The sequence below is a fragment of the Camelus bactrianus genome, chromosome 6 (genome assembly GCF_048773025.1).
Source record: "Camelus bactrianus isolate YW-2024 breed Bactrian camel chromosome 6, ASM4877302v1, whole genome shotgun sequence".
Classification (NCBI taxonomy): domain Eukaryota; kingdom Metazoa; phylum Chordata; class Mammalia; order Artiodactyla; family Camelidae; genus Camelus; species Camelus bactrianus.
Genome location: NC_133544.1, coordinates 13,806,331 through 14,012,668, shown reverse-complemented (window position 1 = coordinate 14,012,668; position 206,338 = coordinate 13,806,331). Strand labels below are relative to the sequence as shown.

The 206,338-nt window shown below is 35.8% G+C and overlaps 2 protein-coding genes and 1 non-coding gene across 6 annotated transcripts; 1 reads left to right on the top strand and 2 right to left on the bottom strand.

Annotated features, from left to right (window-relative positions):
- The first annotated feature begins 6,647 nt into the window (after positions 1 to 6,647).
- ZC3H14 (zinc finger CCCH-type containing 14) lies at positions 6,648 to 43,743 on the top strand. 4 transcript variants are annotated; one of them, XM_074365171.1, is made up of 17 exons: positions 6,648 to 6,848; positions 7,284 to 7,326; positions 12,275 to 12,389; positions 14,530 to 14,570; positions 15,047 to 15,242; positions 15,592 to 16,021; positions 16,722 to 16,882; positions 17,272 to 17,372; positions 19,063 to 19,218; positions 31,449 to 31,523; positions 36,108 to 36,267; positions 37,011 to 37,243; positions 40,516 to 40,636; positions 41,511 to 41,647; positions 41,950 to 42,038; positions 42,838 to 42,944; positions 43,470 to 43,743. In XM_074365171.1, exons 1-17 carry the CDS (start codon positions 6,813 to 6,815, stop codon positions 43,474 to 43,476), a joined length of 2,208 nt encoding a protein of 735 aa, XP_074221272.1. In that variant the 5' UTR covers positions 6,648 to 6,812; the 3' UTR covers positions 43,477 to 43,743. The 4 variants fall into 4 exon arrangements, with proteins under 4 accessions (XP_074221272.1, XP_074221271.1, XP_074221274.1 ...); XM_074365170.1 differs by having other exon boundaries at positions 6,649 to 6,848; positions 41,947 to 42,038; XM_074365173.1 differs by lacking the exons at positions 36,108 to 36,267; positions 37,011 to 37,243 and having other exon boundaries at positions 6,649 to 6,848.
- A 1,922-nt stretch (positions 43,744 to 45,665) lies between these two features.
- EML5 (EMAP like 5) lies at positions 45,666 to 177,541 on the bottom strand. The gene is made up of 42 exons (XM_074365169.1): positions 177,224 to 177,541; positions 155,165 to 155,324; positions 148,383 to 148,481; positions 146,545 to 146,613; positions 145,042 to 145,227; positions 142,894 to 143,029; positions 141,329 to 141,530; positions 130,063 to 130,200; positions 123,490 to 123,746; positions 122,162 to 122,374; positions 115,832 to 115,999; positions 115,052 to 115,158; positions 114,347 to 114,465; positions 112,920 to 113,106; positions 108,715 to 108,820; positions 107,236 to 107,329; positions 106,158 to 106,258; positions 101,255 to 101,457; positions 100,513 to 100,624; positions 99,340 to 99,467; positions 93,962 to 94,103; positions 83,478 to 83,630; positions 82,643 to 82,774; positions 81,457 to 81,545; positions 80,404 to 80,580; positions 78,033 to 78,234; positions 77,204 to 77,330; positions 71,502 to 71,580; positions 70,230 to 70,359; positions 67,975 to 68,073; positions 66,989 to 67,009; positions 58,415 to 58,588; positions 57,480 to 57,688; positions 55,581 to 55,738; positions 54,113 to 54,227; positions 51,788 to 51,976; positions 51,449 to 51,621; positions 50,124 to 50,286; positions 49,669 to 49,772; positions 48,741 to 48,894; positions 47,797 to 47,897; positions 45,666 to 47,514 (listed from the first exon to the last, which is right to left on the bottom strand). Exons 1-42 carry the CDS (start codon positions 177,418 to 177,420, stop codon positions 47,478 to 47,480), a joined length of 5,910 nt encoding a protein of 1,969 aa, XP_074221270.1. The 5' UTR covers positions 177,421 to 177,541; the 3' UTR covers positions 45,666 to 47,477.
- Positions 177,542 to 190,502: 12,961 nt separating this feature from the next.
- Positions 190,503 to 190,605, bottom strand: LOC123612483 (U6 spliceosomal RNA). Its single transcript, XR_006719752.1, has one exon. It is a non-coding gene; the product is annotated as a U6 spliceosomal RNA (small nuclear RNA).
- Between the last annotated feature and the right edge of the window lie 15,733 nt (positions 190,606 to 206,338).

The following is a 206,338-nucleotide window of genomic DNA, read 5'->3' as shown; positions in this document are numbered from 1 at the left end:
GGTCTGTAAAGTACTATTACTGCTGGAGTTCGTTTACTACATTTGTGAAAACAAATATGCTATTTCTTCCCCCCGTGCTTTCATCTGAGGATATAACCCATAAAAAGAAAAACAGAAAGAAAGAAAAAAAAACATTGGTATAGAGTGGCTAAGTCCCCTTCCCCTAAGAAAGGTTGATAACTTGTAGGTCTTCAAAAAAGCCGTATGTACATGCAATACAAAGTAGAGGTCTTAAGGATGGGAACTGCAGGGCCGAGTTTTATGGGTTCAAATCTCAGAGCCAACACTTACCAGTTGGGTGACCTTGTGCGAATAACCTTTCTGTGCCTGCTCCTCTCCTATAAAATGGTAATACTAGTAATCACTTTCCAGTAACTTGTGTAATGTATGTGAAGTGTTTCATTTCATTCTAGGGTCTATCAGCAATTTCATTATTGCATGGTATTGTTACATTGCATTATTATTATTATTACTGCACTGCAACTTAAGCCAAGGAATAAAACTGTGTGGCCCTAAATCCATTACAGTAGGGTGTTTCATCTTTACTTGGCATGTAAAGTGATTGGACCAGAGAAACTTTATTTATGCAAATTTTAATTTAAATGATTGTTTCAATGCTTTCCTTTCTGGAAAGCTTTTTTATGTTACTTTTCATTTACATCTCCTTTTCTTCAACAGACGCTTGTTGAGTACTTACTCATGGTCCCTGCACACAGAGGGCTTCTGGTCTAGTGGGTGATGAACCTACACACCACACATTCACAGGACAAACAAGGCTAGAGTGTAAGCACCACCCTAGAGGTATGAGCCCTATGCAGGAACAAACCACAGGCAGGATTTGGGCTGGGTATTGGAGCTCAAGACAAATAAGGTTTCATGTGTTTCTAATTGGAAAAAATTAATTAATTCTGCTTGTAACTGATATTTCAACTGGACACTATGGGGGGGGTCAGTTTGTGTGTGAGGAAAGAAAAGAGAAAATAAGCTACTCTTCTGGTCACTCAAACTAGAAAAATTGAAATTATCTAAGTCTTCTCCCTTTCCTTCTCCAGCCAATCACCAAGACATGATAGTTCCTCCTTTGAAATGTCTCACGCTTTCTTTCCTTCCTCTGTTCCTCAACACTCCACCACCACCACCATTCCAATGGAAACCTTCATCCCCCATCATTTTACCTCTGGATTATTGCAACAAGGGTGGCCTCCTTGCCTCTGGTTTCTGTTCTCTCTTCTTTCCATGCTAATAATACCAGGCTTATCTCTCCCTGGGGTTCATGGCTCCCCATGAACCCCCAAGGCTAAGCTTTTGTGCCTGACCTTTAGGGCCTTTCTAAACTGGGCTCAGCCTCTCTGACCATCCTGTGTCTCTCTTCCCTCCTAATGCCTCCATCAAGCTGTCTCTCCTGGCCCAGAGAACCTCCTGCCCTGCTTCCATTTCTCTTCAAGCCTCAAGTCAAGGCTCTGCTTCCAAGACAACTTGCGAGCCACCCCATTCCACAGTAATCCCCAGACTTGGCAAGAACTTTAAAAACTATTTCATGAAGGCTTCTTTTGTATCTCCTAGAATTCCTGGGACACTACTGAGCAGAGAGTAGGCACTAAATAAAAACTTGTTAATTGAATCGGGAAGAAAATAAAAGAATTTTAAAAATAGAAAATGATCGTAAAACCCAAGCAATGTTAGACAAATGAGTTGAACTTCCTCCCTCACAGTCCACAAGTGCCATTTGCTGACTAAGTACTTAAGCTCTATTTTCCCACAACCATGTTAATTTGACAGTAACAGCCCCATGACAAGCCACTTGAACAATGCCTTCAAAGTGTTTGGCATCAAGTTATTGGCTTATGTTTGTATGGAAGGAAGTGAAGCAATTTATATGGTTTAACCCTAAAAGGTAGAAAATGATATAAGTGAAAAGTCTCCTTCCTATCCTGTCTGCTCTCCTTCTGGGGTAACTGGTGTGACCACAATCCTATGTATCCATCTGGAGATATTATGTGGATAAATAATCAATTACATATCTATATCTTTATTTTCTTTTGTTACTCAGAAGTGGCATATAATACATTTTTCTTCATATAGAGGTAATGCTTATGAAAATAAAGTTTAAAATATTTTTAATTTCTACACAAACAGATGCTCAACAAAAGGGAAGGAAACTATGGTTTTGGTGGTACATTGACATCTTTTCTTAGGAGTTAAGAAATTAATCTGCTTTGATAGCTTGGTGAGTACCCACTATCCCTCACTATGTAAATTACCATCCTCTGCAAGAATCTAAATTGAATGGAATACAACTCACCCATAAAAAAGGATATTTTGCCCTTTGCAGCCCTTCATTCACTTTTTTTTTTCACTTCAAAACCAGAATTTTATAATGGGCAGAGACATTTCCATTACATGAAAAACAACAAAATGCCTAGAAATAAACCCAACCAAGGAGGTTACCTATACTCCAAAAACTGAAATGACACAAAGAAATGGGAAGATTTCTTGTGCTCTTGGATTGGAAGAATCTGCACTATCAAAATGGCCACACTACCCAAAGCAATCCACAGATCCAACCCAAACCCTGTCAAGATACTCATGACATTCCTCACAGAACTGGAACAAAAGACCCCAAACCAGCCAAAGCAATCTTTTGTAGGACTCTTTTTTCTTTCTCTCTCTTTCTTCTTTTTGTTCTCTTTTCTTATGGTTTGACAACTAGAGAAGTTCCTTGAACATTTGTTGTAAAGCTGGTTTGGTGGTGCTGAAATCTTTTCGCTTTTGTTTATCTGTGAAGCTGTTGATTTCTCCATCAAGTCCAAATGACAGCCTTGCTGGACAGAGTATTCTTGGTTGTAAGTTTCCCCTTTGCATCACTTTAACTGGAGAATATATCGTGTCACTCCCTTCTGGCCTGTAGAGTTTGTGCTGAAACATCAGCTGGTAACCTTATGGGAGTTCCCTTGTATGTTATTTGTTGCTTTTCTCTTGCTAATTTTAATATTTTCTCCTTACTCTTAATTGTGTGGTACTCTCTGTGCTTCTAGGACTTGGGTGACTATTTCCTTTCCCAAGTTGGGGAAGTTTTCAGTTATTACCTTTCCAAACATTTTCTCAGGTCTTTCCTCTCTCTCTTCTCTTTCTGGGACCCCTATAATGCAAATATTAGAGCGCTCGAGTCTCTGCATTTTCAACACTCACAATCCGAAAGCCAAGAACATCATTTCTATCTCTACCCACCATTTCAGAACTAAGGATGCAAACCCATGTTTTGCCATTACTGGGTACAAAATCCTTAGTCAGTATTTAGATAAGACTGATAGAACATTTTTGGAAAAATAGAGAATGTTTTCATTAAAATGTATTTGGACTAGTGAAACTTTTATTAAAATGTATTCAAGAAAGAGTTAACTTTCAAGACAATCCATTGAAAATTATGCAGGAAGAGACTTGCAGGCTGCTTAAGAACTCGCATATTCAGATCGCTGGAGTGTGTAGTGTGTCCCGATCACAGAGTTGGTAACCCTGCCAAACCCATGGTGTTCCGTGGTCCAACACTGTTCCAGGTGCTCCCCTGTAAGATGCAGCTTTGTAATCTATTATCTCCATTATCTATTCAACTACTGATGTGCACTTAGGACGCTTCCATATCTTGAAAATTACAATGTTGCTGTTCATAACAGAGTGTATGTATCTTTTTGAGTTAATTCTTATTTTGTGGTTGGCTTTATTCCTTTGATAACTATGTATGTTTAAAAAGCTAAAGCTCTAAACGTTCTTAGAAACAATGAACAGTACATATATGTAAATTAAAAAATATATGTACAGTTAAAAAGAAAATCTATCAAGCCATGAAAGACATAGAAGAAACTCAAAAGACATATTACTAAATGAAAGAAGCCAGTCTGAAAAGGCTACAAACTGTATGATTCTAACCAAATGACATTCTGGAAAAGGCACAGCTACAGAAACAATAAAAAGATTGTGGTTTCCAGGGGTTTGGAGGGAGGGAGGAATGAATAGATGGAGCACAAGGGATTTCTAGGGCAATGAAGTTATTCTGTATGATACTATAATGGTGGCTACATGTCATTATGCATTTGTCAAAACCCATAGAATGTACAACATCAAGAGTAAACCCTAATGTAAACTATGGACTTCGGTTGATAATAATGTGTCCATGTTGGTTCATCGATTGTACCAAATAGGCCACGCTGATGAGGAATATTGAGGATAGGTGAGTATATATGTGTGGGTGGGGAGGGCTATGTGGGAACTCTGTATTTTCTGCTCAATTCTGCTGTAAACCTGAAACTGCTCTAAAAAAAAGTCTATCAAAAAAAAAAAAAAAAAAAAGAAAATGTGGAGACTGGGTCTTGCTCATCCTTGTGCTCTGGATCCTAGCACAGCATCTGTCTCAGGGTAGACATTTAATTTTTAACCAGCAAACAGTACTGCAATGGGCACAGTTTGAAATACTTCTCAACTATTAACTTACTTCATCCTCATAGTAACTCTATGAAGGAGAAACTGGTATTATACTTATGTCACAGATGAGGAAACTAAGGCACAGAGGAGATAAGCAACTTGCCTAAGGAGTCAGAGGGAGTAGTAGAGCTGGGATTCCAACCCAGACAGTCTGGCTCCTGTGTCCTTGTTCTCAGTCACTCTGCTCTGCTGCCTCTTATCAACGTTGAATGAGTGCACGATCACTGGATTTATCTGTGAGAAATGCTTTTGTAATTTAGATCATGAATTTATTTTATCCTACAAATATTTAGTAAGTGCTTACTATGTGTCTGGCACCCCAAAAGAAATTTTGGAGAAATACAGACCTACAGGGAGTTTATAATTTTGTTAGAGAGGACAAACAGACACACATACACACTCACACACACAAATGAAGTAAACATCACAGAAAGGATATTATGTTATACTAGTAGCTCCCACAAACATGCTGTGGGAACTCAGAAGGAAAAAAGGAATATATGAGATGAAGGGCCGTGTGGCAGACAGACAGTAGGTGGCCAGCCCTAAGATTCCTGCTCCTGCTGTTCACACCTTTTGTAATCCCCTCCCCTTGTATGTAGGCAGCACGTGACTTGCTTGCAGCTAATGGATGTGGCAAAGGTTAGGGATTTTGCCGATGTAACTAAGACCCTAAATCAGTTGATTTCGGGGTCAGACCTAGGTGGCCCTGACTTAATCAAATGAAAGTCCTTAAAAAAGAAGGACTGGACCTTCCCTGAGCTGACACTCTTCTCCAGGGCTTGATTTATTGAGCAGCCCTATTGGAGAAGCCCCTGGCAAGGAACTGTGGGCAACATCTATGACCTGAGAGTGGTCTCCAGACAATAGCCAGGAAAAAAGGTAGGGATCTCACTCAGCAAGCATCAGGGAGATTAATTCTGCTTAAAATCTAAATGAGCTTGAGAAGGGGAGGGTATAGCTCAGTGGTAGAGTGTGTGCTTAGCGTGCAGGAGGTCCTGGGTTCAATTCCCAGTACCTCCACTAAAAAATAATAAATAAATAAACCTAATTACCTCCCTCCAAAACAAAACAAACAAACCAAAAAAACCAACCTGAATGAGCTTGAAAGTGGCTTCTTCCTCAGACAAGCCTCCAGATGAGAACACAGCCTGCCTGACACCTCAACTGCAGCCTTATGAGACCCTGAGCAGAGGACCTAGCTAATCTGTGCGCTCAGATTCCTGATCCACAGAAACCACAAGTTGACGTATGTGTGTGTTTTAAGTTGCTAAGTGTGTGGTCATTTGTTATGCAGTAATTAATAACCAATGAAGAGTACTTCAGGAATTAGCAGATATGGGGAGAGGGGAGATCTTTCTCTATGCTTACTCTGATTCTAAGGATTTATGATCAGAGATAGGGAGAATTAAGGTGCCATTGATAGAAACGAGGACGTCAGGAGCAGAAACCAATTTGAGTGGCGGAGGGGGAAGACGATAAAGACTTCAGTTTTGATGTACTGAATTTGGAGAAAATACAAATGCCTGTAGTTATCTGGAATTTGGGAATGGGGTTTAGGTGAGAATTCAGGGCTGATGGAAAATTCAGTTACTTTCATGGAGGTGAGAGTTGAAGTCCTGAGAATGAAAGAGTTCTCCAAAGGAGAGAGAGAGGAGCAGGAGGATGAGGATTAGATTCTGGTTAAAGGTCACGGATGGGCCTGGGAGAAGGGAGGTAGAACCAGTCACAGGAGAACCAGGGTAGTTGAAGAGTCAAGGAAATGACTAAGATGGATCGGTTCTGCTGCACCGGATAGTCCATTTTCCCTCCAAGTGCAATTATAATGCAACCGCTAGGAGGCAGCCTCTACTTTACAGATAAGAAAACTGAATACTTTGGGTATCTAGACCAATATCCCACTAAGTGAAGGTTCGATCAGAATTCAGATCTCACATCAAAGCCAGGGATCTTTTAGCTGCACATTTAATTCATATTTATTCTCCATAGGAGAGTGTGGGCGAGGAAAGCGAAGAATGAACGGCTCCCCAGGTGCCTGTAGAGGCGAAGAAAAGCCGAGGTCGTCCGCACGCCGCTGCTCTCCTCGCCGCCAGCAGAGGTCGCTAGAGCGCAGGCTCCGCGAGCCCAAGTGTGCGCAGGCGCAGGCGCAGGCGCAGGCGCAAGCGCGCTGGACTTGGCTCGCCCCGGCACGCCGGGCCGGTGGGGGCGGGTCACGCAGAGCGCGCGGCCGGGAGCGGCGGTGGCGGTGGCGGCGAGGCTGCGGGCTGGGAGCCGGCGTCCGGCTACCAGTAAGCGGAACGCTGCGCAGTGCTGAGCCGGCCGCCCGCCCCGGAGCCATGGAGATCGGCACCGAGATCAGCCGCAAGATCCGGGTGAGGCCAGCGTCGGGCGGGGGCGGGAAGCCGGGCCTCGGCGGGCGGGCGGGCGCGCGGTTGTCAGGAGTAACGGGGGTGGTGGGCCCGGCCTGGACACCGCGGCCTGCTGGTCGCCGGGCGCTCCTGAAGGGCCGCGGGGCCGGCGAGCGGGGCCTCCTACGCCAGGCCGCCTCGGGCCTGGGCGCAGTCGCGGCTGAGGAAGGAGCGGCCGGGAAACGGAGGGAGGCGTGGGGGTCCGGGCGAGAGCCGCGCGGCGAGCTGGAGGGGGCGCCGCGGGTGAGGGGCCCGGGGAGGGGGCCGCGGAGCCTCCCCGCCCCCACCCGAGCGCCGAGGGGCCGGAGGTGCGCGCACTCGCGAAGTTGCCTCTGCGCTGCAGTCGGTCTGTTTTCCAAGGGCCGCCTTTCTCATGCACGTTTGTCTTTTTTCCCTCAGAGTGCCATTAAGGGGAAATTGCAAGAATTAGGAGCTTATGTGGGTAAGTTTTTTGTTGTTAGCCTAATGGACTTTAGAGTTTGCAGCGAACGGAATGTTAGTGAATGCATTTTTTCCCATCGTACCTTTGACTTGGGAGAGACGCCCTTCTGCATTCAAATCTGATAACTCCCAGGTTACTTCTTTTCTTTCCGTCTTCAGTGAAAGCTTTGTATTTTTTCCCCCCGAAACCCCATTCTAATAGGGTGTTTTGAAATTGTTTAGCTTTTTTGAGGCTTTATCATATTTTCCTTAACATTTGTCTGATTTTTTTCTTTTTTTTCCTATTCCCTTTCCTTCTTGATCTTCATTTTTTAGAATTAGTATTTTGCATATGAATGTTTGATGCATTGTGGCATTTGCCTCTGTCATGGTTCAGTGAGTTTTGTTTTCAGATCTCTGTCTGTCTCTCTTTTTTTTTTTTTTTCTGTCCCTTTCTTATCTCCGGGCAGTAATGTGTCCTTTTTCTTCTTATTCTCTTATGATTTATAATTTGAATGTTTCTTCTGGGCCAGGCACTGTTCTTCACTGTTGTGTATACATTGGTTATGCTAATCCCGAGTAGTCCACTGGAAGAAGGTAAGTGGTAGTGTGCCCCAGTTGTACAGGAAAGGAAACCGAGGCTTTGAATAATTGACTTGAGCAAGGTTTTACGGATTGAGACCTGGGTCTGTTTGGCTCCAAAGCTGGTGCCTCTTACAAAAATAATAGCTACCACTTAATGATAGTGATTCTCCAGGTGTGGGAGACCCCAAGGTTCTCTGAAGTCGAAACCATTTTCATATTAATACTGACAGATATTTGCCATCTTCACTGTGCTGACGTTTGGATTGTGCCAAAGTAATGGTGGGTGAAAACCTGAATCAATACCTCACACCAAAGTTTACAAGAAATTATCATATTCACCACCCTTCCACTTGCAGTTAAAAAAAAAAAGAGGCCAGTTTCACTTACAAATGTAATTCATAAATTGAAATATTTTTTAACCCCTGGCCCTGATTACAGTTTTTTAATATGTTACGTGAGGAAATAGGAACTACTCATAAAGTACTTCTGCCATACTGAATGTGATGGGTTGTCTTAAGGAAGAGGATTCATGTGATTGAGTTGAAAACTGAACTAGCCATCTTTTTCATGGAACTTTTTTAAAGTTGAGGTTTGGTTGATTTATGGTATTGCGTTAGTTTTAGGCATACACAAAATGATTTGAGTTACATATACGTGTACTTTTTTCAGATTATATTCTGTTGGAGGTTATTATAAGATACTGAATATAATTCCCTGTGCTGTACAGTAAATCCTTATTGCCTATTTTATTTATAGTAGTTTGTATCTCTTAATCCCATTTCTTTCTAATTTATCCTCCCCCGTCTCACCTTTGGAACTTCATTTTTAACTTCTAAGATGGGCTGCCAAGCTAGTTGTATACATTTGGGTATTTGGCAGACATTTCCTGGAAGTGAGCAAAGGAACTGAGACTTTTTTTTGCCAGTGACAGAGGTTGAACTTTCAAATGAAAATTAGAATTTTGGAAAATTTTTGTCTTCCCTCGTAAACTTGACAGCGTTACAATACTTCAGGATTTCTGATGAAGTCAGTGGTGATATCAGCAAATGATTCTTCTGTATTGCATAACAAAATGTTATGTGGTTTGTCAGTGGTTTGTATAGCTCAGTGAACCAGTGTTTTTCAAATGACCAATGCATGATTTTGTAAAATTGTACAAGGATAAAATATCCATTAAAAGTTTCTGCAGGATGGATCAATGGATTTTTCATGTAGCAGAGTACAAAAAGGTCATTGATACATTTTTAGTTTCTGTATTGTTGCTAATCTTTAAGAAACTCCCACTTGTTGAGTTTTTGATACAGAAGAATAGCCACATTATCTGAAAATGCTATTAAAATACTCCTTTTCCAGTTACGTACCTGAGGTCAGATTTTCTTCACGTTCTTCATTGAGAACAATAGCACGACAGATTAAATGCAGAAGTAGAAACTGGAATTCAGCTGTTTTCTTTTAAACCAAATATTAAAGAGATTTACAAAAATATAACATTTTTGCACTTATTTTATTTTGGAAAACAAGATTTTTTCCATAAAAATAATCTTATGTTAACATAGATTTATTGTTAACATGATAGGTATATCATTTTAAATGAGTCTAAAAATGCTTAGTTTTAATTTCTAGTATGGCAAGTATGAATAGGTTTGGGATCATCAGTAATTTTCAGTAGTGTAAAGGGGGCCTGAGATGAAATTGTTTGAGAATTGCTAATTTACCACATACTGAGTACATTTTATAAATTACTTGTCAGAATTGTAAGATTTAAATGGATAAGAAAATTGAGGCTCAGAAGTTAAAGATGAAGCTGAACCAGGATTGATTTATTCTTTAATTAATTCAACACTTCATGGATGCCTGTTTTGTGCCAAGAACTTGTTTTGGGTCAAAGAAATGCAGAGAAAACCTACCATGAGAACTTTCTTAATTCTAGCACATGAAAGCATGAACACATATTAATTGAGTTTAAATTAAATCTTATTGATGATTCCTATCAATTATCAAAAATCTCAAACCAAGAATTTTGAGCCTATTAAAAACCTGGTTGTAAGTAGTCCAGTGTGAAATGTAATTGTACTAAAGGTACCATGTATTTTATAATTTTCAAAATATTTTTGTATAGTCTGTTTGTTCCTGAATACAATGCTAGAGTGGGGATGGCAGGTACTTTACTCCTTTTACAAGTGAAGAAGTGAAGTTTGGGGAGGGCTAGCTAAGTAGATCAGGTCAGCAGCAGGTTTAAGATGCAGAAACTCAGGTCTTCTGGGTCCTTGGTGTTTCTGTTACGGTAACTTCATAATACAAAGTTGATGAGCTAACAAAAGGATAGGAGTCACTTCTCTAGAACTTAGTGTCCCAGCTGTTAACGTCTTAGCACAGCTGCTCAGCTTGTTTGTCTCTGCTTTACGACTGGAAATTTCTCAAGAGCAGAGACTTCATATTGGTTGTGTCTGAGTGGCCCAGCTGAAAACTTAATTTTTTTTTTATAAATTTAGATTAAGCGGTTAAATAGGGGTCACCACTAGACTCTATTTGAAATGAAAGTATATATTATTTACAATTAGCTACCAAATTATTTGTGTATGTATATATACATCATTGTCCTTCTGAAAAGAGTGACTTTCTAATCCCTTTCCTTGTGCTGGAAAGAGTCCTGGAAACCTTTAAGGTTATGGAAGTAATCCTTTAGTAAATATTTGAATATCTATTTTCAGGACATTGGGTGAGATTCAAAGGTGAACAACTTTTTGTTGAGTTGATAAGGTTTCATTTGTGTGTTTAAATGGAGTACTTTAGTGAAATGATAGATATAATTCAGAACAGTCTTTCATTCACGTTCTAGAAGTATGAGTTTGCAGAAACCTTCAACATCTTTACTATTTTTTCAGTACATAGATTTTAGATGAACTTGAGAACTATAAGAATTCTGTAGGAGTGTATCATGAACACATTAATTTTTTATTAGATTATTTCTCATTTTGTATCTACTGAGAGAACAATGTATGAATTTCTAACAGCTTTGTTGAAATATAATTGGTATACATTAAACTCCACCTGAAGTGTACAGTTTGCTGTGTCTTGATATGTATACACCATAATCAAGCTAAGGAATTATCCCTCACTCCGCAAAGTTTCCCTTTGGGTTTTCCTGGGGTTCCTTTGTATCCCTTCCCTTCCTTTCCCTGTCCCTATCCTGTACCAGAACAACCACCGATCTTGTAAAATTTTAGAAAATACAAACTAATACATAGTGTCAGAAAGCGCAGCCTGTTCTCGTGATTGACAGACATTATGAGGGAGAAAAACTATCAAAACTGCCAAAGTGCTCCAACTTTGTTTCCCTTTCTTGGATTACCAGTGGCAGCCCATAGTAGGAACACTTTACATAAAGAAGCTACCAGGCTTATTTACTTAAATTGCCAGAAAGCAGTGGGAGCCTTTTGATACTTGACAAAGAAAATAAATGGCTGGCTACTTGTCCTTGCTTTTATCTCCTCACATTGGATTGCGTGCTTCCATCAAATATTCTGATTTCTCTTATTTCCATTTATAGATTGGGCTTTTACAATGTATTTGTGTTTTTCTTGAACTGGATTTTTGATATTTCTTGAAACAAATGTCTGACAGTACTTCCGAAATGAACTTTTTTGCCTTCATAGAAATGTTATGAGTATTTACAGTATAAAAGGATCTAAAGGAATTTTTTGGTAGAAATTAGAATTCATGGTAAATGACTTTCCTTTTTTGTATTTTTCTTGTGGAGAGTTTTGTTTTTGTTGTTTTTGGTTGTTGACCTCACCCTCATTCACTGTGTTATGAGGATATAAGAATGAAACAGTGATTTGATTAGAAATTATTTAATCTTAAGATCAAGTTTTCAAAATGATACAGACTTTTTGGGTGGTGTTAATTTGTTTGATGTTGCTGCAGGTTTGTTACCCTGAGTAATTGAAATCTGCCTTTACTATGAATAAAGATGTTCCTTGGGAAATGAGTATCACTTTGAAAACAGACACACAAAACTAAACAAAATTCAGTTATTATTTTTGGGAAACGTCTGTTGTGCTTTCTGGAAGAAGCTTCTCTGAAATTATTGACCAATATTAAAAAGGTTAAAGGAAGTGAATACATTCTCAGGTGTGGTACTGTAATTTAGAGAATTTAGTTGTGTAAATATTCATTAGTTCTTCCTAATTCCCATCCTTCTAATAATTGAAATACCTATGAAATAAAGAGAAAGAAAATTTTACTTTTTGTCCAACCAAGTTCCAGTAGAGCTGAGATATTCTTACAGCTACGTCTATACTTTCTAGCACGTCAGCTTTTAAGTAGAAGAAAATGTTAAGGAAAGCTTAAAAAGTTTTTTATATACTTTTCCTTTTAAATAGATGAAGAACTTCCTGATTACATTATGGTGATGGTGGCCAACAAGAAAAGTCAGGACCAAATGACAGAGGACCTGTCCCTGTTTCTAGGGAACAACACAATTCGATTCACCGTATGGTATGTTTCTGAATATTTACCCCTCAGACCAAAGTTTGGCACAAATCAAGAGTAGGTGTTCTGTCGGAAAAGAGGTTCCTGGCAGGAGAGTCAGATTCAGTGTTGTGAGCATTGAGAGCACAGCCTCTGGAGCCAGACTGCCAAGGTTGAATCCTGGATCTGCCTCTTTCCTTGGTTTCTTTAAAATGGGAATAGTGAATCACCTTTATAGAGTGGTCGTGAGAATTAAATGAGTGTAATACGCTTATAGCTGTGCCTGGCCCATAGCACGTCCTTAGTATGTGTTGATTGTAGTTAATATGTTTCTTTTTTAAACTTCAGCATCTTTTTCCTTTCTCTCCACCAAAACCAGTTACAGATGTTTTTTTGGACTGGGTTAACTTCCTGAATTGCTTTCTCCAGTGAGTTAACTTAGGGAGCAAGTTTTTTTGACAAAATTTCAAATCATTTTTTTTAACGTTTGGAACTTTTCAAAGTTTGGAATTTTAAAATAGACAACTTTGTGTTCAAACATAAATTAATACAATTTGCAATGACTTTTTTCAAACCTCACACGCCTTTAGTTGAGAATACTGACTAAAAGCGTAAGATTCAGTTTGAGAAGGCAGGCTGGATTCTGGTACCAGGTATGAGGCAGAGTGAAGGCTGGAGGAGGGTAATGATGTGGCTGAGAATAGAGCAGGAAGTACTCATATAAGGGTCCTCACTGGGAACCACCAATTACAGCACAAGTTGATGATGGAGCAACTATGTCCTTTACAACTCTTGTGAAGCTTTCTTGAAATTCCACACAGCTCTAGGCTTATATTACGCAGCTTTGAGGAACATTCAGTGCAGCGGTTGTTTCTTAAATGTTTTGGTACATATGCTCCTGCAGCGTGGGTGACCTAACCCACCTGTTACACTTTGTCCCTGGAATTTACCAAAAAAGATCATGATGCTTTTGACTGGGGAAATTACCATTATCATGAGTACTCCCTTTTTCTTTTCTTTTTTTTTGTTTTAAATAAAGCCTTCAGCAGTCCAGGTACTTGTTTTGTTTCATGCACATTTTTTATGTCTGGACTTCTGGGTCAACTTTGAGTCCCACTAATATAATATGGGAGATTGAGCTAGTAGGTCCTTTCTCAGATAAGTTGACAAATTTTTTTATATAAACAGATTACTAAATGGTTTTGCATTTAAAATCAGATTAATTCAACTCTCTCATCTTGCCATAAATTCAGTTCTTTGACATGTACTGATGCGAGTGATGGTGTCTGTTTTGGCACTTCCCTTTCCTAAGTGTTCATTGACATCTGTCAGCCACAGACTATTCTGATTCTTTGGAGGCCTGCAATAATTGTGTCCTGGGGACAGTGTCATGTGACTGGGTCCTGGGTGAAGCATTATTATGAGATATTTCTTGTGTCTTCAGGAGGCATGGCCTTCTGGAAGGATTATAAGGCAAATCTGCCTGGCACGTAACTACTGAAATAGGTTACATTGTAAGCAAAGTTGCGACCTGTACTTGTTTACAGAATTAGTTTTGAAAGTAATAGTGAAGTGATATAGTATATTTTGAGATTATTTTGAAGTTTTCTCACCTCTCACAGTTAAGTTGTTCCAGAAACTATATAAATAGATTAAAAGTAAATTTAAACTGTGCATAAAGCAATTGTAATAATGTTATATTATAAATTTGTGCTATTTTGTTCTTTTATCATAAACTGCGTTGAATCTTTAGTCCTTATGAAACAAAATGATATTTTTTGTGGATCAAGGCTGTATGGTCAGATGATAGCCTTACCCTTATTTTTTGCAGAGGCTAGATGTTGAAAATAATGATGAAAAATGTGATTTTTGATTGGCTTCTACAGTATTCATCTAAAGCCTTTTTTTAAAATGTGGAACTTAAGTTTAATACCATTTATCCATTAAATATTATTTGGTACTATATATCAATATTTATCTGAAGATTCGGTCTATAATGCCATCAAATTTAGAGGGACCATTGAAATTAAATCTTTTTTTTGGGTAAAGTTTAGGAAAGTTTAATAGTTACACTGCTATAGGCAACAGCAGGCCACACAGGCAAGAGGTGCTTGCCTGAGCCGAAATTAAATCTTGATTATCTTTAACTTTTTTTTTTTTTTTTTAGGCTTCATGGTGTATTAGATAAACTTCGTTCTGTAACAACTGGTAAGTTTCATGAAATCATGTCTGGGTTTTTATTTTTTATTTTGCTCTAGCATATGATTGTGTTTCTAAAGCCATTTATACTGCTTTGAGGAAAAAACCCATAAATTTGAAAACAGTAGTTCATTTGAACTTTTTAAGGAAGCAACTAATTTTTGTGAAATTAAGAGCAACGAATTTAATATAATTCAAAGATAATTTAACCAAAGGAAGGGAAACCATGCAGTTTATCCTAAGAAAATAATTACAGATGTGTGTAATAATAGAGCTTCAAGGATGTTTCAGTATTTTACAACTGAAAATTACTTAAAAAGTCCAGTAACAGTAAGTTGGATAAAATACTATATCACTATGTGTGAAATAATCATTTAGGCATTAAAAATGTGGAAGAACACTTACTGCTTTTAAACTGGTGAGGAGGCAGTGGAGGTTTAGAGTAATAAAAAAAGATTAAGAAGATCATGTATTTTTCTTTCTAGATTCCTCCAGTCTAAAGTCTTCTGATACCAACATCTTTGAGAGTAACGTGCCTTCAAGCAAGAGTGGTTTCAGTCGGGGAGATGAGAGAAGGCACGAAGCTGCGGTGCCACCTCTTGCAGTTTCCAGCACTAGACCTGAAAAAAGAGATTCTAGAGTTTCTACAAGTTCACAGGAGCAGAAGGCCACTAATGTCAGGTAAGAGTCCTGTGTGGACTCCTGTAGGTAGATGGGTATGTATATGTGGCATTTATACTAGTTAATGTATCTTTAAATTACTGTTTTCAGAATCTTTTGGAAACAGTGAGTTGGTCTTGAGCAATTTTTTGGATTAAAACAATGAATGGATAAGACCAAAGTATGATTATCTTTTATCTAAAATGTAGTCAAAGCTTAAAAAAAAGAATACAATTTCAGAGAAGTTTTTAATAGAAATCTAAAAGGATTATCCACACTTTTTTATTAAGATTATGTAAATATTCTTGGAAGAGTTTAAGGTATTGCTCTAAATTGATAACACATCCTTTTTGTTTTCATTTTTTAATAGACAAACTTACGATGATGGAGCTGCAACCCGACTAATGTCGACAGTGAAACCTTTGAGGGAGCCAGCACCATCTGAAGATGTGATTGATATTAAGCCAGAACCAGATGATCTCATTGATGAAGACCTCAATTTTGTGCAGGAGAATCCCTTATCTCAGAAAAAACCTACAGTGACACTTACATATGGCTCTTCTCGCCCTTCTATTGAAATTTATCGACCACCTGCAAGTCGAAATGCAGAAAGTAGTGCTCATTTAAACAGGTTGCAATTTCAACAACAGCAAAACAGTATTCATGCTGCCAAGCAACTTGATATGCAGAATAGCCGGGTATATGAAACAGGACGTTTGTGTGAACCAGAAGTGCTTAACAACTTGGAGGAGACTTACAGTCCCTTCTTCAGAAACAACTCAGAAAAGATGAGTATTGAGGTTTGTATATACTTTTAAATTCTGGCTTGCTAAGCTGAAAATTGGCAGTTCTTAATACTGAATTGTATACGGAATAAGTAAACACATTGCAAATTTATTTTAAACTGATTTCTCTGCTATTCAACATAATATACCAGTCAGTTTTTCCTCTCCACAACTGGCTTTTACAGATAGTTTACATCTTGTTTACTTTCCTCGGAAGTTAACATTTGAGATATCTTTAACCTTACCTTAAAATTTTGGGAAGGTTTTAAATCAGTTTTAGATCCTTCATGGCAGTTGCTAGTGAACAATCGAGTAACTATTTTATTGGTTTCCTTAGCAGTGCAATATGCTACTGTTTATAAATGAGTGTAAAGCACTAGTTTTTGTTTTAGATAAGGGTTGGCTATTAGGGATATTAGTTGTATTTTGATAAGAAACTAGGGAAATAGCCCATAAATTCTTAATATGCCTGGCTTTTTCTTTAAAAGAAAGAATGTCATAGCTCACAGCGAAAAAGAATGTGACAATGAATATATGTATGTTCATGTATAACTTAAAAATTGTGCTCTACACTGGAAATTGACACATCATTGTAAACTGACTATAATTCAATAAAAAAAATGTTAAAAAAATAAGTAAATAAAAGAAAGGATATTCTGTGAAAGAACTTTGTTATTTTTTGAAACTAAGTAAGTGTAAATTTATATTATTTCAGGAAGAAAACTTCCGGAAGAGAAAGTTGCCTGTGGTAAGTTCAGTTGTTAAAGTAAAAAAACTCAATCATGATGGAGAAGAGGAGGAGGAAGATGATGATTGTGGGTCCCGTACAGGAAGCATCTCCAGCAGTGTGTCTGTGCCAGCAAAACCTGAACGGAGGTACCTGAATATGTTTGTAAATTGATCTTTTATTGCCTGGTGGAGTCTTCTGGGTTTCTTGAAGAAGATACCATGAAAATATAAACTTAATCACATACAAGACTTTTCCATCAGTTTTTCAGAAACACTTAACATTAATGAAAGAGAAATTGCCTAAAATTGGAGAAGATTGCAAATACTAGAAATTGTAATGTGAGTGGGAGGAAGGTTGATCCAAATTCATTTTTTAAAAAAAAGTTATAAGGTTCCAATCCAGTTGGCATTTCCTAAAAACTACAGCTAGTCTGTTCCAAACCTAGAGAAGGATACAACGAAGGTATAAATGGATGGCTAGCTTGTAAAGAACTCAAATCTAAAATTTATCAAAATACTTTTCTTAATTTTTTTAGACCTTCACTTCCACCTTCTAAACAAGCTAACAAGAATCTAATTTTGAAGGCTATATCTGAAGCTCAAGAATCTGTCACAAAAACAACTAACTATTCTACAGGTAATTTAAATGTATTATGTTGACATTAAGAGATTTCTACAACTCTTAAGTAAGTTAGAGATGATTGCTCCACAAAGTGTTGTAAAAATAAAGATGCCTGCCAAACGTCAGGACCAAGGTGAGGCTCAGAGAAGAATAATTAAAGAGAGATTTGAGGGAACTATATTCAATATCTTGCTGTAACCTGTAGTGAAAAAGACTGAAAATGAATATATGTATGACTGAAATATTATACTGTACACCAGAAATTGACACAACATTGTAAACTGACTATATATATACTTCAATTAAATAAATGGAAACAAAATACTAAGGAGCCTAATTCTCTCCATATTGTTTTTAAAGGCTTGAAAATTACTGAATTTCTTTTTTTTTGTTTGAATATTACTGAATTTCAAATTATCTTTGTAAATAAATCCTTTTGTTTGTTTAAAAAAAAGATTTGACCAGTTTGAGAAACTTTCCCAACTGTCAGTGGAACTTAGTTCTTTGAGGAATTGTAATGCCTTTTACTCTTTTGTAGTGTGTGAAATATGGAAATTTTAAAGGGAGTTTTGATAAATATGAGACTTTCATATTTATAGTATTAGAGTCAACATTAGATATGAATTTATATTGTATAAAAGGGAGTAAAATTAGAAGATATTAAAAGGCTGAAATTAGAAAAATTTGTCTAGTATAGAAATAGATTGGTTTCTTTCCTTCTGATAGAACTCATTAGTGGAATATGATGAAGAATTGACTCATTTGTGATGTTCCTGTCCCAATGCTAGTGGAAGTACTGTTATTTTATGAAAGAATATAAAGGTATTAACACGTTTTTAAAACAAGGAGAAGAGTCAGCTGTAATCTGATCTTCCATAAAGCTCATTCTGAAATGCAAACCAAATCATGGGTGCCACATTGCCGTTAAATTCTGTCCTCTATGCCCCATGCGCTGTAGCAAGTGTTCAGAACTTTCTATTAATAAGCTATGATGGTTACCCACTCTAAATTTTTAAATTTTATTTTTATTATGGATTTGATGACTGTTCTTATAGCATTGTTCTGCTTTTCTGTTCTCTTTTGCATCTCTTATGTGACCCCTTCCTTAAGTGAAGTAAACTGCTCGCAACTTTTGAGCCTAATAGTCATCTGTCCCCTTTCTTCTCATCCCTAATTTAACCTTGAACATAAACAGATTTTGGCATATAGGGTAAGGGTTATCAGGCAAAGGCTAACAACTTGACATAATAATTTCCTCTATTTACATTCCCTTGTTTGGTCCGTCAGCAATATTGAATGTTTAGAGTAGTGAGAAATTTAGACATTTACTGTGATCTTGAAATTTCCTGCTTTTACAGTTGTGAGAAATAACGTTCAGATTCTTTCTTTACCTAGGTTGTCTGAATTACAATTTGAAATTGTTATAGAATCATGAAGCAGAACCCAAACTGCATTCGGTTAAAAATGAATACACGTGTGCTACAATGTTTTAATGCCATGTAGTTTAAAATCCATAGATGTTTACATATGTATGGGTAACTATGTCAGGGAATAGTGTAAGGAAAAATGAGGTATTTGTGAACTGTTTCTAACTCCTTTTATGTTCTAAACCCAAGGGGGCATTTATATTTATATGACACTCGCTATTGAGTTTTGATATATTACTGCATTTGGATTTTCATCTTTTTTGCTTTTTATATAAAAGTCTCACAGAAACAGACACTTCCAGTTGCTCCCAGAACTCGAACTTCTCAAGAAGAATTGCTTGCAGAAATGGTCCAGGGGCAAAGCAGGACCCCCAGAATAAATTCACCTATTAAAGAAGAGGAAACAAAAGGAGATAACACAGAGAAAAGTCAAGGTAATAATTTAAATGATATTTCATCCTTACACTGTTTTCATTCGGCATTAAATATTTTCCAATGAGTATTTATGAAATGTTAGTTATACTATGAGAAAAGTGCTCAGTAGACCCCAAAATAGAAAAAGGGACCATAAGGGAAATCTATACCTACACTTTTCAGAATTAAAAAAATCTTATTATTAGGGAAATTTTTAATGTTCTCAAAAATGGAAAGAACAGTGCAATGAATTCCCATGGACCCAGTCACTCAGCTTTAATAATTATCAGTATTTTGCCAGTCTTTGGAAAGCTACTCAAAGATGCATAGATACCTACATTCATCCTTTCGCTATTCCTTCATTCTCTTGAACTTAGTCTTATCTTTAAATCTACCCTCTCTGAGTATCCTGTCTTTGACCTGCCCGATCTTCCTTATTGTCCCAGTGGTACTGCTCTGTCGCCTTGTACCTGACATACTTCCAGCTGATCTTTCTGCTTCCTTTCTCTCAGAGACCCCACCCCCCACCCCCTGCACAGACTCTTCCTGGCTAAAGTGTGACTCTGATCATGTGACTCTTTGTGAGATGAGAACCTTTATAGTGTCTCCCCTGCTATGCATTGCCCAGGACTGATGCCATCAGCCTGGCCTTTAGGCAGCTCCATTATCTGGCCCCAGCCCTTCTCTACTGCCCTCCGGCCTGTTCTTTTTATTCACATCAGGAAAGCTTCTAGTTTGTTCTTTTCCTCTTCTGTTGAGATCTGGTTAAAAAAAAAAAAAAAAAACCTACCAAAACTGTATTTAATACTTTCCTAATGCTGGAGTGTATTTTTTCATTCCTCAGCTGTATCCTTTAAGTTATTCCAGGGTCATCTCAGATTTACTTATTTCACGAAGCCTTATGATTCCATCCTACATTTGTCTCTTCATTCTCTTTTTTTTTTTTTTTTTAAAAAAAGCCTTTGACTGTAGTGTGCAATTTGCCATGTCAGTGTTATGTGCAATTCCAATAAATGATGGACCTGAGAACAGGAAAACCCTCAAAACAGCCAGTAGGTACTAACGGAAAGTTAAGTGGACCAGTTTCTGAAAAGCAGTTGGAAACTGGATTTGAGCTTCAGCAAGGGTAAGAATTTGCAATAGATTAAACCCCATCAAACTGGCTTGAATCTATGATTTCATGATGATATTTTTAAAAAGTAAACCCTTAATTGGTCCTTTTGGAGGATAATAGATATTAATTCATTGTTTTGAAAACCAGAGAAATAGTTATTGAGCATTTATGCTTTCTTCTGGGATGGTGCCACTGGGGAACAAAATAGGACAAGAGTTAGTCCCTGTTGTTGTAAATGGAGTTTTACTGGAACCAAGCCATGCCTGTTCATTTATATATTGAATGTGCCTGCTTTTGTACTACAACCGCAGAATTGAGTAGTTGCAACAGACCATAAAGCCCACACAACTTGAAATAGAAAATGTTTGTCACCTATTGTGGTATAGTAGATGAAAGAAGCATCTCTTAAAATTCTAGGTAATACGTAATAACAAGATGATAGAGTAGATCCCCCCAACTTAACAGTAAATTAATGAATCTAGGAAATAGTCATTAATGGCTCCTAAAACTTTCTTTTTTTTAAGTAAAAATCAGCCATTTGTTCCTCCTCTATGAAAGAATAAAACACTGTCTTAGTCTTGCCAAAGGATTTGAATGGGATTGATCAAGCCTCTGATCCGGCAGTCAGCTTGCAGGAAGTGCAGAGGCCAGAGGAGCGTGTTGGTTGCTGCGCATGACTATGCAACATGCAGAGCGTGGTGTCTGGGGCACTATGTAGGTCAGCCTGAGAATTCTAGATTAAAAGAATAAAAGGGGTGAGGTTAAGCTTTAATGTCTAGTACATACACTGTGTGATAAGACCACAGACTAGATTTACTATAAAAGGCATGCAGTGGTTACTTTTGGAAAGGACCGACTAGGATGGAGCACATGGAGGGAGTCTTGTCAGGTGGCTGACATAGTGCTAGTTTCTTGACCTGGTTGGTAGTTGTAAGGATGTTTTGCCTTATAAACACTCATTAAGCTGTTGCTTTTGTGTGGTTTTCTATATCATTGTTTTGTTTTAAAGTAAAAGGTTAAAAAAAATTGAGAAGGTACCAAGTGCCCGTACTGATGAGGACTGCTAGTACTCTTACTGGTTTCATTTGTTCGCAAGTGCGAAGTGACCCCACGGTCATTGATCAGTGTGCTTGCTCACTGTTTTATAGCTTTGTGACAAATTTTTAAAAATCTAAATATGCACGTGAATTGGCATGAGTTGTTGCTAGTGTTTTCTCATCTTCCTGGTCTCTGCATTTTTACTAGGCTAGCCACCTCACAGTATTTTGCTTTTTCTCTTTTTGTCTTGGAATAATCTGTCACCAGGAGACACCAGTCTTTTCCAAGTTTTTTCAAAGACTTACCACAACAATAATTCTTGCTTTATTGATTATCTTTTTAATGTGTTTTCTATTTCATGGATTTCTGCTGTTATTTTTAATAGATCCATTTATATTTTTTCTTACTTATTTTAGCCTTTTTTTAACATTTGTAAACATTTAAGCTATACATTTCTCTTGACATGCCGTTTTTGCTGCATGTCACAAGGTTTGATGTGTAATTTTTTCATTATCATTCTAATTGTCTTTAATTCCCATTATGATTTCGTCTTTGACCCATAAGTTATTTGAAAATGCTTTTAATTTATAGTATAGGAAGTTTTGTTTTTTTTGTCTTTAAATCTTTTTAAGTTATATGCTGTGTGAGGAGGGTATAGCTCAGTGGTATCAAGGTCCTAGGTTCAATCCCCAGTACCTCCATTAAAATAAATAAATAAACCTATTACTGCCCCACCCCCCATGTTTAAATTGTATACTGTGGACTTAGTTGCATTGTGGTCAGATAATGGATCTATATAATACATATTTGAAAATGGTTGAGGCTTAAGATGATCATTTTTTACCTCTTCCACGTGTGTTTTGGAAGAAAGTGGACTCTAATTGTTGAATTGAGAATTTTGCATTTAGTAGATAAAATTCTACAGTTAGTGTTGTTCATATCTTGACCTTGCTGAGTTTTTGGTCTGCTTGACTTAGTAATTGAGAGAGTTTTGAAATTGCCTATCAGGATGACAAATTTGTCTTAATTTCTCTGTACTTCTGTTAGATTTTGTTTCGTTTATTAACCTAGGTGCGTATATATTTAAATTGAATCAGGAAGGTACATTTTTCTGATGAGTTGAACCTTTCATTTTTATCATTCTCTCTACTAAATGATGCATTTATATTAAACTCAGTTTTGTCTGATATTAATATAGCTATTTAGTTAGTATTTGCCTTATATGTCTTCAGTCTTCTCTGTCCTTATGCTCAAGGCATGTATATCTCTTAACTATCATAAAGCTAGATTATTGTTTTTAAATTCAATCTGAGCTTGCCTTTTATTGGAGAGTTTAAGCCATTCACATTTATGAGAATTATTGATGGAGTAGTTTCTGTCACCTTTGATTTGTATTTGCTTGCTTTCATTTTTTGCCTTTTTAAAGATTTTTTTTTATTACTGTTGTAATTGTTGGTTGCCCAACTTTTTTTTTTTTTTTGTAATTACTTTAAACTCTTTCTGTTTTGTTTTTTTTTTTTTTTTTCCTACTGGTTACCACTGAAATTTTACCACACAAATTTAATTGAACATTCCAAAAGTTAATACTCTAACCTCATTCACATACTGTAAATGGACTTTAGAATACCTTAGCTCCAGTCTTTATTCTCTCTGACTTTACATTGTTTCCAGAGTTTCATTTTGGTCTTTTTTTTAATGCATAACTTGGGCGCCATTATTATTATTGTTATTTTTTGGCACCATTATTATTTTTGTTGTTGTTATTTAGTTTTTTTGTGTGTGAGAGCTGGTTGAATTGACTATTATTATTTTATCCAGGCAGTATTTGCTCAGATTTACGTCCGTGTTTATTTTTTTGTTCTCAGATTTCTTGAATATTATTTGGGAATGATCATTTTCCAGTATTTTTAAGTATTTTTGGAAACTTCTTTAGAACAAGTCTATTGGTGGTAAATTTCCCAAGAGACTGTTTACCCACAGGCACATTTTTTCTTTTGTTCAATTGCAGTAGTTTTGCTGCAAACCCAAATCTAGGTTAACGACAGTTGTTTCCTCTCCACACCCTGTTTGTATTATTCCATTGTCTTCTGTCTTCTAGTGTTGAGTGGACTTCTGTTTTTCTAATTGTCTACTGTTCCTTTGTAGGTGATCTGTCCTTTTTCTGGCTGCTTTCAAGATCTTCCCTTTGTCTTTGGTGTTCTGGAGTTCTGCTACGATGTGTCTAGGCTTGGATTTCCTTTTATTTTTTTCTATTTGGTATATGTTGAATAAAATCTTATATTTAAAGTAGAATATTTTACAGTATGGAATATATGCTCCCAGTAGAAAATTTGGAAAAACAGAACAGATCATTCTTTGCTTCATTATTTTCCATACTGGTTCTTGCAGAGGCCACCACTTTTAAATGCTTCTGTTTATGATTTTCTTTTATTGTCTCCATGTCTGTAATAATATGCTTACACCATTGTTTTTTAATTCACCAACTATAGATGGTATCTTTTGACTTCTTGCTGTGATAAATCAGGATCTAACACACTTTTCCTTGCCTCTAAACCCGTGTAATAAAATCACTATTTTTTACTTCATCTATTGATTATTTTGTAATTTTAAGTAATACACCTAAATACCTATTTCTTATTTGATTAGCTATATCTCAGTATATTTTGACTACCCAAATATAAGGATATTTATGTCCTTTCATTCTTAGATATCTTTTCTCATCTACCCACCTTCTAAATTGTGTCATTTTTACTTTTATATTGCTGAAGAAGATTGAATTTACATTTTGTTCTGTTTATCTAGTTATGATTACCGTGCTTTGTAGGTTGACTGTAAAATTTGAGAACCAATATGCAGCATTTACATCATTAAGGCTCTATAAACATTTCTCAGGGCTGAGTTTACAGCTTCTACAGTTCTTCATTTAGGAGTTCCCTAGAGTTTTTTTTTTTCCCCTTGTATACAGCGTTTTGTTTTTCTTAGATTCTTCTTTTTCCCCCCTGTTCTTCTTGCATTGCCTACCTGTATTATAGTGTGAAGGACTGTCATTTTATACTGTTAAATCTTTGGGTTTCCCTTTTTTCTTAGGTGCCTTCTTGCTAGAGCCTCTGTCCTCTTCTGCTCATCTGACTGATTGCTCTCTAGGTCTGCTTCAAGGCTGTCATTCCAGAATTTACTCCTCCCTGAGTTTGCTCTGCATTTCCTGGATCCCACTTTATCTTTTCAATATAGTCTTCCATTTTGTCATCATGTCATAAAGAAACTTAAGAATAAATCTGGGAGATAAATTTTCTGAGTGCTTAGAAATGTAAAGTATTTGATTGATACTTTGACTTGGTACAGAATTCTAATCCTCAAAAGGTTGAAGGTGTGACTTTGGTATCTTGAGGCTTCTAATGTTCATGCTAAGAAGTTAATTCTTATTCCATTATAAATACGAGGGTTTTTTCCTCTGGAAGTATTTAGGATTTTTCTCTAGGTTGTTCATGTCTCTATAGAACATTGTTTTCAGTTTTCATTGTTCTCTTTTGAAAATTCTGTTAGTTGGATGATAAACTTCCTGCTTTGATTTTCAGTCTTTTATTTTATCTGTCCTCATTTTTGACCCTTACTGGTTGGTTTCCTTCAGAGTCAGTTTTTGTTTGCTTTTTTGCCCTTTCACTTGCAGGCTCTTTTCAACAAGTCTGTGGACACCTGGCACCTAGTGTAGGAAATGGCAGTACAAAGACTTACCTAGAGTCGTGGCGTGGGCTGTGAGCTTTCAGTGGGTTTTGTTTTAAATACAGCAGACAAGGAGCTGTAATTGGCCTTGAAATTGCAGATGCATTTCCCTGGGGGGAGCTTATACTCCCACTAGCTGCCTAGTCTCCCTGGATAATTTACTGAGTTTCTATAGAAAAGAATCTTTTTTAAAAAAAATTAAAAATTACATCTTGTAAATGTCTGTGGCTATACCACTTGCAAAATCTTGCTTTCTGTTTCACACCCTTCGTAGTCTTTGCTTATTGCTCCAGCTGCTCACAGTTGCTTGCCCCCTTGTTCTCTTCATCCAGATTAAATCTCTCAATTTCTTCGCACTATTAGCTCCCAGATTTGTATCTCTATCCTGGACCTTGTGCCAGAATTCCTAATTCCTGTCCAACTGCTTATTCTACATTTCTTCTGGATATGTAATAAATCCTTTTAAACTTGTCTAAAACCTAACTGCTAACAGTCCTGTCCTCCGATCTGCTCTCCCTGCAGTCTCACTTCATTTTAGTTAATGGCAGCTCCACCTTTCCAGTTGCTCAGGCCAGAAACCTAGTGATACTGTTCTTTTTTTTCAAACTTACTGCCATTTTTTTCTTTCCTCTCTCTCTCCTTTTCTCCTTCTCTCTCTCAGCCTCTGTCCCTCCTTCCTCCTCTAGCAAATCCTGTCAGCCTCAACCTTTGGAAGCTATTAAAATTCACCACCTCTTTTCACTTTTGCCACTTTTACCCTAGTCTAAGCCGTCATCTGTGACTTTACTTGATTATTACAATTGTGTCCTTACTGATCTGCTTTCAAACTTCCCCTTCTGCAGTCTTTTCCACATAGCAGCAGAATGATCCTTTTAAGCCATAAATGAGATCACAGCACTCCCCTATTCAGAACCCTCTGACGGCTCCCTGTTATAATCCAGGTTAAAAAAAAAGCCCTTCCTGATTTCTTCACCTACCACCACTCCCTGCCTCCAGTTTGTTCTCCTTGCTTGTCCCGACATACTTGGTGTTTCTCCTTCGGAGCTCAAGGAAGAGCGTGTCTGAGCTACTTTTGCCCTTTCCCTGGAATGTTTTCTTCCAGCTTTCCACATAGCTTGCTCATCTCTGTGAGGCCTTTCCCAGCCCCCACCCCACTTCCCTAACCCACTTTACTGAGGCTTTATTTTTCTCCATAGATCTTATTACTATCTAATAATATTTCATATTTTCATAGTTTAGATATTTTTATCTGGACTCAGGGCTTTAAATATTTTCAATGTAAAATGCGGTTTTGTTTTGAGATTTATCTCCTTACCCTCATCAGCAGAATACAAGCTCTGACCAGGGTTTCGTGTGTGTGTGTTGTTAATTGCTGTGATTGAGTACCCAGAACAGTGCCTGGCATACAGTAGGAGCTTAGTGAATATCTGTTGTCTTAATGAACGTGTCACTCCCACCTTGCATCTCACTTGCAGTTTTCCCAGTGTCTTTTTTGTCTTTTCTGCTTGGCTTCAGCCAGTATTTGTGCATATATTTTCTGTTTTGTAGAGGTGGTTGAAATCTGCAATGATCCCTTCCTTAACCCCCACTCGCTAAGTCAGGAATCTCTGTATTTCTAACCATGGAGTTATTTTGTATACCAAAATCAATTTGGAGTGTGTGCACTCAGTGTATAGTTTTTGTTTACATACACACAGAATGTGTAACAACAGAACTATAGGGAGTGTGATATTTCCTTCCACCTTAGTGGAGGAAGTGGATTATTATCTTAGAAACCCAGTTTGTAATCCACTACTATGTATTGTTAAGGGTTTGTACCCTTTTTAAGTTCTCTACTGCATTATCATGAATGCTCCAGAAGGAGATGCTATGAATACATAAACTTAATGTATCATTTTGGACTGGAAGCATTTTGAAAGACTCTTAGTAAAGAGAAGTTTTTATATTCAGAGAAAACAAGGAAAATCCCCCCTTTATTCCACCCACTGCCTTCCTCAGAGGTAAGCACTGCACTTGCAGATTGGTGTATGTCTGTCATCCTTGGCATTTAAAAAAATATGTATGTGCATGTCCATTCTTTCTGTACAAAGTAGAATTGTATATGTATTTATATGCACAGACGTATGTATATGTAAAAAAGGACTTACTCTGCATGGATTTCTCTGACATGTTTTGTTCCATGTAATGTGTCATAGAGAGATACTTAACGTAGTGATTATGAATTTGGGCTCAGGGAGCCAGGCTGCTTGGGTGTTAAACAAGGCTTTGCCACTTACTAGCTGACCTTAACCTTTCTGTGCTCTGGTTTCCTAAGAATATGTAAACTTTCTCTGCTGGTGGATATTTATGTTGGAATCTGTGGTAGGGTATTTGCTTATTTTGCGTTCTAAAGTTGGGCAGGGCATAATGGGTGAATGACAGGGAGTCTCAGATGGGCTCTTTTTAGGCATCTTGTTTCTTGTGACTGGCTCATCCTGTCAGACCACTTTCCCTGCTTTTCTCATTTAAGTTGTGTTTGCTGCCCTCTAGTGAACCAGTTGGTTTGCACGTGGTTCATGTCTGAGAATGTGTTGCACTTCCTGTCTGCTGTATCTGTCTTCTGTCAGGTCAGCTAGTACTCTTAAAAACTTCCATGTGAATCCAAAGCCTTGTAAGTTATGAAAATTATTTTCTGTCTAAAGATTTTGAACATTAGATTAATTTTATAGATACAGTGAAGAAGTGAATAAAGATTCTTATATAAAGTTCAGCACTTTTTCTTTATTCTGTTACTATGAATGACACCTATTTAACTGGGAAGCCAAAGGCTACAATTCTTTGTAAGAATTCTTTTGGAGAGGCTGTGGGGAGTTGTGTCTACCACCTTGCATCCTTACATTTTGCGCACCTTATTTGTTGCTCAGTGAGTAAACCAAGGTAAAAACGACGTTTCTCAAATTAAAGCTCTGGAGGGACATTCTGTGTTCTTGAATTGGAAGACTTTAATATTGTTAAGATGGTGATAACTCCCCAAATAGGACTTTGAATTCAACTCAATCTCTCTTAATATTTCTGCTGGCTTTTTTGCAAATTGGCAAGCTGATTGTTAAATTCACATAGAAATTAAAAAGACTTGGAATAGCCGAAACTGTTGAAAAATAATAAAGTTGGAGGACTTATATTTTGCAATTTCAAAACTTAACTGCAGAGCTAATCAAGACTGGCACTGGCATATAGACCAGTGGAGTCAAATTGAGAATCTAGAAGTTAACCAATATGCTTTTGATCAGTTGATTTTCAGCAAAGATTCAAAGACAATTCATTGGGGAAAGAATAGTCTTTTCAACAAATGTTGCCAGACAACTGGATATCCATATGCAAAAGTATGAAGTTGGACCCTTACCTTACACCATATATAAAAATTAGCTCAAAATGGATTAAAGACCTAAATGTAAGAACTAGAATTACAAAACTTTTAAGAGAAAAAATAGGTGTAACTCTAAATGAGCTTGGATTAGGCAATGGTTTCTTACATACGGCACCAAAAGCCCGAACAGCCGAAGAAAAAGATAAATTGGACTTTATCAAAGTTAAAAACTTTTATGTTTCAAAGGATACTATCTAGAAAATGAAAAGACGGCCCACAGAATGGGAGAAGATCACCTATTTAATAATGATCTAGTATCAAACCAAGGCCAGGTCCTCCTTTTCCTGATCTTTAAATTCTCACTATATCTTACGTCAGTACAGTTGAATTCCGTTGTTACTACATAAATTTTTAAAGAGGTTTGTCTGTGATCATGGGTCTAGTTACCCTCCCTGCCTTCTCCCTACAAAGAAAATTGACAAATACTGTCCTGTTACTATTTTCAAAGGGAAATGAAACTCAAGATACTAGATAAAACAATTTTAAAATAATCTGAAGCTTGAAAATTATGGGTAACTGAAAGGGGCAAAAGTACATTAAGTTCACATTATATTCAAGTATAAAAAGTACTTCATGTTAAGTTGTTTAATTTATGCTTCACATCTTCTGTGCTCCTTCCCATATGAAGTAAATAATAGAAGATTGTGTGTCATGTCTGCTTCCAGCCAATCAGAAGCCAGATTCTGAGTGTAATAATAGGGTTTATTGTTCAGAGAGGAGCTATATAAGGAGGACTTGACAGGACACAGGGAGCTGCGTGTTAGGGTTTCTTAGTTGTAGCAAAGAAAATGTTGGTCTGGTTTGTTTAGCATTTTCAGATTTACTTTTGAGTTCTGACTCCAGAAATGTACAATCCTATCTTTTCAGTTATAGGTTTTAAAATGTTATTTACTCTTAATACTTCTTAAACTAACAGCCTTGATAACTGCTTTTGCTTTTGATGAAACAATTTAAAGGGCTGTGAGAGAACAATTACCAAATATTAAGAGGGAGAGAGAATTTTATGAAAATGTCTTCAAGGTTTCCATCACCATCTTTACCGACTTTCTTTTCACCTGGGCCAGTTGACTTAGGTTCTGTAACAAGTTCCTCTTGTTCACTGAACGAGCTAGACAATATTTCCCGTCTTTTACGGAAAATATCAACTGATATCAATGAAATAAAAGGAATGAAAGCAGCAATTTTAACAATGGAAGCAAATGTTTTTGATTTGAATGTTAGAGTGCTACAGAATGAAGCAAAAATTTCATCTTTGGAGGTTAAAATGAATGAATATTCAGCATTAGCATCTGAATGCAACAGACAGTTTGAAGGTCTTCAAGAGGAAGATTTTGAATCACAGTCAAGGACTACTGATGTAAAAATAATTGGCTTCCTTAGAAACATTGAGAAAGGTAAAATCTGAGTATGTGGTATCATGTAACTCGACTGAGTTTTCATATGGAGGCAGCAAGTCACAAAGAACTTGAATTTTTCATGAACACTTAATGACAAAGTCAGACTCTTCTACATGATTTAACTTAGAAGCCTAAAACTTAGAATTCCATACTTTTTAGTATAACTCTGTAAAATGATGTTTTGGAAAGAGATGAGTATAGAGAGATGAAACAGTTCTAGATGTGAGAGAATGGTCCTCTTTCGTGTATCTGTCTTGTGAAAATACTTTAAAATGTATGATTCTTTCATTGTTCACTGTTTATATGTTAGAGACCTGTTAGTATTTCAGTTGGAAGAGCGTACTTCCTGTAACCTGATGACATGTCAGTTTCCCAAGCTGTCCTGCAGAAATACGACTGGACCAGATGACACCTGTGTTTCTGGTCAGCTCTTCTGGATTTATTGTGTTTTTACTGTGATAATTTTGGAAGGAATTAAGTTTCTATGTTTTTGTTTTTGTTTTTGTTTTTGTTTTTTTGGCATACCATGAAAGAGTAATGTAATATAACTTCTATTCTAAAAGAAAATAGCTGATAAAAATTTGAACTGATCATAGCTTTTAAAATTAAAAAGACTTTTTAAATGAAACATGGTAGTTGGTAAGCAGTTGCCAACTCACATGTTTGCACTGAGTGAGCAGACTCTCCTTATGAAACTGCCGGTAATAGATACACTTAAAAACTAGCATTACTGATTTTTCAATATTTGAAACCCGATCAGTCACATCCCTCTTTACACTGCACTGTAACACATCTGTTTTAAATCAGCAAGTGAACACTTAATACCTGGTGAGCACTGGGCTGGGGAGGCTCAGAGAAGTGTGACATCCTGCCATCAGACTGAAAGTAGACAAATCAATGATATGTCACTGTTTTGTTCTGCGGTTTAACTCTGAGGGAAGTACGCACCTGTTTAAGAAATTACACACACTCCAGCTGAGCGTCGTTTCTTGCAGGAGATACCAGTGATTGTTTCCGTGCTTTGCTGGGGTAGGAACTGGACAGCAGAGCTTGAGCATCTGCTTACTTTTTCATTTATTCTCCTTGTATCCATTCCAGGCCCATAGTTTGCCTTTTGAGAACTGTGTCCAGCAACTCGGGTGTTACTTTGCAGTTCTGCGGGTAGAAGACTGACTTGTCATAGTGAGAGCCCAGGTGATAGAGGGAGATACTTCTTATGTTGACCGTGCTGTTGGCCATCGCTTGTCTCCCAGGGCACGTGCTAAGGGTCCATGCAGTACCTCCCGTCAGCTTTTGCACTTTTTACCTTTATCACCAGGCTTTACCTCCAAGAAAACGAGCTTCCAGACTGGGAAAACCACTGCCACTTTTGGTTTAACCTGAGTATACAGGTTTTTGTCTTACAGACCTTTGGTCTATAATTATTATTAAATTGTATTGTTGAAGCTTTAAACTATTTTTAAGACTTTCAATTAGGAACCTAGAAAGATTATTTTAGGCTTAATTTCTGAGAAGCACACATGCTGACATTATTTGTTTTTTAAGCTTAGTGAAGTTTTTAAATTTATATTCCAGGAACTCAACAGAAGCAGTTGTTATCTCGACTGCAGATTGACCCAGTAATGGCAGAAACTCTGCAGATCAGTCAAGGTTGGTAATAATCTTAAATTTTCATTGTAATGTAGCATTTTTCAGTTGCTATTTCCATTCCTTACACCTCATTTAATGTATCATGTATCTCTTAGATCCTGCCCTAAGATGCTATATTTAGATCTGAAAATATTTTAGGGCCAGGAGACAAGATGTGCATTTTCTTCATGCTATATGGTGTTTGTGTTTTTCACCTCATTCAGAAACTTTCTTCCTTTGATGCCATTTCACCCAGGTCCCTGGAAACTGTTGGCTGCTCATTCCCCTGCTCCAGGGACCACGTGAGTCCCTCCCCTACTCTCCATCTGAATTTCGCATTGCCCTGAGCTGCTTTAGTGTCCTCCAGCCTGTTCAGCCTTATCCTCACTTCCACTTCTCTTCAGGATCTCATGGCCAGAGCTATCCCTAGAGCTTTCTGCTCTTAGAGCCACTGTAACTTACTGTTTACCTGTCTCCCCCACCCTCAGCACACACAGACACACACACCGCAGGCTACCTCAGAACAGGGGCAAGTGCCGTGTTTTCCCTGTGTTCTCAGTGCCTGGTCCCTGCCAGCTGCATGTTCAGTGCCTCGTAACTGTCTGCTGATGGAGGGAGCCGTTGGATCCCAGCAGGCTTAAAATTCAGATCTTTCTTTCTCCTGCATCCTTCTGTCTCCCCTAAACCTGCCCAGTGTCAGAAACTCTGGTTCCTTGACCCCTCCATATTGGCTCCTAACTGAATTTTCTTCACCCACGTTCAGGATTCACAGTCAGCAACTGTGTTCCCTGACCCTCCCTGGCCCTCTGTCTCAGAAGGGTGAACTTAATCTGTCTCAGGGCTACCTTCTACCCAGATACCAGACCCTGCCCCGCTGATGGACGTTCTGGTGTTGCTACGCTCCTTTGCTTCAGTCTCTGCCTCTCTTCTGGCTTCTCCCTTCTGTCTGTTAAAGTGCTTGAGATATTCTCCACCCTTGATTTGCCCTCTCGTCTGCCAGCATTTCATCCTGCTTTCTACATAAGAGTATCTTCTTTCAGGGTGTTTGACAGCTAAGGTCTGTGTGTATTGTATTTGTACATTCTTTTTGTTTCCTTTAGTCATCTTTATCCATGGTGCACATACAGTTTGAAGCGTCAAGTATTTCTCTGAGGTTTATGAATGAGTATATCCTTTGCTTACCTCCTGTCATGTTTTTTATTTCTCTGAGCCCTTTTATTACCTTTATTTCCTAACATACTGATCTTGTTTCATATATACAGTACTTCCTTTTATTTTTCTGAAGATATTAAAAGTAGTTTTGGACATTTCCCCCCGTCCCTCCTTGGTCTTGTTTTCTCCAAGCTGTTTGGAAAAACTGTCTTTCATGACAGTGGTTTCCCTCCGACGTCTGGGCAGCCTTGGCTAACTTACGTCTAAGAGTGGGGCACTTAAAAAGCTGATTGGCCTCCTGGGTTTACTGGTTGGGGTAAGGTGAGGGGCTTTTGATTCTTATTTGCATGTGGATCCTGCAGTGGCAAGTGATTTGTGTTGCCTGTCTAGTCTGGGGGCACCATGATGTCTTTGGGTTTTTCCTCTTAGGCTGGTTAGCTTCTCCAAAGAAAGATCTTTCAAGAAATGGATTGGTTGCCAGGGTTCTGGGAGCTAAGTGGGGACAAAGGGCTGAGCAGAGAGCCTCAGCGTTAATTACTGTGTAATGTTTACTTAACACCCTCCTCCCACCTGTGTTCAGAATGGTACTTCTTTCAACATGGCTGGCATCTGTTAGTCCAGAAACCCTCTGTTTTTACCTTTTCAAGAGTCTAAAGCTCCATTTCTCTCCAAGGGAGAAAATGGTCAAAGGTTATCAGGAAATGTAACTGCTTTTTAAAGTTTTCATAGTGTACAGTTGGCTTATTTTATTCCAACACGTTTCCATCAGAGACCGTGATGCTTCGTCCGTAAGCCTCTCCAGCACTGACCAGCAGGAAAGCACATCTCCACTTGTTCCAAACATGCCTCAGTACAGAGGTGGGGGAAGGGTGTGCGTCAGAAAAGAGGGAAACAGATGGAGGTTAGGAGGAACTAACTGCTTCTGAAATGGATGCTTGACCCCACTTTTGTGTCCTTTCTCCCCAACCTCTTCCCAGGGGTCCCCGATCCACGCGACATTGCTTCATTGTTGGCTTAAGACTCAGCTTTTGGAGATCTAAGTTAGTTTTCCACTTTCAAAATGTGGTTCTCTTTTTTACAATGATTTTCTTCGGGAGATTTTTAAAAAATTAATCCTTTATTGACATTTTATTGGAGTTTCAGGAGGAAACAGTACGTGGGTTCAGCCTGTGGTCTTTACCTAGAAGATGTCACTAACTCTCCCATCTGTCTGCTTCTCCTTGACCTAGGCTGCTAACAAGAGTCTTGCAGAGGTGACCAGGCTCGTGTGGAGTGTGAAGCTCTGTTTTCCGCGCACACATCTCAGAATTCTGTGGTGTGTGACACTTGCATTCCAGTGTTTTCTTCCTTCTTTGGTCCTTTGGCTTCCAGGACTTCATTCTCTATTTTTCTACTAATTCCTTTTCATTCTCCTTCAACTCCCTTCTTCCTCTGCTACGCCTTAAACTGTTTACTTTACCCTGTGACCTGCCCTCTGCATGGACTTTCTTCTCTTCTATATTCTCCTAAGATGCACAGTAGTAGAAGTGCTTTGCCTCGAAAAGTACAGGGTGGTGAGGAGGGGCAGCAGCCCTCGGACTATACTCAGGACCCTGCCTTTGCCAGCTGTGAGAACTCAGTAAATCAATTAAGAACGCTGAACTGCATCTCGGTTATCTGTGACATGGAGGAAAGTCTGCTTCCTGGGCTCCCTGTGAGGATTCAGTGAGAAGACGGCAGCACTGAATATGTACAGATTATTAAATGTTCTCATTTCACCTTCCATTTTGACTCTGCTTCTCTTATTTCTCTCTCCCTCCTAATGATCAAATCTGAATTTTCAACTTCTTCCTAAACATCCGAGAGCCTCACAAAGACCTCAAAACAAATAAATCTAAAATTGGAATTTATCTTTGTCCCCTTTTAAACCTGTTCTTTCTGTTGTCCTGAGTCAGGTTTCTCCTCTTCCTCTGTCTTTACCATTCGTCCTGCCCTTGCAGGGGAAGGCAGGTCTGCCTCCTGTCTGGTCTGTAGTCGAAAATGAACCTGATCTTTCTGCTAGTGCTGATGTGAGTGTGGAATGTGTCTCCCTCCTGCGTGTGTGAGAAGAGGACAGGGGGTGAGAATCTTGTATCTCAGAGTCTCACCATCTCTCCTGGGCAGCAGCCTCAACTGAGATCTGGGACTCCAGTCCATTCTTACCACCATCTGTTTTTCTAAAAACCAGTTTGCTCGTTCGTGTCACTTCCCTACTTAGAAACCTCTCTTGATTACTTTTTACTTCTAGACCAGAATCCAAACTCATTGACAAATACAAGATCCTTTAGGCTTCCTCCTTCTCGTCACTTACCACCTCAGCCCGCCACACACCCCTCCAGCGGCACCACGTGTCTCTCTGTCTTCAGTTCCTTGTGCCTTAGGAAGCCCCTCCTGTCTCCATTGCCTCTGCCTGAAAAATGCTCTGTTTATTCTCCTGCTCTCCCTCCTAGTTTATTCCTGCTCATTCCTTTAATACCTGTTTCAGATGCTCATCCTCTGTAAGCTTTTCCTTGATTCCCAGCTGGAGTAGGTTGCTTTGTATTCATGCCTTTTTTGGATCACCTTTTGGGGCATGTTCTTTTGAAATTGTGTATACATCTGTTTCGCTATTTTTTTTCTTTGTGTACTTAGCACAGTGCTCTCAAGTGTTCAGTTTGTTCAGTGAATGAACATGAATAAATATCCTGTGAATTTTGGTCTCTGTTATTTGCCTGTTAATTTTAAGAGAAGTACACTCATTAACTTTAGCCAGCAGATTGCCTGTAGATAGGTTAGCCATCTCCATCCTGGGCTCCAGGTCTCAGTGTATTCTGTGAAGTAGTTGAGCTTAAGAACCATATTGTAGATGGTGTGATCTGTGGCTGCTTGCATTAAAGATCAGAGTTTTCCTTGCTGTGTTTTTACCAGAGCCCATTCATCTTAAAATTCCCTTTAAAAGTAGTCATTCTACAGCTAGGCAGAACGTTCGCCAGTGGAGTTCTTTTCATCAGGATGTGTTTCCTCTGTAAATGGTACTGTGCAGAATGAACAGAACAGATTTCAGACAGATTTTTTAAAGCAGTCTTTATATCATAATTCTAGGGCACATTAGGACTCTTCGTTCTTTGTTTTTAGAAAATATTGTTGGACTTAAAGTGAGTTTATATTGTTAATAATATCCGCGATTAGATGCCTCATGGAAGATTCTTTTATACTGTAGGCAGGAAGCATTCACTAGAATCCCTTGGTAATGTGTTGTATGAGGAGAGGAATACTTGACTTCTTTGAAAAGATGTTTGGCAGCAAATTGTAGCCTTATTCCTGAGTAGAACCATTGTAATTTTTCTTTGAAAATAATTACAAATATATAAGATTGACATTCTTCTCACGTGTGTTGTGTTGGGAATGCAAGCTATATTCAACAGTAAACATTTGTGGCCAATTTTTTTGGCTCAGATTACTATGACATGGAATCCATGGTCCATGCAGACACAAGATCATTTATTCTGAAGAAGCCAAAGCTGTCTGAGGAGATAGTAGTGGCACCAAACCAAGAGTCGGGGATGAAGACCGCAGATACCCTTCGGGTACTGACAGGACACCTTATGCAGACACGGTAGATGGTTTCTTTTTCTTGCGTAGCTAACTCGTGTTGACTAGATCGTGGAGGTTAACCGCTAGTTCCCAGCCCCCCCATCCTAGCCCCCAGTGTAGAGTGCTTTATTGATTCAGTGGTTAGGCCCTGAATCATAAGGCAAATCCAGTTTTCAAAAATTCCAGTTCATCTTTCTTGTTCAGATATGCATTATCCTACAGATAAGTCAGTATATGATTTAATTCTATTAATAAGATTCTTTATGCACATCCAAGAAATTTTAAAAGCCAGGTGATCAAAATCAGAAAATCTCACCAGAGCTAGCAGATTGGATTGGGGTGATTATTGCCTTGGATAATGGACTAAATGTTCTGTAAAGGAACAAACATACAGATAATGAAATTAGTATAAGTATAGAACTGCTGGCTGTCGTGTTCTGAGCATAGGTAGATGCCGACTTTTGAGTTTATTTCCTCCATGTGACCCTCTAAGGGTCAGCTGGATGCCAGGGGTCAGGGTTGAGGGGAGATTGCCCCTAGAGCAGCCTGAAGGGTCGCTGGCGTTGGGCTGCAGTGCTCGGCTGTAGCCCTGGTGTGTAGCAGGAATCCTCCAGTGCTGTACCTGGAAGTCCTACCAAGTCGTCTTGGTTAATGAACAAACTGCAAAGCAAGTAAGGGAGCAATAGTTCTGTTGAAGGGCATGTTAGGAGGCTCAGCTTTTTGTGCGTTTCCCTAATTCTATGGTATTTTCTATCTGTCTGGCAGAGATCTTGTACAACCAGATAAACCTGCAAGTCCCAAGTTTATAGTGACGCTGGATGGTGTCCCCAGCCCCCCAGGATACATGTCAGATCAAGAGGAGGACATGAGCTTTGAAGGAATGAGACCCGCACACCACAGCGCAGCCTCACACGAGGGACTCGCGGGGCTCCTCCACCCGCAGCAGTGGCGCTTGCTGAGCAGGCAGCTTGAGGACCCAGATGGTAGCTTTCCAAACGGTGTGTGGGGAGCTCAGACTTGCCTTCTCAGGGTGCTGTCACTGTGGAGGACGTCTCTGACATCCTTGGATGAATGTTGGTTGGAGGCCTTGCTTTTATTTGTTTGTAACTTAGTAGTGGCCTTTTTCTATTTTCAGACAAAATGACCAGTTAAGTCTGAGACTGTCCCTCCGTGTATGTTTCGTAGGCAGGCTGTTACTCTAGGACTAAGATGGAGCTCAGCCGTGGGAGCCAGAAAACACCTCTGCAGGGCGCTTGTTGCAGGACGAGCCATCGTTCTTCAGGCCTTGTTGACCTTTTCCCCCTTTGGAAACTATACTTGCTGCTCTCCCCTCATAGCAGCAGCTGTCTCTCTTGTAATTTACATGACAGGAAATCCACTTGGATTTTGATGCTGTTTCTACTTTAGTGAAACTCTCTTGAAAGGAGTTTCTCACCTAATCTGTCAAAATACATCTTGAAAGCTTAGAGAAGAAGTTATGTTTAAATTAATTAATATTGAGACATAGTAGTTAGTGGAAATCAGATGAATTCAGTTCAGATAGCAGCATATTTTTAGGCAGATGAACATTTCTCATCTCTCACTGGTTATTTTCATTCATGATACAGAATGATAATCGTGCTCCTCATAGCTTATAAAAATTTAAGAAACATTTGTTGGCAGGGGAGACAATTACTGAATCTTAAAATGAGCAGTGTCAAAAAAAAAGCAGTAATGGGTTTTGAAATTTTTCCAAAGTAATCCTCCTCTTGGCAGAGATGAAAAGGTATTGAATACTTTTTCAGGAACTAGAAATATAATAGCCTTTAGGGAGGGATTGTGAGTGATGGAGACACCGCTGTTGTCTTGAACAAGTGCCTTTTCTGCTGAGTCTGTGGTGCAGTGTCATGGTTTTGCCTGGTGGGGGGAGTTGAACATCTGACCCTATCGAAGAAAAATTTTAAGTGATAACTGAGGTGGTCAGAACGGCAGTGATCAGGCAGTGCAGGTTCCTTGCCTGGTGTTTTTGTCTAAAACAAGAGAAGGTTCTAGTGTTTTCGTTTCTTTGTTTTTCAATTTAGCGGTTTAATTTTTGATATGGTATCATTCATTTAAATGTAGACGTCCAAGTTAGGCATCATTGGTATGTGTGTCACAGCCGTGGGTGGCACTCTAAGCAACGTGTTAGTAAGCGTTTTTGCCTGGGTGACACCGGTGCCCTGGCTGTTACGGAGACGGCTGACGAGCGGTGAACCCTTACTGCTGTTTTGAGCTGGGACTGTGTGTTCCACTGCTGCTCGGAGGTGAAGCTTCTTAGTAGGATGGAAGTGAGGCTGGAGAGACTCCACAAAGGGGCTCTGGCCTCTCCTGCTCTCCCCCTCCAAACAGGGAGTTTGAAACTTTGTAATTGCTTTTGATGGCTTTTTGTCCAGTGTTTCAAGGATGTTACCAACAGCAGCATCCATTTTAAGCCCCTCCCAGGAAGGCAGCACACATTTTATAGCTTGCAAAAAAAAGTGAACTTGCCTCTCTATAAAGGAAGAATTTTAATAGCATATGAAGTAAATGTTGGGGAAAACCAGAGTTGTGACCTTCGAATGTGTGACTTAATCTTTCCATCAGAGCAGGTTTCCTTGAACAGTGTTAACTCCTTTCATCTTGCTCATGAGATGAGGTTTTCCTCCCTTTTCTAGCCACCTCGCTCTTGGGTGTTCTGTTAGCTTCTTCACTTGGTCTGGGTTCTTAAGTATATACCAGAGTCTAAAGTAAGTCCTTTTTTTGTTGTTTTTTTTTAAAGTAAGTTCTTTAGGAGGAGAGGGTAAGACATGTTTCTCAGCAGGAATGACACAAAAAACATTTAAAATTGGGGAGAACTGCTCCTTCCAGCCCTGTCACATTTTGAGGTTTATATATATGTCTGTATCCTGGGCTGAGTAATGACTTGTACTGTTTTTAAAGTAGCATGGAGCTTTGTGCCAGGCGTGGTCCCAGTGGCGCTTTGATGATGCTCCTGTCTGGGCCTTAGGGCTGGATTTGTGTGCCTTGTTCTTCATCGTGAACACTGAGGTGGGGGTCACTGGGGGTCACTGAAACGATAAGAACTCCTAATACTGGCTGTTGCAGTGTTTGGTTTTGATTGGTTGCTTTCTTGTTTCCATTGAACCATGAGACCCTAGGGAAGACGTTATTTTCTCTTTGTGTAGATGAGGAAGCAGAAGTTCAGGGATGTTAGTTAGCTGACACTCACCTGAAGTGTCCAGCTCAGCCAGTAAGTGAGAGAGCAGATTTGAACTGCCTGACCTCAGGCGAGAGGACTGCAGGGATGTGGTTGAAGTGATACTTGCTTTCATAAACATGAGTATGAACTGTAATGTGTAACGCCTGTGGTGGGTGTCTTGGACCAGAAGTTGGCAGCCTTCATTATAGCCTGCAGGTGTAATTTTGTTTCATTTAAAGTAAACGTGTTTTAAATTTCAGTTAACTGGCCGGTGTTTAAAATTTAGATGTCATATAAAAAGGTTTTTGGCTTTCTGAATTGGGAGACTGCCTTGCAGCACGAGTCACTCTCCTATGTCATAGTTGTTGACATTGGCCTTGTGAATGGAGTGGCCTGAGCACGCTGGGTGGGACACAAGCTTGCTCTCCAGTTTGCTCCTCCTCACCTTTGTTTCTTCCACGAGGCTTTCTGCCTTTTGATCACCTCACCCTCAGTCTGCCTCGCTCTGTTAGCTGATCTGCTGGGCCTCTGTAGGTAATGGCATTTGTGACTTTAGGCAAAAATCTTTTCCTTCTTTTGTAGACATTGATGTGACTGTCTCCCAGACTCTCAAAACAGCTTGTACCTCAGTGAGTGGGAGCACTTTTGTGTCTGGACACTCATCGTCTTGCCTGAATGTGAGAATTTTAGTTCACATTTTTAATCACCCGATGTTCTCAGTTCACAGTTTATCTTACTGGCTTCCTACTTCACATTCTTTCCTCTCTTTTATATTTAATTCAGGTGAAATGGTTTTGGGAATTGGAATTTCTTTGGTGAGAACTTTGGCTGTAGTTCAGCGTCACTGTCCACGTGACCCTTCACAGTGAGGATGGCAGTCCGCTTCCTCGTCGTCTCTTATGGGATTCTAATGTCTGTGTTAGTCATGTTATTTGAACTCATTTATTTTGTGTAACTATAGACATAGAAGAACGTAAGATTGTAAGACTGGGTTTTGCAGGAAATTTATTAAAGGTGCCATGTCCTGAATTGATCATAATTAATGAGGTGCATTTAATTCCTTTCCCTTCGTAGCTGAGATGAGTGAACTGAGTGTGGCGCAGAAACCAGAAAAACTTCTGGAGCGCTGCAAGTACTGGCCTGCCTGTAAGAACGGGGACGAGTGTGCCTACCATCACCCCATCTCACCGTGCAAGTGAGTAGCAGTGGACAGGTTCTGGTTTTCAGGTTAATTGCTAGATACAGCTCACTTGGTTTTTTCTTTTCTGTGGACAAGTTTTAATAGCTAAATGCATCAGGGGCACTCACTGTGGCCCCTGCAAGACAGCACACTTGTGTGTGAGTGAGAGATTGGGTGCGGGAGGTGGGAGGAGGCTGCTTTGTGCCTCAGTCCTATGAGGTACTGAAATTTTGGGGTCTCCTTAAGGATTCTGTGCATTTAAGGAGTTGAGTATATAATATCGTCCCCAGTTTGTATGTATTGTGTTCACACACAGATTTTAAGGCATTGGGGGAAAATTAGTTATAATGAGAAAACATTTTAGACTTGAGTACAGTTTTTCCTTGCCTGCTGGCTGGTCCATTGGAATGAGCTTTGAGGAATGGCTTTTAGATATTATTTTCATCCTATAGGTGGAATCTCTGCATGTTTTAACTTCTTTAAGGAAATTCTGATGTGAGAATTATGTGGATGTGCAGACAGGGAGACCATGGGATGAGTCTCTTTTTTTTTGTAGTATGGTGCCTTGCCAACATGTATTGTGCTCACTATATTGAGTTTACTCCATAAAATATTACAAACATAGACCTTGATTATAGAGTAAGTGGTGTTCCTTATCACCAAAATCCCTTCTAACTTTTGAGCTGAAAATCTGTTACTACCCCAGGCTTTGGAATAGACAGGTGTGTCCTATTTTGGTATCTGGCCTCATTTAAAAATGGAATTTCCTATTTTTCCTATTCTGTTTCTCAAAACAAGGAGTGATGAAATAGTATGAAGGACACTCTACAAAAAAAGTGGATACTGCACTGAGAAGATTGAATGTGAATAATGTTTTTTTGTTTTATAGAGCCTTCCCCAATTGTAAATTTGCTGAAAAATGTTTGTTTGTTCATCCAAATTGTAAATATGATGCAAAATGTACTAAACCAGATTGTCCCTTCACTCACATGAGTAGAAGAATTCCAGTACTGTCTCCAAAACCAGGTTAGTGACTTTTTGTATTACTGCGATTGGGTAAAAAAATGGAAAATGATGTTTTTTGACTATAAACTGAAATAAAAGAAAAACAAGGAATAGTTGTAGAAATCACTGTGCCAGAATCAGTTAATCCAGCCCATCTTGAAAGAGGTGTGCCCATCCTGTAGTATTATAAACTGTTTTATCTTGACTGACTATGCAAACCTCCTCATTGTATTTTAAAGTGGTTCCCATTAAAACATCAGCAGATTGCATTAAAAATCATATTCCTAAATAAATTTGATCTTTGTCCTTATTTTTGTCAGCAGTTACACCACCAGCACCACCTTCTAGTAGTCAGCTCTGCCGTTACTTCCCTGCTTGTAAGAAGATGGAGTGTCCCTTCTATCATCCAAAAGTAAGAACTTTGATTTTCAAAAAATTGAATTTAGTGATAATTTCTCAATTCTGAGACTTGTAAAGATCACTAGCAAACTAAATGTCTTCCTCCCCTGTCCCACCCCCTAGCTTAACTTTTTTTTTGGTTAGAGTTAACTTTATGGTCTTTAAGACCTTTAAATTCCTCCTTAATTGTCCCTGAGCCCAGGTCTGGGCCCCTCAGGCCAAGTGTTTTGAAACGAAGTATGAGCAGTCTAACCTCTTCCAGGCGCTGCGCTCCTTTGCTAGTCAGTTTCCCTTCTTTGGCCCAAAGCATGGGCCCCTCCCCCCCTTCATGCGGGAACTGAGATGATGAAATTGAGCAGTACTTAATGATACCACTCATACTTTGCTGATGGGTTTAACTGTGTACTAAAGATGGATGGATTTCCAGCCATTTAGCTGCTCAGCATGAATCTCTGTCTGAAATAACAGCCTGAAGACCACGCGAGAGGCCTTCCCTCCCCTGCTGCGGCGGGGCACAGATGAGGGTGCACAGTGCTGATGTGTGGGACAGTGGACAGGCTGCGCCGGCTGGTTTTTGGAAGTTTGTATTACATGCTGAAGTTCCTTTTGAAATATAGCCTGCTGTTGCTCTTTGATGAGGATTTTGTGTCTTGGTGGGGGCTCCTTTTTTAAGGCTTCAGTGGTATTAAAGTGAATGTTACAGGCCATCTGTTACCCCATTAATGTTAGGGTGGGCTGGTTATTGTCATCTCATGTTGCTGTGTTTATTTGTATTAGCTTTGCTGATGTTACTGAAACTATTCTGTCTTTAGCACTGTAGATTTAATACTCAGTGTACAAGACCTGACTGCACATTTTATCATCCCACCATTACTGTACCACCACGACATGCCTTGAAATGGATTCGACCTCAAACCAGGTAAAGGCTAAAATTAGTTTTTCTAATGTCATTTCAAGTCTTTTTCTGATATGTAGCTTCTTAAATTTCTAAGCATGCATATTTGAGGGAAACTTACTGCTTTGATTTTTCTCTGCTCTTCAGTTTACTACATAATTTACTACATAAGCCAAGTTTTGTTTCATCCAGTGATTGCTTATTTACCTAGACCATCTCCAGATCAGATTTTTCTTTTTAACTTCTGAACATACTTGTGAATGTAAACTAAGGCCTTCAAGAGTTACACCACTTAACAAATCTCACATCAGTTTTCTTAGACGTTAGTAATTGTAATACACTGAAAGGAAGTTTGAAAGTATTTTTAGTGTGGCCTATAAATTTAAATACATTATCTTTTTTGCATCTTATATAATTACTTTTTTCACAAGTCATATTTACACTGTAATCTGTAAAACATTTTGTCTTTATTGTCTAAAAATACTCAGCTTCTTAACTGAAGTTAATTAAAGCAGTTAATTGAAAAAATTTTTGGTTTTATTTATTCAGTGAATGACACCCAGTCCTACCTGGCAGAAGATTATGGAGTTTGAAAGTTTCCATCTACTGATGAGAAAGACATTCTACAGAATTTGTCAAATCTTTGAAACTTGGAATATATTGCTTTCATAATATGAAGTTTATTGCCTATCTGAAGTGTCTAATTTTTCAAGTTTGTAAGTTTATTAAGTGATTTTAACATTGGGTGTTTTTTGTTTTGTTTTGATTATGAAAAGTTTAAGGAAAAGCTGAATTCTATTAAAACATTTGAGGCATGTTTGTACACTGCTGTTCTCAAGTATCAGCTTTTATAGCGTGATGTCCTTGCCAGTACTGATAACCCAGCTGGCGCCCCAGTGTTGTGTCTGTACAGAGGAGCGTCTGATGTCAGACGTTGGATTGCCACGCTCACGTTTCCACTCTGAAAACAGGAACGGCCTGAAGTGCTGAGGTGGCTTAAAATAGTTACTCAATCCTACTTTTTAACTTTAAGCAAATTTAGTTTGAAAAGCATGATAGCACAAGCTTCTTGGGTTGAGTGCCACTTTGGTAAAGGTTCCCAAATATCTAGTCCCTCGCCTTCTGGGAAAGTGTGAGTGAGCTGGGGCAGGTAGGGTGAAAACAGTTGGAATGGCAAGGGCAGAAAATATGAACAATTCCTTAAAACGCTTTCATTTACTGTTAACATACGCTTTTTAAATATTTTGGGGATCTACATTATCACAAAATAATACAAAATTTTTTACAAGTATATGCATAAGGTATCAGAACAAACTTTAAACTCACAAGATTATAGCTTTACATATATTCTCACATTCTGAAAAATAACATTCTTAGAAATAACCACAGAAAATAGTTATTACTAAAGATAATTTTTTAAATGTAAAAATTAGATTTAAAAAGTATATTTTAAATGACAGACTATAATTACAGAGATCAGATGGGTTAACTGCAAAATATAACTAAACTTTTGGACTACTGAATGAAAATACATAATTTTGTGTATAGTTTTAAAGTTATTAAGGCAAGAAGTGTCAGATGCTTTAGAATTAACGGATCACTGATTTTAGAGACTTGATATATAGTGTTTTTTAAAGTAAAGCTAAAAGTTGGTTAGGAAGGAGCTAATGCAAAAGGGACAGTAAAGACTCAAAACATTCTGAGGACCAAATTAACTATATTGAAAAAAAGTACATTGATTTGCTTCGTCATATACCCAAGGGAAAATAAAACGACATGTGTAAAAGTCCACATTTAAGAGCCTAAAACCAGCAGTTGGGTTCTTTTGTGGCCACTGCTTTTCTGTTGGGAGAAGAAAGAATTAGCCAGTTATTAAGCCATTTTTTTAAGTTGCACTTTGTTGTGCTCATAATACTCAGAACATCAGAAAAAGAAAGACAAAGCACACAAGAGCACACGTAAAGCTACCGTGTAGTTAGGCTTGGGTGAAATGACAGTTCCACTTCATTCTAAAAAAGTTTTACTCCTTTGAGTTTAAGGCATTTGTTCATTCCAGTGTTACCTTGAGATGCTTTGCATCTCTGCAGAAGAAATTAGTTTTAAACTGTATTTCCAGAAGTTTAAACACTTTTAGTATCACTATTTCTAAGTGGAGTGTAGTTGCATTCTCATAATTCCACCATAAAGAACATAAATGGGAAGCAAGGGTTTAAGTGGTTTAGTTCGGCCATTTTGCAAGGAAGTAACATGCTAAAATCAATTTTTTTTTTTTTTTTTTTTTTTTTGCTATTTAACAGACACAGCCTGGAGACACATTTAAGAGTTTTATCATCTTTCATATCTATGGTTGACTCAGAAATATTTGTTGGATAACTTGGTCCAAAATGAACCACTATCAAAATAGATCACAAAAAAGGAAGGGAACAAATGTGGCTAGCAGTTCACAGTGAGTGGCACCAGGGTGCACAGTGTGCTTTGGCACGCATTTACATACAGAAACAGGGCTAATGGTGCCAGGAGAAATCTCAGGTTACAAATTTGGGAGCTTAGTCAAATACTGCACACAAAAATAATTCTCTGGGTTAAAAAAATAAACATAGGGCAGCATCTACATGGCCTGTCATGGCTCTTCCCCCTCCCTTAGTTGATGGCTGGTAACAAGCAAGGTGGTTGTGGGATGACTACTTAGAATTAATGTGACCTTTAGTTGTGAAACTGACAACAGTGATTAAGGCTGGCTTATCAGGTGGCCACTTGGAAGAATAGAAATGCAAGGGAAACAGTTTTGTCCTGTATTGTTTACTAGTTAAGGTTATAGTTAAGAGTGTTTATCTGCACTGTAACGGAACCGGAGTTTCTCTTCAGCCAAAGGCAGGTGAATCTGACTCAGAAGGAAAACTTGAAACTGCAGCAGCCTCAAAAATGGAGGGGGAGTGGTTCAGGGGAATTTTTTGCTTTAATTTATTGATGGCTTCTTTATAATATCCATGAATAGAAATTTAATACTAGTGTATTCTAAAGTTGGGCTTAATTTAGGAGAATAATTATGTGAAAAATGAAAAAAAAAACCAAACTGATGTTTTAAGTTTCTTAATAAACACCCCAATCAGCCCTTCAGACGCAGCTATTGAGAGCTCTAAACTGACCAGGTTCAATCACTAGGCTTCTGTGATGCAATTCAGCCATTTCTCTTTAATATTTACAAGGTGTTGCACATAGAAAACAGATTTCCAGAAACCTGCAGGGGTCTATTATGCTACAAGATAATTAACACGTTAAAATAAAAATTCATAGGACCAATAGAGCATCTTAAACTTCTTGGTACTTAGAAAAATAGATTTTTTAAATAGCAGTCTACATGATTTCCAGTCTTCCGGAAACTATAGATAAGCTAAACAGCAAATTCCTGAATGGCAGGTACTGATCTTTGGCAGCATTTAAAGTGAACAGGAATAAAGAGCTAAAATTTCAGCCCCAATCCACCAAAAAGGAGTTTTTACAAGTGGACCTATCTATATTTATTCGTTTGAAAGTCAGCCTATGAAGTGGCATATCTCTAATTAAATAAATTTTTCCAATAGAAAAAAGAAAAGGCTATAAAAGTTTTGAGTTACTAAATTGTGTAACTCTGTAAATGTGAACTTCACGCTTTAGTTTACATGTTAAACGTTTCTGTTAGACTGTCTTTTGAGTTCTCAGTCTTCACTCCCAGTTACATACTATTGCTGTCGAAAACCTTAATGGTGCACCGCTGGAGACGATCGTTCATCATGCTACCTTGTCACTAGTGAGGCTATAATGTTTTAATGTTTCAGTTACAGAGATAACTTCTGAACATAAAAAGACTGACAGCTCAAAAATGAAAATGTAGCAATCATATACTACTAACTTTGGATTTGTTCCTGAATTTAAAACTGCCAGGAGAAAAACGTCCTTTATAAACAGTACTTTATTAATGCTTCAGAAGCATTATATTCTCCAGTAATGCTTGTGTGTGTTTCCTTAGGGAAAATGTTTACCTTTTAAAAACTGTGATCCTTTACGGTGGTGATGTATTTCCTTATGTAAACACAAGGATAAAATATTTTATTAAAGCATGAACGTTTGAAAATAAGATATAAATTGTAAAAGGAAAAAGTTTTGCTAAGAAGAGGATGAAAATTATCCAAGTTGGGTTTTTTAAGGTTTTAGTTCATTTTTTGAGGCGCGCTGTCTCCTGAACCTCCCAGCAGATCTGCCAAATCTGCATACTCCCCAGAATGGGAGTTGGCTGTCATCATCAAGTATCTATTCAGTCCTTCCTTGAAGTGTAATTATCTGGCAGTGTATGGATTATGGACAGTTACCCAGTGCATATGACAAATATTTTGAATTTATCAATCTTGTACTATTTTGACAAGTTTGGGCATTTATCCCTGTTACAATCTTAAGTTAGCACCACTTGACCATGCAGGGTTTGATTCTGTTTTTTGTTTTGTTTGTTTTTGTTTTTTCCTTCTTTTGTAGTTCTGGTTTCTCAAGGCTGTTAGTTTAGAGTCTTCCCAGCATCCGTATCTTTCAATGAGGCATATGTACACATTTCCAGACAAATAAACTGCAATCAGAGAAAAAACTGCAGTGAGTTCATTATATTTCTAGGTTTTCAGAGCAGTTTATAATGTTTTTCAGTTAAGCTTTCAAATCATACATGTATAAACATTTTCCTCTTGAAGTCTTACTCTGTATTTACATAGTGTGCGACTCCAAGGAGCCGTCTGGCTACGCTGCCTCACGAGATGTTAAACTAGCCGAGTCCATAACGGAAGCTGTTGGAGAGAGGATATTAAGTCTCAACCAGTGAAAGTCTGCTTTTTCTTGGGCTGAGAAAGTTACCCACCTGCAGTCATCACCTCCAGCACTAATAACATGTCGATCACCACTGGTAAATCGAATATTTGTCACATGGGGTGAATGACCCAGGAACCTCTTGTGCTTCGCCTAAAAAACAATGAAAAACAAAGCTCAGGCTGTGTGATGAATACAAAAGTCAAACCTTAATGTCAGGAACCATAATCTCCATCACAAGGGCTGTGGAGAGGGTAAAGCACTTGGGACCACAGCCAATGATTAATGCTTTTTCAGATTTAATAATGGCTCTGCACTGAAAAAATCAGAAATTTGGTAGTAGATGGATTAAAGGTTTCACAGAAGGCGAATCACAGCTTTATTAGGATAGTTTGGAAGATGGTGCTACCTGGGGGCAACGGGAGATAATTTCTAACGGCTTTTATTTCAGAGTAATGGATTTAGGAAGTTTGGGGGAAAAAGTTTTTTTCTATCTCTTGCCCTGCACTTCAATGAAATAAAAATACAAATATTTTATATTAAGTGGAATTTTGCACTCTTGTGTAAAATTAATGTCTTCCAGTACTGTATTTCTAAATATTAGGTGATTATAATGCAGTTTAGTTTTTTTAAACTAAAGATACTTGTAAACACATAAAAATTAAGGCTCTCTTTAAAAATCTTAGTGTACCACAGTGTATTTCAGATTTTGTTTAGCTATCTTGATTGTGGTGGTGGTTTCATGGGTATATACATCTGTCAGAATTTGTCAGGTTGTACATCTGAAATATGTACAGTTCACAGGAACCACACCACAATAAAGGTGTTAAAAAAAATCAGATATCTAAGGTAGCCTCTGGAAAAAGTTTTAGAACCACAAACGTAAAAGTATGTTCAATTCAGGAACAGTAACTTCATGCGGGAAAAAGTACTCATGAGGAGGAGTCTAAATCGGGAGTAAAACCTCATAAAATACTAAATTCAAAGTAAACTTACAAATTTTTCAGGACATGGGAAGTCAAATAACTTAACCATGCCAAAGTCATCTCCTGTTACAAGGCTGATTCCTGAATGAGAGACGCAGGCACAGTTGACATCGGCTTTCTCAGCATGTCTGGACCAGATGCCCATAACTTCATCTCCCAGGATACTAGAGAGAAGTAAAAAAAGCCACCATAGTGAACACGGACAGGCTTCGCATACTGAGCGTTTCCTGGTGATCTCTACGTATCTAACCAGGCCATTTAGAATACAGGAAGTAAATTAGGATAAGGGGTTACCTGGAGGCCTGAATTTCACTTGGATGTCCCTCCTCTGCCCCACCACCTTTTTTAAATGAAGTTTTATCATTTTAAGAGTTTATAGATTAAGTAATCCTTTAAAAATTCAATTAATAGTTTATGATAGCTGATAGAACTATTTTAAAAACAAAGTGTTTGTGCTACAGGAATTTGATGGCATTTTTCATTTTCATTGATGGTTATACATGGTTATTTGTTCTACAGCCAGCAAATTTAAACACATTTATAAGGTTTCATTTCTAACAGTCACCATCAATAGCATTCTTACAGAGAAATAATAACAATTTCCTAACAGTACCCAATACATGTTTTTATTGTTTTTTTTAATTAAGCCTATTATGTTAAGGAAATATCAGGGCATTTTTAAAGTCACAACTTTGATTTTCTTTAATTAAAAGAACTGATAAAGCATAGCAGTATTCGATCAAAAGGGGTCCCAGCATCAGTAATCATTCTCTTCTTAGGAAGAAATCAAGATGGTAACAAAAGCTTAAAACTCTTAATTAAAAAGCTAAAATTCCTATTCCCCTGCGGAATGGCTCTAACTGTTCAGAAACAGGATTTTCCAATTTTCCTAACTGACCTTCCGTCAGTTCTTCCTTCTGAATAAATGAAATATTTACCTAGTCCATGTAGCCCAAGTAATTCTATCAATGGCAGCCTGATCCATAAGATGTTTTCCTGAAGGCACTTCATAGACATGCCGTTTATAGCAACCAGTAGAGACCTTTTATAACAAAATGGAGTAAGAATTCCATTATGTGAGAGGCAAAATCCAGAAGCAGTTACAGCATACTAGCAAAGTGCTATTTGATTTACATTTCTAACATTAAGAATGTAAAAGATGACTACAAAAATGTTATGAAGAATGGAAAAATGAAGAAAGGACTGACAGTAAAGAATTTATGCAGAGACAGTGAATAGTAGTAAATAAAGGCAAGAGTTCAGAAGCTCTGGAACTGAGTTTTAAATGCTTCACTAACAAAATGTAAAAGCAGGACTTTTTTTTTTATTTTCAATTTTTCTTTACTTATTTTTTTATTGACTGGACTATTCTTGTAGAGTACGGGTACTGTACCTGGAGATGTCTGCTGTCCGCGGAGAAGTCCATTTGAATGACAAAGCTCGGAATGTCTTTGCAGTAGCTGATCCTGTTAAGGGTGGGGCCCAGTGTTAGGTCATAAAAATCCACTGAGTTCTCACTAGAACCCACTGCCAGAAACCGGGAATCAGGACTAAATCTGAACATGGAACAAAAGATGTGAAAGATGCATTAGACCACATGAAACAGTTTAAACATTTAAGACCAGGGACTTCCTTTTTAGCCCCCCAAACAGTATTCGAGGTAAGTACGTGACACAGCCTCAGACAAATTCACCTGATGGGCACGAGTGATTCTGTGCACTGACACTGCACACTTGCCTGTGTTACATCAAACAGAAAGCTTTGTATTTTACTTCAATGTTAAGTGGTTCCTGAATTTTCATCTCCTAATTTCTTAAAAAAATCTGTTTTTAGGAAGCCACGAACAATTACATAACTTAAGTCAAGATCCTTTCATCTGGAAAGATGTCTCAATAGCTAACAACCCAGACTAACTTAACTCATGTCAGGTTATTAGATGAAGTGACACTACTTGAAGCTTGGAAGAAGTTATTTTTTTTAAATAAAATACTATTTGCCATATAAATAAATACAAATAAAATACTACTTGCCTAGTGATCACAGGAAGCAGTATGCAACAGTTTGGTTTTTTGAAAATGTTCCATGAATATTGCTGACGTACCCTCAGGACACCAGAAGGTTAGGGAAGCCACGGTTAATGTTTTATATACTGAAGTTCTGAGGACAATTTCATTTGTAAAAAAGGGGCTCTACTAGGGAAAAAAGTGCAAGGGTTTGACAGACCTGGATTAAACAACCATCTTGACCACTTAACTTCTAAGTGCTCAGTAAAAGGTAGCCACTGTTAAAATCAGCTTAAGCACTAAAAAATAAAGGCTCAAAAGTTTAAATTAATTCAGATTCTAGGGCAGAAGATGTTCAATGAATTAAATGAATGAACTATATATTCAGTTGAGATTAAGTAGGAGAGGTTTGGGGTTATAACTAATTTTCCAGGCTTCTGAAGGGCAGATGGAAGAGAATTCCTGGCAGGATGAACGTGTCCAGTGTCCTCAGTTTTCAGCAGTCCCCAAGTACTAGCTGTTACTACAGGGCACTGTGGTCGGTGCCCAGTGGACTCAGTTTAGCAAGGAGAAATAAGTATGCGTACAAGCAGCCACATTTCATCATCCAACCTGTGATGTGGCAAAAAGCTCCAGGGACTAAGGACCTTTTTTCCAAATGCAAGCTGGGTCATTTTAGAGCATCCTAGACATACGATTCCATTTGTTGACTAACCTGATATCATGGATTGAACATCGTCTATCTCTCTTCTTTCCCCATATTTTTAGAGAGCTCACCAGTAAAATAATAAATTCTCCATTTTTCATTCCAATAGCCACCATGTCCCCTTCAGGGCTATAACACACAGTACGAGCAGCATGTCCCAAATTCACTTTGTTCAACATCTTCTGCATAAGAACCAAAAAAGTCGTGGAGAACTACATTAATTGGGTACTTAAGTAAACCAATTTCTCCCCCAAATTCTCAGCACAGTTCTGAGATAATTTTCTTTAAGTGCTAGCAATTTAAGACTTTGCTTAGAAATTTTAACATCTCTTAGAAAGTTGTACCTACTTTATCAGCAATATCCCAGAGTCTCACTGTCCCATCTTCAGCAGCAGAAAGGAAAAAGTCCCTGGACGGATGTGTCGCCAGTCCCCATATAGGTCCATCCACATGACCATTAACTAAAATATTACACGCTGCATTTTTCTCTCCGACTTCAATTATTTCAGCATTCCTTGTCCCTACTAATATCTTGCCCTGAAACACAAGTGGGACCAATATATTTAATGGACTATAGCAGCTGCTCTTCTTAATAAAGAATGACCCTACTGACCTATGTGATACTGTGACTTATAAGAAATATGCAGATCTTTCTTGACTTACAAAAGGGTTGCATCCGATAAGCCCATTGTTAAGTTGAAAATGTAAGTCAAAAGTGCATTTATACCAAACGTGACAGCTTACCCTGGCCTACCTTAAACATGCTCAGGGCACTTACCTGAGCCTACAGTTGGGCAAAATCATCTAAGAAGCCTATTTTATCATAAAGTGTTGAATATCTCATGTCATTTATTGGATACCGTACTGAAAAGTGAAAAACAGGATGGGTGCCTGGGTACAGACAGAGTGGCTCTAAGTGAATGATTGTTGACCTTGGTGATGGCTGGCTGGCTGGAAGCTGAGGCTCGCTGTGCTGCCCAGCATCTCAAAGGATCGAACCACCTATCGCTAGCCAGGGAAAGATCAAAATTCAAAGTATGGTTTCTACTGAATGTGTATCACTTTTGCAACATCTTAAAATTGAAAAATGGTAAGTTGGGGATGGTCTATATATTTGGTCTTGTCCCCAGTTACTGGCATGAGGTTCCTAAAACCCTTGGAATTTCCTAAGTGATAAACAAAAGAGGGGTGTCTTTTGGACTCCACCCAAGGATGGGGGCTGGTTGCCAGAAGACCCAACCATATGATTAGGGTGTTGTAGCTGGCAGTTTCTTCCCCCTCACCTCTCACCTCTAGGGATGGAAGAGGGGCTAGAAGTTCAACCAATTATCAACAGTCAATAATTCAGTCATGACTACATAATGAGGCCTCCATAACAACCCACAGGCCAGCGTCTGGAGAGCTTTAGGTTGGTAAATACGTGGAGATGCAGGCAGAGTGGCCTGGGGAGGGCATGGAAGCCCCACACCCCTTTCCACACACTGCCCTGTGCAGCTCTGTATCTGGCTGTTCCTGAGTTATATTCTTTTACAATAAACTTGTGATCTAGTAAGTAACATGTTTCTCTGAGTTCTATGAGCTACTCTAGCAAATTAACTGAACCCGAGGAGGGGTCATGGAACCCTCTGATTTACAGCCAGTGGGTCAGAAGGACAGGTAACCAACTAGTGTCTGAAGTCTAAGAAGTAGTTGCTGGAACCTCTAATCTATCAGCCAGTCAGAAGGACAGGTAACAGCCTGGGCTTACAGCTGGCACCCAGAGTGGTGGTGGTGGTGGGGGGCAGTCCTGTAGGACTGAACATTTAACCTGTGGGACTGGTGCTTTCTGCAGCACATGGTGTCAGAACTCAGTTGGTTTTTTGGACATGCTGCTGGTGCTGGAGAACTGCTTGGTGGTGGGCTGGGAAGCGCCTGTGTCCCCCCTCCCAACATACACACATTGGATTTAGGTCCAAAACCAAAATAACCTGCTTTCAGAGGACTCTTTGCTCTAAGCGAGCCAGATTAGCTCGTGCAGTTTCTATGACTAGAGGGCCAACCGCAGGAGTACTGTCGGGCCGCATGTGAGAGTCCACACTAAAGATAATACACCTGGCTTCTCTATTCCATCAGAGCTTTCTTTACCTTTGACTAAGATATTTTAGTCTGAAGATCCCCAAATAGATGTAAGTGCATTGGGATATAGGAAAAAGTACTGGATTTTAGTTATAAGTAACTATAAATAAAAGCAAGCTTATCTAATATTTAATACACAGGCTGATGCTAATACATGTATGTAATTTATAAATACACTTATTGTAAGTGCATGCAAGCTCAGTCTTTTTATAGCAATGTATATTTTTTAAACGGAGACAGCTGCTTTAATCAAAATGAGTCAACTGGCAAAGAAATTCAACTGTCTGCCATAGCTGAATTAGCAGATGCAAGAAAATGTGCAAGTCTAAATGCAGTGCTTAGGGGAACAGTGTCCTGTGCTCCACACCGCCCTGGTGCAGACTGCATGTGTGCCAACAGTGGGGCTGCAAAGAAAGCAGCAGAGAGGAGGCAGAGTAAAAACCAGCAAGCAAGTGCATCTGTAAGTTACTATTCATCAAATTGCAAAGGGGGTGAGAACCACAGGAATAACTTTTTTCTACTTTCTGCTGCAATGTAATGGCTCAAGGAGCATCTTACTTTGCCTCTGCACACAGAACGAACACAATCTGTGACTTGTCCTGTCTCGAGCCTGAAGGCACGGCATCGCCTCAGCTCCTGATCCCACAGTTTGACTGCTCCTCCTTCTTTTGACCTAAGAAAATAACAACCCAAACCAAAGTAAAAAAATTTGGCCATTACAAATAATTTTTATTATAAACAAACACTAAATTATAAGTAGAATACCAGAAAAGGACCCAATCTTAATATTCCTCTAAACTTTCTACAGCAATTTTAAGATACACAATTTTAAACATTCAGTATAAGCAAATTTTATGAAAACTGATTTTTCTGACATGGGCACTAATTTTATGTAGCCCCCCCCCCATATATGTATCCTCTCGCATAATATTTCTTGATTGAGGAAATGTACAAAATGATTCTTAATGGTAAGAGGATAATGAAAGTGCAAGAGTGGGTAACAGGATGACAGACGCTATGCTACAGAACGTGTTTTCAGGGCCAAGAGAGCAGCACATTTCTTCCCAACCATTACTATTAAATAGCCTACTGGAACAGCACAGTCACTGGTGAGTAGGGGGTGTGTGAGACTAGGTGACGTGTGGGAAGCACAAGTGTCAGTCACGTGCAAGAGACGAAATGGAGCCCATTTGTGGTTTTCCTCTTGGAAGAACTGAAAAAGATACTCCTTTATTTTCTGCTAGATGAACTGCTTGTCTTAGAGAAAAGCCATGCTCTCGCAGCATAACACAGTCTTCCTTCACGTGAAAGGCAAGAGCCACCGCCTTCATGTGGGTTCCTTCGATCCTGCATAGGAACGTACTTAACTTCTTAGTAACGTACACATTCCATTTTAACATGGGTATGAAAATGTTGGTAGAAAATCATAAGTATCTGATTTCCACTGGAAGATCTGAAAATCACTCAGAAAAGGCCTCTCCTCAGACTTACGTTTTGAGCTCTTGTCTTAATTTTATCTAACAAGTTTGCTTCGAGCAAAGGCCAACAAAGCAAAGTTTGTTTCTAACATCCTCTCACCCTTTTCTAACACAGCGGTATGAATTTTAACCCTTAGTAACCAGGCTGAATGAAAAAAAAGAAAGCAGGCAGTCAAGGTGCATCCTGAGGCCAATGGCACAGACTCCCCTATGGGTCACTGCCGACTGCTCAGCAAATACTTATTCAGGCAGAGAGACACTGAGAAAATCAATTCCTAACCTGCAGGATAGCTACCTATCCATACCTCGGAAAAATGATCACTCTGGTTGTTGGAATTTAGGTTTATCTACAATGTGAAAAAAATTAGAAGCTATTTAAGACCAGAAATAAGAATCAACAAGAAGTCATATAAAAGGTAATAAAGGAGAAGCATACGAGGAGGAAGTTCAGAGAGGATAATACGTATAGCACAGAAATCACCAACCACAAACTACAGGCAACACAGCACGTGAAGATTCAGGAAGGCGGGTAAAGAAAGGGGACTCACGGCCTTTCCTTGCCACCAGTGACAATAAGTCCATCTCGAAGGGTGGTGTACATGGCAAACACAGGCCCGTTGTGAGCTCTGGCCACGATTCTACACAATACGTGATCTTTCCACACACACACATCTCCACTGATGGTACCTGTAAACGTCAAGTTATTCTGAAAAGGAGTGGGGAAGGGGGAGATAAACTCATCAAAAGTTCAAATAGAGTTCAAGCAGCAACTCTCTATGTAAGTGTGAGCCTATCTCACCTTCTTGATACAAGGAGCATGGATGGCGGGGCAAACAGCAGGCTCAAGAGTCAGAAAACCTGACCTTGAGGCTTAGCTTTGTCAGGGCCTTTTCCTTTCCAGGTCTGTTGCTTATTAGCTAGAATCACCTTGGTCAAGACTTTTAACCTCTCTGAGTATCAAGTTTTTCATATATAAAATGAGGGAGTTCAGTCTCTAAGATCCCTTCCAATTCTAAAATACTGTAATTCTAGTTTACGTTGTCCCTTTGATTGCCTTCCTCTAGCTGCCCAAGAATTATAGGTAACTGAGAGTGAAAAAAGAATAGGAAGAGAAAACAAAAATAACATTGTATTTGATATAGTATTTTGTCATGGAAAATAAAACTATTATCTGTAGCAAAATTGTAGTTTTTCAAAAGTTATATATGAAAATTAACATTAGCCATGATTTATTAAAGTTGAAATAGCAAAAGTTAATGCATTTCTGCAGTGAATCCAAAATTAGATAAATTTGTTAAGGTACCAAAAGTTTAAGAATGGTTTAGATCATTTTCAGAACTGCAATCCTGATACAGTTCATTTATGCAAAAACTGGAGAAATCAAATCCTGCATCATGTGCTATTTTCATCTCATTTTAGCTTCACTTTTAGCTTCATATAACATCCTTCACCAAAAACAATATGGAAAGAACCAGTAGGAAAATAAGATTCTGGATTACATCAAAAACAAACAGATTTTCTTTAATCTTTCTGAAAATACCAGATAGTTTTTATGTTTAACTTCCCTATAACAATTTAAAATACTACTTCAAATTCCTCAGCATTTACGCTTATTCTCTGTCTCTCATATTTGGAAAACAACGATTATACGTGTCATGCAAGAACATCTTAAGTTCATGCCTTGTCTGCGACTGGAATGTGAAAACAAATACTTTACATCCCCGGTTCTTTTCATACCCCCGAGCACATGAATTTTCTTCCTTCAAGTATTACATACCCACACAAACACTTTACTGAAAAAATTGATTTAGTTTTTTGATGCACCAAAGGCTCTAAAAAGCCAGGCCAGGGCAAGGTATTACAGGAAAGGGATGTGGATGGAAAACCCCCAAGACCAGGTGCAGCAGGGGCGGGGCTGGGGGACTGGCTCTTGAACGCTTTCTAGTAAGACCAGGAACTGGGCTCTTCCTCTTCCCCTGAGTGGGAGACACTGGCCCAGAGTCTTTCCAACTGCATGATAAGCAGTGAGTTAAGATGACAGGAAGCAAAGGAAATCCTAAACCAAGTACCACCTTAAACACTGGAAAGTCACATTTCATGATTTATCTTTCTTTTATTCTGACAAATCATTAGGACCTGGGAAATTTCAGGTGACAGTTAAAAAATTAATGAAGGCTTTTGAGAATGGCAGTGGCCAAACAAGTGCTCAAATGTTTCATTATAACCCTCCTCCCTCACTAACTTTCTTTCCCACTCCCTGACTTCTCAGAGTATCAAAATTTGAAAGGTGCAATACATGCATGACCAGGACCTACACAGTGATTAGTGGGTTACAGTGCCGTATAAACAACGTTAGTGTGGCTTATCTATCTTAACGCAAGAAAATTCAAAATAGTCCAATCTGTGTAATCAAAGCTACACTATCACACGCATTTTCAGAGACATACTGCACCAAATGCAACAGCAAGCATGGTCTGCATCCGGGCATCTTCCAGGGTGCTCAGTAGCCCTTTTTTGCTAAGAAGAGCTCTTCCTGCCAGTGTCCAGAACTTCACATGTTTTACTCCCACAGAGACAAACTGGGAATCTGAGTCTGGTCGGAATTCTGCCACAAAAATACGCTGGCTGTGACCAGCTCTGCTGGCAACTTTGGCACCTGATTAAAAAAAGATACAACAAAATGATCTAGGCCACTGTAAGAGTTAAGCTAATTTTTACAGGATCAAACAGTTACTCAAGGTATGTAGTTCAAAAAACAAATGCTTATAAAAAGAGAGGGCATGTCCCTTGCACTGCTTCCTAGAAATCACACGATATACAATTCCTAGTACAGGGTCCTTTTTACATATTTTTGTAAGTGATGTGTGTGTATTTACGGAGAGCTTCATTATCACTTAAAGGGCATTTTACATTTTAGAAACTATATCTTATTACTTTTCTTTGTAGCTCTATTAATTTCACTTTTTATAATAGCTATGTAACTGAAAAGTTTTGTCCGGAGTGTGTTAAAGTAATAGTACCCTACTGATCTTCCATGATCACTTACAATATACTTCATTTCCATTCTGGATTAAGATTCTCCATAACCAACCAAATACTAATTAGCAAAGACACTTACATGCATAGTTTCTTACTGAAAGGAAAGAGCTGTCAATCATTTACAGTATTAATAACTTTCATTAATTTATGTTTCATGTTTGCAATTTCACTAGGTTTTCAAAGTGGACTACACCTACAATAACACCATCTGTGTAAGTGTATTATTGTACAGGGCTGTAGTGAATCATGGTTTCAATCACCAAGTTAAGGCAAATATCAAAGAGAGAATTCATATCACCCCAATATTCTTATTTTTAAAAATCACAAAGAAAAAAAATCCTACCTTCCTGCCATCTCCAAATGGTAATAGTATGTTCTGAGTCTAGTCCCACAGACAGCAAGAGTTTACCAGTAGCACTGAAACTGACTGAACACACTCCCTTTGAATGGTAGCATCTCAGTATAGACAAGGTCTGCTTGTTCATTGCATCCCAGATGTGGATAGAAGGAGCTGTAGCTAAAACAAGATAAAATCCACAAGGTGTAACACACCTATTACAAATGCTTCCATTTCTAAGGATGATGCATATGTGTCTCTGACGCATGGAAAAACACGTACCAAAGAAAGACTGTGTACTTCATAAAAAGTAGCTCAGAACTAACACTAAAAAGACAGAAAGAAAAGGGAAGAGAAAGGAAAGGGAGAAAATTACAGACTACTTCTCCAGGATATAGTCCAAATTGCACTTTTGAGAAAATGGCATTTATAGACAATCAGACAAGCAAATTAGGCGATCACAACTTTAAACAACTTTTCCAAAAAATGTATGTTTTAGACACACATTAAATCTTTATATAATTATGTGGAGAAATATGCAATCATCACACACCAATAAAATGCCAGGGTATATTATAAATACTTATGTTATATGAAGAAGAGATGAAAAGTGAACCCAAATTGAGAAAGGCCAAAAGGTAGGAAACCACCTGAATAGATCTCAAAAGAAATTTTCACCTGGACAGACATACATCGGGTAAAAAGCTAAGTTCATATCACTTTATAAGACAATTTAAAAAAAAAAAACCCAAACTGCTAATCTTTTAAACAAATTTTATTTGTTGTTTGTTCATCTTGTGTAGCCCCTTTCTACTACTTAAAAAGTTTTCCCCATTCTCTGCATTTTCTAGGTCTAAAAACCATAGCTTTGTACTGTTGTTTTTTCAAGACGTGCATCTGACAAAAATGAATAGATAAGTCAATTCAGCAGCTAATTCAGTTGCAGAACGTAAGTACTTATAGTAAAATAATCAAAATACTAAAGAGTATTTACTACAAATTATTAATCTGCTATAAATACTGCAAAAATAGAGAAATATTAAATAAAGACAAACTGCCTTAAAATCATTTGATGCAGAAAGAAATTTTGGTCTCTAAATATTCTGGTAAATTTAGGCTACATTGTACACCATCTATAATTTATAGTACAATGATAAATTAAATCTGATAGTTCTTCAAACAAAGTAGTTACAATATATTAACCCAGGGAATTAAATTGAGTATCATTAAGTAAAAACTGTTCAAAGATTTATGCAACTGTAAAAAAAAAATCAAAACTAAATGGAAATAGACATAAAAGTTTACCATATAATAAACAGAGTATTTACGTCTGAAAAATTGACCACAATAATTTAAGTACTGTACTAAAATTAAAATATTCCTCATTCAATAAAAGTCAAAGGATATGAGGGACTAGTAAAATTAATTCAATAAGGAATGTTAGGTGGTTTAAGTTTAAAATGTAAATATACACTGGTACATCATTCTATAATTTTTTTGCCAGAGATGAATATTATATAGGTCTTCTGTAATACAGAAACATTTTTATAAATGTACAAAAAGCACCTCTGGGCAACCCATGAACTATATTCGTCTAAATGTGACATAGATAATGGATTTTCAAGAAACATCACTCAGTTATTTCTGCCTCCAAATTTAGTATGCCACAAATTACAAAGAATTACATTTATCTAAAATTTAAATAGCAACTAATTTTAAGTTAATTGAGTTACTGAGCTTTTCAAACTTCTGTAAAAAATGAGACAGTAAGAAGCTCATACTAGGAATTTATGTCTTAAAACATACAGGTATGACTATGTTATGAGAGTGTTACACATTTAGACTGTTCTAAATTTACATAAGTAACAACATTTAAGATTTAAATTACTGGAAATTCTCAAGGCCTAATTTACTAAAGAAAGATTAAATTATGTTCATTATGTATATTTTATTTCTCCTGTAATTTGAAAATGGTCATTCGTGATGCTAGAGTAATGCAGATACTACTCTTACGTCTCCCCTTCCTGTGGGCCAGCAGACAGGCGTGCCTCTCGTGGGCCAGGCACGCTACCTGGGACATCTCGTACTTTCTAATCCCTATTTCTGGGCAGCTATGTTTTCCTATGAACTCAGGCTCAGAGAAGTTAAGTGACTTGTCACAGGTCACACACAACTCAGAGCTGGCAGAGTTCAATACGTAGGTTCCATTCTTGCTCTTTCCACACCAAGCTGTCTCTGGAAAATCAATTCCACCAACTTTTTATAACCATTCTTGACTTTTAGTCTCCAGTATAGAGATGCCATAAGGGTCTCTTAAAATTACTAAGTGGATCTCATAAGAACAGAAGTTCTAAAGGACATTCTTTCTCATTCTCTAGTTTGCCTTTGATGCAGCATAGTTAAAACTGTATTTAAAAACAAAATTTTAATACGGACTGTATTCTGCCCTTTAGTTTCTGCAGTGGACAACTCTTTGCAGTACACCCAGCATCCATTCCCTCTTTCCTTTCTAACAAAGCTCTGATTTTATTCAGGAATCCACTCCTCCCTCAGGCAGTGCAAGTGACTCAGGGGAAAGACACTGTGCACTCAGCTGATTAGTCTGAGCCCATTGTGATAATACTTCCTCACTCCCCCACCCCTAACATCAGTGATTCAGTTCAGTAACCCAGATTCAAGCCAATCAGCACACGGTATCCCCCAATGTCTTCTTAGTACAGGGTCTGGCTCATGTCTTAAAATGACTCAATCAGGCTAAAAAGGAGGCACGTTTAGGTCATGGTTTTGAAAGAGGTTTTTATCCTCTTTCCCACTTGATGGAAAAGAAGGAAGCATATAACTCCAACTGCTACTGGCAGTCCTTTTATAACACAAGTACAGCCAGCCTTATGGGTGAAGCCAGTGCTGTGGATGGCAGAGCGGAAGAGATGGGAAGCACTTGACTCAGCAAACTCAGACCACCCTCCTCTTCACTCCTGTGTGATAATACATTTCCTTACCTTCTGTTATTAGGGGGCACACAGAGGACCACTAAAGCCATCTAATGCACAGCTGCCTACTGGGACAAACAGTAACCAAGAGCAGGGGGTCAAAACGTCTTAAGGATCAAAATGTCAAATTCTTACCTCCTGACACAGTGTCTTAGGTGGGCTGAAAAGACCTTTGTCAGCGACAAAGGATGTTCCCTTAGTGTCTACTCAAAACACACCTATTGTATTGAAAAGGTGATTATACCATATCTTTTCTAATACATGTATTTACTCTCTCACCATCTAAAGTGACAATTTCAAAATGTTTCCCCCACCTACTTCACCACCTCCTTACTCTCAGCTGATGAAATAAAAGCCATCAAGAGAGGAGCTTCCTTATTTTCCTGCCTCCAAACCTACCAGTTTTCTTGCATTTGAACCCACACTCCCTTCATTTCTTATGACTGTAAATCATTTCTCCCTGCCCAGCTATTTCTTCCCAAGTATTCCACTATTTCATTTAGCCAGTTGCTCAAGCAAAAAATTAAGTTAGTCTTGATTCCTCACTTTCCATCAAGCCACCACATCCAATTCATCAGAAGGAACTCTGGATTTATCACCAAAACATATTCCATTATTTGTCTAGTTCTCTGCATTTTCATTTCCACCACCCTAGTTTAAAATGTCTTTTGCTTGGACTACTATGATAGCCTCCTAACTTTCCTAGGGGTTCTTTCCCCTCTATATTTTTCAATAGCACAGAGAGTGATTTCCTGAAAGTATAAATTAGATTACATCACTCCCTTGCTTGAAACTCTCCAATGATTGGGGGAGGGTAGAGCTCAGTGGTAAAGCGCATGGTTAGCATGCACGAGGTCCTGGGTTCAATCCCCAGTCCCTCCATTAAACATAAATAAATAAACTTAATTACCTCCCCTCACTAAAAACAAAACAAAAAAACCTCTCCAATGATGGACTGTGCACTTAGCATGTATCCAAACTCCTCTCCATGATGTGCAAAGCCCTATGTGACTGATCTTACCCCTCTCTACATTCATCTCAGAGGCCTTACTCCAGTCACACTGACCTTCCTGTTTCTTGATTGATCTTTAGTGTCTTCACAGGAAAGAGTTAATATAAACAGACCTGAGGTTATTATCATTAGAAGCGCCTACTTGCTAGTGTGTAAAAACTTAACTTTTGAAATTTTCCCTATTTTGATAAGGCTGTTTTCTCTACCCGGGGCACTGAATACCTGCTTTCTTCTGGGAGTATGCTATTTCAGTAGTTAGGGCTTTGTGCCTATGTAACCAGCCCCCAATAAAAGCCCTGGACTCTGAGTCTTAAGTGGGCTTCCCTGGGCAGAAACACCGCATGTGTGCTGATGCCCCCGGCTGCTGGTAGAAGCAGCAGGTTCTGTGTGACCCCTGGAGGAGTGTGCTGGGAGAGACACAGAAAACCTGTGCCTGGGTCCTCTAGACTCTACTTTATGTGTATTCCCCCTGCTGATCACTTTTATAAGCCACAGTCCTAACTATCTCTGGGGCCTGTGATTCCTCCTAGTGAATCACTGAATGTGTGGGAGGTCTTGGGCTCCCAAACCAGGCCTCAGCCTGGAGCCCCCAGATCACCCTTCAGCTATCATTGTTTTATATCATTCCTGGCCTAGCTAAATGTTATCAGCTCTGAAAACACAAGTACTGTGCTTATTGCCATCACTCTGTTTGTTGTTTTTATCACATTTGTCACCATCTTAGATCACATTATTTTAAAAAGTTTACTTATTTATTTTTATTGCCTGTCTCCCTCTAGGCAGGAGTCAGCAAACTTTTACTATAAAGGGTCAGATAAGAGACAAAAATTGAAGATATTATGCAGGTACTAGTATAATAAAAGAAAATAAATTTCAACAAAATTTTTGATGAAATTCACTGAGTGAAAATTTTTATAATATAGATCTACTAATGATAGTGAAATTCTTTTTTAGGGATAATAATTCAATTAAGTGGGGTTCAAAGTCAGAGTTCTTTATTATCAAAATCAATTGCAAATGTTCATCTGTTAATGATAATCTGTAATAGTTTGAGGCATTTCAACTCTGAAAATGTCTCACATAGATAGGTACTGTCAAACACAAATATCAATCCAAAAGTATATGATTTTAACTGAGCATACTAATCACTTGGAAGGCATTGAGAAAATTCTATTAGAGTTTTGTCTTGATATCTGCTTTCTAGCATGCATTACACTGCAAAACAGTAACTTTAAATTGAATGTTAGGTGGAAGTTCCTCAATTGTACAGTTAAACAGATTTTGAAATATGGAAATTTTCTTTACACTTGCATCAAGATCTAAAAAATGCTGCTGGAACTCTAATTTGAGCCCAGAAAATGTATTTGCTGCAAATTTGTGTGGGAATGGGAATCTCGCTTGTCTTAACTTTTGATACCATGAGAAATAGATAATGCTGTTTGATGTTACTTGTAATTCAAACATTAGTTGCCATCAAATGACTTTCCTGCAGTAAAAGTTTCATATATAAGCAATGTAATTATAATTTCAGGTTGTAATTGTAATGTCCCTGTAATTTCAGGTTGAATCATTAAGCAACATTATCAAGTCTGCAGCAAAAACTAACTTCCAAAGCCATTCAGTTTTCCATAATAGAGATTTAAGGCAGTTCTTCTCATTCAGAAAAATTTCAGTCCTGGCTCTGAGCTCCAAAAAAATGTTACCACCACTAAACCACTGAATCACTGTGGGGTAGGGCAAGTCAGGACATTCACCTTCTATTTCTAACATAAAGTAAAGGAACTGATGATGGTTAAGTCTATGAGAACAAACAAAATTAACTGTTGATTCTCAATAACAAAATCCTGCTGTTCAATTACACATGATAGATTGAAAGTTTTTCCACAAACCACCTGCTGATGAATAACACAATGAATAACCATAAGCTTCAAATGTCTTAAATTTTTACAAGCTTTGTAAATTTAACCAAACCTTTTCTGCTCTAGCTCCACACATATTTTACTACCATCAATTGCAATACATCTTAGCAGATTCTACTTCAGGTTGTACTGAATTAATGCTTTCTTAACTTACTTGAAAATACTATCTTTTGTAACTGTTCCATGGAGACCATTCATAGAAACAAATTCTTCAGTCACTTAAAAATCAGCACTGATTCCTCAAATAAACAACTGGCAACATTTGTTGCCCATCAAGAGCCAAGGGAAACTATTCAAAATCATCTGCCCTTTTTTTTTTTGTCTTTGTTTTTAATGACGGTTGATATTGTTCCCGATGTCCTCAATTCTTTTAGTGACAGTTTTTGCGAAAAAGTTAATAGTCTTAAATAAGTTTATTTTCTCTGGACACATGCTTGCTGCAATCAAACACGATTCAATTAGCTCACAGTCATAAATAGCTTTTCTTGACTGGCTAATAAATAAGTAATTCATAACCTTAAGTTGTAGCCTCATTTTATTTTTACTTTTGGGAAGAAATTCTGTTATAATAATATATTCTTTTTAAAATTTTCCATTTTTTCTGATATTTGCTTTCCTGTGAACTGGGAATATTGTGATAAAGTTTACTGTGAAAATACTGACATATATTGTATTCTTGCAGCCCAGCTACAGTATCATTGCATAATAAACACAATGTTTTACCATCTAATTTGATAACAATGTAATTCACACTTCACTGGGCCTTTGGAGTTTGACATTCAAAGTCTACTTTCCTTCTCCTTGCCTTGTTTTGACATGATAGATATACACTGGTTAAAAAACAAAAAACTGGCAGCAATGTGGATGGACCCAGAGAATATTATACTTAGTGAAATAAGTCAGACAAAAAGAAAGACAAATACTGTATGATATCACCTATATGTAGAATCTAAAAAACAATACAAATGAATGTATATGCAATTTAGAAACAGGCTCAGAGATACAGAAAACAAACTAGTGGTTACCTAGGGGGAGAGGCACAAGGGGCAAATTAGGGGTATGGGATTAAGAGATACTAACTACTATGTATGAAATAGATAAGTGACAAGGATATGCTGTACAGCACAGGGAATTACAGCCATTATTTTGTAATAACTTTTAGTGGAGTATTATCTGTTAAAAAAAAGAATCACAATGCTGTATATATGAAACTATGTAATGCTATACAACAACTACACTTCAGAAAAATGTAGAAAAGCAATATGCATAGCACTCAAAACCTGTCAAGCTATAAAACAGAATCACTGCAATTTGTAGTGTGCCAAGCAGCAGTGCAAAGCAATGAGAATGTTATAAACAATCTCTGTTGAAACTACTCAGCTCTGCCGTTGTAGCACAAAAGCTACTCAGTTAATATGTAACTGACTGAGTGTGGTTGCATCCAATAAAACTTTATCTATGGATACTGAAATCCGAAGTTCATATACTTTTCATGCTTGGTGAAATTTTACTCATCTTTTGATATTTTCCAACTATTTAAACTAGTAAAAACTATACTTCGTCATGAGCTGTACAAAAACAGGTGTTGGGCCAGATTCGGCCCAAGGGTTGTAGTTTGCTAACCTCTACTGCTGAGTGTAATTCAAGAGAGCAAGAACCTTGCCTGTTGTGCTGGATAAATTTGTAGCTGAACAGTCAAATCACAGAATCATGCCTTACCCTAGAGGATGGGAGGGAAATGGATAAAAGTCACTGAGAAATGTTTTCTTATCAAACAGCTAATTCTTTTTTCTAAAAACTGAAGTATAGTTGGCTTACAATGGTGTGTTAATTTCTGGTATACAGCACAGTGATTCAGTTATACATATATATATTCCTTTTCATATTCTTTTTCATTATAGGCTATTACAAGGCATTGAATATAGTTCCCTGTGCTATATAGTAGGACCTTGCTGTCTATTTTATATATAGTAGTTAGTATCTGCGAATCCTGAGCTCCCAATTTATCCCTCCACACCCACTTTCCCCCTTGATAACCATAACTTTGTTTTCTATGTTTGTAAGTCTGTCAAACTGATAATTTGTCCTATACTACGTAAGCTGAAAATGAGTTGAAAAAGCCTAGTTGTTATAATATCTAAAAACAACAGACATGTATTGTTTATCAGTTTTTTAAATTCACAAAGCCATGGTCAAAATCAATACTAGAAAGTTATTTTCAAATCTTTGAATGCTCTGTTGATCTAATATGTGTAATAATTAAGATGGTTACATGAAATAATAAAATTTTAAAACATCTTATTTTTATGCAATCAAAAATTGACTCACATTTAAGACCAAGTTTTAATCCCACCTTTACTCTTACCAGCTATATGATACTGGCAAGTTAATATCTCCTATAAAGAAGTCTTGTGACGACTAAATAGATAATATAAGTAAAGTGCTTCCAACAGTGCTTGGCACACTAAAAAGGTCAAAATATATTAGTTTTTCAAAAAAACTTATTATTGCAGATTTGACTCAGTACCATGACATTAAACTAATGTATTCTTAATGAAAAAAAAATCAAAATAGGTTGAAGTATATTATTACTCTATAAAAATTTGCACTATCGTGACTTAAAAATATGACTAAAACAGAAAATGATTAATTTCCTTACCTGACATGTCTGCTGAATCACCTACAATGAAAAAGTAGCAGAAAAAGTTACCCATGAATAACATAAATACTGTAAGAAAAATTTGTAAAAACTATATTATCATAAAATAATAATTTTAAATAATTTAACTGTCATATACAAAATTAATTTTATTATGTAAAGCTGAGTATACTGTAAGTGAAGCCACTAACATATGTTGTACACCTGAAACTAACATAATATTATGTTAATTACATCTCAATTTAAAAAAGGAAAGAAGTGGAGAAGAGAGTGAAATTTCTTGAAAGATTAACTTGTGACCATGACATTTCTTCAAAAGAGAAAACTACAGCACTAATATGTTAAACAAAGTTGCTCAACAAAGAGAGAAAAAGTAGTCGTCATAGTGATCACTGACTGTAGAGATGTCCATCCTCTCATCATTTTGCTTGTGGAGTTAGGGCCTTCGTTTAAGTTTTCTATAGAGTTGAAAGAAGACAGCGAGATAGGGGATTTCAAAAACAGTTGGCAAATTCGGTGAATGCCAAAGAGAAGGGCAGAAAGGCTTCACTACTGTGGACAGACTTCCCTTCTCTCTTCTTCCTGGCTTAATGCCTGCTGCGGCAGGTGCTCTGCCTCTGTCAGTCTAGTTACTTCTCAGTTCCTCTTATTTATCCTTTCCTCCTAAAATTCTTCTTTTCTTCTTGACACACTATTAAATTAAAAGTTTCTGGTGACTAGAAATGTCTGCTAAAAGACTAAAGTCAACTATGTCAACCATCATAAAACAACTTACTCTTAATTCGGAACCGTCTGAACCAACTCAGATAACCAAAGTGAGAGAAAGGTACCTGGAGGCTAATAATCTGGTAAAACTGGGTGTGTGCTTTATGTACAAATGCATTTCGAACAATATCCGAATATACTTTAGTTTTTTCCCTAGCATACTGAGTTAATTTGAGCAAGACAATTACTTAAAACTTTCTTTTTAAAATACAGAAACATACCTACTTGGCCAGTTGCCACTATGTTGATAAATTTGGGGTGCTGATTTACAGTGAGGCACAGAATATCATCATTATGTTCCTGATAAAAACTCTGAGTCCCTATAAAAAGAGAATTTGAGAATTGAATTCGAAAACTTAAGGTAAAATAGTCAAACGTACTTATTCAGAGTAATAAACTGCTCTGTTTAACTTACTTGCTTATTTAACACCCATTTTTTGAGCACTTAATAAATACATTCATCCTAAGGATGGCAAAATGACTGAGAAATCTTTAAAGTAACAGAACCCTGAAAGGCATAAACCATGTAATACAAGGTTGAAGACATAAAATGCCACAAGAGAATTAAAGATCAAAATGCTATGGGAGTTCGTAGCAGAAATAATTCTCATGAGCAGATGGCACTCCTGGACCAACATGACAGATTCTGTAAACATGAAGGTGGGTGGGGAAGGGCATTCCAGGGAGAGGAATACTTTAAACAAAGGTACAAAAGCAGGAAAGTATTAGGTATGCATATAAATGGCTCATTTGGCTGAAGTGCAGGTTAACAAAGAAGAAGAGTGAGAAATACGGCTGGGAAGGCAAATCGGAACCAGAATTACAGAGGATTTTGGAAATCAGCCTGTTACTAAATTTCATATTTATTCTGTAGTCAGTAGGGAGGTACCAAATAATTCTGATCAAAGAAGTAATGTGATTCATCTAGTAGTAGTGACAGTGAAGACATCTTAGCAGACTATGACCATGAAGGAGGTAATAAAGGTAGGCTTGTCCAAGTCAAGCAAAGAGGTGGGCAGTGAGGTCAGGACTGTAGATTGGGTCCAGATTATATAGAGGACAGTCAACAATAGGTCCTCCAAAAAGCAAAGCCAAACAAAAAAATTTAATAATGACATTTAACATATCTAACATATAGATATGTTAAAGTAACATATCTTTACTTAAAAACCTCTTGAAGTGAAATGTGCTTCATATTTTCCAGGTCTGAGAGTTCAGTTAAAGGAACTAACAAGCAATTATATGTGCTGTTGGCTAAGTGAGTATATCTGCCAATAGAGCAAGACTTCTCAGACTGTAAACATAGCAGTGTATCCCCAAAATGGTGAGAGGCCAAAAAATCAGAACTGGAGCAGGTGCCTAGTCTTTCCTCTGCCCCTCTCAACACACCCCATCATTAGAAAGGCAGCTAATTAAAAATCAGAAAATTACAAGCATAAACATGAACGTGTATTTACACATTCATCCTATGTAGCTTCTCTTTTCTTATTCTTCTCTATTCCTTTGAAGGATATGTGAAGCCTCAATTAAAGAGGATTTTCTCTCTAAGAAGTTTTTTTTTTTTTAATGACCTAAACTATTAAATGGAAAATTGCCACTGATTTGTGTAATCTTGGTGAACTTTTTCTTTAGGAAATGAAAACAGAAATATCATATATAATGATTAATACTGACCAGGATTGTGTGTGGAGGGGTGGGGATTACAACTCACATAATTCACTCCACCTGTTCAGAATGAGGCTACCAGAGGAAAAAGTCAGAAATATTTGGACTAGGTAATCCCTGTTTTTACATACAACTTCCAGAATTTGTGAAGTTTACCACTATATGTACAAAAACAGAATTCAAAATTAATACTGAGTATTACTAGTAGGATTATCACATCATTGGTCATCAAATGATGCTAAGAGAATTTTATTTGCCTTTCAATAATATAACTGGTTAAATAAATATCAAGAAATGTTTTCTCATATTCTTGAATCTACCAAGGTATCATCAGTCAAGCCACAGGCAAGCAGCTTTCTTAGCTAACTTTCTTGGCTTTCCAAGGCCTCAGTAAGAACACCGCTACCCCCCACCCCCAACCCCCAGCAATCACTCACCCAACATGCTACTTTCAATTACTAACTATCAAAGACAACCATCCAAACCATCCACTTTTCATGTTTAGGTTATGGAGAAATAGAATAAAGTTACAAATGGTTTCCCTATAAAACATGGTTTCAACATACAGTAATCCTTCACTTCTAACAGGCACCTATGAGCACTTTGCATTACAAAATCCTTTTCTGCTGTTACACTCTCTTAAGACTTAAAATTTTTTACTTGAAATATTACTAAAAAGTTCTACAATATGAAATATTTATTCTGGATTCATGCATTTTTATCTATATTTTTAACAATGAATTTTAAGATGCTAAATAAAGATTCCTAAATTAAAAAAAAAAATGAGGAATGGAGAATCAGGGTTTCCTACCTGTAGCAACATTGTGCAGAATTCCAACAGATGCAGTGTGATAAATTATATCATCACCATCATTTAAATAGTGAACATTATTTCTACAGTCTCTGCCTCGATAGCCAAAAACAAGCTCCAAAACAAGGTCCTATAACAATGACAAAACCATTATACAGTTCTTCATGTGTAAATGTTCATTATTTTGCTGTATACAGTACTGGTGTCTTCAGTCGAAATGGAGGATGCATTTTTGATGTTTTGCAAACTTCAGATACAAAATTAAAGTAGACATACCTCTCTATATAATGTGTTTTGGGCAGCTGAAACACATGTTTCATAGTTTTCTATATAAAGTTATAAAAATGAAAAGGGAATCACAAGGTCATCTGATTCCAAGAATTTCAGTTCTTTAGATTTCATGTGTTAAACATTGAGATACCTCTTGGGCTCAAAAGGAGAATATATTGATTTGTGTTAATTGTTAGTAAAAATATCTGATCTGCATATATAACTCAGGATAAACTATGTCCAAGTGATGTACTTTTAAGGATCCAAACAGTACATCAGTATTGGTGCACAAAACTAAGCACGCTATCTGATAACTCATGCTGAAGTTCTAGCAGGCAATTCTGCTATTCAAAGTGTCCGTTTTCACTGATTCTGTGAGGCTGAGTAGGAGAGGACATACAACAATCACTCTTCCACAGCTTTATGCCTTGTTTTTGACCTCATTTAGCACAGTCTGCTTGTTGCTGCTGATACTGGGATTATGAAATGCCTGAGAGAACTTCCCTTTTTTGTTCAATTATTAGTGGAAGATTTCTTTGCTTAGAAGCAGAGCCTCCATTGAACCCTACAGTGAATACACCGCATGGGGTAAAAGTTCCTGACTTGGTGTAAATATTAAATCTTTAACTTACAAGTTCAAACCACTAAGTATAAGATGCTGCCAAAGGTGCCTATGCTTCTATAACCACAGATCATTCCATACATTTACATTTAGAAGTTCTCTGAGATACACAGTTCAATTCAGGGTATTATTCAAGGAAAACTAAAAAAAAAAAAAAAGACTAATTAAAAAAAAAGGAACAGAGGATATCAATCCAAGACTCACACTTGACAGTTAAGCAACCACAACCAATTTTCACGACCAAATGAAAAAGAGTATTCAATGCATTTAATTTCATAAAAAATAATGACAAGATTTGGGTGTTTTACAAAAAGGAAACAAAATAAACCCTGGATACCTTTTAAAGTACAAGTTAACACCAGGGAGTGGGTTTTCCTCACCTCTATGGGTCTCTTTTTCTTGCCGACATTGTTGGTCTGAAGTTTCTCTGGCTGTGGTGGGGCCCTGCTCACGGGAGGCCTGAAACAGGGAAGTGAGAAAGAGGAAAGGAACCCATCACTGGGTGCCTTCTCTGAGCTTCTCCCACCCGGCTTCCAGAGAGAGATGTCTGACACATTTCACAAAAATGAACCCAATCTGTGTTTCTCACTAGACTCTGCCTTCTATATCTTGATTATCTTCTAAAGCAGGAAGGTGGAAAGAAAATGTTAGACCTTCTATTCATTTTTCTTTTAATTTCTTTGCTGTATGTTTCATAAATGTAACTAACAGCACAAGAACAGACTGATTACAAAAATATACAAATGTTAGTTTTACACACTCAAAACCTTCTCAGTGGGGTGCATTATCAACAAAGCCTGGATTATTGCTCTAAAGTAGCTATCACAGTATCTTGCACACGGCAGGTATTCAATACATTCTTCTAGAACTGAATTTTGAAAACATGTCTCTAAACTTTCTATACTGTTGGCAACATAAATCATGTATGAGTTCAAATTTGTACTCATGACCTGCTCTTCTGTGCCTTTTCTCTTCTCTTCCTCCTGAAGTCCTCAGTATGGTTATCACATCACCATCAGTTTGTCAAAGCAAGACATTTTGCAGTTACAAAGCGTTGTAAACCATACAACACTCTGTAAAAGGTTATTTATTACTGTTGCCTCTAACTCCTTCTCTTCCCTTATTCTCACTATTACATATTTATCCACTTTACCTACATAGTAGCTATCAAACCTAGCCCTCTCCTTCTCTGTTTCCACCACTAGTTCAGGATCTATCTACGTATATATGGCATATAGAGTATCTATTTTGAATCATTTAATTCAAAGGGAAGGCTCTATCCTAAAACCCTTTAATTAAAAAAAAATCCACATCATTCAGTTTAGCTTTAACTCAGATAACCATTATTCAAATGTTTAATAAGCTGGACAATGAATCAAAATTAGTGTTACATCAACTTCCTTCTCTAAATTTTATTAATTTTGTAACAACTAAATCAGAAAATGACACAAGTTAACTTTGTAGTGGAAAAATTCCAACATTAATGAAGTAAATCCATACAATTAAAGGCATAACAATATACTTGCATTCTAAAATGATTTTCCAGTTATACATCTATAAAAAGTAAATGAAGTGTTATGTCCTGAATATGTACAAAAGAAATGTGCATTTTCAGGGGTAACATGAAGCAGAACGTAGAAGTATAAAAGCACGACTGATGGGACATAAAAGTTAGATGCACTTGCAACACTTTTATATATAGAACTTTTCAAATTATCATAAAAAAAATCTGTTTTTAAACCTTTTTTGGAAACCGGGAGTAGAGGTAAAGAACACCAAGTAACAGCTCACTAACGGTAAATAAAAAAGATAATATAAACACGAAATGAGGCCTCATAGAGCATAACATAGAGAGATGATTACCTGGAACCTCTTTCCAGCAGCAGATTAAAAAAGGAAAAGATTACAACACAAATTTGAATTTAAAATAGTAGTAAAATATTTCCTGTAATAAAATATTTTTATAAGTTTAATGCAGATAAACTATACTGCATACAGTAAAGGCCTATTGTTTTTATTTGCTGCTGTTTATAATAGTAATTATAAGGAAAGGCTTAAGTTACCCCATTAATGTCAGGGAAATCAGAAAAAAGAAGATGAAAAAGGAAAACATATTAGAATTCAACATGTTCTATGTTGTAAACATTAAAGCTTGCCATTCCTATTTTTCCACAATGCAATCTGAATTTCAAAGAAAATATTTAAGCTTATCTAATGGTAAATAACTTAAAAGGCTGGTAGCACTGGTGTAGCAATTAAGAAAATTGTCTAAGGAGACTAAGCTCCCCCTAATCTGACCCAAGGAGGACCCCCAGTCTGCCAGTCTAACCAAGCAGGCAGAGTGAGTCTCGGGACAATGCTGGATTTGGGACTTTGCTAGCAAAAGAGGACACTTAAAAAAAAAAAAAAATTCCTTAATAACATAATGACCAAACAGAACTGGAAGTGATAGCAGAAGTTAATCTCATCCATCCTCCCACTGAAACCAGGACTCTTTTTTACATATCTAGAACATTCCTTCACAGCACTGACAACAAGTGGTCATTTACTAAACTCTGCATGAACACTGCTTGTGACAGGGAGGTCACTTGTACAGAACGTCATTCATATCCAAGACAGTAATTATATTTCCACTTCGTTTTCTTTTTTTTTTTTGAAACCAGGGATTCCCAAAACAATGAATTATTCTTTTTGTGAAGTGACCTCCCAACCTTCCTTTACCCTGTGCTTCCTCTAGACGACTGTAAACTGTCAATGTCCCTTTAAAAATAAAGAGAACAGTCCTGAACAAGTTATTCCAGATCTGACGCTAGGTCTGAATGTTTTATTTCTGTTAAAATAGTGTAAGATTATGTGGGCCTGTTTAGAAGTCACAACACATTCTATCCTATCTTTGCACATATTACCTCCTGCTTAAAACAGATAACGAATTCCTGCTGTTTGCAAAATAAATTAAGGAGTGCCTAATATTTGAGGTTCTGCACAATCTGGTCTCAAATCTACTTTTTCATCCTATCTGCCAGCATTTTCCTAATGGTACCTCTTTTATTTCTAAAATAGACTAGGTTTTTCCACACTGTTGTGTTTCAGAAACTGAAGACATTTTCGTTTCATTAAAGGTAGCTACAAAAGCACCCCAAAGACTCCTTTCTTGTACATACTTTATTAAACATACAAAAACTAGTACTACCCTATGTTAATGTTTTAAAATTAATATATTAAACATGCATTAAATGAAGCTAATAGGTTTGCTATAAACTGAAAAAGTTTTCACTGATAAATACGTGTAATTGTTTTTACGAGTCTTTGAAATTTAAGGAAAAACTAAAACTATCTTGAGTATAGGAGTTTGTGAAGCATTTGTAAAAACACTGATCATAATGAAGACCCTCACAACAACACCCACATGTTGTATCTATAAATGTAACTCTTTTGTAGGATTTGTCCTATTTTATTTTCTGATTTCTTTCTCAAAAAATGTAGTTCAATGTTTTATGGGGGAAAAAAATCAATACCTTAAAATACCATATACTATAAAAACTGAAACAGAAGAGTAAATTTTTGAGTAAAATACTTTCTTTAATAAAATACTTACCTTACTACTCCCTGCCTTCAGAAGGAGCAAGAAAAAAGTAAGGAGACATATATGAAAATTGATGATGAATAAAATATCATAGTTTAGTAAACAGAATAAAGGTAATATGTCAACAGAATTCTAAGGAAATATGAAAACGCCTAAATTTTGTCACATTGTTTTGAATATTTTTATTCAAAAATATTGGAAATTTGATTGACAGTTACACAATTACCTTAAAAACATATGATCTGCTATAAAATATTTATAGAAAAAGAAAAATATAAAATTATTAAAATTGTTTAGGAAAAAAGACTCCACGAAAGCATCAAGTTGTTAAAATAAATAAAGTTGTCAAAGTTGTTCATCAGAAATATTTTCCTTTTAAGCAGATATTTGACAAGCATTTGTTTTAACTGTTTAAAAAGTGTTTTGTTTGATAATATATTTTATTTAAAACACGAAAACAATTATGTCTACAGACCATTTTATCTCCTTCCAAAAATTCAAAGTTGGTTCATTTTTATCTCCTTTGATTCTTTCATTATATTGAAATGAATCCAATAATGAAACTCCAAACTATGAATCACAGTAACGACTTCTGACTTGGCATTTTCAGCATAACTTAGTAGAATTGAATTGTGAAATACTTCGAGAGCAAAATGCACAATAAATCAAAAATAATTTTGAAAAAGTTAGCTGTAAAAAATACAAACTAATAGCAAAGATTACAATTATGACAGTGTCAGCAATTCTTTGTGAGTAATACAATGTTTCCATCTGTCCCAACCTGGATCACTTCAGCAATGAAGAGGGAAATTTAAGTGTTTTACCATAAGAGATGGCCTACAGATTAAAATTAGGCCATATTTTCTGACATACCAAATTTATTGGATAAATGATATTTTTCTTTAAAAAATCAATATAATAAATGAAAAAATTAATGGGCATGTCTAGAGTTCCTTCTTCCCTATACATTTTTTTACTACCTGCGAGATATAATTTCTTTTAGGTAATATTAAGCACCATACTGCAAATATCCTAGTTTACAAACATCTGTATTTGTGTGCTGACTGTTCTCTAATTAGTAAATACATATGTAGTGTTCATTACTTTGTGGTTATTTAATTTCAGAAAGTGTGACAGTATTAACCAGGTATTTCCTTACGTTACTTTGTATTTCCAAGGAAGGGGTGGTGAAGACTTACTACCTAAATTCTTTATATACACTATTTTATTTCATGCAACACCCCATAAATTGGGGATTATAATGCTCATTTTACCTCTGAGGAAACTGAGACTCAGAGAGAATGAATAGTTTTTCAAGGTCATACAACTGGCAAATGATAAAAATGAATATTTTAACCAATTTACCTGACTTCAAAAACTGCACCCTTTGCATTGTATGATACTGCCTTCTACCAAGTCGTTTCAACTTGGAATACTGTACAAGTATTTAAATGATGGTATGCTCAGTTTTCTTAAAATACATCTTTAATTTAATACTTTACCTCTTTCTATGTGAGGACAAAATGGATAATCACCCTCTACCCTGCTTCTGCAAGGTGACCCCCCACTGTGCTTTTATCTGAGGTATAACATCAGCAAACGGGGCACCTGGTAGAGGAGCTGTGGAGGCATCACGATCTCAACATTCCACCTAGAGCTTCAGGGCTTCTTAGTCTGACAGAATCTCTAGTTCTCCTCTTCTCTACAGTAACATGTATCTCACCCATGTTAAAATCTTTTAAAATCTACAGGTGCAAACTCAAATCCCTCTGCCTACGCTTTCCTATAGTAGCATTTCCACCTAGCTGAGCTCCAATGGTCTTTAGCACTATCCTAACTATATATTCATTTGAATTTTCCACAAATTCTCTTCAATGTGAATCAATTCCCTTTCATTTTTAACTTTTCCCTCAAATATTAACTTCTCATAATAAAAGTTTTCCTCATCACAGCTTTCTAAAGGAGAGGTAATGCTGTTTCTACTTTCCATTCCTTCTTTGTCATAGCCTTATTTTTGACTTGCTGATTCTAGACAAGAACCAATAATTCCCATTAGAGACAAGCTATACTTCAACTTGCTTTTCTGGAAATTTAAAAATAATGAGTTTCCATCCTTGATTAAAGACACATGGATAGAAAGGCCTTCTCACACAATTTAATCATTTCTCTGCTCTTGTGCTTCCTAAAATATAGAGGTATTGAATTCAATTTTTATTACTTCTTGAAACCCTGTCACATACATTTATAAAAGTTAGTAAATAAGATTCCTTTAATCATACAGACTTTATATGTAGCATCATTCCCTAAACTACTTGCAAAAGACAGCGTCATCACCAAAAAGTATTTAAGGACAAACACTTTCTAAGAGGTGCTGGGAACTATAAAATGCAAGAGTACCACTGTTACTTAGTTTTTGCAAAAATTCATTCAGTTAAACAATTAATTCAATTTTTAATACCAATATCTTTTTCTTTATCTAGTTTTGAATTTGATTGTTACCTCTCATCAGTTGAGGGTTCTTTTTGTTGCAAATGAGGCTTGATTCCAAACATTGGGCGAATATTTGTTGATAAGGCTCTGATGGTGTAACTGATTTCATTCTCCCTTGTAACATCACTGTCATAGCCTACCATCAAAATATAAGAATTATTCTCTATGATATAACTGAGGAGCTCAATTATAGTCTTAAAAATTGGATGTTCAACAATATGAAGTAAATTAAATAAATTGGGTTATAGTCCAATTATGAAATAACATACAGCCAGTAAAAATGATGTAAAAGAATATTTAATGATAATGTTCTCAAAATAATGCTATGTGATAATAGCAAGCTACAAAAAATAAACTCAGTAAGACATCATTTCTGTTAAAAAATATAATGTATATAAATGCACATACCCCTATGGATATACCCAAAATGTTAACAGAGGTTACCTCTGAGTGGTCAAATTACGAATGCTGTGTTTATTTTTTATTGCAAAACGTACATTCTAATTTTTCTATAATGAGCTGGTATCACTGGTATATTATAAAAAAAATCAAAATTATTTTAAAATATGAGATTCAATACTATAGATTTATTTTAACAGTACTTATTTAAAGTATGATTATCATACATTGGTAAAGGAAGAATGTCTAAGTCATCAATATATGGCAGTCCATTGCTTTTCAATCCTAAAACCAATTTTGGTGTTAAAAAGACAAAAAAAAAACCCAAAAGAAGTATTATTCAAACATTATTATTATTTAATTAATTTCTGCAGTTTAAATCGGTTGTGCTAAATTTTTCTATGTTTTTGTTAAAAAGAAATATTTTAAAATGACATACCCCCATCTTCTTCAGAATCTATATCAGACTCTTCACTATCACAAGGCCTTTTTTCTCGATAGCCCTCCATTTCATTTGTCCAAACCATTAAGGACATATCTGTACCTCCTAAGGTTACCAACATGCTGTCATCATAAGTCCAGCGAACATTTGTGACATGTGTACTATGGGCCACATACCTCTTAAACTTTCCAAATTTTCCCTAAAGATGAAAAAAAAAATCCAAACAGCCTGAGAAATTTTATTGCTTGAAAACTGTTAACATTTTGAATTTCTTTCTTAATATATGACTGGAAATTAATCATTTACAAAGGCATCTTATAAAAAAAATAAGAAAATACTGAAACTCAATAGAACAAAAAAATAACAATTCCTAAACTTGGATAAAACTCCCAGACTAGGATAAAACTAGTAGTTGTGCACATTGCTAGCACCATGGGCATAACGTTTTTGGAAATCAGCTTGATATTCTACATTAAAAGTATGAAAATGTTGACCTTTGACTCACCAATCCCTCTTTAAGAGATCTACGCTAAGAAGACATAATCGGTGCAAAAAATATTTGCCACGATATTTACTTATAGCACTGAAAAATTTTAAACACCTTAAATGTTCAACAGAGTAACAGTTAATTATAGTGGGCATCTTTGGAATAGCACAAATCTGTTAAAAACAATGGCTAGGCACACATATTACTGTTGGAAATAGATACAATAACTGAGAAAGTCAGTATATAAATGCTCATGTACATACAGCATGGCCATATTAACAAAAAGTAATTGGCAAATATTTTGGCATATACTCATGTAAATATCTTTCATCTTAATTCATTAGTGTTTTTGTTTATAAGTAGATATTACACATAAAATGTGTTTTTATATGAAGAAAAAGCCAAGTTATAGATACTGGCAACTTTTAAACCTAGAACACCAGCATTACCAAGTTACATAAGTAAATTTTAGATCAACGTATCAGAAGCAGGTTTTAGATGGACATCTTTTCAAGGGTGTTAAATAAGAAATGTCTTAAATAAACAAAACATGGTAATAGCTAAATCAGTGAATTCTTTGGAAATCAAGACAATAAAAATCAGCTGAAATAGGAGGGGAATCTGTCATCAAAACACTGCAAGAAGGTAGTTTCCCTAATAACTTTCCCTTATTACAGTAAGGTGAAGAAGGAATCTGCAGGCCAATACCTTAGAACATACTCTTAAGGCTTCTATATCATCTAGATTATTCAGAGTGAAGTTTCTGACTAATACATGTTTTATTGGAGCACATTTTTATCAACTAAGGTGTTACTACTTAAGAGTATCTAAAATAAAGGATTTGTGAAATATTTTCTTGGGTGCTTAAGTTCTCTACAGGAATTTTTAAACTTGTATTTTCATTTCAATGCTGAGCTAAAAATATTGATAGGAGCAGTTACTTAAGACCACCATGCACTGAAAATCATGGTTTCAGTGCCCTATTTCAAATTTATGTTTATAAAAAGTTCATGTCAGTGCTAGATTATAATTTATATCTGAATTTGTGACTATTAATGAATAAATTCATCTGGACTTGATACATGAATTCTATTTTTGGGCTAAGTGAAAGCCTAATGTCTCCAGTAGTTTGAACAGAGGGAAGCAACAGAAGAACTGAGTCATCACACAGTACACGGCAGCATGGGCATGTACACTCCAAAGAAGCTCTACAGTTTAGCTTTAGGAAAATAACATTACTCATCACATTAAACCAGTGTTACTTATTTTGATTTTACAGGCATTGTATTTATAGTACTTTGTATTTAACTGGTTAAAACATTTTAAACTTTATTTTTATTTTTTAAATTAATTAATTTATTTTTTGGTGCGGGGAGGTAATTAGGTTTATTTACTATTTATTTATTGTTGGAGGAGGTAGTGGGGATTGAACCCAGGACTTCATGCATGCTAAGCATGCGCTCTACCACTTGAGCTATACCCTTCCCACAAAACATTTTAAACTTTAAAGTTGTAAATATAAAGAATTTATATTTACTGTTAATGGTATATATTTAATCAAAAGAATCCTAAAATTATTTAAGTTAATATTAGGGATAAAAAGAATGTTTCTTCTAAAAGGGATACTTATATTACCCAACATTGAGAAACTGCAATGTAACATACAACTTAAAGCATGGAATCATAAATTATAATACTACTACTAGATAAAAGCTATAAATATGATGTCAAGAATAGGAAACATTAATTCTGAACCTTTCATACTACATTATACATTACATATGTAATATTCATATTTTAACAATGAAATGCTATAAAAGGGCATTGCCATAACCATTTTTTATAATTATGATCACTGGAGAATTAAAGAAAAACACATACTTTAGCAGGATATCTAAATAACTTCACGAATCCTAAATCATCCCCAGTAGCTAGGATCATTTTGTCACTAGTGAGGCAAGCGGCAGTTACGTCTGTGACTTCTCCAATTACCGGCCAAATTCCCTCACAGCATAAACCAAGCACACTTGTCCATGATGCCCAACCAATTTTTTCTACCTAAAAGGAAAAAATTGCTGTAAGTTGTCATATCTCAACCTAAAAAATTAACAAAAAAAATCTGAATATTTTTCTTTGTAATTATATATGTCACAAGTAAAATTAAAATTTTAATAAAATCAGTTAAATAAATTATTAGTTGTCTTGGTTTTATAGCTTCCCAAGTCCACTACTTCCTGTAGAAAAAATTTAACATATTATTCAACACGTATTTATTATGAATCCACTGTGTTTTCTGGATACTGAACACAGAATGATAATAAATAAGACTGTTTGTGCATTTAAAATAATCAAGAAACTTATTCTTACACTTCATGTCTAAACTTCTACTATTACTTTACAAGCATGTTTTCCAATTACTCATTACTGGAAATTAAGACGTTTACTTACAGTTCCTTTCCTTATTAAGCTGCTTTCATGTTAAATTTGTTTAGCTTCTCTTCCTTGGCCATGTCCAAATATTTTGCTAATACTGTCAATCACAAAACTAAACATATTTTTTTCTTTCTTTTTTCCTTAAACAGGAATTTGCCAATAAGCATCTTAGACACATGGGTTCCAAAAGATTTGACAGACATGCAATACTCCAGCCTTAGATGGCATGTCTTCTACGTGCTATTACATGCTTCCTACCCTTTGAGGAATGTAATTAGAACACAGCTACACATACAAGGAAGTAATTTATTCCTTTTCTTAATACAGCATCTCTTCCTTTACCCATCTTTTTAGTCCCAATAAAATAAACTTGCAAAGAATATCCATAATATGAACAATTTGAGAACAGTATTCATATGTAACTAAATGAAGGAAGGCAGGTATCAGCTTTCTAACCACTTAGTCATGTCAACAACATTATAAGCACCACTATCTTCCTACCTCTGCACTAGGGATGGTTTGTTTTTTCCCTCTTGGAGCTTCAAAGAATAGCTGTTCTTTAGCACCAGTGTTGACCTGTAAAAGCTTTCCTTAAAAAAATTTAAAAAATACATACATATATAAAATATAAACACATATACAGTTAGTACATATACAGTTAGTATAATGCTTAACTTTCATGGGAAAAATTAAGATTAAACATAAAAACCATTTTTCTCTGGAGCCATATATATATAATAAAGTAATTAAATTCATAAATGGCATCGTGTGTGTATATGTATGTAAGCTATTTCCGCTGTTATGCATATAAAAACCCTAGAAATAAAATTTGAAACATTTTTTAATAGTAAGTATTTTGTTTAACTATATTTGCAAAAACTTTAATTTACAATGCTAGATTTATACAGATGAATTATCTGAAACAAAAATCCCTAAAACTGGAGCATTTAAAATATTTAGCGTCTATCCAAATTATTACAGACTGCCATCTGCCATGCATTCTGCTAAAAAACAAAGATACTTATCAACTTCTGTACGCTATACAACTATGACAATTTTAGGGAATGTATTTTATTGAATGCTGAGGAAATGACATTAAAATCTTCATCAATAAAACAACTTTCCAAAATTTCAGTTACTATTTACATCAAGCTTTTCTGACAAAAACCAGGACAAATGACTAAAAAAAATTTGTATAAGCTTTAAATTACTTTACAAATTTATCACTTACTGTCCTTTCATGTGAATTACATCAGAAGTATGGAAAAACTCATAGCATTCATCTTCAGATATGAAATAAAGTAGTGGAAAATCATTCTGAAAAATAATGCTTTTTTTTTTTTTTTTTTTAAGTGAAAGTAAGTTTCTTTAAAGAGATACAGACTCCGTGAACAGAGTGCGGTCTGTCTCACTCAGGAGGGAAAACAGCTTAGGAGATACACACTCCATAGGCAGAATGTGAGCCATCTCACAAAGGTGAGAGGGAGAGAACCCGAGAGGTGTGGGGTGTTTAAGGTAAAAGTAAGAGTGTGGGCCACATCAGAAGGTGAGCGCAACAAGAGTGAGAGTGACCAGCTTGTTTTTCACAATGCTTTTGAACTCATCTGCTGAATTACTTGTTTCTCTAAAACAGCTATACTATATCAAATGAAACTTTTATCAAACAGTAGGTTATTTAAATTCTTACCTCTAATATCCCAATCAATATGAGTGATGTAACTGGTAGCGCCTTTGCATATTCCTACTCGTTTACTACTCATGACATTGTATATATCTATAAAGCTGTCATGGGATGCTACGGCAAGGTATTTCCCAGAACCTGTAACAGAAACGTATTTTCTTGACGTTTTCTCGTGTTAGAAGTATTTTTTACACTCTACAACCAGAGTTAATATTCTTAATTTTTTTGAGGGAACTCTTAGGTGTTTTGTAAGTTATAACAAGTGTCAAATTTTTCAAGTATATTATAATTAACACAATGAAATAAATTTCTTAGTGTAGTGAGGTAGTTTGGTGTAAACCAAATGTCAAAAATCTATGCAAACTAATTTTGATATTCCTTGTATTTGACCAAAAAAAATCCTCTAAATTCAGAAAAAAATGGAAGTAAACCAACATAAGTGAATTTTGTCTTGACATTATTAATCCTATGTTATAGTAGATTTTGTCACAGGTAATGAATACATGGAAAATGATGAAGCAAAATTAATATAATTTAAAAAGTGTTAAGAATATAATGAAAACAGTCATCCAGTCCCTTTTATGTTACAAATGAGGAAAACGAATCTCAAAGAAATGTCTTCGCCCAAGTCACACAGAAAATTTAGTGGCACAGCTGGCACTAAGCCAGATATTTTGCCACCGATCTAATACAGGGCTTTTACCTCTCATTATACTACCTCTTCTGGTCAAAATAGTAAAATTCTGAGATAGAATAACAGTTACAAAAAATTACACATTGATATATTTACTCATTGCCAGACCCAAGCTAATAATCAAATATGATTTCAATGAAATCTTACCTGGTGAAAATCGAATATCTGAAATAATATCTCTTCTGTGGTGAAAAGACACAAGATCCTCCAGAGTATCTGCGTTTGCCATTAAGAAACTTCCATCATTGAGACCTACAGCTAAAGCTTTACCATCAGGAGAAAAACAGCAACATCTCCCACCTAAAAGAGAAAGAAAGCTTCTATCAGGTGATTTTCTTCAATTAAAAAAAAAAGTATGTGCTTAAGGAACCTTTCAAAGAGGTTTCCTATACTCATTATGGCCTCTAGTCAATATTAGAAAGGAATTAAGATTCAAATAATAAAGTTTTCTATTGAAATCAGTGGTGTGGAATTCCAAGCAATAATAATACAAACCATTTCCTTTTCTGAATGTAACAAAAGTGAGTACTGATATTTACGTCAAAAGAAATTAAGCTGATGAAGAGACAGAGATTTTAACTAACATAAAAGTCAATAACGTATGTGGAATTTTTTTTTTTCTTGTTGGGAAGGGGTTGCTATCTTTGTAATTTCTATCCAACAAATCAGAAATTTAAGAAATAAGGCCATCTTTATAAAAATGCTTTCAAATTTTAAAAAAAACTTAAAATAGGCAATTATTAGTTTAAGCTAGGAAGATCCATACATGTTTCAAAACTACACATGAAGATATAATTATGTTAATATTATTAATTAAAAAAAATAAGGGTTAATGCTGCATTGGCAAACACAAAAAAATGGGCTTACCCTGACAGCAAGGGATGCAGCAGGCATATTCAAAGCCCTAAGGCTTTTGGTGTCTTGCATAAAATTTGGAGAGGGAGGGATAGGCTACAGCTGTCATAGAATGAAAAGTTATAAAATGAATTGAGAATAAGCAGTCATTTAATTACCAAGCATACATGAGAAATCTAGGATGTGATTTCTGCTATTTAAGAGTCAAGAGATGATGGTGACCTGGAGCAGGGCAGCAGCAGTGGAGGTAATGAGAAACGGTAGGATTTGTTTATATTTTGAAGAAAGATCTGGCAGGACTTTGATCAACTGGGAGTACAGTAGGAGAAAGAGAGAAAAGTCGAGGCTATGTTTTTGTTTGAAAGATGTGTCATTTACTGAGATGGGAAGAACCAGGGGAGGTAGAAGCGTTTGGTTTTGTACCTGTTTAGGATGCTTATGAGAAAGTCAAATGAAGACATCAAGGAACCAGTTTGATACATTAATATTCTGAAGTTCAGGGAAAACAGACTAGAAGTATACATATGGGAGGCAGCAGCACACAGATAGAAATTACAGCCATAAATCTGGATAACAGCTTGTTATTAACTCATTGTCTCTCAGCTCCAAATCCCCCCATCTTTTTTCAACTGTATGATTACTGGAGCTGGAGCCCATATTTTGCCTTTGTCAGTACACTTGGTTTTGGCCAGTAGAGGGGGCTACAGGGTCCCTGCAGGCCAAAGAAGAAGGAAGGGATTTTTCTTGCTTCTGGTGTGCTGGAACCAGTGGGTCAATGAGGGGAAAGGGGTTTCTCCGCCACCATAGCAGAAGACCTCCTAGATCAGCTCTTTGAGAAGTTTCTTTTCCATTGGCAGGCTGTGTCTTCCTGAGGCACCTACACCCTCTCTAAAGAGATCTGAATCTCAGCCTGGGGGAAGTGGGGAAGGATCCAACCTCCAAGTTCATTCCTTGGTCACTGTCCACTGGCCCTGTGGGTGGTGGCTGCTTTCTGCAGTTGCTCCTTCTACACCCCTTAGAATCCTCTTTCATATTTTTTAGTAGTTAAATCACCTTTCATTAGTTAACACTCCAGATTAAACTTTTCCCTGTTCAAATTTCGGGGGTGGTTTCTGCCTCTGATTTATATAAAATTGGTACTGAAGTGGTCACAGCAGACAGGGCATTAAAGATGGGATTTTTGGAATTGGTTTAGGCATGTCTTTGGGCTTGTGCATAGTGCTGAACCCTTGTCAATGGGAAATGGGATGCTAGCCATCCAAGGTACGCACTGGCATAACAATTAATTAAGCTATCTCCTGTGGTTGATTGTGAAGTATCCGCTAAAGTAAGTGTCCTGGGCATCCAAGAGGCCACAGCCCTTGACCATTATAAAAATAATGACTACAAGGACTGCGAAGATTCCACTGAGTGCATGAAGCATTTACAGAAAGAAATAACAAGCCAGGTCCTTTAAACTCTCAGCACTAGTCTTGGTCTGAGTAGAGAGAGCTCCAATGACAAACCTAAAAGAATCTCTGACAGGGCTGATATTGCTGAAAATTTATGTCAACTGATCTCACAGATTTGCCAAGTTTCTTATGTGAAAATTAGGGCATTGATTGGGAAGGAAGAGAACCCTTAACCTTGGAATGGGAACATCTGGTTGGACTCAGACAAAACTGAGAATCTTTAACTTCTGAGTTACCTGGAGTCTCACTGACCAGTGCAAATAGCTTGCTCTCCCGTGTCTGTGAAGACTCACCTTATTAAATAGACGCCTTGCAGGGGATGCTTAACTTTCTGAAGAACCATCACAATCACCGCTTTGCTGTCACTAGACCCCTACCTTGGATCAAATCTCAGCATGCTCTAAGGCAAAGGTTGGCAGACTTCTTAAAGGACCAGAGAGCAAATATTTTCAGCTTTACAGGCAATATGGTCTCTGTCATAGCTATTCAACTGTTATTGCAGTGCAAAAGCAGACCTAGATAACACATAAAAAAATGGTCATGGCTTTGTTTTGATAAAACTTGATTTACAAAGTCAAGAGGCAGGCTGGAGTTCATCCATGGGCTGACTCCTGATATAAAGGAAGGAATCCAAAAGCTTAGGGAGGTAAGAATGTTGGAGATTTTTCATATGCAACCTGCACACTTGCCCAGCAACTACATCCCCTGAAAAAGTCTAGGAAATAGTCCCTTGACATGAAAGCACTGAGAAATAAACATTAATTAAGGGCAGTATCTGAATCACTGAAGAGCTCTGTCCTTCCACGTAGGTCAGGAATGGGAAACGTTGCCATTAATATGAGCTCCCTGATCCAATGGACAATTCTGGAGAAGCAGAGGCCAAGGAGCAGCCCTTAAACCGACAAAAACAAGACAGATTCTTTTACCAAAAAGGGCAGCAGGGGTGTACTAATAATCAGAAAAATCTGACCTGTGGAGATTTCTCCTGGTGGCTAATTATAGTATTTCCAGGAATGAAATAAATGAGTGGGTTACCAGATTAGAGTTCACTGTATATAACAGAAAAAACTCCAGATCTGGTGGCTAAAAAATCTGACTTAAATCACCACAATGGAGAGTCACAGATTCTCAAACAGTTTTCAGACCTAAGCCTATTCATACACTCAGAGCCCCTGGATTGAAGGGAAGGCCAGGTCCCACTGAGGAAGAACCCTGCAGCACAGTCACAAGTACACAACACACATCTTCCTCCATTGATCTGTGCCCATTCAGCAGAATGACTGTGAACTGAAGAAAAGGAAAGATCCAAACTTTCAGAAATTAGGAGAGACGGGCACTGAATAGACACTAATTCTTAAGAACACAAAATGCTGCTCTTGTACAGCAAAGTGGGGCCTTCTGTTAATCATGTGATAGATGGAATCTAAGTCCAATTTTGAATCATAGTGGAACTCAAGTGGTCTGTGGACTGCACCCTGTTCCTAAGCTGGAACAGATATACTTGGCAATTTGCAGAATGCTCTACACTGACTCTGTGATCCATGGGGTAAGAGTCACTATAACAGGAAAAACTAAATGAAAACCTTCGGAAATTCCTCTCTCTACAGAGACAATAAACCAAAAACAACATTGCAACCCTGAGAACTGCAAAAATCAGTGACATTACCAAACACATGAAGTAGGGATAAAAATACCTAACACATCATCATTTAAACTTGCTTGTTTGGTCTGTGCTGAAATAAAAGATTTTAACTAATAACTATGGATAATAAATTTAATCACATGGTGATTTCAACTGAAGCTACTCTTCCAGATCTTTACTAAAACAAATGAACACAGTCCCTAGCATCCTGCATGCAGCTATCGCCCTGGTTAATGCTTTTATCGCCATACCAATTTGTAAAGACCACCAGAAGCAGTTTGCTTTTACCTGGCTGGTATCTGTGGACACCTTCAAATCCTTGCCTCAGGGCTATTTCAACTCTCCTGTTCTTTGCCATAATACAGTCCACAGAGATCCTTATCATCTTGACATTCGACAAAACATTTCAATGGTCCACTACATTGATGACATTATGCTGAATGGATCTGGGGAGCAGGAAGCAACAAGTACTTTAGATGCCCTGGTAAGACATAAGTGAATCAAGAGAGTGGCAGATAATTCCCACAAAAATTCAAGTACCCTGCCACCTCAGTGAAGTTCCTAGGGATCCAATGATCTAGAGTATATCAAGACAGTCCCTCCAACGTGAAAGACAAGTTGCTATACCTCCCATCATCTACCATGAACACAAGGAGTAAAATGCTTGGTAGGTCTTTTGGGAAGCAACATATACCATATTTGAATGAGCTGCTTCTATCCATCTATCAAATCACTTACAAGCTTTCAGTGGGGATCAGAACAAGAGAAGGCAAACTCATCTTCCACTTGGGCCTTATGATCTACCAGATTCAATGATACTCAAAAGTGTCTGTAGTAAATAGGGATGCTGTATGGAGCCTATGAAAAGCTACCAAAGAACTCCATGCCCTCCTTGACAGATAATTATTTTCCTTCTGAGAAGTAGCTTCTGCATTGCTACTAGGCCTTATTTAGACAGTAAGTAAATGCCTAACTATGGCACATCAGGTGACTATGTGTCCTGAGCTCCGTATCATGAACCGAAAATTACATGACCAACCTAGCCACTGATTGGGTGTGCACAACAGCAATCTATTATCAACTGAACACAGTATAGAAAAGACCAGGCTTGGAGAGGCCTGGAAGTTACAAGTAATTTGTATGTACAGGTGGCTCAGAATCCTGCAGCAATTAATTCCTACTGCTATGCCTCTTCTATGTCTCATCTATACCTATGGCCTCACAGGTGTTCATTATGATCAGTTGACTGATGAAGAAAAAATTTGAGCTGGATGTTTCTATACAATATGGTGGTATCCACCTGAAAGCATTATAGCCCCACTCAGGGGTGAGTGACCATGAAGGACAGTAGTAAAACCTCTCGGTGGGCAGTACTTTGAGCAGTACATCTGGTTTACCACTTTTGTAGTGAGATATGACTAGATAGACAGATTTACACTGATTCATTAGCAATTGCTACTATTTGGATAAACAGTTAGGGACTGGAAGAAACAGGACTGGAAGATTAGAGACAAGGAAATCTGAAAAATAGATGTGTAAGTAAAACTCTCAGAAAGGGCATAGGCTGTGAAGTTTTTGTGTTCTAGGGAATGCCCAACAAGGGTATCCACTGCCGAGGAGGCTCTCAAAAATCAGATGGACAAAATAATATGCTCTGTGAATAATATGCTCAGGCAGCCTCTTTTCCTAGCCAGCTAATGCTTGCTTCGTGGGCCCATGTTGGCAAGGACCCAGGAGTCTATACTTGGGTTCAAAAACATGCATTTCTCTTTACCAAGACTGATTTTGCTACCACTGCTGCTAAGTGCCCAATCTTCTAACAGTAGAGACCAACTGAACCTCTGATATGGCACCATTTCCCAGAGAAACCAGCCAGACACCAGTGGCATGCTGATTACACTGGACCTCTTCCATTATGGAGGGGACAAAGAGTCATCCTCATTGGAATAGACATGAATTTTGGATTTGCTTTCCCTATCCATAGTGCTTCTCTAAAACTACCACCTGTGGACACACAGGATGCCTTAACCACCGTCACCGAATTTCACACTTCTGATCAGGGAACTCATTTCATAGCAAAGGATATGCAGCATTAGGCTCATACCAATGGAATTAACTGGTTTTATCACATATTCTCATCACTCACAGAAAGAGACTAACAGAATGGTGGAATGGCTTACTGAAAACTAATTTATGGTACCTTTTGGGAAACAATATCCTGAAAGACCAGGATTTTGTCTTTGCAAGTGGTATATGCTTCAAATCAAAGACCATTATATGGTGCTACCTCACAGCCAGAATACATGGGTTTGTAAATCAAGAGGTAGAGGTGGAGTGGCTCTTCTCACTATTGTATCTAATCATGTCAGGTACTTTTGCTGCAAGCTGTTTTGCTGTAGACATTCTGCTGCAAGTATTTTTGCTGCAAACATTTTTACTGCATAACAAATTGGTTATGATGCAATTTTGCCATAAAAGATAAAATAACTAGTTGACAGTTTGGTTTGATACACACAATACAAAAAAAAAAGAATGATGATGATTTGGTATTTTGAAACACACTACATTAGAGGAGAAAGAGGTTGAGGACCTAGAAGGTGCCGAGTTGAACCCACAATTCCCATGGAACTTTAGAATGTCTATCAACAGACATGTAACAATCTATGCTCATGGACTAGTAAAATGTCTACACTACTCAAAGCTATCTAGAGACTCAATGTAATTCCCATCAAAATTCCAATAGCATTTATCACAGAAATAGAACAAATTATCCTAAAATTTGTATGGCACCACGAAAGATCTCTAGTAACCAAAGCAACCTTGAGAAAGAAGAAAATTGGAGGCATCACATGCCCTGATTTCAAATTATACTACAAAGCTGTAGTAATCAAAACAGCATGATACTGGCTCAAAACAGACACACAGATCAATGGAACAGAATAGAGAGCCCAGAAATAAATCCATGCATACATGGTCAATTAATTTACAAAAGAAGTCAAGAATGTATAATGGGGAAAGGACAGTTTCTTCACTAAGTTGTGTTGGGAAAATAGAACAGCCACGTGCAAAAGAATGAAACTGGACCACAATCCTACACCAGACACAAAAGGTAACTCAATATGAACTAAAGACCTGAATATAAGATACGGAACCATAAAACTCCTAGAAGAAAACATAGGTGGTAAGCTCCTTGACATAGATCTTGGTGATTTTTTGACTCTGACACCAAAAGCAAAACCTTTGTTGGTTTTTGTTAAACAAAAATAAATAAGTGGGACTACATCAAACTATAAAGCTTCTGCATAGGAAAGAAAACCATCAGCAAAATGAAAAAGCAACATACTGAATGGGAAAAATAATTGCAAATCATGTATCTGATAAGAGGCTAATACCCGAAATGAACAAAGAACTCATAAAACTCAATAGCAAAAAAACAAACACTCTGATTTTAAAATAGGCCCAAGATCTGAATTAACATTTTTCCAAAGAAGACTTACAGATGGCCAACAGGTATGCGAAATGATGCAGAGAACAGATTAGTGGTTGCAAGAGGCAGGGGGTGGTCAGATGGGGGAAGGAAGGTGGAGGAAAAAAATTCAAGTTTGATTATAATTAAAAGCTAAAGTCATAGATGCAAGTTTTTAACAGGAACTTTCCAATACATCATTACACAGAAAAGTGCAAAGGCTGGCAAATATTTAGAAAATATTTACTTTGCAGACATTAAGAATATAGACATTAACTTATGCTGCATATTTATACTTCTGGTTATTCTGTAACTAGTTAATATAAAATTGAATTACTTGTTTGGTAAAATTCTCAGAGGATAGTTTATAAAATGTTATTTTATTTATAAAATGTTAAGTAAGCCTCAGGACCATAATACTTGCATATTCATTTTCTGAAGAAAACAGCATTTCTTACTGAATGTTTGAAAGAGATAACTGTGTTTTATAATATTTAAGCCATTATGACTTCAGTAATTTTGTTATAAAGTCAACCAGCATAAAACCATACATGTTCTTTCAAAAGATTATGAAAATCCACTTGTTTTCCTCTTGAGTCAATGATGATGAAATAAAAATAAAAGTGATTATAGGAGAATATTTCAAAACAAAAACACAGAATCCTGAATCATGACTTTTCTCTACAAAATCTACTCCTAGAAGGAGCCAGTAATACTGGCAGACAATTTTTCAGGTCTGATATAAGATACAAATCCGAAGATTCAGGAAGCAAAACAAATTCTAAATAGAATAAAGACATAATAAACCACATACACATACAATGTTAATAAATCTCAGCTGCAGACAAAGTAAAAGAGAACAACAGAAACCAGAGGAAAAACAACTGAATCAAGAACTCTAGAAGTAGTTAAGTTAGCATTCAAGAATAAGAGTAAAAAAATCAAAACATGTTCAGATTACTAGTATAACAAGGGCAGGGCAGTGGGAACAGTTCACCTTGAGTGGTAATATACTGCTTAACAAAAATTTTAAAACAATAATAGTAAAATTGAATAGAAATCAATTTGCTCTTTAAGAATTGCAATGTCAGTGATAAAATATTTCTGCTGTCAGAACAGACCACTCCTACTGCCCTGTTCTTATATGCCACTGTTCATCCAAAGGAAGATAAAAGAATTTCCAACAAATCTTTATTATGGAAACTAAAACTATATTTTAGAAGAAAATGATAAAAGAAAAAGTTTGAGATACAAGAAGAAAAGGTGAACAAAGAAATGTATAAGGACAGATAAACCTAAGTAAACAATGATTGACTGCATGATACAATAATAATGTCCAATTTTGAAGGGAGGTTAAAAAAAAACCAGAGATCCTCAAAAACCAAAAAAACCCAGAACTACCATATGATCCAGCAATTACACTTCTGGGTATTTATCTGAAGAAAACAAAAACACTAACTGAAAAGATATGTCAACCCCCATGTTCACTGCAGCATCATTTATAATAGTCAAGATATAGAAACAACCTAAGTGCCCACGAATGGGTAGATGCACAAAGAAAACGTGGTATAGATAGGTCTGTATGTATATATACACACACACTAGATTATTCACTCTTAAAAAAGAATGAACTCTTGCCATTTGCAACAATATGGATGGGCCTTGAGGGCATGATGCTAAGTGAAATAAGTCAGACAGAGAAGGACAAATATTATATGATCCCACTTACATATGGAATCTAAAAAAAAAAAAAAGCTCAAAGATATAGAGAATAGATTGGTGGTCGCCAGTGGTGGGGGTGGAGGGTGAAGGAAATCAAAAGGTACACACTTTCAGCTATAAAATAAATAAGTCACGGGGATGTAATGTACATTGGTGACTACAGTTAATAATACTGTATTGTAATCTGGAAACTGCTGAGAGAGTAGATCTTAAAAGTTCTCATCACAATAAAAAATTTTATAAGTATGTGTGGTGATGTTACCATAGTGATCGTTTCACAATATTTACAAATACTGGATCAATATGTTGTACATCTGAAATGAATGTAAAGTTCTATGTCAATTATATCTCAATTTTAAAAATCTGATAGGTATTAAAACCAAGTATATTCCAAATTTGACTTGTCAAGACTTTCAGTGGACTTGTGAAGGAAAAAAATTTTTGGTACAGTGGTTTCCTGTACCAAAGAGGTGTGCTTGTGGTTTTAGAATCTTACTATAATCCTTCACATTGAAAGTTCAAGTACAAAACCACTGGTAATTCTCTCTAGTTTTCGAGAATAAAGGAATATAAAGCGCACACACACACCCACACACACACACCCACCAGAGAATGAAAATGCTGGATATCAATAACTTGTAAAAAAAAAAAAAAAAAAAAAGGGAAGGACAGTGACTGGAGTTCAAGTATTCTAGAGATTGTGATTAACTTCAGATTTTTAGTTAAGTACATGTGTTAAATATTTAATAATAACCCAAGAAGAAGAAAACAGACTCTACTTTCAGGTCAACAAAAGGAAGTAAAAGTAAAGCAACTGACTAAATTACAACATGTTACATAACTTCAGCTTGGCCCTCACAGCACTAGGCAATTCTTTCCTTCATCATGGCTTATTCTATCACGTTTCTTACAGTCACAATTCCCAACTTTTTCAACCAGAGCTCCTCCTACAATATTCCCATGCTATAAAATAACATTCCCTACCACTTTACTAAGAAATATGAAGCTATCTACATATCCTCATCTGGCCTAAGTTAATAGTAACAGCTTTGCTCCAACAACTGAATCCCTTGTTGCTCTATATTGATAGGGTAACCTCATTTGCCTCCTACAAATGTACTCAGTTCTGTTTCAACCTAAAATATCCTCCCCTCAACGCTGCTACCCCTTTTAAAGTCAAGTCCTTCTTAGTTTCTGATTCTGAATTATACATAATTCATAGTCATAAAGGGTAGAAAACTTAGCTTCTGTTTTCTTACTAGATTTGTCTTTCCAAAATGATATTGGAAACTGGCTCAGGATAGGCATGATCACAGGAGGTCCCATAAAGCAAAGACTTCATATATAATTAGTTTTCTTTATATAGCATCGTGAGCAAGTGGGCATAGAATAAATACTTAGTCTTTTTTTATATACCTACCATTGCTTTCTTACATTTGTGAGGGTTAGAAAATTGTGACAATTTAATCTATGCTCAAGTCTGAGAACCACTTACCCTTTTTCAGTTTCCGGACAGCCAACATACAATGACTAGGAGAGAGATCCCATATTCTTAAGGTTTTATCGTCACTTACAGTAGCACAGATGGGCAGATAAGGATGTGTAGCCAAACCCCACACCTCTCCTTCCATGTGTCCCTATAAAGAAAACACAGTTAAGATCAATGTAACCTAATGATATTTGTATTTAGAAGAAAATTAAATACAACAATCAATAATACATGATAATGATAGGATAGTAAATGATAGATAAATCTAATAAAACTTTTCTCTTTATCTTAGGAATGTACCTTAAAATACCTTCATAACAACTTTATCTCCACAGTTGCAATGTAATCAAGTTACTATTAAAATCAGCTTCAAAATCCTACAACATTCACTGGGTGAAGAAAATAGGAATGGGCTGCCCTGCAATGTTAATAATTGCCATACAGGAGGGACCTCCTGCATGACAGAGTAAGGAGCGCTGAAGACCTGCTCATCAGTGAAACGGGTGGAAATTATTTAAAAGAAAATTAAGTCTCTGGAAATGGTTTCAAGGAGATAAAACAAATGAAGAAACATTTACTCAAGAAAATCTGCTAAAATTCAGTAAGACAGCGAGAGTTTACTGTATTTGAACCAAGACCCACTCGTTTTCTCCCTCTTCGCAACTCACGGACATGAAAACTTCATACCAGATTGATGTAACCAAGAATATGGGCTGTCTCTCTCCCCAGCCATTAGTTGGGAAGCTTTCTTCCCAGAAGGTGTGGGTGTCAGCGTCTTCCACCCAGCTCCCAGTTACCTGCTATTGAGGCTAATTCTTATAACTACCGCTGAGAGGTGGGAGCTCCTTTTTTTCTACCCACCTCCTATTCTGAGATGGAAGCTCTATCTTAGATGCAGTGTCACTGAGGCCTCAACATCAATCCAAGAAGATCTGAGGCTACTGCTCCGTCCCCACCAACTGAGCATTCAGATCTAAAGCAAGGGACGCTCAGGAACAAAGAAGCATTCCATTGTTTTCATGCTCAAATCCAGAACCTTGAATAAGAAAATTTTCCTGGAGGGAGAAGCAAGCCATAAAACTGTTCCTAGCCTCTTCTCAAAGGAACTGATTTCATTTACTACAGTGTCGGAAAGCTGAAGCCTAAAGGTGTTCTCAAAAACAGTGGAGGTTGTGATGAAAGATTAATTGGGAGGCAACTGATAAACTCAATGGACATGAAGGCTAAATTGAAGATCAGCTAGCTTGTCTAGGAGAAACAGGAAAATCTCATAGATTAGCTGGGAGGAGATGCTTAAATTCAGAACAAACCTCAAACATTTAATCTAGGGAAATATCCCTTTTAGGAAGCCTAAATTTGATTGGTTTAGTCTGTGGAGCAATTTATGCTTCAGGGAAATGCTGAAAACAATAATCAGTGATCAATTAATAGAGCTTAACAGCTGGACATGGTTACAGAAAGACACCATTAAAGAGGAGAGAACACTTCCTAAATCATTTTATGGAGCCAACATTATCCTGATACCAAAACTATACAGACATCACACACAAAAAAACTACAAACCAATATCCCTTATAAATATGGATCCTAAAAATCCTCAACAAAGTATGAGCAAACTGATTTCAACAACATACAAAAAGAATTATATACCATGACAAAATGGGATCAATCCCAGGAATGCAAGGTTGGCTTAATACACAAGAACCAATTAATGCAATATACCACTTGCTTTTGATAAGTGATTCTGACAAATTACACAATCTTTTATAATAAAAACATGCAGCAAACTAGGAATAAAAGAGTCATTCCTCAATTTGATAAAGGACATCTATGAAAAATCCATGGTTAACACAATTCTTACAGGTAAAAGACTAGGAGCTTCCTCCCTAAAACTAGAAACAAGACAAGGATGTTTATTCTTATTACTTCTATTCAACACAGCACTAGCAGCTCCAGGCAGCATACTTAGGTAAGAAAAATAAGTAACAGATATCCAGATTGGAGAGGGAGAAGTAAAACTATCTCTGTTTGCAGATGACATGATCTTGTACAGCATACAGAAAATCCTAAAAAATCCACCAAAAAACTATTAGAACTAACAAATGAGGTAAGTTATTTTAACAAAATAACTACAAGACATGTACACTGAAAACTATAAAACATTGTTGAAAAAGTTAAAGAAAATCTAAATAAACAGAGATATCTCATGTTCATGGATATGAAGACTTAATATTGTTAAGAGGCACTAGTTCTCGAACTTATCCATAGACTATTGCTGCTACAGTATTGTACATGTTTTCTGGGTATACACATGAGTGCACCTCTGTTGTGTACAAACATTCCCACACTTTTAGTTACTGTAATTTTATATTATCATTATTTCTAGCATGGAGATTTTCTTTCTTTTTCTAAATTTTTATTTTATTTTATTGAGTTATAGTCAGTTTACAATGTTGTGTCAGTTTCCAATGTAGAGCACAATTCTTCAGTCATACATGAACATATATATATTCATTGCCACATTCTTTTTCACTGTGAGCTACCACAAGAACTTGTATATATTTCCCTGTGCTATACAGTATAAACTTGTTTATGTATTCTATATATACCTGTCAGTATCTACAAATTTCGAACTCCCAGTCTGTCCCTTCCCACCCCCTTCCCCACTGGCAACCACAAGTTTGTATTCTATGCCTATGAGTCTGTTTCTGTTTTATATTTAAGTTCATTTGTCTTCTTTTTTTTTTTACATTCCACATTTGAGCGATGTTGTATGGTATTTTTTTTTCTCTTTCTGGCTTACTTTACTTAGAATGACATTCTCCAGGGACATCCATGTTGCTGCAAATGGCATTATGTTGTCATTTTTTATGGCTGAACAGTATTCCGTTGTATAAATGTACCACAACTTCTTTTTTAGCATTTTTTTATTGAGTTATAGTCATTTTACAATGTTGTGTCAAAGTCCAGTGTACCACAACTTCTTTATCCAGTCATCTGCTGATGGACACTTAGGCTGTTTCCATGTCTTGGCTATTGCAAATGGTGCTGCTATGAATATTGGGGTGCAGGTGTCATTTTGAAGTAGGATTCCTTCTGGATATATGCCCAGGAGTGGGATTGCTGGGTCATATGGTAAGCCTATTCCTAGTTTTTGAGGAATGCTCATACTGTTTTCCACAATGGCTGCACCAAACTGCATTCCCACCAGCAGTGTAGGAGGGTTCCATTTTCTCCATAGCTTCTCCAGCATTTATCACTTGTGGACTTTTGAATGATGGCCATTCTGACTGGTGTGAGGTGATACCTCATTATAGTTTTGATTTGCATTTCTCTGATTATGGCATGGAGATTTTCTGAAAAATTTCTTGACTATATTTGAATATTTTCTCTTCTAGGTGATTTTAAAAAATCTTTCCAGAAATTGTGAAAAATCTCATTAGGATTTGGATTATGATCATACTGAATTTTTTATTTGCTTAGGTTTTTAAAAATGTCTTTAGTAAAATTTTATAGTTTCCTTAATACAGGTCTTACAAATTTGGGGCCATTTTTAGCCCTAGTTACTATATAGTTTTCTCTGCTGACATGTAGAAATACTATTGACTTTTATATATTGACTTTTCATATATGCACTTTATAGGACTCCTTAAATAGTTCTAATAATTTTTTAGTTTATTCTCCTGAATAGTCAAGGCATAGGGTTATAATCTACTCAGTGTCATCCATCTGTTTCCAACCAACACTTACACCTTTTATTGTTCTGTTTTATTTTACTGGATTGGCTAAGACCTCATATGCAATGTTGGACAATAATAGTGAGATCCAGTATCCTTGTCTTGTTCCTGATATTTAGGAAACAGTAGATATTTAAAATCTTAAACTCAGTAATAAATATATAAAAAAGAATGCCATTCATGACTTCTAAAAATCTTTTCTTACAATTATGAAATTGTTTGTGTTTTTGAGGAGTTCTATCTATGGATTCATCTGTAATATTTTCCAAAAGATCACAAACATGTTAAACACCATGACTCCATCATCTTTTTACTTCAAAGGAGTATGTGACTGAAATTAAATAAGACATGAAAGCTTGACAGTTAATTTAATATAAAATGTTTTGTTATTTGCTTACAAATTCTCCTTGTTGCCACAGGATATTATATTAACATTAAAGTATGTGCAGTGTTCTCATCTACATGTGCTGTCTGGTGTCTTAACAGTAGTGAAGTGGGGGTTGGAAAAGAAATCAGAAGTTAGATTGATGAGACTATTACATGGAGAAGTAATTTACATGTATGAGATAAAAAGGCGTTTTGCAGATACGTTATGGGCTTACTTTAAACCATTTAACTTATGTTCCAAAGTAACTGTAATTTAATGTTGGTAGTATAGCAAATTATGATGAATAGCTTTGACTGTATGTTTAAAGTCATATGTTCACAAGCTTAAATCTGGATATCAGAATTTAAGCAATTCTTGAAATGTATTAATGTCTCCTTAATATACTGATTACAAAACAGAAAGAGAGAGAGAGAAATAAAAGAAAAGAAAAGAAAAGAAAAGAAAAGAAAAGAAAAGAAAAGAAAAGAAAAGAAAAAAAAGAAAGAAAGAAAGGAAGGAAGGAAGGAAGGAAGGAAGGAAGGAAGGAAGGAAGAAAGGGAGGAAGAAAATAATTCTTTTCCAGGGTAAAAGACAAACCCAAAACGTATTACTATACAGAGTTGCATGAGAACAATTTTTCATTAGGGTAGATCCTACCTCACCTGCTATGTTTTACAGTAATGAAAAACATAATATATATAAGAAATGTACAGGATATTAATATAGCATTCCTGATGGAAATGTTAAGGATTAGCTAATCCTGCTGATTCATTTTATATTTTTAACACCCAAATTTTCGTACTTCTGGATTTTTAAAATTATTAACGTATTTTCACTGATAAATGTTTTCAGCAATAAATTTAAGCATACATTCATTTTTTACTTTTCCAAGTTAGCAACCTGAGAGAAAATGAAGACTGTCATAGAAAAACAACTGCCTTAGGTTCAACAAATATACTTAAAAGAAATAAATTAAATATGAAATAAATGGACTGGGTTAAATTAATTGTGAGTGGCTTTTCTTTATATCGGCTTCTCGTTCTGTGATAAGAAATTAATGAAAATATCTGCAATTATTCTTACACGATAATGAGCATATTTATTTACTGATATCTACTCATTTAGCTATAATTACATTAAAATTTTTTGTCAATATTAACCTTAACGAGTATTTCCCTAATTAATTTAACATTATTTTTTTACCATTGCCAACTTTTGGCTCTTATGTATTGAATCAATTGTATACAAAAGGGAAAAAAGCATATTAACATTAAAATTACCTGGACCAGAAGTGTTATTGGGCCACTTTTATCCACTTCTAGTATCTCACCGTTCTTTGTGCCAACTAAAATATGACCATGTCCTAATGATATGGCACGTATAGATGGGTTATCTTCCAAGAGAAGACCTAAAATGTTAAATGGAGATGTTCTTCTAGGTATGAAGTTACTACAATACAAGGATGTATATACTGCCAGTGATGCTATTTTGACAATGCAAATCATGTTATAAGGTTGCTTCCTCCCATATTTTAAGTATTCTAATAAATGTACCACATTTTTCACAATCATTCAATTTACTAATCTCAAGAGTAAGTAACATTTATATACTACAGTTCATGATTCTATATTATCCCAGATCCCCTACAACTGGTCTAACAACTGTTTCTTTTCTTTTCATATTTGCCCCTCATCCACCTCATGACACTCTTAGGGCACATACAATATTCTGGTCAGTAATTTTAATTCAATTCAACCCAAGATCAATTCATTTATGTTTACTGTGCCCTAAGCAGGCCTCAGAGATATACTAGTAAACATGATGGAGCCAAACTCCTGCCCTCATGGAGCATACAATGAGGAGAACAGACCCTATGTGCAGAGCATACTGAAAAAGGAACATAAGGGAATTTAACCATTTTTGAGGGGGTGGGGGATGAGAGTGAATTTGACAAATGAGTATATAGTCAGATAATTGGAAGAAGAAGGAAAGAGGAGAAACGGGAAATTCTAGGCAAAATTGACAGCATATAGAAAGGCCTGGAGGTCAGAGACACTGTGATGTAGCTCCTTAATGCATTGAGAGAATGAACGGGCAAAGGAAGAAGGGCCTGCAAGGCTAGAGAGGGAGGGCCAACGAAATATCAAGGGGAGACAAAACGCCAAGCGTGAAAGCAAATCTCTGACTGGTGGTAAATGTGACTCACATGGCAATTTTCTTTGAAAAATTTAAAATGTTAAAAATTAACCTTAATAATCTTGTACTTATTTATATTTTTACTATATGTATCACTGAAAATTGATTTTGAAAGGACAACAATGATTCTGGTATCCAGTTAAGTGGCTTCTCTGCCCACCTAGAAAAGCACCCATGTGCTCCTCCTCAGTGACCACCCACCCACATTAATGAGCAATTAATCTTTTTCCTAAAAAGCAGATTAAATCTCAAGTCACCTTTAGATCCTGGGGCCAAAGCAGCTCTTTTTATAGCATAGGTCTTGAGACATCTTTCAAAGGAGTCATCCCAGAGAGCTACTACCCCATCTTTTCCCCCAGTCACAAATCCCTAAGAAAGTGAAAAGTTTCAGTTAACAAAATCTAAATACTTAAAAAATAATAACCTTCTTTATACTGAAAAACTCTAAAGGAAAGAATATTTATAGCCAAACGTTACAGCTTATAGAAAACACAAATTAGCATAAGAATCCATTATGTTTTTTTAAACATCAACATGGAATCTGCAAAACTATTTACAGTGACACTAAACATTCTACTTTTCGGATAGGACTTTAAAAACACAGTTTGCAGTTTGGAGCCATAAGGTAACTCCACCCCTTTCAGCAGGTTACATATATTCTCCCGGAGGCTTCATAATCTCATATTCTAAAAAGAAAGGATAAAAACAGTTGCTACCTCACAGAATATGGTGATTAAATATATAAAGTACTTAAACAATTTTTGATACATAGTAAGTTATTAATAAATATTAAGTTAAAAATTTTTTTAACAGCAGACCTATTCTACTCTGTGTTCAGCAGTTTGAAAAGAAGAATAACATATGGCCAGGAAGAGTCTAGCTCACAAATTATTATTGGGTAGCTCAGCTAAGCACAAAGGTAATGCGCTTTACTTGTGAAAATGTTCTGTACTCCATGATCAAATTGTGTTAAACTTAAAATACCTTTAGGTTACTTACTTTTTCCAATGCATGCATACTGAACACTGGCCCATCATGTGCTTTAACTGTTTTTACAAGAAAGATGTCTCTCCAAATACACACGTCTCCTGTGGATGTTCCAGAAAAAGCCATCTCTTCAGTCCATCCATACACTGCACACATCATAGTGTCATTTTTCCCCAGTGTGCCTACGTAGCCTTTTCTTCCAATCAATCCTCCCCCTGGTTCATAAAAAATATTATGAAAGTACCACTTTCAACTCTATGAAGTATAAGCAGTAAAATTCTCTTCTACTGTTGCTGTTCTTATTTAAAGAGAAAGACATGTAACAGTAAGGAGAGTTAAAAAGTAAAACATAGGTTTCTCAATCAGTGGCTTGTGCAACAACCTGCTTTGCTGAGCCTTACACATGGCTGCTTTTAGCACATAGCTTTTTGGATAAAAAAAAATACACTAAGTCAGTTTTAGTCAGTCTTTTGATTATATTTTTCAAAAATTTTATTATGACATATTTAATACAAAAGTAATAAAAATACAATAAATTCTTCTATATCCATTATCGATTTACATAAAATTACTAAAACAACCAAAATGTATACGAACCACATCTCCCTTCTTCACCCCCTGCTATTCTGAATGTGATGTTGATCATCCTCACCCACTCCCTTATACATATTCTACTACTTATTCATGAATTCTTAGGTAGTATGTCGTATTATTTTTCATGTTTTAAAATTCTCTATACATACCATCCTGTATGTATTCTTTTGCAACTTATTTTTTTCACCAACAATTTGTTGCGGAGTTTTATACATGTTTCACCTCTAGAAAACTCATTTTCATATTTATATAACATTCCATTACATAAACATAACATCTTCCTATTAATTGGACTTAATAAAGTTGCTTCCAAGATTTTGTTATTGCAAATAAAGCTGCTTTAAACATTCCTGCAAGAGCCTCTTCTATAAAAGTTGAAGAGATTCTCTAGGAATGCCTGGGAATGGCCACAGGGTATGTGAAAAAGGAACAGCATATAGATGAGAGGTATCATTTGTTGCCAAACTGTTCTCCAAAGCTGACACACCAAGGTAGCCTCCCACTAACAGTGAAAGGAGTTCCTGTCCTTACCCACCTCTGAGGAACACTTACTATTGTCAGACTTGGGGGATGTGAAATATCATCTGAATTTTACTGTGGTTTTAATTTGTATTTCTCTGATTATTAATGAGCTTTATCATCTTTTCCTATCTTTACTGGTCATTCATTACCTATTGATATCTTTTGCCTATTTTTTCAAGCAAACTTATTCATTCATTCAAGATATATACTGGACACTATTCAAGGCAGTGGGAGCAGAGTTATGAACAAAACAGGCAAGAACAAAACACAAAATTCCCTGCTTTCATGGAGCTTCCTGGTGAGAAACAGTCAATAAATACGACAAATTAGCAAAATACGTAGTATATTAGATGATGATGAGTCCTATGGAGAAAACGAAAGCATAGAAGGGAGGTAAGAAATGGGAGGGGTCCTTTTTAAGAAGGGTAGTTAAGAAAGGCCTCACTGAGAAAGTGGTATCTGCATGAAGACCTGAAGGAGGCAGCAAGAACAAGCTACGAAAAAAGAGTCTTCAAGACAGAGGGATCAGCAAACGCAGAGGCCCCAGTGCAGGAACACGACAAGAATCTTCAAAGAACAACTAGGGAGGCCAGTATGGAGTAGCAAAGAAAGTAAGGCAGTAACAGGAGACAGGGTCAGAGAGGTCAAAGGCAGCATTACAAGCCATTGTGAGGATTTAATTTTTACTCTACATGACATGGAAAACATTTGGGTAGCGGAGTGACAAGATTTGGCATATCATTTATTACCAGGTTCATTCTGATTTCTGGGTTGAGAGTAATTTGAATGGCAACAAAAATGAAAAGAGTTATCATCTGGGCAAGTGATAAGGGGGGCAAGGGCCTGGTGGTAGCATGGAAGACGATGAAAAGTAGTCATATTCCAAATGTATTTGGAAGACTGTCTTTTCTTACATAGCAGCCACACTTGTTAGTGAACTTGCAAGGGCAGTTAAGTCAAGTGGTGAGGGGGAAAACAGATTAGACTTCTCTCAAAGGAGGAAGATAAATCGCAAATTTAAAGTGTAAATAACTGTTTGGACATCTTTTAGTGCATAGGGGAGAACAGAAATTAATTAGCAATGGGAGGGTCGAGCTGAAAGAGGGTTTTTGTTTGGTTTTACTTAGGGTGGAGAAATAACACACTGGTATGCTGAAAGGGAAGAGTCAGTAGAAGGGAAAACTGATGATACAGGAGAGAAAGGGAAGAAGAGTTGGAGTGATGTCATTGAATAGGTGAGAGAAGGGATCTAGTGCACAAGTGGAGGGACTAGCTCTCACCAGAGCACTGATTATCCATCCAGAGCAGGGTCAGCACACTACCAGCTGTTGGCCAAATCCTGCTACCACTTATTTTTAGACGGTACCCACTGGAACAGAGTCACAGTGGTAATGTCGATTTCGTTCTCTGCTCCCAGAGCCTGCCGCCTTGACTTTTGGCTGCCTGAGCTGGTCACCATCTACAAGATGAGGACTTTGCTAATGGCCGCTGCTGGGCACCTAGCAGTGAAATCACAGTCCAGGAGTTGCCTTGCTTCTGGATGTCTGACCAAGTTGAGAAGACAGGGCTCTCCAGGAGAAGACACAGTAGGAGCTATGTGTCATTAGGGCAGAGTGAGGCTGACCATTGTGCCCCCAGCCCAACCTGCCAGCCCTGTTCACCACAGCAGGCTGATCTTGGAGGGAATATCTCTAGGTAACAGCAACTGGGTGCAGATTGGGTAAGGCAGGGCAGGAGTTTTCTCTCTTGTTCTTTAGGTACCTACATAATATTCTTGATTTTGTCCCTGGATCTGGAAAGTCTAAAATATTTACTATTTGGCCATTTACAGAATTTTCCACTTCTGGTTTAGGCAATCATTACTGGGTTTTCTGATACACACAGCATAACATATTCCTATCGTACAAGGTCATGTCATTATTGCATTTAAAAACTTTCAGTGGCTCCCTGCTCCACCAGCCATGGAATAGAATTCAAATTCCTTAGAGGAGAGACTAATAATTCATAATTTGGAATTCTCAAAGCCCAGATCTGGGATAGGAGGTAAGAAACTTCCTTTTAGCCTCAGTCCTAAGTCATCTTTAACTTAGTTTACATAAAGCTATGCAATTAGAGGGTTCGACAGATGGCATTTATTCAGATTAATAAAGTGGTTACTTATTTCCCAGTGGATGAGTGAACTCTGGATCAGAGCCCCAAAGTGAGAAAAGATGAAATGCACCAAAATCTTAACATTTATCCTTTTACAGTTCAGTTTCAGGTCTACTATATGTCTAATCAAACTTGAGGAAAAAATTTATTCAGTTGCAAATCTTTTCATCTTAAGGCTATTTTCTTTCTTTAATTCTCTTATTTCAAACAAATTTATAGTTTTTAAAAAATACTGTAATAATAATAAGCAATAATAAGCATTATTTGCTGAGTATTTGCAATTCCAAGTGACTAAGATACTCAAAAGTTTTGTTTAAATGTATGGGAATGAAAAGTACAAATGAGAAGATACTTCTTTTTAACTTTGTAAATGTGTATACACCATGATCTGATGAGTTTGTGATGAAGTATTAAATCCAAGTCTGAAAATCGATGCGTGTCCTAAGTAGTTTACGATCTAAAAGTTAATTCAGCTTGGAAAATAGCTTCACAAAGCCTGTTCATTTCTAACCTATGTTTCACTTCTCTCGATACCTATGTATTTTATCTGAAAGGTTTAAGTGTACTGAGACTTTGATGTCAAATTGCTTTAATGTATAAGTATACTATTCTATTCAGAAAAGAGATTTTTTTTTTTTACTTTCAAACGTGAACTTCTTCCACAGCCATTAATTTACTAAATGACTAAAGTAATAGAACATTCCATTTCTGTATCATTTTATAGCACTTACAGAATTCTGACACAACTTTTCATTATCAGTTTAGACTAAAAAACATGTCTAACAGAAGAAGGAAGTCTGGACATCACTTGATTAATCTCATAAGTTAAATCCTTTTGTAAATATGAATACTATACCAATGAGCCAGTAAAAGATAAAATAAATCTAAATATTTTTTAAACACTTTTTAATTGAGTTATAGTAATTTTATAATGTGTCAAATTCCACTGTAGAGCACAATTTTTCAGTTATACATGAACATACATATATTCATTGTCACATTTTGTTTCGCTGTGAGCTACCAAAAGATCTTGTATATAGTTCCCTGTGCTATACAGTATAATCTTGTTTATCTATTCTATATTTTGAAATCACAGTCTGTCCCTTCCCACCCCCCGCCCCCTTGGCAACCATAAGTTTGTATTCTATGTCTATGAGTCTGTTTCTGTTTTGTATTTATGTTTTGTTTGTTTGTTTGTTTTTTGTATTTTTTTTAGATTCCACATATGAGTGATCTAATATGGTATTTTTCTTTCTCTTTCTGCCTTACTAAATATTTATTTAAAATGTATCAAGACAACTGTGAAATATTCTTTTTAAAGTAAACTTTTCATTTTGGATAATTTTATATTTTCATAAAAGATGTAAAGATAACAGAGTGTTCTCATATACTCCTTGCCCATTCAGTTTCCCAAAATGCTAACATCTTACAATACTATAGACTACTTGTCAAAACTAAAAAAATAGTATGTTTAATACATTACTATTAACTGAACTCCAGACTTCATTCAGATTTCACCTGTTTTTCAACTAATGTCTCTTTTCTCTTCTAGGATCCAATCTAGGAAACCACATTGCACTTAGCCAAATCACTTTTAAAAGTAATAGTTTCTTAAATTTCAAAGGAGTAAAAAGAAGCACTTCCTTACCTGCTCTACGCCAAAATTTCATGTGTTTAATTCCAGCTGTAATTAATTTATCAGGCACGTACGGGTTCATCTTTACAACAAAAATCTTATCTTTACTTCCTCTGAAATAAATATCAAAATGTTTTAACTCTGAAGATAAATCTCTCCTATAATAATCTTTTGCCTAATCCATAACCTATCTTGATTACCCTGTTGCTAAATGCTTGGCCCACTTGTCTCTCAGGTTTGGGCTATGTAATCATGCATTTGTACGTTTAAAATTTTGTCATTAATTTATTAACTCTTCTCAACAGAATCTTAAAAGGTAGGAACAGTGAGAATTGAACTTTTGGGTAGCCCCTACTATAGTCCTGTGCACAGAGAATGCCATTTGTGGCATGAAGGAGTTAAAGAAAACACTTTTTTTTTTTTTATAGTACTCTGCTATAGCTTAATATAGCCTTTCTAAATACAAAATCCTTCTTAAACTATCTTTTATTTGGGTACTGTCTGAAAAAAGCATTTACCTATATTTTAAAGTGTTTTACATCTCACTTTAAGGAATAGGAAGTTAAAAAAACCGACACTTAATTATTTCCTCCCTGAAAGCAATTGTTAATATTTATATTATTATAGGAATAATAATGCTCATTGTAGAAAATTTACAAAATGAAAAACATAATGGAGAAAATAAAAATAATCTGTAGCTTCTTTGTGATACATGTGTGTATGTATCTTCTTTCACTTAAATTTATAATAGGAGCATTCTATAATGTTTTCAATGACTACAGAATAGCTTATCTTACAGAGAATTATAGGTAGAATTCACTCAACCTATAAATGGAGATTTTAGATAGTACCTACCTCCAATCTTATACTATAGTTACATTAAAAAGTAGGTTCACAAGGGATAAACCTACAAATGAATCCTGAATCCCTTGTCTTTTTGTCATGATTATACTATTTACTCAATGGTAATAAAGATAGCAGTGATAAAAAAAGTTATGTTTGCCTGATTTCAAAACTATTATAATTAAAAAAACCTGAAAGTCCAAGAAATTTCAGCATCTCGTCAATGCAGTATCAATTTTTCCCCTACCTTGCTATTGACAGCTTCTCTCCTTTCTTCCAGTCCCACAGCACAATAGTGTGGCTATCATCTATTCCAACTGAAGCCAAACGTTTCCCATCCGCTACGAAAAGTAATCAGAGAGGTAGACTGTCCATTAATATTCATATGATAAAAAACATTCAGCACATATTCTGATACCACAGCACTGTATTTAAAATTTTATAAAATAATATTAAATGTTAGGCATGCATACAGCTATAGGGAAAAAACCCCAGAATTTATAAGGAGGGGGAAGAATCGTTTCTCAATGTATCTTAACCTAATTGCTAACATTTTCTCTGACCTCATTTACCTTATCTATCTACCAGTTTGAGGAGGGGAAAGAATGAAGATAAGTAGAAAAAAGAGATTTTAAAGGAGAGAAGGAAAGGAAAAACAAGGAAGGAAAAAATGAATCACGCTGATGAAATTCACCATAAGAACTCTCCAGTGACATAAGAAGTCAGAGGGATTATGAAAAATTAATCAAATGAAAAAGACCACATATTGCTGTTAATATGACTGTTTTTGGTGAAGGTCAATTATTTTAGTTGTTTCTACTATCAAGCAACAAGTAATGACTATCTGACAAATGACTGAGCCAAGTCAGTCATACTGGCAGGCGTGCATATGTTTACAGGTTGCAAAGGCTCGATCTGTAAGAAAACATTTGCCACTCTGCCACACTTTCTGCAAGCCTCAATTAGTTCATTATCACTACCAGTGTTATTTTTCTTGTTGACTCCCTTAGTTTCGCAGTTTCTTAACCTTTTGCAGATTTCTGAATATATATATGCATTTTCCCAACAAACTCTACTATGAATAATTCACTATCACTTCAGACAGAGCAGCAGAAAGCACAAATTTATGGTCTCTAAATATAAAATTCTCTATTAATGGTATTTCCCCCTCTTCTGAATCCACACCCTAGCTTTTATTATAGATCTGTCTGTAGTTGTTAAACTTTTAAATATGTAGCAAAGAGCTAACATGATCTAAAACTATTTCGATAAGATAGCTCAGAATTGTCACTTCATAAAAATGTTATAAAACAAACATTTTAGTTGTCACCTCTTTCTTAGCTTTCAATTTAAACATTTTCAAAGTTTATTCTGTGGCTGCAAAACATTAAGTGAGATCAGGGTTTGCCCAAAGCAGGAGATACATACCACTAGTGGTAACTGAGATGGTTTCAGAGGTTATGTATGCAAACATTTTTTATTTTAATGGAAACAACTTCACATTAGTGGGTACTAAAAATTATACTCATTAAATTATAATTATAAACCAGCTAGCAAACCCATACTTTCATAGCCTTGATTGACTTGGAAAACAGTACGCACAGTGGATAAAAATTATGGAGGTCATTGCTAAATGACAAGTTTAGGCAATGCTCATTTAGACTAAACTGCTATGTATTGCCTCTGCATTTTGATCATTCTTACTGAGACAGAAAAATTGCCTTACCTGAGAAATCAACAGCACAGACACCATATTGGTGGTAGCCCTTTAATACTGACAATGGTTTAATGGTCTCTGTGTCCCATATGTGAATTGAGGGATCTCTGCCTACCTAAAATAGAAAGCATTACAAAAGTCATTTTATATAATTAAACCATTTATTTTCATATACATAAAAAGAAATAAAACAGAGTTTACAGCCTTTGTCTTATCTGCTACATTTATCAAATAAAAAATATAAAGCAGACTGTATATGTGACCAACATTTTTGTCCTTACATTTGTTGAAAAGCTAATGAGACTAGGCTCAGTGTTTCTTGGAATGTTCTAGAACCATGTGGTTCCTCAATCTTATCTGATACTTCATGAATAAAGATACTGCTTACTAAGCACCAATTATTGGCAGTGTAACTATGCTAGGTACAATGAACACTAAGACATTTAGATAAATTTGTAAACTTATTGGGAAAACAAGATATTGTCAGTTAATAAGAACGTCTGGTAATATATGCTTCACGAGGAGGAAAAGGTTGTAGAGAAAATCTTCATGGAAGAGATGATACTTGACCTGGGCCTTTAGAAAGTGTAGGTCTTGGACTGAAAAAAGCAAGCAAGTAGGATAGGCTAGGATAATGGTGTAAATAAAGATAGACAGGGATGAAAGCACGAAGCAGGTTAAGACGACTTAATTTTTAATTATTTCTTTAGACTCAAGTAATCACTTTCTTTTACTATACAGATTAAGGGACATAATAACTTTGCCTATAAAGGCAACTCCTGAAATAACTAATATAGCTGCTAATTATCATTATTTTTGAAATTCTTTTTATATAAAGACATAAATAATAATACTGCAATCAGTATTTCACTAAATTATTAACTGTTTTCCTTTGTCCTGTCAATTCTCTACAGATTTGCTGTTTTCTATATAAGCTGGAATTCTAAACCACCATTTTGAGTTACTTTTGGTTTAGGTTTCTCGCAGGTGATATGTGCTGCACCTGTTAACAAATGGTTTTTCTCTTGTTAATCTGTCTTTTTGTTAGAGTCCCAGCTAAAAACCTAGGACAGCAAAAGGTCAAGTTTTGCCTCCCCTACACTGGGTATCCAGAGATGTCCTGTGGGCATACTGACTTTTAATTTAATCTGGCCTGAATTCCCTAAGATTCCAGACTTATAGTAGTAAATGACCGGTTTTTACACTGTCTTCATTCCAGTAGGACCATAGTAATGTCCAAACTGCTTGTCACAGCACAATAGGTCCATAATTGTGTTTTAAGAGGAACCATTTATATAAACTAAAGGTGAAGGCAAATGGTGACCCTGAGGCCCCCATTTAATTAGTTCTTCCACTAATGTCCATCATGCACTCTATGATTTGAATACCATTGAGCTACTCACAGTTCTTTAAAGAAGCTGTGTTTTATTTTTAGTTTTGCCCACTGTTACACATGATATAACCCACTTAGAACACTTCTCCCAACCTCCCCACGGTCAGGTAAACTACTTAACTCAAATGTCATCATCTCTATGAGGGCTTCCCTGATTCTATTAGGCACAATCAATAAGTCCTTTATTACATTCCAGGAGGATTTTATACATATCTCTACATTAGTGTTTCTCAGCAGGGGGGGCGGGTTGCCTCCCAGGCAACATCTGACACTGTCTGGAGACATTTTTACTTGTCACAAGTGAAGTGGGTGGTGTTACTGGTACCTAGTGCACAGAGGCCAGAGACGCTGCTAAACATCCTACAATGCACAGTATTGTACACAAAATGTGTACATTGTACACAAAAATGCAATGATCCTCACAACAAAGAATTATCTGTCCCAAAATCTCAATAGTGCCGAGGTAAGAAGCCCTGATCTATATGTATGACTTTGTACCACAATTTTCTGGCATGTCCATCTTCCCCCAGAGTATGAATGTTTCACTATGGCAAGAAGATGTTTTATTTATATTCCCAGCATATTTCCTGGTACACAGCAATGCTCTATGAATGTTTCTGAGTGAATGGAAGAAAGGAGGGAAGGAAAAGGAAGGAGAGAAAGAAAGATTGAGGGAGGCACAAACAAAGAGAGGAAATATGGGAGAAAGAAAAAGGGAAAAATTTTCTCTCCTTTCAGGGAAGCTAACATGCAAGCTGCCTACCCTCTGCCCCCAACATATGCTAGGTGGTATATTTACACAGTTTAAAGCCAGACAGACTAAGGTCTTTAGGCTTTACCACTTATTAGCTGAGAGATCTTTAAGAAAATTATCTAATTTCTCTAAACCTAAACTTCCTCACTTATAAACTGGGAGAAATGGTTTCACTCTCATAGAGGTGATGTGAGAATAAAATAAATACACATTAAGAAACTAGTAAAGAGCTTACAAACAGTGAGAATTCATAAACATCACCCCTTCCCTTCCTTCTCTAAGAATATCCACAAAGAGAGGTATTATTTAAGACTTTTCTCAGTGTTCTCTATTTCATTATTCTGCTTTTTACCTTGGTAAACCTGCATATGTTACTATCATGATTGTAAAATAAAAACATAGTCATCCTGTTTGTCACAGAAAATCTGATAGATAACTTATTTTAAATAATTTTTAAAAACCAGATTCTAGTCTTTATGTTTTTTATATTTATGCAAATTTTTTTAAATTAATATTATCCTGACAGAAAGAAGTTAAGCCAGAGCTCTTAGATCCAAATTCAAATTATAATAATAATAATTAAAGCAGTAAAATTCTAAGGAAAATTATAGGAAAAAAGTTAGGGTAAATTTTATTTGCACTAATAGGTAGAACTCTCCCTGGCATAAATCACAGCAATATTTTTTTCAACCTATTTCCTAAAGTAATGGAAATGAAAGCAAAAATAAGTAAATGGGACCTGATTAAATGTAAAAGCTTTTGCACAGCAAAGGAAACCATAAACAAAAGGGAAAGATAACCTACAGAATGGGAGAGAATATTTACAAACAATGAGACCAACAAGGGATTAACTGCCAAATATACAAACAGCTCATATAGCTTAATATCAAAAAAACCCCAACCCGATTAAAAATTGGGCAGAAGACCTAAACAGACATTCCTCCAAAGAAGACATACAGATGGCCAAAAGGCACATGAAAAATGATCAATATCACTAATGATTAGAGAAATGCAATTCAAAACTACAATGAGGTATCACCTCACACCAGTTAGAATGGCCATCATTAAAAAGCCCACAAATAATAAATGGAAAGGGTGTGGAGAAAAAGGAACCCTCCTACACTGTTGGTGGGAATGTAAACTGGTGCAGCCACTAGGAGAACAGTATGGAGATGCCTTAATAAACTAAAAACAGAGTTACCATATGATCCAGTAATCCCATTTCTGGGCATATATCTGAATAAGACTATAACTTGAAAAGACACATGCACCCCAATGTTCACAACAGCACTATTTACAATAGCCAAGACATAGAAGCAACCTAAATATCTACCAAGAGATGAATGGATAAAGATGATGTGAGGCATATATATATATAATACACACACACACACACACACACACACACACGATGATGCAATACACACACACACACACTGGAATATTACTCAGCCATAAAAAAGAATGAAATAATGCCATTTGCAGCAACATGGATAGACCTAGAGATTATCATATTAAGTGAAGGAAGTCAGAGAAAGACAAATATAATATGATATCACTTATATGTGGAATCTAAGGGGAAAAAAAGACACAAATGAACTTAATTAGAAACCAGAAATAGACTCACAAACATAGAAAACAAACTATTTTACCAAAGCGGAAAGACGTGGTGGGAAGGGATAAATCAGGAGTTTGGGATTAACATATACACACTATTATATATAAAATAAATAAACAACAAGGACCTACTGTACAGCACAAGGAACTATATTCAACACCTTGTAATGGCCTATAATGGAAAAGAATCTGAAAAAGAATACACACACACACACGTATACATATAACTGAATCACTTTGTTGTACACCTGAAACTAGCACAACGTTGTAAGTCAACTATACTTCAATAAAAATTTTTATTTGTAATATGAAAATAAAATCCTATTCCAAAGAATTCTTGATTTCCTAGAATACAAAAGATGAAGAAAAAAGTGGACTAACCTAACTTGAAACCCAAACAAAGGTCTAACCTATCTGGTCTGTTGTCATACAGGTTTTCAAAGAACCTACCTGGCCTGTTGCCACATAGTCTTTCAAAGGATGAATAGTCAGGCAGAGAATATCATCATCATGACCCAAGTAAAAGCGCTGTGTGTTCTGCTGTCGATTATAAATGACACCCACTGCTGCCACATGGTACACAATTTCACCAATTTGAGTATAAAACAGATTACTTCGACAGTCATAACCTCTGTAACTAAATGCAGAAAAACAAATCATGTAACATCAACTTTGGCGTTTTACTAGTGGAGACTATGCAGAGGACATTCAATTTGCAGTTCTGCAAGATACTGAACAATTAAAACAAAATACAAATATCTCAGATCGCATAAACTTTTATGAATGCTTTGATTACAAAAAGCTAAATCCAAGGTATAATACTGAGTGAAAAAAGTTAGGTGCAGAAAAGTGTATATAGTATACTACTATTTGCATAATAAGTATGTACAAAATTTGTATATTATAAAACAAAAAGTTGCTTTTTTTAACAAGTGAAAGGGTATAGAAAATAATATATGTTTGTACATACATAAATATTTCTAAAACTAAGTAACAGTGATTACCCTTGGAGGAGGAGAAATGATGGCTGGGAGGGCAGACATGGGAAGATTTTTAAAGTGTACCCTTTTATACACATTGTTGAAGCCTGAGAATATAATATATATATAATATATATATATATTTCAAAAATAAGTTTAACCAGCAATTTTAAAATTATACATTTCCAGAAAAAAGTAGCCAAATCCTTTAAAAAATGGCCAATACAGTTCTATTTATAGCAAATTTCTTTGCACTTCAAAGAAACCCAATTCATAAAACATGAGTATATAGAAATTTAGTCCCTATTTTAACACTGGAGAAAAAATAGTGTTAATTGTTACTAAATAAGCCCATTTTCGTAGTCTTGAAAACATTATCAGTCAGGTAAGAAGATGATTACTAGATGAGGGGAAAGAAAGAACTGGATTGGAGACTCTTGTTCCAGGATGAAATACGAGACCTATATTGCCAGATGTTCAAAGAGAATCCACAAACTGTATTTTATTGAAATTAAAATATTAAGGTCAAAATGCTTAAGCCAAAACAAGCCACAATATCATTCCAAATTAGACATATTTAGGGGAGATGATAATCTCTTACATTTATTTTAAGACAAGAGATCCATTTATATAAATGCTAAATTTTTGTAAGACAAGTTAATTTTTATTTAATAAACACTTATATAGTGCTTATTATGTGCCAGACAACATTCTAAGTCATCACAAGCCCTAGCTTATTTACTCCTCACCAGAACCCTGTGAAGTGAGTACTGTTATTTCCATTGTACAGATGGGGAAATAGAAGCACAGGGAGGTTAAGTGACTTGCTCAAAGTCACAGAGCTAGTAAATGTGAACCACAATTCAAATACAAAGATGAAAAATAGTAATTTTATACCCATGAACAAAGTGTAATCGGATACTATTTCCTGGAGCCCACTCTCTTCTCTTCGAAGTACCAATCTTTTGTTTCTCCTTGTACTGTTCTTTAAGCTGAGTTAGATCTTCTTTGTAAACCTTTAAATAATGTACAGAAGTAGAAATTTTCTTAGAATATATATTAATAAAGGAGTTACAGATTCCTTTATAGACACTGTGGTTATTATGATCACTAAAGTTTTAACAACTGTCAAATTGGAAGGTTCTTTATGAAACTTACTTCCTTATAAAGACAAACTGATTTACATTTTCTATGTATCACACTGACAAAGACATATTTGGTTTCCATGAAATTTTTATACTTTGTAAGAGATCATCTGAAAGGAAATAAATAGAAGTGTACTGTGACAGAAAACACATATAAAATAAATTACAGGCACAGTATATCAAGCACTTAATATAAAGAACATTTTATCATGTATAGCTGAAAAATTGTGCTCTACAATGGAATTTGATACATTGTAAAATGATTATAAATCAATAAAAAATGTTAAAAAAAGAACATTTTACACAAGTACTTTAACTCTTAAAGGGGGAAGTAGCCACATATTTCCTGGAAAATTAAAAACCACAAAAGATAACAACAGATAAATAAACAACAGGAAGCAAGATAAAGAGGAAATCAGACTTTTTTAGGGAAAACTCATGTGATAATAAAAATTACCTGCCGACGGTAGGTGAGCTGTGTCTCTTGTTCAATTTCAGAATCCAGTTCTGGAACATCAGACAGATCTGAGTCTGATTCATCACTATTAGAGTCAGCCAGACTTTCTGCAGTTTAAAAAGACAATACATTACTTATTTAAAGAAGATTCATTTTTCAAAACAGCACGATAAAATTAATGATTAAGGGCTGACTGTGCCAACTGACATGGAGACAAGCCAGAAAGCAATCAAACAAAATTACCTATTCAAGTGACACAGATGTCAGTAAACTGTACTACGGATTATCTTCCTCTCCACTCACTGCAAACTCAACAGTTCCTTTAAATCCCTTCACTGGCTCCCCAATGACCGCTACATCAAATTTAAATGTCTGTGCAAATATAAGTGAATATAACCTATAATTAACATGAAAAATAGCTAGAAAATACTATATGCAACAGATTAACTGACATTAGATAATTTTTCTCTGTCAAAAAACACTTATATAAAACCTAGATACCCATCTCCCAGAGAATGCATTAAATGTTTGTCTTCCTAATGTGTTTTTCACTCATCATTTGATAGATTAAAATGTAACCGAAAGTACTAGGTATTCCATGCTTTGTGACATCTGACTTTAAACATACAGACCTAATATTTTAATTTAAAATTTCCACTAATAATAATCTATACTGTTAACATATGAGGCTAGTGTATATTTCAATAGTAAAATTTTTATTTGGGGGTTACTGAAGAACTACTTGACAGAGAAATTGTTTAGGCAGTGTGTACTACTCACCTTGAGGTGCTATGTGAAGAGCATCTTTCAGTTTTCTTTCAGGAATAAATTTCCACTGAAAGACAGAGTGATCTGCTCCACCAATAGAAATAACCCACTGATAATCATGTGACCATCTGACATTAGTTACATGAGCTGAATGGCCAATATACTTTTTAAACTTGGCTCCTATAATAAAAATATACCTTTAAATTGGTAAACAAACAATTTCTACACCTGAACCAATACATCCTACTTCTATTCTCTTAACTATAATCAAAGAGCGAAAATGTTAACTCAAAAATCTGATGAATGAACAAATGTATGAGTCTATAACAAGATATGCAAATCTTTGCTCTACTGATTCACAATATAATTTGGTAGGAACCACAAGGGCTGTGAGGCATTCTTACTGGTCTGAGAAAAGCCTGTAGCCATGATTGCTTTCATATTAAGATACTTGAATGTTTTAGCCTGAGGCCCTTGGTCTTAAGTGACATTGACCAGTCTACTCCTCCGCCACTATTCTCAGCCCTAGCAGCCAGAAGATCCTTTTAAATCTTAAGTCATCAGCAAAGTACTAGCAACATATAAAAAGGACCACACAACATGACCAAATGGGATGTATGCCAAGAGTGCAAGATTGGTTCAACATCCAATACTGTTGAATACAGCATACTGTATTAATCAAAACAAAATATGTCCAGTTGTTCCAACAACAGGCTTTTACAGACATTTTAAAAGCCTATATATTTTATATAATGTGCTTCAGTGTGGGTTGGTCTGATGTTTCTTCATAATTAGATTCATTTTTTTTGCACAGGCAATGTTGTGTCCTTTTGGATACATCATTTCAAGGAGCACAGTTCTATCACAAGTGATGTTATTAAGTCAGCAGCATTTGGTTAAGGTGTTATACACTAGATTTCTCCAACTGCAAAGTTTTGTTTTTTAACTTTGTTAAGGAGTTGTTTGTAAAGGAGTTATTTAATTTTTAAAAATCTTTGTGATGACAGGAACCATTTTGTGGTTACCTAATAGACATAATACATTTCCTGTATCCTGCTTAGATAAACCTGATATGTGGCAACACGTACATATCCCTGTTAAAGTACACTAACACAGTAATGCTCAGCTTCATTTTGATAATGTTTTAAAAGTTTTATGTGAAGTTATATAAGGCCTGCATGTCAGGATGGCAAAGCTCCATCAAACTGGAGAAAAACTTTCACCTTGGCCATGAATTTAGGGATAGCCATCTTAAAGCATAAAGGATTTGACCAAAACTATATAAATTACAATTTACTGCTGCTTAATAGTAATGCTATTATTTTAGGAATCAATTTTTTTATGTAACTTAATAGAAGTCAGTAACTTTCTAGATGGGTAACTTGCCACAATACACTCAGCAAAGTCCTACAAGGTCAGATTTAGTTCCATCTTCCTCATAAGAGAATGCATTATTTGCCTGTCAAGAGGACTTTGGCTACTACTTCCTTTGATGGGGCTCTTTACATACTCTTAGGCACCTAAAAGGCAAAGCCAGAGATTCTAGCAAATAAAATTCCAAGTTTTTAAGATGTACTAATTTTGTTATGTTTAGAGCAAATGAAGAAGAGTTATCTGAGCACCCATTCTAATTGATTATACTGGGTGATAGCTCTAAGAAAGGTGTAAATAATCCTATAAAATTATTTTCTCTGTGACTTTTCAATGATCAGCTCCTCTGGAAGAACCAAGGCAGTTCAACAAGAAAGTTGTAGAATAAGTCTAAAGGAAGCCAATTATTCCTAATCAAAGGGACTTTATTAACAATTATTTAATAATTAGCACTGTTTATCTAACTGTGTTCAACAGTCATCTTAAAAGTGAACCTAGATGTCATATCTTTTAAGAAGTGATCCTGACTCACCAAGACCAACCATATCCTCCTATATGCTTCCAGAATTCCCAGTGATCACCCTATGTGATTATATTTATGACACTAAAATGTAATAGTCTATTTACTTGTTAACTCCTCTAATAAATTATAAGCCCCTTGAGGACAGAGATGGTATCTTGTTTACTATATATCCCTAATGTTAAATACACAGTAATCATTCACTGGATATTTCAAGAGAAAGAAAGGGAAAGAAAAAGAAAAATCGTATTTTCCTTTATTCTGCCTGTACTCTTGAGATGGAATGCTAGATTGTAGGGCAGGGAAGAAGAGTAGTGAAGGAGAAAGGAGAGGGCATGACCTCCAACCCTTATGATTCATAAAGGGGACAAAACTTCTGATGTAAAGTATATTAGAGTTGAAATCAAAAGACTGGAATTTGAGTGTCAGCTTGATTACTTAATAGTATAGAAGCAGGAGCACATCCTTTACCCTCTTTTAGACTCTATTTCTATTTTAGTACAAATTGGATTATAAGCTCTCAAAGTCCCTTCATTTTTAAAAACTGACCTATTATAGGAAGTGATAAAAAGAACAGCGAAGGCCTAAACAGCATGTCATCAATTAGGACTAATACCTCAGAGAAAATATTTATCGAATCAAGCTACAATGGCCACAGAAGCTTTCCTTTTAATTTAAATTTAATTTAATTTAAATTTTAATTTTAATTTAATTTAAATGAAAAGAGAATGATAATTCTTGACAAGGATAAGGTAATATACTGAAATATTTGTTTCAATGATCCTATTTCTTTTCTAATTTGTTTTAGGGTATATTTAAACACAAAGTTCATATTAGCTAAATCTCTTCAATAAATCATAACAATATGACAAAAAAAATTTTTCCCATTTAACAATATTTGATTACCTTAAAACTTCTAGATACAAAATATATGAGAATATCTTTTTGACTCTAGTAAAAGTATACTTCCTTAGTACATAAAACAGCACTGTTCAGAAAAAAAAAGAGAAACTTACCTGACTACATTGAAATTAAAAATTAGTCAACAAAAGACATTATTAAGAAAAAAAAGCCAAGCCACAAACTGGGAAAAGACTTTGCAATTCATAAAAATTACAAATCATTCGTATCTAGAGTATATAAAATTACTTCAGTAAAACAATAAAAGAAACAACTCCACAGAAAAACAGGTGAAAGATACGAGCCTGTGTTTGACAGAAGAGGAAATGCAGAAAATAAAAATATACTGAAAAAAGATGGTCAAATTCATCAGCAGTTAGACAAATATAAATTAAGACAATGTGACAACATTTACACTAACTAGATTTACAAAAATTAAAAGTATGGCAACACCAACTGCTGAAGAGGATGTAGATCAACAGGGTTTATAAAATGGTATAACTATTTCAGAAAACAATTTGACATTTTCTTACAAATTCTCTATGACCCAGCGATTTCACTCCTAGGTATGCATCTTTGAGAAAGCTGTGTATAATAGCAAAAGACTGAAAAGAACCCAAATGTCCACTGACAGAAGAATAAACACATGTACTGTATTATATATTCAGAACAGTATTTTACACCATGAAAAACAAATACACTAGAGCTACATGCAATAGTATGGATGAATCTTAGAAAAGTGGCGCTAATTCCCATCATAAGTTTGTTTCATTGTTTGATATTTGTTTTGTTTTTCCAATGAATTTTCTCCTGGAATCTAAAAAAATATTTTTACCAAATGTAAGTTTTCTTTGTCAATAAGTACAGAAGGAGTTTGGCAATTATTAACAGTGATGAAGGTGTTAGACTAAAGCAATCCATCCCTCAACCTCTCCATCCTCCCCTACCTCCACATCCTCACCCTCCACCATTAGCACAGCCTCTGTGCTGCTGCCTGGAAAGAGTCTGATTATTTGAGAGAGACCACGGTCAAGAGTTGGATAATCTAGGGAGGAAGAGGATAATAATATACAACAACAACAAAAAGAAGAGTAATGCTTTGGGCTGGGATCTGAGGGGACTAAATGCAGAAGAAATCATTCTCTTTGAGCTAACCTCATACATTTTCTCTTTCAATTACAATGATTCTACAACATAAGCTACTTCTATTATTTAACTTCCTTCCACATCCTATGAAAGCTTCACTTATTAGAATGTAATGGATATTACCTAAGTGGATATCTAAAATATATTAATACATCAAACACAATCTTTTCCCAAACAACTTAAGTTAGGTCAATAGCATAACTTAATGTATGAAATAATGTACAACACTTCAAAACTAATCTAAAAGACAAAGAATTATTCTAGTAATACTGCTAGCTCTATGCAAGTATGTAAATTCAATAAACATAGAATCTTAAAATACTTCTACTAATCCTTTAAATATGCAGTAGTTACATCCTGTTTTCCTCTCTCCCATTTACCTACTCATAGTCTCAAGCTGACTCATAAGTGTCTAGAAATAAAAACCCTTACCATAAAATAAATTTCTAACAAAAATCTAAAAAAAAGAGAAAATAAGAAAAACAACTTATACTTATATTCTTATTCCTATGCATATATTCTTATATTATTCAGCAATAACCAAACAACACTAATTTTTCTTAAAGACTTTGGTAAAATATTCCTATAGCAATTCAGAAGACACATTTTATAAGTGAAATAAAATTACCAACCAATTAAAAAAAAACTGTCTTCGTTGTTGTAAAAGATAAAAATTATGAGTAAATCCCATTCATTTGACTAAGAAAACTCAGAAAATTAAAAGTATTTTTTTCTTCATAGAGGCCAGCATATAAAAATGAGTAGAAACAACATTAAGATTAATATCATCATGATTAATCTTACTGAATCTCACACCTTCTAACAAGGTATCATTTTGAGTCACAATAAAATTTGTTGTGCCTGGTGACTCTCATGTTCTGGCTATGTGGTAGGATCCAGAGATAGGGTACTTTAATTGCTGGAGATTTAGCTAGCTTTTAACACGCTTAGTATTACTTGTGGAGGCATTTTCACGTGCACCCAGGAAGCTGACACCTCGCAGGTGGGAAATGACAACGTGGCATAGCTAGCAGGATCTGAACTCACCGATTTACTGCAGAGGCGTGACAAATACCAGCCTAGACTTCTGGGAAAATTGGGCCCTTAAGTTTAACATCAATGGACTACCTAAACATTTGAATAACACTATTTCAACTGTTCCCCAAATCATCTTTTACTAAATTGCATTTTAACATGTGCCCAACACCTTTTATTAACAACCGAGTGAAAATCATTACTGCATTTGCTATAGATGCTGATGCTCTAAGAATACACTCACTGCACCTAATATAAAGCCATATACTAAAGGAGAGAGTTCTTTGAAAATTAAATCTCAGAAGAAACTTTGCTTTCCCTGAGTAGTAAGTATGCTTTTTTATAAAAAGCTACAAAGAAAATTATTTTGTGCCCTGCTTTACTTTATTTTTGGTTTCCAGGAAGCTCAGATCCAATTTTGGTGTTTGACTACTGTCATTTTCTTTATCTGATTTTAATATGGTATTTCTAATTATATTTTCCCTGCTATGAATTCCTTACTCATACAATTGTTTTAGTACTTGTGGACTTGGTATAAGCTGACTCAATGCTTTACAGAACAAGTCATGGAACAAATAAATGACTAATAGAGCATTTCATTTAATTATCCTCAGGTCTATGAACAGAATGATTAATAATATCATTTTAAAAGAGATCCAAGAAAAAGGTGATACATAAAATATACAGATTTTTAAAATAACCAGTGATAACCCTTATTTTTCTTACACCCTTCAGTTATGAAAATAAAGAAGTGTCAAAACAACATATGTTAAGGATTTAATAAGCAAAAACACTTTCAGATAAAAACCAACAAGCCAACAGGTTCCAAACTGTGACCTAAACTTGTACAGCTGACTACTTTATCAGAATTCTTGAAAAAAAGACATAAGAAAAGTGTCTCCTAATAGTCAAATAAACTGGACCTTTTCACTCAATCAAAAAAAAAAAAAAGTGTCTCCTAAAAGATAGATGTTCAACAAGTTAAATGATTAAAGATAATAAGCCATAAGAAAAGTATAACTATCACTGTATAGTCTGACTGTATGAAGCAATTCTGGAAGTGGAAAGAAAATGATTGTTTAAAAACAAAGAGGTAAAGTGTTAGTCCATTCGTAATATATTAATTCAAAAATAATTTTCTAATAAAAATTTCATGTTCAAAAATAAATGTAACATATGACCATAATTTCTGATTTAGCAAAATAAACAGCAATTCTGTTCATTTTCATGAAACCCTTCACCAAATAATCAGCACACATATTTTAAAAAGTATAAGCCCTCTTATTTATCTTAAGACTAATCTTCTGCAAGAACTCTAAAGTCTTTTATAGAGAGAAATGAATTAATAATATTTTGAAAGAAAGGATTACCTTTTCTTAAACAAGGGTATCGAAATAACTTTACAGTTCCATAGTCATCAGCTGTAACTAAAACTTGGCCAATATAGTTTCCATCTACTGAGTTTATATCATTGATATCTGAATACTTGGGCCAAATTCCATTTACTTCAAGGCCTGAAACACATGTCCACGAAGCCCAATGAACACCTTTTATTTCTTCTTTTTTTGTCACTTCTTTTCCTCCTAAAAATGAATCAGAGTCTTAATTTATGAAGTTATTTCTTTTGATTTTCACTCAAGCATATACTGTACTAATAACATGGTAAACTCCAAAATTTCAGTATCTTCCCTTTCCAGTTAAAGGAGAATACATGAATAGGCAGGTGAGTATGATAAAGAGAAAATTCAGTGCAAGACATTTTTTAAAAGCCACTACAAAAATCACACTGATTCAGAGAGACACACAGACTTGATGATGGTGTAGCTTAGCAGGTTCACCCATGTGGACAATAAAACTGAACCCTATTAAAATCATGCTCCAGATTAGTCACATCAGGGTAAGTTAGAAGGAAAAGTAAATGCTATAAGAAAATGGCAAATCAGGTATTAAAAAATAAACCTAAAAAGATACACAGTTGAGAAAAAGAACTGAAAAGGACCACAAAGGAAGAATGAATGAGTGGTGAGTAATACACTTATAGGTAACAGGACTTTAAGATTCAGTCAATCTTTATTACATACAGATTGTTAATAAAAACTTTGGGGAGATATATTAATTATGCAGCTAGCCTTATTAAATAAGTTATTGTAAAATTGTTACTAATTCATTAAGCATCATACTAAACAAAGCACTGAGATGACATTTGATGATTCTATTCTGATGATTCCATGTTTATTCTTTTTTTAAATCTTTGATGGAAACTGTTTTCCAAAATTAATTTGTTATCTACATTATTAATATTTGCAAAGTTGATTTGCAGTAACCACAAAATCCCCAAATAATTTATGGTCAAACATTTGTATCAATTATATTTAGTTAATTAGTTGTACCCATTAAAAATAGTATTTTGACTTTCTAATATACACTAGGACTTTACCGTATACTAACTCATATGGCATGGAATTCAACATAAAATGGGTCTTAGATCTTCTGAGCAAAGAAGTTTTAATTAAGAACCAAAAGGATTTCAAATGATAAGGCAGCCTTGTAGAAAAGATCACAGTGCCTGAAGTATTAGCTCAGATCTTTGATTTCCTATAATTAAATGTAACTTACACTATGCTTCTAGTGAAATTCTAAGATATTTTAAAGGAACTAAAAATCTACAAATTATATATAATTTATGGGAAACTTTTACCTGGCATCCTATAAAAAAGTCTTTTACCATTCCCATCATTTGTCTGTAAATATCTACTGTCTGAGGACCAGTCCAGATGAGTGATGAAACTAAGTGATCCAACACATTCTCCAAATTTTTTATAACGCTGAGCAACTCCATAAATATCAACTGAGCTGTCATTGCATCCAACAGCAAGGTAAGTTCCATCTGGTGAATATTTTAACTCATGAATTGCCTCCTTACGATCTTTAATATGTACAACTTCTGTCATATCTCTGTAAAGAAAAAAAAATAAGACCATATTAAAAGAAGTCACTACAGAATTAATTCAGTTTTCAAATGTGTCTAAAATGACTATGAGGCTTTATCAAGTATTTATAAACCATAAAACAAATGTAAATGAGACAAGTAGCATTAATTCAAGAATAATTTCGTTGACCAAAAATATATGAGGACAATAAATGCTGGAAGTTCAGAAAAATGATAAATTTCAGTTCCTAAATTACTTAATTTTAAGTAGTTTAGATTTATACTAAATTTCTGCAGTCATATAATAAATAAAGTCACAGATTTTTATGATGAAGTTTCTCATAAATACTAAGTTTATGAAAAATGCTTAATTATAAACACCATGATTTTCAAATAAATTTTTGTAATGAACCAAATGTACAAAATTACATCTAAGAAATAAAGAAAGGAGAAATTGATTTGTATTATTTCCGTAATATGTTCAAATGCGTATCTTTACATAGCTACCACTAGTTATTTTTATTTCAATCTCTTTTACCTTTTTAAACAGAACATAAACTTTTCCCAATTAGCAATCATGTCAATTAGTGAAGTTAAACATTTTTTTCAATGATGCCATACAAATGAGTTTCCAAAATAACACAGGTATTGGTAATAGCCATAAAAATGAATAAACATTTAGTTTAACACCACTGAGTTCCCAAACATGGGGAGATGGTGGAGAGATGGAGAAGAGGGAGGCAGCAAGGGGGAAGGGTCAGGAGGAAGTGAGAATTAGTGACAGGGACTTTTTTCCAAATAAATTTTGCATTACTCATCTGAAATGCTCCCAACAAATAATTTCAAGAACAGAAGTTTAAATGGATATTTCCCAATTTTCATAGTTTCTAAATGGATAATTTAAAGCAATCAAACTCACATTTCTTTCAGTAACACTTATTAAATTCTTAACTTTGTTTTAGGTACATGGGACATAAAAATCAACTCATCTTCTATGAGAGATGGATATAAAGTAATTATACTTTATATTGATAAAGTGTGGTGAATATAAGAAATACTGAAAAAGGGTTAAGACTAAAGGCAGAAAGAAACCAAGGAAGAGTGACACCTATTTTCACCATAAAACCTGAGGGGTTGGCTAAATATAAGAGAGGAGGAAAGGTTTTCCAGAAAGAAGACACAGCATGAGCAATGCAAGTACATGGCACATTTGAAGAATAGTAGATAGTATAACATGAATACAAGATTAAGTGGGAAAAGTAGTGACTGATGGGGTTAAAGAGATTAATTGAGGACAGTGTGTGACAGATCTGATATGTTGCCAAGAAGTCTGGGCTTTACCCTGGTCTTAATTATATAAGAAAGAGATGAAAATTATCTCTCTATAAAAGGGAATCAAAAACAAAACAAAACAAACGAAGGAAAAATGTACTTTTTAAAAAAGTTTTCCTGGTCAACATTTCTTTTGCCTTAGACCCTGCAACTTGCAAGGTCCTCTTCCTAAGCACAGACCAATGTAGCTACCTCTACCTTTCCCAGTGACTCCTTCAAGTTTTAATTAAATCCATGCACCTTATTTCCTTTTTCTCCATATACATTCATCCACCCACCCATCCACCCATCCATCTATTCATCTATATCTATATGGAGCAAGATTTTTACGAAAATATCTAAGGCACTACTTGATAGCTTTTACTTTTATGCCTTCTTTATTAAAGATATAATCATTCTAATATCAATCACAAACATTAGTAAAGTGCTCGTGGAGAATTCTTCAGAATTATCTTGGTATTCTTCATAGCTTTCTTGTTTTAGAGACTTAACTACTCCCAGTTAACAAGAAAAATAACTGTGGGTATCTCAGGTTGTCTCTTGCTTTCTACCACTGTGCCCCTCCCCTGCCCACCAACAGACAGAGACACAGGCGCACGCACACACACACAAGAAACAGTGATGTAAAAAGTGATTCTGATTGACTGACTGGTTTTATATTATGTTATTACATCAACATTAGAAATTGTGCCTATCTTCGCTGATGAAGATGTTTCTTTGACAAATTTACAGGAAAGAAGACTATTATTAGATGAAAATGTATTGATTTCTGTAAGTTCTAAATTAAGTCTTCTGGGAAACTGATACGCGAAGTCTATATTTCTTTAAGAAGCAGGGAGAAGCCAAAGCCTGGGAATATCCATACATTAGTTAGCAGTTTGAAACACATCAAGAAGTAAAAATACACAATACTGATAGAGCATGTAACAGAATTGTTCCTAGGTTGGAGGAGTTAGAAGAGACAGACCAAAGGAAGTAGAGTTTAAACTTCATTCTGAGGAATTAATGGGACTTAGCTCAGTAGAAGATAGGAGCTGGGAGGAAAAAGGCCCACATCCAGCAGAGATAACAGTATGTGAAAGAGTTGGTGGCAAGACAAAGTATTCAAGTTTATTTTTAAAAAGTCAGTGTAGTGGTACTCACATAAGCAAAGGGGGCTTTGGTGAGAGCTGAGTCTGATGAGGGAGGCTAAGGTAAAATCATAAACGGCCTCATTGATCATAGGAAACTTGGCCTCAATTTGTAAACTTGAGCTAGGGTGGGGTGAATCAATCAGATCACTAATCTGGTTTGACAGTAAAAACAAATTGAAGGACTATAAAGACAGCATCAAGACCAGTTAGAAGACTACTACAGATGGTGCTTGCTCAAACTTCAGAAAGAAGTGAAATGATATAAAATATGCAGTATTACATATTATAATCCACACTATTATAGCATATATGTTAAAGATATTATAATTCTAATCTTATTCACCAACCTTAATTAAAATGTTCCTAGAAAATTCACCAGGCAACTAAAATCAACAGGATGTGGTGATGGATTAGAAATGGTGGTTGGAGACAGCGAAGTATCAATGATAACGCCTAGGTTTTTGGCTTATACAAAATCATGGACAGTGGTGCCATTCACTTGAAAGGGCTCTCAGACAGAAGATCAGTTTGGGAGGTGCGATCCTGGGTTCAGCTTTGGAAATGCTGAACTGCAGATGCCTTTGAGATACACAAGTGATGTTAAATAAGCAACTGGATATGCATGGCTGGAGTTTAAATGAGATCAGGGCTAGAGCTATGCATCTGGGATCATCAGGCTATGGGTAGTAACTGAAGCCAGAGGCAGGATGAGATTACACAGCAAGAAAACACAGAGTGAAAATAGCAGAAAGCCTAGATCTGAGTTCTGAGGCACTCCAGTAATTTACTAGGCAGATGATAATTAGTCTATAAGAAAATGGAGCCAAAGAAGTAGGCTGAAAAGAGAAAGAAAATTAACATCCAAAGCCAGGGAAGAGAATGTTTTGAGAAGGAGGAAGTGGTTAAGGGGTCAAATACTACTGAGAATCAATTTAAATGAGAACTGAAAAAAGGTGTCCTGGCTTTAGTCACAGGGTACTATTAACGAGGGGTTTTTTTAAATGTAAAGATGAAGGCAAAAACTATGTTGGAATGGAGGGAGAAAGTTGACAAGTTAACTGGAAGAAAAGAGTAAAACAGGCAGTTTTTTTTTTTTTTTTTGAGAATTTCTCTGTGAAAGAGAAGAGAGTAAAGATGTGATATAACTAAAGATGGACTTAGGTTCAAGGTAGGAATTTTAGGATAAGATATATTTGACTGTATTTTAATAGTGCTCTTGGTGGGGGAAGAGAGATAAAAAAAAAACTTTGATATGAAAAGATAATGGACATATACAAATAATTACTTTTTTAAAGCCAGGAAATAACTTTTGGAACTTATTTCTCCCATAAAATGGAGCAGACAAAATTTAAATAGGGTGAAAAAACTTTTAAATGAATGCATGGTTAGTCAGGGAAAAACTGTCTTAATCCTTCTCAAGTTGATGTAACTCAGTAGCTATGCTGTCAGAAAAGACAAACAGCCTGTCCCTTCCCACCCCGTGCCAGACTGGGATTTCAAAATTTGTAGATGCTGACAGGCAAATGTAGAGTAGATAAACAAGATTATACTGTATAGCACAGGAAATATATACAAGATCTTGTGGTAGCTCACAGCGAGAAAAAAAAAATGTGACAATGAATATATGTATGTTCCTGTATAACTGAAAAATTGTGCTCTACACTGGAATTTGACACAACATTGTAAAATGACTATAACTCAATAAAAAATGTTAAAAAAAATAAAGAAGCCTAGGGTAAACTGTAAAATAAATAAATAAATAAACAAACAAACAAACAAATAAATAAAATGCTTTTAAAATGGAAAAGAAAAGACAAACAGCTAAGTGACTGTTAGACTCTAAAATGGCAATGTTAATGTTTTTACAACTAAAGTCTACCCCATGCCCTATAGGAGACCTTACTTGGTTTTCAGCATGATTTATTAACCATGCTCATCAAGCCCCTCCACTGAAGTCTCCCTACATAGTTCTAAGAATGAGTTAGTGTCTCTAAGGCGTTTGATGTTGGTAACACCATGTAGCGTACTATGAGTCAAAGTTTTAATAGGTCCTACTGTACATCACAGGGAACTAAATCCAATAGCTTGTAATAACCTGCAATGAAAAATATGAAAAAGAATATATATAAACACATACACTGGAATCACTATGCTGTACATCAGAAACCAACACAACATTGTAAATCAACTACATGTTTATAAAAAAATTAAACAAAAAGAATTAGTATACTAGATTCTAATCCCTGCTATGTTTTTCTAATCATAACATAACCACCCCTGTATGGATACTCTACTACTCCTATACTTATGAATTCTGCTCTATGATATAGAGAATAGACACAGCAAATCAAGAAGAAACAGTGACCAGGTAAATTAAGAAGGATTAAGAGTATTTTTGAGTTAGAATTTTGCGGTTATACTACAAAGGCATTTAATAGTAACTATTCCAATGGTCCTGCCAGCAATGTTGGACTCAATTGCTAAAATACTATCTTATTAGAGATAAGAACTTATTCACCCAGTTTCTTGCAAACAATAATTGAAAGGACAAGTTAAATGTACAAATGAAAAAATAACAATCACTTTTTTTTTAATGCACGTCAACTATCTGATAGAAATTCTTAGATGTTTTACATGCATCTTAAATTCTTGGTTGTAAAACAATGCAAATGTACTTAATGCCACTAAATTTTATACTTGAAAAGGTTAAAATGGTAAATTTTATATTATGTATACTTTATCACAATAAAAAATTATCTTAAGAGGAAAATCCCACCATATCTCACTATAAAAACCTGTCCCAGAAAGAAGACTCATATATGTAGAAGCTCAAAAGTATTAACAGAATATGATATACTTGAAGAAGCAAAAGATGTTATATACATGTTAAAAGAAAGAGATTGGAGTAGAAAGAAATAGGCTAGAGAGATGGGCAATATAGGCTATGTTAAGAATTGTGAACTTCATCCTAAGGATAGTACAATACTTTTATCATACTTTAGAAAGAGGAATGATGCAAACAAATGTGTTTTAAAAGGCATCACTATAACTGTAGAGTGAATAAAGGACTTGAGGACGCAAAATAAGAGATAAAGAGACCAGCTGAGATGCTATTCCAGTGATCCAGTGAGGAGATGACAGAAGCCTATATAATGAGTACAATGTGAGAATGGAAGGAAGTAGATTAATTTGAGAGCTATTTAAGAAGTAGGTTGTCCAGAATTCTATGACTAACTAGACACAAGAGACAAAAGAGGCAAATGAATCAGTGGTTTCTGGACTGGGCAACTGGGTGGACAGTCCTATCATTTACTAAGCTAGAGATGAAAGATTTCATACATATTTATCCTTGTGAACACATGTGGATCTACAGTAAATTTTTAAATGGCTATATAGGATTCAATTGAATGCACCATATCTATCATTCAACAAAAGAATATAACTGCATTAGGAAATTCTTTAAACTCTTCTAACTACCCAAACAAAGGAAGAGGTGTGGGCATTTTTTTCAAAGCATGAAGCTGTAAATAACAACAACAACAAATATTTTTAAGTTTCAAAGTCCCCTTCTCCCCCTTCAAAGGGAGAGGATCATTACTGAAAATCAATACTACCAAGAAATGGAAAACAAGATCCAAATTTAACTCAAAATTTTAGTTATTAATCTACTAAGCATTCTTATTCCCCCACATGAAGGTTTTTTGAGTTAATTTTCTGACAAAGCCATTTTTAGAAATATATTTTTTATATTTTGAAACTAACATATGAAAATATATACATTAATAAGAAGGGGGGAAGGAAATGGGTAAAAATAGTAAGTATTACACATTCTATTCACTTAAAAATTTACTATTTCTATTTCTAACCTAATACATACCTCACTCTAAGTACAGTGAATGAACCATCCTTCATTCCAAGGGCAAGATGGATCCCATCTACATTTACAGCTGCACAACGAATTGGTTCTTCCATATTACACCTTGCTATTAGCGCATGATCAACTAGGCTCCATATCCTGTAATATTTAATTAAAATAAAAGAATAGTTAACGAATGTATGCTTAAAAATGATAGACTATGAAAAATGTTGGTTAAAATAATAATTTCATTTTAAGGAAGTAAGATAAATCTAGATTTTTAACTGTATGTTTTGTGGCAAAGAAGTCTTATCTATGAAAACAATATATTGTTAATGCTTAAAATGCCATGGGTTGATAGAACCTTTTAGTATTAAGACACTATGATGACATTAATTTTTTCCAATCACTCTTTTTAGGTAGATGATTTCTAGCCTGACCAAAGGGGAGATACATACATAGTATAGTGGCAGACAGTCTTTTAATTTAATAACACTTAAGATTATGCAAATTTAGAATCTTTTCTATACTGTTAGAAAACTGTAATAAGTACTAAAATGGTATATACATCTATCAAAATTCATCAAATTGTATGTTTGAAATATGTGTAGTGTACTGTACAGGAACCATACCATAATAAATGTGTTAAAAAAAAAAACTAAAAAATACTCATTGTTTGAAAGTAAAGAATTACATTTCCAAATAATATAAAGGATAAAGACAAAATTCTAATGGAAATTAGTAACATTTTGAAGTAAGGTTACAACAGAAGTATTTCAAGTCAAAACTTGTGGGATATAGCTGAAATAGTACTTAGGAGGAAATTTAAATGCAGATATTATCAAAACAAAGGCTACAACTTAATGAACCAGTATCTACCCCAAAAGGTTAGGAAAAGATCAGCAAAACTAAGTATATTTTAAAATGTTTTTTTTTATAGCAGTAACTTCTTTTAAAAAAAATTCTGTTTCTTGCTATTTTATAGGAAAAATGATTTTATATATTATTTTTATATCCAGGAAATTTGCTAAATTCTTTTTAATTCCAATAATTACTCTGTATTTTCCTTTCAGTTTTCTACAGATACCATTATAACACCTGCAAATGACAGCTGTTTCTTCCTCTGCAATCAAAATGTCTCTATGTATATATCTATAAAAAAACATATAAATACATATATATAATTTGGCTTCACTGTTTTGACAAACACTTCTAGTCTACAGATGAATATAATGGTGAAAAATAGTGAAAGTGAGCATGATTGTCTTCTTCCTAATGTCAAGGGAAAACTTTAAATGTTTCAACATTAAACATGGTATTACCTGATGATTTTCTAAGCTCTATCACACACTGTGGGCCAAACTGGGCCCACGTCTGTTTCCGTACAGTCTACAAGTTAAAAATGGGTGCTGCATTTTTTAAGAAATTGAATTATAGCCAATTTACAATATGATATTAGTGTCAGGTATACAGCATAGTGATTCATTAATTTTTTGCAGATTATATTCCATTGTAGGTTATTTCAAGATATTAAATATAATTCCCTGAGCAAAACAGTAAATCTTTGTTGCTTGTCCATTTTAAGTGTAGTGGTTTGTATCTGTTAATCCCATACTACTAACTTGTCCCCCGTTCCCTCTGGTGACCGTCAGTTTGTCATCTATGTCTGTGAGCCACTTTGTTTTGTATATAGAATCATTTGTATTATTTTTTTTAGGTTTCACATATAAATGATACTATATAGTATTTGTCTTTCTCTGTCTGACTTACTGCACTAAGTCCATGCCTGTTCTCCAAATGGCAATATTTCATTCTTTTTTACAGTTGAGTAATATTCCATTGTGTGTGTGTATGTGTGTGTGTGTATACACATCTTCTTAAGTCAATCATCTTGTCTTGGCTATCATAAGCAGTGCTGCTGTGACCACTGGAGTGCATGTATCTTTTCAAATGAGAGTTTTTGTTTTTTCCAGATATATATCCAGGAGTGAAATTGCTGGATCACACGGTACCTCTATTTTTAGTTTTTTAAGGACTCTCCACACTGTTTTCCATACTGGCTGCACCAACTTAAATTTCCTCCTACAGTATAGGAGGGTTCCCTTTTCTCCACACCCTCTCCAGCATTGATTATTTGGAGACTTTTTGATAACAGTCATTCTGACCATTGTGAGGTGGTATCTCATTGTGGTTGATTTGCATTTCTCTAATAATTACCAGTGTTGAGCATCTTTTCATGGGCCTGTTGGCCATCTGTATGTCTTCTTGGGAGAAATGTCTATTTAGGTCTTCTGCCCATTTTATGATTAGGTTGCTTGTTTTTTTGATATTGAGTTGTATGAGCCGTTTGTATATTTTGGATATTAACCCTTTGTCACGACTCTCATTGTTTGCAGTCCACATGTGTCTTTTCTCATTGTTGATGGTTTCCTTTGCTGTGCAAAAACTTTTAAGTTTGATTAGGTGTCACTTGTATATTTTTGCTTTTATTTCTTTTGCCTTGGTAGACTGCCCTAGGAGATCACTGCCATGATTTGTATCAGAGAATTCTTTGCTCATGTTCTCTTCTAGGAGTTTTACAGTATTGTGTCTTACATACAGGTCTTTAAACCATTTTGAGTTTATTTTGGTATATGTTGTCAGGGAATATTTTAATTTCACTGATGTTCATGTAGCTGTCCAGCTTTTCCAGCACTACTTGTTGAAGAGGCTGTCTTTTCTCCATTGTATATTCTTGTCTCCTTTGTCGTAGATTAATTGACCATAGGTGTGTCGGTTTACTTCTGGGTTTTTTATTCTGTTTTATTGATCTATACGTCTCTTTTTGTGCCATTATCATACTGTTTTGATTACTGTAGCTTTGTAGTATAGTTGAAGTCTGAAAGGATTATACCTCCAACTTTGTTCTTTTTTGTCAGGATTGCTTTGGCAATTCGAGGTCTCTTGTGGTTCCATATAAATATTAGGATTATTTGTTCTAGTTCTGTGAAAAATGTCCTTGGTATTTTGATAGAGATTGCATTAACTATAGATTGCTTTGGGTACTATGAACATTTTTGACAATATTAATTCTTCCAATCTAAGAGCATGGAATATCTTTCCATTTCTTTGAATCATTTTCAATTTCTTTCATCCATGTTTTATAAGTTTCACTGTATAGGTCTTTCACTTCCTTGGTTAACTTTATTCCTAGATATTTTTTAATGTGATTTTTTAAAATCACATCAATTTTTTGATCACATCACATTTTTTATGTAGTTTTTTTTCATTTAAAAAATTATTATTTTTTAGTTTTTTTTGGGGGGGGAGGTAATTAGATTTATTTACTTGTTTATTTTTTTAGAGGAGGTACTGGGGATTGAACCCAGGACCTTGTGCATGCTAAGCATACACTCTAGCACTTTGAGCCTTACTCTTTGATATGATTTTAAACAGAACTTTTTTTGTATTTTCTCTTTCTGACATTTCCTTATTAGTGTAAAGAAACGTATCAGATTTTTGTATATTAATCTTGTATCCTGCTCCCATGATGAATTCACCTGCTTGTTCTAACAGTTTTTGTTTGGAGAGTTCGGGGTTCTCTGTATTTATAGAGTATTATGCCATCTGCAAGTAGTGACAGTTTTACCACTTTCCTTCTAATTTGGTTATCTTTTTTTTCTTTTTCTTGTCTGACTGTTGTGGCTAGGACTTCCAATACTATGTTGAACAGAAGTGGTGAGAGTGGGTATCTTTGTCCTGCTGCTAAATTTAACAGGAAGGCATTTAGCTTTTCACCACTGAGTATTATGTTGGTTGTGGGTTGTCATAAATGGCTTTTATCATGCTGAGATATGTTCCCTGTATACTCACTTTGGTAAGAGTTTTATCATGAATGGATATTGAATTTTTTCAAATGCTTTTTCTGCATCTATTGAGTTGATAATGTGGCTTTCCTCTTTCCTTTTTTTAATGTAGTGTATCATACTGATTAATTTGTGTATGTTGTACCATCCTTGTGACCCTGGAATCCAACTTGATCATGGTAATTAATCCTTTTAATGTATTATTGGATTTGGTTTACTAATATTTTGTTGAGGATTTTTGCATTTATATTCATCAAAGATATTGGCTTGTAATTTTCCTTCTTTCCTTCTTTCTTTCCTCCTTCTCTCTCTTTTTCTCTCTTTCTTTTATTCTTTCTTTCTTTCTTATGTCTTTGTCTGGTCTTGGTATCAGGGTGATGGTTGCCTCATAGAATTAATCTGGGAGTGTTCCCTCATCTTCAATTTTTTGGAATAGTTTGAGAAGGACAGCAAGTTCTTTGTATGTTTGGTAGAATTTCCAATGAAGCTGTCTGGTCCTGGACTTTTGTTTGCAGGAATTTTTTAAAATGACAGATTCTATTTCACTTCTAGTGATTACTCTGTTCAAATGATTTGTTTCTACACATTATTATATATAAAACAGATAAACAACAAGGACCTACTGTATAGCACAGGAAACTGTATTCAATTTCTTATAATAACATATAATGGAAAAGAATCTGAAGAAAAAATATATGTATGGTTACATATAACTGAATTGCTTTGCTGTACACCTGAAATTAACATTGTAAATCAACTACACTTCAATAAAAAATAAAATTTTTTTTAAAAAACAAAGACAAATTATCTGTTTCTTCATGACTCAATCTTGGCAGACTGAATGTTTCTAGAAACATGTCCATTTCTTCCAGGTTGTCTAATTTGTTGGCATATAACTGTTCATAGTACATGCTTATGATTTTCTTGTATTTCTGTGATACCAGTTGTTATTTCTCCTCTTTCATTTCTTATTTTATTTGGGTCCTCTCTCTTTTCTTCTTGGTGAGCCTGGCTAGAGGTTTGCTGATTTTGTTTATCTTTTCAAAAACCAGCTCTTGGTTTTATTGATCTTTTCTATTGTTTTTTGACCTCTTTTATTTATTTCCTCTCTGGTCTTTATTTCCTTCATTCTGCTGACTTTGGGTTTTGTTTGGTTTTTTCCTAATTCATTTAGGTGGTAGGTTAGGTTGTTTGAGATTTTTCTTGTTTCCTGAGGAAGGCCTGCATCACTATGAACTTCCCTCCCAGAACTGCTTTTGCTGTATACCAAAGATTTTGTAAAGTTGCACTTTCATTTTGTTTGTTGCTAGGTATTTTATGATTTCTTCTTTGATTTCACTACTGACCCACTGGTTTTTTAGTAGCACGTTTTTTAGTCTCCACCTGGCTGTTCTTTTCCCTTTTTTCTTTCTGTGGTTGATTGCTAGTTTCCTACTCTTGTGGTCAGAAAATTTGCTTGTAATAATTTTGATCCTCTTAAATTTGCTGAGGCTTGTTTTATGAGCTAGTATGTGGTATATCCTAGAGAACATTTCATGTGTGCTTGAAAAGAAAGTGTATTGTGTCTTTTTTGGAGGGATGTAGTGTCCTGTAGGTATCAGGACTTATTGGATAAGTCCAACTGATTTACTGTGTCATTTAGGACCTCTGTTGCCTTATTCATTTTCTGTCTGGATAATCCGTTCACTGATGTCAGTAGGGTGTTAAAGTCTCCTACTATTGTTGTATTATTGTCAATTTCTTTATGTCAGTATTTGTTTTATATATTTAGGTGCTCCTGTATTGGGTGCATTTATGTTAACCAGTGTAATATCCTCCTCTTCTATTGATCCCTTTATCATTATATAATACTCTTTTCTTTACCTTTCTTTTTTAAAAATTTTTTATTGATTTATAATCATTTTACAATGTTGTGTCAAATTCCAGTGTAGAGCACAATTTTTCAGTCATAAATGAACATATATATATTCATTGTCACATTTTTTTCTCTGTAAGCTACCATAAGATCTTGTGTATATTTCCCTGTGCTTATACAGTATAATCTTGTTTATCTATTCTACAATTTTGAAATCCCGTCTATACCTTCCCACCCTCTGCCCCCTTGGCAACCACAAGTTTGCATTCTATGAGTCTATTTCTGTTTTGTATTTATGCTTTGTTTTTTTGTTTTTGTTTTAGATTCCACATATAAGTGATCTCATATGGTATCTTTCTTTCTCTTTCTGGCTTACTTCACTTAGAATGACATTCTCCAGGTGCATCCATGTTGCTGCAAATGGCATTATGTTGTCGGTTTTTTATGGCTGAGTAGTATTCCATTGTATAAATATACAACATCTTCTTTATCCAGTCATCCATTAATGGATATTTAGGCTGTCTCCATGTCTTGGCTATTGTAAATAGTGCTGCTATGAACATTGGGGTGCAGGTGTCATCCTGAAGTAGGATTCCTTCTGGATATATGCCCAGGAGCGGGATTCTTGGGTCATACGGTAAGTCTATTCCTATTCTTTTGAGGAATCTCCATACTGTTTTCCACAGTGGCTGCACCAAACTACATTCCCACCAGCAGTGTAGGAGGTTCATCTTTCTTTATAGCCTTGGTTTTAAAGTCTATTTCATCTGATATGAGTATTGCCATCCCCACTTTCTTGTTTTTTCTATTTGCATGAAATATATTTTTCCACCTTCTTACTTTCAGTTTGTGTGTGTCACTCTGAATGAGTCTCCTATAGGCAGCATATTGCAGGTTTTTGTTTTTAATCCAATCTGCCACTCTCTGTCTTTTGATTGGAGCACTAAGTCCACTGACATTTAAAGTGATTATTAATAGGTATGTACTTACTGCCATTATAACCCTTGTTTCCCAGTTGTTTTTGTTCTTTCTTTCTTCCTTTTTTTTTAATTTAAAATTTTTATCTTTATTTCAGAATGACCTATAAGACCTTATTTCTTATTGTTGTTTGTCCTTTTGTGGTTTGATAATTTTCTTTTGTAGTATCCTTGAGTTCCTTTCTTTTTGGTTTCTGTGAATCTACTGTATGTTTTTGATTTGTGGTTACCATGGAGTTCAAGTATGTTGGCCCATAACTATATCTACTTGCTTTAAATTGATAGTCATTCAAGTTCAGACACATTCTAAAAAAATCTACATTTTAATACTCCCGTCCCCCATATTTTGTGATTTTGATGTCCTATGTTACATCTTCATGCTTATCCTTTTACTGTTTATTGTAGCCATGATTGCTTGTACATTTTTTTTTTACTGTATTTTAGTTTACATAGTGGCTTATTTAAGTGATCTTCAATCCTTACTATATATATTTGCCTTTCCTATTATGATTTTCCCTTTCCTACAGATTTATGCTGCTTTTCTATTTAGAAAAGATCCTTCAATATTTCTTACAGGGTAGGTTTAGTATTGCTGAAATATTTTAGTTTTTGCTTCCCTGAGAAATTCTTTATGTCTCCTTCTATTCTAAATGATAATCTCGCTGGGTAGAGTACCCTAGGTTGTATCATGCCATTCCATTCTGGCATGCAAAGTTTCTGCAGAGAAGTCAGCTGTTAGTCTTATGGGAGTTCCCTTGTAAATGACTCTTTTTCTCTTGCTGCCTTTAGAATCCTCATCTTTAATGTTTACCATTTTAATTATGATGTGTCTTGGTCTGTTTGGACTCATCTTATTTGGGACTACCTGTGTTTCCTGGACCAGGATATCTGTCTCCTTCTTTAGGTTTGGGAAGTTTTCAGCTACAATTTCTTCAAGTACATTTTAGATCCCCTTCTCTCTCTACTCCTTCTGGAATCCTTATCATGCATAGGCTGGCACATTTTATATCATCCCATAGATCTACAATGTTGCTTTCTTTTTTTTTTTTTTATTTGTCTTTCAGTCTGCTGTTCTGATTAGGTGATGTCCATTATTCTATCTTCCCGATCACTTATTCATTGTTCTGTGTCATTTAGTCGGCTATTCATTGCTTTTAGACTTCTTCTCACCTCAGGAATTGTGTTGTCTATTTTGAATTGTCTATTTTTGATAGTTCCTTGTTACAGTGATTTGCATTTTTATCAGTAATCTTTCTTAATTCAGTTAGCATCTTTATTACCACCTGTCTGAACTTGACTGATGGTAGACTGAACTCTGTTTCATTACTTTCAGGGAATTTCTCTTATTCTTTTAACTGGGAGTACTTCCTCTGACTTTTCCTTAACTTAACTTTCTCTGTCTCTATGAATTTAGGAGAAAGTTATCTACTGTAGTCTTACAGGAATGTTTTCATGTGGGAGCATCCCTGTGTAGACTGTGTTTGTCCTAAATCTTTGGTGTGAACATCAGCCATGTCTTTCCTCAGGGTACTCTGGTCGTCAGCCCCTTGATAGGGTCTGTAGTTGGTGTTGGAGGATCTAAAGCTTGTGCAGGATGTGAGGCAGGGCTTCCTCTTTGCTCCTTAGCTATCCTCACACTGTCAGGGATGGGGTCTGCTCCTCAGTTGTTGGAGTAGAAACCCTAAGGGCCAGGGCTAATCAGGCTTCACTGTCCTTGAGTGTGTGCCCTGCCCTAAAGGAGGTGACTGTATGTGGTTTTTGGTTTGGGTTTTTTTTTTTTTTTTTTTGGAGGAGGGGAGGTAATTAATTATTTACTTATTTATTATTACTTTTTAATGGAGGTACTGGGGATTGAACCCAGGACCTTGTGTATGCTAAGCACGTGCTCCACCAATGAGCTATACCCCCTCCCCGGAGGTGACTGCTGAAGCATGTAAGGCATTTGCTCTCATAGAGGACCTATGAGCTGCCTGTGTAGGCATCAGTGGCTCCACTCAGAAGCAGCCCAAGATTGCATCCTTTCCTCTGTTATGTTTGTCGCAGATCTAGTGCAAGGCTGTGTTTTGGAGTGGGCTGGGTCTGAGGGTCAGAATATTGTGGCTGCAGGAATTGAGGAAGCTGCACTGTTGCCAGAGATCTGGGCTACCTCTGCAGCAGTCTTCTCCCACAACTTGTCTGCACCAGATCTAGTACTAATCTGTGGGGTGGAGTGGGCAGGGCTTGGGCAATGTCGCTGAGAGAAGAACTGCTGCATGCTTCTGTGCGTGCTGACTATGGTCACCTACGCCCCAGCTGGGCCACACCCTAGGCCCCACAGTCTGTCTCTGCATCTCTTCCCAGGGCCTGGTTGACCCAGATCTCACACTAGACTATGGTGTGGAGTGAGCAGAGCCCCCGTGTTTGCCCCATTTGAATAGGGGAGTGCAGCAAGGTGGCAGCCACCAGTGCAAGGGTCTTTCTGCCCAGGTGGCAAGCCAGCATGCATGCACTCCTCTCAAGTAGAGTCTAGGATTTTCCAGCCCTTATGTCTTTCCCAGTGGTTATCCCAGCAGGCAAGGGGGCTTATCTCCACTATGTAGGCTCCCAGGACTAGGATGCCCAGATTGTGGCTCGACCTGCTCGCTCTCCAGGACAAGGGACCTCCCATGCAGACCTTCTCTTCCTTTCAGATCCCTCCCAGAGGCACAGGTCCCAACCCAATGCCTTTTTTTCCCATCCTACTCAGTTACATGAAGATCTTTCTTGCAGCTTCGGTTGTATAGGAGTTCTTCCGCCAGTTTCCAGTTAGTTTTCCATAAGAATTGTTCCATATATAGATGCATTTTTGATGTGTTTGTCGGGGGAGATGAGCTCCATGTCTTCCTACTCTGCCATCTTGATCCCCCTCCTTGTTTTTACATTTTTAGATGGTTGAAAAAAACTTTCAAAGAATAATATTTTGAGACATGAGAAAATCATATGAAATTCAAATTTCAGTGTCCACAAATCAAGTTTTATGGGAACACAGCCACAATGGTTTGTCTTCATATTGTCATGGCTGCTTTCACACTAAAGAAGCAGCGATGAGTCCTTGTAAAACAGACAGTAGATGGTATGTGACACACATCACTCTGCACTGCTCCTTTTAAGCGCTACAAACCGCAGTGACACAAATACAGCCTGAGAGAAATTCTGCTTTGTATATTGTCTATTATTATATCATGACATCTTACTCTTTTTTATTTCCAGTACATACCCATATGTCAAAACAAGAAAAAAAAAAAAAGAACAGTGAACTTTGAATGTTATGTTTTTAAGGCACTGGAGTATGGATTACACTGTTATTGAATTAGATGGTAAAGTGTTGTTTATGATGCAATGACACTATAGTTGTTCTAAAAGAATACAAATGTACATCAACATTACCAGACTAAGCACTCATCACAATATTTTCAACTCCCAGTAAAGTAATGGTCAGAAAAACTAGAAAATTAAAAAAAAAAAACTCACTGCAGCAGAATTTCTTTACAAATTTAAAAATTAAAATGCATTTTACTTACAAAAGCAACTTTCTGAATGGCTCATTTGTTAGATAAGCAAAGAAAGCTGTTTATTGGTAATGGATCATCTAAATTACTTTAGATTGCAGCAGCTGAAGAAATGTGTCCAGAAGAAAATAAACCTGTTTAAGACTATCAGCCTTTTGGCGAGAACAGTTGCTTACAGAGTTGAGGGTGTTGGGAACAACACTAACAGTTAATTAAAAACAAGGCAAATAATTGTGAGTGTTTTTCCTTGAGTCTTGGTGAGTCAACAGATGTTACCAATACTATTCAGTTGGTTATTTGAGGAGTCAATGCCAAGTTTGAAGTGATAAAGAATTAGCATCTTTGTGGAACAGCTACAGGCTAGAATATTTTCAAACATGTTACTGAGAAAGCAGTAAACAAGTACAACGTAAAGTGAAATTACATTGGGGTAAAAATATGTATGGGAAAAAAACATACTCAAGACCCCTCAATATGAGAGAAAAGCATATTTTCAAAACATAACAAAATACTATTTTTCACCTTTTGGGGTAATAATTGGTGCTGGCAAGGGTGTGGGAAGAGAGGTACTGTTACACACTGCTGATAGGTATGTAAATTGTTATTGCTTCTATGTAAGGTATTATCTATTAAAATTTAAAATGCATATATCTTTTGAACACTGCTAAGAATTTACTACAGAAATATTCATATTTACACGTGTACAAAGTGACATAGGTATAAAGATATTCACTACAAACAATGTATTTAATACCACAGAACTAGAAGAACCTAAACTTCCATCAATGATGGATTAATTGAATAAATTACAGTATACCTACACAGTGGAATATTGCATGGCTGTTAAAAAGCAGAGATAGTTCTGTACATTCTGATATGGAACAGACTCCACATAGGTTTTATAAGAGAAAAGCCCAAATCTTATAAATAGTTATTATCTCTATGAATTTTAAGCACCTATTAATTATGTTCATTTGTTATACCATAAGCTGAAGTTTAAGTCTAAGTATTTTTTTAAAAGTTTTTCTTATGTTTACCTAAGGACAAATTCCAGCTTATGCAATTACTTTATGATCTGCTTACCTGACTGAACGATCATCACTTCCAGTCACAGCCAAAGGTTTAGTAGGATGGATGGCAAGTGCCCAAAGTTCACCTTCACAATGCCCTTGCATAATTAGGAAAGGTTTGTTTCTTTCATGCACCACAATTTCAAAAATTTCACTGTCCTGGGTTCCAACCAGAATGTGGTCACCTTGCCAACAAACACTCCTTACAGATAAACCTAGTCAAAATTGAATTGTATTTAAGATCAAGGCTATAATAACAGAATGCCAATCTTCCTAAACCGCTACTAATTTTTCTACCTTTTATACCTTAGATGTAAAATAAAAGGAATCTGCAAGTCTTGGATCAACACGTTTTCTTTACTTATCCATACTGTTTTCCACATGGAATATTTCTGTTTTTATATACCCCAATTTCTGCCAATCCTTCAGGACAGACACTTCTCTTCCTTATTAGACAACATCAGTCACAGTCTGACCACTTCCTCAGCCAAAGCCTTATAACACAGTTTGCATCATCCAAAAAGTAATTATTCAGTAACTACCTTCATAGAATTGTGTTATTTTTCTCTTATAATAATCTGACTTTTTACATGTCTGTATTTCATTTCTTCATTGTGCTCATAAAATCACTGAGAAGAGAAACTTCTACTTTTTCTGCATACAATCCCTCTGTAATCTCAGAAAAGCTAGTGTTTCCCCTAGTTTTCTTATCTATATAGTATGGCCAACAAAAAGTTGCTGTGTAACTTACAATGTTGTTGTGAGGATCAAATAAGAAAAAGTATCAAATTATTCTTTAAACTGTAAAGGACAGTAACACTAAACAAAACTAATGAAAACAGTATAACAGTTAACATTTACTGGATGATTATTACGTGCCAGATACTCTTCTAAGTATTTTACATATATTAGCTAATTTAATCCTCTTACTATTATTTCACAGTTATTCTTGTTCTCATTTTACAGATGACGTATGCAGCCCAAGGTCACACATCTAATAAGTGACTGAAACATGGCTTAAACATAGACTTGTGTAATTTCTAATCCTACTCTTACAATACCACACAAGGGGATAATATGTTTACTTTGATAGTGAAAAATTCTGTTTTATTACATTAATTTTTAAAAATTCCCCAAAGAAAAAAATGTCTCTTGATTGCTGATAAATTTAGATGAAAGAAAAACACATCTACATGCATTTAAGTCATACTGAACAAAAGTTCCCCTAACCCTTAACACACTTTATTTTCAACAGTTTATTTGCTAAACAGTTACATTTTGCATTCTAATGGTAAAATATTTTCAAAATTTAAGGTTGCCAAAGTAAGTACCTATCACATTTCTCTGTAGGTCCCATTATAATAGGCATTAGACATAAATCTTTCAGTAAACTCAGACAGTCTTTAGGCAAAATTTCTCTTCAGCAGAAGGATTTTAATTAACTGTATACAGTATGAAGGTACAAATATAAGTCTCATTTATATTTATAAAACATACTTTAAAGCTTGCTGAAAGAAAGAGACAATCCTTGGTACATTTAAAATTTGCCTAGTAATTAAATATTTATTTTGTTGTTACCTTTGTATCCCTGGTCTGTTTCCCTGAGATCAATCACAGTAATTGGTTTAAAAGTTAAATCCCAAAGACGAATACAGCCATCTCTGCCACCAGTAGCAAAGCCTTCTTCACAAGCATTCATGCTAAAAATTCCTGCCTAGAAGAGGGAATAAAATAATTTAACAATACATACTTCTTTTTTAATATAAAGTAGAATGTGTTCAAAACAAAAATAGGACTGTTTTTCCATTTCAGTTGTTGTTCACCATGGAAGTGTAAAATTATAGAATGTGACTCTACAGGTTGAATTAAGATTTACAGTGAACACATACCGCAGAGGAAATACACTCGTAAGTTCTGCTTCAACTTATTCATGGAAAATATTTCATGACTCAGTTATCGTGCATTTCAGAAAGGAACTGTAATCAAATTTACCATAAATCAAACTCTTGTAATTGTTAACAATACTTACTTCTTAAGAAAATCTATTATATATGAAGGTAGAAATCTACTTTTAAAAATTTTTATATGACACAGGAATAAATAAATGCATCAGAAAACACAAATGAAAATCTAGAAATAAATCTATGTATATATAGAAACTTAATGTATGACCAAGGTGGTATTTAATGATATGAGCATAACATAAGAGAAAGTTAAACCTTACACCATATATAAAAATGAATTCTAGATGGACAAAATTCTAAATTTAAAAAATAAAACAAATATGTTAGAAAAGAGTCAGATGAACACTCCTGTAACTTTGGGCTGTGAGAGCATTTTTTATGCTTGGCAGATTACCCACAAGGTAATACCCACCCATAAAAGAAAAATTTTCAACTTTTCACATGAGAAAAGATATAAGTAAAAACAGACTGGGGGAAATATCTGCAATATGTATGACTGTCAAAAGGTTAATATCCCTAACATACAAATGAATAAAGGAAAGAAAATACAACAACAACAATAACAAAAAAAGGGCAAAGGATAAGAAAAGCCAATGACTAGAACACGAAATTCAAGTACAGATGACCCTTAAACAATGCAGGGGTTGGGGGTGCTGACTCTCTGTGCAGCTGAAAATTCTGGCATAACTTAAAGAGTTGGCTCTCCACATCCAAGGTACCTCCAAATCTGCAGTTCCACGGTATTCATGGATTCAGCCAACCACGAACTGTGTAGTACTGAAGTATTTACTACTAAAAACAATCCATACACAATGGACCCTTGCAGTTCAAACCCATGTTGTTCAAGGGTTAACCGTAGTCAAATATATGAAATTTCATAAGTAGATAGGAAAGAAAATTAAGAAGTTACTATTTTTAACCAGAGTACAAGCAAAAATTTACAATAGTAGTCATATCCTGTGCTGATGGTTATGAGAAAGAAATTGTATTTTTATATACTGATGGTAAAAATGTGAATTGCCACAACCTTTGCTGGAATCTGCTGTTTCTGGTCTTCAGGTATTTTTGCTTAAAGCAAGGCCTGCTCTAAGTAGTTCTTTAATATACTTAATATGTAATATATATTTAATAGTGATTCATATTAATAAATTTAATAGCTTTTCTACTGAAGATCTTACTGCTAGCAAAATGGTTGCTCTATGCTCTAGCTCTCTTTACTGTGTGAGGGACCCAACTGCTAAAAAGCCCAAATCAAAGATCACAAAGGTTTTACCAACAGATGGTTTCACCTGATTTGATAAGTTATTTATATGAAAATCTCATGAAGTACAAAAATTAAATTCCTTTGCCACTCACTTAATGAGTTAATGATATAAAAATAAAGAAGTTAATTTTATTCCAGAACTATCCCCAATTTTCCCACTGGTAAATTAGCTACAAGAATACTACTTGTATTCTAATGTGGTTAATATAGAATAACTTTAGGTTACATTTTATAAATTTTTTTCAACACTGAAAGACACCATACTAAGCAATGGTTTGAACAAAATACTAGTTATGCTAATTTAATTGTATAATGTTTCTTCACTGAAATCTTGAAAACAAATAGACAAATTAATTCAATTGTAATAGTACTTTGCAAGTAACTGAACTGATTAGAAATTCTGCTATATTATAGAACCTTTTGTTCCCAGACAAGAAGGTAAGTAGTTAGGTAAGTAGTTAATATCTAAAAGTGTTTAAGATATTTAAACATACTTACCGTATGAGCGCCTTGTATTGTTCGTATTAGATTGATTCCTTTCCAAACATATATATCCCCATTGAGTGCACCAGAATATGTTAATTCATCCCTTGCACAGGCCAGGCACAATATTGTCTGAAGGTCACCAGTCTTACCAAAGACCCCTCGTTTTGGAGTCAGAGCATTTCCACATAAACTCCAGAACTAAAAGATATGTAGTATAATCAAATTACCAAAGAATGCTTATAATATAATGTAAAATATTTCCAATACTTTGATGCTGTATTAGAGCAGCAGACTAGAAATTACCTACGAAATTCCCTTATTATACAATAGCATTCAGTGTTCACATCCTCATCTGAGTGTTGCCATTAGCTATATTATAGCAGATAAATCACTGTTTTCAATCCTTACTGTAAGAATAAGGGGGGGTTGAACTAGATTACTTTTAAAATATGCTATGTTTCCCTTAGGTTTCTGGAAAAAAAGACAGGTAAAAAGTTGCGAATGGATTAGCAATGAAAATGAAGCTAATATTCATTTCTTCAATCACACTGGCAGTCACATTTCAAATGCTCAAGAGCCACAAGTATCTAGTGGTTACTCCGTGGGACAGCGCTGATCTGGATTCTCAAATAATGGTTCGTAACTCCTGCTAAGCATCAAAATCATTGGGATACCAGAGCTTCACTCTCCAGAGATTCTGGCTCAATTTTTCTCAGTGGGAGCTCAGGTTATACTGTTTTTAATTTCCCCCAGGTGATTTAATATGCAGACAAAGCTGAGAATCACTGATTTGGAAGAAAATAATAGATTGAAATTGGGACTTACTGAAAGGAAGAGAACCAGCTATACTTACACACAGAAATCACAGAGCTTTTACATTTAAAAATTATAAAGTTTCATTGATTAAAGTATTCATTAGCTATTTGAATGGATAAGTCATAATTTTTCATTCTTTGAGGCTTCAGACTTTAAACCTAGATCTTTAGGTCTTAAAATAAGATCCTGAGGATCATGGAACATCGTTAAGTATATAATATTAATGAATTATCTTAAGTGGTAATTTACTTTTTATAAAGTAGAACTTATTCTCTGGGCCTAATTTCTTTACGCAGAACTATTTAATGTGTACATCCCTGCCCTGTTCCATATTTTCTTCTTTAATTCTATCTGCAAACATTAAAATTTACCTGAGTCCACATAAAAGAATAAAAACCCTGACCCTGGTCATGAAGGCTTATGTTTGACTTCCCTATTTTCTTCCAAAAATGGACAAATCATTCTAAATGTGTATCTCTCGTATTTTTAAGCTTTACAAAGTAAAGGAACTACTCAGCTTTGAAAACATCAGAGAGCAACACAGTAATCTTTTTTTTATCCACCCCCTTTCCCTCTCCCTCTTTCTCTCCCTTTCTTTCCTCTCTCTCTCTTTCCATATATATCTGATATTGTAGTATGATAAGGGCTTAGTGGCAGAGAAGCAAACATGACTATTACAAAACAAGACCCTTCTAGTACCTTGATATGTTTAACGCCACAGCTGACAAGTTTATTTGGCTGGTACAAATCCCAAGAAATATCAAATATCTGTAAACAAATCAGATTCATGGTTAAAATACTTATTTTCAGAATCATTTAAGAACTCTGTCCAAAAAAGAACAAACAGCCCCAAATCCTACCTATCATTAAACAATATTCCTCAATAAATAATAATCAGAATCCTATACTGCAAAATCTTATGAGAAATAAATATGTAAATGATAAGGAACAAAAACTATTTGTTAGTTTCTATGAATCACTTGAGGTGACTAGTGGAGTGAAAATTAACACTTCTATTCTTAACTTTTTTAAAAAATTGGTCTATAAATAACAAGAATGATTCAACAGAAATAGGGCATGAGGCAGGTACCTGCATAATTTCTACAGAGGAAAGATAATGAATACAACATACACTTAACACTTATATAGCTAGAAACTGGCAATATTTTTATAGCTTTCTATCATACAGAACTATTTACATAAAGGATCCAAAAATTTATTTCACAGTAAAAATTCTGCTTCTAGTTTTCAGTTTTCTTTATTGTTTATGAGTCAAACAAAATAAACTTAAATTTTAGCGATTCCCTGGGCTTCATTTTCTCCCAAGATTCCATTAATAATTTTTGTTTCAGAATCAAACAAGAAAAACACGTGAAATAAAATATGCATTAGAAACACAAACTTTAATAATAACTGAAAGAAAATTAATATTTGAAAAATAATTTGGTAACCAAAAAAAAAAAATCTGCTATCTGGGAGTCTTCACCATTTTCTTTGACAACTGCTTTATAATCACCACGGATGTGTACTACCTCTAAAAATTTACAAAATAATACTCTTTAGTGATAATGCAGAAAGAATACATCTTATAAATTAATGTAAAACATATTGATACACCTTTAAAATACTAAGCACAAAAACACTTTAAAAATTCCAATGACAGTATCATTTTTCATGATAATCAGTCTATGTACTAAATCCAAATATGTGAAATGCTTTGATCTAAGTAAGTCAGAGCATAATAATAAAATGTACCTAACGTTTTAATAATTATCTCAACTGTGTTTGTGTATAACAGGCTCCTCTGAGAATCTGCTAAAAACAGATTATTTTCCAAAATGCAAATCATACAAAATTTTTTATATAATTTTTATAGATTTATAGATTCCCCCAAAATAGAATCAATGATTATACCTCCTGTGCTGGTTCAGGTTAGGATTTTACTCCACACAAAAAAATCAGGCATTTTAAGAGTTTATGATAAAATTTTCGATATATTTTTATAAAAGTAGCATAATATTTAATTAAAAAGGTGACTACAAAGTATTTGTTATATTAATTTTATACAACTTGGAATAGGAATATATTTTTAACAAGTTTCCAAAGTACAAAATGTTAGGTCTCTAAAAAATTTAATACTAGTAAATAATTTTATATTCACACATGTAGTTATTTACCTTAACTATGATATATATGTAATAAATTAGTGATAAACCAAACTAAATAATAAATAGAGCTTAAGTATGAACCAATTTTTAAATTTAGGTTTGACTACCTTAAAATTCATCATTTTTACTGAAACAAACACTGGGTTAAAGGTTTTATGCTAACACTCTACATATCAAGTCATGTTTTTCAGTACTATAATACAAATATGCATTCTAAGACTTTATGAGTATTTATAATTGCACTTAAAATTTTTAATTACACATGAACTATCTGTCAATAAGAAAACACAGAAACATAAAATTCCCCCAACTCTTCTCTGGCCTTTCCTCACCTGGTACCAACTAGAAACTCCAAAGGAGAATACTTACTCTGTCAGTGTGACCAGGAGCCATAGATAACATTTTCCCCCTTTTCCAATCCCAAACACAAACTGCATTCTTTGAATCAAGTCCAACTGAAACCAAGCGCTGAATTATGTCCAAGAAGTCCAGGGGGGAATAAAAAAGGCAAACAAAAAAGGAACCAAATTATAAATGGCAAACTCTAATCATGCATAACATAAACATCAAAACTTACACATTTATATTCTATAGACATCATAGAGAAAGGCTGGATGTATTTCATCTTAATATTATGCTAATATTTATACATATGTGTAGTTCTTCATATGAAGAAACAAAAGAAATATGTCCATTTCTAACAGTAGGAGTGACAAAATACCCTAAACATCTCTCCTGCCAGAAACTAAAAATGCTAGATAAAATGTAAAAATATCTTTTTAAATGCACTGTTGAGCTGTCAAGGAATTAAGGAATCTGAGAACAAAAACAAAGTGATTTCCTATGGGAATCCTGGAAGGTAAGAGAGCTCCTACACCCACTTTATTCTAAAAGTATCAGTCAGCTTCTGGTAAGCCTGATTTTTGTTCTGCAGGCTGAACAGAAATAGGAGGTAGAGTTTAGGTTCTGCCCAAGGTAGGAATTTGAATTGAAGACCTCTGACTAAAGCAGTGAACTCCTTAGAAAAAGAGAGACCAAGAAACCATCCCTTTTTAAAGAAGGGGCAGCAATGCATGAAGGGGGAGAAAAAGTCCCTGAAAATTTGTAGCCACAAGCAACCTTCACATGATTGCAGGGCCTAAATCCACATTAATCATGAATCCTTCAACTGAAAAATTTCATTCAGAATGGTCCTAAGGGTTGCAGAGTTTTCAAGCATCAACAATGCGGCACAGGAAAATATAAACCCTGTGTGGGAAAGATACTTCAGTCTGTCCCTGAAAGAATTCCTATAGACAGCAATTCAATAAACATAAACTTAAAAATAAACAAACCCCCACATCCAATAACTATAAGAAATAAGGGACCATGAGTGAGAATCAGCAAGTTACCACAAACAGCAAAACCCATCTTATAAAGCATCAGACATTGGAATTATCAGATAATATAAAATAAGCTTTATGTCAGTAGAGAAATTGTCAAGGCTTCAAAATATCTTCATATGAGAAAAGAACAGGAGACTAAAAAAAGTATCCCAAGCAAATTTAAGGACGCAAACTGAATTTCTAGAAATGAAAAAATAAAATAAATGAAATTTAAAACTCAGTGGAAGAGTTAATAGGAGATCAGAGGGAAATGAAGAGACAGTTGAAAAGAGAAGACAGTGAAATGGGAAGTATGAGAGAGGTTAAAAATCATGAAAGATGGCCTACTGGCCATGAAGGAGTATCAGGGTCTGAACTTGTCCCCCGGCCATAAATAACTAGAACTGAACAAAATATGTAAAACAAATGTTTCCAGAAAGTGAAGCACTCTAAACCTTAAATGAGGGGGAAGCAAACATGTTAAGTCCTGCAACTGCCCCAGCCTTCATCTAGAAGGCAATTTCCAGACTACAGCATAGAAAGGTGGAATTCAAATAGAGCCCAGAAGGCTTGCTAATTTGAGAAGACAGAGCCTGGAGTTCAGAGAGGTCAACACGGCTAGAATTTGCAGAGCAGAGAAAGAACTCTAGAAAACCTGTTTACAGTTCTCCTTAAGAACACCAATCTCTGTAGGGTGAAATACATGAGGCTATTAAAAAAAGAACAAACTGAAAAAAGAACAATTACTGGGAAACTAAAGCCAAATAATTTCCAGAGCTCACAAAGGGTCAGGATCACTCAAATTCCCAAAAGCAAGAATGAAGACATATCTTTGAACACACTGGGTAATCAGTAGAGATTCTAGGAGGGTCACACCTTAGTGAAGTTAAACCAGAAGTCCTAGAGGAAAAGCTACCCTAGCTCCACCCCAAAAAAGCTTAAAAGCAAGCTTTCCAAAAGTATCAAACTGATCCAGAAGAAACTTAACTACTTACAATAACAATGTCCAAAATGCTTTAAAGGACAAAATCCAGCATTTAGAATGTAATACACACAATGTCCAGCATCCAATTAAAAAAATTACTGGACATGTTAAAAAGGAGGAAAATGTGACCAATAACTAGGAGAAAAATCTATTAATAGAAAAAGACCCAGGAATCTCATAGATGATTAAAATTAGGAGACACTGGCTGTTAAAATGGAAACATTCAAGAACTATTTTTATTTTTTTATTTTGATTTTTTAGGTATTATCACCTTCAGTCTTTAAATTATTTTTTCAAGAACTATTTTTAAACAAACATATAAAGAATAAAAAGAAGGGAAGATATAAAAGAAAAACACGTTGAACTTGTAAAAATACATGTTAAATTAGCTAAAATGAAAAGTCACTCCAAAGGATTAACAACAGCTTAAACAATGAAGAAAAGAGAAATGAACTTGAAGATATAGCAACAGAAACTATCAAAAATAAAGCACAGAAAGAAAAAGGAAAAAAATTAACAGAGCCTCGGTTACCTTTAGAAAAATATCAAGTGGTCTATTATACAGGAAATTGTGATTTCAAAGGAGAAAAAAGATGGAAGAAAAGAAAAACAAAACAAAACTGAAGAAATAATGGCCAAAATTTTCTCAATCTGATAAAACATAAACCCACAAATCTAAGATGTTCAATAAACTTCAAGCAGGACAGTCACACAAACAGAAACAACTCATCAATACACATGGCAATCAAACCGCTGAAAGGAGTGCTAAAGAGAAAAATCCTAAAAGCAGCTAACATTTGCAGCAACATGGATGGACCTGGAGATCATCATACTAAGTGAAGTAAGCCAGAAAGAAAAAGAAAAATATCATATGATATCACTTATACGTGGAATCCAAAAAAAAGGGGGGGGGGGACACAAATGTAGAAATGTACTTATTTACAAAACATAGACTGACAGACATAGAAAACAAACTTATGATTACTAGGGGGGAAAGGAGGTGAGGAGGGATATATTGGGAGCTCAGGATTTGCAGATACTAACTACTATATATAAAATAGATAAACAACAAGGTTCTACTGTACAGCACAGGGAACTATATTCAATATCTTGTAACGGCCTATAATGAAAAAGAATATGAAAAGAAGTATGTATATAAATATATATAAAAGAATCACTATGCTGTACATCAGAAATTAACACAACATTGTAAATCGACTATAAGTCAATTTAAAAAAAAAAGACACTTCGGGTGTGTAGGAACAAAGACTAAAAAATTATCCTACACTTCTCATCTGAAGTTATGCATAACAGATGACAATGAATAACCTCTTTAAAGTGCTAAGGGGGAAAAAAGTCAACATAGAATTGTACACCTCCCAAAAACATTTTTTGGAAATTGGGTCAAAATAAAGTCTTTTTCAAGTAAACAAAACGTGAGAAAAATTCATCATCAACAAACCTGCAGTATAAGACATGATAACGAAAGATTCTTCTGGCAGAAGGAAAAATGATACCAGAGGAGACTTAATTTACACATACGAATGAACTGTACCCAAACAGTAAATATGTAAATAAGACTTTTCTTATTTTTCATTTTCTTTTAAAACTGTTCAAGGTCAAAATGACAATAGTTAGTATGGGGTTTACAAAGTGTGTAAAATGAATGAAAATGAAAGAAGTAAAATGAATGACAACAGTAGCACAAGGAACAGAAGGAGAAAAAGAAACAGCAAAATACAAAATTTTTTCCATACTCTTTCAAAGTATACAGGAAACTTCATGAAGAGGCAGACTATAAATTATATGCAGATTAACTCCTACACTGTTCAAAAGTCAACTGTATTTATTACAAAGTTCGAGCACACTAAATACTCAAATGAGAAAAGTATCTTAATAGACACAACTAGACACATCCCATGAGTTCCTGCAATTGTGAAACATTCAAATAATGGACAATTAAACTTAAAAGATTCTAGCATGGGGGAGAAGTCCTTGTGATATCAGTGCTCATTACATATGGATTAGTTGTTACAAATGTTACAAAGTAAAAATCAAAATTTGCAAAATACCTAGAACTTAATAGATTAAATATTGGTCAAATCATACATAAAGCCATTAGAAATTAGGATCTGGCAGAGCAATAGAAGAAAACTCAAGAATAATACAATACGCACTTGAGATATGTCTAGATATCAAGAGATTACTAAAAGGCCCTTGGAAAAAATCAGTGAACTCTAATATTTTTGCAAAAACGACCCTTTTCATAATCATGTACCAAAAATCAAAGGTAAACTAAAGCATTTTATACCAGCATATAACTGACAAAATTTGGTTAAAAATTACACTTTATTCTTAGTTCATTCTATAAATGAGCAGAGTTGTAACTATAACTTGGCTTTTATTAAATATGGGAATGTGTATTTTATAAATTATGGTTGTCTTTTCAAGATAAAATACCAAATTCCTCTCTCCTACCCCCTCTCTCCCATTTACTATAAAATTTTAGTCCCTGTCTGATGTAGATGTATATAACCTTTTCATGCCCTAATTATTCTCAATAAGGAAGACTTTCAGTATTAGCATGAATAATCAATCTACTCAGAAGAAATCCTCTAAGAGTTGGGTATAGCTCAGTGGTAAAGTGCATGCTTAGCAAGCTACGAGGTCCTGGGTTCAATCCCCAGTACCTCTGTTAAAAATAAATAAATAAACCTAATTACCTATCCCCCCAAAAATGTAATAAAGTAAAAAAAAAATTTAAAAAAAAGAAGAAATCCTCCAGAAAAAGAAAACTCAGCATACTACCAACAGGGAGACTCATTGGATAAATATTAATTGATCACTTACAGTTTCAAATCTAACAGAAAATGCAAAAGTTATACAATATTTCCTAGTTGGTATTCCATAAACAATTTATAGAAATTAGTGAATAGATAGATAAATTCTCAAATATATTTTTAACTAAACCATTTTCTCATTAACATAATTTCCGAAATACTCTTCTTAACTTAATCTTCAAGTGGCAGCAATTCCTTACAAGTTTTAACTGTACTTAAGATGGATGAATTCCTTCTGAATTATAAATAACTACCTCCTAAATTCCATGTTTGGGAAGCAGTAGAGCACTGTGGTTAAAAACATGAGCTTTGGAGTGTGACTGACCTGGGTTTCCGCTCTGGCTCCATTTACTAGCTGTGTAACCTGGGGCAAGTTATTTAACCTCTCTAAGTCTCAGTTTCTTTATCTGTAAAATAGAGATAATAGTAATATCTATTTCATAGGGTTGTTGTGAGGATTAAATGAGATAATGTAGGCTTAGCACAATGCCTGGCAATTAATATGTGCTCAATTAACTTTTAGCTATTATGTTTTCTATAAGCTTATATTTTTACGTAACACGTTCTCATGAAGATCTCTGATAATAAAAAGTCATGTACCCAAGACTTTTCTTATAAGTTACTTAAAATAAGCAAAATTAAAAGCTTTCAACTAGTAAAAGCTATGGGCATATTTCTCTTTGTATACATAAGAGAAATTCCTCAGCAATGCAATACATTACATTTAGAAAGGGCAATTTTAAAATTAAGAAGAAAACATCTATAGTTAAGGTATACAGACATTTATAGTTAAAACATCTTGGATATCTTAATACCTCTGGTAAATGACTTTTAAAAACAAGTTTGTCAGCTAGTTTCATAACATAATCTCCAGTGAAGTAAGTAAAGAGTACTATTCTCTTCCTTTAAGAAAAGAAAATGAAAGTCTGATATGAGGACATTAAGGGATTTGAAAAACAATAGCAAAAATTAAGGTTCTGGAATTGCCAATCACTGCTACACAGTGATTCTAAACCAAGAAGCACATTTTTCCCCAAATGAGATGTTCTAGTTAAATCTTTATAGATCTCTTACCAGACTCTTATCATAAAGTCATATTAATCTATGCTGCTCAAAGAAGCTATTCCTCAGAGTTATAAATAAAACATCTACTGGCTATCATTTTCAAGTGACTAGAACAAAATGTAATCTGTTTCTATAAAATATAATCTACAAAATTAATTTTAAGAATTGAAAAGCAGATAATTAAAATTTTTCTAAAAGTTAAAATGATGTTTAAAAGTCTAATTTTAATGTAAAACTTTTGAAGATCATAAATTAATCACATCTGCAAAATCCAACTTCTTAAATATGTTTTAGGTATAACAAGTTCCATAAAAGCATCACAAAAGAGCTCAATTTTTTAAAAAAAATCAATGACCACAAGTAAATAATAATTTGGGAAATGATTAGTAAGTAGAATGATGATTATATCTTTTATCAATAACTTTGATTTTGTAAAAAGAAAGGCTCATATTGTAAGAAATGCCTTATTATTTTGAATTAAAAATGTAATTTTAATAGAAACCTTTACAATAACTGAAAACTAAAATGTATATAGGTCTATTTAGAGAAACTTAATTTTCATAAGATATCTTCCAACTTTCCTATCAACATACACTACCTGGAAAAAGAGTTTTATGCAAAATTTTCCATAACAACCAGGTAATGTTCCACTGAGTCAGAATCACTTTGGCTCTCATAGCAGTAATTAATTCAACTGAAAAGTTCTTGAAACAATGAAATAAAGACTTATTATTATTTTTCTTGTATACATCCATCACCCATCCCATCTACCCACCTCCACCTTGAACAAATGTGTTTCATCAACTGCATTCCAATTTAATATTTACAGATTTATAACTTCTTATAGTACACATTTTAAAAACATAGTTTAGAAAAGGAGAAAAACTTATCACATACCTGCCCATCTAAGTCGAATGCTAAGCAAGCTATACCATGTGTATGAACATCCTTTAGAACTGATATGGTCTGCACAGTGTATGAATCCCAAATACAGATATAAGGCTCTTTTCCAACTTGTCCTGTTGCTACCAATACTCGTTCAGGATGCAATGCAAGGCTGCAAAATAAATAAATAAACAAATAAACAGATTTTAAATTGCCTACAGAGCTTTTATATCAATGTGAAAATTAGACTTTAAGTATTTATCCATTTAAAATAATTTGGATTTAAAATAACTTCCATAAAAAAAATCCACGCTAAGAGTTACCACTTCATAAACATATGTGATAAACAGTTGATGACAGACTTCATAATCCCTGTGATATGATATAGTGTGTGACAACTTCTCAGAAAAAGAAATTTCACAAGAGGCCAACCTACCCACAGCAACAAATTAGTAGCAATCCTACCACATGCCATTTTCTCATTAGGTATTCATCTGTTTTTAAGCCCTCTCTTCCATTTACTCTTTTATTGAATAAAAATTTAGACCAAATTTTAGTGTCCACAAATAGCATTTAGTAGCACTTCAAGAATAACATTAAATTATAAATCCCATTTTAAAAAACAGAAAAGTCACCCATAATTCACAGAAAGTAGTCTATGAGTCTTTAAAAACAAGACAAAAGATGAAACAGTTGGTAATGGTTTATGTACATCAGCAGAAGGCAAGGAATGAATATAAAATTTTCATTGATAAATTTTTCTACAAGTCTATTTAGATGATCATATTCTCCTTTGGGAGGAAAAAAAAATCACTCCTGGCATCAGGGTGGAGGATGAAATGAAAGAGGGAAAAATTAGGAGGGTATTAAAATAGAATTAACTAATTGGATGCAGGGAGTAAGGGAAAAAGGAAGGGGCTAAGATGACTCGGGTTTCTGGCTTGGGCATCTGGATGGCTTGGCGTGCTATTCATCAAGTCAGCGAATACTAAGTGAGAAACTAGTGAGAGGGAAGGTAAGTGGGAATGGACATTTGGTTCAACATATTAAATACAACCTATGTATATGCATATTATATTAATAAAGAACCCAAAAAACCCACATATGTTCATCTCAATAGATGCAGAAAAAGCATTTGACAAAAATCCAACCACTTTCATAATGAAAACACACAACAAATTAGGAACTGAAGAGAATCTCCTCAACCTGATAAAGGGCATCTGTGAAAATGCATAGCTAATATCACATTTAATGGTGAAAGCCTGAAAGTTCCCCTACAAGTATAGGAACAAGACAAGGATGTCAGCTTTTGCCATTTCCATTCAACATGATACTGGATATTTTAGCCAGGACAATTAGGCAAGACAAAAATAAAAGGGAGAAGTAAAACTATCTCTACTTGCAAATTACATGATCTCATATACAGAAAATTCTAAGGAATCCACCAAAAACAAAATAAAAATGAGTTCAGCAAGGTTGAAGGATATAAAACCAATATAAAAATATGAATTGTATTTCTATACACTAGCAAGAATCTGAAAACTAAATCAAGGAAACAATTACACTTATAATAGCATCAAAAAGAATAAAACACTTAGGAATAAATTTAGAACAAAAAGTATAAGACATACACTAAAAACTACAAAACACCATTTTAAAGATCTAAGTAAAGGGAAAATGTCTACTCTAGGCTGGCAAGATTGTTAAGATGGCATTACTTCTTAAATTGATCTACAGAGTCAACACAATCCCTGCCAAAATACTAGTTGCTTTTCTTGAAGAAATTGACATGCTGATTCTAAAATTCAGAACAGTCAAAATAATCCCAAGAAAGAACAAAATTAGAAGACTTACACTTCCTAATTTTAAAACTTACTTTAAAATGACAGTAATCAAAACAGTAATCAAGACAGTATGGCCCTGGCATAAAAACAGACACACTGATCAATGAAACAGAATTGAGAGTACAGAAATAAACTGATACATTTATGGTCAACTACCTTTCCATTAAAAAGAAAACTCTTTTCAATAGATGGTGCTAGACATCTCTATAACCACATGCAAAAGAATTAATTTGGATTCATACTCAAACCATACACAAAAAATCAACTCAAAATATAAGAGCTAAAATTATAAAATGCTTAGAAAAAACATAGGCATAAATCTTATTTAACTTGGATGAAACAGTGGTATCCTTTGATATGACATCAAAAGCAGAAGTGACAAAAGAAAAAACAGATAATGTGGACTTCATTAAAATTAAAAGATCTGTGCTTCAAAGGACAACCATCAAGAAGATAAAAACACAACCCACAGAATGGGAGAAAATATTTACAGAGCGCATATCTCATACAGTATGCATCCAGAGTATTAAAAAACTCTTTCAACTCAACAACACAACAAATAACCCAATTTTTTTAAATGGACAAAGAATTTAAATAAACACCCCCAAGGAAGAATATACAAAAGGTTCATGGAAAGATGCTTAAGATCATTAGTCAATAGAGAAATGCAAATCAAAATCACAATGATATCCCACTTCTGTGATTAAAAAGACTATTATATTATAGATGCATTTTATATTATTACACCAAGTATTAGCAAGGATATGGAGAAATCATAACCCTCATATATTACTTGTGGGATTGTAAAATAATGCAGCCACTTTGGAAAACAGTTGGCAGTTCCTCAAAAAGCTACACAGAGTTACCATATGATCTAACAATTTTACTCCTAGATAAATTGTCAAAAGAAAATATATATCCATCCAAAACTTGTACATATATTCATAGTGGCATTATTCATAACAGCAAAAAAGAGGAAACAATCTAAATGTTCCTGAACTGAAGAATGTGGTATATCCATGCAAATGGAATATTATTGGGCAATAGAAAGAAATGAAGTACTGATACACACTACAACATGAATAAACCTTGAAAGCACTACATTAAATGAAAGCTGACAGATATATAAGGGCCAAATATTGTATGAATCCACTTTTATTAAATGTCCAGGATAACCAAATCCATAAAAACAGAAAGTAGGTTAGTGGTTGTCAGAAACTGGAGGTAGAGGAGACTTGGGAAGGACTGCTAATGGCAATTGGATTTTTTTAGGAGTGATGAAAATGTTCTGGAACTAAGATAGCAGTGACAGTAGTTACCTTTATGACTATACTAAACATTGAATTGTGCACCTAAATGTAAATTTTATGTTATATGATTTATATCTTATTAATAAAATAGTTTTTTTAAAAAGGCATTATAGTTGTATATATTCTTAAGTATGACAGTTTATGCAAAATACCATAACTTTTGAAATCAGACAAATCTAGGTTCAAAATTTTGGCTCTGCTTTTCAAAGGCTTCTGAGTAAATTACTTATCTTACCTTTATTTTCTCATCTATAAAAAGGCAATATTTTAAACTCTGTATAATGTGAGGGCAATTTCTCCAAACTTGGAAACCAGGGAGGAAAAACACAAAGGTCTTCACAGTTTAACTATGAAACATACATACAACAGATCAGAGATACTCAAAGTATCTTACTGGGATTATGACTAGGATTGAATTAAATCTATAGATCAATTTGAGGAGAAATGACACCTAAACTATATTCAGTAATCCTCCAATCCATAAACAAGATGTATCCCTCCATTATTTCGATCTTTGCTCTTTTTTAAGTTTCATTTCATGGTTTTTAGTATACAGATCCTGCATAGATTTTGTTAAATTTATACAAGGTTTTTTTGAGTTTGTAAATGTATTATTATTTTAAACTTCAGTTTCTAGTTGTTCATTGCTGGTATGTGCAAATACAACCGATTTATGTATGCTGACCTTGTATCCTATGATCTTGCTAAATTCACTTACTAGTTTCAAGAGTTGTGTGTGTGTGTCTTGTAGATTATTTGAAATTTTCTATGTATGGAATCATGTTATCTGGAAATAGACCCTCCTTTCCTCTAAGCATTTTATTTCTACTTCTTCCCTTATTGCACTGGCCAGAGCTTCCAGTACAATGTTGAATTAGGAGTGATAAGAGAGGATATTCTTGCCTTTTTCCTAGTCTTACAAGGGTAATACTGTTTCTCACCATTAAACATGATGTTAGCTGTAGGTTTTTCATAGATGCTTTTATAGTTAAGGGAGTGGCTCTCTATTCTTAGTTTGCTAAGCATTTTAAAAAACATGAAAAGGTGCTGAATTTTGTCAAATTCTTTTCCTGCATCTACTGAGGTGATCATGTTGTTTTCCTTCTTCAATCTGTCAATATAGTGAATTACACTGATTAATTTTCTAATATTGAAATGGCCTTGTATTCCTGGACTAAACCTCACTTGATTATGATATATTATTCTGTTGATGGATTTTATTTGCCTATTAGCTCACTTTGTTGTGAAATTTTCATATTTATGTTAATAAGGGATAGTGGTCTGTAAATTTCCTTTTTTCCTAATGTTTTTGTTTGGATTTTGTATTAGAGTAATGCTAGCCTCATAAAATAAGTTGAGAAATATTCCCTCCTCTCCTATTTTCTGTAAGAGATTATGTAGAATTTGTATTATTCTTTAAATATTTGGCAAAATGACCAGGGAAACCATCTGGAGTTTTTTCTGTTTTGGAACGTTTTAAACTACAAATCCAATTACTTTAATAAATATAGAGTTTTTTGTGTTACCTATTTCTTCTTGGTGAATTTTGATAGCTTGTATCTTTCAAGGAAATAGTCCATTCCATCCAAATTGCCAAATGTACATGCAGACTTGTTCACAGTATTCCTTTATTATCCTTTTGATTATCTTTGGGTCTGCAGTGACAGCCTGACGAATACTGGCAATTTCTGTCTTCTTTTTGTTCTTGATAATTTCACCTAGAAATTTATCAATTTAATCTTTTCAAAGAACTAATTTTTGGTCTGATCTTTCCCTACTGTTTTGCTATTTTCATTGATTTCTGCTCTTTATTATTTCCTTCTTTCTGTTTGTTTTTGGGTTTAATTTGCTCTTCTTTTTCTAGTTCTTAAGGTGAAATCTTAGATTACTAACTTGAGATTCTTTTCTCTTTTCAAATATATGCATTTAATGCTATAAATTTCCCTTGAAATAATGCTTTAGCTGAATCTCACAACTTAGAATATGTTGTATTTTCATTTTCTTCCAGTTCAAAATATTTTCTGATTTTCCTTCTGTTTAAGTTAATAATTTTTATTTTGATTTCATTATGTTTAGAGAACATACTTTGTAGTATTTCAATTCACTTAAATTTGTTGAAAGTTTGCTTTATAGGATATGACCTATATTGGTAAATACTCCAAAGGTATTTGAAAAAAATATATATTCTGTTTTTATTGACTCATGCTGTTTGCTATGCCATGAGTAATAAAGTCCTTTATCTCTGATCCAGGAATTTCATGTCTTTGCCAACATCCAAGGAACAGTAAAAGTCTAACTTATTAGTTTGTAAAAGGGTAAAAATATATTCCAGACTCTGTTAGTTTTCTATGCTTCTGTGAGAAATTAACACAAATTTCATATCTTAACACAACATAAATTTATCTTCTTGCAGTTCTGCAGGGCAGAAATCCAGTTACAGTGTGGTTCAGTTAGTCCTCAGCTGAGTCTCACGAGGCCAAAATCAAGGTGTCAATATAGCTTCATCCCTTTCTGGAGTCTTAGAGAATGAATCAGATTCCAAGTTCACTCAGAATGTAAGCTGAATTCATTTTCCTGTGGCAAATCAACTGAGGCTTTTGTTTTCCTGCTGGCTGTCAGCTGGGAACTTCTCACTTCCCTAAGGCCACATGCATTTTTCATGACATTGCCACCTCCATGTTCAAACCAGCAATGGCACACTGAGTCTTTCCCAAGTTTTGCATCTTTCTGACTTCTGCTGCATCTTTTCTGACTCCAGCTGAGGAAAGGTCTGTTTTCAAGGGCCCACCTGATTAGACTGGGCCCATCTGGATCTAAGATATTCTCTTAAGGTTGATACCCTAATTATATTTTCAAAGTCACTTTTGTCATGTAACAACATATTCACAAATTCCAGACCTGAATACACATTTTTCCAAAGAGGACATTCAGATGACCAACAGACATGTGAAAAGATGCTCAACATTGTTAATCATCAAAGAAGTGAAAATAAAAAACCACAATGACATATCACCTCACACTGGTCAGAATGGCTATCATCAAAAAGAACAAAATAGCAAATGATGGCAAGGATGTGGAGAAAAAGGAACATTTGTTCACTGCTGGTGGGAATGTAAGTTGGCGTAGCCACTGCAGAAAACAGTATGAAGGTTTCTCAAAAAACTAAAAATAGGACTATCATATGACCCGGCAATTCCACTCCTCGGTATATATTAAAAAAAATAATAATAATTCGAAAGATACATGCACCCCAATGTTCACATAGCAGTATTATTTCCAATTGCCAAAATATGAAGCAATCTGAGTGCCCACCAACAGATGAATGGATAAAGCAGATGTGGTATATATATACCGTGGAATACTACTGAGCCATCAAAAAGAATGAAATTTTGTCATTTGCAGCAACATGGATTGACTTGGAGGGCATTATGCTAATAGAAATAAGTCAGATAGAAGAAGACAAATACTGTATATGACTTATATGTGGAATCTAAAAAAAACTAGTAACTATAACAAAAAGGAAACAGACTCACAGATATAGAGAACAAACTAGTGGTTGCTCTCTTCATGTCTCTGTGTCACATTTTGGTAATTCTCACAATATAACTGGATTACAGCATTATATACAGGGTTTTTTTTTGTATCTATCTTTACAGTATCCAGTCAAGACACTGTTTTCAGTGTTTTTAAGTTAAGCTGCTCCCTCAAAAGCCCAGCAGTGGAGAGAAAGAAGAAAGCTTGTGAAATTGTAGTTGGAATTTATTTTTCTCTTTTTACTTATAGTTATTTCATAGTTTTGGTATTCTCTGTTTAAATAATGGTAAGACTAGGATTTTGTATAGAAACATCAGAGTTGTGAAATGAATTCTGCATTTAGTTAAGGGAAGCGATTCTGTGAGGTTTCTACGTACCTGCCTCTATCTTCAGTTACCTGGAAGTTTGAAAACTTTTAAGTTTAATGAGACTCAATTTATAATTTTCCTTTTATAAGTATGCTTTTTATGTCCTATTTCCTACACTATTTCCTAGAAATAACTATAATGTTAGCTTTTACATTTAAGATATATGACCCAATGTGAGTTAAATTTTATATATAGTGAAATATAGTTGAGGTTCACTTTGTTCCCCATATGGATATTCAGTTGTTTTTAACATAATTTGTTGAAAAGACTATCATTTGAGCATATTTTATATGCTCACAGAAATCATCCAGTAGAATAATCATCAAAAAGACTGATATAGGAGAAAGGGAGAGTATCTGGAATAGGAAAAGAAGGGTGGGATCTTGTGCACAAGTGGAGGGTTTAATATAAGAAAGGAGCCTGATGTATTGCAGATGGGTGGGTGGAATCTGAAAGTTCTCTTCTGATAGCTCCAATTTTTTTGTTTTATATATTTATTTATTGGGGGAATTACATTTATTCATTAATTAATTTATTTTAATGGCGATACTGGGGATTGAACCTGGCACCTCGTGTATGCCAAGCACATATTCTAACATTGAGCTATATCCTCCCACCTCTGATAGCTCCAGTTTTCTTAATGAGTAAGAAAGCATGAGTTTTTTTCTTATATTTTGAAGTCAACTTAATGTCTTATAGTTAAGTTTTATCCCATATATTGCTGAACATATAGGAGAACTCAACAACACTTACAGATCGATTTGGGAGAAAGATAACAGAATTAACTACTTCAAGGTGTATTCCTATCCTAAAACATTTAACAAGGTGACTACCCATCCACATTGTGACACCATCATTTGAAATACATCAAAACAACAGATTCTTTTAAACTTAAGCTCCTTTTCCTATTACCATTCCTGAATATTGGGAATTAATTAGGTAAGAGCACTGTGATTAAGTCCTGCAATTACATGTTGTTATTTTAAACATTTAATCTCTAAATTTATCATAACTATAAAGTAGTAAACACATTAAACAAGCATAAAGGGGGCTGTCTTCTTAAAGGTAGTTAGCTTCATATATTTCCCTTCCCTTCTTTCACACTAATTTATATCTCCAGCCAAGAGTAATGTATGTGTTATGGGCAACTCATATTTAACATCAGTGTTTCTTTCAATTTATCCTCACAAATCTCAAATGAGCATTTTTACACTATCACACAATCCTTTAAAAAACTTAGCTGATAAATTTTGCATTCTTTCTCTCAACTTCCAAAGTCCCTCATGACCACAGTCCCCCACCTCCTCCTTGAAGTTGATAAGCCAGCCCTGTACCCAATGAATAATACAGATGGACTTAGAGAAGACATTTGCCCCCAACAAATTCACTAACCAAACTGCAACTGTTACAGCTGACTTTGACTTTCCTTTTGTAAAATGGATGAAATGTCTCTATTTCATGAACTCTTCACTTGTGCTCTGGACCCCATCCCCCTTATTTTCAAGCACTTTATTTCTACGACTGTGTTTTCCAGAATTATTGCTTCCTCACTCCTGAGTCATTCCCATTAGTATTCAAATATACTTACTGAAAAAAACTCCCTTAACCCCTCACCTATCACTCTATTTTCTCTGCTCTTTACAGCAAAATCCCTCAAAAGAGCTGTCTCAACTTTTTCACTCCCTTTACTTTCTCAATATATTCCAATTAGGCTTCTACCCCTAATTTTCAATGTCACATGTGACCCTGTCAAATCTAATGGTCAATTACATGTCCTTATTTTCCAATGGTATTTGACACAGTGACCAATCCTTCTTTTTTTGAAACACTTTCCTCTCTAGGCTTTCCTGACTCTATAATCTATTAACCCATCCGTCTCTGTCTCCTTTGTTGGGCCCTATCTCCCACACCGAACCTCTCAATGTTAAAGTGTCCGAGGACTTTGTCTTGGCTGTCTTTCCTTCCTTTCCTAGATGATTTCATCCAATCCCATGTCTTTAAGGGCAAATATACAGCGATAACACCCTAATTTATATTTCCAGCCAAGAGTAATGTATGTGTTATGGGAAACTCATATTTAACGTATCCAGAATTTTTTCCTTCCATAATTATCCCCAAATTTGCTCCTCATCTTAGTAAATGGCATCCCTATCCACTCAATTGCTAAGACCAAGAATCTAAATTTAATCCTTACCACTTCTCTCTTCCTATCCACCACACACATTGCATTAGCCTGTCCTATTAGCTCTATCATCACCCCCATCATCATCATGTAGGGCTGCTACAGCCCTAATCTGAGCCACCTACCCTTCTTCCTTTATTGCTCTCTTTAGGGCTTTCTTAACATAGCAGAGTAATCTTTTAAAACAATATAAATTTCACCTACTTAAAATCCTCCAACAGTTTCCTATTATAAACAAAGTAAAATCCAAACTACCTAGTATGACACTTACAAGGCTCTACAAGATATATCCTTTCCTACTTCTCAAACCTCAACTTGTACTATTTTCCCTTTTGTTCAGCACACTCCAGCCACATTGCCCTTTCTGTCCTTTGAAGAGGCCAAACTCATTACGCTCGCAAAGTCTTTTGTCTAGAATGATCTCCCAAATCTTGCTTCACTCATATCATTCATGCTTCAGGTCAAATGTAAGTAACTTGCTTAGAGAAACCTTCCTAGTCATCCTAACATAAATACCCCATTCTACCCCTTTACTGTATTTAATTTGTAGTAGTTATCACTATCTAAAATTACGATTGTGCATTTATTACCTTACTCTCCTCCACTAGGATGTGTACTTCATTTGAACAGAGGCTTCCCCTTTTTGGTCGTATTATACCCTGAGCACCTAGAACAATGATGAGCACACAGCAGGTATTCAGTCAATATTTGTTAACTGAATTTTCAAATAAGCTGGTAGTGTTAAAAGAATTTTTTAAATGAAATAATCCTCAATACAGAAAAATCCTTATGTATAGTTTTTTTTTTTTTTTGGTCCCTGCATCATTACTTACAACAGTAAAACCTTGAAAACCACCTAAATCTCCAATATTTAAGAAATTGTTAAATATTTATGGTACACTAACAGGATGGACTCTCATGTAGTCATTAAAAACATGTTTGGGGATCTTTCACAATACTGGAGAAAAGTTACACTATAATGTTAAATAAAAAGCACAGAATTCAAGATTTTATATATAGTATAACCTTAATTACTTAAGAATACATGTATCAGATATAATCTGCCAAAAGTCACACATCAATTTTGACTATTTGAATAGGCCTATATCTATTAAATAAATTGAATCAATAATTAATAAACTTCCAAACAGAAAGCATCAGGCCAAGATGGGTTCACTCGTAAATTCTACCAAATAGGTAAGGAAAAAATTATACCAATTCTCTATAATCTCTTTCAGAGGATAGATGCAGAGAGAATGCTTCCTAACTCATTTTATGTGGCCAGCATTACCTTAATACTAAAACCATCAAGACAACTACACATCATTGTCTCTCATAAACATAGATACGAAAATTTTCAACAAAATATTGGCAAATTGAATATAAAAAAAGTATAAAAAGAATTATACACCACAACTATGTGGAATTTATCCTAGGTATGGTTAAAAAATCAATTGATGTGATCCATCATATCAATGGACTGAAAAAGAAAAATCACATGATCATATCAACAGATGCAGAAAAGGCATCTGACAAATGCCAACACTTATTCATAATAAAATTCTCAGGAAACTATGAATACAGGAAAACTTTATGTCAACCTAAAAAGGAGTATCTACAAAAATCCCACAGCAAACATCATACTTCATGGTGAAAAACTCTAAGTTTTCCCACAAAGATCAGGAACAAGTTATGAATGTTCCCTTTCATCACTCCCTTTCAGCACTGTACTGGAAGGCCTCACAAATGCAATAATGCAAGAAAGGGAAACAAAAGGTATACATACTGGGAAGGAAGACATAAAACTGTCTGTTCATAGATGACACGATCATTTATGTAGAAAATCCAAAAGAATCAGCACAAAAATTCCTAAGCAACTATAGCAAGGTCTCAGGATACAAAGTTAATTGCTCTCCTATACACTGACAGTGAACAAGTGGAATTTGAAATTAAATGCAATACCATTTCATTAGCACCCCAAAATTTAAATACTTAGGTATAAATCTAACAAAACAGACACAAAGTTTATATGAGGAAAATCACAAGACTGTGACCAATGAAATCAAAGAAGAACTAAATAAATGAAGAGATATTCTACGTTCCTGGATAGAAAAAGAGATCAGATTTGTGGTTACCAGAGGTGGGGGCTATGGTGGGGAATTGAATGAAGGTGATCAAAATGTATAAACTTCCACTTATAAGATACATAAAACTCAATAAAATTGGAAGAAAAAAAAAGATAGTATGGTATTTGCAATAGAGTAGACAAATATATCAATGGAACAGAATATAGAGCCCAGAAATAGACCCCTATAAATATAATCAACTGATCCTTTACAAAGGAGCAAAGGTAATACAATGGAGCAAAGATAGTTTCTTCAACAAATAATGCTGGAACAACTGGACATCTACATGTAAAAAGTGGATCTAGACACAGACCTTACAACCTTCACAAAAATTAACTCAAAATGAATCATAGGCCTAAATGTAAAACTATAAAATTCCTGGAAGACAACACAGGAGAAAACATAGATGACCTTGGGTATGGTGATGTCTTTTTAGATAGAACATCAAACACAGGATACATGAAAGAAACAACTGATAAGCTGAACTTTATTAAAATAAAAAACTTCTTCCCTGTGAAAGACAATGTTAAGAATGTTAAAAGACAAGTCACAGACAAGGAGAAAACATTTGTAAAAGACACATCTGATAAAGTATCCCTATCCAATATATACAAAGAACTCTAAAAACTCAACAATAAGAAAACAAACAACCCAATTAAAAATTAGGACAAAGACCTTAACAGAATCCTCACCAAAGAAGGTAGACAAATGTCAAACAGTGTATGAAAAGATGCTCCATATCATATGTCATTAGGGAAATGTAAATAAAAACTATGAGGTTCCACTACATGCTTATCAGAATGGCCATATCTTGAACATTGACAACACCAAATGCTGACAAGGATGTGGAGTAACAGGAGCTCTCACGCACTGTGAAAATGCAAAAACAGTAAAACCGCTATGAAAGACAGTTTGGTGGCTTCCTACAAAATTAAACATACCCTTACCATACAATCCAGCAATTCTACTCCTTGGTATTTATCCAAAGGAGTGAAAACGATGTCCACAAAAAAACCTGCACATGAAAAAAATATAGCAGTTTTATTCACTAATGCCAAAACCTGGAAGCAACCAAGATGTCCTTTACTAGGTGAATGGATAAATAAACTTGGTATATCCAGACAGCAGAATATTATTCAGCACTAAAAATGAATGAGCTATCAAACCATGAAATGACATGGAGGAACCATAAATACCTATTACTAAGCGAAAGAAGTCCCTCTGAAAAGGCTACAAACTGTATGATTCCAACCGTATGACATTCTGGAAAAGGCACAATTACGGAGTCAGTAAAAAATATCAGTGTTTGAAGGGAGGGACAGTAAGTGAAAAGGCAGAGCACAGAGAATTTTTAAAGGGTGTGAAAAAAAAACTCTGAATGATATGATAATGATGGATATATGTCAGCAAACATTTGGTCAAACCCACACAATGCATAACACCAAGGGTGAACCCTAACAGTGACTGTGATGTGTCAATGTAGGTTCTCCTTGTTAAAAATGAACCATTCTATTCGGGGAATGATGTTTATAATAGTGGAAGCTATGCATGTGTAGGGGACAGGAATATACAGGAAATCTGTATCTTCCTTTCAATTTTGGTACAAACCTAAAACTGTTCTTAAAAAATAGTCTTAAAGTCTTATGAACCATGTAACATAAAGGCTTAAAAGGAAATAATCTAAAACACAATAGTAATATCTCTAGGTTACAAGACTGTGGGTAACTATTTTTCTACTTTTTTTTTATCCCTTTCAATTTTGTATTATAAATACGTATTAATAATTTTAAAAATATAATAACCACCCTTTAAGAGGGGGCCTACCAAACCTCTCATACTCCCTTTTATGTCAACTTCAGACTCCTACAGTCTCTTTGTGTGTTGCAAAAATTGCCTTTTGCAAGTGCATGTCAACTTGCAGTCTGAATCATGCACTGTGAAAAGCCAGGTTCCAGGTAAAATTTCTTACCACATTACTAATGCCACCTTCTATAGTGTTTTATGTGTTAAATACATTGTCTACGGGTTAACTAATAATTAAAAAAGTCACAATGCAACCAAGTAATGATGACCAGTGTGTGGATTCTGACCAGTCTGTGGAGTCTGTAGTTAATCACCTATGTTCCAAGACTTGTAATAGCCTTCTACTTTCCACTCCCAGTGGGAATTATACCCTGCTCCCTGATCAGCCTTAATATCTGTAAAGATATGGACACTAAGGTGGTTAGACTTGACTACATCATTATCTTGGGGCTAATTTAAATAATACCATAAGCAACATCATACGAAGTAAAATTGCAGAATGTTTAGAGGTGACTGCCTGTGGCAATTGTCATTATGCTCCACAGACTGAAATGAATATGTACAATGTGAGTTTCCATACCAGAGTCAGTAGTATCTAGTACTATATTCCTGACCAGGAAAGAAATTCACTCATAGTAATGAAAAAAGATAGAGAATGAATGTCCTCTTTGTTTGGAAGGTGAAATCGGTACATTTCCCAGGAACAGAAAGAGCAGAAGGATTTCCTCAACAAGGAGACCTATGGCAACTGTGCATCTCAGTTCTTCTAAATGATTTGGGGAACAGGCTATGTACACTTCTCTTACCATCAATTTATTTCTGCACCTTTAATTTCAATTAGGTGCTCCTGTTCTGCCACATATTCTAATACCCATGTTTCCAGAACCCATGACTATGACCTCTCCCTTTCTCAGGCTCCAATAAGAGGTTGAACTACCCATCCCTTGGCAATGATACAATCCAGAATTCTCATTTCACATCCAACCTCTCTGCTTTATCCCTATACTCCGCAGCCTCTGGATTAAAGTAAAATCAGGTATCTCTCCCTGATTGTGAAGAACAAGGAAACTTTTAGAATGAAATCTGAGTTAACACCTCCTACAATCACAACCTCTTGTTTGCCAATCCAGCATTATGAGCCGCCCATCCCAAAAGAAACAAAATTAAGAATTTTTTGGTGTTAATGATGAATTAAGCCTGCTTATGGCCTCCAAAATAGCTATCCAGAGTTCAGTTTCCATCTTCAGTCCCATGACTATCCCCTCATTCCAAGAATTTTTCAGTATTTCCCTCCTGTGCTTACTAACTCAGATGGATATGTGTGCCAGTGTTGGGTGGGCACTATAGTTCACACGATCTTTTAACAATCCAATCCATTTTTAAATTACATTACCCATCAGAAGGTAAGACTGTAGACAGGAAATTCAGGAGCTCTTAAGGCTTTTGTACACTTTCTTGCTGTCTTTGGCCAATTTGGTGATGTGTGCCACCTTATAACTAGAATAGATACCACTGCAGCCCAGGTAGCTAGGTGTAACCCCTTGCCAGTCCTGTGCTGTCTCAGAATACTGATCCATACTGAAGACATAATGGAGGATCCTTGCTGGCCTAAAGAGAAGCCAGTCAGTTGTTTGTTAGTGGCTGCTTCATGCTTGGTTACTGGCAACATAGGGCCTCAAGCTTTATAAAACGCAATATCCCAGCTACTTTGCTCTGACTGGACATGAATCCAGGGTGCTGTTTCAGCTGTCCATGTGGATTATGCCCACTTTAGAACTTCATAGGTTGGAGATGTCTTTCCTTCTGCGGGGCATTTATATGCCTCTTCAAATATTAACATACTGGATATTTGGTCTATTTCTGACTTCAGATTCTGGCTCCAAAATGGAAATTTATTAATGGACAATCCTGGGCTTTCCATGTTCCAAATCATTTAGCCAAACCCACTGCAAGTGTTCCATGAGTCTGCTGAAATCATCACCTGGGACACTGGGTTATACTTCAATTGATACCATCAAGGATGCATATAATTTTGCCCATTAAGTGAAACTTCCAGGTCCCCAGTGAGTAAGCATTTTTTGGATTGACAATGCAAGATATTTGTCTTTTCGTGTTTTCAGCCACAGGACAGATTCAGCAATGGAAAACCATACTCAGGGTTGCTTGTTTTGGTAAAAAAAAAGTCTCCAAATGGGAGGACTTTAGGCAATAGGCCCAAACTTTTTAAAAGGGTCTCAATACTTGGCAAATCATCAATATTGTGATATAATGCATATAACAGTAAATGAATAAATCTGGGTAGGCCTGGAGTTTTTTTGAGTTTGACGTCCTAGCGTACTACCATGGATAATACTATATCTAGAACAGTGGTTTTCAACCCTGGCTCTATATTGGAATCATCTGGGAAGTTTAAAAACAGAAGTAAACAACAAAGAAACTATACCTGTGACCCACCATAAATAAATTAAATCAGAATTTCATTTTATTATGTTTGCTTTAATTCTCCACTTGATTCTAATATGCAGCCAATGTTGAAAAATCAAGACTCCAGAGCAACAATTTTTAAACTTTAAACTACATCAATATCACATGAAGGTGAATAAAATGGATTGCTGGGCCCCATATCTAGAATTTCTGATTAGGTCTGGGGTGAAGCTCGAGAATGTGTATTTCTAAGAAGTGTCCAGGTGATTGTAATGCTGATGGTTAGAGGACCACACTTCAAATACCACTGATCTACAGCATGCTTTTCAAGCTTTAATATCAAAACCCACAACTTTAATATTTCAAACCCACAACATTACCTGAGAATGCTGTTAAAATTCAGTCTAATTCAGTAGGTCTGGGGTGGGGTTTGAGGTCTGCATTTCGAACAAGCTCCCAGATGATGCTGAAGCTGCTGTGGTCTAAAGCTCACACCTTTGAACAGCAAGGATCTAGAGCTGCCAGTCATGTGCGATTTTTTAAATAACCAAGCAAACTAGAAGCTGCTGGAACAAATCTTGAAGGAGGCCCATATACTAATAACAACATGACTCATCTTGATGACTTCTTTCTGCTCCCTCTGTTCCCCTGATCACCTGAATATATAGTCTCCTGGAGAGACTTGTGATTACAACGTAATTATTGCAAAACAGCCAACAACTCCACTAAGGTGAAGCACTACTCACCTTACCTGATAAAGCTTATCACTTCTTTCACCCTGAAACACTCTTTTTACTTGATAAAATGACCACTATTGCTAATTATCAGAGAAATGCAAATCAAAACTACAATGAGATATCACCTCACATCAGGCAGAATAGCCATCATTAAAAAGTCCACAAATGATAAATGCTGGATAGAGTGTGGAAAAAAGGGAACCTTCCTACACTGTTGGGGGGAATGCAGTTTGGTGCAGCCACTATGGAAGACAGTATGGAGATTCCTTAAAAAACTAAAAATAGATTTACCATATGATCCAGCAATCCCACTCCTGGGCATATATCCAGAAGAAAGTCTAATTCGAAAAGATACATGCACCTTAATGTTCATAGCAGCACTATTTACAATAGCCAAGATATGGAAGCAACCTAAATGTCCACCAGCAGATGACTGGATAAAGAAGTTGTGGTATATACATACAATGGAGTATCACTCAGCCATAAAAAATAAAATAATGCCATTTGCAGCAACATGGATGGACCTGGAGACTGTCATACTAAGTGAAGTAAGCCAGAAAGAGAAAGAAAGGTATCATATTTTTATGTCGAATCTTAAAAAAAAAAGACACAAATGAACTTATTTACAGAACAGAAACAGACCCACAGACACAGAAAACAAACATGGTTACCAGGGGGGGAAAAGGATGGGAGGGATCAATCGGGAACTCAGGATTTGCAGATACCAACTACTATATATAAAATTGATAAATAAGATCCTACCGTATAGCACAAGTAACTATATTCAACACCTTGTAATGGCCTATAATGAAAAAGAACATGAAAAGGAATATATATATATAGATATGCAAACACAACTGAATCACTATGCTGTGCAACAGAAATTCAATACTATATACTTCAATCAAAAAAAAGATATGTATATGTACATACTATATACATAATTTATTTATATAAATAAATATGAAATTTATCTTGTTTATTGTCCCTCCTCCCCTCCACCTCCTGTAGATGTAAGTTCTATGAAAGTTGGAAATTTTACCCGTTTAGTTCACCGCTGAAACACTAGTGCTAAAAATAATCCCTGATAAATACTAATAGGTACTCATTCAATATTCGCTAAAAGAATAAGTAAACCAAGAAATACCTGTTTGTACACTAAGATGTGTCCCAGATGTCACTTAAGAAAGTGTCTTAAGAAGGTGGGAGTAACCAACCGTGGCAAATGATGGTGATAAATCAAGTAAGATTAGAATAGAGAATTGACCACTGACTATGGCAATGTGGAGGTCATTGGTGACCATGACAATAGCTCCTATGGTGAAACAGAACGGAGGAGAAAAAACTGAAGATAGTGAGTACAAATACTCTTTCAAATATTTCCTCTTAATACAAGACCAGTGCACATGATGTTAACCTCTTCCCAGAATGCTTTACCTTCACTCACTTTTCTGATGACTATTTCTCCCTGCTTTCCTTAGAGACCCAGCTTAGGTATTATATTCACTAGGAAACATCATTGTAAACTGTGTCTCCACGTACATACCATCACAGATACACTAACACCATTCTTAGTACACATGGTATTCTAAATGATTCTTTACTTGACTGATTGTCTTTAAACTCCTAATACCTTAAGGGTGGGACCCTTACACAAAGCAAGTGCTCAATAATATTTCTTTCATAAGTGAAAAGGTCTTGGACAGTAAGTTAATATTTTCTAAGTATTCTTATTTAATAGTTTCTAAAAATGTATTTATTTTTCATATGTTTTCCTTAATTTATAACCTAAAATATTTTATTACTTATCTGCATGTTAGACATGAGACATTATAAAATTATAGGGAAAAATAGTTATTATAATACAAATCTAAAATTTGTCTTTTCCCTAAATAAATAGTCAAGATACATTTAATGTACATTTATGGCAATTTGAACTATTAGTCTACATAATTCCAACCTTTGCCTGAAAACCCCTATTAGTATTCTCCCTTAAACTATGCAGTATTTGGAAAAACAAATAATCATAAATATTTTGATATCCAAATACATAAAATGAAATGTTACAGAATAGAATTATTATATAGTCTGTGAAAGTTAAGGTCACCTATCTTAGTTACTTAAACATAGGGACATTTTACTAAATCTGTATGGAGTCTAATACTTTCTGAAGTACTACTTCTAGACATTACACAATACTTAAGAAAATTCTGGTATCGGGTTTGAGGCAAAGGTTTATACCCATTTCTCAAACTGCTTATTTAAGAATTCTGTGCATGCTTGTTTTGGGATATAGATTGGCAATACATTTCCTAAACAGAACCATCTGGGGCACTTTTTGAAAAATTTCTGGGATCCAGCTCTAGAGGATTCTGACTTAGCACATTTCATGAAAAGGCTAGAAATTGGCAAAAAGCTTCTGAAATGACTCTGATGATCAGCCAGGTTTGGGAAATACTGACCATATATCTGGAAATATTAAGTAGACAACAAGTAGGTTTGCAGTAATTCCTGCCAGACCTTAAAAAGTTGCTGCCCTCAACCCATAAACACAAAAAATACTAATCCACCATGGAAACAGCATACATTCTGAAATGATTTTTCAAATGGAATTTTGACTTGTGTTGAATAAATGAAGTTTCCATATTATAAATACACAGCTGTTAAAAATCGCGTTTACTAGATTATGGTGAGGCTTGATCAGTTTTCTTTCTTAAGAACACTACCTACCACAATTGAAGAGCTACTACTACACCTTTCATTTTGTTTAAAGAAAAAACAAGCATACCACAGCAAAAGTGTTAAAAAAAAAAAAGGTAGTAACAAAATGCACCAAACTAACTACATTCATCAATGGTCTTCGCTGGTGATATATGATTGATTTGAAAACTATCACTATAACAATATCCACTACTTCAAGAATAAGCATCAAAAATGTGTGGATGACTAGTAACTAGAAACAAATTTTAAAATCCTTTGGAAAGACAGCTGGGAAAAGTTTAAAAATACAGACCAACTTACAGATGTCATATTATACTAAAACTGGTAGTAGTCTATTGCATAACTTAATCTTTAATCTGTAATAAACACTTAATAACTAGAGAATTTTATCAATATAACTTGGGAGACAGGAAAAAAATTAAGAAAGAAAAAGTAACTAAAATTCCAGTGTTATTTCTGACACTGAAACTAATTTCTATATAAATCAGTAAAACTGAAAAAAATATAACTAAAGGACAAATTACTAGAGAAGTATACATACATATATATGGCAAAAAAAAAGTAAGACAACTACATGTAACAGACAAAAAGATAAAGCCATGTGGCACCACCACTGGCAAAGTAGATGTAGTAGATGTAAAATGATAAAACTAGTAAAAAAAATGATGGACTGGTCGTTATTCAGCCTTTCAATCAATATAGCACTTACATTTTCAAAACCTAAGGACAATGACTTGCTCATCTGAACAGTCTTAGCCTTAGACTAAGTTATACCTATCCAATAAGTTTTACCTAAGTTTCAAGCAAATATGGAAACAAAACAGATGATAAAAACAGTGACTTTTTATTACAAAGGCTACCATTACAGCAGCACTGTTTTCCACCATGCCATGAAATTTATGAATATTACATTTTCTGCTGTGACATAACAAAAATTACTGGAGTAGTTTCTATGCTTAAATTTCAGACACTGAACTGAAAAAAACTGAAAGCTTTGAACACTTGCCTGATCTATTTCACAAACAAGAATGATATAGTCTACCATTATTGTCTGAAACAAAATTTCCACAGTCCTTTGACTGACTTTTAAGTTATAGTCTTGGTAATACATTAAATTTGTGCCACAAATTCAACATGCTATATATTCAGATTTTACTATCCCATTGCAATTTTCAATAAAACTTTTTACTGTTATAAATTATTTTAAGGATGAATCATTTGCATAAAGTCATAAGCAAGTATCCAATTATGGCAAAATTAAAGTAATCCATCATTTTGAGATATTCTGAGGTACTATATATATGGTTGTGCAACTGTGTATACCAAGGGAATACACAGTTTACTGAAACACAGTTATAAAAATTCAAGCTGTGTGACATATATCTTCAAATTACTGCTGGAAGAATAAACAAAACATCACTTGCTCCATCAATAAATCAATAAATATCTACTTTCAGAAGGTCTTCATAGCATATTGCTCTCAACTACCAAGGAGTAAAAACAACAGAAGTGCATGGCGAGAAGACCTCACCATCCTTCACACCTACCCCTCTTTCTGAATTCAACCTAATGGACTGAATATCCATTATTATGTAGGAGGGCTTCAGACAAGCTGCTTCAACTAGGTAAGGCTACTATCCCCTGTACTGTGTGGGAGACCTTACACATGGAAAAGAAGACAGAAACTGGAAAGGATCAGAGAAAAAGACAACTGGGGTAAATACTACTCTTGGGGAGAATAACAACAAACAAATGAACCCAGAACATTGTCTCATTTTCTATTCCACAATCTCAGTTTCTGCTCTCCTTATCTTTACTCCATCTTGCCCTACCTTTTGTTTGTCTTAGGCCTCGTTTTCCCTGCTACAGAGCATAAACATACAGACATGCAAAATAGAAGATCTTCCTTATTTATAGAATTCAAGTACCAGAGCTTTTTGCCTACAAGACGTTAAACCACGATGCTGGATTTGAAATATCCAATTTAAATCCTGTGGAACATAAATATGGGAATATAACTGAGGAACCAAATCCAATCATAGGTTCTCTTTAAGAAAAAAACAGAAGAAGCACACACACACAGTCACAGGATGTTTTAAAAATACATTCTCCTTCTATTAACGACAACTAAGCTGTGCTTGAAGCAATAATCAATGGCCCAGAATAATTTCTGCAGCTTTTAACTTTGTCACACAAGTTCTGTTCAGACACTGACTTAAACATTACATTTCAAATATACTGCTCACTAAAGAAATGAAAATAAGCACTGGGACCAACCTTAAGATAACGCCCAAAGAATTAAAATGGAGGAAAATTGTGATTTAAGTAAAAAATACAAAAGTAAACTTATTTAGGAGTACTCTATTGAAGGGGAAACAAGAGAACTGGAAATCAGAATTCTTTTTAGCATCTTCTTCAGATCAAACATACCCCCAAACTGCCTTTAGGTGTGCAAATTTTAAAGTCCAACGAATTGCCTGAAGGCTGCCGCGGTTTCTTTTCTATCTGCTGATAATAGCAGGCAGTGAAACCTGAACTAATTATCATGGCCAAGAGATGAGTGCCCTCCAGGACGCCACCCTGGGCGCGCTCCCCAGGACCGGCCTACAGCTTACTCTACTTTCATCAGTTCTCATTAAGGCAAAGGACTCCCCCCGGCGCTTTAAGAGTTCGTCTAACAAGAGATCTCCGACGGGATTTAAAAGAGTAAAATGCTACCAAAATAACCTTTTTGCAGGTTCCATAAATTTGATGGAGGCAGACAGGTACAAAGCCATAAAACCGAGCGCCCTGTGGATCCGCGGACTCGGTGTCACCGCACCGACCCGAGGGAGAGAACACGAAGACGGGGAAGGCGTTTATCCAGTGTTAACAGGGCGGATTCGGGACCAGACGGTGGTGGGTTTCTCTCTGGGGCGATGCGCCCTGCAGGAGCGGGTCACGGGCGCCCAGAAGGACGGGCAAGTGCAAACTCCGCGCGCGGGTCGCAGGGGGGACGGCGGCCGCCCCCGCCCCTCCGTACCTGATGATGTCGTCGCTGTGGCCCCGGTAGAACTTCTGCCGGTGCTCCCGCGGGCTGTACACCACGCCGACGCCCGCCACGAAGTACACGATCTCCCTGGCCGCCGTGTAGTAGAGGTTGTTGCGGCACTGGTGGCCCCGGTAGCCGTACACCCACTCGAGCCGCAGGTGGCAGCTCGGGGCGCTCCGGGCCGCCATGTCGAGGCGCCCACCCCGCCGCCCGACTCGGGCCCGCGGCAGCGGCGGGAGGCGGGAGGCGGCGGCGGCCGGGCGAAGAAAGCCCTCCCGCGGGCGGCCGGGACTCGCCGTCCTCTAAGCTGCGCCTGGCAGGTGCATGTCGCTTCTTGTGGTCGCCGCTGCCGCTGCCGCTGCCGCCGCCGCCGCCGCCTCAGCCCACGGGCGGGAGGGAAACCCTCGCCTCGAGGAACATGCTGAGGGCCGCGGGCGCCGCCGGCCGTCAAGGGGTTGCCGCGCGCCCTTCCCCTGCTTCAGCTCGCCGTGTCTCCTCAGCCCGCAGCGCCCAAGCCCTGAGCACAGCCGAACGAGGACCCGCCTCCCGCCTCCACGCCTCAGCCGCCGCCGGCGCACCCGGCTACTCGCCCGGGTCACCTGCGGCGTTCGCGTCCCGCCGCGGCCTCGTCCCACAGTCCCGCGGACCCGCGCCTCGCGTCCTCGAGCCCAGGAAAGCGGCGAGCGCGCGGCCTCGCGCGGCCCCGCCCCCTCGCCGCCGTCGCCGCCGCCGCTCGCGCTCGCTCCGCCCCGTCTCGTCCTTCCCAGCGCGGGACCGCTGAAGCCGGGGGAGCTCTTGGGTACCAGCTACGTCTCGCTGTTCCTGCGCCTTCGCTCTCCTCTAATGTCTGTAGTCCCGCCACCCTCGGCCAGGACGAGCGACCCCAGCCACTCTGACCGCATCCTGCCCGCGCGCGAGGCCCTGAGCCATCACAAAGCCTCCCAGGCCCCGGGCGGACTCTCGGCTACTCCTCGTCCTCTGCTACTGACAGTTCGCGCCCGGGAAGCGCCTGTCGGTCTCGCCTGGCCCTGTACCTGGCCGGACTACTCTTATACCTGGAAGAATCAACACCAGGATGTTAACTTCATTTCTTTGCCCTGGTACTGTGTGTGTGTGTGTGTGTGTTTTCTGGCTGCTCACACTGTGTGTGTGTGTTCTGGCTGCTCACACTGTACCAGACATTGAGTGGGGATAAACCTGACTTCCTAAGTGCACATTTTCTTATTTGTATATGTGACCTCAAAGTTAAGAGTGGATTTGAGATCGCAAAATGACGCGCCAAAACAGATTTCTTAATAAATAGCAATGGTACCTGAATCTTAATTTTAATTAGTATTTTGAACACCGATAAACTCTTGATACTTTCTGCATTGTGATGATGGAGAAGTAAGATGGCTTGAGTCTTACGATCCTGGAAAATGAGTCTTGAAACACAAGTACGGGGAGCAGTGAACTCCTGTGTCAGTTCCCCCCTACTCAGTTTTCTAAGTGCCTCTTTTCTCACAGGAATACAGCCAAGACTTACCAACCTGTAAAAATAATGTGAAGTCCATATTTTTAAAAGTTTTAAATGCAGAATAGTAGCGACAAGGTTTACAACAAGAATACTAACTATGAACCATCTATGTCTTTAAAAAATATCACTATTTTGATTTCCCTAGGAAATATCAAAACTTGCAAATCTGACAAAAGCTAGAATAACCTAGCATCCTTTTAAGAAACAGTGACTGCACGGAGATGATGATTCCTAGATTACCCATACCTTGGAAAAGATGCCACCTAATCTCTACTTCCTCAAAGATGCAAACTACCAATTTAAAACAAGAGGATACCTTTTCAGTTTTGGTTATGACTTTTAGTCTCCTTGCGGGGAGGAAGGGCTATCTCAGAAGAAGGAATTTGCATAAATATCATGAAAAATAAACTGTGAAGGAGTGAGCAGATTTGGTGAACTCTACCAGGAAGGCTGAAAGTAGAAATCGAATCAGTGTAGTTTGCAATAAATTATCTAACACTGAGGAATTATGATGTAGGAAAAACTGATTATAAGAACTTCTAAAAATTTTTTTCCAAGCTTTCAGGCGTTTTAAAGTTTATTATTTTTGCTATTCCCAGAGTGACTAGCTATAAAACTGTTGATGGAAATAATTAATAAACCAATCTGTAATAGAAATAGAAAAGAGTTTTATTTGAGCCAAATGGACGACTGTAGCCTGGGAGAAACAGATTCAAGAAGCAGCACTCGAATTGTGCTTCTCCAGACTGCAAAATGGGGGAGGCTTATATAGGCAAAAACAGCAAAATTACATAAGTTGTTTGTCAAGAATTAAGAAGAAGCTGGCAAGAAGTAATGGTGCTTGTTAAGCATGGGTTGGTTGGGGTCCGAAATGATTGTATAGTTACAAAGGGGAATTTGGAGACCATATGGTTGTGGCTGGAAGCTGCTAGCAGATATTGTTTTGAGAATGGCTCGTAGGGTCCTTGAGAGTGATACAGTTCAGAAAAGTCAAGTTCTCTGTGATGCAGGAACATACCTGATACCACATCCACAATAGCCACCTGCCTCTGATTTGGATGCCTGGACCACAGTTACTCCATTTTGATTTTTAAATGCATTCTCTTCTTTTACAGTTAAAGCAGATATATAATGCATGGTTTCTTCATGTTAATGATGCTTCTTGTTTTATTTTCCCCAGTACTCTTTTTTAAATGCAGATTTTATGTGTACATTTTCATAAATGTTGATATGTTTGTTCCACCCTAAATAAAACATGAAATATTCTCATCATCCCAGAGAGTTCTCTCAAACTACTTTCCAGTCAAAACCACCCAACCAGAGGTAACCACTGCTCAGATTTCTTTTGCCATAAATTAGTTTTGCTGTTCTAAAACTTCATATAGATGGTCTCATATAGTAAGTACTTTTTTTGTTTCTGGCTTTTTTCACTCAACATACTATTTATAAAATTAATTCTTATTGTTCTGTGTATTGGTACTTCTTTCCTTTTCATTACTGTGTAGTATTTCATTGCACAAATGTACAACAGTATTTATTCTTTCACCTGTTGATGGACATTTGGTTCGTTTCTAAGCTATGAATAAAGCTGCCATGAACACCAATCTTTTGGTAGATATCAGTTTCATTTCTCCTGGGTAAACACCTAAAACCTGAGTGACTGGTTGTGGGGTACAGTGTGTACAATGCATGTTTAATTGTCCACAAAACAGGCTGTTCTGATTAGCATAAGGTTTAAGTTAAATCCCGTATGAGCCAGAATGACTTCCCCGTACCTCAGTATGTGAAAACTTCTCCCATTAAAACTCTTGTAATGAGGGCAACCAAAAATTAGAAGAGGTGGTGAGCAAGACTGGGGAAAATGTGCCACACTCAACAGCTCGTCTTTGGCTTGAGATAATAAAAATCTCAGCAGAAAGAGAAGAGGAATGCAGATTAAGTTTCTGGCATCTGCCGGAAAGAAAATAAAAGAACTTGGGTTTGAGAAGTGGCTCTGAAGCCATGGAAAAGCCTGTGTGAATTTCCCTGGACAAAGACACGTGACAAAGAGAAATTGTATGTGTCTTTGTTTTTTTATTTTTCAATAAGAATATATTTGCTAACTCACTACTGAATTCCTCAAAAACCCCTGGTTAAAAAAAAGAAAATGTTGTTGATTATTTAAATTTAAACAGTGAACTCAGAAAAGATGAATTTTTTTTTGCTATACAATTGTGGTACATTAATTGTTGGTTACATTTAATTTTCATGAGATAAAGGATGGTGAAGAATAAGGAATACTTTTCTCTATGTTTCAGATTTTTCAGTACACTTTCTTAAGGGTCCCATGATATATATTTAAGTAATCATATTAATAACAGATTTAAATAATTTATTTTTCCATTATCATACTTTGCATTACACTAAGGGTGGAGTGTGAAGCAAAAACATTCTTAATTAAACCATCCTCAACTGAAAACTCAAGACCAAAGGAGACAGCAGAGGCACAAGAGTGGCTAAAAAATAAAACATTCATGAATATTAGAGGGACAAAACAAACCTGATTAGTTCTTACCCTACAACTTTATATATAATCTGTTATTACTAAAGTCACATCAGAAAACTTAATCAAGCTTTTATTGCTAGATGTGATTTCACCATCTGTACTTTTTGAAAATAATACAAATAAAGGTGCAGAAGAAAGACCCTCAAATTCTACATGTCAACAGGTGGGCATTTGTTAGGCATTTTAAATATAAGCTGCAATACCCTTTGGTAATCTATATCCTGAAGCTTGAGTTCCTAGTATGGAGTTTTATATTCTAAACATTTGAAATATTAAGATTCAAGCAAATAAAATTTTTGCTGGCTACCAATTTTAGCTACCCTCAGGTCTACAAAAGAAATAAAAGGCAAAGTATACAAAGCATAAAAGCCAAAATTCATGCTATTAATCCTAGCTAGCTAATTCAGCCAACTTTTGAATTATAATGATTTTTTAATATGTTGTCCATAAAATATTTCTGGAACCATAACTTTAATTAACCTGATTTATGTACAGAGCCTAACATAGCGCCTGGCAGTACAGAGATGTTCTATATACATTTTCAGCCATTAAATATAAATTAGAATACTCGCATAGTCACAATAGGATTCCTCTTAGTTTTATCTCAAATAGTTGAAACTTTCGAAAACTTGAACCCTTTTCTGATATACAATATTGTGTTAGTCAGGACTTTTTAGTTGTACCTGATAGAAACCCACTCAAAATGGCTTAAGATTAAAATAGAATTTTAAAGGCAAAAAGGACTAAAACTAGAACTGGCATCAATGCACTTGTATTCTAGGGCTCAAGAGATGCCGTCAGAACCAAGTCATCAGAATGAATTCAGTTCTGCTTTCCTTTGGGTTGACCCCATTGGCAGACAAGCAACGTGGCTGACAATGGCTCCAACTCTACATCACATTCTCTTAGCAATCCTTGTGGGAAGAATGTTTTTTATGTTTTTATGATCTTCCCCAGGAAAACTGAAATGGTATCACCAGAATGAGAGAGCACGGATGCCAGTAGTAGCTATCTAGGGCTGGCTTGGAACATTCAGTGTTCTCCTGTCTCCATTTCCATAACTAAATACACATGCAATCTAAATCAAAACAAAAACCAAAACAGGCGTTTGCTAAATAAACGCAGCTTTAAGACAAAACTTCTAACCAGGTTGCTACCCCAATAAAAAAAAAATTCTAAAGCTTCCTCTGAAAAAAAATTCTAAAGCTAGCCCCAAATTTCAGGCAGGCAAAAATAACAGGTGTTTCCCAACAGTAGCCATATTTCCAAATGCCTATTAGATTCCACTTAAAGCTGTTAAAAATAGGTATATAATTCAAGAGGGAAAGAAAAGGTCTCAAACCAGATTATCCTCTTCCACACATCTGCCCACCTTGCCATCTTCTTTTTCTGTGTTAGCAGCACCAGAATTCCCCCAGTTAGGCAGGTTGGAAAACTAGGCAGGCAGTTTTCTTTGGTTCCTCAACTGTTTTTCACCTCGCATAACCAGTTACTAAGTCCTTTGGACTCGATTTTAGAAACATCCCTAAACTCCATCCTCACCCCCGTATCCACACCCTCCCAATCGCCATTGCCATAGTTCAGTTCAACTTTTAATTATCTTTTCCTTAGATTCCGCACCCTGAGTTATCTGTAAAAATGTATCTAATCATGCCACTACTGTTTCAAGCAACTTTCCTGGAAGCAATTTAGGCATCTTGAGCATTGAAATGTTCCTATCCTTTGACTCACTAATTTCTCATCTAGTTATCTGTCATTGTGTAATAATAAAAAAAAACGCAGATCAAGATTCATGTACCAAAATATTTATCATGGCATAATTTAGAACAATTAAAAAATCAGGAAACCTAACTGTCCAGCCACAGGAAAAACTTTAAGTAAATTGATTCAGCCCATGTGAAATATTATAAAACCATGGGAAATTAGCTTTTCAAATAAATTTTAGCAACATTGGAAATTTCCCATAATGGAATATACATTTAAAAAAAATCCAGTTACAAAAAATGTATGTACAAAATGAGCACAGTTATGAAATATACTAAAGACTGGAACAAAAGATACCGAGTATTAACAGTTTTATAATATAATGGGTAATTATTACACTTCTATTGGTCTGTTTTCTAAGTTCTTTAAAAATATACATGTAATGAGATGAGAAAATTTTATTTCTCAGAATTCCTCATGGGAAGAGAATTATATTTGTTTGGAAAAAAATGCCCAACTGGGTGCTTGGCATGGAAAATGAGATCCCAAAGGAGTTAAATGTAGGCAGAACTGTTCCCACATGAGGAATAAGACATTATTTGTTGCTCTAGGAAGATGAGGGAGGAATGAAGTCAAAGAGGTGGCAAAGCTGAAAGATTTGGGTGCAACCCTCTCCGAAGTCTCTCAGATCTTAAAGTTTCTAAACACATGAAATGTTAGGTGGTTTTTCAAAACACAGAAACTAGACTAATGGGGTTTCTTATCTAGATTGATGTAATAGGAAGCAAAACCCCATTAAGAGAATTATAAAGATGCTAGAGAGGGAACAGGGGAAGCCCAGGATTCTAACAGGTGGTAAACTTGGGGTTCAAGCCACGTGAAAGCGTCCCAGTGGTAGGGAAGTCCCAGCTGACGTGTCAGTTACACATACCTATTGCTTCTAGGAAGAAATAACAAAAGTAATCTTTAACAAACATTGGGTAGCTTCCAAAGGACTACAGAATAAAGGACCATCTCCTCACCGTGACACATGAAGCCTCTAACCTATTTTGCCTCCGTGATTTCCAGTCAGTTCCTCCCTGCCTTGAGCTAGTCCTGCTGTCCAGTCACACTCGATTCTGGTCTTTACTAAATTTGTCTGGACATTTCCAGAACTCCATACACACATGTATCATTCATGATGTGCATAATCTCAGCTTTCCACTGTCAACCTGGCAGACTCCTACCGATCCTTTGAGGTCCAGGTCAAATGGACCAATGAAGCAATGATTAAGGCACAGTTCTTTCAGTTGGGAAGGGGAAACCTAGGGCAGTGAGGTTGAGGAAAAGGAAGGGAGGCAAGAAAAGCTGTGACACAATGTGAAGTGACATTACTGCCTGGTTGCCACAGTAGAAGAAGACTTCAAAGGGCAGAGCAGGCCACCAGGCAGGTGCATCCTCCAGGCACACAGGATTTTCCTTAATGGGCAGCAAGGGCAAACTGTAGCCTGGAGTATTCTAGGGGAAGGGGAAGGAGTAGGAATTTATTTGCCCAGCTCCCTCCTAGCTCCTCTTTCCCATTGGTTAAAGTTTACCCCTTGGGGACCTGGAGTTAACACCCACACTTCCATGTTGCACCATCCAACTTCTTCTGTGATCTCTGGGCCACTAGCTCCCTAAGCCCCAATTCCTACAGGGTAACAGAGGGAGGGCCAGATGGTAACTACACAGAGTGAGTTTCATTACAGGAGAGGAATTTCAACCAATGTCAGGGAACCTAAATCTTTTATAATGGGCAGTAAGCCTGTTTGACCCTTGCCCTGAAGGGAAACATTATCCTTATTATACTGGACAATAAATAAACCTGCCCTTGGCTCCAAAGGGAGACACCAGCTTTATCTTTCAAGGTTGTTCACTACACCAACATTCTTGAGAAGACATTCTGGAACAAAGGTAGTTAGTGCCTCTGTAAACAAGATGTGCAAAAACACAGGAGACACATGGAGCACTGTCGTCTAACACAGATCCAGCCTGCAGCTGCCCAGTGCTTATTTCCTGAGTGGAAATGCTACCAAATTGTGATCGACATGTAAAACATATTTCTGCAGCAACTGCAGGTAATGCAAAATAATATTGTCAGAGACAAAGCTGTGAGGATAGATTTTATCCGGGAATACTATCACAATAGGAAAGAGGGTCCAATGTGAACTGAACTGAACTTCCCTGAAACAAAGGGCTGGAGACTTTGAAAAGCTGGGCATGTTTAGGGAAAAGCACTGTGGGGGTTGATAAGGGGCGTTAGTCTATGTGACTAGGACACCTGTATTTGCTAATTGGAGTTTATCTGGAGGAGAAATAAACTTCTACCTTTATGCAGGAGTGCAAGTCGAAGCAAGGCAGCCACTGAAGTTAGACCCTTAACCTCCACTTATCATTTATCACATTAAATTTTAGGAAATTTTCTTTTAGTTGTTTCCCTGGATGTTTACATTTCATAGAGACAGCTGGCAAGTCCTTAGCGAAAAGTTTTGGGTGGTAGACTTATTATCTCAAAGGGCCAAGTAAGGATTTATAATTGCAAGCATTCTAAAGTAAGTGTTCTAAGAGGGAGTTCAGGGGTCTATCAACAGGTTTTGGCTGAAACAAGGGGTAAATTCTCCCGGCAGCATTGAGCTTTCTCAGGCAAGCGTTTTAAGAAGGGCTGGAGTCCTTCTAGACCAATAGCTGCAAGAGATATGCCAGAGTTTCTTATTGCACAGATTCGGACGGAGTTGTTAGATGTCAAGAGTTCTGCAGTTTGCAGGATACCGGTTATATAACTCGCTACCAGTAAGAAGTGAGAAGTGTATCTTGACATCAATCTAATAATAGAAAACATGAGGATTTTGTTGTTCAATGAACTTTGAACGGAACACCTTTGGGACCATAAATAATTTTACTCAAACAGTGAAGTAACTGTAGATGCTTGCACAAATGCTGGAAGACATTTTTATCTACTGTAGTAGCAATTATTCTGTAATTATTGTTGACTTGTTTCAAGTTGCTTCATGTTTCTAATGCCTTCAAAAATATCACCAAAAATTCTACGATTCAAAAGCATTCTACAGAAAGAAAAAAGTTAAGGACCACCATCGTAATCATTCCTGAACATAAATTGAGCATCCATGTGTGAATCACTCAGCTTGGAACTATGGAGAAGTTATCCAGGAAAATGCACTCACAGTCTGTGCTCTGAAGAATTTATGTTTGAAAGAGGAAAACAAGATAAAGTCGTAAGTACCTTTAAAAACAAGTGAAAACATATATAAACAAGTGACTTATACATACATATTTTAACTACTAAATATTATCTCTAAAAAAACTACAAAAGGGTTATAGAATAAACATACTCTTATCATAAGAGACTTTATTGAATTCCACTGATCATTAACACCTACTACATTTTTTCCTTTCCTTTTCTTTCTTTTCTCTCATTGAAGTATAGTCAGTTTACAATGTTGTGTCAATTGCTGGTGTACAGAATAATGTTTTGGTCATACATATGCATACATGTATTCCTTTTCATATTCTTTTTCATTATCATTTACTATAAGATATTGACTATAGTTCCCAATGCTAACACCTACTACATTTAAAAATTGGTTGTAGGAAAGATAGGAAACAAAAGTAGATCTACCATGGGTTGTGCAAAAAAGTAAACTTAGGGGCAATGTATTTATGAAAAGACAGATCTTAAGGTAATTTTGATTTAGCAGGACATTTTCTGGAGAGGCAAATATAGTCTGGTTGTCGATGGGACAGTTCTAGAAAAAGGAGATATGATAATTGGAGCTAAAAAAAGACAAAGCTGGGACATAGGAAAGACAGGATAGTAGTAAAATGCCATATATACAGTTACAGACTTTACTGGGAAAGTATTTTAGTCAACAAATGAAACACTATCTCTAAGCAATATCTGTATATTTTGTAATATTTGTTATTATTTTAATCTATGAATCCTATGACTATTCAATAAATGCTTGATTTACATCTTTTGTAACCCTTTTAAACTAAATATACTTGTAACAAATGTTTCTGAATAGAGTTGCTCATAATTTATTTTGCAATATAATACCAAATGACTAAATAAATTAATTTAAAATTGCTTCTGAGTGACAACTTGTATCCATTTAATAGGGTGTGGAGAGATAAGTTGCCTGTGCCATTCTATAACCCAATACAAAATATCAGCATATCACGGAGTAGTTCAGGTGTTATTTACTCTTATTTGTGATCCCTTCTAGCACATCCTGGTTTGTCTTCAACAATTCTAAGGCTTTAATATATAAAATACAAACACTGTAGGACCTGAACTATATACTGCTTAAACTTTTTTTTTCCTAATCTAATTATAATTATTCCCCCTACCATCACCAACCCTAACTTGAAAATCTCCGAAGGTTTCTCACTGCTTAAAATAAAGACCAAAATCCTCAGCAAGACTAACAGGCCCAGCAGGGTCCTATCTTTCCACTTTTATTTCCTACCCTCTTCCCGCCCACTTGGCCCTCCTGCCATCCTGGTCTTGGTTTCTTCTGGGTCCTAGAACATGCCACATGACCCTGCCAGAGGGACTTTTTATGGGTTTATCCTCAGCTGCTGGGAATGGTCTCCATCTCTAGGCCCTTCATCTGGCTGACTGGTACTCAGCCATCACACCTGAGGCAGTCCTCCCTGAAGAGGTCACTCCTCCGCTTAGATACTTTCCGGTTCTAGTTCTTCTTTCTTAATACTTATCAAAGTTGTACATTTCTATTTCCTTGTATATTTAGTTAATGTCGGTCTCCCCCACCAGCTATAAGCTTCTTGAGGGCTTTCATGAGAAAGAAATCAGAGCTGGGAGGTGGAGCAGGAAAATGGAGAGAGGCTCCCTTAGTGGTACAGGCTGCTAAATGAGGATCAGCTGCTTCTTGGGGACGGGCAGAAGACTGCTTACTTCCCTGCACCCAAGGACCTCAGACAAAGATCCACTGTTGTAGGGGAGGGGTAGTTATAAATTGTCAGCATGGAGGGAGAGGCAAGAAATCCTCTTGCGCTCAGGAATACAATACAATTACCAACAGCAAGCGGAGATCTGCTACTGCTAGGGGAGGAGCAGAAAACTCTGGGCAGAAACAAGACCACACAGAAATAGGTGGTAGCATTCAACTGTCACGAGAAGAGGGCAGGAGTGCTAAGAAAGCCCCACTCCCAGGTCCAGGCTCACTGACAGGCTGGACAAAAAGAACCAAGAACATCCTCCTGCCCCCACTACAAGCTTCTCATGAGTAACAAGCACCAGCGTCTACTGCTGAGTCAAGAGCAAGGATAGAGTGAGAGACAGAGACTCCTCTCTGCGGTACAGTCCTGCAGGGACTACTGAGAACAAACGGTGGAGCAGAAGCACTGAGCACAATCCTGAAGCACTGTTGCCGAAATATCGGCCCCTGTCTCTGATGAGCCAAATAACTCAGAGACCGAGTCTTGGAGCTTAGAAGAAAAGAGCCAGTTTTATTACTTTGCTGGGCAAAGGGACTCACAGCAGGCTAGGGCCTTCAAAACTCTGACTCCACCTTGGGGATGGCACAGGGTGACTATATAGCCATAGCTCAAACAATAAAAAAATCAGTAGATTCATAAGACTTAGAATGGTGTCACGATGCCTCCAGGTGACTGATTCTATAGAAGCTACCTGTTGTCACTTTTTCGATCTCTTTATCTCATAAGTGCAAAAACTTCCGAAGGAAAAAAAATTACATACAAAGGAACAAAGATCCTAAAGCTTCTATCCAAAAAAGCTACCAGAGCTAATAAGTGAGATTAAAAAGTTCATATAAATAAGACCAATACATTAAAAAAATTTATTTACTAATGGTTATTGTAATTCAAAAACAGTTTGTTAAACTTTTTTGATTAATAACAGCATTAAAAGCAATGTACAAGCAAATAGTCAACTCTGCAAAGGCATAATTTCTCTAAGACTCTACAAAAGTTTTAGTTACTCTAATTTGGGTAACAATAACAAATGATTTAAAGCAATATTTCTCATTCTAGGACTTCCAGATCATAAGAAGTCGGTGAAAGTAACAAATCTTTCAAATATAGAAATTCAGTTGTATACTTGCCAGCGTAAGCTAAAATATCAACTTGTTTTGGACTGGATCTTACCTTGGATACAAAGCTTACTTAATTTCAATAGGAAATCTTTGTGCTCTAATTTTTAATTTTAACTTTGAAATAATTTCAGACTGATAGAAATGATAAAAAGAATTCCTGTATATTTAAATTTTTATCCATATTCCTGATCCTTGAATATGAGCATTTATTATATTTCTTTTACCATTCTTCTCTGTCTCCAAACACATGTGTGTATGGAAATATGCATATATACACATAGTTATGTACATACATATGTGTGTATGTATACATGCACATATATATTATGATGTGTACATGTGTGTAAATCCTTTCAGAGTAATTTGTAGACAAAATTCCCCCTTTTGAGTGTGTAGTTTTTGTTTTAAAAAACGACATTCTTTTATGTAATTACAGAATAATTGTCAAAATCATTAACAATACATTACTATTATTTAATCCATAAATCATATTTAAATTTTGCCTATTGTCCAATTAATGGCCTTCATAGGAAAAATTTTAATATCTGATCTGAGATTTTATCCATAAGTTGCATTTAATTTCCATGTCTCTTTTAATGTGGAAAAGTTTTCTGAGTCTTTATCTTCCATCATCTTGACGTTTTGAAAAATACAGATCATTTATTTTGCAGGATGTTACTCAGCTGGATTTATCTGATGTTTCCTCATTACTAGATCCAAGTTATACATTTTTGGCAGTAATACAAAAAGCAGTGTTGTAAGCATCTCAGTTCATCATATCCAGAGGGAAAAGATATCTATTTGTTCCATTACTGGTTACATTAACTTTATTTGTCACTTGGTTAGTGGCACCTGCCTGGTTTCTCCTCTATAAAGTTACAATTAATTAATTAGTATCTTATGGGGAATTAATTTAAAAATTTAATATAAATTTTTGATTCATAAATATTGGAAAATAAATAGATAATTAATAATTACACTTTGGTACACAAAGTTTTTCAAGGCATGCTATTCATGAGGAGTTTTTGATGGGTAATGAGAAGATTATAAACCTCTGATTTAGAATATCATTATTTTAATCTCTGAGTGATAAAAATGCATGTGACAGTACCTTTAGTCTGTTCACGATGTTTATTATATTTTGTAGAGATTTCTCCATGAATGCCCAGAATAAAAATTTCACTCTTCTAGAAATTAACTTTGTTCAAAGGACAATTAACTTTATTATAGCTTGAAAAAAAATTTTGAAAGGTCACAGTGAAGCATTTTGAACATTTTAAAGCTACACTTTAAAACAATACTTTCCTGCAAATTATTCTTGTTGCTGAGCTTTTATCCTTTTCTATTAATTTGTAAATATTTTTCAGCTTTATGCTGCTGCTTTTTTAAATTAAAAATATGGAACTCTTCACATACTTGCATGTCATCCTTGCACAGGGGCCATGCTAGTCTTCTCTGTATTGTTCCAATTTTGGTATATGTGCTGCCAAAGCAAGAACTCTTTTCATTTTTAAAGATCAGATAATACACAGGACTATAAATCAAAATTTGGTTATAAAAAGTCAACCATTACAAATATCTGATAATTTATATTCACCTGTATTTCAATAGGGTTCACACAGTGACATTGATAGAACCACAGGATTCTTGGAAGACTACACGATAAAAAGGCCCATTTGACTCATTATTCAATGAGTTATTTGAGCTATTTCCTATTCTTTCCTGAGCAAGACTGTGAAAAAAATTAAAATTATAACTTGAACAATTTTGAAAAGTAATTGAGAGCGTTAGCCTAAAAGTGGAGAAACAGGCAGAAGTTGGAGTAGATGACTAGAAGGAAACATGAAAACTCAATGTTGAAATTAGGTATTAAAATGTTTATATAAGAAAAGCAGTTTTAAAATTATAACATTCCTGCAGGAAGTAACTAATAAATTAAGAAGCCACATATGCAATATAGCCATTTCAAAAAACAGTTGTGAAATATTCCAAAAGGAAGGAATGATTTGGCTAATTAATTATCCTTATCCTCTATGATTTCAAACTATATTACAAAGCTATATTAATTAAAACTATATGCTTTTGGCATAAAAACAGACACATAGATCAATGCAACAAAATGAAGAATCCAGAAATAAACCCATGCATATATGGTCAACTAATTTATGACAAAAAGGGCAAGAATATACAGTGGGGAAAGGACAGTCTCTTCAATAACTGGTGTTGGAAAAACTGGACAGCCACATTCAAAAGAATGAAAGGTAGACCACTGTCTTACATCATACACAAAAATTAACTCAATATGGATTAAAGACTTGAATGCAAGATCTAAACCATAAAACTCCTAGAAGAAAACATATGTAGTAAGCTACTTGACATCAGTCCTGGTAATCAATTTCTCGCTCTGACTCCAAAAGCAAAGGCAGCAAAAGGAAACATAAACAACTGGAACTACATTAAATTAGAAAGCTTCTGCACAGCAAAGGAAGCCATCAATGAAATGAAAAGGCAATCTACTGAATGGGAGAAAATATTAGCAAATTGTATATCTGATAAGGGGTTAATAACCAAATTTATCAAGAATGCATAAAACTCAATAGCACAAATCAAACAGTCTGATTAAAAACTGGGCAGAGAATTTGAATAGACAGTTTTCCGAAGAATATTTACAGATGGCTAACAGGCACATGGAAAGATGCTCAACATCACTAACCATCAGAGATATGCAAAACAAAACCACAGTGAGATATCATCTCAGATCTGTTAGAGTGGTTATTATCAAAAAGACATGAGATAACAAGTGTTGGTGAGCATGGAGAGAAAAGGGGATCCTCATGCACTGCTGGTGGTAATTTAAATTGGAAAACAGTGAGGAGTTTCCTCAAAAAATTTAAAACTAAAACTACCATATGATCCAACAATTCCACTTCTGGGTATTTATCTGAAGAAAACAAAACAAAATACACAACTAATTAAAAAAGATATATGCACCTCCATGATCATAGTAGCATTATTCACAATATCCAGGATATGGAAACAAGCAAAGTGTCCACAGATGGATGAATGGATAAAGAAAATTTGATGTATACACTATGGAATACTACTTGGGCATAAAGAAGAATGAAATCTTGTCATTCGTGGCAATCTGGATGAACCTTAAGGGAATTATGCTAAATGAAATAAGTCAAATAGAGAAAGACAGATACCATATGATTTCACTTATATGTAGAATCTCAAAAACAAAGCAAAGGAACAAATAACACAAAACAAAAATCATAGATACAGAGAAAAGAATCATGGTTGCCAGAGGAAGTGGGGGTGGGGAGAAGACAAGATGGGTGAAGGGGATCAAGAGGAACAAATTTCTGGTTATAGAATAAATAAGTCATGGAGATGTAATGTACAGCATGGTGACTATAGTCAATAATATTGTAGAGCATACTTGAAAGTTGCCAAGAGAGTAAATCCTAAAAGTTAACTTTGTATTGTCACAGATGGTAACTAGACTTGTGGTGATTATTCCACAACATAATACAAATATCTAATCTGAAACAAATATAATGTTATACTTTAATTATACCTCAATAAAAAAATGTAAAGACAATCCTTATCAAAACAGGCATTAAACAGAATAAACAATTGAATTAAAATAATTCAGAGGCATTCGTTGCTCCTAATTTGTTAGGCTTTACATGAACTTGACTTGGGTTCCAGTGAACTTGCAGATGAAAAAGCAGGACAGCATCACAAAAAGAATTATATAATACTTATTGCTGTTATAGTGTTGTTATTATTTATCAGAGATGAAGAGTAAAGATTTTTTTCTAAGCAACATCACATACAGGGACTGGTAATACACCTAGGTGAAAATCTGTGCCATAGAATGAAAGTCTGAATTGGTTATATATGATCATGGGATTTACCTTCTGGAATAGAGATAACAAACATTAAAAATGCAATGGGTTAAGTTTGGATTTCAGAAAAAAATGTCAGAAATCACTTTAAAAAAATAGTCTACCATAGTAGGAAGGGAACACAGGATGATTTTCAACTACATAATTATAAATTGAGGGGTTTGTATCTTTGAACAAAATGCACCTTTAAGAAAAGTTTAGGAAGTATACTGTTGAATCACTGACACTATCTGATGCAATTTTTGAACAATCCTTAATTTTTCTAATAGTTATTGCTTCTTATCTTGTGAAATATTGTTTAGATATGTCATAAAAGAGGTTGAAACAGCATAGTCATTGAGAGTGTCTTATTGTATGTAATAGAAACATAAAATGATTTAAACACTAGTAAAACTAGTTGTCTTCCTTTCATGTCAGTGGCTTAATGTACGATTAGTAAAGTGACAGTAAAATAAAATACATGTTACGTTTGAACCTTTTCCTAGAAAGCAAGAAATTTAATGACTAGTCATTTCCATTCTTAAATAACTCATACTTCTAATCTTATTTTTCTTTCTAAATTTAGACCTACATGCTTTTCTTTCAAAACCTACAAACATGTATTTTGACTGAATATTCATTCGTTCAAAAAATGTATATTGAGTGTTTATCATGTATCAGGCTCTGTTCTAAATCCTGGGGTCATTATAGAGAGTAAAACAGACAAAATCCATGACTTCACGGGGCTTACATCCTAGGGCGGAAAAAACGATAATAAACACATAAATATACGTCTCTCTGAAGGAAAATACAGGAGAATAATGAGATAAGGAATGGGGGCATGAAGTGCTTCTTTATGTGACATTGTCAGTGAGGCTAGCTTCAGGGATATGTGAGTTGTATGGTTGCAATGGTCCCCGTGCTTAGAAGAGTCCCATGCTTGGTTTGATGTTCCATTGCTGCTGTCTTGAAACTCTTGATAACAAGGGGTCCTGAATTTTCATTTTGCACTGAGTCCTGTAAATTAGGTAGCTAGTCCTGGTGGTCAGGGATGACAACTCTACTAAGGTAACATTTGATGTGAGGCATGAGGGAAAGGAGGAAGATACTCATGTGGACATCTGGGGAAAGAGCATTCTTGGTAGAGGAAACAGTAAGTACACATAACCTGAGATGGGACCAAGTTTGATCAATTCAAGGAATCGCATAGTCTTGGGTACCATATGCCAATGTAAAGTGGCATTAGATAAGGTCAGAGAGATGGGTGCATGAGCAAATAGACTGTGTAGGGCCTTATGAGCTAGTGTAAGAATTCTGGCTTTCAATCTGAGTGAGATAGCCAGTACTTGTTGGGGCAACATGGTTGGGGTAGAGTTGGATTCTAGATCTATTTTGGAGGTAGAACCAACAAGATTTGCTGATGAATTTGGATGGATGTGTTAGAGAAAGAGGGGACAAATATATATGTAAAGTTTTCAGCATGGACAACTGGAAGGGTAGGTGTGCCATTTTCTGAAACTGGAAAGACATCAGAAAGAACAGATTGAGTACCGCAGGGAAGAAATCAAAGGTTCATTCTGGATGTATCAAGCTTGAGATGCCTGTTTTTCTCAAGTGTAGATGTTCATTAGTTCTTACATATAAGTCTGGAGTACAGGGGAAATGTCTGGGGGGAAAACATAACCAACAAACAGATGATATTTAAAGCCAGGAGACTGGATCTGGGGATAAATACTGGTACAGAAATGAGATCAACAAACTGAATGCTGACGTTCTCTGGCTTTTAGGCCTGAATGATTGAAAAAACAGTGAAGGACACAGAAATAGCCAGTGAGGAAGTAGAATCCCAGAAGAAGAGGGTTTAAGGATGAAAGCATAGTCAAGAGGGTCAAATTCTGCTGAAAGATCAGCTTATGATTGGCCAGTGGATTTGGCAAAGTGGAAGAGGGCAGTCAACAAATAATTTTTTATTGAACATCTAGTGTCGTGGTTGCCAACCCTGACTACACCTTAGAATCACTTAGGGAACTTTCAGAAATTCCTAATGCCATGGATTCAGTTTCAGAGATTCAGACTTAATTGGATTTGAGTGAGGCTTAAGCATTTGAATTTTTTGAAAGCCACCCAGGTAATTCTAATGGGCAACCAAAGTTGAGAACCTCAGGTCTAGGTGTATTCAGCAGGTGTCTATAGTAGTTAGGGGGAAACACTAACATAGTTTTTAAAAAGTGCTAAAACAAAAACCATGTTAAATTTGGGGTATAAAAAATAAATACAGTATAAGGTAGGCCCACAAGTGTACTCTGCAGGAATAAGTAAAACTGAGAGAGTAGAAGTAATTTAAGCTGGGTCTAAAATTTGGTAAGTGGATAACTTGTAAGGGAGAAAGGAGGACACTACTGGAGTGTGCAAAGCTATTGAAAAGAATGAGGGTGCATATGGGGTGGAGGTGAAAAGAGTTATATTAACATTTTTATTTTACATTAGAAAAGTAATGTATAGATTTTCAATATAAAAATGAAAGAAATACTAAAAGCATACTTTCCCCCCTAAATGGAAAGCTAAATTTCCAAAAGTGAGATCAAAGGGTTTTTGTATTTTAAACTTTAGATTATTTTCTTAAAAGGTTGTCGGAATTCCCAATAATCCTATGGTGGACGAAAGGAGCTTTTTCTCCATATTCTTGCCAATACAATTTTTACCTTTCTGACTTTTCCTAATCTGCTAAATGAAAAATGTGCTGTTTTAATTTCTCTTTCTCTGATTAATAAGGATGTGGATCAACTCCTCATATGGTTATATTTTATCTGTCATGGGTTTTACAATTTTTTAAAACTTTTTTCTTGATTTGCTTTACAGGAGTTTAAAATGTGTTATGCAGTCAAGTAAGTCAGTCTTTTCAATGATGGATTTTGGGTCTTTGTGCCTCTTTGGTAAAGCCTTCTCCTGCTCAAGATTTTTAAAAATAAGTGAATAAATAAAAGCTTCCTAACTTTTCTTCTTTTACTTTTGTCATTTGTTTTAACCAGGAGATCTTTATTTTTGTATACTGGTGAGTTGACTCATTCTTTTCCCCAAACGGAAAGCTAACTATCCCCTACACAATCTGTTGGAAAGGCTATCTTTTCCTTACTGTTTTGAAATACCATGTTCGTCATATGTTAAACTGTCACATGTCTGCAGCCCTTTCTGGCTTCTCTATTCTATTCCATTGGTCTATTTGTGAACCTGTTCCAGTACCACCTTGTTTTGATTACTATGGCTTTAGTGTAGGTTTTTGATGTCTTGTAAGGCAAATCTGCCCTTATTATCATTCTTCTCAATTTTGGGGGGAAGGCTGTTCTTTCTGATGATTGTCAGATTCAACTATTCTAGTTGTTGAAAATACACTGAATTTATAGGGTAATTTGAAGAGAACAGAAACTTATTACTGTATGATCTTTCTATGTAGGAACATATTTATTCATGTTTCTTTTTATATGGCCTTTAGTAAAATTTAGTAGTGTGCTTCACATGGGAGTTAGCTATATCTTGCTAATTTTGTATAAATTGATGTTAGAATTTTAATAATGGGAGAAAAAAATGAGTATGAATGTATAAGTGTTCATTAGCTTTGCTCAATAACAAATGACCCAGACATCTCAGGATCTTAGGATCACATTCCTTTCCTGTTCACATTGCATGTTGGCAGTTGTGGGTCATCTGCAGTGCTGTGGCTTGGTTGTCCTTAGCTCCATCTGTCTTCTCATTCTAGAACTCAGGCTGAAGAAGCAGAGGGAAAGAGCAAAAGCCAACCATGCAAAGGTTCTTAAAGATTCTGGTAGGACATAGAGTTTATTTTTTCTGCTCATAACCCATTGACCAGAGCAAGGCACATGGCCGACTCCATTGTCTCTGGGGACACAAAAGTCACATGGCAATGGGGGCAGATGTTTACTCTTCTTGTAAGGAAGGGATGAATGAATAACTGGGGACAATAATTCAATTTGCTACAGTATCGTAAGGAAAAGGAGTTATGTGTAATGGAATTCAAAGCCCTATAAATGCTTAAAACTTTGGAACTTCTAGAGTAAAGTGGAAAATTTTTCAGAATATGAGGGAGGGAAGGGGAATGCCAGTAAGTGTAAGTATGAGATTTTCATAAGAAGACAAAAATATGTTCCACCATGCCGTGAAATGTTAACTCTAACCACACCGCCTCTTCTCAGGTGCCAGTGGGGGTTCAGGGATGTGTGGTCAGGATAGAAATGAGAGTAGGCAGTCTGCCAGGCAGAGGATTCTTCTGGATTCCCTCCCTCTTTGTCATTTCTCTCCTAAATCTCTCTAGTAATGACTACCATAAGGGTAGCACTCTGTTACTGATTCTGAGAACAAAGAGAGGGCCAAGGCCAGGCATTGAAAAGAGGATGGACTAAAGATGCAGAGTTTCTTGAGATGAGTTTTCTGTTTGGTTTGATGAGAAAGTATAGGTATTATGTTCAATTACATAATCCACTACACTATAAAGTCTCAGTCAAGATGCTAATTAATAGTTGGATCTTTAAACTCAAATGGTGATCCTGGAATTTGTATTATTAAGTATAATATTATAGGAAAGAAAGTCATTTATTTAGCAAATTTTTTTTGAGCACATAATTATGCACCAAACACTCTTCTAGGCGCTGGGGATGCAGCAAAATGTCTATACTTGGTGCTTGTGTTCTGGGGAAGAGTGGATAAGGGTAGAGATAGATGGTAAATACGTACATGCATACATATGAAATATATCAAGTAGTCGCAGGTACTGTGAAGAAAAATGTGGCACGGAAATGAGGTGGGAATGGTTTGCAGGGAGGACCTCTTTAAAAAAGTGACGTTTCAGTGGGGAGCTTTATGAAGTGGCAGAGTAAAATAGGTGGTTATCTGGGGCAAGAGTGTAGCTGTCAGCAAACAGCAAGCACAAAATTGCCCTGCTAAGTAAGCTCAGTCAAGGACTAGCAAAGAGGCCAGTGTCGCTTGAGTGGAATGAGCAAGTCAGAGGAAGTGAGAGACAGTCAGAGAAGTAGCCAAGAGCTGGGACCTGTAGCATCTTTAGACCTTGGTAGGGAGTTTGGATGGTGGTGTCAGAGCCTCCAGAACTTAGTTTCTTAAAAAAGAGCAGCACTCTAGCCAAACCAAAGACACTTTCTTACTCACTGCTTTCCTGTCATAGACGTATGTAAGCTTCCTTGTGGAGGATCAGAGTAGCAGGCAGGGATGTAAGGCTGTAGTGTATATTGCATTTTAAAAACCGGTACCTTTATTCTACATTTTAAATATTCATACCAGGATTCCCTGTATATAAATGCCACATGATAGGTAGATTTTGGTTTGATCAAAGTGTCATTATTTTAGTTGAAAAGATCTAAGTCTATTTTTCTTTTTTAAAATAATTTTAAAAGGATCTGCCTGACCCCTTACCAATGAATAGAAATAAGGTACTCTTTCATATCATGTCCAGTTGAATGAGGATGAGATGGAGACAGAAGTGGTTGTCACATAAATAGAATTTATACCAACAGAGTTCTAAGAGTACTTCAACTGTTGAAAATTAATTCATTCTCAGACTTCAGAATCTGATTTTCAGAGTACAATAAGCTTGATGGAAAAAGCCACTGAATGTAATCAGCCTCTCTTTCTGTGCTTAGTTTAAAACTGTTTAGCCTGTCATATGTGATATGAATCAGAGAGACTTGATAAATACTCCTAAGAACAGCTAGATGTTCACCTTAGTGGATGTGTAATTGTCTGTGAAATTCAGACTGAAACAAGGGAATGTTTAATAAGTGTATTTTCACATTTTTAAGACCTATACCAAAATCGCAGGTGATGACTTCATTGGAGAGCCACAGGAAGGAAAAGGATCTTGGCGGATGGTGAGTAATTTGAGGTTAATGTAACACAGCGCACGTACAGAAATTGAGAAGCATTTTATTTATTTTCAAGGTAGTCACTAGTTTTAGAGTGCTTCTCAGTTTGGAAATTACAATGCCAGTAGTAGAGTAGGAAGGAGACTATTTCCCACCAGGTTAGGAAAAAATTATTGTTCAAGTACTTGCAGTGCCGGTAATACTGGATTGTGACTAACTTAATAGCATAGAATCATTTTTCTATGAATAAAGGCTTACGTAAGTTTGAGGACTTGAGAAAATGTGAATATTTGTAAATAGAGCTACAGTAATGAAAGCTGTATTATACTCTCATAGATTTGACCTTCATATCAGTGGCCTTGAATAGACAATCCAGAAACAGCATTCATTCTATACTAGAAATTAGCATATAATGAAGGTAGCATTCCAAATCACTGAATCAGAGCACCCAATAAATTACAGAATACAAAATAAGTATTTTTTAAAAAGAACTTTCTTGCATAACAGAATTTCCTAGAAAGACAATCATCTGCAACTGGCAAATAATAGAAACTTTGGCTCTGCCTTTCCAATGGTCAAACGTCTTATTCTGTTCATTGCAATGACTATAATTTTATGAACAATATTGAATAATAGTAGTGCTAGCATGTCTTATCCCAGATTTTACTAGGAATGCTTCTAAGGTTGTACCTTTGAGTGCAATTTAAGGTAGGTATACTTTAACCTGCTAAGGAAATGTCCTTATATTCCTCATTTACCAATAACTATAATTTCCTCTCCTGTCCATGAGAGGAGAGAGCTTTTGCTCTAGTCTTTACTTAAAAATTCCCATAATTTATAATAAACTGCCTGGTGCATTTTGGTATTCAGAAAATGCCTGATGAATGAATAAGAAATTATTAAGAGGACTGTATTGAGAAGACATGTGAAGTGTCAATAAAATTATCAGAAAAAAATCTAAGACCTTAAGAATAATTTATCTAAGAATATTAGAAAAGTTGTATTAGAAAAAATATATCATTAGTTTAAAATAAATGAGTTTTCTGATAGTTTGCACAACAATTAAGGCATCTTTAAAAATTGCAAAATGATCTTTAAACTGGTCCCTGTAAAAAATAAAGACCAAAAACTGGTTTGACTGACTTTTACCTTCTTCAAGTGAAAAGGAATTGTAAAATGACTTTAGGTAGACTGTCCTTACATAGACTAATCTTCAAAGGCTTTGACATTTTAATGAAAAAGTTATACTGCACTAAGTTTTGAAATGGTTAAAATTAGTTTAAATAGATGTCAAAGTGCATATTCAAACATTAAATTATTTATTTCAAAATATGACAGTTTTGCATTTAGCAGAAAAGTATAGTATTTATTGAACTTCATTTAGGTATTCATTCAACAAACATCCCTAATATGCCTATTACTATGTATTATGTGCTGGTCTTTTGGAAAAGGGTTGATTGACCCTTAAAGTCTACTAGGGTAATAGGCATTACAATATAGCACAGTAAGTTTTATAAGAGGAGTACTGAAAGTATCTTGCAGATAGATCTTTGGAGAATGAGAGTTCAAAAGAGAGTTGAAATTTGGCTTGGATCTATACCAACCAGACAAGAGGCACGGGAGAAGGAGGTAAGGACACTGCAGGTATGGGACGGTATGTGCAAAGGCACTAAATCCTGAAAGCACACGGAGAGTAGAGAGAATAGGGAGAAATTCAGTGTGACTAGAGTATCCTGCACGTTTGAAAAGTAAAGTTGCACATTTGGTTGAGGATGTAGGATCTTGACTCAAATTCTGATTCTGCCACTCACTAGCTGGATGACTTTGAGCAAATAACTAAATCCAAGTCTTGTTTTCCTCTATAAGATGGTAGTACCAGCTTACAGGGTTAGTAGGAAGATTTGAGAGCAAGTATAGAACCTAATGTTGTGTCTAACCCACCTAGAGTAAGAGCTCAATAAATGTCAGTCATCATTATATTGGTATATAAATAAATCTGTTAGTGACTCCTTCTTTAAGTAATAACAAGTAGTGAGTTGTTTATATATTGCTGAGAATTATTCATCTTATAGCTTTTTTTTAACTTAAAAAGCAGAATAAATCCCATACTAGTGTTAATAATGAGCTCACTTTTCCATACAGAGCCCAAGAGTATAAAAGCATCACTTTTTCCTGAGCAGAAAGACTGTAAACCTGTTACTTCAGATTGTATACATTTTAGAGAAAAATTTCTACCCCAGAATCACTGGTTTATGCAACTGCCAGTCATAGAACTCTATAGCTTTAAAATTCAGAGAGAACATCTATTATATGGTAAACAGCCGTAAAGTATAACACTTCTATTAATTCATACATATGCATGTGGCTTTGCCAGTATTTTAAAATCATTTGCATGAGTGACTGTCCCTTGAAACAGTCAGCTGTATTTATACATCTATTTCTCTAGGTCTGTCTCTTGCTTCAGCCTATTGCACTTAGATTTCTGTGACTTTCTCTGACAAATATTGTAAATGGATGACTAATGACCAAATCCAGTGTTTTTTGTTTTGTTTTGTTTTTTTAGTTTTTAGTTTCCATCATCTCTCTTCAGAATTTAACATGGTTGAACTGCCTCTGCTTTTTTGAAATTCTCTCTGTACTTTGGCTTCAAGAAGCTACACTCAGCTGGTTTTATTACATCTGCTTTCTTATTACATCTCTGACCGTTTCTTCTTGGCATGTTTTATCTTTCCTCTTTTCAGTACTTGCCTCTAAATGTTGGAGGCCTGCAGGGCTCTGCCTTTGGCTCTCCTATAATCCTCTTCATTGCCTTCCATGAGCAGATGTATAGTTATATGAGTCTCAAATTTTATCTCTATCCCTGACCTCTTTCTATGACATGTATCTGTCTCCGGTTATGAACAGAACATCTCCATCTTGTTGTCCCAGAGATACTTAAAATCATTACGCCCCATTTGAGTTAATCTCTTTTCTCCTCAACTTATTCTTTCTCCTTCATTCTGATCTTGGTGACTGCCTCCGCCCCCGCCCCAAGCTGGAAACCTGTGAGCTAGCCTAGATTTCTCTCTTTCCTTAGCCAAGTGCCCTCCACGTATCCAATCAAGTGTCCAAGTCCTATGGATTCTGCTTCTTTAACATTGTTTGGCCTCTTCTGTCCATTCTCATTGCTCCTAGCTTCTCACACTTTGACTCTTGCAGTAGTATCCGAAGTGATCTCCCAGCCTTCATTCTTATTCAGTCAAGTTTTCATTCCCTGGTAAAACTTCACTGGTGACTTTTTATTGAATATGCAAACTTCACTGCATCATGTTTCACATTCAGCCTACCTTTGCCTCTTCTTTCCTTCCACACCTCCTTTCCTGGTCACATGGTTTCATACTTTGGTGAAGCTCTTCCTGAGCTGCTGACTGCAGAGCCTTTACCAACCATGTGTGCAGAAGTAGAATTGCCCAGTTCTGCGCCTTCACTTGGGCCCGTTCCCCTGGTAGGTTTTATTGAACTTATTTGTTCACATGTAATATCACTCTGTATCCCTGGCACCTCATAGTCCGCACTTAAGACCGTTTTTTTTTTTTGCATCAATATCAATAACAATAGATATTTATGAAGCACTTCCTCAAGGAACTGGGAAAATGCGAACTACCTTCAGTGTCTTTGGTATTGTCTCAAAGTGCTCTATCTCTAGCACGGAATAAATCTTGACTGACTGAAAATTGAGGTGACCCCTAGTTGCATGCATTCTTGGTCTCCACCCCAATGTGTTTGTATGTTCTTTGAAAAGACAATGTAATTATGCCTTACCTGAATTAAATTGATTTGATCTCTACAACCATCCCATAAAATAGTTACTATCAGCATCATCATTGTCATCATAGTCGTCATCATTATCAACAGCATCATTCACATTTTATACATAATGGGGAAGTGCTATGGAGGCCTCTAAGTATACAATGTGTCAGGCTGTCCCAGAGATCCTGAAACTGAAATACTCATAAACCAAATTAAGATGCTCAAATCATTCAGTCTGTTAAATCAATTTAAAACATATAGTGAGAAGCAGGGAGAAAGAGATTAGATAGGTTAAGACATTTAGTGCAAGCAGGTAGAATGACCACACTACCTGTGGGTCACTCGAGGTTCCTATATCCTGACTCTCCCTTTGCCTTATCTGCCTCCATTACTGATGGTGTGGTTATAAGGACCAAAGTTGAGGACAGGGAAGAGAGTTCATGGATGGAAGTTTCATGGTCTCAATATGCTTGTTCTACTGGAGAGATGAAAAGGCAAGTATGATAGCAAGACTATTTACAATAGCCAAGACATGGAAACAGCCTAAATGTCCATCAACAGATGACTGGATAAAGAAGATGTGCTATATTTATACAATGGAATACTATTCAGCCATAAAAACCGACAACATAACGCCATTTGCAGCAACATGGATGTTCATAGAGAATGTCATTCTAAGTGAAGTAAGCCAGAAAGAGAAAAATACCATATGAGATTGCTCATATGTGGAATCTAAAAAAATTAAAAAACTCCACAAAACTTAAATATAAAACAGAAACAGACTCATAGACATAGAATACAAACTTGTGGTTGCCAAGGTGAGGGGGTGGGAAGGGATAGACTGGGAGTTCAAAATTTCTAGACACTGACAGGCATATATGTAGAATAGATAAACAAGATTATACTGTATAGCACAGGGAAATATATACAAGATCTTGTGGTAGCTCACAGCGAAAAAAAAAATGTGACAATGAATGTATGTTCATGTATAACTGAAAAATTGTGCCTCTACACTGGAATTTGACACAATATTGTAAAATGACTATAACTCAATAAAAAATGTTTAAAAAAAAAAAAAGAAAGAAAAGGCAAGTATGCATGGCCTTAGCTATTGCTCAGTGATAACTTGGTGAGCAGCAGTTCATGCTTTAAGCACAGCACAAGTGGGCTAGAATGGGTGATCCCAATGGACAGCTGATTTGAAGTAGATAAGGTGACCCATGCTTTATGTATATTTAAGATGTATTTTGCTTTCCAGCTCTTTCTGTCCACAAGTTAACACTCTCATTTGTTTCATCAATTTCATCTACATATAACACATAAATATCTATTTATTCTATGTTTAACATGTCCTATAGGTTAAAGATGTACTTATTATCTACTCTTAATATTTCTTATGAGTTTAATCCATCCCATTTGTTTTCTTGTTCTTTAAAGCAGAATCCAAAATTCTTAAAGCATACAACAAATACATTTCATTAAGGATGAAGCACATTTATGAGGCACAGGACCATTAAACCATTTGCCTAAGATCCTCACATTTAGTGCATGACAGAGACAGGGGTTCTAATTTAGTAAGTCTAGCTCCAGAGCCTACTTTTTAATCATCATCCTATATTGATTCCCAATTTGCCTGAGAAAACACAGCTACCAAGTTCGACCTCAGGTTTGATGCTTTTTCCAGTACAACTCTTCACATATAAGTACCTTTGGGGGCAGATCTGTCTTTTTCTTTTTTGAGTTCTTATCACGAAGCATAGGGCCTGAACAAATACTTGTTGATCAAAAGAATATCCCATTTTAAACTTCTGCTTTTGTTTTGGGTTAAGTTTAAATGCTTAAGTGATTCCAGTTTAACATTTAAAAAATTTAACATTTTGCATTTAAAGTTATACTGTCTTCAGTATTTGATTTTAAATGAAATTAACCTAAAGAGGTATCCAGTTGCTAGAGAGCAAAAGATAAGGACACATGAACTGAGATCTAGCTCTGATTGTGAAACTGACTCTTTCAAAGAGATTAAGTTGTTTCTCTTCGCTTCATTTTCTCCAGTAGGAAAATGGCCCTAGCAATTCTAATCTATCTCCCCTTCACCAGGAACTGTTACATCTACTATTCTTTCTATATTAGCATGCCATTAAACACTGGCTTCTGCATTATGGATTAGAAATTACTAAAAATGTAACAAAATATGTCTATACATTCATAAAATTAACTATACTCAATTTACAAAATTAAAAAAACAAAATTTTATAACCTTTTAAAGGCACATTTTGTGCTACATTTGGATATGCTTAAAATCTGGCAATTTGTTAAACATTCTACAATTTTTCTCATCCATTTGACTTTTCTGAAAGAAAAAAGTTAACAGCCTTCTGAAAGGCACTAAGATGAATTATATGCTCTCTCTCTCTCTCCCTTTCTCTCTCTCTCTATATATATCCTGCTTACGAAAGTCTTTTTCTATCTAAGAAGTTGGCAATAATCATAATGTATACAAAACCATTTAGAGCTCAACACAATGGTTGTTCAAACTTAGCTGCCAATTAGAATTACATGGGAAACTTAAAAAAATACTGATGCCTCAGCCCTTCATCAAACCATTTAAGTCAGAATCTCTAGGAATGGAATGTGGGCACCTGTGTTTTTAAAAGCTCCCTAGACATTCACTCTTCAAAACTGTCAAGTCATCATAAACAAGGAAAGTCTGAGAAACTATCACGGACTAGAGGACGCAAAGGAGACAGGATGACTAAATGTAAATGGTATCCAGAGTGGGATCCTGGAATAGAAAAAGGATGTTAGGGGAAAACTACTGAAATCTAAATATATTGTGGAGTTAGTGATATACTAATATAGGTTCCTTCGTTGTAGCATATGTGCCTTGTAATGTTGTTAACAAGGAAGGAAACTGGGTGAAGAGTACATGGGAACTCTCTGAATTGTCTTTGTAACTTTTCTGTAAATTTAAATATATTATAAAATAGTTTATTTTAAAAAATCTGTCTAATATGGAGCCAGGGTGAGAAGCACTTAAATAGGAACCACTTACCTTGTACCAGAAAGCAAAAAGACCCTGTGAAATATTGAGCTCAACTGCCAATTCCAGCATATATTGTCCTAAAAACCTGACCCCTAGAAACAATGGGCTGCTGCGTTAGAAGAGATTACATTTCTAGAGGCACCTCCAGGGAAACACATGGACTAACTGCAATAAACATAACTGGGATAATCACAATCCTGATAATTAGTTGCTCCCAAGATACAAAAATTCAAGAAAGACTTCTTAGTAAAGGAAAAAAAAAAACCTACTCACAATCCATTTCTTACTGTAGAAAGGTAGGGGTTTTTTTTGATATATATGAAAGGTATATATATATATATATATATATATATATTCAATATAATGTCTGCATTATGGTATCCTAGTGGTTTGAGAACACTACTAGTGGTTTATCTTTGCTAAGAGCTGTTGTCAGTTCATTTCTTATCTCTAAAGGAGATTTAGACCTGATCAGAATGTTCTTCAATACTGAGTTATCTTTTCCTCTTCATCCTCTCCCACTGAGGTAGGAAGAAGGCAAGGAAAACGATCCCCTAGTCTTCTATAATGAAGCCTACCTGGATTTAGATTGGTCACACTTCTCTTTTCCTACCC

Bases quoted from the DNA above. Each gene is read 5' to 3' on its own strand.
- ZC3H14 (XM_074365170.1), top strand. From the start codon at position 6,813: ATGGAGATCGGCACCGAGATCAGCCGCAAGATCCGG. The intron at 12,390-14,529 runs GTATGTTTCTGA...TTTTTTTTTTAG, and splicing joins ACAATTCGATTCACCGTATG to GCTTCATGGTGTATTAGATA. The intron at 40,637-41,510 runs GTGAGTAGCAGT...TTTGTTTTATAG, and splicing joins CACCCCATCTCACCGTGCAA to AGCCTTCCCCAATTGTAAAT.
- EML5 (XM_074365169.1), bottom strand. From the start codon at position 177,420: ATGGCGGCCCGGAGCGCCCCGAGCTGCCACCTGCGGCTCGAGTGGGTG. The intron at 146,614-148,382 runs GTAAGTATTCTC...ATTTGTTTACAG, and splicing joins CTCCTGGTCACACTGACAGA to ATATTTGATATTTCTTGGGA. The intron at 130,201-141,328 runs GTAAGCAGATCA...TAAATATTACAG, and splicing joins AGTGATGATCGTTCAGTCAG to GATATGGAGCCTAGTTGATC.